This window comes from Euwallacea fornicatus, chromosome 8, assembly GCF_040115645.1.
Source record: "Euwallacea fornicatus isolate EFF26 chromosome 8, ASM4011564v1, whole genome shotgun sequence".
NCBI classification, from domain to species: Eukaryota; Metazoa; Arthropoda; class Insecta; order Coleoptera; family Curculionidae; genus Euwallacea; species Euwallacea fornicatus.
In genome coordinates this window covers 2,535,424-2,798,751 of record NC_089548.1, presented here as the reverse complement: position 1 = coordinate 2,798,751, position 263,328 = coordinate 2,535,424, and the positions used below count along the sequence as shown (strand labels likewise).

The window sequence follows — 263,328 nt, the reverse complement described above, 5'->3', positions numbered from 1 at the left end:
CAAGATTGTGACAATCGCCAAGGAATTTGTCACCGTTCGGACGTTCATAAATGAACTTATGGCAAAATTCATCATCTGATTTAATAGTTTCACTTGATGACTTTAATAACTGGGGCGCCTCTCTTCCTGTCTCCTCAGCGGCTGCATCGAGACCGGCTCGTATGTATGTATATCGATGGCACCAGGCTTTGAATAAAACATAGATTCTGATTCCGAAGATCTCATATAATAAATAAGAGGGCCCTTGGATTTTTACTTTATCGCTATCTACGTTCAGCGCTCTGTCGCTGTCATTTCATTCGGAAAACGCACGCAGCATCCGACAAAGAGCCCGACAGAATCCACGGGGGCCCTTGCGTGGCGCTGGGAAGTATTCTCTTCAGTTCATTTTGCGATCTCGTCTTATCCGAGTACGTGCGGCAAACTTTTTCGTATCTCTGCGACCTGTTGACGTGCCCGAGAAAACGTGTCTGTGTGTATCGTGTAATTATGAGTTATGCCCTAAGAGTGGCGCGAACAAGAAAAGACGTGTGTGTCGTACGTCTACGTGTTGTGTTTTTCGTTGTCTGTGCAACCCCGCATTAGTCATAATTTATCAGATAAAGTTACCCATGGTAAATATTTTAGACACCTATGGCGCAGTTTATGGCCAGGGTCGGGCGATTCGGGCATGGGGGTCGTCATCATGGGCACTCTCGACGAAATCTACGCAATTCTTCCCATGGCAAATTGGGTCAGATTTCGCCCTCTCTGGCACTTGAATTTTTGTTGTTTGTGTGTTTTTTTTTTCCAAAGAGAGTCTGCCCCTTGCTCGTCCCTGTTGGTTCAGTTCGGCCAGGGTCGAGGCGGGCCAAAAACACCATTATGGTAATGGATAATCTAGTCGTTCAGGGATGCGGGACAGCATTTGCCTGTGGTGCCCACGCAACAAGTTTACCCATTGCGGAAAACGTTATCAATATTTCAGAGCGATTTGATCATTTAAGGACCATCAAGAACTGAAATTAAAACTCCGTCACGCCGCGCTGAATAATGTTGTTTGCAACTTGGCAAACTTTAACTCAGTTAATAAATTACTATAAACTTTTTTTTCGAAACAACCATCGTCGCTTCGGCTTCTTTGAATCCAATCCGGTTAAAACTTTCCATGTGAAACTTTCGTCCCCGCTAAGTAAATAGGAAAACAAAATTCTAAATTAAAACGTTAATTTGCAAATTCCTCTCGACATAAAACCCTTTTTAATATGTTATGGAGTTTTAATGAAATAAATTCGTTTTGCTTTGGTTGTGCCCTATTTCAGAGTGAAAACAGCATGATAATGAAATTTGTATCTAATTATTTTAATTAAGGTTGATGTAATTTCCACAGCTGTCTCATTAAAATTTATATCGTTTTCATTTTTTTACTTGAATATATGTAGGAAAACGGCAATTTCAATGAAATTGCAGTTGATTCTCATTAAGTTTAACAGTTGTTCCTGAAACTCTAATTGAATCAAAGCACTGTAACATGTAATAATTAAATTCTAAGGAAATTTATGTTTCAATGCATTACTTCCCTTAAGGGCAACTTGAGGAACATGGCCGACATATTTTTCGAACACTTGCTACTTGCGAGATTTCCAGATCCCCTACCTTCCTGCTACATTCTGTTAGGCGAGTAGGGTCTGGCCTCACGGCAATCATCTCAAAATTGGGATTTTTATGTGAATAGGACGTGGCAACTACTGCTCAGAAGCTTTTACTGCGAATATTCTTTCCCTTTCCGGGTGGTAGAGAAGATACAGGGGGTTTCGTTAACGATGAGACAACCGAAAGCCGGAAACGCTAGACGATTGAAGAAATTCTGCCTCATCCGAATGTTGATAGTTTCGGGTGTATACAGGGTGAGGAAAGTTAAAATGTGAATTGATTCTTTTGCCATTATTCTGGATGCGTGTAGGTTCGGCACTTGAAAATGTGCAGTTATATTTTTTAGGTGACAAGTAAGGCACGTTTTGCAATTTTCGCGTTTGCTAATAAAGGGCGCCCCTTACGGACAATTTTACAGAGTTTACAGTGACTAACGTTTTGCCCTTTGTGTCCAACAGGAAGTTTGATCCAAATTCTGAAAGAGCATCTATAATTATGCGTTCTCGTTCATTTCGATATCTCGATCCGCTTTTGAGAAAAATCTGAACGTTATGTTTAAATGCGATAATGCGAGACTTTAAAAGCGAAAAAACCCACGCGTACCTTTGCCTACTGAAACACATAAAGAAATTAACTTTGCAAATTTTCAAGTGTCTAATTTAGATATTTTCGGAACAATGGCAAACAATGAACCAAATTTTAAACTTTCAACACCTTAAATATATCCGAAACTACCACCTTTCCCATAAGGCTCGTTTTCTCCAATCGTCGCATTTGACATCGAGCATTTTCAGATTTCGTTTATCTAATTGTTAACGAATCACCCTGTAGATAACTCCTCAGTTTTTCATATTTTAGTTCATCCAATCAATTCAGCCATTACGGGATTACATACAGATAACTAAAGTCTAAAGCTGGATATTTTACTGCTTTCGGGCATTCGAAACTTCATGGCGATGTACGATAAACAAACTCGACCCTGCAGTGGACAATTCCCAATAGTTAAAATTTCATTTATTAATTGCATTCAACGTTGAGTAAATACAAAAATAAAATCAAACTCTCAGCAGCGAAACTTTCCTGGACGAACAAGAAACTTCTGGTCTGTTCGACATATTATAAAACTGTTACTTCTGCGATTAAGCAAAAAAATCAATTCGCCAACTGATGAGTCACATTTATATGCATATTTTACTCTCATCCTGTACAACTTTGCGTAATGTTCTAAACGCCCCTCGCTACTGTCTGCAGCACTCTAGGCATCACTTAAGCCCATAATATTTATAAAGTTGCCCAACTTTCCAGACTGAAGTTTTTCAGTTTGACTTGAGTTTTCCTCTAGAGTGTAGTTTTGAGAGTGTGGAGAGTATGTTGCATTCAGGAAGCACGTCGTGTAGGGGGCTTGCACACATCTCTCAATATCACCCCAATTAAAAGATTTCTTCACAAAATATGTAAAAGTGATATCGTCCGTATACAAGGGAAGGTGACCAAATTTATAATTTTACACATTTTAGTTTGCGATGTCCATGGGCCTTAAATTCAATATTATTTATCAAGAAAAAATTAACAACTCTAGAAATTACTTAAAAAGTGCGTATAATTTCAAATCGCATACTAACCAATACCTTTTGGCAAAAATACACAGGAGTACGGGAGAAAATTACTAAGTTCACTCGTCATTTTCTCCTGTGAGTATTTTTATCTTCATCGGACTTGATTGACTTTACTGGTCTGAAAGAACTTAATAGACGTATCTACAAAATACAACTCGAGATGAAAGGGGAGAAAAAATAAGATGGCTGAAAATGAAACAATTAAGATATGAAAAAGAGTGAGAGAGATGTTCCGATACAACTATGATGAAGAGTATAAAATGTTTAATGTGAAAGTTAAAAATAGAGACGGGCCCAGGAATATTCCAAAATAGAGCGAGCTAAAGAAACATTATACGGATCATTTCCTGTATCAACTAAGAAGGAAAACGATTTAATCAAGCTTTGTAGCACTGAGGTAATTCCATGGTCAAATACCATGGTTGACAGTTAAACTTACCAAGTGACAATTCGTCGATTGGCGAGTGTCCAGAACCCTCACAAGATGAGTACAGTGATGAAGATTAAGAATTTGCAACTAGTTAATAGTGTATATTTTAAATATAACATTTTGTAATTTTGAATACGTACTCCAGAAAATATACCAAATCATTCATAAAAATCATTATAAACTAACTTGATATACATTAATTTATTTTATAATCGCAAGCAAATTATTAAAATATTGATAATTCAAAATTACTGGAGGACTTGGTCACCTTCTCTTCCATACCGACGATATGCTGGAGAGAAGGCGCAGGGTATACAGTGAACAGTCCTGTACGGTGTTGTCAGATCAGATTTTTTTATTCTTACTTCTGGGGTAGAGAAAGGCTAATAAGGGGTGAATGTGAATTTTTGTCGACTTTAACTATTTGATGGAATTTCGATATTTCGTTGGCGAATTCTTAGCGCGCTTTCATAATGAAATCTGTTGTCAGACTCATTTCGGGTAATAATTTTCATCCAGTTTTCAAACCTGTTGCACCCAACCATCTTCCCCTTTGACACCCCGCTTTGCCTCCGTCCTCTTCGGATTAATTGCAGTAAAACTGTTAAAATATATTTCCCAAAAAGCAGTCAAACGCTCCAGTCTCTCATCCTGTACAGGGCAGAAGAGTCAAATGGAATAAGTTCAATATCTGCATATTTCGTTATATGTAAAAAAATGTCGAAACACGGCAATTTTGAATTCTAAAATTACATCCCGTGAAAGATTTGTCCCTAAATTCGCCCTCCTTTGTGTGGCAATTGCAATCCACAAATTTTTAAATCCGTAGTACGGATTCGTGATACCTCATTTGAAGGACATTTTCATTCTGTACTCAAAATTGCCATGGTTTTAAACTCTATTTCAAAGAACAATAGAACAAAAGTTCATGTAATTGATGGAATTCGCTATAACAACTGAAAGCTTGTTAACTAATACCGCATCGTTATTGATAATGCTATAATAAAATGATGAAACAAATCAATTTCAATGTACCTCCACTTCACTTTTTCAAGTGGGTCGACGGGGAAGCGAGTTTTGCTAGAATGGCCAGCACGATCACCTGATCTTACTCCATTAGAGTTTTTCTTATGGGGATATGTGAAGAGTACGGTGTACAAAACTAAACCACGCCATCTAGCTGACTTAAAAAGAAGATTAACGTTTGCGATTAGATCGGTTACGTCTCAGATGGTGACTAATGATAGGAGACATTTTTATTTACAGTTACGATACTGCCAAGAGGTTCGAAACCTGAATATTGAACATCTTATAGGAGATTGAGACTGTATTATCAGTTTTTCGATTACGAAATAATATCAGTCATTAAGCTTTAAGTTTATTGAAGAGAATGACGTCAACTGAGTGAATTAATTTTTCTCCATTATTCTTTGCATTAAAGCTTAAAACTGTAGTAATTTTGAATGGAGAATGAAAAGACCATTCAATTGACGTATCACAAATCCATATTTCCAATTTAAAAATTTGAAGGGTGCAATTGTCACGCGAAAGGGGTTAAATTTCGGGATAATATTTTTACGTTGCGAAATGTAATTTTTAAATCTAAAATTGACGTGTTTCGGTATTTTTTTCACGTTTGTCCAAACACGCAGGTATTGAATTTGCCCCATTTGGCTGTGCCACCCTGTATACATGAAAAAAAAACATTTCACGCGTTTTTCATTGCAGTTGGGATGCAGGACGTGCCTACAAATGCGGAAATTAATACCCTGTATGGCATAATTTAAAACATTCTACATTATATGGAGGTACACCAGCGCGAATAGGCCTTTAGGCCATGTAGATAGTTAAACAATGCTCTAGTTGTTTATTTGAATGTAAGCCCGTAGAGAGCACTCGTTGTGTTTTTTAATACTCGCACGTTACCAACCCCTTATATTAGCTGTAATGGAAAAGCCAAATCCACTATTTATTGATGTCGATTTTATACCATGCCCTCTCCGTTGTTATTTGGGTTTACATCGCACTGAGAACTAAATTTACGACGTGACAATCACCATATTGAATTCATTCGACAAATTTCACGTAAATTAATTATCGGTGCTCAACGACCGAGGGAGTTTTAATTTTTCTTTAAATTACAAGTGAAATAATTCTTTGTTCGTGTTGATATGCCGGATCAAGATGAGGGGTCGAAAGCTCTGCCGGACGGATTAAAATATCAGTAAAATGCAGTTTCTAGTTGTGCTGAAAATACTTGAAAAGATAACTGTTTGTTCCTGTCAGGCAGTAATTTTACATCCATCTGTAATCACACGCAGGGACCTAATAATCTTCTATTAAAGCAACGAATCTCATATGGAGCGTGAATGATGAGCTCATAATTTACGCTCCGCGAATCTTGCTCTTGCAATACACTTTATTAGTTATAAACACCTTGAGGGCCCGCGAGTGTATCTCTTCTGAGTAGTCCTATGCGCATTTGATCGAAATCGATCAGAATATTGTGATTTAATTTAGTAAATCCTCGATTTATAAAAAATAAAATGTCGTTTTCGTGACACTGAACGTTATTATTACGTCGATTATGCAGTGCGCCCATTCAGAAATTTATCATCCTAATAAGTTTAGAACGAAAAGAGACACTGAAATGCAGTTTGCGGGGATCTCGAATGGGTTAAGGGGCAACATTTTTGGGAGCAGCTGTATTGAAATTACACACATTCCTGCACCCCCGGCCACTCCAAATTCAGAATCGTAAATGGCATCTACCTCGATACGCATCTCATATTAAAGGGTATTTAAAGTGCATTCTTGTGATGTCAATAATTGTAAAATTGATAATGTTGTTATTGAGAAATTTTAGAAAAGAGAAGAACTGTTTATCGCAATTGACAAACTTACCAGAACCCAGTTAGATTTGAATATTACTGTTTAGTGACAGGCAAATATTTTAGTGCTATTGTGAAAAAGTCAGTTTATTAAAAATGGTCTATTCCATAGGAGAGAGTTGAAATTGCATCAACTTATGCTGCGAATAATGAATCTCCTAAGGAAACTGTGGCGGTATTCAATTAGGAACATCTTGAAAAATCTGATTTGCATGTCTGTGCCATGTAGCTATTGGAAAAATTTAGAATTACTGGATCTGTATTAGACCTAAAACGAAGTAGTGACAGGGTGTTAAGTGAAGCTGTCCGGATCGAAGTGCTAGGACAATTTGCAGCCGAGCTAAATACATAATTGGAAAAAGTGTCCCACAAAACGTGAGTTTCATCAGGTTCGGTGAACAAAATAACAAAAAATCATGGTGGTGGGGCTTGGCAAGAGAGGAGCAATAGAACGGCCGGCAGGGAGTCCTGACCTATCGCCGCTCGATTTTTTCTTTTGGAAGTGCTTTAAATGTATAGTTTACAAAACGGTTCCTCGGGATTTTCGTTGATTTAAAAAATCAACAACTGCAGAAAGTCGAAAGATTACAAGAGAAACTTTAAGAAGAGTCTGAGAATCGGTCGCGAGAAGATTGTATCTTTGTTTAAAAAATATTGGACGAGTGGACGAACATTTAACACATTAATTGTTGAACTTGAAACTTTTTTTTACAACGTTTCCCGGTTTTGTCGAAAAGACGTCGACTTCGATATCGGCGAATCGAATTTAATTATTTAAACATTTATCGAAAACAACTTTACCAATTTTAGAATTACTTCCGTCAAAATCATCCCTTTTAAGTACCGTTCAATATGAGGTGCGTATCGAGGTAGGACCCGCCATTTAAGATTCCGAAGTTGAGGTAGTTGAAGTTCAAAGGGCCCTCATAACAATATTAACACGAATCGCATTTTAGTATCTCTTTCCGTTCCGAACTGATTGGGATGGTAAATTTTTAAATTAACGCGCTGTATAAATAAAAACGCAAATTATGCAATCTCCATTGTTAGTAAATTAATTAAATAGACTAACTGAAACAAAATGAACGTGAATGCCAAACAACAATGTTTAAATATCAATAAAATAAATAAAAACTGACGGGCAACCGTGCAGCTGAGACTGATTTTAAATGGTTCCCCTAATTAGAACCAGTTTTTCCGTCGATTGCTGCAATCACAAATATACTGCTTTCCCAAACCCATCAGGGATAATGTGATTCTGTTGACTGAAGTGGTTGGTAAATTGAATTTCTTCTTCGACAAATGTTAAGATGATATTGGAAAACCAGCCCTTATATAGCTAAATAAACAGTGAGCAAAACTGGACCAGCGGGGTGTCTATCGCCTCAACATTACATCGAACATCCCTTTCGTTAAAAAACATAAATTGCGGCAGGTTGGGCAACGCTCAATAAAGCAAGTGGCGTATTGGGTAACCTTATACGCCTCAAATTACTGAACCACTAATATGGACCGCTCTGGTTGGTCGTTAAACAAGTGAGGCCACAGCGGTCCCAGGGATCGTCGGTGGTTTTCTTATATTCTGAAAAATTTACTGCAGAATTTTTACCAAAACCGGAACCAATACACTTCTACTAATTATGCGTGTAATTTAAACCGGAAAAAATCTTCCGCTCCCGAAAAACTCGACTTTTTTCCTCTACCTTCGTATCTGTAATAATCGATTTCGATCAGTCAAATGCCCGCAAAACATTCAAAATTTTACTCGTCCAGAGTAATACGCTTTACCGCTCAATGCTGCGGAGGAATGCAACCGCTCTAAAAGAGCGCTACTGTTCCTGTGGACGCGCCCAACATTAGGCATTAGAGTTGTTTGCAATGGTCAAATGCAGTAATCTGCAGTGAAAACTCTGTCTAATGTAATCTAAATGCACGTTTGGTAATTTCCACCGATAAACGCGTATTTGACCTCTAACAATTACCAAATATGGCGTGTTCCGTTCAACGTGTTCAATCAGGATAAACCGCAAGCCCAAATGGCGTGCAAATTGAATCAACCTTCACATAGACTCAGTAATGGATCAAATGCATTATAGCTGGATACACTCAGGTAAAATTTAGGTAAACAATAGTGCGGATGTGTGGCCGGAATTCTCATTATTTACCCTTAATATTTGTAATTACCTATTTGCTTTTTTTTTTTGTTTTATTCTTCAAGCGAGTTCAAAAGACTGAAATCGGGCTTCAATCCTAATTGGATTTCCTCGGTTAGGCTCTGATGTTTCATACTTAAAAAAAAGGAGGAAATTATGGATCGGTTCCGACGTGAATTATTGCGAGTCGGTGGCGAAATGTATAGAAGGCAAAAGCTCGACCGCCTGCAGACCCCAGAAATCTCAACTTAAATTTAAAGCCGTAGCCGAGTTAAGACCGATTGGCAATCAGGATTGACGAACTTCTGGATCAAAAACCCCTCATCAGGCTTCTACATTGTGGTAAATTTGACTGGAATAAATTTAGTGCCTACGTGGCGTTTGATTTTTGCCGAAATCGCTTAAACAGGTCAGTTTTTCTTTCAACCGATACAGTTTTTCATAGCGCTTTGATGGTACAAATGTCAGCCCCTCACTTAGGGTGACGGTTACGCAGAAAGGTTTAAATGACAAGAGGGCTGAAGGGATACATCATTTTAGAGATCCTCTTAATCTAACGTTGTCTGATATATAACGTTTTTTCATGGGACAAAATGGTACTAAAATCATTTTTTCCCTACTTTCGTTTATTATTATTATTTTTTTTAATAAAATGCGTGGAGTACCACAATAACGTGAGTATTCAATCAATACAAAATTTAGTTCGCTTTGTTTAATCAACAAAAGAAGTACTACGTGTAAGGTGGGAAACTTGTGAATAATGTACTATTTAACTGAATTTCACGAACTCGAAGTTTTAGTAGTGATTGAACGCGGCAACGGAGTCGGAACGCAAAATGAAGTTGCTCCATTATTTCGACAAAAGTATCCTGATTTGACACGCATTAATCAAGGGACCAGAGGCAGAATAGAAACAGAGATGGGGATCTCGGGCATGTGAGAAATACTCCTAGGAATAGGCCTCAATAAACCGAGGACGATACTAAAGTTAACACGCCCTCGGCGTTTGAAGAATAACCAATAACACTGGTTGGGCATGTAGTTCGTGAAAATCTAATCAGTAATACATTCTTTTTGAAAATATTGAAGAAGCCAAATATTCGATCGTATAAAATACAAATATGCTGCGTGACATAGAACAGGGAACACCCAGTAAAAATGGTTTTATTTGAATACTTTTTAGTGTTCATCTTTCTTGCAGTGAAACAAATACTTCCTTAAAAAATTGAATAATTTTAATTGTCTAAAACCAAAACAAAAAAATAATAATTTGTCGGTCCTCCACAGTGTCTTATATATTCCTGCACACGTGTAGGCACGGATCTAATGAAGTGATTGATGTCCTCTTGGGGATCTCATTCCAATCTAACTGGTCAGCGTGACGTAGCTCCGCTAGGGTTTGTGGAGGATGGGGTAAATTATGCAACCTTCTATCCATAATATCTCATACATCGGTGAGAGGTCTAGAGATAGAGGTCGCCAAGATAGCAAATTGATTGAATTTTGTTGAAAGAACTCCATAATCACTCTAACCACATTTGGTCGTGCATTGTCTTGCTGAAAAATTGGTTTAACAAGAATTTTCAGATGAGACACGAGATGGAGTTCCAGGACCCCTTGGATGTATCGTTGGACTGTCATACTGCCGCTAATGGAAACTAACGGTGACCTCCTACCATATTCAGTAGAACCCCAAACCATTACCCCACCAGTCGGATGGACATGTCTCTGTATTGTGAACTGAGGATGTCCTCTTTCACCCCGTCTTCTTCTTTCTCTTTCCCGACCATTGTTCGTACCCAAACAAATTCTGGATTTGTCACTAAACACGATATTATCTCTATTCCAGATTTCAATGTATCCATTCTCTGCGATTCTGCAGTCGATTTTGACAATGATTTCAGATGATGGGTAACCAGGGTTCGTAAAGACGCACTCATGAGTTATTCATTTAAAAGTGGTTATTTATTTTTTATTCATGCTCACGAGCTATCACAATATTCTTTTGATTTAGGCTCACGCTCACGAGTGAGTCCTGTTGAAATAACTCATGTCAATTCTATAATTTATATATTCATGACTCTTATTGTAAATAAGACATTAACGTAAAAAATTGGAAATAGCAAAAATTTAAATGTTTAATATGTAGGTTGGTGTTTATGGTGTAAATTAATTAAAAACAATACGTAAATAAATGAAATAGCGATCAGTGAATTACGCGTGATCAGCAGATGAGTAACTCATGAGTGAGTCTTTCCGAACTCTGGAGGTAACACAAGATGAGGACGGTAGTGAATCAGTTCAAAACCTCTTATCCGGCGATAAATAGTTCGAATCCCAGCGGGTCTTCCACATTCAACAAACCTCTGAACCTCCAGTGTCCGCGAAGGGACGAACTTTTCTTTTAGGTCCATAATTCGAAGACGGCGATCTTAGCGTTCTGTAGTTCTTCGGGGTCGTCCAGTATCTCTCCTTCTGCCCGTTTGTTGTTCTTGGAACCACGCTTGACAACATTTCACTATACCGTTGATACTACGTTTCAATCTAGTGATGATTTCCCTAAATAACCGAATAGCCTCTTGTAGACCCACCATTAGACCTCTCTCAAACTCCCTCAATTGATGAAAATTCCGCTGCATCCTGCGTCTATGCATATTCCATCAAACTAAAAGCACTTTCTAGACACATTATATACCAATAAATGATATTTTGCAGTCATATTGATGATATTTTATTGGAATTTCTATAGTAAAAAAAAAATTAAAATTTCTGATAGCTCGTAAATACATAATAGCTGAAAATTTAATCGTTTTTCGTGTTTCCATATACAAACATGCATATCAGAAATTATATAAATAAAACTATTTTTATGGTTTGTTCTCTTTTTTATGTCACGCAGTATATATATATATATATCATCATCATCATCATCATCATCATCATCATCATCATCATCATCATCATCATCAGTTGTTTCAACATGGTAGAGATCAACGAATTCAATTTTATGACAGGATTGCGAGTGCTATTCATCAATCAGAAATATCTAGGGAATGGATTCTGTTTACTAATGAGTCAACTTTGATTCTAAATGGCCGTGCTAAAAGACAAAATTCCGGATGTTGGTGTGCAGTCAATCCTTATCGGATGAGAGCAGCTTACATCCAGCACCCTTTAAAAACAAACATAATTTAGAATTTCTTGACGAGCTAGCCTTGACGTTACCTTATTTGTTTCTTAATGGAGTAAATCCAGATATGCCGGATGAACGGATTCAGTTATAGCAAGATAGAACACCACCACATTTCGCTGGGAGTGTCCGCTTATACCCAGATGAAGCCTTTTCAAATCTATAGGCAAAAGGAAGAGGTTCAACGGAATGGCCATCGATGACTCCCGATTTTACTCCTCTCGATTTTTGTTTATGGCGAGATGTGAAATCTAAGGTTTACAATACGAAACTATGTGACTTCGACGAACTCAAAGAACGCATAAAAAATCAAATTAGGCAAATCACTCCGGATTCTTTAGAAACCGTAAGATGTGAGTTTCATCATCGTTTAGGGCTGGGCCAAGAAGTTAACGATGAAAATTTCGAGCAGTTGCTAAGTGAAAAGAAATGACGATTTCTTTGTTTGTAATTCTGTTTATTTTCTGGTATCAGTTAATCCTATGGAGAAAAGTAATGTGTTAGATAAAGTCAGGCTAAAAAGATCTTTAAAGTGATGTATCGCTTGAACCTCCTTTTCATTAAAATTTTTTTGGGTAGCGACCGTTCTAGCTAAGAAGATGGAAACGGTACGAAAACGTGTATCGGGTGAAGCGAAAATTGACGCGTTGGAGCAAAAATTTTGGCAAAAATCAAAGGGCCACGTAGTGTAAGTTACCACACTGTATACAACACTTGCTGGGGAGGAATTAATTAACTTCTTTAAGTAACGATTTAGGCCAGGACGCAAAACATTAACCACACACCGCAGCGAGTTCCTCACGAGCTTCGAAACAGAAACAAAAAGGGGTGATTTTTTTTTGTATCTCATTTCCTAAAGTTCGCCGTGTAATTTTATTCTCCCCTTCGCAATATAACTGCACCTTAATGTTTATCGCTCCCAAAAAGCGTAAACCGTTGAAAATGAGGTTGGGGAGCTATCTGAGAAGACCGTAAAGCCTGGATGATAAGTGGTTTGAAGAGGTCGAACAATTAGATAATGTGCCTGGCCTGGAAAAACCATCGAGCTTATTTATCGAAGCATCACGATGAGAATTGAATGTGTAAGGAGGGGGACAAGGTTAAACCTTCTTTAAAATTGATAGGCGAGTTATAGCTTTTCTTTCATTCACGATGTTCTCCCTTCTCGGTGAAATACATCTGTCTGCCTCACTGAAAAGGCCATCTGTAGTAATCCGGAAAGTTTCGCATAATGTAACCATCAAAAGCGCCCCAGTTTAGTCTTTACCTGCCATGAAACGTCTTTTGTCCCTGTCCAGATTAAAAACAGGCATACCTTATACCCTTTTTTTATTATCAAAAATCCCAAACAAGTTCAATCTGAATTCTAGAAAACATTCGTATAAAACCAATCTATCTATACGTGGGATCCGCTTGTCAGATCGCTTAATTGTACATAGCTTGCAAATATTCTGTAAGTTAGGTTTAGGGAATGGGGCACGAGAGCGATTTGCCCTCAGGTTACGCCCATGGTTCGCGTTACCCGGTACCCTGGGTTTTTTACCACGATGTTTTGTTGGCATGGGAAGTGAAACGCTGCTTCCCTTTGGCGAAGTCCTCGCCCAGGGCTGGGTGCTAGTTGCGGACGTAACGGTTCCATGCGGAGAGCAGCCCCGATACCTGCAAGTATGGTCTAGTTGTGGTACGTCCGTGGCTTACGACCATGGATGTCGATATTTAAGGCTTGGGAGAACGGGGATGGTCTCTTTTTTGGTCGGTCCTGCCTGGTGGTGACTCGGGACTCAAGGGTCGTGCCTGTGCTTTGAAAATTTGGATAATATATCCGTATCGTTAAGTTCACGCGACTATTACTTCAAAGTCCCTAAAGATCCCTAGACAACGAAAGCAAAACCTACATATATATTATATATACTGCGTGACAGAAAATAAATAACCCCATAAAAATGGTTTTATTTAATTAATTTTTGGTATTCATGTTTGTATTTGAGAACACAAAAAACGATTAAATTTTTAAACATATTTATCAATATATTTATGAGTTATTAGGGATTTTTTTTAACTAGAAAAAAATGTAATAAAATATCAACAATGTGACTGCAAAATATCATTTATTGGTGTATAATGTGTCTAGAAAGTGCTTTTAGTTTGATGGAATATGCATAGACGCAGGATGCAGCGAAATTTTCATTAATTGAGATAGTTTGACAAAGGTCGAATAGTGACCCTATGAGGGGCTGCTCGGTCATTTGGAGAAATCGCCATTAAATTGAACCGTAGCATAAACACAATAGTGCGATATTGTCAGGCGTGGTTCCAAGAAGAGCAAACAGGCAGAAGGAGAGATACTGGACGACCTCGAAGAACTACAGAACGCTAAGATCGCCGTTTTCGAATTATGGCCCTAAAAGAAAAGTTCGTCCCTTCGCGGACACTGGAGGTTCAGAGGTTTGTTGAATGTGGAAGACCCGCTGGGATTCGAACCATTTATCGCCGGATAAGAGGTTTTGAACTGATTCACTACCGTCCTCATCTTGTGTTACCTCCAGAGTTCGGAAAGACTCACTTATGAGTTACTCATCTGCTGATCACGCGTAATTCACTGATCGCTATTTCATTTATTTACGTATTGTTTTTAATTAATTTACACCATAAACACCAACCTACATATTAAACATTTAAATTTTTGCTATTTCCAATTTTTTACGTTAATGTCTTATTTACAATAAAAGTCATGAATCTATAAATGAATTGACACATGAGTTATTTCAACAGGACTCACTCGTGAGCGTGAGCCTAAATCAAAAGAATATTGTGATAGCTCGTGAGCATGAATAAAAAATAAATAACCACTTTTAAATGAATAACTCATGAGTGCGTCTTTACGAACCCTGGTTACTCATCATCTGAAATCATTGTCAAAATCGACTGCAGAATCGCGGAGAATGGATACATTGAAATCTGGAATAGAGATAATATCGTGTTTAGTGACGAATCCAGAATTTGTTTGGGTACGAACAATGGTCGGGAAAGAGAAAGAAGAAGACGGGGTGAAAGAGGAGATCCTCAGTTCACAATACAGAGACATGTCCATCCGGCTGGTGTGGTAATAGTTTGGGGTTCTATTGGATATGGTAGGAGGTCACCGTTACTTTCCATTAGCGGCAGTATGACAGACCAACGATACATCCAAGGGGTCCTGGAACTCCATCTCGTGTCTCATCTGAAAATTCTTGTTAAACCAATTTTTCAGCAAGACAATGCACGACCAAATGTGGTTAGAGTGACTATGGAGTTCTTTCAACAAAATTCAATCAATTTGCTGTCTTGGCGACCTCGATCTCTAAACCTCTCACCGATGTATGGGATATTATAGGTAGAAGTTTGCATAATTTACCCCATCCCCCCCAAACCCTAGCAGCGCTATGTCATGCTGTCCATTTAGACTGGAATGAGATCCCCCAAGCGGACATCAATCACCTCATTAGATCCATTTCTAGATGTGTACAGGAATGTATAAGACTTCGCGGAGAACCGAAAAATCATTCATTTTCTTTGGGGTTTTAACAGTTAAATTTGTCAAATTTTGTAATGAAATATTTGTTTTAGTGTATGGAACATGCAAACCAAAATTAATTTAAATAAAACCATTTATACGGTGTGTTCCCTTTTCCATGTCACGCAGTATATATTAACGTCAAAATAGATTTTATTCATTTTCATATTTTAATAATCCGACGAAATGCGTCAGTTTGACCTCAGTGGAATCCTGGATTGCGCGAATGGCGCGAAGAAAATTGATAAATCACTCAGAAATTTTAACTTATTCAATTTACGTTTGGCATCGGTAAAACTACTGCAACCATTTTCATTGATGGTTCAATATGTTAAACGAGTTAGGAAATTAAGAAATCTATCTTACAACTAGTTGCTAAATGGAGCGCGCCAGGGAAAAGTGCCCTTTTACTTGACAAAATTAGAGAAATCTCGTTGAAGGGTCATTTAGCGGAAGAGCAGTTGCACAACTCTTAAGATTTTCAACAGTGTCAGTTGCGAAGCGATTTCAATTGTCGCTCTTCAGTTTATTCTTTACGGTTTCTCAAGATGCACCTTATAACTGCAGATCTGCTTCATCATTACGTACCTACATATATTGAAAGTTGCCTCGTTTTGTTGTTACAGGTCTTCAAAGTTCTTGAATCAATATCGTTTCTTCGAAATTATTTCTAAATTCTCTTATAGATTTTCACTCATTTTGGAATGAAAAGTTGCTATATAAATTGGCGTGTTTTGACACAGGCGGGACCTTTTCGTGCCTTGTAAAAAGTTCCCCTTGATTCTTGGACGTTTGCTACTCTTAATTTTAATTCTTAAACGTCATTGCATAGAGCTTCGTAAACTTTATTTAGTGCATATGCCCAAGAGAAAAAATCTAACATCGTCAAATCATTGCTATTCGCTGACCAAAGTGCCCCCCACTTTTCAATCCATTCTACATTTTGAACATCAAAAACATTTTTGACTTTCTTAACACATTGTGAGGGTGCCCCGTCTTGTTGCCAAGTTTTACTATTCACTGCGCCTTGAGGCAAATCTTTGATGCGATTTGCAATTTCGTGTTGCAAAAGTTGTAAATAAAGATTCTCCGTTAGTTTTTGATCTATAAATAATGGAGCTAAAATACCGAATGATTCAAGAAGATGGTTCGCCGTTATAACTTTTTTGTTTTTAAATTTAGAAAGTTGAAATTTGCAGGGAAGCTATATAAGAATAGAGGCGATTGATTGACATTAATGGTGTTCATCTAGTACTTCCAATTTAACAGGAAATGACCTCAACTTTTGATTTTTAAATGTATTGTCCTGTAAATGTTCACTTTTTTGGAATCTAGAGGTCATTTTTGGTCTCAAAAAATATATAATTTTGAAAAAAAATTTGAAAATTTTTTTTTTTCATGTCAAGGTACGCCACTGAGGCATATGTAATATACACAATTTTAAGCCGGAATTATGAGGAAAAATTGTAATGTGTCATTTTATTGAGTATGTTTCTTTTATAAGCAATTTAAATATTAAAAACAATGTTTCCCATTTATATTCCGTTTTTCAAATAGCAACATGGTGGCTCATTGCGATTTTCTAACCGATTATTACTTCCTAAATTTTTTAGCAGTAACCACAGTGTACGTTCATTTAGGAATGAACCATTAACCCATTAAAAACGTCCAAATTTAGAAAAAAATAGGTAGGGCGTGGAGAAATGATAGAACAAAAGAATAAAATATTTTTACTTGTAGAAATGTTTTATTAAATTGTACTAAAGGACAAGTTCACGCCACTCCTTCTAATAATCTGGAAGAATTTGAAGAAGTTTGTAGGACGATAAGTATAATAAATTACCCCAAATTAATTGGACAGCGTTATGAGGAAATCAGTTCAAAATGCTTTTCCTTGCCGCGAACAACAAAGTGGTCATTTTGAACATCTCAATTAATTACCTGCTGATAACCACAAGAATACCGAAGCTTTTTCAAAGCTCGACGCCCAGACGTATAACTAATCCCATATTCTCGAGCTATCTCACAAATTGATGTACTTGGATTAACTTCTACTATAAATAAATCATCGATTTTTTGTCTTTACCGATAATAAAGTTTTCTTCTTCATTAGCATTTTCCGTTTTCATTTTATTCGCTAATTTTTTAAGAGTGACGGCCTGGATGGTTTCTAAGTGGAACCTTTTCGCATAAAGTTGCACAGCATCGGAAGGCCGTTGACGACATTCCCCAAATGCTAATAGCATATTAATTTTTTTACAATTTTTTCTTTTTAATGAGATATTTTTAAACTAAAAATAACATCTAGATTCGAAAAAATAAAAATTTACAGGACATTACATTTAAAAATCGAGAGTTGAGGTAATTTCCGGTTAAACCGGAAGTGCTAGATAAACGTCATTAATGTTAATGAACTAGCTGTATGTTTATATAGCTTCCTCCAAATTTGAACTTTTTAAGTTTAAAAATAAAAAAGTTATAAAGGCAAGCCATCTCCTTGAATCACCCGTTATATCGTTTGTTATGCCGCACCAAGCATTGACGGACTCGTATCCTTGCTGCCTCATTTCATTAACAATTCTCGCATCTATCTTAAATAAAAAGTTATCATCTACTTTTTTTTTTTATATTATATCATCAAAAGTTCCTCCGAGCATCCTTGGGGTAACTTCTTACGTAACTACATGTAGCTATATGAAAAAGTAATTTTCCGAATCCAAATGCCTTCTTCTTAACATCCTTCAAATCCCTCTTGTGGGAATAAAATGGCAAATATTTTCGGATGGTTGAGAAAAGTGTTTGTTTTCTCGTTTCGAATACAAATGGCTGCATTTTCCACTGGGCTCAATAGAGGCCGAAGTTTAGCTTTTATTTTCTTCTAACTTTCGAAAGGTTTTCTATTTTCCATAGAACACACAGCAATTTAGCCAAGCTTTCAGGTCAGTAATAAACCTGTCAGCGGTATAGATAGATAAAAGCAGAAGATAGTAAAGCATGGCTGGCTCATAATTTCATCAATTAGGTACTGAAGCAAAATTTCGTTTCAGTGAAGTTAAGGTTTTCAGTTTGAAATTATGAACGCATTGATAGCTTCCATGATGGCGAGAAAATTAAAATAATTTACACAATTTTTCATACATTGTATACTAAAATATTTGCATACGTTAACAATATTCTCTGGTTCGTTGCTCATGATGTAGCTTTCCAATTTAATAACAACTTCACAATGCTAAACACAGTACTAATATGGAATTAACAGCAATCATCGTTGAATCAATTAATCTAAATATTTGTTCCATAAATGGAATTCGAGTTCGACAAGAGGATCGTTCGAATCTGTTTTTGAGCTAAATTTTGCCGGAAAATGGAAATTAAAATGATCAAATTATCCAATAAGAGAACATTCGAACATTTATTTCGTTTGCCGAAACAAAAAAAAGTTTAATTTGAGAGAAATAATTTCGTTAGGCTTCATTTTTTCCATTGGTGATTAGCCTTCAGAATATTTCTCAGTGTTTACTTTAGGTTAGTTGTAGTTATTTCACGTTGTTACGATGGACGAACACGAGGTTGTTACGCAGGAAGGCTCAACTACCTCAGAGAATGCCTTTGTAGAGACGTGAGTTTCACTGAAGATATACGCAAGACCACAGGGCGAAGGGACAAAGTAGTTGGGGCGCTATTTGGGATCATGACTATAGTGGGTGGATCTTGTCGTGGCAGCAGAGGAGTCTTAGCGCCTATATCTTCTTCTGCTATCCTGCATGCGGCGCCAAAAATACTAGAACATAAGAAGTATAAGACACTATAACTACACTGTACTAGCACGAGCGAATCGCACACGGGCAATAATAGCGTTTTTGCACGACACCATTACCATACCATTTTTGGCGTGCGATAAATGGTCGCAATATCGCGAACATCAAAACTACTGTGTTTTTAAGTCGGCTATTTTCACACAGGGATGATACCATAAAATATATGGTGTCTTTAGCTCTTTCTAAAGTTCCGAAAACCGCCCCTTCGTGACTTCAAAACGTTTCAAATTTTGTACCGTTCGACGTCACCATAGACAAATTTTACACAATGTCCCGTGACGTCCAGCCCTAATTTAACATTTTCCATGAATATCGACGATTGTATTATTATTGCGTTTTCGGAATCGGACATTAATTCTAATGCATTTTTCGCCAATATTATTTTTTCCATTAATAAGTATGTAGGTTATTTCTGGAAAGATTGCAAACTGCGCCCTGATCGAAATGGAGCAGCAGTTTTGGAATTTGCTATGAATATCTTGTTTTCATAAAAAAAAAATAATTTCCCATAGTTTTACGCATTTTTGGATTCCAAATATGATGTCGTCGAGAAAACTGGGGCATTCCATTTGAAATAAGCAAGTGGTTGATGTTGGAAGTCATGTAACTTCGAAGACCTATTTCGGGGATTATGGAAGGGTTTTATTTATTTTTACGGCTTTATTTGCCGTGTTCACCTCAGATTCGTTTTCGTTAAATAACTTATTTGTGCATTTTCGAAGTGAGATTCTGGATATGGATTACATAACAACTCAATATTTTCCTTGCTCGCAATACATTGTCTGCTTATAACGTAGAAAAAACAAAGCTGTTTTCCAGGACCTGAAAATTAGCATTTTTATCATGAAATTTTGTTTACAATTTTTTTCCAATCGACGTCTCGAACACTCCTGATTCCTTCCAGACGCTCCACCTAAAAATTCCATAATGGGGATCGCGGTTTGTCAATATATCTATGAGCGAAGCGTTATCTGAAGCTTCCACCCAAGTTTGGATAGTACTTATTCCTATGGCAATCTGCGCACTTGGGCCCGAATTTAATAAAAGAATAATATTTGAAAAAACCTTTAGGTATATAAATTAGATAACCCAATTCCTCTTGCTTAACCACAGCGACTCAAAGTGAAAACGACACCCCTGTATTGAAATCACTAAATACTCCTTAGTAAATTTTCGTTTACTTCTCAATAAACTAGGGCACATTTTTTTTAAATATTATGCTACCTCTGTTCTACAGGGTGTTTCCTAAATATTGGGCAAAAATTTAGGGAGTTATTCTCTGAGTAATTTTCAGACTTTTTTGCTCTTTGGCGATTTTAGGAAAATCTCTTTGTTCCTTAGATACAAGGCCATAAATTTTTATTGGCAAAATTTTTTCTTTTTTATTAAAATAGTTAAAATAAGCCTGGGAAAATGGTGTGAATCGTGAGAAGAACACTAGCAAACACGAAAAACGTCATCTAATATGAATACGTTTCCAAATTTGTCACTTTTAATGTTTTTTCATCGTGCATGCCTATACGAATTCTGGAACTGGTACATTAAAAGGAAGTGGAGGTGCAGAAAAACTCGCGACAGTGAGAACGGCAGAATTGGAAGAAACTGCACTAAACATAATAGAGGAAAATCCAGGTACACTACTAGAAAAATTGAAAAAGCTTTGGATGGTAGTAATAAGACTGCGTGGAAAGTTTTGAGGGAAAATTTGTTGTATCCGTACCGCATACAACATATTCAGGCTCTTTTTCCTACAGATTTTCCTCAGAAGAATTGCATTCTGTCAATGGCTTTTGCACACATTGGTACAAATGCCGCAACAACTGCCGTTGATTCTTTTTACCGATGAAGCAAATTTCCCGAGAGATTCAATGAGAAATTTTAACAATAATCATGCCTGCGTCGAAGAAAATCCATACGAAACACCAGAAGTTAATTTTCAACACCGATTTTCGTTAAAAGTTTGGACTGGAATTGTCGGTGGATCGACTAATTGGACTGATATTTCTGCCAGAAAGACTTACATGCGCAGTTCATCGTAACTGTTTGAAACATTCGTTTTCTGAATTCCTTGAAAATGTTATATTGGAAAACAGAAATGGAATGTGTTTTGTGCACGATGGTGCACCAGCACACTTTAGTGGGATTGCTCGCGAGTTTTTAATGAGAAAATTTGCAGATTGCTGGATCGCTCGTGGTGGACCTCATTTATGGCCAGTTAGATTCCCAGACTTGAACCATCCGTTGTATTTCCTATGGGGTCATTTAAAAGTATGAGTTTGCACTAATCCAGTGGGACACCTGGAAGATTTGAGAAATTGCATAATTAAAGGGTATAATTTAATAAAAAAAAGTCCTGATATTTTTGAAAGAGTTCGGCCGTCAATGAGGAGAATCGTGCATCCAAGCTGGCGGCAGCCATCCTGAAGGATTATCGTAGCTTTTAATAAGTTTCATCAAAATCATTTATCACGTTGCATGTCAGGAATTAAGCGTTTTTTCTAAGATTGTCAAAGGACAAAAAGTTCTTAACAGTACTCAAGGAATAGCTCCCTAAATTTTGGCCTGACGTTTAAGATGCGCACTGTGTGATATCCAGAATTAAAAACAAAAAAAAATACGAAGGAAGGAAGAAAATTAAATTCTATTTGCTTTCAAAACGAATCTCAAAATTAAAATGATACATTTCTTTTTTAATCGTTTTTGTAATTAATTCATATTTAGTTGGTAGCACCCTGACTAAGATAATTTCGCGAAGACGATTTGAAATCGATTCTACCAACTCTTTAATGAAATGACGGGCAATTTTCTCCCATTCTTCGAGAAGAGCGCGTTTTAATTGGTTTCCATTGGAAATCTCATGTTTCCTAATTTTCGCTTCAAATTTAGCCCAAAGATTCTTTATAATATTAACGTCAGGGGACTGCGGTGGGGTTGCTATTAGACGAGGACAGTTACACAAAAGCTACTCCTTCACAATTTGGGTGTTATACTTCTAATCGTTGTCCTAGTAGAACATAAAATCGTTAGAAATGTTCAGTTTTTCTGCTCCGGATTGTAATTTTGCCGTAATATCCCAAATAAACATGCCTGTCCATAACGCCATCGATGAAATGCAGCTTTCCTGTCCCGGCACTGGACATACAGCCCCAAATCATCACACTCCCTCCTCCGTGTTTAACAGTGGCTCTTAAATTTAATGTCTTTAGCGTTTCACCGGGTTTCCTCTGGACAAAACCGTTTCCATCCGATCCTAAGAGGTTGAATTTTTTTCCATTTGTAATTAAAACTCTTTTCCAAAACTTGCTTCCTTTATCCAAATCTCTTTAGAAAATTGTACTCCGATGTTTTGACTCTTCAGGCTAATGAATGGATTTTTTCTGGTTACTTGACCCTGAACTTGATGTTTTTTCAAAACTATTCTTGTGGTTTCTGGATTTACTGACTTGTGTAAATTCTTTTCAACTTCTACAGCCAGCTTGGGGGCACTTATTTGGGGATTCGTCTTTACATATCACGCAATCCACCGTTCATCAGCATTAGTAAAAATTTTCCCTGGGCTTTTTCTCATCTTTTTCTTAATTTTCCCTAATTTTTAAATTTTTCCTACGATGTATCGTATTGTTGCAAGACTTCTTTTTAGAATATCGGCGACTCTCCTGATTGACTTGCCCTCTTCATTATGACTAATTACTAACTCACGTTCTCTCAGAGTGGTATGTCTCCTCATGCTGATTTTGAACTAAGTTCTAACAATTACCAATGAAAGTCCACAAGAACCGTTTATTCTTTGCATTTTTGAACATTTTTTTGCATTCACAAATATTCCATTAACATAAAATTGACCTGTATCATTTTAATTTTGAGATTCTCTTTTAATGCAAATAGAACTAAATTTTTTCCTTCCTTTATAAGATTTTTTTTTCTTGTGTATATTAGAGAACAGATGCAGCATAATATTTTAAAAAATTTATACCTTAGTTTATTGTTAAGTAAGTGAAAATTCATGTATAAATAGTGATTTCATTACAGGTGTGTCATTTTCACTTTGAGCCATTGCATGTAAAAACGAGTAAATCTATCGGCCATGTCTGAATCCTTAAATAATATTATTTAACTGCCGCCGCTGATTTCCTAAGATTTGAAAGGCCTAAATAACGTATGAATGCAGGATGATAGTGGCGAAGACTTTGTAATGCCAATTTCCAATAAAGAAAAATCGAATTTTCCGTTTCTCTCCGACAAACCCATAACTTTAGGTTGAATGACTTTAAGTGGACTTTCCTAGAATTTATGATCCAAAATCGAACATACATAAAGAGCTTTTGCAAACCTAAATTGAGACTTACTCGAGATGCCTAATGCATTTTTATTCGAGGTTATGTAGCTAAAAATCTGAATTTTTACAGAGTTTTCTCAGGGTAAAAAAGACTTAACCGCGAGGGAAATTTCAATAATATATGGCCTCAAATACACCTTGAGTATTAGAGAGAGTCTCGGCGTGGAAGTCTGCTTTATAGTCTCCCAAGGGAAAGATTTCGCTCTTCCTACAGCCGGTCCTGTATATCTTGGATCTCGATGACTGTATATTAGTCATCTGTGATCCGTTAGCATACCAAGTACTTTTTATCGGTGAAAATAAATGGAGAGTAAATCTTTTTTTTATTCAAAAATGACATACTGAAAGCTGCAAAAAATGTTATTGTTATTTAAGTTCTGGTATTTCGTAGTATGCGGCATTCTCTATTGGAAAACAACAAATAGAGAAAGTATTTGAGTTTCCCGTCACCAGTTTTCGCACTGTTCAAAATGTCGTCGGAGGTCCGCGTTATCGTCCCAAAAAACAATGTAATAAACAAACGAAATTAAAATTTTATTTTGGATGCCCTGTATTTCGAGAGCTTCCCGGCGCGGATCCATGTTAATATGAACTTATTATCTCTATAATTCTTCCAAGATTCACTCCCTAAAGTTTGTGTGCAAACTTAATTAGCACCCTGTATGAGCGAGTAGTTTTAGGATTAGTCTCAGTTTCACTTAATAACAACTCGGTAAAGACAATGGAAATTTTCATTTAATATATACTGTGGAAAGAAATGAATGCACCATTAAAAGCTGTCTGGATAGTTGGTGGCTTAGTTTTCTAAGCGAAAACAAAACAAATAAAAAAAATAAATTAAAATAAAAAAAAAATTATTGAATCAAATTAAAAAAAGGATTAATTGTAAAAAAAAGAAATCGCCTTTTATCGGATATATTTCGAAGTATATAGGGTGTTTCATAATAGTATGTTAAAAATTCGGAGGGTGAAGCTGTGGGAGAATTTAAGGAAAAAAATCATTCAAACATGGGTCCATTTTTGCTTTCTACATGAAATACACGGTGATACATTTTTTTTAGTCCTCCTAATAAATCTGTTCCAGCCTTAGATATTTTAATGAAAATTTGGGAACGTAAACCACGTGGAGGCATATTTTTTTGAGAGGAAAACAATATTTCGAATATCACCATATGCGTCTCCATTAATGCAACCCTGAATATTTTAAGTTACAAATATGGAACGCCACTGGTTAAAAAAAATAAAATAATTTTCTGAGTACTTCATATTTCTTTAAACAAAAAGGTTTCTTGGATAATTAAACCTACAAGATAAAAAATGTCCTCGACCTGCAAAAAAACATTTCTCAAGCCTTTTTCGCATATAATCGCGCACTCTTTGAAAAATTCCTGATTCATTTTATTTATAACGAATGAATTATGGCATTTGTCACTTCCCATATTGTTGCGTTTTATTTTTTTCCCATGAAAACGATAAGCGTTATGGTAAATATTCAAAAGGTTTTTTTTCGCATAAATATTCTGAAAATTATTTTCATTTTTTTTAAACTAGTGGCGTAGCATATTTTCCTTTTAAAATGTTCAGTGCTACGCCGTTGGCGACGATATTGGTGAAATTAAAAATATTTTTCCCCTTAAAAGATGTATCCCTACACCTATTTTGCGTTTCCCATTTTTCTGAAAAAATTTAAATGCCAATGTGGATTTGTTAGGAAAATGCTAAGAAAATAACAATTTTCTATCACCCTGTATTTCAAAGAAAAAGCGAGCACGGGCCCATTTTATATATAATAATTTTTATTAATCTCCCGCAGGTTCATAATCTGAATTTTTGATACACTATTATGAAATACCTTGTATATTATGTAAAAACTGTTTTCAGACATTATAGTATTGTATCTCTTACGTTAAATTCCGTTACGGACTTACTCAACTTCTACCCCTGAATGTTCTCTATAAGTTTTCAGCAAAAATAGAAAATTATGTCTAAGGACATTCATGACAAAAATGCACAGGGACACTACTTGGTTTTCACCATGTATATTAGTTATTAAATTTCAATTAGTGTGTGGTTCTACACATCGATCAAATTGACCATCATTCCTGTTGAATTTTGGGCTGAATGAACATTGCGCTTTCGTTTTAATCACAATTCGGTTAGAAAATCAAATCCTTTGATAACATATGCACAAATGCCTCAACAACAAAGTCAATGTTCAATCATATTTTGATTGCTAAAAAAATCAAAGCTATATTTTTGTCCCTGTGATGAAGCTTCGCGAGTCTCGTAATTACAATGCTCACTGAAATATCATTCGAGAAAAGCATTGTTTTCAGCATTGCCTTTATGCACTCTCAATTGACAGCTTTATTATTCGCATGAAATTCTCACGAAATTACTCCCAGTTTCGCAGCAAATAGAGCAGGTTACTCAAAATAACAGCCCTCTTTATTGAGGGTTCGAAAATACAGCCATTTGTGTACGGAACGTGAAAACAAACAGTTTCCTAATCCATATGAAAATATTTACCATTTCATTCCCAGGAGAGGGATTTGAACGCTGTTAGAAGAAAGCTCAGCCGGACCTGGATAAAATTACCTTTCAGGTTCTTATGTCGATTCATATACCAGGGAAAATAACATCTGTATTGATTTTCTGAAGAAGTTTTAACGGAATAGGGCGGTCTAGATTTTTCTGAGAGCAGTGACGGATCTCGACTTAAATAGTGGGCCCTCTTGCCAGTGCGCTCAATAGGCAGTGCCTCATTGGCGTACCACAATGTTTTTGAATTCGGCAATTGTTCAAGATTATTTGTTGAGTCTGTCTGTCGTGATCGTTACTGGCGAATGCAACATTTTTAGATTTTTCTCCGTCGACGTTGGTTCTTATTTAAAAATCGTGTATGGGCGAATGACGAGGGTTTATCGAAAATTCGAACGGTTAGTTTCAGTTGGAAAACGGTCGAACATCTTCAGTCGCCCTCCCACGCACGTCTTCAAAAAAAACTTAAGCTTTTTTCTATCTCTTGCAGTTACCGAGATTTCCTATACCAACACCGAAACGTGTCCACGATGCCCGTGAAATATTACACTATTAGAATTCAGCTTGGAATAGAAAAGATAGAGTCGGCAGCTGCCGCGGTTTTTGGTACACCCTGTGCGTTCCAGCGGCAGTATCGAAACTTTAAAATAAACCGAACGTTTTTTACAAAATCACCACGATGCCATTAATCATTTTAGTCAGAAATGACACATCATGCGACGAAATCATAAGGAAATATACGAAATTTCGTGGGATGCGTACGTAACTAGAATCGAGAAACGTGGAAGACACACATTCTAAATAGACATGATACGTAGCGGAAAAATACGTTTTCCGAGATAATTTAATTCGAAAGGAAATCTAATTTGCGTTGTAGTAAGGGACTACAATTTTATAGCGAATTGAATTGCGATATTCTTTGGAACAAATCCGGAAAATTACCATTTTTATCTTAGATGTCTCGGACCAAGAACTCCGAATAAATAATGGGCGAAGTTTGCTAATATTTTGGCGACGGTTCAAGACTAAGGCGAGGAGACAAAATGGAAAAGAGAGGATTGAATTTCTCGTTTTCTACGTATAGGCTGATTGAAGTAACTTTTATTAAATCTTAGCGGGACCAGTCGGATGTTTGTACGTGCATTTCGCTCACGTTTCCAGGAAGAGAGCTGTAAAGAGAAAGAATTATTACTGTTTGTGACTGGTGACTCTCTCCATGGTTGGTGGTTAAATCACAAATTATTTACCACCCGCAATTGCAGAGAGAGGTCCAAGAGAGACATCGGGAATGGCGATCATCGACGCGATGAAATTTGTAGTTTGATGGGGCTTCGGGAAGGGCATCACGATAAAGCTTCTCAGTGAGTCGCTTTTGGAGACGATTTTAACGCCTTTCCCTTTCCCCATTTTGAAATTCCTCCTCTTTGAGCCTCCGGCGATTCCGCTATTGATTACATTCAAGGGGTAGCTTCTTTCCAGGGGCCTTATCAGCGGACCCCTGGAGATGACAAAAGTTCCACGTGCGGGTGCCTACCTCTATCAGGAACATTGTCCTTTATCTGATATTTGTACGGCTCATACGTCATTTTAGTCATCGCCACGTCCAAGCAGTACAATTTCTCCTAGATTAACCAGTCTGGCAGACTTCTTTTCGATTGTCCAAAACCCGCATCCACTTAAGAACCTCACCCTCGGCCGATCTTTAAGTTGTGGTCCTTTATCTGATCAATCTACAGTGTCACCCGTAAAGACCGCACCATATACGAATTTTTGTGACTCATGTGTTTGGGTGAATTTTTATTTTGCCTTTGGGCTGTCCTTCACAAATGATGAGCAATGACGTACAAACCGAAAAACAAATGTCTGTCTACAACTGTCAAATTGAATTTTTCTTTCAAAAATATTCAAAATCTGCCATTATTTCTCGAAATTTAGGAAAACCTCAAAGGAAAAAGTTTTTTTATTTTGTGTCTGTATACCCATTTTCAACATTTTTGGACGTCTTCTATTTAAACATTTTTTTGTATTTTCGTATTTTCAAGGCATTCAAGTCGGTCAATAATTTCGTGAAGATAATTATAGTATATCGAAATAAATTTTTCGAATGAGTGTTCATTGGTTAAAGTTACAATAAATAGATTTTTTTGAAGGAAACAAAATTTATTCAAGATGCTACATATTTCTTGACGAAAAGTAATTTAGTTTTGAAAGAAAAATGTGCAGATTACCTTATTGCGGTAGCTTTATAATGTTGTTTGGCACACTGTCAGATATACAGGATGTTAGTTAAATCCGTGGCCAAATTTCAAGAGGTGATGCTTCGGGCGATTCTAAGACGAGCAATTTATAGAAACGTAGGTCCAGTAATAGTTCGTTTTCAATATATAGGGAGTAAAAGTTTTTTTGAAAATTCGTTTTTTATAAAAGTTTCTCACTTTTCTTTATGGTTATTAGTGTTATTGACGCGTTACTGTGTTTTTTAAAACTTTTATAATTTTCTCGCTGCAACCAACTAAAAATACAACTTTTTCGGGTCATGAACTTTTTTCGAATCAAATTGTATTTTTAGTTGCTTAATGTGAAAAAAATATAAAAATGCTAAAAAAGTCAATGGGTCATAATAATAATATTAATAAACATAAACAACACTGCCAAATTTCAACAGTACGAGCAAAAGAATTATTAAAATTTATTTTTACGAAAACAAGATTTTAAAAAACCGTTGCTATCCTGTATCTCATAAACGAAACATTACCGCTCCTATTTTATACATGCTTTTCGTTTTAGAATCACCCCTTGAAGTTTGGCCACGCATTTAAATAACGCCCTGTGTAAACAAATAAATATTCTTACGGATGATTTGAATACTTGGAAAATGCAGATATATAAAAAAAGTTAGATGAAAGTTGTCCGATGACGTTGAAAATTGGCGCATGGCTAGAAAATGTGAAACTAAGAAATTTTTTCTTTAGTGCTTTTTCAAAATTTGAAGAAATAATTGTAAATTTTAAATGTTTTTGAAAAAATCGCAATTCGACAATTAAAGATAGTCATTTGTTTATTATTTTTATGTAAGTTAATCAAAAATTCCCATAAGGTGCGGACTTTTTGTGTGACACTGTATATGGCCGAAGCAGTGTGATCGAACATCTCTTCGCCGATATAAAAATATCGTCGAGACAGCGTCGAACGCCCATCAGCGTCATCGGCGATAAACAGTGTGTCCAAAATTCAGTATAGATATCTCGTGAAATGGCGACAGATGCAGAAATCTGTTTGGACGACTGTAGATTTGACTTAAAGTAGTAAAGGTTGTCTCTCCAACGTGCTCTTTAATCGGAAAGGGAGTCACCTTTGGTCGGATCCGGGAGTATCTCTGCAACCCGGAAAGGGACGGGTCGATGCGTTTGCCAAGCGAGTCTGGCCCGCTTCTGGGGGTTAGTAACTATTACTGCGCCTTTTGTTAGAACTAGTACTACTATCACTTGAATTACTATGTAAATAGAGTGAAAAAATGCTTTTTTCGACTAGAGCATGCTTCTAAAAATTGCGGACTCTAACCACAATCCAATATGCTCCAAACTAAGTTCGACAAGTTTCCAACATAGGACATCCATTAAATCTGAAGACTGCCGAATTGAATTAGCTGTCGCAGTTCTCATTCCCATTTTTTTATACCCTCTAGAGGGTTTTCTTGTCGTGTGCGGGCGCAGAAAATACCTCGGAATAAGTACAAACTCAGTTTACACCTAAACTCCTTTCTCTCTTTATAAATTTTCCACCGAACATTAGATCCATCGCCGAGAAGAAAAGTTTGTCGACGATTTACCTGAGGTTCTCAACGGTTTTATATTGCACAGTTTCAGTTACGGGACCCATATTTGCGATGTCTTGACATTGGGTATACGAAATAGAAGCCGGCAGTATACTAGTTCACCTAACTACTATAATCCGGGAAAATAGCCTGAAAAAGCGTAAAAACTTTCCTCATTAATCAGGCTTAAAGGGTACTTTACCCTTACCCAGGAAGTGTAAGACTTCTTAATATCTCGCATAAATCTAATTCAGAGGATGCTTTTCGGCAACTTCACGGAACCATTGAGAAAATAAATTTCGTACTTCGGCGTATTATAAATAATAGAAAGGATTTAGGCAAAGAGTGGTTTAAACGAAAGATTCGCTTATCAGTTTAACTTTGTGCGATGGGAACATTCAATGTGGGAAGGAAATTCAAAGTTTTTACCATATAATTGCGAGCTTGAATGAATGGTTCAAATGCATCAGTTCCTGGTGAAAATTCTCCGAAAGTCACTAAAGCCTTTAAGAAAACTTTTAACGATCCCAATTAACTCCGATATGACAATAATGAAATATTTTGGCAAGAAACTCTAATGAGTATAAACAAAGCTCTGATGCACGTTAAAAACCCCTGGAAACCCGAGACATCTTTGTGAAATATAAAATCCTCGTTGAGTTTTAGGCACACTGGAAAATCCCGAAGGAGGCCTAATATTTCCACAGACTCTCATTATTATATAGAAACCCTTAAAGGCTCCTCCGGAGTTTGGGGCATTTTCTAGAGAACCCCCAAAAATCCCTGGGGATTAACAAAATTTCTTCGAGTTGAAACATTTACTAATACAGGGCGTTCCTTGATGAGGTGATAGTATTCCTGGGTGTGACTCTCCGGACAATTTTATGAAGAAAAACTAGCGCTTTTACTGCCCTAGCTCGATTTAAATGGCCGATTTGAAGGCGTGGATCTATAAAGGAGGCCAATGTATTAAATTTCCGTTAACACTGAACAATAGTTGTTTGCTTTACAAGGGAAAGACCAGCAAATTTACCGCCGCAGCGATATTAGCCGAGTTGAAGACGAGGCCATGAAGTAAGCCAAGGCAGTAAATTTTGTAGAGAATTTACTGTCTGTACAGAGTGTAACATATCATTATCGATATATTTCAGGGCTAGTACTCTGCAAAATAGTAAACAAATGTTTATAGACCTATGGCGAGAAACGCACCATTTCGGATATACAGGGTGGCAAAAATTTCACACCTTTTTCACGTTTTGCGTTTTTTTCGAATTTCGTACATGGATTTTCTTTAAGACTCGCTACAACGAAACGTCAAAATCGTTGGTAGTCGTATTCCGGGTTTCTTGGCTCACGCACTGTTCCATACTTCGTATTTTTTGGATCACCCTGTATGAATTCTGATGTCAAATTTAAATTCCTTCTTCGATTGTTTGGCTTTTGGGTCTCCAGCAGTATTCCTATATTTCATCGCTCTTGTAGAATTTTTAAAAATATCTATCGATGCAAATTAAGGATGCAAAGGGAGCAAGGAAAAGATAATCATCCGACTTAGTTCTCAATTATCTCAAGAAGTTCGTAAGGTCGTTTTTAATCAGAGGGAATACGATCGCTCAATGGAACATCCAAGAAGCTTGGAAACAGAATATTCTGCCTTATCTCAGAGCGCTCCGCAATCCAGTTTTCCAACAAAAGAACACACGTGACTCGCGTACTATGGATTTCTTCCAATAAAGTGAGATCGATTTGTTACTTCGGCTACCCTGATTTGCAGATCTACTACTAATCGAACATCTGCGGGACGTTGTGGGTATAACCCCCCCAAACCCTAACGGCGCTCTGTAGTGCCATGGCGATAGCCTGGGGTGCAATCCCTCAAGAGAACAAATCGTTTCATTGGCTCGATGTCTAGAGGTGTCCAGGAGAGCTTAAAACATAATGTAAAATTTTTTTTCTGGTTTTAACCACTGAATTTGTTTAATTTTTAGCAACATACTTATGTTGCCGTTTTTACGGGTGCTTTCTTAACTACGCCATGCAGCATACTTTAGTTGATGCATAATATAATTTATGTATAATTTTTCCTTTCGTTAGTCCTCTTTTACCCGGTTGACAAAATATGTTTTTCAAGGCCAGTTTTTATTTCCGGGCAGTAAAACTGTTCATTTAGAGTGTGCTGCGCATCATTAAAAGCTCACCTATTTATCAATAGACGAGGGGGAGACCCGTGTAAGAAAATTTCTGTGTATCGCCCATTGGGTGAAATGTCCCAAGGGAGATGATAGATAGGAGCGAAATCAAGATTACAAGACTATTGAGATTCATTCAGTATGTGGGAAGCATAATCAGCTATTCTATTTGACTTTGACTGAAGGCTTCATGTTGGCAATTTGGTTCCACAATAATTTAAGACGATGGCTGGTCCAAAGCCTGTGTTTTAATAAACGAAAATTGAGGTCTACAACTTCGGCTCAAATATCCCCAATTAATTTTGGCTCTACATGAGGAAGTTCGGGAGTTTAATTATTTAAGTTCCTGGGACCCGTTGGACCGGTCCTACTTGGGGGACTTGTTTGCATTCTGGTTCATATTTCGGGGCCAAGTAATAGACACGAATAATTATTAGAGGTTCGACGGAGGGCCGTTATACAGACCTGACATCGTTTTACCTCGTTATAAGGTCATAAAGGTGTTGATGTGCGATGCACGGAGGGTCCGCTTTGAATCCATTGTGCCCCTAAGCGAAACGGAAAGCGGTCAATTCTCTCAGTTGCGTTTGTTTAAAATTTTGTGAAAACGTATTGGTTTATGGGATAATTAACGGTTTGGTTGATGCCACTGTTGATGCCGAGGTTCCGTGGACATTCATCATTTAACACTGTTGGATCGCATTAAGGGACGAATGACTTGCAGAAAAAATTAAGTCGACATAGTCTCAAGGAAAACTTTCAGTTATAATTTGAGAAACGTTTTGGCATTTCCATGGTTTTGGTACCAGTCCAAAAATTTTATTGCGATTTCCATACAAGAAGCATTGTACCGTGTACACAGAAATGCTCCAAAGCAATAGAAGAATTACTTCCTTGGCCTCGCTATAAGCGCCAAATTTCCGCCTCAGTAATTGCATCATTAATCACCAATAATAAATCAACTCCTCGCTTCTATGTTACGACTAGAGGATTTATTTACTGTTCTTTTACTTTGTCCGGGTTTTATTGTGCTTCTTAAGGATATCGACTACCAGATAAGCTCCTGTAATCGTGTAGCACAAACATTGTTGGATGAAAATTTCAATTCAATAATAATTAATTAGTCGGACAGAAGGCAAGCCAGAAGTTAACGTACACGAGAAGTTCTAATTTTAGTGTTGCAAGCAGGGCTCAAATTAATTATTCCTCAGGCGATTTGCGGCGGAAATCGTTATATTTCCTTAGTTGTAAAACACTGAGTTTAATTACACAAATTTTTAATTATGAGACTGAGGAAGAGAATTCGTGGAATATTTCATTCATTTCACTTCTTTGCTTTTATTACTTCGGTTTTCTGCAAGTTTACTATCTTGCGAAATTATATTCGCGTTCTCGATTGGCGGAGATCGGTCTGAAGACGAATAAATAGGTCCGTTTTCCTGTTATCTCCTTCCGGTGTATGAGTAAAAATTTAATACTTCGTTCTTTTGCAATTTTAGGGTTGCGGAATCGATTCGGCACTTTAGGGTGGTTGCCTCTAAACTACGGCTTTCATTTAAGCGGAAGCTCTTTTCGGAGATAGCCGGGCGTTATGAATGGCCATTTTGTCTCCCATTCCGGGGAATTGCTTGTTTTAAGATTACGTTTTTTTCGAGTAAAGATAATGTTTATCGAATCGTCATTTTAAAATTAGCAACGGCCCGGCGATCAGGCGATATTCCAACGCGCGCGGCTTTTATGATGGACCCGGACTCGTCGCGACACTCCTCCACCAACAGACCAAAAAGATCGGGTAAGCGGTCAAAATCTCCGCTTGTCCATCATGACGACGCCATCGAAATCCTGTGGCGAATCTCTTTGTTACTCAATTTATTTATAAACGCGTTGCCCGAAGCCCGAGAGCCTGCTCCTCTTCCAGGATAATCCGACATCGACATAAACAAAAACGGCCCCAACTTCACGGAGACTTTAGATTAATCTATCCAGATGGAACAACACTTCATGGTTTCGCTTGAGTGACATTTCAGATTTAGTAGACGTGGAGGTTCTTCGGCTTGAAAAAAAAAACAGATAAAACTTACACATAAATAATACTGTAGAATGTATTAGTGTTTTGTGAGGGAGATGATAGGCATGTGCCTGTAAGGAAGTTGTCTGGAAAGTTCACAGTTTGGTTGTAGGAAGGTCGTAAAAGGGGGACGAGAGAAGCAGAAAAGAATGGGTTTTTCATGAAAAGGGTCACCTGCCTCGTTGGTTTCAATATTTGGTGTGAGTTACCTTATAAATCCAAATTTCAGAGCTTCCAATGAAACCCTCCAATAATGGACCTATATACACAGTTGTTAATGAAAAGTCCAGGAAATAAGTAATATTTGGAATACTCTCTGCTGAATGTTCCTTTCCAAAAACCGACGATTTTAATTTTAAAAACGTCTATTTTCTTTCTATGTCACAGTCAACAAACGCCTAAGCTACATGTGCAATTAAACACAACGCCATTTTTTTGGTCCCGCTGTATAGCTGTGCCCTCGGCCCGCGCCATCCGACTTATTTTAAATAACTGGAAAATCTATCCACAGCTTATTTCTTGTAGAATCGGTCAGAGGGGGGCAAAACCACAGTTTTCTTAAACGGTCAAATTTTTAGGCTTCATACAGGGTAAGAAAAAAAGCGCTTCAAAAATAAGTCAATAAATTTCGACATTTATTTCATGACTATTTATGCTCTACTTCATCTGCATGGTACGCGCTCTCGTGCAAACGCCTAAAATTCTAAACTTATGTATTTAGCGTGAAATATTCCTACAAAAACGACAACAACAATCCAATTTTGTCATGATTTGTTTCTCGTTACACTCTCAAACATTTAAGTGTGGAAAAGCGATATGAAAGGCGCATGCCCGCCATGACGGTGCGTACGTACGGCATGGCCTTGTTCGGCATGGTGTGGTTGCTGCGCGTGCGCGCCGAAATGAAACGTTGCTCTAAGTGTCAGCGGAGTAGGGCGCGCACCAATCAGCGTCCGGTATCTCGGAATACGGCGTTTTTCACCATTGACGGTTCGATTACGTCTAATCAGGCATCAGCTACGCGGACTCCCGTGGCAGAGCCGACAACGTTTTGTGAAGTACATGGATATTTGCCTGTGGATGACGGTAAGTTCTGAGGACTTGTTAATAGAGTTGATTTCAGGGGACTTCATCGAATCTCGTTCGATGACTTCAGAATTACAGTTCACCAATTTAGCATTAAAAAATTGCCTTCGTGCCAACGCGAAGGTGACCACAGGGACGAAATTGGGAGTGGCAAAAACAATCTTAAGTGTGATCGAGAATAAGTAAAAATCTGTCGTTAAACTCGTAATGCTGATAATGCTAATAGCGTCTCGCCATTACCAGTTAAGGGATTAGAAGTAAAATTTCCTCAGAAGTATAGTGATTCAGAAGACATAAAATGCCATTACAACGCGCCATGGTGTGTCACGTTTTGTTCAAATTCTATTATTATTGCCCCCCGGCGCATTTATGTTGAAAATAAATAAAATGTATTTTTACAACTCTTATCTCACTGAAAACCACTTCCATAGAACGAAATGGAAACTTACACACAATGGATAATGGTCTATTATAGCTTAACAAACAATACACGTCGTTTTCTAAGGGGTGTCCAAACTTACTTTTTGTCTGAAAGGACAACGAGGGAAATGCCTTCACACACTAATCAAATTGGAATGTTGGATTTTGGTATGGGTATGGGTAGTGAGTGATGTGCAAAACTATGGAAACGTCAAAGTTTCAATTCCATTATTTATCGCTTGCAAAACTTACAGCGAATTCCATTTGGAAAGGACGCATCTGACAAGCAGGAGAATCGAAAATCTGCAAGTTGAGAATATCCCGGAAATTTCACTTTTAGGCCACATTGTGACTCACGTTAGATACAGCGTAACGCGCCCAGTTCCATAAAAATGTCTGGACATTTCTCGGTCGATTATCCATCTGTCACATTTCCTCCAAAACTCCCAGGAATCGATTTAAATTCAAGTAAAAAAAGTCGTAAATTTTGTCGTTTGTTCAATCCAAAGAAATATCGAGACATCGAGGGTACACAGCAGCGGAAAAACATGATGAAATTTAAGACCTTGCGAGTTCTCTGTAGTCAGCTCGGGTGTTTGTGCCGCATTTTGACGAGACATTTCGCATAATGAATGCACAGAGTACCGAATCGAAGCGGAACGTTGTACTGTGAGAATTTGGCGTTTCTTGTACAGAAACCGGTAAAGTTAATTTGGAAAAAGTAAAATATTGAAAAAAAAACTATTAATTAACGTCTGAAAGTGCGATATGTTTGATGCCGGATATGAAGAAGAAATGATCTGATCAACACTCGGAGTGAGCGATGAGTTATGTAGCCACACGCATCGTCGTGGGGCCACCTGCATCATCGTGTGGTAATCTGCATCATCATGTGGTAATCTGCATCGTCACGTGTTCCTCTGCATTTCGTCTTGATTTAATTTTATCCGATGTAAGGACACCTGGCACCTTGAATAGCGAATAGATAAGGGACAACATCAAACCGCCCTCATCCACCAGTGGAACGCATCATTCTTCTCCATAATTTTCTGCAAGCAGTTATGTTGCAATTTTAATCGTTGTGTATGAGTGAAACAAAATGGTTTTTTAAAAGCAGTTTGGTTAAATAAAGAAACTTATATTTCACTATAATTTATATAATCGTCCCGCTATCTGCACACTTCCTCGTTATTGTGAGCAACTATAAACAAGAGAGAACACGATAAGGTGTTGATTTGTATGTGCACATTGAAACCTCTTCTAGTGACCACCCTCACATTCAGTTCTAAATAAAGATGGGGTTTTCCCAGAAATTCGTTGAAGTTTCCACTTTTGCTCAACTTGTGGGAGATCCATAGATGGTAGTATTGTTGATCTTCATACTCGCACATTTAACAACTACTTAAAAACACCTTGGTTAATTATAAATAAAGAATTACTTTGGAAGATGGTTTTTATTTGCAAAGCACTGGATATTGTAGTTGATCCCCCTTTTAAAAGTATATGAGAGCGATCTTTAATCTTATGTCCAGCGATGGATGTGATCGGGTGAAAGGGCCAGAATGTTGTAATGGTGCGTGATTCCGGTCGGCGGGACCAGAAACCTCTATCGTCCTTCTCGTAGGGCCAAAATGTGTGTGTGTTTCTGGTAGGGCCAAACTAAGGTGGATTCCGGCTCGAAAAATCGGAGATGTTGTATTTTCGCAAACGCTAGATACGAGGGTAATCCCAGAAATAACGTTTCCTGTTTTTTTAGATAAAGAAAAAAGTTTTACAATTACAACAAATTAATACATCACATTAAACCTGCATAATGTTTCTATTATCCACACAGTCGCCATTTCGGCCAATGAATTTTTGTGGGCTCTCTTGCAGTTTTCTCTTGCCTACGTCATACCAGTTCGCCTCTTTGTTGTTGAGGAAGCTAAAGGATGCTGAAAGTATTAACCAACTAGGTATGGAAGATCTCATCAGTTTAGACATACAGGGTGTTTGTTTCAAAAGGAAACGCTTCAAACATCTTTTGACTAGGTGGAAAAGTTAAAATAATGAAAAAGTCTATAGATATCAAGGGGGAAGTTTAATGTGACAATAGAGAGAATTGATCAGTCACTCCCTCACCCTTCGCTACCTTCACTTTGATATTTCAAACAGTATCCCCCATTGAGTGGCATATCATTGCATGCGGAATTCAGCTTGTTGTGTAACTATACCTAGAAATCTGAAACCGATTAATGGAATCGAGAGTTGGAAGGCACCATACGTACTAGTTCAAATAGCTTATTGCGATCAAATAATTCATTTCGTAAAGTGCTCAAAATGTGAGCCGTTATTAGCGGGGCAATAATAATAAAGTTTGTTTCGAGAATGGCTTAGTGAACGATTTGCGGAAAAATGAGTGGGTAGAAGAAGTGCATTAGAATGGCCAGCACGATCTTCAGATCCCGGTCCACTAGACTTTTTCCTATGGGGTTACTTAAAAAGTTAAGTCTTTAGAGCTTCACTTGAAAGTATTCAAGAAATGAAAGATATAATTTTCCTAGAATGTAGAAGTATTACTGAACAAACTTTGGCGAATGTCCGCGAATAATTTGAATACGAATTTTATGACTGCCTCGCTAATACCGGCTCGCATGTTGAGCACTTAGAAAAATGTATTACTTCATCTCAATGAGCTATTTGCAGTAGTACAAATTTTTCCTTCTAATTCCAGACTTCATTAAGCGATTTTGGTTTCCATAGCATAGTTACATACCAAATCAAACTCCCTTTGCAATGGTTTTCCACTCGATGGGGGGTATATTTGAAATATCAAAATGTGAGTAGCAGAGGGGGGCGGGATGACTGATACAATTCTCTTTAATGTCAAATTGAACTTTCCCCTAGATATCTAAATAGACTTTTTTTAATATTTCAAATTTCCTTCCCAAGGAAAACACATTTCGGGTGGTTCGTTTTGAATTTATTTGTTTATCTTATTTGAAAGGGAATTAAAATAATTTATTTTAAAAAAGTACACGATATCTCATTTAAAAAAGTAGCGTTTGAGGCATTTCAAATGTGAAAAGTTTGGATAATTTTTCACATTCTGAATGAAATTTCTCGAAAATTAAAAATTTACCCTCGCAAAAGGGTCCTTTGATTTTAACTGGACATGTTTTAAAACGATCCAATGAATAGTATGTATGTGCATTTATTGAGAATTTTAGAAAGCTTATTTTTTCTTCGTTCTTTATTTTAAATTGAAATAACTAGGAAACTGCTAAAAACCTCACATATTTTGTAATAACCAAATATACTTATACTTAGCAAAATTAGCATTCGTAACAAACTATAGGGTATTCCGTTTAAAAAATGTATTTTTGTCATGCGACGGTTTTCTGGAGAACCCTGTAACTTGGAAAATATTAAATAATAAAATTAGTGAAAAGCTGAATAGTTTTTATATTAAAGTTTTTTTTCTAGTCCTTATGGTTTTTAAAATAAGTTGGAGGACCGTTTTACGTGGACCGCTTTGTGCGTAGGCCTTTACGCACATGTGCGTCAAAGCGTTTTCTTCCGCGACTCCGGGCCTTGTTTCACGCTCTTAGGGAAACAATATTAAAACTGTCCCGCATTTCGATTTAAAAAAATGTCCAGTTTAAACAGCTACAGCACTGGATGATAGATGAAGCTAACTGTCCATATTGGAGCTGCTTAATAAAGCTCCCTCCGAGTTTCCTAAAATCCATCATTAAAATGGGATTTAAATGGAGACTTGCTTTATAATGGTCGCTTTTCATATTTTTGGCCGCTAAATTGTCGGAACGGCAATTTGTCAGAGATGCGAAATTGGGTCGACATCTCCATTTATAAGTGGCCCCAATCAATAAAATTGGCTCGCAATCCTAAATTAATTGCGCCAACGTCACCGATTTGGCTGGAATGGCTTTTAAATCACATAATAACTATTAGGCACATTTACGGTTTTCGGAAATTTTACAATTACCGGGGGAATTTCAATCTCCCGGGTTTCGAGATGCGCACGGGAGACGTAATTTTGGGTATCGTCCGCGCATTAAAGCGCCATTTTAGGCCAAGCATGTAATGCGAGGAACAACAATGAAGTAAAAGTCTTAGTTTAAGGTATTAACCTTCGTCAAATAAGCTGTCGAGGCCTGAACACTTCCTAATCCTAAATTGACTTTACGTGAGTCCCCGAGTCTCCGGATTATATTCGCTTCCCCTGGTAATTGATGGAGGAGGTTCCAGGGACAGCGATGGGTATCATTGACCTTCGTAAAAACATGTGCCAAAACATCCATCCCTAAATCTAGCAACTTATCACGATTGATTTCCTGAAAATAACGAAAGCGGTCAGGTTGGGTCCATATGAGTTTGGTAAAGTGCTTACAACTGATGATATGAAAACTACTTCCATAAATGAAAATTTAACAAAAAACCTCTTTGCGATATTAAACAAGCAGACTTAGCAGATGACAAGGTCTTTTCCGGGGGCAAACTCACAAAATTACTGGGTTTCTATACAGGGCTAGGCAAAAGTCAGGAATAAATTTAATATCTTTTCAACGAGTGACTTAGAAAAAAAGCTGAAACCTGCGAATTGATTTTAAGCTGTATGCATTTTCCGGCAGTAAAATGATATATTTTCCTTCAACCCTTTGGCTGCAACACTACCCACTTTGGTTTTTTTTAATTTTATTATTTTTATTTTTTTAAATTTTTTTTTATGGAAACATATGTCATGTGTAAGATCGTTGAGAAGCTCGGGAAAAATGGAATCTCACTACGCCCTTTTTTACTCATGTAGTTATTAGAAAATAAAACAAAACTGTTTTGAAACCCTAATAATCACGAACACCTTTTTATTCCCATTTACACGTTTTTTAATGTGGCAGATGCTGAAAATGTCCTCCACTCTCTGTTTGGCATGCTCCCAGGCGATGGTAAACCCCAATAAAAATTAATATCGATATGCTGGTTTTATTTCTGAATGGGTTTTTATTTTAAATCGATAAAATAAATAAACACGGTGGCATTCAGCACATCGAGATGTGCTTCAAAAGGAGAAAAAATCTGCATTTTTTGTGGCAAGTTTATTGCCTATATAAACAATACGTTTTTTACTCAATTTTAAAACTGTAGCATTCTTGTGTAAAATTAACTTAAAAGGTCCAGTTTATTAATTTCTGTACACTCCAGATGTTCTCATTGAACTCCGGAGGCCATTCGGAATTCCATCGACGCATTTTACCATCGCCTGGGAGCACGCCACGTAGAGAGAGGGTGGAGGACATTTTCGGCATGTGCTACGTTAAATAACCTGTGGATAGGACTAAGCAGGTATTCGTAACTTCTGTGTTCGTGAAAGGGTTTTTTTTATTTACTCATAACCACATAACTAAAAGGAAAAAAACGACATGATGAAATTAAATTTTTCGCGAGCTTTTAAACGAACCCACACAAGACACACATATGTTTCCATAAAAAAAAGGTTGGGCGATGTTGCAGCTAAGGGGTTGAAGGAAAATATTTCATTTAATGCCAAAAAATACGTACAACTCAAAACCGATTCTCGTATTTCATCGTTTATTTTTTAAATTGCTCCTTGAAAAGATTAATTTTATTCCGGACTTTCGCCCAACCCTATATATTTGATTCTCATGTTCGTACAACTGAATCTGAAATGGTTACTGCTTAACATGCCCGGACCTGTTTATTGAACCTCGAACTTAAGGGTGCTTCGCTCCCTTTATAATATTCTCTTTGAAGTGCCCAAATGCACAGAGCTATTTTTGTGTCCTAAGAAATGCGGACAAGAAAGGCCTGCACTATAGCATATCAGTTAAACACGTTTTAGAAAACGACACAAAGCATTAGCCAAAGGGATTCATTGTCCTTTAAGCCTTAAATTTAATAATAATTGTGGCAAATTAGTTCTCCGTTCTATTATAAATGCTATATGGTATTGTTATTGTTGTGACGCAAATAAGGCAACTAGTTCCATATAAATCTTATTCAGTGACTTTTGTACATGACGGTAGAGGGCATGAAGCCCCTAAGCAAGGATTATCCATCCCTTGGGGCTAACCCCCAAGGGGGTCGTCTAGTCGAAAGGAGGCGGGAGTAGTTCATTTTCAATTTCAAGTGTCCCCTAGAGCTGGTTACCACTTCCTAATGACTTTCAACTTGCTCCCCGCGCCTGACTACAACAACCATCGTTACCACTGGTCTCACTTAAATGATTATTAATGCTTAAATAAGCATTAATAACATCGAATAATAAAAACATTGCTCGATTGCTTCGCTAGGTAACTCGGTTCTATCCTTCTCTGACTCTATACCCCATGATGGCGGCATGGTGGTCACCTCTTGTTAAGGCAGCTTGACGAGCATTCTCGGATGACCAAGGCATTCATAGGTTAACGTTGTTCGTGACTTACGCTAGAGATCTTTAAAAAGAAAAACTTTAAACGGTATTTGCATTATGTGAATTCTCTTCCTAAATTCAATTATATCTTATATAATTTTTCTTAAATTTTGTTTAGTTCCTATTTTTGCTTTGTCGGCATTTACAAATAATTTCACTTCTTCCAATAAAAACGTAGATACTGTAACTCGCTTCCCCTAAATGACCATTAATGTCTCATGATATATGCATCAAAGCTGGCCTCCAACTCCTTTGTAATCCTGTTTGTAATCACAATTAACTATAGTTAGTATCCAATTGTTGGGAGTTCCTCAAGAACGATTAACATTACCAATTAAATAACGAACTTCCATTAACAAATTTGAAATTTACGTCATAAGGTACAGGATGATCCACGTACGATAATCCACTAACTTACCTCCAAATTGGTAAGATTTGAAAAAAAAATGTATAAATGTTATTCAGTTTTTCATGAATTTTTATTATTTAATATTTTCGAAGATACAGGGTGGTTTAGAAAACCGTGACGTGACAAAAATATTTTTTTAAAATTGGAATAGCCCATATTTTGTTAGGAATATTAATTCTGCTTTTAACAATAAGTATTTGTTCTTATTGCAAAATATGAACTTTTGGTAGTTTTTTAGTTAATTCAATTTAAAGTAAAAATTGAAGAAAAAATAAGCTTTTTAAATTTCGCAATAAATTGACATAGTTATAAGTGAATTGTTAGAAAACTTGTCTACACAGAGATTGGTTCTTCTAGAGTATATTTTTTATTTTCGAGAAATTTTGTACAGAGTGTAAAAAGTGTCCAAACTTTACACATTTCAACTGTTTCAAATTTTATTTTTTAAGGGTCATCCTGTATTTTTTTAAAGCTAATTTTTCTTTTAATTCCTTTTCAAATAATATATATACTTATATTTTTATGTATCTACATAGGAGAAATCGTACATACTAAAGTGATTAAAATTATCAATTACGATTTTTTCTATTTAAGTTACTAATTACATATTCATTATTAAATCACTTTATAATTACGAAATGCTATTCTTTAACTATATTCTATATTAATATATTACTAATAGGTAGTGTATTAATATTGTGAATTATTAATATTTGACAATGATAATGACCTGAATAATCAGATTTCAATTAAGTGAGCTATACAGGATTAGCCATGCAATTCGTTCATTAAAAAATGTTTGCCCTCCCACTTTAGAGGCTCAATAAAACTTGGTTTCAGACTAAAATTTACCATTTTGAATCTAAGTAAAGTATTTTCAAAATGGCGACATATCCGGTTTCACCGAATCAACTTCGTTATTTTAAATGAAACACCTAGTTTTTTTTTAAATTATTTTCGGATTTTCTGTTAAATTTTAACGCCGGATTATTTAAAGTATCTTATGTCTAAAATTTACCAATTTCGAGTTATAGCGGAAAATTTGAAAATTTTGACAGCTGCAATATTTCACTGAAATCGACACTTTGCGCTAACCGTTGCAAATTTTGGAATAGACGTTGTGGGGCTTAAAACGGACTGAATAAGCTAAGCCGAATAGGCATTTTGACTTATTTCAATATGACAAAAATTCTTCCACAATATCTCCGAATCCGATTTTGGGCAGGGGATGGGTTGGGGAAGACATTCTGTCGAATTTAAATACGTCAAAACGTAGCTTATCAGGTCCTTTTTGAGCCCTAGAACATCGATTCTCAAATTCGCAGCGGTTAGCGCACAGTACCAATTTCCGTGGGATTTTACATTTGTCAAAAATTTCAAATTTTCTACTATAACTCGGAATTGGTAAATTTTAGACATAAGGTATTTTACCTAAACTGATCTTAAAATTTAATCACAAATTTGAAAATTACACAAAAATTAGAGGTTTCCTTTTAAAACGGCAAAGCTGGTAGCTACTTCGGGTATAACCGGAAGTACCGTTTTTTTGAAAATATTGGGTTGGCAATTAAATTCGTTCGGTTTTTTAGTTTGGAATAAAACACATTTTTTTATATACAAAACAAATTTTAATCAATTATATATTGACCATCTTTATTGATAACCTCTTGCCATCTCTCTACCAACTTCACTATGCCACGTTCATAGAATGACTGTGGCTTATCGGCAAAAAAACGATCAAGGTGGTTTTTAACTGCATCTTCATCTTTGTTCGTTTTTCCTTTCATTGAATTCTGCAGCGACCGAAATAAATGAAAATCGGAAGGGGCAAGGTCCGGTGAATAAGGAGGATGAGCCAGAACGTCCCAGCCAAACTCGAGTAATTTGTTTCGCGTTGTCAAAGATGTGTGAGGCCTAGCGTTGTCATGATGGAAGACAACACCCTTGCGATTTGCCAATTCTGGTCGGTTTGTGCGAATAGCTTCTTTCAATTTCGTTAATTTGGAACAGTATAGTGTTGAATCTATTGTTTTTCCAGATGGTAGTAACTCGTAATAAATAATGCCCTTAAAGTCCCACCATACGGAGAGCATTACTTTCTTCTGTGACGAAAATGCACGTTACTTCTTTCCATGTTCACCGCTACACAATATGTACGATACTTATGATAGCCAAACCAAAGTCCGTAGAAAATATAAGAGAAACATGATCTTGCATGTGTTTATTTGATTTGCTTGATAGCATTCAGAAAAAAAAGCAAATCAGCATGAAACTTATACATAAAAGAAAACCGAACGAATTTAATTGCCAACCCAATATTTTAATTGAATTCAAAATAGTTGGTTGTAGCCTGAAATCATATTTCATCATGCTGCGATAGTGGGAAGTGACAAATTTTCTAATAAACGGGTTGCGTGACTAACCCTGTACACCACTCTATGCCCACATTATTTTTAAGAGCTAAACGTTTGTAATCACTTGCCAGACCACAAGAAAGACAAACTGGTTGTTTTTAATCCGAGGAAAATGAGTAGCTAATTAGCATTTCATTAAGATAGAAATCCCTTTCAGTGTCTCGTTTCTTTCGGAATTACGAATAATTAAGTAGGATTTGATGGCAGATATGCTGACGCTTTTTCAGCGAAGAGATTTCTCACTTAGGGAATAAATCAGCAGATTATATAGAATAGAATGTAAGTTTACGAACTTCGAGAGCCGCTGAAAAGGCTGACTGTACACAGAAGTTAAATGAGTTTGATTATTAATTCAGTAAAGTTTCGAAGAATAAATGTTATTCTTTAACATTGGCCCAATTTAGAGAAAATAATGGTCGGAGTTGAGGAAAGTGAGAAATTGCAGAAAACTTGAGGCGTTCAACATACAAGTGCCTGTCAGCAGTTTTTTTCAATTTTATCAGAGCATTATTCTGGATTTCCATATGAATTTCACTTCATGATATTCCCTAACTCGCCTTCAGGGCCCCCCGAATTGAGCTTGAGGCGAAATTTCCCGAATGTTTTCGTTAAATTATTTTCGCGTATTATTTTAAATAAACACGAATATTACGTTTAAATCAGCACCCTTCAGCACCACCACTTCGATCGATATTAAACGCGATGGCACTTATATTCTAGCACTGGGTTCGGTAATTGCTTCTCGAGTGCTCTGGACACCAGCCCATCTCACTTCAGCATGTCAAAAATAATGGCGAAAGGGAAGAGAAAAGTTTATTCTGACCTCTCGGCGCTTAATACCGAACGAACTCTGCTCAAGTAGATATCTAGAAAAAATGAGATCAAAAAAATAGAAATTCCATAACACGTCGGTCTCCCGGATTGCTGAAAATAGGCTACTCTCAGTCATATGTATTATTCCAGGTTCCCCTTTAAAAAAACTTTTATCATTCATTCTAAATTTAACAATACGATACGTAAGCCACCAAAAGAATTCTCTTTATGATAAATCATTTCTGAATTCAAAGCCGACTCGAGACGACGTCAAGTTATACGTAATATTAGGGCCCTGGGCACCTTTAGAATTGTTCCATTTTCCACGATTGAACCGGGGTGATCCCTCAAACAGAAATAATTTGAAAAAAAAAGTTTGCAAAAAGGTATTGTATTTGAAAAGAGGGAGAGTTTTTATTTCTCTGATGTTGGTTTACGATGATGGATTTAAATAGTTATAAAATGTAATTAATTAATTTTTACGTATTAGCTTAAATTATTTTTTCATCGCTTTCGCTTTCCCCCTGGGGCTTCTCGAGCCCTCTGAAGACTCGCCGCTATTTGAGGATTTCCCGCTCTTAGCAGCGGCTTAAAATCGGGGGGCAGCTTCTTGAAAAATTTACAATTAACGGCCTGAGGAAATATAAATATTTTATTCTTCTCTTGCTTTCTTAATTCCTTTTCAAGTCCCTCTGTGCTTTTCTCTGCTTCTCAAGTTATAACTTCTCTGCTTTAATCGACTTATTTCTTTTATCCCACATCGCGAATTTGCTTTTCTTGTCTGATTTCACCCTTCACTTTTCAGCCGAGAATTTCTGTCTTATTTTTGTGCCCCTTCCTATCAGTGCCTATTTGCTCTGATCGCATGGATATTTTGCCCGATTTAGTTTTATCCTTTTTTACTCTTAGGTTACACCGTGCATAATGACTGCAGAGCTACCTGCAAGGATCTTAATGTTAGTATCTTTACCTAAAGAACCTTTTATTCGACGGGGATTTTTCTAAAGCTAAAGCAATGTCAAATATGTTTAGGTATAACGGAATAATTTCAGCCCTCGGAAAGGGCAAAAGTCTCTCTCAGGAAGGTCCTTGTGGCGCAGATTTATTGCTACCATTACAGCTACATTGTAACTATTATTATTATTCAATGTTTTTGCGAGCGTTTAGAACCAAGATTAATGTTATTCACAGTTATTGTTAGGAATTCCACACCTGCTAGTGTATGAGGGCCGATTCCCAAATAGAATGAAAAAACGTGGGATTCTTGACAATGGCGAATACACAGCCATTGGAATAATAAAGACACTTATCTTGTCCTCCACAACCGGAATAGTTGTTCCGTAATTGGATCTTTCCCAAATAAAATAAGAGAAAAGACGCAAATTATTGCACCGCAGTGTTGGACAACTAATTTCCTTTACAACCACGTGATAGAGCCTATTCTATATGTGCTACGCCACTGTCCTTGAGCCCCAGTAATTTTGTCCTGTATGTGTGCGCTGAGCCGCTTGAGGTAAAAATGACAAACTCATCGTGTTGAGAGACGAGACACTAAACAGCATTCATTACTAAAATACTATGTTGGCTTAGTTTCAGGAACATGATACATCGTTTCAAAGGAGATTTAATTGGCTTTCAGAGCATTTCCCAATATACAGAATATTCTATATAAAAAGGCACTTTAGTCAGGTTTAGAGTGTAACCGTAAAATAATTAATTTTGAGCAAACCTGCTCCGGGTAAATCCTCATTTTCTACATGGGACAAATTTGTGGACCTTTACGAATTTGCGAATTTAAATCGCGTTGTAACAGAGGTTTCCTCGGGGCCTTTTTTGTGAGTGAAATTCTCGCCAGCTTAAAGGCAAAATCAGGCTCAAAGTAATCGTAAATCATTTATCTCAGTCCCATGAGAATGCAGGAGTTTATGAATTGCACCACCTTATTGTGCTTTCGTTGCAGTACGAGTTTTTGAGTGCAGTTTAAAGGATTTGAGCGCCGATTCTGGTTGTTAGTTATAGACGTCCAGCCAACTTTCGGATTAGCCATAAACTGCTGCTCAGAGTCCACGTACAAGGTGTTCCTAACTATCATACACATACGGGAGGGGGCAATTTTTTAGATATTTCATAGCTAAAAGTTCATATAAATATAAATCCACAAACGCTTCATTGATACCTATGTAGATTGTTTAAGTTTCGGACATTTTTCAGTTTTTCTTTATATCTCTTGCAGTTTTCGAATATATTCAGCTAAAATTTGGAACAGAGATTCTGCTGTGGGACTTACATCATTGGGCATGTCAAATGGTTTTGATAATCTACAGAGTGATGTATTTTCAGGGGTTATGCCTCATTTTCTCATAAATTAATCCTTAGAAGGAAATCTCCAGGGCGGAGCGTCTGGGCTCTTTGAATGTGGCAAGGCTATAGCAAAGCATCTCGCAAGATACGCCAAAGAACTTGATGGCTATTATTTAATTTCTCACCGAGTTTTCTGGCGCTGATGTCCGGATGTTCTTCTATTTCATATAAAACAGCTTCTCCGATCTATGATGTTCTAACAGTACGTGGTCTATCTACATCTTTGGCATTTTGATTAAAAGTTCCGGCTTCTATTAGACGTCTATGAATATCCGCGAATATTCGTTGATTAGGAATAATCCTATTGGGATAGCGCTCATTTTACAGAAGTCTAACCTCTCTTCCATATTCATATGCAAGGCCATAGATAAAATGCATATCAGCCACTTGAGAATTCGTAAAATTTACAATTATGAGACTATAAGAAAAATTTAAAACACTTTTATAACCAAAACCTCTTTTCACACAAGTATACAGACGAAAGTTGGCCGAATAAAGCCAGAGTCTTCACAGTCATTTTGAAGATTTTAATTTCACCTAGCGAAATACAAAGAATCGTCATTTATTTTTTTTCTCCATAACCGACGCAGATACAAAGGAACTACAGAAAACCAGAAAGTTTCTAAGAAAATTAGAAAGTCATTTTGCATCTTAGAACCTACCAGCGGTGCATGGCGAAAAAGGTCGAGCGGCGAAGAGGGGGCATAACCCCGAAAAAATATCACCCTGCCTAGATTGTCAAAACCATTTGAAATGTCCAGTGATGTAAGTCCAATTTTTAGTTAAATATTTCGAAAACTGCGGGAGCTATAAAGGAAAAACTGAAACATTTCCGAAATTTGAACACCTTGTAGATATGTAATGAAGCGTACGTCAATTTATATACATTTAAAGACATGAAATAAGCTAAAGGATTACTCCCTTTCGTATGTACATGATATTTAAAAACGCCCTGTACACATACATATATGTTTTTTGACCGGGCCTCTTCACCTTTTACCGAATCTTGGGCTTTCCCCTCGGTTAGTAGGTTTTTTAATGTGGATTTTCATTGTTTCTTTCCACCTTCCCTCGATGGCAGGCAGGCTCAAGTTTTCGCTTATCAGCTTGCTGGGACATAAAGATCGAGGTTTCCTTCTCTGGATATTGTGCCTGGAATTGGAAAGCCAAATAATGTAAAATTCATACGTTTTATGCTGGGCGATAGATAGATTGGTTTCTGGCTTTAGGTTGGGTTCAATGCATATAAATTTGCAATCGCTTTTCACGAGGCGATATGTCTGGTGTACATTGGGAATAAGCGAAAGTGCATAATTGAAATGGATAAAAAGGTGGCGATGGTCGCAAACAAATTTTAAATCACAGTTGATTCATAGATTCATAAAAGATCTGCGCAAAATTCTATTACAGATTTCTGAGGTGAAAACATAACGATTTAACTCAATTTACCTTAGTCTAAAAGTGGACAGTTTTTAAAATACAGGAAGTCGAAGTAAAGATTTAAAAAAGGGAAAAAATTAATTACTTCGCGCATCAGGGGGTTAGGAGCGGTAAGAAATCAGCACCCGTTCCCCTGTTCGAGGGGTTGTCAGTGCTGGGTGAATTCTCTGTAAAGGGGCGTAACTTTTTTGCCACACGGTATAAAATTTATTTATGACTAAATTTGTGTTTTCCTGCACGTTTTATAAAAAAAAGGTATATTTGTGCAAGTCCTTACGGACGTTCCTTCCACACGTAGTTGAAGTTTAGCTGCAGGTCTTGAAAAATGGCTCTAAAGTGCATATTTATTCGTACAGTTGAATTAAAAAAAATCCCAACATTCGATTAATCCTAAATTGTTATCATTTTCCTTATCTTAATGTTTTTATTTCACTCTACCAATTTTTGATTATTTACTGTGCTGTGCTGCGCGAAAAATACAGCGTTTGTAAAAAGTATTGCAACAGGTTGACAACTTTCACAAATTCGATATTTTAAAAACATGCCTAAACACATAATTCTGCTTAAAAAAGGCATCTAATGCACTATTTTCGATGTTCTAATTTTTCACCCCTGTCTAGTTCCCCCGATTAAATTTTCATTTTCAAATAGAAAGGTGCCCATTGTAGTAGATTAAATGACAATTTAATAAGGTATATGTGGATACTTTTCAAGACATGCAGCGAACTTTAAATATAAAATATCTCAAGAAGGAATGCCCATAGGGACTTGTACCAATACCTGTTTTTTATAAAACATGTCGGAAAATACAAATTTAGTCATGAATAAGTTTCACACTGGGCGATAAAAAAAAGTTATGCCCCTTCAAAGAGAGTTCACCTCCCGCTGACTGCGCCGTCTGCAATGGGCATTGAGAGCGTCAACAGATTCCGATTTCTCGCCCTTAAAAACCCTCGATGCAACATTTGATTTAGACAAAAGCATTATAAACGAAGTCAGAATTTACCTCATTTTTTTAGTCTTCACTTTGACCTCCTCTATTTTAAAAATCGTCCACTTTTAAACTGGGGTAAGTTGGGTTAAATCGTCATGTTTTCCCCCGAGAAATCTGTGACAGAATTTTTTTACAGACCTTTTAGAGATACCCTCTAAGTAAATCTGAGATTATCGTCATTGGAGGGCTATTTACATGACTTCGACATATTGTTTGACGAGGGGATTTCAGTGGATACGAGTTAAACCATATTTTATTAAACGTCCTCTGAATTTTTTTACTTTTCCTCTGAGTTGAAGTATGGGTGACTATAAACGGTTTGAAAGTTCTTATGGTAGATTTTGGGTTGTTTTTTTCGTAACCGGCAAGTATCTTTTTACAGCCCTAATTTGTAACGCATCATTTTCAACTTGTCTACGTCGCAGGGCTCAGGTGAGGGAGCTGCACATTTCGATAAAAAGAGAAATAAATTTCAAGCATATCTCGCAGGGTGACGGGTCTAACAATACGTCTGCAAACCTACATGTGAAATCTTAAGGCCCATTTTAGCCGAATTTAAGAGGTGCAAATGGCACGCCTCTTCCTTTGAAGGCAATAGAAATATCCGTGAAATATTTTCTCTTTCATAATAAATCACATCTACTTTTCTTATTTCAGATATCCAAGAATTTTACGAACTAACGTTGCTGGACGAAAACAAATCTGTACAAGAAAAGACTGCAGAAACCCTCCGGATAGCCAATAAATGGGAGTCAAACGAAGGATTGATTATCCCGAAGTATTCCACCAATGACGTAAGTACCTTGTGAATATTCATATTACAAGCAGTATATTCATTTATTATTGGTGCGTTTAGCGGCAACTGAAATAACATTCTGCAAGTTGCTATTTGAGCATAGATGAATACATAGGCTTTTATGTAGCGGCCAATCGTGCCCCGAATGCAAATGAGCAGAGCTCAAATTGGACCCTAATTTGAAATTATCCTTTTCTAGTTTGCATACGTACATAGAAATCTAATGCGAATCACGAAGGTTAGTCGAATCTGCATAATTAAGGGAAGTAGCAACGTTCAAGTCTAGGTTATGACGATAAATGTTAGAACTTTGCTTTTCGGGAAGAAAACGGCACTTCTGCTTCCTAGAGAGGAAAACCCTTTCACTCCCTAGGGAGCGAAACATAATAGTTTCTTGTATTGCAAAGGAGAAGGTTGCCATTTATTGCTCTCGCCGACTGTTCGAGGCTCAACACGAAGAGGAGGGCGTTAAATAGCTGGGGGAGGAAAAAACACTTTGCCCCTTCGTAATATGAATGATGTCTTTATTATGCATGAATCACAGTCGGCATTGTATGCCTCCGTAGTAGATAAAGCGGTTCTGATGATGCATGTACGGTTACTAGAAAACTACTAACGACAGTCTCATTCTGGTATATACAGGGTGTTATTTGAGTACGTGACGAAACTTGAAGGGGTGATTTTTTTATCGATTTTAAGACGAGAAGTCTATGTAAACCTAGGTCTGGTAATGCTTTAGGAGCATTTTCAAGATACAGGGTGCGAAATTAAAAAAAAATCGTTTTGCAATGTGATTCGTACACCTCCCTTTAACACAGTAACGTGACAATTTCTCGATGCAACTTATAGTGACAACTTGATCGTTCGCGCGGAGCCGCACTCACGGCCACCGAAATCATCGGATTTAAGCCCGTTGGATTTTTTCCTTTGGGAGCATGCACGGTCATTCGTTTATAGAATTCCGGTCAACGCTGAAGAAGAATTCATCCAACGGATACGATATTCAAGTAATCAGATAAGATATACGCCGGGAATATTTCAACGTGTTCGGCAATCGATGTTGAAGTTGGAAGGGGATATTTTCAGCAAGTATTCGAAGTTTCGTGTTACGTGTTTTTTTAATTGAAAAAAAATGTGTACCATTTGTTTAAGTGCAATAAAACCTTGTTCTTGTTTGATTTTTTTTTTAATTCGGACGTTACCCATGTGCACGCCATTAGCAAAAGGAGATGAAGAATTTCTAGCATAAAAGATTCGGTTGTACTACATTTAAAATTATCACCACGTTTCAACGGGATATTAGTTTGCGCTTTGCTCTTTTGCATTTTTTAAAAATATATAACGATAAAAAAAAAGTTTGACATTCTGCATCCAGAACACGAAGCATCACCGAACCTGATATATGTTTCTATACACGTTTCGTCTTAGAATCACTCAAGGAATCGCCCCTTGAACTTTGGCCACGTACTTAAACAATACCCCGTATAAATATTGGACTAAAAAATGTTTAAGGCGCTTACGCTTTATAAAACATTCATAACATATGATGTAAGAGTCTTATTATACGCTTATAATATCCCAAATCCGTTTTTCCTTCGTAGGAAGTTGTTTTGAATTGAAAGAAATTTGCCTTTCGAATTTTAGGACTGTAGAGAATAAAAAAACGTTTCTTTCTTCACTTTGGATTATATAAAGATGCACCGTTTACTTTAAATGGTGGTGATTATGGAATCGTTGCAGTGTTCTCACCGTAGCGGTGGTTTTTCAAAAACTCCAAGCTCTTCCTTAAAATCTTAAACTACATTCAGGTATCGGCACCCATAGGCGTACTTCAGGAAAAACCCTCCTTTTACAACGAGGGTGCCCTTAATTTCGTCGTTGAACACGTGGTGCTAAGGCCATCAAAGACACTGGAGCAAAATCTTTGTCCCTTTCGAGGAACCATCATTATTAAGACAAAGATTTCCCACATTAGGTCGTTTTGAAGTGGTGCCACGTGCTTAACATTCATAGGCGTTGCCTCTGGGTGCGCGGTAACTATGATAAACTAAATAATGCTAATTACGAACAACAACTTTGAACTCAATCCTGAACAGAAGTAAAATTGCTGCTTTCTTTCCGCAAACGATGGAGGAAAGTTCTGTTTCTCAGAGGTCTTCATTTGGTGGTTATGTTTTTACAAAAACTTTCAGCTTACGTAAACATGAATAAATTTCAGTCTAACAGAGCATCATCATAGCAGCTTTTCTTGAAAGCGTCGCATTTGGTTGGAAATTTTGTATATTCGAAACAAGTAAGCAAGGAAAACTACTCAAGGAAATATTTAATCACATTTAAGGCAATAAAAACGAAAAAGTTTAGACTCTTAGCTTAAGAGATTCCTTGCAGTCCCTAGGCCAATGAAGTTTGTAATCGGTAAAGTTTGTATAAGTGAAGTTTAATAATGCTTGAAGGGGCATAATATGTTGGGAGAAGTTATTGGACGGACGATTAGTGAGGGATTTGTCTGCTTGAAATTTGATGTTTAGAGTGTCTAATGATAGATAATTGAGTCTAATTAACGAAACTTTTAATTAGTTTAGAAAAGTTAGAAAAGCGGTAAGAAAATATAGAAAAGTGCCAGAAGCATGGTGAAAAAGTTGTCGCAAGTTGTAACAAGGTTACAGGGTCTCAGAATTCTAAAGATTAGATTTTTTTTATGTTTAGCAGTTTTCGAGTTTTACTAGGAACGTTATTGATTATGGAAATATAAACAATTTTAGCAAAGAAAAATCGCAAAAAAAATTAGCAATATAACCTTAACTTTATACGAGAATCTTGAAGGTTCCAAACCCCCAACAAGGTCAGTGGCGTGCTTGGTTTTCATGATTTCCCCCTCCGCCCCTTTGAGCTTCTCTTTGCGCATTCCTATCAGAAACTTACCTTACATTTTTGTCATTTAAATTATGAATCACCCTGCATACACATCCATGTCCTTTACAGTTTTTAATAGCTGACACACGTCCGATCTACACATCCGATTGTTGCTTAGTAGTATTAAAAAAACCCATCGAACGTAAACATATTACTCACAGAGGACTCACTTAGCAGCAAATCGACTGCGTCTGCTCCTGTCTCGCGCCCCGCCGGAGGCATAAGCAGTATGTTTCCTCACTTTAGCGTTTCATCGGATGATAAGAGTGATCAGAAATAAGCCACAGAATCGTGAATGCACATTCGACATTCACTATTTGCACACGAATGAACTTTCTATGGTAATCTTGTGGAGCATAGAAGAACCAAGATTTTACTGATATATTGTAAATATATACTGTTTGTTGTTAATGTAAGTTCGCCAGTATTCGGGCGCTTTTTCAAAATCTCAGAAATTTTTCGTCACTAACTATGTTAAATAATTATTACTTAAAATTCGTCAAACGTCCCGAAATTTTTGAGTTGGAAATCAGCAAATTAATCTGACTTCCATTAAATTGGAGATGAAAATTGGGCACTCACGTAAATTTCGTGGGTAGCAAGTTACTTGACTTTAGCTAACGTAAGCGGAGCAATTGCTTACCTAAGTAATTCCTGTGTTATTATAACGGGATGCTTGGAATAATATCATATTTTTGGTGATGGGAGCGAGGGAAAAATGTTCAGACTGATCTAATTTGATTGTGAAATTAGTATCTGCGAAACATTATTACGTTAGAAACGAGACAGAACAGAGCGAATAAATGACTCATATCTACGAAAGGAATAGTCGTTCGACTGAGGGTTTCAGAGAATTTTATATGGGGTGTTAAAAAAGAGTGTAAAATATTTAAAGAATTAATAGTATTGGCCAAAATAAACAAAACAGTCTTAATAAACAAAGGTCCGCAAGGTGACAGTTCCTGAGATATGAAAGGTGATTCTTTCTCGAAACATTTATTTGCAATTATTTATTACTTATTTATTGTGTACAAACGAATAACAGAAACTTCTAGCAGAAACAAAACATGTAATTAAATTAGATGTTCAAAGTATCCACCTTCCATTTCCGAGCAACCACGATATCTTTAAAGGATATTCGAGCTCTCTCTAAAACCCCTTCATTGGCAAGGTTTATTGAATTTTTTGCTAATTCATAGCTGCATCTTCCCGAAGCTAGTTACAGGAGTTCCATGGACTATTCTTCAACCATCCTTAAAAAAGAGAATCTAGGGTATTTGAACCGGGCGATCATGTGGGCCACAATACACGTCCGCACCTTCCTGTGCATCCACGTTGAAATGTTTGGTGTAAACGCTCATTAGCAGTAATGGAAAAATGAGCTAGAGCACCAGCATGCCGGAGCCATATTTGTTGCCTTTGGTCTAAAGGAACGTTGTCCAAAATTTCCCATATTGTGCTCTGCAGTTAGTTTAGGTAGGCAGTGCCTGCTAATCGGTCTGATAAAACAAAACGACCCAGGGACCTGTCGCCTGCAATATCCATTTAAATGTTTAATGAAAAACGTGTCTAATGTTCAGATTCCATTAGAACATGGGGATTTTCGTCCACCGGCAAAAAACCAAACGTGCTTGATGGTCAAGTGGATTGTCTTCGCTCTGTCTGCTTATTATGCTCTATCCGTGTTAGAAGTTCATCTTCTGCCCTGCGAATATTGACCTTCATTTTTCGGATAAATAGGATTGTTTGCTCAATGAACCGGCATCATCCAATCTTTGGTGAATTGTTCCAAACGTACGAACGTGAAGGATAAGCTTTATACATGAAATGCACCAACAGCTATAGTAAACAAAAATATATGCACTGGCAACAGTGAAATACTTAATGGTTATGCTGTGTAAAAAAAATGAAAGTTTTTGCACAATGAAAAGGGAGGAAAAAAAGATAAATTTTGCTTATTTGGGCATAATAAATAAACAATAAATAATTGCAAATAAATGTTTAAAAAAAGCCTTTTATGTCTCTGAAACCGTTACTTTGCGAATCCATGTTTACTAAAACTTTTTGCTTGTTTTAGTGCATACTATTATGTTTTTAAATAGTTTACACTCGTTTTTAGTATATTGTATGTCGAGTTTTCCAAATAAAGTGGGATCCATGGGAACTATGGTTACTATAAGAGACACAGGGTGATTCAAAATAGAAAAAGCCGCACATTTTTGTGCCCACTCGAAATATGTTCTAAATTTGAAATATTATTATTATAAATTTACCAATTTTGAAAATCGCAATTTCCAGTTTTTTACTCACATTTTGACGGTCGCTGACATATCTTTATTTGAGGACATACTCCAAACGGGCGCGAAAATGCATCTTTTTTCTAATTTGACTCACCGCGTATCTCTAACCGTTTCCATAATCCACATGAAACTTACTTCATTTGGGACACCCTGTATAGCAACTTTTTAAGTTTTATGAAAATTTAGAACTTTTTATTTCATTCGTTATTCCACATCAGGTAGTAAAGTGAGACACTTTATCAATCGAACTGGACATTTCGATGACTGTCAGCCATTTCACCTTGGCACCACGATTCAGTCACACCCCGCATTACTAATAGCTTCAGTCAGAGTCCTCACATAACAGCCGACTCTGTCCGCCGACAGTTTTATTGATGTTTAATTGCTATAAAGGCATACGTGAGTGCGCACATTCGCACACTTTAAATCGGTCGATAAATTCAAACACGTGAAAATGCACCGATCCCCACTTTATTTTCGCATGTTATACAGTGTGGAACCGCCAAATGGAATAAATTCACTATTTGCATGTCATACCATAACGAAATAGTATTCGTTATTAGGTTTTTAGTTAGTTGTATAGAATTTTGTCAATCACGTGAATTACTTTTTTTAATTATTATTTTTTCTAATAAACCTTAAAATCATAGAAATTTCAAATAGAGAATGAAAATACCTTACAAATAAGGTGTCACAAGTTCATACTTCAAATTTGAAAATTTGGGGGTTGCAACTGTTATCCAAAGGTGGTTGAATCTGGGTAGAAATTTCTTACGTTGCAGAACGTAATTTTAGAATTCTTTTTTGTCGCGTTTCGGTATTTTTTCACACATGGCGAAATATACAGATATTGAATTTGTTTCATTTGACTAATCCACATTGTATATTCTCTATGTTATACAAGGTGTTTCCGCATATGTCTGCTAACTGCTTACTGTAGGATCCTGTGTCCAAAGTAAGACGTAAAGTTCATGCGCAAATAGGACCGGTTTCGCTTCATACCGGAAATACGAGGTGATAAATATAATTATAATTTTTTTAGTTTTTCCTGTTAAGTCCGTTTCGGCATTAAATATTGTTATGAAAATTGCGGAGCGTAAAATTGTTGTCGAAACATATCTTTTAAAAGCAAAACAATGTTTCAAAACCCACCAATGGCCCTCCCATTGGTGTGAGTCCGAACGTTTCAAACGAAAAATGTGTGACGCCACTGGTTAAAAAAATAAAAATAATATTCTCAACGCTTAATATTTCTATGAAAAAAAGGTTTGTTGAATATTTGTAATAACGTCAACTGTTTTCGACAAAAAGAATTAACACGCAACAATCAGCAACTGCAACAATAAAACTATACCGGGGGTTCTCCAAAGCGCACGGGATAATATGCGACAAAGGGGCGAGCCATGCATTCTTGCAGGTGGAGGACAGTTTTAACAGCTTATTTAAGTGTTCTTTTATAAATAACGTAACGCACCTAGTTCCTTGTCGTTGCAATCTTGCAATTTTAATATTAGTCAGTTCCCCATGAATTGTCTCAATCATCTTCCTCCGTCATATTACAGTAGACGTGTTTTTGGATATTTTCAGTGCCGGCATACTTTTCGTCATATTGCCATTTATACTTTTAAAACACCCACCCTGTATAGGAAAACAGTGCAGAAATAGTTTAGTAGTTTACCGTCGGAACACCCTGTACAATACGTTGACATTCGGTCCAACCGTTTTCGGACTAATTGCATTGATAAATCCTAATTTTAGCATTTAATCCGTGCAATCATTGAGCCACAGTTGCCACAATTACGTGTGATTAATGCTCTAATTACGAATTTTAAATTTAAGTAATTCGAAATTCCTGCTCAATTAAGAAATGTTTTGATCTCTGTTGATTTCCGTGCCATTAACTATTTTCGAACTATTTGAAAAACTGACTTGGAGAGGAACCAGCCCATTTTTTTTTTAGCAGTATCGGCATACAGGGCATGTCGATTTATCTACAGCAGTTATTTGCAATTCGTGTAAAAAACGTTTAAATGGAAACCTTGTACTATGTTTCCATGAAAATTTGTTTCAATCCATCAGGGTTTGAGATAATTGCTCTAAACTAGAGTCTGCGATACGCTGTTCTATGTTTATAATAATTTGCAAGAGTAAGCTGTTTATTGATATTAAATAAATCCCGAAATGACTATATTGAGATAAATTGGTATTAAAACGTTTCCACTAATGGAAGATCTAAAAATCTTTCTGTTGATGATTGATGAGAAACGCTAAGTTGCCATTACCATATTATTGCAAAACCACTACTCCGGGGTACGAGAACACGTCGAATGCCCGAAATCTGAGCAAAATTGATTTATTTCACTCAACCATAGTAGTGTCATCGATCTCGTGTCTAATATAAATTTTCCATGATATCCTAGCTCAGGGCATCCAGACGCCGCTCATGCCTCCCTATTTGGCAATTAATTTAATACCACCCAGTAGCAGTTGACACTTACAGATTGTTAAAATCCAATTTGAATAATCGGTTTAGTAAACAATTCAGCCTGTATTGTTGTGGCTGTTAATGGCGCCTGTATTAAACCATATTGTCGGTCGGTTTATTTGTGTGAACAATTTACCCCCCGCTTATCTATAAATCACACATCATCCATTCGGGATCCCATTATATTTGACCAGAAGCTAATTTACGTTCAGCGAAGCACAGACCTGTGGCATTTTGTTCATTAATAGATCATCATTCGTCAGTGGGACCGATCTGGATTCGCGCAGAAAATAAAAATATACAGAGTGGCTGATTGACGAATGAAGCCATGAAACGAAATCTACATGCGGACTGAGCCCTAGATTTAGGAGTAGAGATGAATTTGCTGAAGCGACGGAGGCTGCGTGTTGCATATCTTTTCAGGGTGTGAGGGACATCGTATAGGTCAAACCACTAACATTTTCCATAACACGGTTTTTGTCTTCACCATGGATTTCCAGTTCAAATAGGAACATGGGAATTGTGTAAATGGAAGGAGGACCGCATAAGTTTTAATATATCTCTGAGAAAGACCAACAATGAAGTGGGCGGAGTCAGTGCGGTCGAAGTCTTCACTTCGATTCTTCGATTAATGTCGATTTCGCTGCCTCCGTGGCGGTGAAAATTTAAAAAAATATCAGAGCCACAATGTAAATAAATAGAAAAAAACGAAACTCTACTCGTGAAAGTCAAAATTTTTCACATGCGTTACCTGTACTGGGCAATTTATTTATCTTCGAATACCGTTTTAAATGATAAACGAATCGTTTCGTTTCCTTTATCGCACGACCGTGAGTCTGTGGCGAGTGTCGCCGGCCCAGTCGTGGAGCCACCAAACGAACATAAACAAATTTCGGCGAATTCAGGTCTTCATATTCATCCTACCTTACTTGCCCTATAACGGGGAAATACAGAATACTTTATAAATAAGAAAAAATCCGGAACTAATTTAATGCTTCATTAGAACTCATATAGAGTCAGTCAAAGTTAAACTCATACACATGAATTAATTCCATTTATTTTTTTTTATATTAAAGAATTAAAACAAAATAACTCGCCGTTTAATCTTCATATTGAATGGAGCTGATAGATTAACAAAAATTCTAAAAATACAACAGTTTTTAAATATAAAAAAAAATCAGTTCTAGGTTACAACATGAAACTCGTATGTACATCCAAAGATATTTAGTAGTAAATAGATATTTTTATTTTTTATATTTTTTATTATTAATTTAATTTTAATTTATTCTTAAGAGTTTGGTGTTAATTTTTGTGTTTTCTATATACTATTATACCCGTTTGCCTAAGTTTAATTGTTGTTTGCAATGGGTCGACAAAGGGGCCAAACCACCGTCTTCGAAAGAACTATCATCAATCACCATTATGAAAGCGGAAAAACATGCCGTCAAATAGGTAAAGTGGTCAACAGGAGTCACTCAACGGTACATAGTATTATAGATCGTTATATTAATGAAAAAATGATTAAAAATAAAGTGCGAAATACCCCTAGAAAAATTCTTAACTACTTTGATGAAAGATGGATTTTAAGGAAGATTGCAGAAAATTCAAAAATTTCTGCTCCCAAATTAGCAAAAATTGTAGAAACACATCTAAATAAGGTCGTTAATCCACAAACCATTCGAAACTTATTACGTGAGCATAACCTAAATGGTAGAGTGGTCCGAAAAAAACCATAGAGCAGTAAGACTAATAAAGTAAAGCGCTTAAGATTTGCGGAAGAACACCAAGAAAAGGATTTTAATTTCCGGAAAGATGTAATTTTTGCAGGTGAGAGCTAATTCAACAGTTTCGTCTCAAATGGACAACAACTAGTTTGGAAAAAACCCAATGAGGCATTAAAAGAAAATAATTTACGGCCGACAGTGAAACGCGGTTCCGTTATGGTCTGGGGGTGTACGTCGGCAAACGGTTATGGGAATCTTTATTTCATTGAGACTACCATAGACCAAAATATGTATTTGAATATTGTAAAGCTAAATTTAAAGCAAAGTCTGCAGAAATTGGAATATTTAAGAAATTTAAATATTACCAGGGCAATAACCAAAAGCACAAGGCACTTTAAGTTAGACAATGGCTACTTTATACTTGTTCTAAAGTAACGGAAACGTCTCCCCAGAGTCCAGATCTAAACGTAATTGAAAATTTATGGAACCAGTTAAAAACTGTAACACGAAAACATGAAATTTCTGATAGAAAACAACTAAAACATGTTTAAAGAAAAGAATGTACAAAGATACCAACAGAATATTATGAGAAACTGGTAAAATCTATATTCTACTGTCTGAGAGACATAATTAAAAACAAAGGACTTTTAGCTAAGTATTAAATTAAAATTGAATATAGTTTAGTTACAATTTGAATTATGTACAAGTTTCATTTTAAGATGGAAAATTGATTTTCATTTTGTATTAGACGAGTCAATGGAACATTTGAATCATTTTTTAAAAGTTTTTATTACATTTAATATACAATTTTATTTTGACCATACATTCGTTGTCGGTTTCTGCTCACTTTGTTACTTATACCAAACAAAGTTAGTGTACAAATTTCACTTTGGCTGACTGCAAGTGAAAATTTTAAAACGGTGAGAGGTCTGGTCACTGAATCTGCACTGACTCCGCCTACTTCACCCGCTGGCCTTTTCGCACACTTCGTTGTCTGCGTCGGAGGCACATTAAAACTTATGCGGTCCTTCTTTCACTTCCACAATTCCCAAGTTTTGAATTGAACTAGCAATACCTGTACATCCATCGATTCAAGTTGTGAGATATTTCTCGAACGATTTGTGATCGCTTCGGGTTCGAATGTGCTGGAAAGGTCGTACCAAGGCAGCTCCGTAAGAAATCACATAAGCCGTCCATCAGCAGCGTGGTATTGACAACTTGCATATCTTTTTGTTAGATTTAGGGAAATCCAAACCTGACAATGTAGCCTTCGTGGTTGTGTGCAGGCTACCTTTTCAGTATATGTAACAATCGGTAGCTGCGGCAAGAGGCTTTTATGTGCTATTACACCCTTAACCTAACGCATTTTCCCATTACCATATAGGATTTATAATTTAGATAAACCCATAAATCATCGAGCCACATAATAAATAAATGGAAAATGCATTTATCCATTGCTGTTTTAATGTTGCAACTGTTTTTGAGGTATAATATATAATAATACCGCTCCGCCGACTCCAAATTGAATGTCACTATCACATGATCTCCATATAAGCGTGATAAAATGGGCGATGCTCAAGGTTTGAAATTGTGTTATAAATCATGCAACAGCAGCTGCACTCTTTAATACATTTTATAACCTCTAGAAAGGACCATCTTTCCTAAATTAAATGTCTATTTGTGTGGAATCCAAAGGAGGTTTTTTCGAGGGACGTTGAATATAAATTTGGAAAGTTTTAGTTGTGGGGAGAGCTTTATCTACTTCTTAAAATTCCCTCGGAAGTTGGTAAACCCTTATTATTTAACCTTAGTTATGAGCCTAACTTGGAAACTTGCCCCAGTACAAATCGGACAGAGATAATGTTTTCCCAGTTGGAAACAAAAGAAATTACCGGATTAGGAGTTCAACAAATTAGATGCTTTACGTGGAAACTTCCAAGAATTTATTTATTTTCGGATTACTTCTGGGTTGTGACATCCTGGGGATTAAGTCGGTGCATCGGAGAGGGAATTTTCTCAGGGGTAATTGGCGGAACTAATTTCCTTTTTGCAGAAACGTTTTTTTCTCCTCGAAGCCTCCCTCGAGAGTGCCGTAAAAGCGCAGAATTATAATCTGTCCTGTCTTAAAGTGAAGATGCAATTTGGAATTTTCACGTTGTTAGACGTGTGCTGCAAGTTTAATTTTCTTACAAGAGATCAGGATTAATTTGAGGACACTATGACTTAAATGCAGTTAAGTGAACAAAGTTTGCTAAGCTTTCGCCTGTAAGTTAATTCTTGTTCATATTTTATCAACGTGCATCTTCAGTAAAGATTTAGTTTTCTCAAAAAGCTTAATTAAAAAGCGCTGCGATGACATTACAGGCCTGGGAAAATCAGCTAAAAATGAGTACCATATTGAGGGGAGCGTCGTTATAGAGGAAAAAAATATAATTAGCAAGATTTTCCGTAACGAAGTGACAGCTACGTCAAAACTAACGGGTGCAATCGCTTCTTCGGGAAAAGGCAGCTGAAAATGAGTATGATATCGGGGGGCTAGAGTCAAACAAAATTTTTAATTTCCTTGAATTAAATGACAGCTGCGTCAAAACTGACAGTTGTAGTCGCTTTAACGGAAAAAAATTAGCTGGAAATGAGTACGATATCGAGGGGCCCATCGTTAAAAATATGGAAGTAACAATTTTTCGAAATTGTTGTGTCGTAAAGTAACAAATTGCAGAACAAGTAAGAAATATTTATGTACTAAACGAGAAAAAGTACAACGACGCGTTTTTGCAGTTAATTTTTGCAACAGCTGTAACAGCTCCTGCTCCAATCGAAGTAATCTTTAAGCAGAAGCAAATTTACCAAAAATAAATGATTTAAATCGCAATAACCATTGAGCATCTCAGATTTAATACGTAAAAACTAAACATCTTCACATTTCTACAAAAGCAACAATATATACAATAATAATGGCAGCCAGATCCCGTTCGAGCACTAAACAAAGGCGTAGTTGTAAGGGGCAGCCAACCTTGCAAATGGAGCTACTGGGGACGGAAGTCCTGGATAAGCCAAAGGAGCTGGGGCAGCCACCAAAGGAGCTGCCCTGGCGAGTGCTGGTTGGGCCACCAAGGGAGCAGCTACGGCTCTGGCCGCCAACACTGGAGCAGGTGCAGCGACGACCGGGGCCGCCCTGGCGACTACAGGAGCGGCTACAGCCAAAGGAGCTTTCCTTACTACAGCGTTGAATCCATTGATCGGGTCGGCGGTATAGTCGACGATTCTTCTAGTACCATCAGGATCAGCAACGCTGTACTGCCCCTGGACGATGTCTCCGTTCCTGCTTTCGATTTGGCTCTTGCTGTCTCCAGTGAGGGCGTCTTGGACGTCGTAGGCGAAGGAGTATTGAGGGTTGGGGTCGTAGGTGGCGTCAGAGACTTTGGCAAGGACCTGGGGGGCTGCTACCACTGGTAAGTCGGCGTGCACTCCACCCCTGGTGATGGCCACGAAGGCGACCAACATGAATACCTTGAAATAAAAAAAGAAAAAAATTAAGAACTCCGTCATACGCACTGATTTGATTATTATCCGGTAATCACCCAAAAGCGAGACAACGTTTCAATTTATTTCAAATAATTGATTTAGATTGATGGAGCTTCATTTGCAGGCATTGTAAAGGGCAAATCAACTCTTTTGTTATAATGCATTATCGAATATTGAGTTCAGCATTGCGTAAAGCACTTTAATTAAGGGCTTTTAAAGGGTCAGGGAGTACAGTTACAGAAACATACACCACCAATATAAATGCACTTTAGCACAATCCACTATGCAGGTTTTAGCTTGCACTAACACATTTACGTACCTTAACTGCCATTGTTTAATTGTTTATTATTTTTCAAACGCTGATAGACTGATAACGAAAAGTGTTGGGGTCAGGTTTTTATAGGTCCTATTACCATGCATAACTTTCCAAAGATCTGCGTGAACAGAATAATAATGGTCCAAGTACGAAATTCTTTTCAAGGTGAATTTGGACAGCGACCGATGGTAATTTTACGGATGATTGCTGATGAATATAGATCAGCGTGCCAGATATTGTGTAAATAGCGGCGAATACGAAATCTACTGAAAATTGCTTTGCTTTTATGCAAAAAATATGCAAAACCACCCTCAAGTATCTAGAAATTCATGAATTTTACGTAAAAATTTCATTGTGTCTTTTGAATCAGCACTTTGTTAAAGGATTTGATGACCGGTGGCGGACATATACGGTGTTCGATGGAGCGATGGGAAGATTTCAATGGGAAATAGATGGGATTATTTTGAATCTGTTTAAGCGTATTTATCCTTTTACAAAGTCTCGTGGCTTGTGAAATATTGACCTTCATATATTTTTACGGGAAATAATTTTTATGGTTTTTTCAGCAATAAGGATTTTCCGCTGTCGGGCATATTTTGAAAAGTGTTTTTAATATATATGCTGATACATATTAATTGATAATATTGATAAAACAAAGCAAAAATGTATAAAAGTTATTATTGCAAGCAATTATGTAGACAAATTATTATGCTAGAATACTTTGATTCCAATTTATTCATCCATGTTAAACAAAATTTTCTCTAATGCGGCGCTAGCTCAACAAATTCAAATAGCTTTAAAAACTCCTCTATTGTATACACTTTCAAATGATATATAATATTATAACAAAAGTGTAGCTCCCGAAACTAAAAGCCAAAGGAAATATTATTCACAACACGAAAATAAGCGGCATTAAATTTTAATATTTTAAGTATTAATCACTGTAGCGCTAGTTCTAACTTAAAAAACGCTACTATCAATTAATTTCATTTTCAAAATTAGATCTTTGATTTCTAATGTATTTCCTTGTCTCACTTGCTCACCTCCCTTGGCGGATATTTCAAAAACGATGAGACTTTGTTTAAGCATAATTATCATTACACAGAGGGGGGGAGAGGGGGTAAATATATCGGGTAGTGATGTTAGAGATAAAATGGCAAAGACAGCTCCTATAAGCATACCTCAAAAATCGCTTTTTAAAGGCTCTAGAACCCCTTAAAGGTGGAACTCTGAAGATGGCCTTTTCGCAATATTTTCGAAACAGTGTGCGCTGAAATTATGAGATTTGGTATAGTTTCTCAAGTTTACACGGAAAAACTTTTTTGTGTTAATAACTGGGAAGACATAATTGTGAAAGACTGTTTGTTAAAGTGAAACATGTCAAAATGTAGCTTGTTAGGTCCTCATTGAGCCCCAGAACACCGATTCAAAAATTTGCAGCGGTTAGCGTACACTACCGATTTCCATCGAATCTTGTAGCAGTCGAAATTTTCAAGTTTTCTGGTATAACTCAGCTTAGTCTTACGGATACGAAATCGACGAGTTTCTTTCGAAGAAAAAGTTAAAAATTCGCCTTTAGTCTTTAAAACTGTTTTCTCGCATATATCAAGAAGAATGAGTCATATAAGTGTATCTCGAATAAGCCGACGATATTTTATAATGAGAACAGTTACGTTTTGAAGTCTACGTAAAGTGAGTACTCATGTTTTTCATTTTTTTACATTCATTACATAAAAAAGTGACACTGACATGATAGGTCGGATACCGACTTGTTTCTTCCAACAAGAAAGCGAGTTCTGCAGCTTTTTTTCGATGTGCTGCTATTGGGCTCGACATTTGAAATAGGTAATATCTCAGCCTGAGGCATGAAATTTTGTAGCATCAAGTTTAATGATCTCACCCAGGTGGGTACGTGGGAATACGGCTTATCCATTATAAGGCAATCCCTGAAGACGACCCTCTTTCCAAATTTTACGTTCGTTTTTTCCAGTTTTCTTTTTAGATTTTTTTCATTCCATCTATTTTCAAGAATTCCATTTGGCAACGCTTGGATATCTTGACTTGGATTTATTGATATGTTTATTTCCAATTAACGTTTGCTCCCATACAACTCCTTTAGACTCTGCAATAATTTTTTTTGTCTCTTTTAGTTTTCCGAACTTCACTGAGAGCTTATTTGAGTACTGTGAGAAAGCAGTTGGTCGATTACTATCACTTTCTAATTTATAATCGACGGGTATCATTGTCTACCATCGTGACGACAAGATTATGTGACCATCGCTGTTCGGCATGCTAATTGAGACCTAATAATTTCTTTCAATGGCTTTTTTTGTTGGGTTTTTTAGATTCCATACTGCAGTCGACCTACATCCTTATCTCAATATTGACCTCCTTGGTCAGTGCTGAGCAACGCCAAACCGGTTAACTGGTGCCAGCCGGCCAGTTGCACGGGGTGTTGCTAAGGCATTGTTAATATAAATGGCGTTTTCGTCGTGACCAACTTGAGTCAACTTTACTGATTGCTTTTATTCGATAGTGATGTCTATTACATCAGAATCTCTAAAAGAAAAAAACGCGCGAGAACGAGTCGTGGCTCTCTTAAGGCGCTGTGCTTAGCACCCTTCAGTGGCGCCCTTCAGTTTTTTTTTCTGATGCTTCTTTGGCCGTTCTGGACATAAGAATTCATGTAAAAACACTGCAAATCTGTCCATCTTGTATAGAGTAAGGAACCATCTGCATTTCATAGCCTTTTTGCTGTAAATAATTTGGAAAGTAATAAATAGTAATTTCGCCAAACAAATACAGAAACAACCCTGAAGTATTGTACATTTTCAAAAAAATAATTACAAGTAAAATTTTATTATGAAAAAATACAGGGTGTTTCAGAAAAAAAAATCAAACGTTAGTCAACAACTAAAAAACTATAATATATAGAAAAAAGCTGAGTTCATCCTCGAATTTTACGGGAAAATTCACCTATGAGTCAATTTTCTGCGTTTTGATGAGCCAGAAAGTAAAAGAATACGAGGGGGGTCCCATAATGGCATTTTCCCAAAATCCTCCTGTAAGTTACGTCAGCAGCACCATTGGTTTCATAAAAAAGTAGCGTCACTATTGCGTAAACCATCAAAAACCTTGGAAATCAGCCTGCAGTTAAAGTTGACAGCATGTTAATAATTTGACTCTTAGCGCTGGCGTTAGGTCACTAGGCCGCAGTGATATTTAGCATCAGGGTTGTTTTCAGACAAACCACAATTATGCGAATGCCTAATAGTATGAAATCGTCGTGGCGAAGGCTTGCAGTCAAATTTGACAGCATTTTAATAATTTGGCCCTTAAGAATGCGCATCAGATAGAGCCAAAACTTGATTCCGCAGGAGCTTATTGCATTTCTTTGCATTTCACCTGGGATGTAAAATTGAATTTCGGCATAAGTCCAGTCAATTCTCATGACATTTTCTTGGCTCAGGTACCTGTAACATCATACAGAGAGAGAGAAAGGAAGAGTTATAACTCACGTCTCATAACCCTGCAGGCTGCTGGCCGTGTGAAATATGTAATTTGCATTTGCATTTAAAATTCTCCCGGTATTCTCCCTCATAGAGGTTTCTCTGGATATTTTACATAATTTATAGAATAATAGAGAGGAACCTGCCGACTCTAAGACAAAGGATGATCACAGAGAATTATGGAGCTTTGCCTGGATGTCTAGAGGCTCGAGTCAGATTTCTGGAGATCTCACAGGCATTAACGTTGCTTGACGAATCCTCAAAGGTGGTAATTTCGTTACTTACAGCCGCGATCTAATTAGCATTTAGCAAGCTGAAACTTTTCACCATTATCCAAATTTTGTTAGGGAATTCAGTTGAAATCGAATTTGTTGTGACGGAAGAACTCGCCATGATACCTAATTAAATTTAAACATTTTCTCGGCAGCTACTCGTTAGTTTCCTTGATAAATATATAAGAAACTGAGGGAAATGCTGTAGGGAAATTGCAAGATGCCTCCGGAGTGTGCTAATCTCTCGCGTGCAAGAACGTAATTCGTTCTTGCTATGTTTGCGTACCCCATCAATTCCTAACTAGAAAAGTTGTGTTGCTTTACTCTGGAAGGTTGCTTAGGCAATGAAAAGTCGCTTATGAACTCAAGGCTTAATGAAAATAGCTCGGAAATTGGGATGCAAGTGAAAGGCCCCGGAATTACATCTGTAACTTGAAATATTGGTCTGGGAGTAAACCACATCATAGTTGTTAAATAGCCAAACTTGCATGCGTATGAACCGTATTAGCTCCAACACGAAACTTCAAAGTTGATCCACATTGATTTAACTCGGTTTGGTGTTGGGAACTGCATCCGGATGTCGGGATTAATTGACCTGCATTAGTTTCAGAGATTCATGAATATTTCAGTTCCAGTATGTGAATTTTCTGCGGTTTCGTGCCCGTTTTCACTTGCAAACCTCAAGTTTTGCATGTTATCACCTGCGGCATCAGGAAACCCGATGCGGTAATTCTTGGGCATTTTATAAAAGTGGAATTGCGCTTTCGCTCTTTTAAAATTGATGCAGATTTCCGGTAATTATATTCTTTCCCGTCACGTTAAAAATTCGGTGTATAAAAGGGAATGCCGTTTTATTAACACCCATTATTCTGATGGTTCATGTTATGTACCCTCATCAACTCTTTCGGGTGGCGGTTTTCGCTCGACGTCTGTTCTAAATTTTTATAATTTAAATTCGAGCCTTCACCGTCATGAGTGTGTCGAAATGTAATTTGTAATTCAACGAATTTCATTTGCATTTAGATCCACTTATTGCTTAAATTTTTTTCGACATTCGGCGAATAGGACGGACATAGACACTTCAACTTAGAGGATCAGGTGGAAGGAATGGTCGACACGAGTGAGTTAAAATACGGATTGACCAAGGAACTTATGCTATGCAGCACGCAGGGTGATCTGGGAAACCACTTGCAAGGTCGACTCGACTGCGTCAAAAAATCCGTATGTCAATTCCTAGGGGTTCTGGAAATATCCAAAAAAAAGGAAGACTTCCATGACCGTCTTATCATTGTCCGTCCTCGATTATTGACGAGATATCTTTAAAATATTGGCACTTTAGTATTTTCCCGTGTGCAGGGTGGCCCATGTTGGTGATGGAATCCAGGAAACGGATGATTTTGAGACATACGTTTTACATTGTACATGCGATTCAAAATAGAGACCTTTTAATCGCCAGAATTATTCAAGCAGCCCAATCACTTAAACGGGAAATGAGACTCAGTGTGACAACGCCGACGAGGAACAGAGCGCGTAGATGTATTCAGAGTTATGGTTCTAATTTTGAACATAATAAACAAATTATTAACAGTTTATTTACCATTATTTGTGATTTTTTTATTTTTTCCATATCAACTAAGAAATCTCCGAATGCTTCTTCTCTTCACATAGAAAAATTAAATATTATTTTGCGGAATTAAGTATTATTTAAACAGAATACGCAGAATGTATTAAAAATGATAAAAACTCAAAAATATCTAGAATATCTCAAAATGTGTCGTAAAATTATAAATGGCTAGCTTAAGCCCTGGCGAAGGCGCTTGGTGGACACTTAAAACTTTTAAGATTAATTGCTCTAATTTTTAAAATATTTCTTCAAAAACTTTCCGTAAGAACTGAAAGACCATTGCCTAAGGAAGTTTTTAACAAATTTTAAAAAATGTACACTTAAGTATTCAAGTAAAATCCTCATTTGAAGTTGAGTCTTTGCCATACTACAAACTAGGAAAATAATGTGTATGAAGTTCTAAGTAAGTAGTAAAGCCGTTTTAGCTTAAATAATTTCAGCAATCTATTCATACATGTAGGGTTACGTAACTAACCCTGCGCTTTAGTTTCGTGTCTAGTCATTTTGTAAATATGCGTTAAGTGTAAGTTCGATAAGGGTTAGGCAGTAGGAATTACTTTTAAGTTAGAAATACCCCTTGAGGCACGGCACTGGTAGGCATTGGCTAGAGCAGGAGAATTTCCCATGCCATGTCTTGTCGATGTTGGAAATTCCCGCAATAAACCTGGTCGGCATTGGAACTGCATATAGTGAGCTTTGTCGGTGCTGGAATTGCCCGCAATAGACCTTGTCGGTCTCACAGCTGCAGTTCCAATTCCCGGTTAAGACGCCACGGTTTGATGCGGAAATGGTGCAGATGGCACCCTGATCAAGGTTCGCCCATGGTTTATCACCATGGGTGTTGGTACTTAAGGATGGACAAGGCATGGAGGGCCCTCTCTTTTTCTTGCCCTTGTTTTTGGGATACGGTCGGTCATTGTAAGGCAGTCGTCGTGTCCGCGATCATTACATTCATTAGTCTGTATATTCCGTATTAATAAACGTAAACTTGTATACCTTTTCTCTGACCTGCGATTTCATTACAAAGATATAACCAACATCATATATCTTAAGTAGCACCAAAAACACCCGATGCTACATACAAAACAAAAAAGTTTAGGGCATTTTTGTGATGAAAGAGCTTGTTGTTCTGCTGCACTTTAATAATTGTAGGAAAACACGGTCAAATTGAAAAATATTAAAAACTTAGTTATTAGGAAAACTGTATGAAATACCTTAGTACTTGGTAGAATCGTATGGAGGATTATTCACACAGACCGTTCATTAAAAATTTACTAGGATCTAAAAGTGATACGAATTTTAAAATTTGGAATTAAGTTAACTTCGACGTGTACTAATTTTTAAAAATATTTACAACTTCCTGCCACTTTCGGATTAACTGATAATAGCTGGCAACTTGTTTATTTTAAACGAGCTCCCAACATATAGTTTTATTTTTAGATTCTGCGTAATATGTTAGACACATTTTCTGTATAATCTATACCTAGCCCTAACCGTTTTTGAGAGATTTAATATTGAATTGAAGACATACCCCCGTAATGATTAATTTTGAAATTACATATTACCGTAGTTATTAAAAGCGTAATCTTCATATTTTACCGAACGTCAATACAGAGTTTTAAGTGTACACTTTTGCCATTTACATGGCTTAGTGTTGCACAGGGTGTCTAAAGTTCAGCTACTAACATTCACATTTTTGAAGTCACCGAAGTCTACTTTTTCAAATAGGACACCCTATAGCTTTAAGTAGTATCAAGTAGAAAATGTAATTCTTTATCGAACTGTGTCAGGGTTACCTATACTTAATCCAAACCATTTTCGAAATAATTCAATTTTAATTGAAACTAGTAATACATCTATATTCTGGCAAGTTATTAAAAAATTTAGCAGAATGAAGACGTACTACTATATTATTAGTAGGTTCACGTAATAAAACATAATTATTTCGAAAATGGTTCGGAATGGGTATGGGTGACTCTGATACGCTTTGAAAGAGAATTATAATCTCTACTTGATACTGCTTAAAGGTATAGAGCGTTTCATTTAAAAAAATTGACTTTTGCAACTTCAAAAATATTAATGTTAGGAACTCAATTTTGGACACCCTGTACAATACTTAAACATATAAATAGCAAGAGTGTAACCTTAACACTACGCATTGACATTCTGTGAAATATTCTGATTATGTTTTTTTTTTTTAATTGATCGTTACGGAAGCTTTTCTTAATTCAAGGTCAAATATCTCAAAAACGGTAAGCGCTAAGGATGGGTCATTACACGGAAAATGTGTCTGAAATATTACATAGAATCTAAAAATAAAATAATATACTAGAGGCCTCAATTGAAATAAGCAATTTGACATTTATGTACGGTTAAACCGGAAGTGACAGGAAATTGAAAATATATATATTTTTAAATAGTACACGTTGAAGTTCACTTAACTTCAAATTTTCAAATTTCTATCAGTTTTACATCTTAGTGAATTTTAATGAATGGATTGGGTGAACAACACTGTATAGATACGTTCGGTTAAATCAATTCAGAATGTCCTCCTCTAACGCTCTATGCAGTGTTCTGCATTACCTATCAAACACCGTGTATAGCATTTTCGTCTGAGAACAATCCACAGAATGAACACCTTGAACATCGGAACGCTCTTGGCACCACCCTGTATATTGTCCATTTCTAGCATAGATGACCTTGAATATAACGATTTGAAACATTCTTCGAGATTTACTTAGCTTAAGACTTTAAACTAAACAAAAGGATAAAGTTCTTAAATTAAGAGAAGCTAAATTTCTCGAGAACGGGGCGAAACTGAGGCAAGACTGCTTGTTAAAAGTAACAAGATAAGGTTATAGTGGCAATTTATTTTGTGAGACTCAGTATTCCCCGATTTGTCTTAATTATCCCGTTCAAAAGCGGAAACATTTAACCGTCCTCCACGCTGCCATGGACTAGGTAAACAATGTAACGCGAAATGACTGGGACAATTATCATTTCTTGCCCGAGGTTTATGTGGCCTATAAAACACCATTAATAAAATTCCGTGTTACTAAATAACCAGCTGAATAATCCTCTTCGGCTACTTTTTTCTTGTTTGTTCACAAACCAACTAAATCAATAGTTCACTTCAAGTTTATCCTAACAGATGACGGTCATTTATCTATATGCTAGTAGGTACGCTTACACAACATCGCATAGATTTATCCATATGTCGCTAAAGCTACAATGCACCTCAGGATTTCCTCTTGGGAATTTGACATAAGTTTTAAGGAACAAGCTCAAAGAGCCCCTGAATTAGCCAAGATGTGTTGCAGTCGATAATTCAAATAATGTAGCTATCTATGTACTACGCAAACTAATGAAATTTTACGGGAGGAGTGAAGCGAGATCCGGCAATATGACGCGAGTTACTCAAAATTACATTTTCTAATGAGTTTCGAACTCGATTTTTTTCCTCATTTTGCCGCACAGTGAAAAAATTACAATGGCCTACTGGATGTACTCTGTATACGTAAAACTGTTTCTGTGAGGCAGGACTGACCAAACCACGGCCCAACGGTCCAATCCGGCCTTTGACCCCCGCCCAAGGACAAAAAAATTTCACCATTATTCACCATATTAAATATTGGTGCAATATAAAATCAAAAATGTGCGCTAAAAGGCTTTATGTGGAAGCATGCTTAAGTTATTGCACGTGGTGTCGATGGTAGTTTCTAATCCGAACTAACCTGACGTTGTAAAAAATAAAACATGTAATAAAAATAAATATGAACTAATTTGATTGTGTAATGGTGCGCTGACGTGTCCATTAGTTACGCAACATACAGTAGTTTCTAGTTTTTTTCGATTTACTAAAAAACTATTAATTATTGGCATAATAAATATGTCTAATGGTTCAAAAATAACTGTACGGTGCTATTCTGAAAAAAGTCTTTGTGGAAATTGAAAATTCCAAATTTCTTTTTTTTTACTTTCTCTAAAACAAACAAAAAATATTGATTATCAAAATTTGTTGATTTTCCAGAAATTTAAAATTACGTCCAATTTGTGCCAAATAGTCTTGCAGGTAATTCAATCTTAGTGAAGCTCTGCAAGTGTCGAAAAAATCGTCAAAATAAATCAAAAACAGTTGAGAATCGGCAACTATATTTTTTTGTGAAACTTCTGTTTATTTTCGACGAAAAACCTATTTTCACTGAAAAAACTGCCATGTTTGATTAAAAAAAAAATTAAACAAAGGTCAATTTCCAATTTAACCGGAAGTCATGTCAGCTTGAAAATATTTTTACAATGTCAGGTTTTTCCACAAAACAAAAATACAAGCTTCAAAAAATACATAAACTTGTAATTTCCCATGTACACATTGCGTCAGCGCTCAAAGGCGGACCTTGTATTCACATGCGGACCCATTTCTCAAAAGTTTGGGGACCTCTGTTGCAAACGTTAAGTTGCCGCAGCGAAACAACAATTTTGTAATGGCCTAATGTCAGTCACGAAATGAAGGTTTCACGGTGTAACTAGTTACGAAATGAAACACGTTCAATCATCGGTTTCGACAAGGAAAACTGGCACTTGACTTGTCACAATTAGAAAATAGTACATTGTCTAACGATTAACGCAGTTTTCTGGGAGAACAGTTTACCATGCGAAGCGGCTAAACTGACTTTGATGACGATTTTGAATAATCAAAAGTAATTTTTGACGAGTAGAACTCTACTATTTCTACGACCGTGCATGATACTGAAGTAGTTATCGGAATTAAATTTTACCAGATTAACTAGAGTTAATATTGGTGCAGCTTCGCTGTCTCCATGTAGAGTCGGCTTGGGATAAAACAAAATGATCGTAATGACAGGAAAAGGAGGGAGGAGGCATGGAGACCAAGGGGGCGCCGGGATTATTCGGGAATCAGGAATGATAATAGCTAAAAGAAACTCTTTTATTTTGATGGTTTTGAACACAGGGATATCGTTTTGCATTCGTTATAAAAGCTGAGATTATTGAAAATGTCGGTCTGATAGGCCAGTGTTGGAAAAGTCCGCATTGTGGAGATTAAAAGGAAACAGAAGGGCATTTATTGAAATTCTATTTTTACGTGTAGTATTGGCAACACATTAAGGGTTTTGTTAGTGAGGATTTGTAGCGAAGAAGAGCTTGCACATCCCGATTTAGAGCAAATTATTTTTGAGCTAATTAGACAGGTATTGCAGTTCAGCTCACATGCAACCAATCTGGCTGGTGCGATAAAGGACGTTGTGGTACTAGAGCAGATTCCTGGGGTTCCTCAAAATACTTTCTTAAGAATGCGAGGAGTTTCGTGTCTGTTGGTGATAAATTTTTCATTTTACTGTTACGGGAACTGGCGGATAGTATCATAGTTTAATGTTTCATCCCGATTCTACCGGTCGTAAAATGTTGTTTATTCGAACGTCAATTGAGATGTTTTTGAAAGGCAAGTGTACCCGATAAAGAAAAAGGGGCTTTAGCATTCCAATTCACGAGAGCATCGGCCATAAACTAGGCTATATTTAGAGATATACAATTTTTAAACATTTTAACGGAGAGTTTAAGGGTGAATTCAAGAGGGTGCAAAAACGGAAGCTGTTGTTTCTTATGATAGCTAAAAACCGGCTGATATTTTAATCGTTTATGCGCGCCTAGCCGAACTCTGATTAGCATGCTAACCAAGCATTTTCCACGCGAGGAGCATTGTAACTAACGAACTTCCTGAAGTCAAGGGGCTGGTTTTGGGCGAACACTATTCTTACGGATATCCACAACGATATGACATATCAGTGGAAACTGATACTTACAGCGTGATAGTTGTTTTTGGGTCAGTGTTCTTGAGATTTATTATTATTCACGCCAAATTTGCCCAAGGCATCTTACGCATTCCAGAAGATGTAAAGACAATATTTTCATCATTTATAAAAATTTGATTACGCTGTATCTCGGTAACGCCTCATTTCAGGACATATGTTTACATAACATTATTTTTTGAAAATAAGCTGTATAATTAACCCCGGTCTTAGTCTCGTCGTCGAACACCCTGTATATGCCTGATTTTTTTGTATTAATGATACAATGCAGTAGTTAACGTGCTTATGATGATACAGCGATGCAAAATCAACATTGTAAACTATTTTTATAACAATGCGGTACACACAGTTTCCCATTTTTAACTTGCCGCGGTCATCGATTTAATTATATTCAAATAGAAACGATTCGAAACTGAAATGATCAGCTTTATATCACAACTATACATTTTTATTAAAAATTATTTTGTAAATATAGATGTGAATGTGGGTTTACTGTATTAAATTTTCGGGATTTGTTCAGCAGTGACGAGGGATCACATTTGTCAAAATGTTTATCGTTCTTAGCCTTAAAGGCTGCAATATACAGGGAGCGCCATTATTAACTTTATCTCCTTAGAGGGCGACATAAAAAAACCACCAGTAGACACCCAGTATATCAACAATTCCGCCCGCATACAAACCACATTAAATCCATTATTTAGAGTGCATTCGGAGCACACTATTTAAGTATGTATATCGACAGTTTGGCAATAATATCAATATTCAAATAAAGCCTTGTAAAAGGAAATCAATGCGTGTGTGACCACGCCCAATGATGATGTATACATTCAAACCATCGCTGCAGTCTGAGCAAAATGCAAAACAAAGTTTAAAAGGTCTGATCAGTGCTCTGAAAAATAGCGGGCGAAGTACAATTTTTGGTAGGACCAATGCTGATCCACGGAAAGGATAAATTTACCTGAGTAACACCTAGCGGTTAATCGGAATATTGGCCCAATGTGAATAGTAAATTTAAATTTTACTATGTCGGTGTAATAATGAATTGTTGAACAAATAACGAAAATTCCATTTCCCGTCACTGACGGAAAAGTTAATTAACCGGTAATGTTCTCGAATTACATGTAATTATTTTCGACGGTTAGAAAACATATTTTCTATGACCACATATGATGCAAACGGTTATTGAATTATTTAATAATTCAATTATCATCAACATCTCCAGCGGTACACGCTTAAGCTGGATTTAGACAGCGTCCGATTTTATTACAGGGAGGTAATTATACGAAAAAGCAACACAACAGAAGAATCTAAAAATTAAGTATTTAGGTAGAAAGGTATTACCTGCCACCCCCATGAATAAAATGGAAAGTGCCCTGGGAGATAGGATTTTCGGGAAAGTACCCTGAAAGCAGAGTTTCTTGCGCAAATCCACGTGGTATGTGTAGGCTGGCCTAGTTTTGATGTAATTGGGGGGTTTCTGTCCCGTGCCAAGTTCATGACGGAAAAACGTGGTGGGGACTCTTGTCCGACTTTTCAGCCAACTCCAATGGGGTAAAAAGAATTTTTGACATCTCAACTCCTTCGGGAGATGCAGGATTTTTTCTTTTTATGCCGTACTCTTTAAAGCCCCCATAACTTGTTTGTTTGTGAATATTTTGAATTTCAGCAAAAACATCTTTTGCGTATTTTTTTTGTGCAATCCACCTGCGCACTTGATTTTTTTTCTAGCTTTCTGAAAATTTTTTTCTTTTTATTTTAAAAGGAAATGCAACACTAGATGTTTTTTAATCTGACGAATATGTTCTTGTTTGGATGTCTTCTTTCAGGCAGTTTTCAACGAAGCCACATTATTATATTGCATTTTCAAAAATATAATTAAAGTAATAAACGCACAATCGACCTATTAAAATATTCCTCTGCAGTTTGGTCTGCATTAAAATTACATTGATAATATGTGCCAATCATATCCAAGCATTCAAAATTTTAATACTTTGTATTATTAACAAGAGCCATCACAAAAAAGTTATTAATTTGAATAATTCATTATTATTTTATGGAAAGCTTTGAAAATTTGAATTTAAATATAGCTTTTAATCTAAATACATCTGTGTGTTTGATATTTATTTACATGAAAGAATTACGGAAGTGTCAAATAACTAGCTACGAATGCCCGTAGAAAACAAAGGCTCGTACCTGACTTAGCTAGGGGGTGTTTTTCAAAAAGTCGTCTATGAGTTTTGTATTTGCCGAGGTAAATATGTGGGACTACAAATTTTCAATAAAATTAAAAAATGTCTAGTTATCGAAAGCATAGCCAGCTATGGTTTCCATTGAAAAAAAAATGCAATTTTGATCTGTAACTCGAAAACAAATTAAGTTGGAAAAAATTCGATCACGCCACTGGATTGCACGTTAAAAAATAAGCAAAAGATGTTTTTGCCAAAATTTAAGATATTAACAAACAAAAAAGTTATTGGGCTCCAAAGCAAACGACGCAAAACGAAAAATGCCCCGTTTCTTCCAAACGACTCGACATATCAATATGCTTTTATTGAAATTGGCTCTTAAGTCGAGCTAAGAGTCCTGACTACGGTTTTTCTCCATCTATTCGGAAAACACCTGAACCTCCCCTCCCCCAATTAGATCGAAAATGGGATATTCTGTGATAAGTGCATGGTAAAGGCGAGAATTGTTCGTGTTAATGGAGAAATTTATGCCAATTTGGCTGTACAAATATACTGTCGCTTGCCCCCTTTCCAAATGTTAATCTTTTGTTATTGATTAGGAACATTTATTTAATATTTAATAAAATATTTTGGCGGTTTAGATATGACGAATTATTTGTCGTTTATTCAATTTGTCCTCAAATACCTCATAATTTCAATATAAAACCCATGTTTACCTAACTGAAACTCGTCATTCGCTTTTCGTAGTCCAAGCATATCTTATCTTATTCTTCGTAGCTCTCTTAAAGTTGGTCGGATGCTATTGAGAGATTTATAGACCAACTTTTTTCATATCATAGCTATTAAAAACTTTCCTATTCTTCATTGCAACGGGGATTGAAATAGGTTTCTTATCGCTATCATGTTTCCCGAAAGAAATGATGGGTAAAATACAGGTTCCCTTAATATCTTGCTCTCCTTATTACAGCCAGATATCCATTTTCTAGGAGATAGAAGTAGGGCTTCCTAGGGGATGAAACTACGTTGACGTAATATTTTTCAGAGGACATACTCACTTCTATCACTCTTAAGCCCTAATTTCACTACTAGGCTGTAAAATTCTAGGACTAGTTTCAATTTGGAGCACAAATATCATTACACATTAGAGTATTATATCCTAGTGTAGCGAAATGAAACATTTCATATTTCTCCAGCAAAATAGCCGAAAGCATAGTACAATTTTTCATAATATTTCCAGCTTCAATGGCGGTTATTTTCACAGGAACAATGCACTGTATGCATAGCGATTTTTTTCGTTTGAGAGCTACTCAAACCCGTGCAAACTAAATTAAAACTTTTATGTTGTCTATCAAGAGTTTCCGGCCGAGTTCCGGAAGCAATTTTAATTCTCTAGTAGCCGGTTAACAAAGAAAAAACGATTTCGTTGTAACTGTCGACAGGGATAATAAAAGATAACGAGAGTTTGTATAGCATATTACCTCCAAACGACTGGTTGGTAAGTGATTGACACTTGCATGAAAAATTAAAAAATTTTCATATAGGAATTTTTCACAAATTTTTGCGCCCCATGAAACAAAAGATAATTCAAATTGAACTTTGAGGACTTCGCGAAGTATGATTTTTAAATATGAATTCTTGTGAACGTTATGTTGAAAGAAGGCATGGCTACCAGATTCACCCTTTTTTTTTAAGCACCCTGTACTATCTACGAGTTATAAACTATGACTAAATCTTCAATAGTGAACATGAAAAATGAAGAAAGATAATAAAATTTAGTCACCTTTTTGATTGATTTCAATCTGGACATTTGGAGAACATGGAAGGGAATTTGTAGTGTTCACGCTCGGATATTCACGGCCACGAAAACGACTCATAATCGGATTTGGCTATGCATACTCGGGAGAGCCATGATCAATAGGATCAATCAGTGATTAATTAAGATTAAACGGACATATGGGAACTAGCCTTGATTTATGAATTCGAACACTGAAAAACTAGAAATTTCGTTTGATTTTCTTTTTGATAACACTACATATGCATATTTAAATCAACTATTTTTATAAAATTTAGTACTTCACGCGGAAGGTGCCTAAAAAATATCCCAGCTCTCACTGATACTGTTTTTGATTTTTGAAAAATATCAACTATATTGTTTGAAATTTTCCTCCAAAACTTACAAAATTTTGCCTTTGTTCTAGCTAAAACACTGTCCTGAGAAACCACAAAGCAGTTCTCCGAAAGCAGTTTTATGTGCTAGCACTTTAATGCAATTTGTGTCTCGGTTTATCAAGTGGCAACCGTTTATAGCATTCGTTTTATATTTTTATTTTAACTGACATTGCTCTGGGGTTTTAAGCCTCAGAGTTGGTTATATCCGTAAAACCTCTCAAGTCAGTTTATTTAAGGGTGGATTAGCTCCAAGATATTACTCAGATTTAGTGTTTTATTATTAAAAGCCAATACAAGGCATTCCCCGTAATAATTAACAGCATAAGGATCTTGGAAATGGTGGTAGATAGATTCGATAAACATCAGTTTTCGATAGGCAAAGAACAATCAATTATCAACAGGCAGCTTCTAATACCGCCCGGCCGCATCCAGTGCTAATTTGCAGAAATTTTGCAGGGAAATGCTGCATAATAAGAAAAGAAGAAAACAAAATACGTTTCTGTTTAGCTCAACTAGTTTTTTCTTTCTACCGTTTTTTATTGAAAATTTTTAATATTTATTCTTTCAAATAATTTGGACTGGGCCTAATTACCGTCATCCGATTACGGTCCGAAAAAACCTAAACGGGCCCGAACTTAAAACAGACATCAACTGCATTACAGTTATTTATAGTCACAGTTATTACAAACAACTTTCTATTTGATTACAGACGGGCAGTGGCATAATTCCAGCCTTTGGAGGTCACGCACCTAGCGTAGAAAATGTTTCTTATGACAAGTCGGTAAGTAAACGTAATATAGTGCAGTTCTTTTGATTCAGTTTTGTGCAAGGCCCTTATATGCACACACATATACAGGAATTATTATTGACTTTGAAGGGAGTGATCGGGAAAATTAAGTTGTGAGAAGCTACTCTATAATCCAGCCGAAACGATATATGTATACAGTTGAATTCGGTTATAACGAAGAACACCAGAAATTTTGTTGGCTGTAGCCCGACTTTCGTTATATCCGATCCTGGTTAACATGTCCATACATATACTATATTCGCCTCGGCTCACACTGCATCCACTTGAAGGGTGGGCGATTAGGGGCGTGACCTAACCTAGACATACGCACATTAATTTTATGCAAGGCCAAATGGGCATCGACGGATTTATAAATTACCCAAATCTTAACATCAAATGCTAATAAAATCCAGCTAATGCAGTCCAAAATCGTGTAAAATCGACTACGTTGAAATACACGGGGATTCCCTGGTCTCAAGGTCATCCCGACAAAAACATACCTAAACTAACTCAATAAATTCTTTAGGATGGTCTTTTTAATAGACATTAATTCGTTATAACGGATTTGAACCTGCAAATTCTTCCTCGAAAAGCAATCTTTAAAGCACCTAATTAAATAGACACTTTGTACATTCCTGCCATTTAGATCGTTAAGAGACCGTTTCTTATAATCGATTTTAACCGTATATAGCACTGAACAGAACCTTCTTGCATTAGCTGAAAACGTTATTTTAAGGCGAAAGGACGGTCCTGCAAGACTGAAAGTAGTTCATATTGCAAAAGGATTCTTACCTGTTTTTTTACGGTTCCCCAATCAATTTTGTCGGAAGTTCGACTTGTACTAGATACTTGATAGAAAATTTATGTTTTCTATGCTTCCAGAATAGCATTTTCCACATCTACCTAGCAACACTGATCCAAAAATGCAACAAGCTCAGTTACTACTATTTCTTGGATTTTGTAGTCTGTTCCACTGCATACAATGGGGCGATTGTCTACTTTAAAGTTATTTAGTTTGTTACTTAAGGTAACCTGCATTGTTTATTATGATATTTAGGAATGTTGGTTCCAACATAGAACATAGTAAAGGAAAGAAATTAGTTAAATTTCATACATTTAAGTTAGAAATAAAGTAATATTAACAATCTTCTAAGTAATTTCAAATGAAAAGAAATATTTTGAGGTTATAATGGGAGGAACGAAAAAGACATCTCGGAGAAGGATCGCAATATTATCTCGTTGTCTCTCTCTCTGTGTGTTACATATACTCTGTCCTTATCTAGTATATGAAGAATCTCTGTCTTACTTATGATGACACATTAACCCATTTTCTTTAGAGCTATCGCTTTATTAAATCGATTATCCCCTTTAACGGGAGTTAAACACTTCTAATTGGAATGTGTGGAATGTTGACGTTATATAATATTTGGAGGCGTCATGCGTTTTCCGTTCATCTGTATTCACCTTGAACTGACCTTCGCTGTAGTTTGTGGAAGGAAAGCGGGAATTTCAATATTAAAAAACCCTTTCAGCCTAATTTGGTTCTTAGTCTAATTTTGTTTAGTTGTTTAACTTGTTTAAAGTTAAAATAAAAATAAATCTAAACAAAAATATATACATATACAGACAATCACGAAAGTATTCGAACTCTATTAAATTTTTGAAGTAAAATCCTTTGTTATCTATATACATCATACAAAAATAAAATACGCTATATATTACGAAAGTGCATTAATATTTATTAAATTTGATAAAAATAAAATTAAAAATAATTAAATACAACCAATATAAATTATAATGTTTCTACGCAAATCATAAAATGTAACCCACAAATATATTCGAACATATTAAAAGTAAATAGATTTTCAGAGTTTTAATATTTGGTTGAGTCCCCCTTTTCCTCGATTACCGCTTGAAAAGGTCGTGGTATGGAATGTGCTAAATTTTATGTCACTTGGGCACCAATAGAATTCCAGGACTCCAAGATATATTGAGCTAAACTGTCTTTAGAGGTGATCGGGTAGGTTCTTAGTCTCTTTTCGACTTTATCCCACAAATGTTCGATGAGAGTTACATCTGGTCGTTGTGGTGGATTTGATAATAAGTGAGGGTTATTATAAATCAACCAAGTTATCACTGCATGGGCTGTGTGTTTTGAGATCATTGTCCTGTTGGAATCAATAACCAAATTTGTTTGCATTTTCTTTTAAATTATTTTTTAATACTTGCAAATATTTCACATTTTTCATAATTCCGTTTATGATGACAAGATTTCCAACCCCACTTGCCGCCATGCACCCCCACACCATCATTGATCCACCCCCATTTTTAACAGTTGCACGTAAGTTTCCAGGACCCAGTTCTGTATTTTTGTCCTCCACACTTTTTGGTGTCCATCACTGCCAAAAACATTGTAGCTGTTTTCATCAGAGAAAAGTACTTTATCCCAAAATGTTTTATCCTTAGTTATGTATTGTTTTGCAAAGTTGACGCGCTTTTTTTCAGTTTTTCTGGATGATATAAAGCTTCTTTCTAAGAACTTGTATGTTGTTACTTCGTAACAAACGTCTACATAATTCAGGACGTACTTCTTTTCCAAATTGGGTTCAAACATATCCCGCTAATATTGATGCAGGAATAAAAGGATTTTTTACATTGTCATGTAAAACCATAGACTCATCATGTTTTGTCAATTTCTTTGATCTTCCTGATCGACGTTTACTGATGATATTTTCCTGTGTTCTATTTTTTTTTAATGTACGAGCTAGTTGATTGATTTCTACTTAACAAATGAGCAATATCTGCATGTGTTTTACTTCTGTGATGCCATTTAATATTCATTTTCGTTCGACGACTGTTGTTTCACTACTTTTTTTTGCCATTTTTATAAACAATAATCTATGGTGGTAAATGATATTTACCTATTGACTTTACAACATTAGCTGACAAATATTGGTACCTTTCGCTCAAAATATTATTTACAATTCGTATTTTTTTTTCCTTTTTGAAGTGCTCGAATACTTTGGTGTGTCAATAAAAAGAATACTGCAACTACCTTTTAAACAGGATGGTATTTGTAATTTTTGAGTAGTAACGATTTATCTATATACATATATTCTCTTCTTGATTATATAGTTTAATTTACTATATGACAAGTAAATAGTAATATTATATTCTTATTCGTTTCGTTCGAATACTTTCGTGACTGACTGTATAAAAACTTTTGAAAATATCCTCCCACCAAAATTCAGGACTGTACTTTTTACATCATAGACCAACGAACTCTCGACTGTTTTAGGAATATTGTGAATGATAATTTTAAGTAAATTGATGAAACGTTACGAATTGCTTTTGATAGTTGATAAGCGAGTCAGATGATTATTTTTTCCTTACTTCCTTCTCATTCTTAATTTTCATTGGTGGTTATTTTTGCAAATTTTACAAAAAGAGCGAAACATACGAAAATACATACAGAGCAGGCCGCTTGTGTTACAGCCAGAAAGGAGCGCCACCAAAGGAATAAAAGAGCAGACCGCTTGGTTATGTTCATGTTTTTTCAAGGAAAAATGTATGTGTGATTCTTCCGCATATCCTTATGCTAATTGAATATGTAGTTTAACGGAAAATGAATAGGATGTTTCAAACTCGATGTTGCTGTATCTATTTTGTGGAAACGGAAAGTAATATGAAAAATTTAAACTATGGGTGACCTCACTGAAGGAGGTCGGATGACCTCCATCCCGAATTGAGGAAGTTCATTTATATTATAAAATGTTGATGGAACGAATTATGACGTCATCAATGATATTTTCCAGAAATAACATTTATCCAGAAATGCTAAACTAACCTGGATTTATTCCTATATCTAGTTTCCTACAACTTGTATTGTACAGTAATAGCTAAATAACACGTTCGGACAAAAAGTTTATAAAAGCCTTTCAAGGAATTTGGAACACTTAAGGAAAAGAAACAGAAATACTTGTGATAAGTTGACACAAGAAATATTAAAAAAAGCTACTGGGAGGGAAGTTAAGCGAAGTCTTGAAATGTGCCTTGCGAAAGAGGGAAGTTACATTGAAAATACAGTGAAAGTTGCGTATAACGACGTCGGTCACAACGACAATTCCCATGTAGGGACGGAAATTCGAACGTTTGATTGGATTTGCATTTACCCTATTGTAAAAATTTCGCTTTTAAACTTTGCAAAATAGACATTTTTGGTGGTTTGCTAACCGGGTATAACGACGCTATGGAATATAGTATAGTAATTGTAGTATAAAATCGACACTGCCAGCATTCTTCAAAGTTATTCAAAGAGTGACCGACATTTTTGAAAAGCAGTGCTTTTAGCAGCTATATCGACAAGTTCCAGAATTTTTTTCTAAATACATATTTTTCATACCTACGTATGGTTGTGTGTTTTTTATGATTTTTGTGTAAAGGTGCTAAAACACCACTTTTTTTTTAAGTTTTGATCTCTTTTTGCAGAATTTCTAATTGAATATTGGCAGTATTAAATTTATATTACAATTACTATAAATAGACAAAAAAAATCAGTTTCCTTGAACCATTTACCATTAGTAAAGAACTAAAACCGCGACGACTAGGTTTATTGATTTAAGTTAAGGAATCTTAGTTTTTAAGCGTCTCTATTTTAATTTACATTTTGCGTCTGTAAACGGCTGAAAGAAATAAATGCTTTATAGAAGAACGTAGAGAGAATAGGAATCATCGGGAAAAGTCATGAATTATGATCCAGAACTATACATATAAATTAGATATTGTGTTCATTGTATGTATTCAGCTTGTTTGCGTTATCGTAATTTTGTGGTGTTTTAAAAAATGACATCAAGAAAATGAAAAGTTTTCCAGGCTCGAAGCAGGTGAAAGCAACAATACCATTGCAAATGAGCAGCACTTACATATCTCATTTCAGTGTTGTAACAATTTGGAAGAACCGAGAAAATATCAAGAATGTGTTTAATGAAAATTTGCCACCAAAGAAAAAACTTAAGTTATCCAATCATATCAATATTGATCAGCTATTATTTAAAAGGATAAAAATCAAAAGAGTTAAAAATCGGCAATATTGATTGCTGCTGAATACTACAGGCAAAAACGGAACAGTTTGCCTAAATAATGAGTAAAGGCACGGAACATAAATTCTCAGAAATTTGGATTGAGAGCTTTCGGTATTTGTGTATGGAAAAATTAGTGGTAAAGCTGCCAGTTGCAGTAAAAGAAAACTGGTTCAAAACTGTATGGTCAGAAATTCGTATTAATTACCAGAATGATGAGGTTTTTTTTTTTAACGCAGATGAAACAGATCTTTGCTACAAAACGAGTGAAAAACACTGAAATTTAAAGGAAAAAAGTGCAGAGGTGGAAAAATGTCCAAAGAAAGGGTTACTCTTTTTGTTGCTATCAATATGACAGAATCAGATACACTTAAGTTGATTGTTATTGGAAAATTAAAAAAAAAACGCCGTTTCAAGAATATTAAGTCGTGATTTGTGTCCTACATGTCTAATAACCAATCCCGGATGGTGTCTGCCTAGTTTATACAAATTTTTCAAGAGTGAGATACTGAATTAAAAAAATACTTCTGGTAGACAATTGTTCAGTGCATGCAAAAATTTATCTGAGGCAGCAAGAAGGATAAATAACGATTTTAAAACTGAAGATGATGTGCCTCTTGCTATGACAAAAAAAACACCTTCCTATGTTAGATGAACTATAAACTGATTTTGTAAATATTGATCTACACTTAGAAACGAACGGTGGTTTATCTGACGAGCAAATTGCAAACGAAGTGTTCACCATTCAAGAAATCCCAGATTTAGGTGATGAAGGTGATGAAGGCTCTGAGGGTTGTGCGAATTTTAAACACAACGTTTTCGCTTAATATAAATTTTAAACGATAATACGCGAGAGAAAATGTCTTTAGCAAAAGTTATGCCGAAAATAGATTCGATATATACTTGTCAAAATTTGAGTATTTCTCTGGAAAAAATATCATTGATCGCATCATAACTCGTTCACTTGAACATCTAGTAATGAACCTCTCTTCAGATCGAAATGGAGATCATCTAACCTCATTGAAGACACATAGTTTAAATTTTTCATGTTACTGTCCGCTTCCGTAAGATATTCTGTAAAGCGTTGATTATGGCAGGTTAACTGCTGGTAGCACAGTTTTTCATTTGGGAAGAACCTTTAAATTAAAATAGTTCGTGGGAAAAAGAGTTGTTCTCGTATCAATTTTACTACAAAATTCATTAGTTTCATGAAGTCATTTCAATAAAAGGGAACAGTTTAACCATCTCAAATTTAGTGAATTTCTCTGAGAAATAACTTTTTAAGTCATTTATTTTTTTTAATTCACATTTACAGCTATAATTAAACTTCAATATGTAAACTCCCCGCAGGATTCCCAACAGAATTCGAATTTCCATCAAACGGCGCACCTGCATGTATTCAGTATCAAAGCAAATTTAGAAACTCTTGAAAAGTAATTTGGTTCTATTTCAATCTGCGCGTATTTAAATATTGAATTTGCCTTTCTAATCTCAACTCTTATTTATCCTGGAAAGTTGTTAATTCGCAAGGGAAGAGACAAATGTTATTCCAGAGTCTCTGCCAATCTGAGGACAATCCTAAACGAAAGAAAATGGGTTGTTTGTGCTGCAAATTTACACTCCAACTTCAAGGTTTGTTCTATGTTTTATAAAGTGTCCATTGAAGGCCATTTTAGAGCAATATCTACTTCTAGAAACCACTTAAGTTGACTGATCCCCTAGGGGCCGATAGTATTAGAAGAGACCTCTATCTGCTGACTGTGCCATTCCATTTCCATTTCTTCGGTTAAATGGCAAAATTTATCGAGCTTCAGGCAAAACGAATTGCCCCTCTTGTTTTGTTTAACTTGTACAACGTAATCCCAGTTTATCCAGGTTAGTGTATTACCGCTTACGTAATCGGAAAAATTGCAGTTGCGTTGTAGAAATAATGGGAAGGCTGATGACTTAGCCTTCAGCTATTTGATTAAATCAGATAACTACCCTCGGCAGATAAATTGTGATGATACTGGGGAACAATGATTCAAATCAGATTTAAATGTAAGTTCTTTCTTTGAGAGACGGGCCTCAATTTACTTTAATAATAAATGAGTGCCCTTTGGGCCGTGTTAACCTTCCCTCACCTTTAAGATCGAGGGCTGAAGCAATATTTCTCTGTTAAGGCGAGAAAGAGATTTATCAGCCAACAGCATGTTCGGGATTGCGCTATCTAGAAGATAGCACAGATTTTCGAATAATGTAGCAATTTATTATTTTGTTAAGGACCATATCTGACAAGTGCTTCTAGCCGCCAGTCGGTTATAATTGCCTGGAGAGGAGCTTGATGAAGATCTGAGTGAATACGGCTCTGGAAAGAGAGCTGCGGTAATTACCCCAAGCATTGCCTCCGGCGAGTTTCTATTGCAATATGTCATGTCATATAACATTTGTCATATATATATTATATAGCAATTAAACGACTTCAATAGAAAATCTATAAAATAGTGCAGTGAAGGTAGTTGCGTAATAATTTCAGAGGTGGCGCATAACTCGTATTGATTTCCTGGAAATACTGGAATTAGAGTTCTCTCCATTTTATGGCAACTGCATGCAATTTCGATTTCCCCTAACATAAAACGAATATTAATGATAATCTCTATGAATGGTAGTTAGGTGGCGCACGATGTGATACTTGTTAAATTTGTATTTTTTGCTTATTATCGATTTTAATACGGGTTCAGTTAACGTTTAGACGAAAAATAAGTGAAAAAACGCGCCTGGTTGGCATCTCTGATAATGTGTAACGCGTCTTTATGGTTGGATGTGTCGCAAATAATAATTCGGAGAGCTGTTTTTAAGAGAAAGTGTTATTTCAAGGTTCTAATCAGGAATCAAAGATTTTTGAAACCAAAAAACAAAGTCACGAAAATTGTTCGATTCTATTTAGAGTTGCCGGCACGTTACCCAAAAGGTTTATGCCTCCAGTTGCTTCACTTCGAACACGTTTTTTACGTAATTTTCTCATTTTTTGCTTTAATTTTAATTTAATTCATAATTTACCCATAATATTTTCCATTTAAACTATTATGTAAAAAAGGTAATTGAAAAAGAATTTTCATGCATTTTGGATTATCTCGCCATTTCAAACTATATAGGAGAAATTATTTGTTAAGAAAATACAGGATTTTTTTCAAGTTTTCTTTTAGAGCTCGCAAATTTTTTGAGATATTTAGCTCAAATTTTGAGCACAAGTTAATTGCATGATTAGAAGGTTAATAAGGTTAATATGATGTGGTTAAAGGACAGTTACTGTGACGTTATCAGAAAAAAAACTGTTCTGAAATTTCTCAAAAATCAAGTCGCGGCCTATAAGAAAAAAAAAGTTGATCATGTTGACTATCGAAAAGTATTTTCAATTAGTTTGCTAAATAAAATGAGGAGTAAAATAAACAGTTTTTTTACAAAATCTCCGTTTTTCCAATACCTTCGGCTTTTATTGGAATTTCTTTAATTTTTTTAAATGTTTTTTTTTTAACTTCATACTATGTAGCTTTTACTTTAGTTTTAATCATTATTTAGATCCCCATGGTGGAGTTCCAAAAACGGAGATCATATATATACCACACAGTAGGCCTCCGTATATACCAGTTCACATAACACGGCGGAAAAATTGTGATTGTGTCCGTATAACACGGTACAGGGATGAGACAGATGTTGTGACTTCGTTACGAGTTAGCTGCAACAAATAATATAACCTTTGACTGGCCACAGTAAATGTCAATGTACTTCTCAAATTTCGGAAAATTTCCATTTATAACTAAAACCTATTCCCAAGTTTAAATTTTGACAAAACCAAAAAAATTCTGATAGCTCTATAACTTGTAAGCAATTCTTGATTATTTAAAATCGCTCGGCATCGCCTTGACACGTTCAGAATGAGGTCATCGATGTGAAGTGGGGGTGTCTCATTTCATCTATTGTGAATCCCTAAAAAACGAGTTCTCCTATAATCTCTTGGCCTATCCATAGAAAGAACTTTTCTTTGAAGCATATCCCAAATGCGCTCTATAGCGATTAAATCCAGGAACTGTGCTAGCCATATAAACATATCGATGTTGTCGTTCTCTAAACATTCTATCATAACCCGTGGTGTGTGTAGTGTGATATTATAATTCATGTAAACAATGTTGGGACCAATAACTGTTTCATAAGGAACAACGACAGGTTCCAGTATTTGATTCACATATCATCTGCCAGTCAAAAAATTTTTCAAAAGAATAAGATCGGTTCTTCCCCCTATAGTGAATCCTCCCTAGACGATAATTGTTCCCTCTTAAAAAGAGTGCATTTCTCGAACATTGCGGAGATGGTTTGCATTATTAGGTTCTGTCCATGTACGAACCCTTCTGGAACTAGGTTAAGTTCCAAACCGGGATTCATATTAGAGAATAGCATATCTTCCCAATTTTCACCTAACCATGCGAAATGTTCTTATACCCAGATAATCGTGTTTCTCGATTATCCCATAATAATGGTTGAACCCTAAAAGCTCGACGGCTGTGAAGGGTATTTTCATGTAATCTGTGACGCACAGTATTTAGTCAAGGTATTAACAATATGTACTTGTTCAAGCGTAATTCACAGTTCAATACAAGAATTCATACAAACAGTGGCATTACAATAGGGTGTCTTCGCGATTTCATTTGCAAACAATGGTCTTGTATAGGGGTCGCAATGCGTGCTCTACTCCTATGACTTTCCGTCACATCGCCGTCTTCTCGATCTCCTGCATAAAATCATGATATCATGCTTTGAGTAGTACTCATCTTCTTGTTAACCTGAGTTTGCCTCATGACTCCGTCCAGAGGGCCCACTGCTCTGATCATTTCTTCTCTTGTCAAATGTCTTCGCTGAATGGGTAATAAACGTTACACTGACTTAAATTTATAAAATTAAAAATTATTAATTAGCTTGCTGCAGAAAAATAAAAAAAAACTATTGACAGTAAATTTTTTTTATTTTTGACTGTGAGAAGAAACATTAAGGAAAAAATGTTCAAGTTATCTATTAACAGTCTAAAATTTTATTAAAATGGTTGTATTTTTTTAAAGATAATGGAATAATAACTCTTAAATACGTTTAAAGAAGATGAAGCAAAAAATGAAAATATCTTTAGCCTTGCGGTCGTGCGTATATCGCCCAAGAGTGAGTGTTTGGGATTCGCCGAGTCCCTCACGAGTGAATAGCTATTTCGGGCTAAGAACCATCATTAAACTTACACGTTGGCTTTTCCAAAAAACTTTTCTTATTTAATTGCGGCTTAAGTTGTTAGCCTGGTCCGACTTGAACAAACCGGGATATTCCAATGCCAAGAAAGTAATCGTAGTTTTCAAGTTTTCGATTGGAGCTCTCCGTATAGTGCGATTCTCTTCTCATGCATATTTTCATATTTTTGTCTTTAAAGTTTTAAAATTGTTTAGACCATCTCGTTTCTTCCCAGCTCTCTGGAAGGGGATTTCCTGTGATATTCTACTACATTTCCATTTTAATGTGATATAAGTTTAACATCATGGAGAGCTTTACCAGCAATTGACGTCATACTCACAATCCTCAATGCCACTTCGATATTCGCACTATTTTTTCCAATAAGCACTTTTCTCAGCAGTTACCCATTGCACAGGCTTACTAATTTCTGTGAAAATACCGAGTTTTATAACAAACATAGCCGCATCCACTCTCAGTTTATACATTCATAATTATCCCAAGTACTGGTAATTCACGGAAGGATTGCTGACGCATACCGACTTGCCAGATTTTACTACTCCTGGATTAACTTTTCGAATGACCTGGTATTTATCCAGTTTGCCATAAAATCCGTTTACGTACAGTTCACCTGAATTATCTGACAGAAGGTCGAAGCCACAGCCACGGCTCAGTCCTGAAACGGCATCGTTTACGTGACTATTAAAAGACGCGAAGCTCGGGCGAATTGTTTGAGTGAGGAAAACGTGGATAGTTGCAAAAAATATAAACCGAGGAATATTTTTCTTTTTTATTTTTGGTGCGTGGTTAACGTCGATTTCTTTTTTGCCTCCGGTGAAATTAATTTCTAGTAGAATTTTCTGAAGCTTTATGTCATTCCTTGCGACCACTTACAATAGAGACAATACCGAGAAGTTTTTTAATCTTTATTCCATATGAATTTGTTTCAATTTATCAGAAGTTTGAAAAATATTCCATGCAAGATAGGGAGAGGAGGACAACGAGAGGACAAGGGACAGAAAGAGAGAGAGAGAGAGAGAGAGAGAGAGAGAGAGAGAGAGAAAGAGGAGGAGGGTGAGGGAGGGAGAGGGAGTGGGAGAGAGAAAGAGGGGAGAGAGAGGAAAAGGCAGAGGGAGGGAGAGGAGGAAATAAAATTTTTCCAATTTATCAGAAAGTTAAAAAATATGCTCATTTCTATGTAGCTCGAAATCGGTCCCCTGCCGGTCAAACTTGACATATAATAATTGTTTCCAGGAATCAAATCTTGATAACCATCACTAGACGCATCAATCTCTGTTAATCCTAATAATAGGTCAAACACATGTTATATTATTTTTTATATGTTTTTACAGTCGGCTGTTGGCAGCTGTATTTGATCACAACGCCCATAAACTTGTGAAACAAATTAACTTGAACGTTTGTTAACAGCTTACATTCAACGTCTATGCAATGGCGGACGTGTGCCCAGGAGTCCACTTACTCTTTAAGTCGACCACCGCAGTCGGCACCCCCAAATCATAATTTAAAAAATCAACCTTTTTCCATTATTTCTGCTCTCAGATATTTGGCCACAAAGATGCGCTACTTCGCCCGCAGTTAATCAACCCTGTATCTTTCACCGAGATCCCCATGATGCGACTCTAATTTGAAACCTCCTAAAACGAAAGCCCGTCGTTACTGGTAAAAAACCGAAAATCAGGTTTTGGGTTATTAAATCGTAATTTACCAGTGAACTATGTATCCATGGAAAAAATGATTCAAGGCCACAATCAAATTTATTAATATATCGACATATTTACATCAAAACATAAAAAAAAAAAAACTTGTACCCTGTACCTTTTCACAAATTTGGTTCGAATTTGTGACTCATCGTGCAAAAATGAACGCAGGATGAGTTGGTCTCATTAGAGTTATGTAATTATAGATACGTTCACGTTTTGATAAATATGTTTTTTACGGCGTCCGTTTCCATGGCAACTGTCCACATACGCTAGAGCGTTCAAAAATAGTTCGTTATATACATACGTCGCTATATACACACAACTAAGGGTTTGTTGGAGTGGTGAAATTACACAGTACTATTAATTAAAACCAGCTAAGAATAACGTTTTAAAATAATTCAGAGAAGAAACGGATTCACTAACCCAAAATGGCATTAAATATCACTTTCCTTTGGCGCTTTGTGTTCCGATGTGTGGATTTTTCCAACGGTAGTTTGTCATAAAATTTCAAGAGATCAATACCTACCATACTGTCAACCTGCATCAATGCACAAAACAATCATTTCACAGTTCACCTATTTAATGTTCTACTTAATTTGGGATCAATTTTCAGGAACTTTCACAACATTACCCAGATATGTTCTATGAAATGTTCATCCACATACACAAAACGTACTTAAAATAAGGAGATTTTTACAAACAAACTCGAGAAAGTTCATAAACTGTGCTATTTAACTCGGGACAATTCACTTAATTCTGTTTTTTTGTCGGTTCGTTTTATACGTTGCAAGTTTACCGCCAATTTGTAGGGGAATCGAGAGGAAAACAACTGTATTTCCAACGAACTACTTTAATCGAAAGTTTCTTCTAGAAATAACTAATAAACTACTTAATGAGAAAACTTCCTATAAACATGGACGGAATAAGTAAGTTTTTAACATACTCGGTTTTTTAATCATCTTTTAAAAAACGTTTAGGCTACATCACGCTTAGCGTGTTTAGAAACTTGCTCCTTCCCATTTTCTTCTATGTTCCCGATTGTTTTCACCGGCAAGGCAAGTTTTTTACGAAATACTCTAGACGATATTCCCGACACTCCTATATGGGTCGAAGAAAACCCACATGAGGCTCATGAAGATCATTTCCCATGCTGGTGATCACTAGACATTCAGGTTGCAGTTGTAATGAATTGACATTTTTTGAATCGAAACCAGTCTACCTCTTTAGAGCATATGCCATTAGCAACAGGAAATGGTATGTGGGTTATGAATGCTGAAGCACCAACGAATTTTATATTGCACGTGCTTTAAAATATGACAAAAACGTATCAAAATAGCTGTACTTTCTTGTCAGAAGAATAGAAGATAACCAACCTGGTGCTTTGTCGACCGGAAAATGTGAGATTTGCCGCTGGCGCCTACCCACAAAAAACCTGGAATTGTTTTTTATTCTCCTTGTCCTGCACGAATACTGGAACTATCCCTGGGGGGACAAAATCCGTAAGCCCTGGTGGTCTGACTCGGTTTTGTTTTTTTTTATCTTTGATCTACTGAAAGGCCCAATATTGTGCACCTTTTTAGTTAACTATTTCTGTGTTGCCGCAACGCCAGAAACTCGCTGGACTGGTCGAGAAGGTTTTTATATATGGCCTGCTAGATCCCCTGATTTAAATTCATTAGATTTTTTTCCCATGGGAACATCCAAAGTCATTAGTTCATGCCACCCCGATAGAAATTAAAGCAGTCTCGAGGAATCCTGATGTTTTCGGAAAAGTCTGGCAATCACACAGCAGAATGTTGGATTCGCGCATCCTAGCTGGTGGTAGCTAATTTGAACAAGTTCTGTGAATTTTTAATTGGAACTTTAATAGTGAAATCTCAATTCAATTTTCGCATATTTAATCGCTCTATTCAAAGTAATTAAGAAAGTTGCAAAAATCTACCTAGAATTACTATTTTTAGAGATTAAATGAGCCTAAGCGTTTTTTAAAGATTAATAAAAAAAAAGTTGTTTTTTTTTACCTTGGCAACCTTGTATTCTGGAAATTGGCATATTCCGGACATACATTTAAAGGAACCGTTTTTCTTATTTTTATGCAAAGAATGTCCCCTTGAAGTTGCGCTGTGCGTTCAGGAAGCATCCTTATGATAAGGGAAACATTTTTTTCTCGTACATTTTAGTCTTAGACTCTTGATTATGATGGAACATAGCTCTCTTGAATAATGATGTTCTCATCAACTCTAGAAAATTACTTGCCAATGACATAAACGTTCGCCGTTCGAAGTAAAGTTAATTAAATTTCACGGTTAAAAGTGACGTTGATAAAAAAAACAACAAAAGTTAATCTATAAATAGTCTAAGCAAACATTTTTCAACTGATGTGTTTATAAGACATCGACAGATGAAAGGCAGGATTATTGAGATGGTTTTATATTTATCCTGATTTATCAGCGCAAATGTTTTACTTGAGATTGAGATCAATTACTGTCAAACGTTCAAATTCATAATAGAGCTTGAGGAATTTCATAAACAGTTTACAGCAACTTAAAATAATCACTCAACTTTATGATCATTCAGTGCGGTTTATGACTTAATAATCGAGTGTATGGCTAAAAAAATCCATAAAATTGAGAATTTATCAAATTGTTAAGTGATAATGATTGACTGGGTCTCGATAGTCAGACACTCAAGACGTCGTTTCTCAAATTACATGACGAGTGTTCCCAGAAAAGTTAGGAAAAGGCGCCAGAAAAATTCCAGAACGACTTCAAATCGCTCCCAGGCTCCCTCTCCTAGCGAAGATCTAATTAATCATAGAGCCAAATGCTCTTGTTGTTGGCAAAGGGAGACAGTGAAAGCGGTATATTAAAAAAAAAATTCTATGTTTCCTCTACAGGATGAATTATGAAATTTTTTTTCAGCAATCTCGCTATCCTTCCAAGGAGATACCTGCCCCACCTTCACCACCCGTGCAGCCCAAGGGTATTTCTACCGTAATAGCCACAGAGAACCACTCGAGGCGAGGTTCTCTTGAAACTGCGGGTTCAGGTGGCAGGAAGAACTTTTCGGACAAGGGTTCCATCAATGAAAATCCAAGGGATGCTGCAAATTTTATGGTAAGTTCCTGTTTTATATGAATACTTCATAATGCGAAAAGTACATGCGCCATTTCCCTGACATCTTATATATGCATTTTCATTTCTCATGTCCCCATACCTTTAGGTGCATAAACAAAAAGCTCTCCCTGTATGAAACCAAGCTCCTTAATAGCTTCAGCACATACGTGTGAATTTTCCCCGAATCAGCTTAATGTAAAGAACTTTTTTACACCCTTGGGCATAAGAACTTGCATGCCTCAGTCTGTTTCATTGTCTAACCTTGGCGCCTCTTAGAAGGTGACCTAGATAACTAAAATACGCCGAATAAAGTCACGTGCTTCCTGGTATTTAGATTGTCAAGGACTGAATCTAATGACGATGTGACTGATGATGTTAAAGATCGATTTCAGCTATGTTGTTTTGCACTTACATATTTTAGTTTTAAGTGATGGCAGTCACATTAAGGGTAATTACCGTAAGATCTTCAGTAATAACACTGGAATAATTAAAGTTAATGAAAACCTAGGAACTTGCGTATCCTTATGTGAACATTCGTTAACGGTTTTTAGTACCGAAGTATTGACGGTCTTAGGCCGGAATATCTAATTTCATATCACAAAGTGCATAGATATGCTGGGGTTCCCCGAACAAACCTGGCACTGCTAGGGTTCTCCGGCCCTAACCGATCAAAGTTCTCGGGATCGACATGCATGATCAAGATCTCTTTTTTGGATCTGGCTAGCCTTTGTCTATTATTTTCATTATAAGATTACATTTATCTTTATAAGAGATTCCGACATAAAACTCCGAGGAACAAAAACAGAGACTAAAAGACAAACTAAACTGAAAGAAAAGTCGATATTTCTACTTTCATATTTGAAAAATTGCTAAAAATTCTGCGATACCAAATACAACAGAGTCTCTTTGTGGATTGGAAAACTAAAAGAATGGTCGGAAAAATCCAATTTTGCAGGCAAAGTTTTGTAATCCGGGGGGATAAAAGAGCAAAAGAATCGAATGAACAATCGTTGTCTGTTGCGGTATATTTTGCAAATTCCTCATTGTCTTTCATGGAATTTGAATGCGAAAAAAATGCAAATTGTTGCAATTTTTATAATTTCCAAATTTTAATTTACTTTTTCTAAGTGTATGTTTTGAAAGTTCAAAGAGGAAACTTATACTTTGCTATACTTTGTATTTCGAATATAGTAAGAAACATGTCATAAACGAAACGAACATTTGCGACCGAGCCGCAGGTCAGGTCCGTAACTTTGAAGAACAAAGTAACATGTCGCACTTTTGAGTTTTATTAAAAACTTATTGAAATCTCAATTCTACCAATCTCTAGAAAGGACATCTATTTTGTTTGTATTTCAAAATACTGAAATATCACACGTGGTTGCCATAGAAATATTATAGAGACGAATAAGTTGTGCGTAATGATATTACGTAACAGTATGAAGGTTCATCCCATAGTACTTGTCTGTAATTCTCGAGTTTCCAAAGTAAGTAAATTTCTCGGTGTATGTAAATTACCGCCAAAGAAATCGAGAAAAGTATTTTTGGTATGATTTGATTATAAAGCATTCTCATGGTATTGTTGTAAACGAACTGATTTTGAAATTAAAAAAAAATGCAGGCACCACTAGAAATCATAAGAGGACTATGGCAGATATTCTCTTTTTAGTCACTCTAGCGGGTTGATACAATATGCGAACCAAGACGACTTTAACCCTTAAAACAGAAAATTGAAAAACTCTTCGCCCAAATCACTCTGTAAACAACGATGGAGCAGGCGACCATCTATAGCGGGTATTTAATTAATTAAATGTCTGTGGTCCGCATTGCACGCATATTAATCAAAGAATTCACAACCAGAGTTGGGTCGCCCTCTGTTGGCAGGAGTTGCAGGACGCTGAACGGCCAGTCCGGTCCGCGCATCGGGAACGGTTGCGGCAAAAGTTCGGTTTTCTAAGACGGGACACAAAAAGTGACGTCGACGATAGTGTTTTGTTGTGTTGGACAGGTTTGGGTCGTTGTTATGGAAATATGAGGCGACATTTCCAACATGATCGACGCTTTATGAGCTGATTTTGGGGTTTAAATGCCACCAGGATTGCTGTTAATTCGTCGGTAAACAACGTGAAATTTCCGACGTAAAGCTGGGTTAGGGTGCATTGAATAATAGACGATGATGGTATCATTGTTGTGCAGATTTGCCAAACGCAAAGTCGTTGTTTGAGTTGTTAAAGCCTTAAGGGCCTCCTGTAGCTTGCAAAATGAGTCATTTAGAAACTTGTTGTGATTTAATAACTTGTCGAAATTTCGTATAACATTAAGAATAATTTACTCTTGTCGCATTGACAAGAATTCAGCCTACAAATGTTGAATTTACCAAGAAGACCAATACGCAGTTGCTCATCATATATTAATCGCGGCAAGATCCTGATGGAATTGAGAAAATTAAATTTCGTTTTTTATTTAATTATTCCAAAAAAATTGTAGCATTTAAAATACTTTTTCATCTATTTGCAAAGAAATGTACATTCCAGTTTACCAAATACTTACTTCAATTTTATTTTTTCAAATACGGTCCTGCATGTTTTCCATATTGCATGAGTTGTGAGCTTGTGACTTACCAAAACGTATAATGTCATACTTGCCATTAAGTTTTTACGTCGAGTTTTGTCATCAGCCTTATCATCAAGCTTTTTGCCAGAGTAAGAATAGAATCGTTGATAAAGCACTACGGCTGTTACAACACACATGTTAACCCTGAGCACAGAGGACTTATACCATAAACAAGATTAGTCGCTGTTTGGCAGGTGATCATAAATAAAATTATTGGAACTAATTGCACAGGTGCATCAAAATTGCCGATAATTTTCTAGTTCATGTATCGACATGATTTTTTTTCTTGGGCCTTGCAAATATGTATCGTCGCCCACTTCTGAAGCAGGAAAAAAATAGTCGCAACGGGATACTTTGTCTGCGATTCTCGTAAAAATGAAAATAAATTTATTCTTACAGGTAGTGTCAGATTTTGCTCATATCTCAGACCGAGAATGTGTGTTACTCCGCAGCCAGGGCCAATAAGAGGCCGCAAAATATTCCCGTACAGCTGTTCCCGTATTTTACACGTTTTGAAATAAATCTTAAGTAGCAGATGAAAAAGTATGCGCACCGCAAGAATAATATTCTCGAACACTAACGTTACTTTCCCTACTACATACATAGTATGCTATTTCGAGTGACTTTGTCAATATTTGAACGTGCATAATTTGCTTTTTTCAAATGAGACTAGAGAATATTTTGGATTTAAAGTGCTCTCTCTTAGGTAGGCCATTACTTCGTCTCTGGACTTACTTTGATCCTGCACCACTCTTTGTATGGTGTCCAAAATGATACAATTTCTAACTGAAACTTCAAGCTTTCCCCTGATATATTAGGTTTGTGGCGCTCAACATATAGAGCCTGTCGAAAAGGGTTCTCAAAAAGTGCTCATTTGAAAAGAATGCTTTATTCAGGCTATGGACTGGCATATTTGGTTCTGACGCATTTCGTCTTGTCTCCAAGCCATTAAGGAATAAAATAGTAAAACGTGATATTTTGTTGAGGTGGAGATCAATAAGAACTTTAACAGATGCATTAAATTAAGGAGCAGCGACATCTAGCTACCGCTAATTTAAACTTTTCTATAACTCAGAATTCGATTACATTTCCCAAGATTAGGGTTTTGGGGTCATTTCCTAGATGTCCGGATGAAACACGGAGCCTGGAGAAATAATGTAAAGCATTGAGACCTATAAGGATATTGTTCATGTAGAAATTCAGATTACGCAGGTTGGAGATATTCGAAAATTATTACTTCCGAGCGCTGACGGCGTTTATAGTGGAAAACCGATATTGATATCAGTATAAATTTTTCACTTAAGAGATTTCTCTTAAAATAGGACTTGAGAGATAATCTTATCTTTAGATTTCTATTAAAAAAGAAATGTTGTATATTGCGTCGGTCATTTGATTGTTTTGGCATTTCTGCCAAAGGTGGCCCTGGAATGCCATGACAACTGCAAACAAACAATTGTGAATTATTTGCGCACCGTATCGAAGGTCGCCGGGTCCGGCTAAAAATGATGACCGGGACGAGATTTACGTGTTGAAGATAAAAAGTAGTGTGGCTCGCTAAATCAGTGGCGCATATAACAAAATGAAAAATTTGATGACCATGTAGTAAAACGCGCTCAATTCTTTGTGTACAGAAAGCAATATTAGAATCCTTCCATTGAACAAAGGTAATGGTAGGATGGTGTTACCAATAAGGAAAAAATTGAAACCCCTTTGAAGGGGTAAAAATTGCACTAATTTAAATAAAAACCCCACAGAAACTTTCGAGATCTAAATTTATAAAACCCTTAAAAACACAACTGTGTGTTCTAAGATGTGCAAAAATAACTTACACTTAAAACCACTTGTTAGCAGCATAGTTACCCATACAGTCACTGTTAAAACTTTTGCTAAATAGCCGGAATCCTTTAGCAGGAGAAACTTATTCTAAAATTAAAAATTTGAGTGATTCTTTAGAAAAATTTAAGTTTTGTGCATCGTCTCGGTATGACGAATTATTTTAACACTTTTGTCGGAGGTGGCTGTAGAAAGCCATTATGATTGCGCAATCGTTATGGCGCAACAACATGTAACAATTGGGCGTATACAGGGTCATTCACAGTGAGTGTCCCATTAAAAGTTTACGGGGTTCTAGTATCCATAGCTAGAGATATCAAATTTTGGATGCTGATGTAATAGAGTGCGATCTCTTCAATTAAAATATTGGTATTATTGCAACGTTTCCAGATCTATGCGTAATCGACAACAACATTGTTATTTTAAATGGCACACCTTGAATTTTATTACTTTGTCGAATTACCAGTAAGATTTACACCTTACTTTATATATGATATGCCATAGTTATGATGATACATTTTAAAGACGTTATGACGTATCAAATATTTCTTGGTAAAGTTAAAAATAATCATCTCCGAATTCAACATGGAAACTACAGGGGTTCGAATGCGGATCAGTGACGTAGGTAACAAATTAAATTTTATGGTTCAACTGTTTTTGTAAGAAATAATATATAATAAAAATTAATATTAAAATCCTTCCAGTAGGTGAAGATAACGCTACAATTATAATGCACCGTCACCTATTCAAGCACCCAAATTAAAATGTTGATCCATTTTCACGGTTCTTTGAGTTCGCTTTGCTGTGATACTAGGGATACATGATTGACGGAAAGCATGAAAAATGTTTAAGTTTTATGGTTTTTGTGAGAAGTACTGTTTCATGAGAGCAGAAGGTGGTTACGTTCGTCCTCTACTGACATTTTGTTTTCTTGAGGTGAATCTTCCTTGACACTCAGACTGGTATTCTGGCGCGTAGATAGGGTGAAATTCACCCTGGAGATTCTCCCCTCCGTATAAAGCTACTGTTGTGACAAGCTGCGTCAAGAGCGAGTGTTATTCAAGGTGCCTGCTCACTAAACACCTTGGTTTTCCCTGTACCCACCATAAATTATTTTTTCAGGGGGGGGGGGGGTTAATCGAGCTTTTCGCCTATCTGTCCCTCTCTCTTCCTGCGTCCTTTCCTACCTTTTCCACCCTAGTACGTTAAAACATTTCAATTATCTCTGGATCTTCATACTTTTCCTGCGTGTAGACTCCTTACTATTATTTTTTCAATGATGTCTACAATGTGCTCTCCGTTTCGTATCTTCCATTTACAAATGTTGTACATGTAATTAAGGCGTGCTGCACAATTTCACGCTCCATGCATTCAAAACAGCAGAGGTCTGATTGGGTGTCCTAAGTCTTAAAGTATGCTCGGACAACTTCTTGGCCTGTAAAGGCTTGCGTTATATTTTAGTTAACTAGGCACCCTTTCAGTCGCAGCCACCATTTTCCATTAGGAATGAAAGTCTTTGTCAGTCCTGCGTCTTTGTTATCCTTCAACTGATTTGAACTAACCGGAACTAATCATGCGTTCCTAATCTCCCAATAATGCAGGTCCTTTAACTACATGGAGTGGACCGTGTTTAGCTCATTTTGTACTCCCCCTCCCATCAATAAAAGAACAAAAACTCGTGACGGAAATAAAGAGCTTTTTACCGGTCTTTCCAAGAACACTAGGAATAAAAAATTATTAAAAATAAATACTATTGAGATGATAATATATATTTAAGTATGGAAACGGTCGATTCTTACGAAGATTGAGCGAGGTAGAGTAGAATGTTAAATGGAAAAGATTTACGGCATCTGTTGGCTATGACGCCTAAAATTGATCTCCTAGCATTGCGAGTTTCTAACTAATAGTGATGGTTTCCAAGATCCATGCACCAACCTAAAGAAATTTATCCTTTATATAGCAATAAACTGCTTGGCGTTAAAGCAACTTCAGGGACATATATGTAGTTACTTGAAAGACAACACTTTCAACTTATCGACTTCTTGAGTTCAAGCATTATTGTATCGATTCTCGCTATCGAGAATATGGATTTTCAAAACTCGTTTTCAATGATAACATCGCGCGTGCAATAACGTTATTATAATATGCCGCCAACATCTTTTTCGCCGTCAAATATGTGTTCGTTCTGTCCGATAAGAAAACCGCCCTCAAAGAGAGCCGTTCGCTTCGATTCGTATGTGGACACATTTTCCATATCAGACGTTTCAGCTCATAAGGTAAGTTTAATATTACCTTATAAATTAGTTCTTTATGAAAAAACTTATGAAAAATAGTCCGAGGACTTTATACAAAAACAAACCTGAATGCATTGAGAATATAAAACTTTTGCACCGTTAGAGTGGAAACTGTATTAGGAAACTTTTTGAAACGTAACCCCTGCAAAATAATTGCAGGGTGGAATTAAACGCAGTTACAATGTGCGCTGTCTGGCAGACAGCTAAAGCCTAGCTACAGCATCCAACAGTCTCCGTTTCAGTTTCAGTGCTATCGGGAACTTCGTGCTGTTCGCTATGTTCACGGGCATGCGAAGCCCGGCGTGCTCTTGAATCAACACGTATTTTATTTATAAATATTTCTTCCATTAATTTTTCTATTTCTACATTTAATTCATTTATTTGTGAACAGAAGTAGTTCCGAAGAAAACAGTTCTCAGTGCTGGAGTTTAATTTTTAATTTTGCTGTCAATACCTGCGGAACAGTCTATATTTGCATTGACATTGTTTTAATGTTATGCAGTTTTTTTTATTTGTTGCTTTTCCTAAGGTATTTAGAGGGTATAAAGTTTAAAACAGAGCATCAGTATCACCCATAAATTCAATCGTGTGGGTTATTACAACAATTGCTTATCACATTTTAAACTATTAAATTTTGTTGTTTATAGTTTTAATTCCTTTTTAATACATATAAATGCTGAACAATTCCGGCATGACTGGAAATCGTTGTTTCAAAGCAAAATATTATTTAATACGCATAATTGAATTTCTCGATAGTGAAAGAAAATGTTTTGAAATGCGCAGGGTGCTTCAAAAAAGTGTAGCAAACCCAAATAAAGTGATTTTTTTAAATGAAATATACTTGATTTAGATAGTAAACATAAAACGTGCTGCATAAGGCTTACGCAGATTCACTGACAGAACGCTACCGGAAAACAATTTGGAAGTTAACAACTTAGAAAAAGGCAGAAAAATATTTTCAAACTAGACTGGGGATCGCCGCTGTTCGGGCGAGACCGGGGAATCCCCACTGATTTTGCATTTCGGTATGCGGCATACATTGGACTGCTGTCAATGTTGAGTGGTCTTGAGCATAGTCACACAAGTGTTGTATCTAAATTGGAGCCCTAAATTTTAACTTGCAAAAATAACCACTAAAAAGGTTCGGATCAAATATTCTTTGATTTTGCAATATTTCTGGATAAATTCAAATTAATTGTTTACTATCTCATTCAAGTAGTCTCATCTGTCTTCTTTATTTCATTTCTCTGTCTTAGAAATCAATATCCCATCATCTTTTTTCGCCCACTAACTTTAAGAGACAGCATTGCTACGTGTGCTGAATGGCTATACATGTTTATCGCCTTCCTTCCAAAACAGTTGATTAATAATGACATGCATATGCCTCATTATTTACCTTGCGAGTTAATCAACCAGAATATCGTCATCATCCTCATTGTTTCATTTGTGATTGTCATTGAAATGAGCGTCAAAACGGCACAGTTGATATGATCTTTTTGTCTTTAAGATTTCATTTACGCTTCATTTAGAAAAGCTTCTTGTGATGTTATAGAATGTAGCTAAATGTAGTATTGGATAAAATCTCATATATAATGCTGGTGTGGAACATTTATAGCTCACACGTCTTACATCCCTCAGCGATGCGTCTTTGGAATTTAAACTGGACGTTAAAGATGGTGATAAAGATGTGCTTCCCCACCTCGGTGCATATTATTCCATATTGTGTCCCTTTTTAGTAAGCAGGCACCCAATAAAAGAAATATTTTTTTGTAATCTGAACAGGTATTTCCTTTGATAATTTCACTTAGACTGTCTTTGTAATGAACTGACAATGATAATAAAATAATATCATCCCTGTAAAATGTAGAAGTTTGCGTGTCGTGGGTTTTGTACCAGGTACTTGGGCTGGAATTATGGGACTAAAATTTAACGAAGCAAAAGCTTAATATAGTGCGTCGCGGCTTACCGCACTATGCCCTCACAAATCCAACTATCAACAAAATTTAATTAAAAATGTCTCATATATAATCATTATTTCTTCAGTGCAGTATGAAATATGCGATAAAGCCTGAATATTAGTCGGAGACAGGTTTAGATGTAATAAAACAAAGATGTTTATCAGCCCTCCATACTTCAGTAAGAAATCAGCAAGGTACAGAAGATTCAAGTTGTTCGGAAGAGCCAAAGTTTATTTTGCAGATAAATTTTTGGTAAGCACTGTTACATTTGGTCCCAAGTGATTGTTGAAAAATTTAAATTCACAATGTTATCGAAGCAAAAATATTGCTTTGCCACTCGTGTAGCCGTATACAAAGTATTTTTAATTTAACCCTCACCCATGTTTCTTCTTTCCGCTACTATTATCAACTTTATTTTTTTTATGGGCACCACATTGAATTTTTCGACAGAAAAATAGTCGGATGGCACATCCGAAAAAGTCATTGTGTAGCTGAGGAAAAGTGGCAATGAAAATGTGCTCGTGACTGAACTTCCTTGTCAAATACTGCAAAAAAAATGAAATATCCAATTTTTTATTTTTTTTTTGAAAATCTTTGGAAGTACGCCAAACATTCAAATTTTCAAAACGGCATTTAGTCAAGCATGAAATTTGCGCAGTCTTTCTCCATTTAGACTTCTTTGTATCTGCATCGATTTCCGAGATCCCAGTGGTGATGGTAGAATTTTAAATCTTCTGTATACATACATATGTACACAATATGTCAACGAAGGTAAAATTATATATAGAACTGAAAAAATATCTCGTTAATTATCTCGTTTCGTATTATATGTCAATTTTAGTTTTAAACAAAGCACAATACCTCAAATAAACCTCTTTCTAAAGATTCCTTCAGAAAATTCCTCTTCAGTTCTTGGAAAACTTTCAAAGCAGTTTGTTTTGTATCGCTATAAAGGAAGAACATTCAGGAGTTCAGTCCATAAAACGTGGACAAAATCTAGTGCTAACCCTCATTAACCCGCAAATGGAAACCAGCGTGTTTCCTGAATCCATGACATCAGTTCATTTATCTTTTCAAAGTGACAGTTGCCGTTTTTAACATGAAATTAAACTCAATTTCGCAGATTACATTAAGTGTATGTGTATATTTACCATATACGATTTTAGTTTAAAATTAGTAATTTCATTAAGAAGAGGTGCGAATGAGCATTGAATAAAAATATTCCTAATTTTTGTTTGCTTTAATTGAGATTTCTATGTTGTGCCCTTCACACATGGACCGCTGTTCTATAGCCCAAACGGCAAATTTGCCCAATTGACACATGTCACTGAACCGTAATTTTAAATCGCTTAAAAGCTCCGAGGACTAGTTGGTAAATGTCCAGTTAGGGGGCCTGCAGTTAACAACTAACTGACATGAAGTTTTTTCTAAAGTGGACTAAGAGCTTAACTCACAGTTGCAGTAAGGACAGCTGTATGAAACACCTCCGCAATTAATAGAGAAAGTTTGATCAACGGTTATCTCTTACATGCAGTTTTAGCATCAAATAAAACAAACGGACCCTAAATAATTGAAATTGTTTTCTCATTCTCAACGAATTACATTTTTAATTAGCCTAATTTGCATTGTTAAAACCGTTCGTCCAAGAATTGATGAAATTTATTTAAGAATTAAAATTTACTCTCCATATTATAAACTCTAATTTAGATATTAAACATTTTCTCAGTTACATGCCCTATTTCGTGAGAAACTCATGGGTATAATGTAATTTCAAGGTACATGAACAAACGTGCATTTCTGGAACACCAACACATTCTTATCGCCACCCTGTCACAAGAACATCCTGAATAAAGTTGAAGCACAATGGTGCGAAAGAGTAAAGAAACTCATTGCTCATTGTAGCACTAGTTTTGTATGAACTAAATATAGAATGCTAGTTTTTACTTTGCTATGAATGAAGGATGCATGTGGGCCAGGGTATTTTACGCATTTCTCTAATAATTGATAATTCAGAAAATCAATAGAAAGTGGCCATTAAAACACCTTAAGTCGGCGTTGAAATATCAGAGGCATGTCTTAGATTAATTCATCTGTTAATCTATTCTCCGCCAGGTGTTTGATGGTAAGTAGCAGACGGCTTAATCAATGCCTTACGTTTACGGTTCACCGCCTGCTGCGATTTTTTTATTCAGTGATCACTCATTATTATACAGGGTGGCCGTTTATAAACGAAACACATGCAGTTCTGAACAGCTAAGAGAATTTATGAAAAAGTACTCGGATACGTAAAACTTATTTTTGAGGGGGAAATATTTTAGGCTAATTCGAAGTTCTTTATCTGCAACCACTTAAGCGGGACAATGTTCATTCCCAAAATCTTAAATAGAAGAGGAAGTCGAGTGTCACCACCGCATTTTGAAGGTAATTTAACGTACTTTATAACCTCCGAGTTTTAAGTTTCTGTTATCAACACAACCAAGATAGCGGTTTTCCAAAAAAGTGCAAATTTGGATATTAGTCACAGGTAAAATAACTGATCATAAATTGAAACGCAGGGGTTATAAAGTATATTAAATTAACTTTAACATGCGGTGTCACTCGACCTCTTCTTCCATTTAACATTTTGTGGAAGAACACCCTTCCGCTGAAGGGGTTGAATAAAGGGGAGGTCCGAATTAGCCTAAAACGTCCCCTCTGAAAAATAAATTTTACGTGCCTGATTGTTTTTTTCATAAATTCTCTTTGCCGTTCAAAACTGTGCGTGTGTCGTTTTCAAACGGCCACCCTGTATAAACTCTTTGCATTATAATTAATAAATTATCCTTTTTTTCAGGGAAATGACAGTTGGCAAGGAAATGACACCGATCAGGTACGTGAATAACATTATTTTAATAAAAATATTTAGTCAAATGGAGAGGTTCGAAGTCAACGCTCGATGTGAAAATCTCTAAAACCACTAAAGCTACATGATAATTGAAATGGATGAGACAACATAGTGCAATCTTATAGAATGGGTATATAATTTATCTCAAAGGTGTCGAAAAAAAGAAAAATATTTCCTAATTATTTCAACCTATCGATCATAAAAAGATTTAAAGTCTTAGTAGTAGTGTAAGTATAAGTGGATTTTAGTTTAAGTAGTAAGTTTTTAATACATTCAACTGTTACCGAACCAATCGTCAGTCATATGTTTAAATACCGTGCATTAAAAAAAAATTCGGTAAAATAGCCTTTGGAATTATTTGACCCTGAACCCATATATCTTTGATATGTTTTATGAATTTTGAACATTAACAAATAAACCTAACTTCACTTTTAATTTTAATCTTTACTAATGATCAAGTAAAAAATTAAACATAAATAAATCTAATTAATATTTATTTACTTCCTCATTTACAACAAAAGCTGAAAAGACAGGGTTGACTTGCAAAGGCCCATTCTGTGTTTATGAACTGTCCGTTACGAAACTAAGACTCAACTATAAAGGCCTTTTGTCTGAATGTAAATATCATTTTTAGGACTTATAAAACTTTCAGTAACCGACACGCAAATCCGTGGAACCTTGAAAAAGACTAATTTTCATAAAAGCCAACAAATAATAAAGGTAAACGGAGTCGTATTTAAGTGAAGTTAAATTTATTTGTTTATGTTCGAAATTACGTAGAACACATCAAGAAGTACGGGCTCGGTGTTAAATAATTCGAAAGCTTATTTGATCGAAATTTTCTTTAAACACCCGGTAGTAATATGAGAAATAGCAAATGGTTAAATTAACATCCTACGTTTACAATTAACTCCTTTCTGCGCAAATTTTTCCATACTCAGCTGAAATTAACGAGCCGTTAAACATTGACGTGCACACAGAGTTAGGCGTTTTATATGGGTAATTTAACTAGGCACAATACGTCCCAGCAAAAAACTTTATATGAAACCTGATACACCCTATGCATATGTGACACGCCTTAGACTCATGCTTACCTTATAACATGAAACTAAAAGCCCTATAATATTTTAGTGTTATATAACCATCTCCAGAAACTCTCTTTTACTTTGTTATGTGAAAGATCACAAGCATTTCCCGCTTGCTTGCCAGGCTTCTGATAGTTATGAGGGTCAAATTTTAAATGTCTACCTGCGACCTGTGCACGCCCATGTCGAGCTAGAGTTTAGAATGTAGCTACAAATTTACATAGTACAGGGTTGTAATTAAACTTTTTTTAAACCAATTTGAACCAGTTTTCCATGAATTGATGATCGGAAAGGCTTACTCATTTAAATTGGGGGAGCTTTTAGCCTCGCACTTTATTCACATCATTAAATATTTTATAAAGACACTTATTGGCAAAAATACTAAATAATGAATTGAGCTTTCCCATTAATTCTTGTCAGGTTTGAAAGCATAAAAATGCGTCGTAAAAGTGTGGAAACATGAAGGCGGAAGTAGACAACGCTTTAAACACGCCTAGAGCTGACAACGATTCTAACATCTTCACAAAGCGTAATGGACTAATTCATCATTTACCAGAGAAATTATGAAATGATGTTATTCAAAATGTGGACAGATTTACGTTAAAACTTCGAATAAGAGTGCTATTAAACATGAAATCTTAGTTATTAATACTCCGTTTAGGATATAACATCTAAATACGCCCCTGTAGTAAAATTCCACTATCTGGTGACGTCGCCACCTCTAATTACGGCGTTGCCAAATATAACTAATAGTCTATAGTATTGGTTTATTTTCTCGATTATTTTAGTTCGGGATATTATTTAAAGTTTTTCTATTTCTGAATGAATGGAAATAAACAAAAGTCAGAAAACTTTTATTTACAAGTTAATATAGTTATTTATTCGTCAGGTATTCGAAACGTTAGCATTATTTTTTTGCGTTTCTATAAAACCTGATGCAAAGTAATTGAGGATTAGACTTTGAGAATTGAACCTTATAAAAGACTTATTCAGCGTTTGATGATAATTTAAAGGAAGCGATGTTCATTATTTCCACGTAGAGCTCTATTAACTTAATTATAATTAACATTAATTGGTAACGGGATTATTCACAAATACAGGTTTACAAGGAAGCAACTTATAAACATTGCAAAGAAACGTGACAACATGGCAAATCATAAGCGTTGCAGTTTCATGAAGTTACAGGTGTCCCAAAACTCATTTTTGACATTTTTGTGTGATTTTTTGTAATTAATCGCAAGTTTATTACTAGAAAGTGTCTCTTTCTTTATTTACGTGCTCAAATATTAATTTTGCTTTAATCTGCGGCCGCCAATTTGCCTCCGGTTCAAGAAAAACCAATCCAGAAACAACAAAATCTCGCCATAGTGAACAATGTGAACATTATTTTGAGTTTTTACTATGATTAGGTCCATTTGTCTTCTAGTTTACAAACCAGTGAATAGTTTAGACTCTTCAAAGTGATGCTGTGATAGTTACTTAAAAAAGTCTATAATAAATGACCGGAAAATGGATATTTACTGTGGTAATAGTTTAGGGGCAACATAACCTCAATTCCCTAATGCTTTGATGCTTGGGATTAAATTCCCTTGGTTGAGTCACCGATCTCCACCTTTTTGAGATTAATTCTCATAGGTAATTTCATGATAATTACCCATAAATTTCAATGATGAGGACCATTGTTTGATGTGATCTTGGATAATACATATTACTGAAATAGGTACCACTCATTGAGACAGTTACTACCTATCGAGATAGGCACTGCACCACATCACTCGCTTTTTGTAGCTACACACTACCAACTTTCTTAAGAAACGCTTGTGACACTTATATTTCTGCAAATTTACAAATTGCCCAGCATGCTCAATTGGTTTAACTTTTCATATTTTTGAGCTAGATCTATGTACCCGGTGCTACACTATGGTGATTTACAATCACTAAATAAAATATTATAGTTTTTGATGCTATAATGTTGGTTCTAATCAACTTTACCAGACTCAAACAAACGATGCTTTACCGAGTCTTTTCCACAATTATTTGCCTTCAGCTAAATATTTTGTTCTTATTGTTAATAATGTAATAGCAAAAGCATTTAAATATATACCTAATTGCATCCAATTGCGTTGAGGTAACAAATATAGAGATGTTTAATTCGCCAAATTGTCAAGAAATCTTGTGTGATTTGACCTGGAACATTGTAAGAGTATTGATACAATGCTTTTCCCGTACATCAATAATTTGTACGGTAACAAGTTACTTACTAGAGTTGTGATATAAACAGCTATTACATGAGGGTACCCAATCGTGTGCTGGAATATGTATATATAAAATCGTCCCCGTAAGAATAATTTGTTAGATTAAAAGGTGGACATCGCACTAATTATTCTTATGGGAAAGATTGTCTTCCCTTGCCAGAAAAAGTTAAAAATTGTTATAAAACTTTATTTATATTATTGATCTTTGGCTTCTGGGATTTCTTCTCTTCTTGTCTATTGTGCTTCTAAGGATATCTGCTTAGTTAGATACACACACTCGAGTACTGTCAGTCATTTGCCAAGAACCAGAGAATCAAAACCTTTGAGTTGCATACTTCACTACTCATCCACGGAGCTAATTTAATTGCCCAGTTGATAAAAATAGGTACCTTGGTAAACTATCAATCTTTAACTTGAGGAAAAAATTAATTTGTCATTCGCATGCCGAGTAAAACCAGTTGCAGATTTCTTTATAACTAGTTTACAAAAAAGAAATTTTAGTACCTACTGAATAATATGTTTTTCTCAAGATCACATAATCATTTTTGTTACTTTTTTGACATGATATTGGTTGAGACTTTGCCAAATATTGGTAATTTAAGCATTTTGCAACTTATTAAATACTGAGCTAAATGTCGACATTCTTGCGGACATGGTCCAGTAAGGATATCTAATGTGTCGATCTCACACAAATTTAAACTTGTTTATGAAATAATGTTTCAGTAATATTTGCAAGAGTTTTTGCTATTATGTGTCATTATCTATTCTTTTAACATTCACAATTTTTAATTTAATTAGTTTCCTGGAAAAAAACATTTATTTTTCAAAAAAATCTTTAAAAAAAAATAAAACACCTTAGTTATGTCAAAACATTAGCAAAACTGTCTTCATTATGATTTCAAATTTTGCATATAACAAAATTTATAATATTTGTCATAGAAAAAGTTTAATTAATCCGTGGCCATGACCTCAAGACGAAAAAAGAGCAAGCACGAAAAGGATGGGTTTATAAGAAAAGTTTCATCTTTATTTAATCTAGACACAGTAAGTATAACTTTTTTTGTAAGTACTTATTGAGTATTTGACCCAAGATTTGACCAATCCAGTAATCTGGATCTTGATCTAGATATTACTTAAATAAATCAAATTCACATGAACATAGGTGTACATTCGCTTCCTGTCTGAAATACATGATGACGAAAAATTATTAATTTGTAAGTTTTTTCCTAATAAGTTCCTTTCTGCACCCACATAAATATTTTTATGAAAATTGAGGAGTGTAAAATAAGTGTAGAGACGCATTTTTTAACGGGATAATAATGTTTTTAATTTCACCAGTGATGTCTCCATTGATGTGTCCCTAAAATTTTAAACAAAAAGTATGAAACGCCATTGCTTTTTAATAAAAATAATTTCCCGAGTGCTCCATATTTCTGCGAAAAAATGGTCTCGTGAATATTGTTCATAACGTTAAGCTGTTTCATGGGAAAAAAATAAAACGAAACAATCTGCAACTCAGGAATCGCATAATTCATCGATTTAACACAATCAAAAATTCATCAGGAGTTTTTCAAAGCGTATGCGATAATATGCGATAAACGGACAAGGAACGATTTCTTCGAGATGAGGAGTATTTACAATAATTTATTCAATCGTTCTTTTATAAGTAATTAACGTTATAAGTTAACGAAATACACCTAATTTAGTTTTGTAGTTTTAATGTTAGTTAGCAAATAATATTTTTCTCATAAAAGCTGTTAACGTTAAGAAGAAGTTCCAAGAGATTTTTTTAGAGTAATGTGAAGCACTGAGAAAATTATTTTATTATTTTTTTATCAGTAGCGTGTGATATTTTTCGTTTAAAATGTTCAGAGTCAGATTAATGGACAAACCTTTGATGAAATTAAAAACATTGCTTTTGCCTTAAAAGATGCGTTTTTACATCTATTTTACGTTCTCCAACTGTCATGAAAGTATTCAATAACGGAACGAACTTAATAGGAAAAAACTTACCCGTTTTCATATCAGCTTTATTTCTTGAAACCATTCTCAGATTGACCCTCTGAATTTTTGACATAACTTTACGAAAGACTATACACCTGCAATTCATTTATTTTTTCCAATTCACTAATTCGTACTTGTCCTAGAATAAATGTATCTATTTTTTTCTTTTCATTGTTCCACTTAGCAAAAAGTTGTAATAACTTATAAAATTTAATTAATTTATCTTCACCCGTTTTGAAAACTTTAATCAAAAACCATCCTCAGGAATTGACCTTTAAAATGAAGAGTCGTTCAAAACATGTTAAAACGAATGTAACGTGTCATCATCGAGATATTTTAAGGAGCGATAGTACTGTACGAAATAAAAAAATGCGACGCACCCTTTTGGATATACAAGGTGACAAAGCTAATTAACATCCTGATCCTAAACCCAATGAAAAACGTTACTTAGTTAAGAAGAACAATTCAAGTTTGATTACAATTGGAGTGACGCTTCATTACTTTGGCGCTGTTATTTACTGTGTGTATTATTTCATTTTAAACGTGAATTGGCTAAGCGAAGGTTATACTAACGCGGTACTATTGGTGCTAAGAGATACAAGGTCGGTTAAATGGGACATAAGTTGCCCTTTTGCGCACTACTTAGTTTTCTAACATCTGAAGAGAAATTCAAAACGATTTTATAAACGTATTTGAAATAACGAACAATATGTTGGTTCTTATTTTGAAAATTTGATGATACATTTCTGAGATGAGACCTCTAAAAAAAGCATCGCTGTAATGCATCATTAGACAGGGAATAAAAGGGCTTCTAAAAACAAAAAAAGGTTCAGTTCCATATTTGGGGGAAAAAGTGAATATGAATAAGTTATAAAACCAGTAATAATTTGACAACACTGATCATATTTTAATTGGTCACCGAAAATAACAATTTTTGTAATCTTTAACCCATGTTGGATCTCTTATGTTTGCTTTGTTGCCAACACAGCAACTGTGTGTGCTGTCTGTTAAAGGAAACACTTTGTAAATACAGTAGAGACTCGATAATCCGGATCAATTAAAGTTAGGACTAATCCGGATTAATAGAAAATCCGGATTATCCCGTCTTGCATTTTTATACATATGTATGTATATATACATTATAAAAACATTTAAATATGTATATGTATAATACACTTTATTCTCAAAATATCGAAACAAATATAATGCAAAAAGATTAAAACATATTAGATCAACCTACTTACTACATATTTACCCATTAGTATGTATCTACATACTAAATAATCGGAGATTTTACTTTGTTTTTTAAGCACAATTGAAGAATTCTTAATTATAGCTTTGTGTTGTAAATTTTTTAGTGTAAGAAAATCTGTGACAGTAAGATTGTTTTCTTCAACCCATTGCAATCCCAATGTAAAATATTTTATTGCATCCACATGCTTGATTTTTTTTACTGAATATCGACTTTTTCATCACTGGTCTCATCGTCTATAACCTCATGCTCAAGATCGCCATCTTCTACAACATTTTCTGCATTCTCAACCCACTGATTCATTTCAATGTTTGAATGAATCTTGCCATTAATTTGTGTCAGCATGTTTGACATGCCTTGGTAGCTGTGGCTTATTTGCTGACATTTCTTTTGTAATGAGCTTAAGGGAATCAGATCATCTGGGTCGTAATCAGGTAAATTGTCTAATAAAAGTTTGTGCCAATACTTTTCTAAAGAGTTCGTGGCCACTTTTTGCCATGAATTATGGAGCAAACAAACTGCATCAATTAGATTAACACTTTTAAGGCACTTAACAATATCATCCTCGTCTTCAAGTACTGAAAGAATATGTGCTAAAAGGCCTTTTCGGTAATTTATCTTCGTTAATCTGATAGCATTTTGATCCGTGGGTTGAATTAAAGCTGTGCAATTTGGTGGCAGAAACATAGTGAAAATCTTTCCATCTTCACTAATCAATTCCTCTTCAGAACAGTGACTTGGTGCATTGTCAATCAATAATAAGGCTTTTTCAGGAACTCGTTGATTTTTTAAAAATTACTTCACTTGTTTGCAAAATGAATTGTGAAGCCAGTCCTTAAAAATTGTATAAGTCATCCATGCATTACTGCTAGAGACATATTCCACAGGTTTTGTTCTTGAATGGCCTTGGATTTTTTGCTTTTCCAATAACAAGAAGTCGAAGTTTTCGGGTACCAACACCGTTTGTGCAAGCTAGAAACGTGATTCGTTCTTTGCTGGATTTCCTTCCGGGCGCCGTTGCTTCATTGCTGTGAACTAAGGTTTTATCGGGCAGCAACTTCCAAAAGAGACCCGACTCGTCAGCATTATATATTTGCTGAGGAAGAAGATCGCGAACTTCTATTACTTGCCTAAGTTTAGCAATAAAGGGAGTTACATCAGATTCATCATTCGATAATTCCTCTCCGCAGATTTTAAGATGTCTAAACCCATGTCTTTTTAAAATTAAGTAGCCAGCCTCTGCTTACAACAAATGTATCTTTTCCATAAATATTTTGGAAGAGCTGTCGAGCTTTGGCCCCTAGTATTTCATACGAAAGAGAAATATGTTTGCTTCGTTGTTTAATGAACCAGGTATACAATTCTTCTTCCATTTCCAGATATTCTGCTTGCCGCAAGGTTTTACGAGAACCTGGCTCAGAATGACAAATTCCAATAAATCTAAAATGTTGATGAGTAATTCTTCATCAAAAGACATTCCAAAATAAACTAATCTTACCTCCTTATTTTATCCTCGTTTTTTTTTAATATCGGAAATAGTAGGCGTTTAGCAGACGTTCCGACGAGGTACTGTAGCGCAAGTGATTTACTACTAACACCATTTTTTAATTTGTCTAATATTTCACCTTTTTGTTTTATAGACAAAGTAATATGTTTACGTTTCTCCATTCTACATTACGTTGAAACACACCCAGCCACCAAATATGTAATATAACTTAATATATCGAGAATAAAAAAAACACTTTAATACTAGTGGTAATACTATTGGTATATTACACAGGTAAGTTACTGGTTCAGATATAAAGCTCTGACTGACTTCTTACTTCTGCCCCTGGCATTAAAGAAACCAAAAAGTTCTTAGACAGCATCAGCAGCAATAATAGTAAGTAATAGTGCCGGAGCAGGTGGCCTCATAACTTATGTATAGATGAATTGGCGCTTTGAAATAATGCTTTAAGTTAGAACTGATGACCACGTATGTAACGATAGCAAATTTGGATTACTAAATCATGATCCGAATTACAAGATACATAATTTGAACTTAGTATCAATCCGGACTAACAAAAAATCCGGATTATCGAGTCTCTACTGTATGTTAATTAATAAAGAGTGCCCGAGAAAGCATCAATGCAAAAATTCTCCTTTTCAGGGAACCTGTGTAATAAAACAAAGTTTATTTTCTTTTTATTAATAAACTCTTTAACTCCAAGTGGATTTTCAGATGAATCTCCAAATTTTAATGATAGCCGTACAAAATGCATTTGCATACAAGAGAGGAAAAACTAATATCTCCTGCTCTTAATCTTTCGTGTAATTTATCTTTCCTCTTGTGCCGAATGGCAAATCCTAGTGAAAATCCCCTGGATATTATGCGTCGCGACGCGGTGTGGCGTGCATCACTGATGTAAACATATTGGTTTTGCATCCGCGACGCTAATGGGATATGTTCACTTCAGATATGTTCATACAACTACACCGACAGAGATAAATAAGGATTCCAGTTTAAACATAATACCAAAATTAATCGGCGTGGAATCCTTTATTTAGATAAATATTAGGATTATCTCGGGATAGGGCTACATGGGGCATTCGTCAAGCACAGGGTCGATTCAAGGTATAAATTCAACAGTAGGCACTTTACTGTGTACAAGTTTGAATTGTGGTCGCTTATAGTGTAATCCCTCTTCGCTGCATATTTAGGTATGGGAGAGGGTTTTAATTTTATATGGCACCCCCTACAGGCTGATCAGCGTTGAATCAGGGAAGATGTCTTAAGTATTACACAGGTCCTGAGTAAATTAATAATTAAATTAAATTAAAATTAAAATTTAATTTAATTTAAAAAGTTAAAACTGGATTATCACATTTACGTTAATTTACCGAATTGAAAATAAACTGCAATAAGATCATACAAATGCGTTCCCTGAAAAAAGGTATAATATTTATGTCCACAAGATCAAGTCTAATAAACATTATAATGTCCCAAAGGTAGAAACGACAGCTTCGCATAGGAGCCGCTTTTACGATGGGATTCGCCAATTTAATGACCTGTCTGCCAGCTGATATAAACCTTACGGGATTAACCGCGTTTTCTCATTTGATGTTGAAAAATGAAACATTTACGATTTGTTGGGAAAAAAAGTTTTTTGTCCAACTTTAATCGTTACCGGAACGAGTTAGATAAGTCATAACATTGCCAGCACATTTTATCTCTTAAGAATAAATTGTGGGTAATTACGGTCTTTTTTACCAAATTTTAATACTCAAATAAAATATTTTATTAAAACTACACAAAATTTAGTCTTATAATGTGTTTTGAATTTTATAATAAATTATTTAAAAAATTGAAAAGTATCTAAAAGATTATGGATATGGTTTTAAAGATTGACAAAAAGACCTTGGAAAAAATTTTTTTGCTTGAAAATTATTAGCTTAGTCGTTTTGTATTTTTGAAGAGATATTCAATATTTTTTTTTTATTTCAGGCCCATTCTCCACTATTGGGACAAGGAGATCTTAAACAAGTAAGCAGTATTTTTACTTTTTGGTTCTTTGTGCGTTAGTCTCTAAAAGTGATATGCGAGGTGCTGCTATTTTTCATTTTCCTTAATTTTTAAAGCTTGAATAGGATACTGTTCTGCGTTGAGTTATATGATTTCGAATGTTTAGATATGCAAGGAATTGCCTTATCTTACAATTATCTAAATACTATCTATTTGTGTGTATACAGTGCATCCCAACTCTATTTAGGCCCTAAATATTACAGGCCTTGTATTATATACTGCTGAAAAAAAAATTATATTGGAAGTGCGGCGATTGTAAAACCGACCTGTAGATGAGCTCGTCTGAAAAGGTATTATTTTGTGTAACGAACAGATTTCTGCAAAATGATGAGAGTTACACAAAATAGTGATTTCCCAACGTGTATAATTTTTTTTTCTAATTTTCGCTTTGACGCGCATTTAAGGGACTATCAAGTACAAAAATATGTCACATTATATCTCACAATCAATTTCGAATAATAAACTTCGCAACCATCGATGCAACTTTTCTTAACTGCTAGTGAAAATTAATCCATTTTATACATGGTTAAGAAGATCAAACCAGTTTGAAACTTCAAAGGGTCTTCAAAAGCGTCCCTTTGCCCAAAATTCTGATTCGATGATGATACTTAGCGACTAAATAGATTTGCGACGTCCTGTATGTAGGTTATCACGAAAATTTTGAATATTGAGTAATATTTTGTCTTATTTACTCTGTGATAATGATATGATGATACAATCTGAGTTTGAAAAATGAAGGAATAGCAGGGCAATAGTTGTGACAAGATATAATAATGAGTGAGGTAGGCAAGTTAGCAGAAATTTTTCCGAATTTTCGTTACGGAGGTGCTTATTCTATGGATATATCACGTGAAAAGTCAGGTTTCACAAATGAGTTCAACATTTCGGAGTCTGGTTGCGTGCCATGTAACTTGCTTTGATTGTCATCAGCGATGTTACATACCACTCGCCCCAGAGGACACCTCAATGCTCTCATCCTCAATATACACATACAGTTCTCACAAGAGATGCAGTTCTAAGTCTAGGTCAGCAGCGATCAAGAATTTGCCCCTTTCCCAAAATCAATACTTTGAACTTTGTCCCTTTCTCTCGTCCAATTTAATTTAACCTCCAGTGAGGATGCCAATATATTCTTCTGGTCAAATTACATTGATTTAACAAATCTTAAATCTTTACCTTTCTTTGCGAGGTGCAATTTAATAAGCGAAAAGAGCAATTTTAAACACACGAACACGACATGATGCATACAAGAAGCAGGCGAGGGCGGAAATTAGGGGAGTGTGCTAAGACCCTTTCTTGAAAGTTGTGCTCACTAATTTTCCTATTTCTATATAAAAAAAAATTAAAATTAAAAAATTTACCCAGCCACAAAGGTTCAATATAGGCCATATGTGAATCCAGATCGAATCCGATAATTATATGAGGCGACAAGAGTTGAGGCCAACCATCTCAGAATGGTCCTCACACCGTTATTAATAGGATGCAGATTTTTTGCACAGTACGAGATGTTTGGATGATTTGTACTCTAATTTGGTAAATGAATGTTTCACAATATAAGCCGAAACTCAAAATATTCGATTTGCTTTGATCATGATAGTGTTGAAAAATTATTAGTGCTCAGTATTTTATTACTTGGCAGTGGTTCGATAATAAATCAGCTTTGTTACTATAGTAGCTCAGCCAAATTATATTTTATAACATGGTTAAGTGAAGGTCGGGTTTTCAAGGAAATATTTCGTTCCAACTTTGTCATTTTAAGACTTTTCCGTGATGCGAATAGCATGAATAGCGCTGGTATTCAAAAGCCATTAATTATGAATAGATGACCCGCATTAAAATCTTTTTTTTTTTTTTTGGTTGGTAAACATTTTCCCACGACGTTCCACGAAAGTAAATATAACCTACCAGGACATTGTGTTTTTCTAATAAGATATACATGTTAGAAGAACTCAACGAATTACTACACAGTTTAACGAACTGCTCTGACGAGAACATACAAGGTGTTCCTTAGTGACTTGCGGATATTTTAGAGTGAGATTCTACATGAAAAAACAAGGATAGTTTATCATATAAACTGTGTTCCAAAGATGGTCCGTTACGAAGGTGCACTGCTGCAAAGTTTTAGAAAAAAAAATTATGGGAAAAATGAACATTTCCGAAATCGCTTGAAATAATTTACTGAAATTCGGTATGTCAAGACAATTTATAATGAAGCAGTAATTGCAACAAAAATATGCGGTTTAATACAAACTGTTTCAAACCTATTTTAATACGACAAATAAAACAATATAAAATTTAACACATTATGAGTTGACATCGTAGTGAAATATGAATTACAACTTAATTCAATATTTTTAAAGAAGAAGATGCGGCATTACCTTTGTGAAAATAAAAATAGTTAAAAAAGAAAATTTGTTGTTATCGTTGTTACTGAAATCTGTTTTTCCAGCTTTGTCTTTTGCTGGGTCATTTTCAACGCTTTTTTTAAAAATCGTGATTTTTTGTTTCTTGTTAGTTGTAATTCATATTTCATTACGATGTCAACTCATAATGTATTAAATTTTCTATTGTTCTATTTTTCGTATTAAAGTAGTTTTGAATAAGTTCGCATTAAATGCACATTTTTATTGCAATTAATGCACCTTTATAAACTGTCTTTATATACCAAATTTCAATGAAATATCTGTCTGGCGAAACACTTGGTTAATCATGAATAATGGTTTATGAATTGTGTTTACCAGTTACTAAATGGCTATTTATTTATTTTATATTAATATTTAATGTTCAAAGTAAAAAACAGAAAAAAAACTACTCAATACCTCGTGACTACTGGAATAGATACTTCAAGAGTGAAAAAGGCATTTCTTCGCTTATCAGATAGGGGATTTACTGCTCACCTGCTATTTTGATAATCCACGTTCAAATTAATTGTGGTTATTTACATCTAAAATAGACCTGAAAGGACATTTGAAGTTATTGCCACATGTGCTCTAGTCCAGAACATATCGAAATATTTCTAGAAAATTTGTGGAAAAATTCTTTAACAAACCACTTGTTTAAAGAATTTAAAATGGAAAAAAAATTGAAATTAATATTGAAAAACGAAGTGCAATAATCACTTTATACAGCGAACGATTTTCATATCGCCAAGTTGCTAAAAAATTGAAAGTTTCCCTCAAATGTATACAATCAACTGTTGACCGATTCAATCATACGGTGAGTTTTCGCGATCGTCCTCGTAGTGAACGGCCAGAAATGGCCGCCCCACAAGAACATACTCATATTATTGTCATCAGCAAAAGAAATAGGCGATTAACGGTACCAGAAATCCGAACAACTTTGAACAGTACCCAGTTAAATCCCATGTCGTCAACAACAGCAAAAAGGACACTGAGATAAGTGGGATTAAAAGGCTGCATTGCTGTGAAGAAACCATTGTTAAGATTGGCAAACAAACAAAAACGTCTTCAATGGGTTCAGAAGCATCGAAATTGGACTGTTAAACAATAAAGAAATGTGCTGTGAACGGACGAATCGAAATTCGAAATTTTTAGGACTCGTCGGCGAATTTTCTTACGAATTCCCTCTGAGAAAATGGCTTTGCAGTGTTTGGTGTCAACTGTAAAGCATGGCTGTGTTTCCATCGTGGTATGGGCATGTATCTCTGGCCACGGCATCGGCGATTTCGTCAAAATTGATGGAAACATGAAGGAGGAATATAAGAAAATCCTTCTCGAAGACGTGATCAAAACGGGGTACTGAATTATTGGGCGTGGGTTCGCCTTTCGGCACGACAATGATCCCAACTACACTTCTCGCCTCTGTCTCACCTATTTCGAAGACGAAGAAAATGCCGGAACGTTGGTGAAGATGATTTGGCCTCCACAGTCACCTGATCTCAACTCAATCGCGTTATTATGGGCAGTATTAGATCGGAAAATTTGAATTTCGTGTCCTTTATCGGCAATTGAACTGTGGCAGAAATTGGAAAGTGCACGGACATCGATACAATAGGAAACTTTAAATAAACTGGTGGAAAGGATGCCGCGACTCGTGGAAGTAGTTGTTAAAGTGAATGGTGTTTTTTTTTTGACGAAAATAAAGTTTAATGTTTTTGAGATTTTTCTTTTTTTGCAATTTTAACCAACATTATTGGTTGTAATCTAACCTCTCGGCTATTTTTATATGGTATGGGCGTTTTAATGGAAAACATTCGCGGAATCGTAGGATATTCAAAAAAAAATCCCTTTATTTTAATTGCATCAAAATTTTTGGCTAGTAGTGTATCTCAAGCGGTTTCTGAAATATTCATTAAGTTCCATTTTTTTCCCTGAAACTGCAGCCCTTTATTTCCGTAACGCAGCATTTTGGAACATAGTTTACGCAACAAACTATCATTATCTTTTCGTGTAGAATCCCACCTTAAAATATCCGCCCATCATTAAGGAACAACCTATATACATATGTCCTTCCCAATAAGTTAGCTAGATCCCACGTGTCTCTGAAACAGCTAAAAGATATTAATTTCGATAATGATATCCAACAACATATCATCCAACATCATGAGCAAGGTCTAGTCGGACGTATGAAAATGATCGTGCTCCATTCTGCGACGATGAAGCAGTGTTAGAATTCCGCGATGATGACCCGGGTCAATTTTTTGTATATACCACATGGTCGTGTGTCAAAATAATACGCATAACTCGCAAGGAAGCGGCCTCGGCCCGCTCGCGTGATTGTCGCCCTTGTCTAGGGCTCGTGCGCTCAATTTCACGTTCGTGCGTTAAGAATTACCTTTCTCACTTGTTATAACATTAAACCTTGCAAAGGTGATTTTTCCTAAATTAGAAAAACGTATCGTCTAGAACTGAAACGCCACTAGTTTGCGTCATATAATCGTAATTTTGTAACAAGCCAATGTTTTTTATATGCTATTTCATTTATTAACTCTTGGCAAGGAGTCAAAACAGAAATCGCTTTGGTTTATCGGATTTGCCATGCCTTGAGTATTCAGTTGGCGTAGGACCTCGAGACGCGGCTTACTTTTTTCGACGGCATTAATAGAGTATTTCGACATTGCGTATGCCATTAAAAGTATTGTGTTAACGTGTAAGGGATTTAAGTGCATTTTTCCGACACTGGATGACGTCCGATTAGCTTTCGTTCAAGAACTGTGGCTGATAATCTTAAACTTGGTTTCTTTCACTTAGAGTCACGGAGATCAGTTTAAAAATAGCGATTACCACTGTTTTTCCATGATATTAGCTGGCTGGAATGAGAAATTTCCTCCAAGCGCAAGCTTCTTTTTAATATATATTTTTTTTTCGCAGGTTGTGTGAGCATTTGGTTAAAGTTGGGATGCGCTAAGTTTGGGTAAAGTGAATGGTATAAATTATGTTAACCGAAGCTATGCATGGTAACCATTTTTCCTGTGGATATCGTTTATTTAAAGGCTAACGCGCTAAATTTAGGCGAAATTCGGTAATTTGTAGATCAATTAAGTGCTATTTTGAAATTTGGAAAATTCGTTCTAAACGGTTCTGGAAAAATGTACTTTAACCAAAAACTTTCATATTTTTTCCTAGATTTTTTTCACAATACATTCAATTGATAAGATAATTGACACTTTATCAAAGCATGTTTTGCCACTCTACTTCGACTATCTTATTTTTTTTTTAATACGGGCCTGGATTTTGAATCTCCATTTTATTCTGAATTTGCTAATATACCAGAGAAAAATAATCTTGCCAGTTTTAGCATAGATTTTGGTCGGGTTATTAATTTCTGCTAACAAGTATGGCGAGAATTTGTAAATAGTCGTTTTCGCGTATCCACTTCACGTGACAACATGTTTTAGGTGCGAGAGTGTAGTTCCACATTCCTGTATAAAAGGAAGTCAGTTTTAAGCACACATCGCTTCTGTTTATTTGAAAATTTTGTTATAACTGAATAATTAAAATTAATTAGTTTGACAGAGAGCAAACGCAATTTAGGGCAGCTGTCAACACTGTGACTCTATGCTGTTTGCAACCTACGTAATATCACTGTCTTACATGCATATTGCAAGTCTTAGAAATAGCTACAGAGTACAGGAAAAACAGCTCTCCTTGGATGTTGACTGAAGGTGTTTCTGCTTCTTGCATTTTATAAATGCCAAACTGCGTTTGCGCGCTTTTGATTTGAAAAGTGTCAAATTCCACTATTTCAATAATAGTCAGTAGCAAACTGTCAATTTTATGAAAATGATCAGGGATTTTTTGAAAATTTTTTTTTTCGCAATGCACTCAACAGTCTACAAAAGAAAACTATTCCACGGCTCGATTGTTTTGTTTTAAATTAAAATGGTCATTTATCTTTTGGTTCTTCGTAGTCCATTATTGACCGTGTTAATGACCGATTTTCGTGAAAACTAATTGTCATTAACAAGAGGTGATAATGCTACATTCTCGGATATTCTTAAATGCTCGTACTAATGTCCAATAGTTTGCGTGGATATCTCTTCTGTAATTCAGGAAATTATTTACTTTGATGTGAATCGGTTTGCTGCGTTCCATAGGATGTTTCGGCTCTGCAATAAGAGCTTAAGAAAAGCCAGATAAATGGCCATTTGAAAAATTACTATTAACCAATGCAGTTAATGAATTTTTTTCATAGTTACATTCCCTACAGTCATTCGTGTGTTAGCATCTTCTGTTTTTAAGACATTATTTTGTTAGTTCTACCATAACATCTAATGCAAGAAATCTCGTTTATGACATTGAAGCAGAGCTTCTTTGACGTGAACATCTTAAGTTTGAGGAGCACTGAACCCAGCACACTAGTGTTCCAGAAAGTTGGCCTTTGAATTATCCTGAATTACTCTGATTTGCCCTGAAATTCTGTGAACGGAAGTGAACTTCAGATGCATGCAAAGATCACGCGATATTTCCTCTACGCGTTCATGCGGTAAAACCAGAAGCAGGTCACTCACACCTGAGGTGCGTGAACTAGGTGAAAAGAAATTAAGTAGACTTGTTACCCAATTTCTTAATTGTTGTCAATAAGAAGAAAAAAATGTAACTCAAAAATTGATTAAATCTATTAAACAGTTATACGTCATCGAATTAAAAATAAAAGGAGGTGAAGGACCTGGTTTTAAAAATCCAGGACCGTATTCAAAATAGTGGTTGGTGAAAAATGAAATTTCTGAGTTTTTAGCTTGACAGGACCATCTCGTAGAAGCAAAAACTTGCGTTGATAATTGTTAGGTCATTATTCTTATTTATCTCATTAAATAAATCCTCGTAAGAATGTAGAAGCGCAAAAATTGTATATTTCTTATATTTTCGGAATTTGCGAAAAAGGAATTATGGAAATTTTAAAGAAAAAGGAAAAACGGTAACATTGCACTTGCGCATTTTTACAATTTTCCTAGATTGTTGCGAATTCTTTCAAGCGAAGACTTTCTCTGATGGGAATTAAATTCACTATATCAAATACAATTGCTATCGTTGATTGGAAAAAATTATACCAGCCTTGTTTACTCTTTGGAATCACCTTTTCTTAATCTGCCGTAGCCATATCCCAATCAATTACATTAGTGCTTCATTATACAACATTTCAGTTACGTCGTGCGTTGGTTATTTTCGTGATTATAAACTATCGAATTAAGCTTGAATACCATTAAAATATTGGTTTTCACACCGGACGGTTCGTGCTCTGTGATAATGTGAAGTTTTATTTTCGCTTGTGAATGGTCCGTCGTTAGCAACAATTATCATCGGAATTGTTACGGTAAACTGGAAATCGGGTGTTATTGAAGATTGGTCAGTGAATAGTGCAATTTATAGTGGGCTCAATGGGTTACGGAGTACGTCCAAGTCAAAATGGATCCATTTCCAATATAAAAATGGTACGTCTGAGTCAATTAGCCGAATTAAAAATTGAGATAACAATGCAATTTTGCTTAATGACAGCTAGGAGTACAGCAAACAGGACGTCCAGGCGAGCATTTCGGATGTGTGCGTATGCAGGAGTAAACAATGCCTTGTTTGTTGTTGATTAAAATGCGGTATTGTCATAACTTCATTTGCGTGATTGAGCTAGTTAGTTTCTTTCAAACTGTCTGGACTGCGTCACCACTGGAAACTTTTCTTTGCCATCAAACGCTCATAATTTCAGTGGGTTAGTTCTGGTGAAAGAAACTGCGGCTTGTTTCCATGTATGGTCAAAGGAAGGCGAAGGTATCCAGGATATGTAGGTTTATTAAAATCAACATGAATTCGAATAGTTTATTCACTTAAGTATTCCGAAATATATCTTAATGAAAAGAACTGTACAGCATGTCATAGCGTAAGCAGCCATAGGCAATTGCGTGTCCGAAATTGTTTTGAAATTCTCGAGCTTACGTATCATTAAGATGAGAAGTATATTTTCTACTAGCGTGTTTAATGTTTTTTTTCGCACGCATTTACATGTGGAAACCAGTATTTTCCCGTATTGGGTGTGTAAAAGATTTCGACTCGCAAGTAGGGAAGATTTTTTCTATGCAGTATTCGTTGCGCTGCATAAAACCAACTTTATGTCCAATCCTGGCACAATCGAACACGCCCGGTAACGGTAAATATATGTAAAACTATAAAAATAAATGTTCGAAAGATTTTCCTGTAAAATATCGGAGCCTAACTCTTGGAACTCTAGACCCTTTCAAGAAGGTCCAGATTCGCCGTGGGCACTCCTCCGATGCTCCTGGACTTCCTAGCCTCGATCGTGGGAATCCGGCACTACGCACATTAATAGAACCATTTATTATTCATAGTATTTAATAGTTCATAATAAATACATGTTTTTTTTTAAGTAGTTGAAAATATCATTGAAAAGTTGCAGGCAAAATCAATATTTACACTGACCAATCTTTAAAATGAATTCTACAAACAAATCAGCGATTGATATTAATTTTACTATTTTCGTCTGCCTTGAAAATAGCTAAATAGGTACACCTGCGCTACTCCGCATGGTGATTCATTGAATCGATAAACTGATTATTTCATATCGTTCGGTTATAAAATCAGTTGAAGTAGCTGGCTGCTTTTATTCACCATGAACTGTAAACAATTATAATCCTTTGACAATCGTAATATCCTGTCCAGTGGCTATTAATCAGCAATGCATGCCATAAGACTCCACCCGATATTGTTTTTCTTATGGATATCATCTTTCATTATACAGAGTGTAACAAACTGTGATTTGTTAGCGATAATAGGAAGTCCACGATCTCCATAATGAATAAAAAAAATAATCTTTTAGCGCATTTGGTAATATACAGAAGCACCGAGAAGGCGGCAATTCTGCCCCTACTTGTGCGTGAAACCTTATTCCCAGATGTAATAAAAGAACAGTAGATTATTGCATAACAATGTTGGATAACACTTATTTTACCACACCGTCATAGAACTCAAGTTGTAATCTGCGGCACTGACCTAGCGAGCCACTGTGCCTATCTTGTTCAAATCGGAAATGCACCTCGACCTTCACTTTTTGCAAGGCCGAAGGATCTTCGATCCGATAGTAAACGAACATTCACGAATGCTTAAACGATTGCATTTTTCCATCAGTGTGGTATTCCACCACGTCCACCTTCAGTAAAAACGCTGAAATATTCCGTTGTGTAGACGATACTCAAAACTGGATTAATATTTCAAATAGATTTAGGTATAAAAAATGAAAATGCTATTAAAAGAAATTGAATTGTCTTTCACTGTATGTGCTTATATACAGGGTGTTCAATTAGAAAAAAAAAACGCACTTTAAGCAGGTTTATAAAAGCGTTCATTTTGACCTGTACAAGGCACATTTGTGGAATTTTCCGAAGCAATCTCTAAAATTTCTGCTTCACCATCGGTCGGATTGGTACGGCTGTGGTTCCCCAGTCGTACGTGAAATTTTGCTTCACTTTCCAATTAAAAACTAACATTCAGAAAATGAAATTGTACCACATATTTATCCTGAAATTTTGTAGGTGAATGGTAATGATGAGTGGGAATATGAAGAAATTATCCTAGAAAGAGGCGGAGCAGGTCTCGGCTTCAGCATCGCCGGTGGTACTGACAACCCTCACGTGGGCGACGACACCGCCATCTACGTTACCAAATTAATCGGAGGTGGTGCCGCGGCTGCAGATGGTCGACTCTTCGTGGGAGATTCAATTCTGGCTGTCAATGATCAAGCTGTAGTGGATGTGCCTCATGCCATGGCAGTGGAAGCTTTGAAGAGAGCTGGGAACACAGTGAAACTCGTAAGTCTTCGATTTTCAAACTCAATATTGCATTATGGGTATTGTAAATAATGGCCTTTGTTCTCCAGAGTATACGGCGTCGTCGCCAGCCTCGTCATATGAAGGTGATGGAAATAGCATTAATTAAAGGCAACAAAGGACTCGGGTTCAGCATTGCGGGAGGAATAGGAAATCAGCATATACCGGGTGATAATGGCATTTATGTTACGAAAGTTATGGAAGGTGGCGCAGCTCAAATTGACAGCAGGTTAGCGGTCGGGGACAAACTGGTGGCAGTTAGAGACGATGTAGTAAGTTTCCCCTAACCCGTTCTTCATTTTTTCGTTAAAATTTTCTCTTGAAACTGAAATATATATCAATTTCCAAGTAAATCAATCTTGTAGCGTTTTAGCCGGAAAGTAAGTTCGGAAGCGTGTAGCAGAGGATGCGATTTATGATCCAATTAAGTTTAAAAAAGGTTGTATCGCTTTATATCTGAAATTATTTTGATAGATTGCTTAGTCGTAAGTTCTCATGTCTTCTAGTTTAAGTAGCAAAACTTGTCTTGAGATTTAGTTGCAAAGTTTCAACTGAGGTCCAGTAATTGCATTTGCTTCGGGTTATAGAGGGTAATTCAGACTTTAATAGGGAAAATGTAACAAGCGATGAAACTCAGGACATAAAAAAATAAAAGACAAAATTCACATTTGAATTTGTATAATAGAAAGCATTTAAAGCAGCAAAGAAGTAGGAATTATAAGTTTCAAATTGAAACTATGTCTCGCAAAAAATTAATCTTCCTTTCAAATAAGGTTTAGTTCCGGTTTTTATCAGCATTCAGACCTCAATGCATTGGCGTGATAGTGTAACGCTAAGTGTTTCGATGATTCGTATAATAAGTTCATAATATTATCTATTTCCCAAATAATGTTAGACAAAACTTTTGAGAAATTGTGATACAACCTTTGCAATTGACGATTTAAATGAGAAGTCAGAGACAGATTGGATTGGAATACCATGATAGTCTATGATATTGCGTTGATTTTTTTTCCGTGGCTAAGATTAAAATATGACAGGATTTGGAACTAGCTTTTAATTGGATTCGTGAAGTAAATCATTGATTATCATTTAAATGTTTTTTTACAGAAAGGAGAGGTGAACCTTGAAAACGTGACTCACGAGGATGCCGTGGCGACCCTCAAAACGACCCAGGATTCAGTGGTTCTTGTAGTCGCCAAGCCGGATTCGGGCTTTAATCCGCCCGCCTCAGATACATCTTACTCTCCACAACTTTGTAAGGACTTGGACTTATTGTAATTTTATATATTAGTACAAATTTCTTGATTTTCAGCCACCAAAGGATCTCGATTTTATACTGAATCTATCCACTCCGCTCACTCGTCGAATCTTGCCTTACACCAACCAATCGGCACTCCGAGAGCTGTTAGTACCGAAGACATCACTAGGTGAGTTTAATCCATTTAATGTCAAGATATTCGTGCAGTAACTATTGTGAATTTTTATTTGTATTTGCTATTTATTTAAAGCTGCCCCAATTGCATTAAAGAAGATTATACACAGGGTGTTTGATTAAGTTGTTAATTACTCGTAATATTTTATGAAAAACAAATGCCCTTTCTACTTCTGCTCTTGCACCTTGGGGCACTGGCGGTGTTCATCTGAAACGGGTCAAGTCCCTTGGGATATATTTAGAACCCAAGTTAATAACGAAATCTTACGTCATTTGGCAGGCAACCTAAGCAAGAACCTATATTCGATTAGGACGTTTAAGCGCTTGATTCGTCGAGGGTGCTTCTTTTTGCGTGCTTTAGTTGAATTAATGGGTCTCTGCGTGTGGGTATCAACATGCAACCATTAATATTCATACGATGCAATCAATTGTCATTTCAGTGCCGCCGATGAATTGACCTATTAATTGTTGATTATTGATTATCGAAAAAACCTCGCATACGGTGAACTATAAACATGGGGCGTTCATTAAAGCTATTTATGTTTTGTTTACAATAAGTTCGGAAATTTCAGCCTGAGCGCTTCGTACATAGTATTACTTATATATATGTGTGTGTGAAAAGGTGATTCCTCTTCGTATTTTATGAAAAAAATGTTTGTGTAAGCATGTGCCGGCTTCATTTTCTAGAAACAGGACGTCAAATATTTAATGAAAAATCAATTTGCTTTAATAATTGATGAAAACTGTTATCAGCGATTTTAATGAAACCTGCTGTACTTATTAGCCGTTATAAAGGGCTCCTTATTAGTATAATTTGATTTCTAATATGTAGTCATTTCTATGCCGTTGCCGCTGGCTACTTAATCGATACTTATCAGAAAATTTACTATACGCCACTAGGTTTCTGGAATTGATATTTTTATTAGATTAAACAGCACGAAACACAACATTACTAAACACTTGGAGCACAGCTGTTGCTCTACCTAGATGTGTAAGTTTGATATATAAGTAATTTGGAGTTTTTGTCGCATTTAAATCAAGATATAAACCCCAGAAATTTCATGCTTTTGGTGATTGGGATTGACCTAGCATAGGAAGAAATATAAGGAGTAGTTTTGTATGTTTCGATAAAAAATTAGCGACTCAGTTACTTCTATATTTCGTTTTGAGCTACTACAGTGACACCAGTTTTGCATCCGTTGCAAGATATTTGAACAGGTAATAGACAGAACCCCTTCAGTGGTACCCGTCAATACATCGGACCTGTCATTCGGTTATTAATAAATTAATTCTTGAGTTAGCCCATGGGATAATCCATTCGCATATATCAAAATAATAGCGAACCCAAAATAGATCAATTTTATTGAATAACATTTATTCCAAGGTCAAGGTCTACTAATAATCTGTAATTATTACGCGATGTGAAAATTTTTTCCCCCAACAAACAGTGATTATAGTGCATTCAATTTCAATAAAACTCATTTCGTAGAATTTCAGTTTTATCCAGAAGTTCGGCTTATTCTTGCATAAAAATTAATTTAATACCTCCATGAAAAACATCAAGCAATATTAAGGTTTGTAACTTGAATGAAATTTACTGCAAGGAAAACTCGTGCCCCGTCAATTATTGTATTGAAGTATTAAATGAAAGACGAATTCCGGAAAAATAATTTCCTTGAATTCATAAGACGTTTGGCAGCACTACATTTTTTTTCCAATTTAGAGAGAATTCGATGGAAGTATTGACTCCTTGTTACGACGCCCACTTTCAGCAGAGGTCAGTTGCGCAACTGTGAGTGACCTGAAATTCAGAAAAAATCATGTCATTTTCCATTGAGATATATTGGAAGCGTGTCATTCGGCAGAAATTCTATCAACAGTTGCACAGCTCTACCAAATGGGGCCATACATTGTCTCTAAAGCCATTAAAACTAAAGCATAAGTCGTTAGAAAACGATTATAAATAATCCTGCTGCAAAAACTTTCCCTTCAACTTTAATACATAAACAATCGCTCCGAAATGTCCGCAGATTGATTGAATTCAATAAACTATTAATTAACTTTCAATCTTCAAATATAAGCAATTTTGATTGCCTATTAAATAGCCTAATACAGTCAGCCTTAAGGTGAGCCGGCAGTGATATTTTCGTGAAGAAAGTAGTCCATTATGTTTTGTAAAGAACGACACTCAGGCAAATGCGCATTCGGTTCTGAATATGGAGCGGTTATTTCAATAAAAATATCTTATGGATTTATATTTAATTGGATTTCATATAGGTTTATTACCTAGGTTTGACTCTATTCGACCCGTTATGTGTGGTCATTAAGAGCCTGTCACAAATTTATTTATTTCACTTGTTTAATGAAGAAAGTTGCGTGGGTAATTGTAAAACTTACTGGTTAAAAATGAAGTGATTTAGTATAACTTTGGAGGCATAAAATACTTTGCTGTCTTATCTTTACCATTTAAAGACATCTTGTTGCCTTCACATAATTGACATTCATATTTATTACCTATGGGAGTGTTCTTAACTTATCCTAAGTAGCCGAAAAAAATGATTTTACAGTTAGGAGAACTTTTGGCTTTGTTAGGTTTGTTTCCAACTCATCACCGGAGGGTCAGAATTATTCAAGGCAAAAGAGTGTAAATCAGAATTGCCTATATACTCTTCATGACTGCGTAATTACAAACCCCTCGTAGGAAAATGGTTGTTCCCTAAGGCAAATCCGCAAACAGTCCGTAATTCAGAACACCCAATACATCAAGTCGACCATGCTGGGGCTGGGCAATAAACGAGATTCGTCCTTATTAGGTCGATTTGCAGGGTCGACCGGCGAAGAACGCCTTTTCGCCGTAGCACGAACTTGGACCACTTCAGAAGGCCGAGCCAACAATGATGGTGGGACTCGTTTATGTTGAGTATAAGCTTGAAGTGTGAAATGTTAAAGATAGACTTGGGGAAAATATTTTTATGGTCCTTTAATATTGGGAGAAATTAATTTTGAATATAAACTAAGAACTGAAACATTTTTTTAAACGAACCACATTCAAATAGACGCATCTTTGACCTATCGTATGTTCTAGGGTTTTTGGAGTTCCATACTTTATGCAAGGAAACTATTACAGGGTCAACAAAAAATCCTTTTTGTCCTGGTGGCATTTTTTCGATGCGCCACAATTAGGAAAACATTATCCAGCCCTCGTTTTGTATAGCACTGCGCTCACGTTTAGGCGATTTTCGATATCATAAACGCTTCTACAGAAATACATTTTATCGAAAATATCCAGATTTTTCAACATTTCTATTCCCTATCATAACGAGTGCATGCAATAAAAAAGTAAGAGGTGAAGAGGGAGCAAGAATGATATCCAAAGTAAAGTAGACACTACAAATTGGTGAAGCCATTCCGAAAGTGTTAAATCGAATTTAATAATTTTGACTGACACTTGATCATATTTCTCGAAATCTAGAGGTGTTGCAACGATAAACGTTCTGAATATGTTGTCCCCTATTTTTCAGGGAGCATCGTAGTAATGAAAAAAAATGTATTGGTGACACTCTATGTACTTTATTTCTATCATTTTTCTTTTTTCTAATAATATTTTATTTATTATATTTTACATTTGTTACATGTTTTTATTAAAATATATTAATTTATATATTTTATATATTGGTTTTATTATTACGTGAAATTGCCAAGAAGGTTTTGGAAATAAATGAAAAAAGCTTCAGTAGTAAATATTAATGGCGTCTCCGCGTTTCCTCCCACATCGTTCGCGAAAAACATTAAATTTCGAATGAAAATGTGGAAAAAATTCGAGAAAGTTTGTACTGAGTTAAAGATTCATTTTAGAGAAATGTAATGAGGGTCACACAAAGAGGTGCACTGCTAAAAACAGGTAAAAATCGAATTTTTATAATTCGATTTGGTTTGACAACAGCTGAAGTCTCCTGTCATTCACGTTTGATTCCCCGAAATCGCACGTTGATCGAGTAACAAACCTCGAAGAGACTCCAGTGGAATTTAACTAAAAGTTTCTATTGCCTACCGAAAAAAAGTAAATAGCGATCAAATCCGACACCATCTTCAGAAGCTAAGAGAAATAAATTATAAAACAAAAATAAACAACAAAATGAAATATATGAGAGGTGAAGAACGCTTTCGAAACAAAACAATGACGCTTCAGTTGTTGGTATTAATGGCGTCTCTGCGTGCTTCCCGTTTCGCTCATTCGCCCGAAAAATATCTAATTACCAGTGAAAATGTGGAAAAAATATAGAAAAGTTTGTGCGAAGTAAAAGGTTAATTAAATACAAAAGTGATGAGTGTTTGTATAGGATTGTGTCCGGTTCAAAAGAGGTAAAAATCGCTTTTTTAAAAATCGATTCTGTTTGAAAATAACGAGAATATCGTATCGTTTACGCCCGTGTCTTTGGATCACCCAATCACCGAGCACCATACATGAATGGATTGCAAATTGAATTTAACTAAAAGTTTCGACTGTTCAAATGAAAAATATGAGAAAGATACACGAAAGCTGACAGTGCAATGCATGTTGTGTCGAAAATAAATAGTAACTGAAGCTCTTTTGCTGGCAGAATATCCGGATAAAGCTCAAGCTGAACGTAAGTACTACTTCAATTTACTAGTACTCGTAGAATCAATTAAACTGTATGAGAGATGAATAAGAAAAGTATATACACTTTCGTTTCAGTCCGTTTAGTTATTTCTTATTCAAAAACCTTGCCGGTAAATATTACCTTTTCCTTCTTTTTCCACTCGCCAGACTTTCACTATTGAAAGATTGTGGGGTTGCTATTTTTATCAACTATTCAGAATTTACCATTATTTCAGGCATATCACAGCACTACTTTCAAAGAATTCGTGTTAAAGAGCGAATTTATCAAGTACATTTGCTTGCATCTCTAATTAACAACGAGGTTGCCCACGTTATCGTCGTGCATACCAGGCCTGTTTCGCCTATCGCAATACCACACTTGTGTGTAATGAATGATCAGCCGCGCTTCCACTAAAAGCTGGAGTCATTTACGATTACACCGCACGGTAATATCTATATCTACAGTATGTTCTTCAATGCCGCGCTGACCGATATATTCCCTCGGCATTTCTTTAGTAAAGCACAGGGACCCTTAATGTCCCGTGTTACTCCCCTCGTGTCGCACGTTGAGTCATAACGTCTCGTTCCCGAAGGGTGTGTAGTATGTGTGTATCAGCCAGTAGTGTCGGTGGGGTTAGATATTTTTATCCCCTTTTAGCGTTAGATTTGGTGGTTTTTGAGAGAGGTTTTCGAGTGATTTGATCATTAAATTCGTAAGAGAATAAATAATTAAATTTTCGTACATGTGTTGGTAGTGGATAGTTTATATTTATTTAGAAATGTATTATTTTGACATCAATAATAAGGTGAATCTTTGGTATTTACCTAAATAAGCAAGAAAGTCGTTCCATGACATCATGTGGCTACTAACTTTAGTAATATTAAAAGAAGAACGTTCACTAAATAATGCATTTCTCGGTGGGAGCTTAACGATAATGCTTCGAATAATCAATATCTATGTAAATTTATCAGTTAATAGAGATTACATTGGATAGAAAAAGAAAACAATTTAACGTTTCTGTAGGGCTTCACCTTCTGTTAGGTCACCTAATTTATTCCACAACTTTACGGTAGTCTAAGGGTGTGGACTACAAAGAAATACTAAACAATGGTGAATGTTGTTTGTATAATACACATATTTATTGGGCACCTTCGCCTACTTTCAGTTAGATTATTACGAGGAAAACTTTGAATAGATATCCCAGTGGCTTAGTCGTGTGCCGAAAGATGTTGTCTCGATCGTAGAAACAATTTCAACACATTGATTTATTACTTTTGTTGGAAACAATTTATTTGTCTAGTCAATACTGTTGCTGCTGAGGTCATTAAGAGACTACTTTGACGTCCGATCGATTTTTTTTTTGTAAATAATCAAAATATTTTGGTTATTTACCTGAACGTAGTGTGATAAAAATTTTAAGTAGGTTAATGGGATTCAAAGTTTTAAATTACAGAAATATTTGGCATTAACACATATAAGGCATTCATGGAGGGACATTTGCATTGAATGATTTCAGGCATGTCACTTGAAGGTTGTTGAAATTGCGTTTCGTAGGGAATTCTTTCTCTTTGAGACAATAATATCGGCAGATTTAAGTTCTGTTTGTGTATTTTATTAAATTTTTAATATATTTTTTTTATAATATTAAAGAAAAAATCGAAAACTAATTAAAATAAAATGAATAGTTGTTCTAATTGAAAATGATTCGAAACCTCCGAAAATCTGTTATACGAACGGTAAATTACCAAATATACACTGAAATTTCTTTTATAAAGTTTTTCGCATTTTATTAATCGTTTTAAGGATTTATTCATTTTGCCATTTTCGTTCGTAAAATAATTGAAAATTAGAAAAATATGGTAATTCCGTTTTCAAGGTTTCAAACACCTTATTGTTTTACCTACACCGTTTATTAATTGTGTTACTCAGAAATTAATACTATATATTAGTAGGTAGTAAAAACTCCATATAAATAGGTAGGCGTACGCGCAGTAGCCTTTCATATAAATCAACACCAATTTTGTTCCACATTTGCGATATTTTAGTATGAACGTTGTTTGTTACTAGATAGTATTGAAGATGATGTTGTTGCAACAAAGAGTAGCGCGTACCTTAAAATATATGCCAGTCTAGTTTGAACAAAAATCTCAAAAATATATATTATTTTTCATCCTCTTCTTTATGCCCCTTCAATCAAAATGTCTTATTTTTACAAAAGTTTTCTGCACAAGAATTAATAAGAGGTTGTTGCATGTTTATCCACGTTAGAGGACGTTTGGAAAAACCCTCGATTTTCGTTTCGAAAATTTTCATTTCCTATAGGTTGTGCTCGCACAGGTAAGCAAATAAGCTCATTTGCCATGGCTTCGTATCGGTGTGAAAAACTGTGCCTCAGCTGAGTTTTATATCCAATACAACAGTGTTAAATTACAAATGAGAAGGGCAATGTGTTCATAAAATTTAATAGAAATCATTTTAATTATTTGCGAAATTCAGGGTGATTCAGGAAGAGTGACCTAAAATTGATTGTAATACTTATAGCATGCTTTATGTTTTATTTAATAATCTGAGTAAAATTCAAAAATGATCTAAAACATGCTTTGTTATTGCCAGCTGTCCGGTAAAATCTTTGTCATTTGCCAAATTTCAGATTATATCACACACATAAGGCTAATACTCATTCGCTATGATCCAAAATTAATAACTATAATATTCTATTTTGATATCGTGTATCTACTTAAAAAATATTTCTTTCGCTGGCATTGTCACCATTGCCTAGATTACTATATTTTTTATATTATCATGTTCATGTAGCATTATGATTTCAAGCATCCATTATTTTACTAGATTGTGGGACGTACATGAAATTAAAAGTTCTGGTGTACAAGACAATGCAAAATTCAGATTATTTGTTTCAGTATCTATAATGTATCCTTCCAAGACCGGAAACATTTAATAGTATTTCGCATCTTAACAATAAATCAACGCTAGAGATACACATCTTTTTTCCGTCAGAAATAAATATTCTTAGAACTTTCCATTAGTATCAAGATAACCGTTAGACCTCTACCTACATGTTATTAATATTATATTTCACACGACATTGGTATCAATGAGATCTAATGGCATGAAATTGTTTTTAAATATCTTCATCTCTTGCCTTTCTTCATTACATTGCGGCTTGAGGTTGTTAGACAATCCAGACCTGGGAAAATCTTTGAATTTTTTTTTATTTTTCTATATTCTGCTTTTTAAATCACTCGCTTTTTTTTTTCGTAAAGTCCCCAAAGTTTTGGTTAAATTTGAATGTTTTCAAGGTTTTTATGTGCCAATTGGAATGGTTGATTTAAAAAACAACCTATCAAACTCTTGAATAATAGAGCTATGTCCCAAGAGTTGATTAAACTTAAATAGCCGTTCGATTGGTAACAATTGCATTGCGGTCGTTCGAAATTTATTTTTGCCAATGCTTACTTGCTTGTTCATTGCCCAATTCACACAATTGTACAATTCAATTGATCATTTAAATATAATTGAGGTAATTAAATAACGTTCTTACTAATAGGATTATGTAATGTATTTGTCATTTAATTTAGCCCTAATTTGTTTCTTTATCATCGAAGATCACTATAAAGCGATAAATCGCACCTTCTGCCTGCTTAGCTGAGATTTCATGCATAGTGAACCTGTTTGACCTGGAAGGTTCTTCGTATCTAATTTAACTTATAATAGAAAGTCTGTCAATCGAATAAGTCTAACGAAATGCACTTTCCTCTATGTTCACACACCCGCAACACGTGGATTCCTTCTAGACAATTTTAATCCAAATACGTAAAAGTGCCACTTAGTCTGGTGTACTTCGAAAAGGAATAGCAAGGAAAGTATTGTGTTAGTATTGTCCCAATTTTGCCTTATTTGCTCAATTTATTGTTGTGTATGCATGCACTTTCATCAACGTTAGTAAGTAACATTTCATTCCCCTTCTTTTATTTTTAGTTGTCTCTTGTTTACCGAAGTCATTAATTGCCTTAACCTTTTAGTGGCCCATATAAAGTCAATTTACACCCGTAAACGAACAAATGAATAATGAGTAAAATTTAAGATTTGTAGAGAACGCATCTACGAATCGTCTGAGCTCTTTGAAAACGTAATGACGGAGCAATTTATTCAACTTGCCTGCAAAGAGAAGTTATGACAAACGCATTGTTGGTAGATACTATAATAAGGTCTTTATAATGCTGCTTCCTAATTATTATAATCTGCATTTATTTCTTGATGAACGAGACCTTCGAATAATGAACGTGTGTATGGCCAACGATGAGGACGCCAAGTTTGTCTGAATAAACGTCTATGTCCCATGTCAAAGTGCAAATATTTAAACCATAAATTCTATTTACGTAGCTCCAAAGAAAAATCGAAATGAACTTCGTGTTCAAAGCGGGGTCTTTTTTGCTTCCTGATGACTTTAACCTTCTAACACTTTTGAATTGTGGGTTGATTCGAGACGACATAGAAATTGGAAAATATATGTTACTGATTTTTTATTAAAAACTTTTGATTGCAGCCACACGACTGGAGGTATGAAGTTCTTGATCAATTGCCTTTTCGCACAGCTGCGTCCTATTTGAGTGGATACCTCTTACATAATTAGTTCTTTGAGCGTTTTCCTTTCGCCAGCAGAGTTCCTCTTTTTCGGTTCAACAAAAAGCAATTTTGTTAAGCGCTGGTCAGGCAATGGGTCTTATCTTGAAAGATCGCACAACGTTCATATCTTCGTTGTTGGCCAAAATGAATGCTGTCATGGAAATCTTAACGATTTGAGGCATCGCTTCGCTGCCTGTGAGAGAAAATCGTGCATTTTCGACGGAATTTCTCGCTTAACAATCGAAATTGTCATCAGTCCCTTCTGTTGGATTGATGAGGATTATTAATTGACGTGGATCTCCTGCAGCTAACTTCTTCTGCTTTTACAAAAAGTGGCAAAAACTGACAAAGCAAAAATTAATTTTGTGCTCGTCTGTGTTGGCAGTCTCTACGACTGTTCTCCAAACTTTACAGCCACGTCGGAAAAGTATAACCTTCGCTCCTTATAAAACAATTAACTATTTTTGTGAATTTCCTTGACACCGGCGCTTGTCTGGCCTTTTCGTGCTTTACAATCATCTTCTAAATTATTTTCCGCTCGTCACCGAACTTGCCATTGGGAGATTGTAGTTACGCAAGTTCCAAAGACACATCAAAAAGCAATTAAATGGCGTAAATTGCTTTAAATATTTTCGCAGTTTAAAATACAAGCTTAATCTATATCTTTTGTAATGCCATTCTTGTTAGCTAATATCAAATCCTTCGTCACAGCGAGGGACCGATCGGCTATACTTAAAATATCCTTCTCAAAGCATTTAAATAAAGCCCAGATATTTCTGGCTTCTACTCCCATTTTGACTCATTTAACATTGCCTAATAATAGTGAGACGAAGAGGCCAAGAATAAGCCCATTGTGATCAGTTGGATTGATTGCGTTAATGATTTCTGTTTCTCAATTCAGATCTTGTGTTTACGTAATAATAATTGTAGCTTTTGTCTGCAAACAAAATTAGTTTCAAGATGACCGGAAATATTAAATTGGAAAAGCCCTAGACATCCTGCATCAAAGTAATAATCACGTCATTTATTTATAGGCAGTTTACATTGTAATAATGCTACCTGTGTTGAAACAGTATCGCGTTTTCTCTCTCAATGACGAATTTAATGAATCATATCTGTAATCACTTGACTCCACCAGTCTCCACAGACCACCACAATATTACGAAGGAAATTCGTGGCAGCATTTGCTAATAAGCGACCTCGCGTTCTTAGTTTATACAAAACATGTGCCGCGATGGTGATAAACTTATAATAGTCCCAAGTGCGATGACCGTTAAAAGCAAAACTAGTGTGTATTCGGCTGGTGATATTATCAACTTCTTCTGTGAGTAAAAAGTTTCCCTAAAAGTTATCGAAAAGGACATGACGAAGAAGAATAGCAGGGAAAAGTCGCCTATACGGGCCGGATTTGCAACTATTAGTAGGAAGTTTAAAAACAGGGAAAAACTAAAAAGGTAATTTTGTGCTTTAAGATTGAACTCAATGACTACAGAAACTACTACTTGATGAATTTGGAGATGTTCAAAATGACAATTGACAAGGTCCAATAATGAACTATTAAAGATAGTAATAGTAGTTAAAAGTCTCAGAATATTACATGAGTCGTCGTAAAGAGTCTGTAAAAAATAAACAAATGACGACAAATACAGAGTATCAGAAGCTGTATCGACTTGGTCATTTTTAAGGAATTTCCTGTACATTTCCATATCGTAATTGAATTCAAAGTTCCTCTTCAGATGTTCAATAGACTTCAAACCGATACCTCATACTGAACTATTTGGCCAACTCGGCGGTGAAGTCCGAAATTTTCAAAACAAACTTCCATATTTAATTTGATAACTGTCAAATTTTGACACGCTTGTGACAAGTGTCAAATTAAATGCTTAGATCCTTCTTGAACCGATGTGATAAAAAAGTCGAAACTGTATCACTCAAAATCAAACCGTTAATTTATTATTTCAAAAATTAAATGTTTTTTACATACTATTTGTCAAGCAAATACAGGTAAATAAAACTTGGTCCGTGAAACTGAAGAGAACAATTATCACACGTAAAAAAAGTAACGTACCATATCCTTTTCAATCTGATAATTTATAACAACATAATAATTTAACGATCTAGCGAAGTGCGTAGAAAGAATGCCCATTACTGTTAACTTTGGTACCCCTAGGCTGATGGTACTGCCATAGTCCAAAGGCAAAATACGCCCCGTTAAGTTCATACGCCTCATTTTACAACTAGAAAGTTTTTTTAATTAATAACTACCGCTTTTTTGGTACTTACCGCCAGGGAAAAAATGGCACTTACGTGTTGGTACTCAGTAATGTGGTTCCATGTTTAGATGAGGCATGAGAATTTTTATTGTTTTCAAGGTTAGTAGGTCGCATGGGAATACATTACAACGCGTTAATGGGACGATGGTTTTGTTTCCAACATTTATTTACCGTATCTTAGAGGAAGCCGTGCAATGTCTACCAAACTTCTGGAGTTTGGAAAGTTCTTCTCTGGAATATGTTGTGGCAAAAAATAATTGAAATTTTAGTGTTAAGTCACGAATGAGTAACTTTAAGAACAACAACAAGCTTTAAATGTTTTTGTAGCATTCCAGGGACGTACTGTGAAAGTCACAGTTCTGACAGGAAATTTTTCGTTTTTTTGTTTATAAGTGGGAATTTTTAAAATATTTTTGTCGAGAAATTGACGCTCCAAAACTTCAATTTGTATAAGTCGTAGGTGAATTCCTAATTTTTCTTTATGCTGTATAAAAACTTATCTGGAATAGCAGGACATATTCGACAAAATCATCCTTGTAGTTATTTATAAGTAGATGGTTCGTTCTTTTCTGGCTATTAAAACCAGGAAGCCTGTGATGAATTAACATTACAAATTAAAAAAATATATATCGTAAAATAGTAGAAAACATCTTAAACTTCCACTTTGGTACTTCTTTGGGTCATAACAATTTCATGAATCAATAATAATCAGTTGACGTATCCAGAGGCGGATCGGGAAGTATTCATTCGTATAAACAGAATTAGTTACTGCTCTGTATTAGAATAGCGATCAGATGTTCAGTTTAGGGGTTGTGAGCCCTACCCAAGAGGGGTAATAATCATTACCGCATTTGTTAAAATACGCATAAATTCTTAATGTAGACCATAAAATGTCCTTATAATATAAAAGTTGTCCGTTTCTTTTATGCTTCAACAACTAACTAGCGTTCCTTGATATAATTAGTGTAAAAAAGGAATTGAGTAAACCAAAAAAAAGGAAAATGAATAAACTGTCAGAGGTAAACCGTCTCACCTTCAAGCGTCTCAGAGATTTTGCTGTTGGCTATTACGATAACACATTTCGTTGCTAAAGTACCAAATAATTAATAAGAGTACTATGACCTTACTGCTTACGATACTTTTCAATATCTTTCACACATCAAAACCACATAAACAAGAACCACCCAACGACATGCTGCCAATGCTTCCATTTGTCTTTCACTCTTAAAACGACGAGGTGCATATCATTCCTTTCCCCTTTGATATTCTAGACCCTCTGCAGGTCACGTTGTTTAATCAGTCAACGTACATATGATTCTGAAGAGTATTTAACTGTAATTAGTGTCAATGAAATTCACAAAGTTTGGTATTTTAAAATCATAAATTCCGTACGGTCTGTAAACATTTTTTCGGCCAATGTGACGTATGTCTGATTTAATTTAATCCTTAAAAATGGTTCATTTTAATTACAGGGAAGTTAGAACGGTAACTCTCCACAAAACCAACACGGGCCTAGGCTTCAACATCGTAGGAGGGGAGGATGGAGAAGGTATCTTCGTCTCATTCATTCTGGCCGGAGGTCCTGCAGACCTCAGTGGAGAGCTGAAGCGAGGAGACCAGATCATCAGCGTGAATGGCGTCAATTTGAGAAACGCCACCCATGAGGAGGCAGCTCAAGCTCTTAAGGTAAAGGACGATCTTAAAAGAGACCTCAAGTAGGTGTTGAAATATCACAGGCACATTTTGGATAGACTCATCTGTTATCTGTTGCCAGTTACATATCTGGTGCTAAGTAGCAAATAACTTAATTGACGCCTCACATTCATTGTCGAGCTCGTAGTGGAAATCTTTTTAAAAGATCGCCCATTACATTTTTTGGCAGCATCAGAATTGTATTTCTACCACTCGCTCAGGAAATAGGAAACTATCTATTTACAATCCAAGGGAGGAAAATACTGGTTTTCTTCCTGCTGATTGGTATGACCGCGAATTTTTTGAAATTTATTGAGTTTTTTTATAAAACAGTTTTATAACAATATGGGCCGCCAAAAAATGGGTTCACATCTCTAGAGGAAAATGTTAAAAAAAAAAAATTCTAAAGGAGTTACACGCGGGAGTGGACGCACTACTTTCCCCGCGTTCTGCGTAAACAACCGTTTAATCCAATTTACCAAACAAATATGATGAACAAACTAGCGAGAGTGGTGGTGCGGTAGTAGGTCCTCGCGATCTCCCGCGATTACATCACCATGAAGTTTCACACTTTGATCTCTGATAAACCATTTTGCTTGCCCAACTAAAGCTTAAATAATTGTCAAAATAGTTTCGGTATACATCGGCGTTTTAGGGTACTAGTCAAACGGTGACGATGGTGGTACAATATAGACCTGAAGAGTACAACCGGTTCGAGGCGAAGATAAACGACCTCAAGCAGCAGATGGCGAACCCCGTGAGCGGGGGAACCCTGCTCAGGACATCGCAGAAGAGGTCACTCTATGTTAGGTGAGTGTTTGAGGATAACTCACATAATTTATTCAGGGGAAATGATATTTTTGAAATAATTATATTCGTTCGAGCATGCAAATGGCGCGTGTTTGTTTAAAAAAAACTTCCGAGGTACCACAAGATGGTAGTACCTGTGCGGTAATTTTTTCGTTAGTTCGCAATTTCGTTTTGACAGATAAAGTAACACTGCGTAGCTTTTTGTTATACTTTTTAGAACGTCATGATTTCAAATCTTAATTCCCTGATCGATTCAATAGTCAATAGGGAATTAAAATTTAAAATTAAAGGAAAGGCCACAAACTCTTAACAGAACATTTTAAGCTTAAACTTCCGGCAAATTTTTTCTCCCGGTATTTGTTGCTCTTACAATTTGCCAATGCACTCCCATATTTAGCTTTTAATTAATGTCAACAAGTGTGTTAGAAAAACCCCTTGATTCGCTAATTCCAGCGAATTAGTGGACGTGAGTAATGCCGATAAGTACGAATTTCTAATTTTTTTGACTACCATCTAATTAGCAGACTAATTAAACTAATACCATAATTAAAACGTTCATGCGCGATAGATTACACCAGATTAACATATATCGACATAATTTGGTGCTAAACGTTCGTCTGGCAAACAAACAAAAATAACAAAACTTTGTATTTCTTCCAGCAATTTAATCGAAGCAGAGGCACATATTTGCTACGGCTTAAGGCAGATTTGAGATGTTACTTTGTGTCTTCTTGGAATGGAAGCGTGTAACTTACGCCTTCCGGCTCAAGTTTCTTGTCAGTGCGATAGTAATCACTTAATTTCCATATGTAGGAATAGTAGATTAAAAAGCGATACCTATGTGATTATTATAGGTCTCCGTTAGGATTTACATGGAAACCTAATACCATAAGAGATTTAAATAAGATCGTGAGCTGCAGTACAACTTTATGACATCAGAAGTTGCGAACCTGTGATTTCGCACAATTTAACAGCACTGGTCATGTATATGACCATGATGTTTTTGGCACACACATAAAATGTAAATTCATAATTGGCAACCCATTCTTGTAAAGGTCTATTTATAATCTCAATTTGTTTTTTATTGCCTGTAAACCAACAATGAGATTGTGTAAGATTTGGTATAGGCAAAAATGCCCCCGTTAAACTTTTGCAATAAGTTCACACTTTCGGCGGGAGATCTATTCTAAAATCAACATATCAATAGTTGTTATATAGACAAGACAACTTCAAACTGGGAACAATTCCAAAAATACAAAAAAAGGTACTTAGCTGTCTGTCGCAGCTATGGCAAGTCATGTGGTTGCGAGCAAAAATTCACGTATCCGTTCGGACAGCTACCAGCTCCCATGATTTAAATAAACAAATGGAGGAGCCAGGAACTCGAAAGGAGTTCGATTGACGAATCTTTTCTTATCTTTGCATACGAAATTCAATTCAGCTATCCCTATAGTTACTTGAGATTATTGAGCATGCCGATGCTATTTACTTTACAAATTGACTGCCAATCCCATGCTCGCATATTTTGAAGTAAACTTATGTTAATGCATAATATGAGAAATATATTTCCATAATATGAAACGATTTGTAAATTTGTGATTTTCAGGGCTCTGTTCGATTATGATCCGATGAAAGATGATGGTTTGCCATCTCGAGGACTCGCCTTTCAGTATGGCGATATCCTCCACGTCACGAATGCGAGCGATGACGAATGGTGGCAGGCGAGACGGGTATTGGCATCGGGTGACGAGCAGGGTATGGGCATAGTGCCCAGCAAGAGGCGGTGGGAGCGCAAGCAACGTGCTCGAGATAGATCTGTCAAGTTCCAGGGGCAAGGAACTCATCCGGAGAAGGTAACTACGTATTACCTTTTTATAGTAAAAAACTGGAAGAAAGTGTGGCTCAATTCGGGGGGCCCGGCTGACCGATCAATTTCGAAAAGGGAACCTCAGCTCTTCAGGTCCGATCGAAGAACCCCGCTCCTGTAGGTGTTCCAAATCACTACCTGCAAAAGCTTGACCACTAACAAATCCTGTATTTAGATTGCGCCACCCTGTGAATTTCACTAAAGCTCGAGACACTTTTAACCCTATACAGGATGTCAAAAGTAAAGTTTAAGTTAGCGAGTTTTTATTTATTTTCTTGCCAGAATGTTTAGAGACAAATTTTTAAGCGAAACTATTACAGTAGAATTGACGGCACTCTTTGACTTTTTGTTTTTTCTTTTCAGATATCTACCTTGGAGAGAAAAAAGAAGAGCTACTCGTTTAGCCGGAAATTCCCATTCATGAAAAGCAAAGATGACAAATCGGAAGATGGATCTGACCAAGAACGTAAGTTATGCATATAATTTCCACCCATAGTAGTGGCAGCGATACAGACGATGCCGGTCACGCAGTCGTATTGTTGTGAAAAACTAATTTGGGACACAATATATTGACTGTGATAGATGCAAATCGATTTTGACGAGCGATATATATTTGGCACCAAAATTTGTTATGTTTCATTTTCGATATTATCCTCAAAATTTCATAAATGGAACAGGGAAACTGATGTGAATTTGAGAATTCAAGCGGCTTCCAATGGCCAACCAAAATCGCTTCAAAAATGAAGTTTTGATGATATTTTTATTAAATAACTTTTGTTAATATTTGTGACACAGGGTACCATTCAACGTTACAGTTTTCAATTGAATAAATCGAAGCGTGACGTGTATCGGTTGGTCACCTGCGCGAATTATATTTTTGTTAGAAAATAACACTTATTTTTTTCTGGTTCTGATTTGTTTAAGTTCGAATGTTTATATTGTAAATGCATGTATTGGCCCCCTTGAAAATTGATTATTGTGAAATGAACATTCTTTAATTTTTTGTGGGCATAGGGAAAAATTTAGTTCTCAATGGTTCTAAAATGATATATATTGAAATCACGGGTTTTGGAAGGTTGGAAAAAAACTATCCACGCGTACATGTTATTCCAACTTATTGCAAATCCCGGTGCGCCTTATGAAGCAGATATTGTCCCCTGCTCACTATATATTTTCTGATACTTTCCTAAAATAGTTTTTGAGTATTACCAATATGTTTCTTTGTTCAGAGCACATTTTGCATGCCTCCCCTTTTACAGTATTTTTTATTCCCTAGTTATCTTTTACTTCTTGCAAAGTAAAAAAAGTTTGTTTTTATTTTTTCAACTCACTTTACTTCTTCTTTACGTAGTATTTTTATTTTGACTTTTATTTTTGTTTTACCTTTAGAAGCACCTTTATCTGAGCTCCATTCTAATGGTAATGAAAAATCTGCCTCCAGTAAGTATTTTGTAGACACTTTTTACTAATTTTACCCAAACATTAGTTAGAGTGGCTTATTGAGATTGCTAAAATTATTTTTAAGACTCTTTTTGACTGGATTAAAATTGTTCTTTGTTTTTTCATTGACAAATGTTTCTTTTTGCAGCATTTATGTTGTGCTACACACAAGAGGACTCGAATAACGAAGGTAAAGTATTAATTTCCGTAACCTAGTCAAGTAAATCTTATAGTATCTTATAAAGCCAAAGCAACCGATTGACGTGTTTTCATTTACTATATATATTTCTTTTCTTTTTTGGCTTCTTTCTGTGTTTCCTAGTACAGGTGAAATATTATATCGGGTTGAGCTCCCTTACATGGAAGAGATAACTCTCATATATCTGGAGAATAGTGACAATATTGACGACTTTAGTAAGTTTTAGTGTTGTGATGCATGACAGGCAAATTTGACGCGATTTACCCCTTCGAAATTTTGCACTAGTTCTCCTCTGCGTTTTTTTATTTCAAAATCATCCTCGCCTAGCTTAACATTCATGACACTAACATTTTATTAACACATCTTTCTAAGTGTCAAAATTACGAACGATAGAAAGACCATTAAGAATATTAAATGTCTTACAAGTTATCGTTGTTGTGTGTCGTTAGTGCTCTTTCTATTTATTTTTTTATGGTTAATTTGTTATTAAAATGTCAATAATATTGTTAACCCGAAATATATCAATTCAGTAGAACCGAATTGAAAATGGGGTTTGATGTCTAAGAGTGAATTGCGACGTATAACGTCGTGGGGCGAATTTAATACGCAGTATTATTAAAGGAGTGATGGAGGCTTGTTGAGGTGTATGATTTACCGGGTACCTGAATAATTTTAAAAGTACACCCCTTGATATGGTACAGGATGCCGCAGCTAGTTATGCAATTAATAAAGATGGTTAAAAGATTAAGTGAAGTTATTTTTGAACAGCGGGCATTATTGCAATGTTATTGCGCGTTGTCTTGAGCGACGGGCCGTAAAAACATAAGAATGCTCGCTAGTCGTAAACTCATTGTTTTCGCCATGGAAATTGAGGTATAAAAATGCAATTTCCATCCATTCATGTACAAAAATAATTAAATATTGTTCACGAAGCCCTTCCACAACTCCTTAACACTCAAAATACTGCATATTTACTAAACCCACCGATGCTTTGTGTCATTGCTTTTGCGAGGGTTGGATTTGTACCCTTTATATTTATGCCCAAAGTATACAATAGTTCTTAAAAAGACAGCAATTGTATTTTGCTTTGGGGATACGTATATTTTGGGTTTGACAGTATACAGAGTGATCAATTTTACAATATTCTTAGAAGGCAGCCTCTTAATTTGGTCACTCAGTATACAATTGGTTAAATTGGAGGAGACTTTTTGTTTATCGGCTATAGGAAAGCATAGTTAGTTTTCATTCCGACCGATTGATTTGAAATTATTTTCTGTATAGACGTCGTTTCATAATTCTCATAAACACAACACATTCAATACATGTTTTATTGATTACAGTCGTAGAATGTTACTTAGAAAAATTGCATTCTTAGAGGGCTCCCGTGCCGTTCTAGATTATGAAATTTTGGTGCATTTATTAGGTTAGATCGTAGATGTACTCGACTTGAACCAATATCAGTCCTCGTACTGGCCAAATTTGTACAGTTTTACGAATATTAAAAACTCAACTGAAGGACTGGTTTTGGTTGTAATTACTTTCAACTCACGTTAATTTTTATTTGCAAATTTGCATTGTTTTATTTCCGCGTTGTCACATAATTGCGCGTTCTCAGTCTGTATTATTCCGACATTGGTACTGAAACCTTAGTGCTTCTTTTATAGAGGATTTTTACAATTTCATGTATGAGTTACTTGGTCCTAGATGAATCTCTGAAATTTGCAATATCGTAGAAGTTTATACATTGCAAAATTACTCAACGACAGTAATGAAAAGCCGACTCAATCACTAAATAACGGAATTTGCAGGCAATGAAGAAAACGTCCTGTCCTATGAACCGGTCCAGCAAATGCAAATTAAGTACACGAGACCGGTTATAATTCTAGGGCCTCTGAAAGACAGAATTAACGACGACCTGATTTCGGAGTTTCCCGAGAAATTCGGGAGTTGTGTTCCTCGTAAGTATTTCTTATTGAAAGCGTTAGGGATGGCTTACAACTTCATTATAATTTGGTTACATTCTATGATTATTACTTGTAGTGACATAGAATTAAATTTAAATGAGTTTAAAGGACTTTAATCCCTATATTCTCAGTAGACCAAAGTAAATTTAAAGTTTAAGCATGGCTTAAATTGACTATTCTATATGGAAAATTATCAATATGAGCCATGCTAAGACTTCGATTTTGTCCAATCAAGAACATAGGGGTAATTATTGTTAAACGATTTGATGGAACTCAATGTTTGATTTTGATATTAGAACAAAAAATGGATGTAGCATCACTATTTCGAAAAAATAAGATGAGAAAAAAACTCATCCTGTCTGCTCATCTACCCGATGAGTCAACAAAAAATTACAAATTGAATTTGCCATCATCCCCTCAGGTTTTTCGTGCGATATGAATAGAATTGATATGATGGATAACTTATCATTGTGATTACTGTATTTTTCCCGGATGTTTTTCAGACACAACAAGGCCGAAAAGGGAATATGAAGTTGATGGACGTGATTACCACTTCGTTGCGTCCAGAGAACAAATGGAAAAAGATATTCAAAACCATTTGTTTATAGAGGCCGGACAGTACAATGATAACCTTTATGGCACCTCTGTGTCCTCCGTGCGAGAAGTAGCTGAAAAGGTTGACATTTTTCTTCGATATTGAAAGTTTTCTTATATGTAATTTCCAGGGAAAACATTGTATTCTGGACGTGAGCGGTAACGCCATAAAAAGGCTTCAAGTGGCTCAGCTGTATCCTATAGCTATATTTATTAAACCCAAATCTGTGGAATCTATAATGTAAGTATTGATGAAGGAGTATGAATAAAAATTGCATTGCGTCATTGCTAAGGTGGATTACTTGGTCTCAGTTTTTCATTACTATGAAACACATACCAATTCTTTTTATGCGTCTAACACTCGCCTGCAAAGTACAATTTGAATACTACTTACAAAATATATTCTACATAATAATTTTTGTGCTGGCAGGGAAATGAATAAGAGAATGACCGAGGACCAGGCAAAGAAAACGTATGAAAGGGCACTGAAAACCGAACAGGAATTCGGCGAATATTTCACTGGTATAACTGTCTGAAACTTTTTTTTTTCGTATTTTTACCTTGACATTATTGCAGCTGTAGTTCAGGGTGACACTCCCGAAGATATCTACGCTCAATCTAAGGAAATAATTAACGAGCAATCTGGACCCACGATTTGGATTCCGGCGAAAGAGAAACTGTGACCGCAGGCCCCGATCTGGATATTCCCTTCTCGGGCTCGTCATTAATCGGACATGTTTCTAAACCAATTGCAACAATTTGACAATTATTAAATCCAAACTAACATCACGTAATTAATTAGAAATTAGGTTATAAACACACACATTTAAGATGAAGCGTAATTAATTCAGATTTATCGTTAAAGAAAGACTCGTTATTTCTTTATAGCTTTTAGGTAATGTAAACTGTTGAAACCTTACAGAGAGAAAGAGAGGGAGAAACAGAGGGAGAGCAAGAGAGAGAGAGAGAGAAAGAGACAGAGAGCAAGGGAGAGATGTTATGTATTAGTTATTTAACATTAGTTTACAACCGAAGTATTTTTCCTTTTAACCATATGAGTAATATGGTAAACGTCTATAATATATTTAGTTAAGGGACACGTTTATTTTACAGTTGAAAAGTAGATAAAATTCTCATAATTATTATTGAAAAATACTTTTAAACTATCTAGATTCAATAGATTGTAATGTAAATTCGTAAATATTAAAGATACTGGCGAGGTATCCGTTTCATTTGCTGCAATAGGGTAATTTTTCCAAGAAACTTATATTTAATTGCTGTTACTTCCGGTTAATTTAGAACTCATAAATCATGGGAGTAAATGAAACATGTATCCTCCAATCACCTTTTAATAAGACCCAATTTCACAACGGTATAAAATCCTCTCCATTGTACCATTATCAACAATGATTTCCAAAACATTCTAGTTCCAGTGTACCACTAATATCACCAAAAATACTGCACCATATTAGGTAATTAAGCACCAAATGCGGTGAAATAATCACCATAAATCGAAAATCGATTAGTTTAAATTTGATAAACATAGTTGGTTCCCAACCAGGCAGTTACGTCTGTCCATTCGGGCATTTGCTGAATTAAGTCTAAATACTGCGGTGTTTTCTTCATTTTGGCTGGATGAACGTATCTTCCAACCACAGTAATGTTAACTGTGGGTCCGGTCCAATTAGTTTGCGTACGAACGTTAAATGTGAAATCGTGCTTTAGCTCTCCAGTTCCCAATTGACAGTAAATGAAGAACATTGGGCGGCCGTAGAAGGTGATATGAGATGAGTTAAGTTCACTTACAAAGCTGATATTCTGGATACTGACCTCTTCTTGTGGAATTATGTAGATCGTGAGCCTATCAGGGCCTAAAGTCATAGTAAATCCTCATTACTTTAATGATAATGAAACTGGTAAAAATAAAGCTCGATGTTTGAAGTTCTGGGGCACTTTAAAGCACGAAATAGTATATGCAAAAGTGAGGTCTATAGTAGACAGAACGCCTTTTACTTTAACTCTTATCATTTGCAGCGTTGCAGTTACATCGGGAAGAAATATGAAGTTTGCTAAAGAAATCGTCGAACTCCTACCTGTTATTTTAATGTTATATTTCACTTCAGTACTCGAAATATTTTCCGTGTCGTAAGTCATATTAAGGGGCTCCGGCAGAATGGGCTCTTCTGCGGGGATCCAAGTGCTGTATGGCCTGTGAAGTATTAATTATCAAGTAAATTACGATAAACCTTGATCTAAATGTGACATTTACGCAATCTCAATCATTCGATGGTGTAACAGCGGCATTCCACATCCTGCATACTTTTCACAGTCTTCGGATAAGGGCACTGCTCTGGCCAAATCTTTCACGTAGCCTTTCAGTATGCTGGGAGAATTTCTGTCTAAACTCAGGAAGAAAAAACCCGCGTCTGATTTGGATAGGTCACCAGATTCATTGAAAAATTTTCTAGAAGTATGCTGAAATCAGAATATCGCTTGTTAACTAGAACAAAATTAAGAAAAATATTGCAAATAACATACCAAAATCCACTGTCTTTGCGGCGTGGGATTGCTCTCTTTCGCCGAATAGGGAAATCCCAAAGGAGTGAATAACAGTATCACGGAAATGATAAATAACAGACCTAGAAATACGAAAAAGTATCTGGCGTTTCTTAGAACATTTATCAGAGCAGTCTAAAAACAAAATAACTTTTCTGTAAAAAGAAGTATCAACATTGCTTTAAAACTTACAACAGGCGATAGGATTAAAATTGAAAATACAGCGGCCATGCTTCCAATGATCATATCAGGGTTTTTGTCCGAACCAATACGGCCAGTCATGGGTATAAAGAGCGAAAACGTTGTTAAGGCCTGGTACATCAAATTCATCGACGGTAATAGCAGAAATAGGATGTAAACAATTTGCCAATATTTAACTTGAAAAAAAAAACATTACTTTGGTTGTCGATTAAGCTGATATGATTTTACCTGAGCGGTGAAGGCGCGTTGCGTGAATTACCACGAAAGCAAATGAAGAGAACAAAATCGGTATCATTAAAGCATATGCGGTTCTAACATTAAAGGCGATGCCAAACGTTAGTATTACAGTTAATATCAGTCTTACTAAATGCGCTTGTATTTGGCATCTTATACTTAAAGATATATTCTAGAAAAACCGTAATATTAACACGTATTATTACATGAGTAATAATAAGGTACCTCGTGATTGGTCAAGAACAGTAAAATTCCAGATAAGCCTAAAACGGGCACAACATAAAGTCCAAAAATAAGCCAAGGCTGCCCAAACCAGGTCATAGTTTTTCCCAATAAGTCCAATAATATCGCCAATACGACAACGAATAACACAGACAAAATCCAACTTCCCAATATAGCCCCAGTTGCCACGGGCAAAAATTTGAGCGTAGGCCTGGAGAATGCTAAAAATAACATATAAAGTGCAAATTATAGGGTGTCTCAGGAAATTACCCAGATTAAAACTAAAGAGGCAATAGATGAAAACCACCAGCGATAACATCACAGTCGAAACATTAATTATTTGTCCAATAAAGTTCGTGTAATAAACGAAAAACCAGCCAAAAACGTCGAAATACACAACTTTGCCCTCTGCATTTAATGGCTGAGATACCTCCGGGGCATTTGAGAGGGATTTCAGCAAATATAAAACATTATCTCCGACATGCTGATATGACCCAAAAGGGATGTAGGAAAAACGGTCATGTTTGGTATGGTACCAATAACCATTTTTGATGAAAGCCATATCCAAACCTAAAATAACTATGGTTACGACCTGAAATAGTTATGCTCCTTCGACTGAGTAATAACACAATTCTTTATCATATAACTACAGAATCATTCATTAACAACTCCCATGAATAATTGATTTTGCAAATTGGATAAATACGTCGTTTTTACTCTGAAATAACAAAAAAGTACACCTGAGTTTCCATTCCAGATTGAAAGCCAAACCACCCATTAATGGGGTCAATAATGGATGCTTTATATATGTAATATAAAAGTATTAATACTTAGTCGACGGAAAAACAAGATTATGTATTAATTCTTTACCAACTAATTTTCCATAATCTCTGAAAATCCTAAAGTCCGTATCTGACGGCAAAAGGTCAGTCTGAAACAACTCCTCGCCGGTTGCTTGGCCAAAAGGATGCGGAACCCCACCATAAAACTTTATCAACCAGGGTGCATCTGGCCCGGTTTGAAATAAAATGATTTTGCCACCTGAACCGCATGCGTCGAGATTTATGATTACTTTACACCTGGAGAAATGTCCGCAGGTATAATGCTTGAATGTATAATTCAAGTTACTAGTAAAAGTGCATACTTCTTTTTGTTCTAATCAATTACAATAATTTAGCAACTGCTACCGTTTCTTTTAAATATGTCGTACGTCTAATACATTTTTATGAGCAAAGAAGTAAGATACAAGATGTTCAATTAGTTTCAACAAACCTTGTTTTTAACATGTGTCCGGTCAACAACCAAAAAATATAAAATTTTCATGTGCTGATGCTTAACAAATAATAAAAAAATGGCTTATAATTGAAGTTCCTAAGACAGTATGGATATTCCTTACTCTTTGGCCCACTTATGCTGAGTGATGAAACCGTGAGATGCTTGCAAAGGAGTCTCTTCAGCTCCATTGAAGAGAAAGACTATATTATGCAATGGTTTTTCAGTATCTTTGGACAAGATGCGGAGAATTTCCAACATGGCTGCTACATTTATACCATCATCGCTGGCGCCTTAAACATGCTACTAAGTATTTACCGCCAACCCACCAGTAACAGTCACCTGGACTTGTTGGAACAGAGTCAAAATGTGAATTAATCAAAACACTATAAGTGCCATTCCTTCCGCTCAACTTCACTGCAATGTTCTGTACTTTGTTATAAGTGTTAATTACTGCCTTGTTTCGTGAAGTTAAATAGTAGGCGCCACTTGTAAGTTGAAGGTCTTGTTCAAGAAATTGATTAGGGTGCTTGTCTTGTATAATAGCTCTTATTCTATTCTGGAGATAATCTACTGTGACCACTTCATTTTCATAGCTTCCAACCACGCGCGGTCCGATGTTGGTAAGGTTTTTTAAATCCCAAATAGCTCGTTCTGTGATAAAGGCGTGAGGATTCTTCAACTAATAATGAGGTCTACTTTTAATACTTATTTACCTAACAAGTATGGATAGTGATACTTTAACGCGTATTGATTGCAGATAAGCGAAGAGTTTCTACAACTTCAATTCTACTTTATACCTTAAGCAATTTTTTTTTTCAAGAGAAAAAATCATGTTTTTCTTTATTAACTTTTCTAGTATTTTTTGAATTATAGGAAACAAATCAATATATAGCTTAGGAAAGAAAAGTTACAGGAGAGATATGCGTTCACCATGTTTTCAAGAAACAGTGTTTTCGCCTTCTTAATGATTAAGAGATGAAATACTTAGAATCTATTACAGAAACATAATGGACTAAGTAAAAAAAAGGGGACAGTAATAGATATAATATTGCAATGAATGGCTAACTTAGGTAAATATGAGGGTCTTTTTATTATTATATCAATATTCCAATCTTTTTCTTACCAAGTCAGGTAATTCAGCGAAAGCTCAACTTACCTCATCTTTAACAGTTAGAGGTGTGGGCAATATACCATCTACCAGATATACTACCCAAAAAAGGAAAGCTAATAAAACCACTAGAGCAATGGCAACATAATATGGTATACTGTGAATACTAATCTTCGATTCTCTATTACCAAATATGTAGTTGCTCTTAGGCCTAGGCATTGTCTTGCTATATATTTCTTGTGCAGGATCGATACGGAAATGAGTTACAGAAGACACATTAGTGACTACAGTTTATTTCAGGCAGACGTAGGAGGTCCCCTGCAAAAGAAAAATGATATGAAATAAAGATTTGTTCGTATTTATTAAGTTTTTTTTTGTAAATTCGTAGTTTTAAAACCGTTTCCTAATGCTTAATACTCACCCAAAGTCTTGTTCTACGGACCTTGATACTGAAGAAGGTTTATTAAGGTTCGACCAGATTTATCCAATTTCTTAATTCTTTATTCCTAATTCTCTATTGCTAAATCTCCAACGAGTTCATAATATTACAATAACCTTGAAAATTTGCAAATTTAACGAATTGAAGATAGAAAATGCTGTGATGGACCTTCTGTCAATTTACAATCAGCTGATTGTCCGGAGGACAAACAAACCTACGTCATACTAATTATTCCTGTACTAATTGCAGTCGAAATAATTATTCAACACAAGTTTAACGCTTAATTTAAACATTACAAAATAGCTAAAACATATCTCTCTCTATTGATGTACTCACAACCGAAAATCACATTATGTGTTGTCTTTGAATCTATGATACTAAAGAGCCTTTCGAAGCATTAATCTAGTAGATTTTTTGATAATTTGATTAGTATTGATATCGACTATTGTTAGCTTCATGGGTAAACAATAATAAGATAGGCTTAGAGTATATGAATAATCTTAGATCCATAAATAAATTAGGGAACAGAACAAATATATTAAGATCGTATCGTTACATAAATGTGATTTTAATTTGTATTGATTTAACAAATTATCAGAAACTGTTTATGAAAATGTGTGATTTCAAAAATCAATTTTCTCAGCAAAATACACACTTACGATAAGTAACAAAATATACATGTATTTAAATCGTAAATATGCAAAGCCACCATAATCATGATAAAATCGTGGATTATGGTGGTTATGGCAGATCAATGGTTGTATGTTGATTTGGGAATTAGATTTTCCTTTAAATAAAAGTGCGATAAACGGTAAAAATATTAATTAAAATCCATAATATCGTTACTGGTGTTGCAAATAATAGTATGGTACAAAATAGGAAGTTAAGTGTCTTTCCGAATTACTATAATTAGGTGTAGAACCTATCCTCTAGCTTGTTATCACGGAATAATTCTTCCACCAAAATATCAAGAATACTTTTTCGCCTTGAAAGTTCGAAATTTACTGTAAAAATAAACAGAATGGTTGATTCGAAGAGAGAATTGATAATTTTGTTTTTATGCGGAAATCATAGTGCCTTACCAATAAACTGTGAAAAAAAAAATGATACTGTATTATCTCAAAAAATGTTGAACATATAACATTTCATAGGGATCGTCCAAATTAACTCACAGAACATAAATAGATAAAAGGAATACTAAAAAGAGACATAATCTTTTTAAATTCCTCTATTTTTAGGTATCCGGTATATTTTTCTATAATTATTAAATATGTACAGCAATATACAATATTTTGGTACGCAATAATTCTTTCGGTTCATCACGGTATCGTCCTTCCCCATAACGTCAAGAACTCTTTCAAATTTGAAAATTTCCAATAAAATTGGTTCTACGTTTTGAACGAAAGACTACCATGTATTGTTTACTTTTAAAATATACTTGGAACTTCTCACCACAACTAACTCTAACGTTAGAAAAAATGTCCATTTTTGATTAACTGTTGGGCACACCCTGTATACGTATGGATATAGGCTGTTACGAAATTAGCGCGCTAATCATTTATGAGCTATTTCAAGTCGAAATATATGAATATAGACCGGAAAACCTTTCGTTACCAAGGGCGTTAGATTTTAAAATATTGTTCCATTGTCCCTTATGACGCCTAAAGTTAATGAGATATTCAGTTTAAATGTATATACTTCTAACACGTTAAGATGCACCCAGATAAACTCGTAAAATGTATCTGAAATCTGTAGGGTCGTATTTTTTCTGGTTAGCTACTGCCTATGCACTTCTCGCAATCTTTGATGGTTTTAGAAAAATATTCAGCGTCCAGCCGGATCTTCCTATCTCCAACCGCTTGTCAGTTATTTAACTCGTTAAATAACTTTAAAACTAATGGAGATTCGAAGACAAGGCAAGAGACCCATTATTTTTTTAACTGAAGAAGGAATGCAAATTTAAAAGATTTACATTCAATGGCGTACCAAAAGAAAATATGAGGGGCTAAAAGCGGATTTGACCTCAAACAGTATTACCCCGTAAGTTTTAAAACACGAAAACATGTCACCCTGCATAGTCTAAAAAAAAATTTCCTTTGGTGCTATTGTTTTGTATGAACCTGAACCTGAGCAATTCTCTAGGCGCAGGTCATTTTTTCTCCGGATATATCCGCCCTTAACCCTGAGTTAACCCAACTCAGAGGAGCTATAGTTAACACACAACATACAACGTGCGCCAAATATAATATTTCAAGCGCTGCTGGCGGGAAGCGAGAAAGGCCGACTTTGTGCTCGCTAGACGAAAATAATCACAGCGCTTCTACACTCAACTCGAGTGTCCGACCAGCCACCGATATTTCCATTATAAATTTGAAACTTGTGCGTAGTTTTTTGAAATTTGATGACCCGCGATTACGTCTGTCTCCTTAAATTTCGGTCCAAAGGTGCGGGGGTTCATGGAGAAATGGAAAGGCAAGGAGCAGGTGTCCGTCACCAGGGTGCCGTTCAAGAAATCTGATGATATCAAGGTAGGTCTGTTTTACAGTAATCATCATTGTTATTACACGCATTTTATTTCTTTTGTTATTTCGTCTCCGTTGAGTTTTTTATTTTTGAGTTTAGTTTTTGTTGCTGAACTTTTTTTAAAATGAAATTTAGGCGGGATGTGTGTGACAAAACGAAACAAAAAACTAAAAATTTAATTAATTATAAGGGTTTGTTTATTTATTGCGAAGTGTAGGAAACCTGACGTCGAAATAGCAAAAAGCATAAGCGAGCTGGGTATCCTAACTTGGATGTGTAATATAATCAGGTAAGTTGATCCGGGGGATCGAGTAGCAGATGGCGTGCAAGCGATATCTATCAGCAGACCTCGTAAATACGGGATATTTTATACCCTTCATCTCGCTATTTTCAGTGTTTAACTATTCCTGTTAAAATATAAGTGTTTTATTGTGAAATTAGAGGAGAGGTGTATTGTTCTGGTCACGAAAAAAAAATTATATAATTAGACACTACACGTTGAAAGAAAAGAAAACTTCGATGCCGCACATAGAGTAAAACTTTTATTCACCAATTTAGAAGGGTTCGATGAAATGCTCCGTATGCAGGGCAAGTAGTATTCGTATAGGGATTTCAAAAAAAGTTTTGTACCTCTAGGCCTCTAACAAACTAAGACTGAGAGGTATTGCATTACGGTTTTTGAGTTACGAACAGTTAACTGATAGAATTACTAATAGAGTTTATTGTAGCAGTATCATTCAAGATATAGGAAATTTGATGTGTAGAGTCATTTTTTAAATCATTTAAAATCAAATTTTTTATGAGACTTTTCACCTTCGACCAATCATCCCACTGATTCTTTAAATATAGTCCTGAGGTTTTTACAAAGAGTTTTCAAGGTTTATTTCATTCTGAACTCCACCGTATACGGCAAAGGGTTTAATTACGCTTTGCGTTTATTATTACCAATATTGGAGAAATCAATAAGTATAGGCCTACATTCCTCGTATTGAGCCTCGTAAATAACACCCTTGTATTTGGCTCTTTCTAACATATTGTCAAATCAAATTAAAGTGTCCTCGTATTTTCTCTTATATTATTGCCACTGAATTTTTTTTGTCCATTTCTTACTTGGTTGGGTGTTAGATTTTGATTTTTTATTCATAGATTTGAAACAGTATTTCAGTAATTTAAGTTTAAGTTTATTAATTTTAGTTTAAATGCATTAAAAATGAGCAGGCCCGTATTAATTGTTTTTTTTATAAGATGTCAAAAATCCAATTCAATAACAATTTGAGATACATGGTGCAGGAAAAATTAGATTTTTAAATAATTTTTGAAAATGGAAACTGCATTAAAAAAATAAAATTGTTGTTGGTAAAACCTATAATTTTGTGTGACGAGGGGAATTTCGTAGGACGAGTAAAGTATGGTATAGTTTTGTATTAGTTTTTCTGAAAATTAAAAGATGCGTAAAAATTTTTACGTTGGAATCAGTCCAAAGAAAGCGTCACTCGATGAACATATAAAATCGACGTGTCCCCTTACACGGGCGTAAATTTAGGTTTCTGTATAAAAATTGGAGATTTCTACGACAAATCGTGTTATTCAGTTAATTTTATAGGTAAATCTAATTAGCTGATAAGCCATCTACGCCGTACCACACCTGAAATCAACCCATCATTTTTTATCAGGGCTGAGCTTCAATATTTTTACGAAGTCTAACACTCCGAACTCTTCAACATTAATAAGCTATTTCGGAAAAAACTCGTTTCTCGAGCCGTTTTCGCGATATTTTAAAGTTAATTTTTTCGGGGCACTCTTAAGAATTTCCGAGTACCATCCCAAGTACATACCTAAATTCAATAAGTGCGAGAATGACGAAGTAGGTCATATAAACCATAAAACGCCACACCATCGCCAGTTTTGACACTTTTACCGACATTTTCAATATCGATAATTAGTCGATCGACAATTAGTTATAAATAATAAATTGTTGTAATGTACCTAATGAATGTGTTAATGAAGATGTCTAAAACGGCACCCTTATCTTGGGATACAGTGCCTAGGCGTACTAAAAAAGGCAAGAGGATCGTGAAAAATCTGTCGATGTCTTCGTTCGTTTTACGTAAAAGCTGCAACATTTCTCAGAAATCACAATACTGATCTTTAGTAATAGGTGAGATATGTAGATGGTTGGCAGAAAGGTCGAAGACGGAACGGTCTATTCAAGCTCTCCAAGTAATGGGTAATCAGCAGATATCCTTTTCAGCACTAACACACGAGCAAGAAATGAAATTTGAGAATCCTCTGCAAATATACAAGGTGTCTCGTGGGGCATTGGCAAGTTATGATTTTTTCGCTCAATGAAGTTAACATTGCGACACCAATATGGTCGTTTTTCGTTCAAATTTGGCAGGCTTTTCAGAAGTAAAAGTGATTGAAATTTCTATGAAAAAGATCGAAATACAAAACATTTTTAATAAATAATATGTTGTCCCACTCTATTCCTCATTGTTGTTTCTCGCACTCTGTTACTCTTCCTGTCACTGGTGTGTCAAAAAAAGTGGTGTTGATATATTCCTTATTTCAAAACAGTTTTTTGGCGTCACAATAGTACGGTACGTCCATTGTTTGGATTACGAAATAGAAAAACAGTAATTATTGACGATGATAATCACATTACAAATTAATAACGTCCGAATGAATAACGGTCATACTAACATATTAAGTAGTTTTACATTCTTTTTGTTATTATCATGTGCGGTAGTTAATGATCTATTGTCTATGTAATATTGAAATTTAATTTGTTTTATCGTTTGAACATGTTTCAAGTACGATAGTCATGGAAAAAGTCGAGCAGAAAAACTAGTTACAAGCAAAAATAAAATGTTCCATTATTACACTCATCAATATTGATTCTAATGAGTCGTGATATCTTGTCCACGAATTTAACGTATCTCGTCGGCCTTGTAACATAAATGTTTCTTCTGCCCATCTCCCTTTCACACATGTTGAGAGAATAAACTAAACATAGTGTAAAGTTAAATTTTCACGGGATTTTTTTCTGAAATATTGCAAAAGAAAACTGTCCTTTAGACTGGACATAGGAAGTTCAAAATTTATATTTAATTGTAGGCGCCATATCAATAGTGCCAGTTGGGGCAAGTTAAATTCAACTTGGGTCCCGCTAAACACCCACTCAATCGATATTTTCTGTGTGGTCATTTTGTCTTTTGACCATTTAGTGTCGTCTAAAATGATAAGTAACGGAGGGGAGGAGTTAAGAAAAAAATGCACCGTTCTCCTTTTTTCCTTTAAAATCCAGAACTCAGGGGCTATGGCACTCTTCTCCCATCTCTCTCTCTCTCGACGATCCAGAATCCTTGTTGCTTCTATTCTAGCGAATATTTGCGTTCTCTATTTACTATGTCCATTTCATTATTGGATGGTTACTACACAAGCCACAAACCTCACTCTATCAAATTAAATACCTTGAAAATAGTTCTTTCAAGGTTGCAGTATTTAAAATTAATCTCTTCAAAGCGTCTGAGGACTACTGAAGATGTCGATTTTAGGACTGATATTTACCAAATTATTACCAAAATTGTGGTTACTCAAGTCGCAGAAATAAAAGTGGAGTTAATTTGCTCTCTACAAAGTTATGATTTGATAGGCTTTTCTGTGTCTATCCGGTGAATATCTGAATTGGATACTCTTTGTTACGTTAGAACTTTATTTCTAACGGCGTCAGAAATTGATTCCTAAAATATGATCTTCATGTAGATTAAACAGTACCAGCATCAGGCGTTGTGTAGCACGCAGTGCTTAATTACTACTAAAAACATTTTGTAAACCAACACCCGATAAAGGATAAAGACTCTGTTTTCAACGCTGTTTCGTCCTTCCTCTCTTACGCCCTCTAACATTAACGAAGTATCTGATTTCCCAGTTCCACCTATACCTCGTATCATGTTCAATTTATCCATACATTCATGTTATTATATTACAATACATAACAATTTTATCAGAACCCTCATAATTTCGACACCTGATAAGGCGATAAGGGGGAGAAGTCAATATTGAAAATGTGGTTGATCGGATAACTTCGGGGTGAATTCCACCATACCAAAATGTCTAAAAATCCTCTATTGGTGGCACTAAAAGCATGGAGTATGTCTGATGTATCTGATACTTATTGATAATGTAACTAATTTCAGACTTTTGCCGAATCGACCATGAACGAGTTGCTGGGGTGGTATGGCTATGACTCCAACTCAAATGAAACGAAATCCGTGAAAAGGAATAGGACATTTTCAGAAATGACTGAGAAAAGTAATGATTCCGATGGAGAGCCGGTTAAATTTACTGGTAAGAATTCTTAGTAAAAGTAACTAAAACAAAGTTAGCGAAAACTGAGGCGCTATTGCTTTCAATGCCTCGTGGCTTGAATTCAGCGCACTAGCTCTTATCCTCAAAACTAACACTTCTAAATGTCGAATAGAACCTCAAAAAAAAAAAATAAGCAACCACCAAATCCTAAAAATGAAAATTGATAATTGTTTTACGTCAGAAATCCTCCTTAAAGGTTAAAAAACATGCATGTCCCCACTAAATGTCCAATGAACAGGCGGCGCCAGTCCCAACATTCCTTCGTTATTTTCCTCTGCCCACGCTGCGAGTACTATTGGCGCCCCTAAAATGGCTACATACGAGGATAGTCCCAGAAGTACCCGACCTGACATATAGATGGTGTTTATTTTGTTAAAAATTTGCCTATATTACAAAGACCTAACCTAAAGAAAGCTATATCTGAAGATTGAGGGTACTACGTTGATTTAAGTTTGTTTTGGAGTCGTTTTTAGTGAACGGTTTTAGAGATTTTGTGAACATAGGAAAAATTGGTTATTGACACGTGATTCAATATTTTGATTGCAATAGGTTTTAGTTTATCTAACATCAAAATGGAGTTAGATTCTACTCTGGGGGAATCTGGTCCTTCGTTGATAACTGCAAAATATTGGTTGGCAGAGTTTAAACGCGGCCATACCGGCTGTCAAGACGAACTCCGCATTGGTCGATATAATGAGGTGATGGCGTTAGTTTTTGGGATGCACGTGAAATCATTTTTATTGATTATTTATTTAAAAGGAACACAATAAACAGAAAAAACATAGAAATTTATTGCAACGTTTTAGCAAAAAAATTAGGAAAAAGCGACCACATTTGTTTCGAACTTTTTGCCCATTCATCCTATTCATCAGATTTAGTCCCCTCAGGTTATTTTCCATTTACAAACTTGAAAAAATGGCTCGGTGGAAAGGATTTGCCAATAACAAAGAGGAGTCCGAGGTTGATACCTACTTTGAAACATTAGAAGCTTAACTACGAGCTTTGCGTGACGTACGTTCTACGTACATTCGCAGTTGTTTTTTCTCTAAAGCAGACTTTACGATTTAATAAAAAGCCTCGTAAATAAACTGCTGACCACATCAACTGCATAAAGTTAATTTAAATTGTATATTCAAAGGCGCAAAATTTGTTACTGAATCTTTAGTTGGAATGAAATTTTTAAAATGTCACGCATATTTTTCCGAAATTTACTCAACAACACATCTAAACTAGGTTTTTTAGAAAACTGTGTTAATTTTTGTGACACATTTATAAAAACAATTTAATAAGCTTCTTGTAAAAGAAATATGAAGGAAAAGGAGGAGGGAACTCTATTGATAAGCGAAAATTTCAGAAAATTTTTGGCAGATACAACCTCAGCATACGGTGACATGTTAGCAAAGGAATCGTCGAGTTTGAAATGGGCTGGTTATGGGACAGGTCGAATATATACATATGGCATTTCATAATAGTACGTAAAAAATTTGGGAGATGAATCTGTGGATGATTTTAAGGAAAAAGTTCTTATGAACGTTGGGCCGTTTTCGCTTCTTCTCTGAAATATAAGGTGGTAGAAAAATAAAGAAAAATGTAAGGAAATTGAAGAAAATGCCGAACTGTAAAGTAAAAACTGAAACTAGCGTTTTAGTTTTTTATATGAAAACGGTTAACATCATGAAAAATATTAAAGAGACCATTTTTTCACAAAAATATTGAGTATTCACAAAGTTAATATCATTAAAAAATCGATGGCGCATCATATTTGTTGTTTAAAATGTTTGGGGTCACCTCAATGGGGACGCAACTAGTAAAATGAAAAATATTGTTTTCCTCTTAAAAGATGTGTCTCTTTGCCTAATTTATTCTCCCCAGTTATCATAAAAGTAATTAATGCCGGACCGGACTAATTAAAAAATAACTAAAAACAAATATTTTCGCTCTGTATTTCAGACAGGAAGTGAAAACGGCCTCATGTTCATATGATTTTTTCTCTGCCAATAATCCACAGATTCATCCCTTAATTTTCGACATACTATTATGAAAAATCCTGTATAATTGGCCGAATATATGTAGGTATGTGTAAGTACGCCGGTCTACCTTCTTCATATCGTTGCTTGCGTATAAGAATCAATTGATCAGGCCTTAGATGATTATATTGAGTAATTAAAAACTTTTTTTCAGTTTAATAAATAACCTACTGCATTTAGATCCAGACTTTCTCTAATTGAAATTTAATATCACAAAACAAAATTTGCAAATAATATTTTAAAATAACATTTTAATTATTTGAAAAACGGCAATCGATATTATAAAACGAACAAATCCTACTGGGTTTCACTCTCCTCCAATTAATAAAATCTGGGATTTATTTCCAGTGCATATATGTTATAAATAAATCCAACATATCATAGATACACAATTTATTATACAGCGTGTTCATTTCTTGTTAATTTTGCGGAGCTAGAAGAAACAGTGACAGAATAAAGCAGGAGAGGTTGTTGTTATTCTTAATTTTTGCTTATTGGCGTAAAGAAAATGCGAGCTATTTTCGTGTTTTTAATTTTTTTGTAAATTGACCGTTTTCACAAAATTTGAACTGCCATTTGTAAATTTTAAAACGCTTTCTTATAACAATACCTTATAGGTTTCCTTATAGAACTTAATCCAGGGACGTACTCAGAATTTTCGTTGATTTCTTAGTTTTCAAGTTATTGGATAAAATTATATTTTTTAACGTGGGACATGCATATTTTAAATTCATTAAATACCATTCATTCTTTCTGTATGTGTACATGTTATTCTTTCGTTTATGGCCCATCTCCTACCATGGACTTTTCTAGGAAGACCACTCCAACTCAATACGGGCATTTAGGGCACGAAAGGTAATTTTGTGGGCCGTTTTTGGATTAGACAGGTGAAATTCATGTGGGGGTAAATTGCATTGTCAAGAGCTCATCACGTTGTCTTGAATCCATATGTAGGAACTCAACTCATGCTGTATATAAACTGAAATATCAACAACTTTCCCTCAAACAATATAGAACACAGTTATGAGGCCCGAATCGGACATCAGGTTGCAGCTATGAAACAAAACTTTACAAAATTGGAGCGTTTCCTTCATTACATGGGCCCCTTCCTTTATAATAAACTGCCTGAAACTTTGAAAGGAATGTGTATGAGCAGGTGTTAGAAAGGACCCCAAAAATTGCTAAGGGAAAAAAATGAACAAAAAATTTTTTATTTATTTACATAAATATTATGCAGAGTGCAATATATCAACATCAAGACATTTGAAGGGGCGATAGTATAATAATAAAAAATAGCTAATAGACGCATAGCCAAAAATGCACCATTTTCGATATACAAGGTGGCAAAGGTTCACATTTTTTCGACATATTTGCGGTTTCTCATGTAGGCCTTGAGTTAAGTTTTAGGAAATTTCGTACATCTGTTTTTTTTTTTATGATCCTCTACAACAAAATGTCAAAATTGTAGATACCTAACTACAGGGTGTTATGTATTACTTCAAAGTTTTTTTTTTTAGTAACATCCTGTGTGAACTTAGGTACAAAATTAAAATTCTTTTTTCAATTATTTAGCATTTTAGTCTCTTGCAGTATTTTCGTATCTATCACCGTTTTCGAAGAATTTGAAAAAGTATTTATCAATGCAAATTGAGAAAATCCAATCTATATATGCTGTTTAAGCCATTTTAATAATTTTATTTTGTTTTTTGACGTTTCGCGTTTTGAAAAATATAACTCAAGGCATACATGAGAACGCCGCAAAATATGAGAAAATATTTTAAACTTTGCCACGCTATATATCGAAGATGGATCATTTTTGACCATGGGTCTATTAGCACTTTTTACTATTTTGCGAAGTACTGTTAGCCGCTGAAATATCTCTATGATGATCTTACACTCTGTATATGAAAATATTGCTAAGTTTCTGACGTGTACAGGCCTAACGATAAATCCAAAGTACAAATAACGTTGTTGATCTGTCGACCTTAAGTTTGGAGGTAAATACGATTCTGAGAGCGCTAATTATCTATAGGTCCGACGTCCATGACTTTCTTGACAATGGTGAATACTAAAATAACAACATTTTAAATCAACTTAAGAGGGGGTTCTCTAAAGAAAAGTCTAATATTTCTTATATTTAGAAGGTTGCGGTTGGTGTGGAAAAACCGTGGACGAAAATACCAGTGTCATCTCAGCAACAGCCATTTTTTGCTCAGAACTTTGCTTCTCCCAATCCAGAAGAGCGAGTTTTAAAAGAAACAAAACCTGCGACTGGTGTCGTCACTCGCGCAATGCCGTTTCTTATGTGGACTTTCAGGTACCCGTCAAAGGCCCTGTTAAATTTTATCAACTACTAATATATCTATGTATCTTCCAGGACAATGCAGCACAGCTGCAGTTTTGTTCGGACAAATGCCTCAATCAATACAAAATGCACATTTTCTGCAGGGAAACAAAAGCTCACTTGGAACTGCATCCTCACCTTCATGGAGAGGATAGTGCAGCTGGTGCTCTGATAACTCCAGATTTGTGGTTGAAGAATTGTCCTTCTCCCAATTCATCCAAATCTCAGTCTCCGAAAGAGAACGTATTTACCCCCGATGAGCCTTTGCCTTTAATTTCCATTGCGTCAAGTAGTAAATTACTCGCCGTGGAAATTAAGAAAAATCGAAAAAATTGTAGAAGGATGAAAAGGGGCTGCCCCTCCACTGTGACGTCTCTAAGTGCTAATTTCAATGACATTCCTCAGGACTTAAGTTTAAAGCAGCCAGGTGAAAAAGATCTACCAGAACAGTTTCATCTCAGATCAACTTCTAAAAGTGAAACCCCACCGCCTTCTGGAGACAAATCTTTCGAATTACCTCAAAAGCCAGCAAATGAAAGGCTCTCTCCTACAAGTATTAGAATGATATTGGGAAATGTAATGCCTCCTCCCACTACTTTTGTGCCGTACCCCATAATTCTGCCCCTACCCATACCTATACCAATACCGATTCCCATACCAAAGATGTTCAAGAGCAATGACGGAAAAGACATGGTTGAGTTGAAGCATTGCGGTTCCCAGACTTGTGATGTCTCAGATTTGGCAAATAATGCCAATGGTTTGTTATTGGCAGAGGATGGCGTTGATGGTGGGGTTAGACCGGAAATTGAAGTAACTTTGAATAAGAGATTGTTGAGGAAAAGGAAGCCGGTGACGGTCAAGCCGAAGGGGGCGGCCAAGCAGAAAAAGACAGTTTCTAACTTGTAAATGATTTTGTGTAGTATTAAGTAGTTTAATGAATATGTATTTATTTATATATTTTTTAATTTGTTAGCTAGAATTTAATATAGACACTTTTTTTAATTTTATTTATTTTAAAACTAGACACTTTTTGTCCTACTTCGCCCTGAAAGGAAAACATAAATCCTTCGCTTTCCATGTAGCCTGGACGTTCATTCCAAAGGTCAAGTTCTTATTTTACTTGTCAGTACTGGTCCGATGCTCCACATGATGTTTTATTTGTGCCGTTCTCCTGTCGCCATCTTCGAAATTGCAAGAACTTTAAAGGCGACTAACCAGGAAAAAAGCTGCATCGAGGAACTAATATGTCGTAAACAGCGTTGCCAAATTATTATTAAATTTCGAAATATTAAGAAAAATTAGTTAAAATAACTCGTGGTGTAAAGTTTTCCATAGGTACCTTTGCTTCTGTAATACAAAATTAAATTTAAATGGTTGTATTTTGGAACCTTTCTGTAACTTTTTTATTTAAAAGAACTTTACAATTTGGAAAACTGATTCCTATAGATTTTTTTACGCAGTATTCAGTGGTAACTAATACATCTTATACATCTAACCATTTTAGAGATATAGATCAAACAAGTCTTTTTTCAATGAAACATCCTGTATTTGCTGAATCTGTCGTATTTTGGTTTTAAAGCGGTTTTCAGCAATATATGACACTCTTGGAAAGCATTCAGAAATACATGTAAAATACAGAAAAACTATTAGTTATCAATTATGCAGCTGTTTAAATAGCTTACGTGCAAGCGGAAACTATAGTAAAAAGTTTTATTTCGTCGCAGTGGTTCAAAAACTCCACCATTTGCTTCCAAATATAGTCTACAATTCTTTTTCATTCTTTTAAAACAATTTATTATTAAAATAGCTTTTGCCTGTAGATGGTTATTTTATCATGGCGCGCTGAAAAACTATATCAGTTTCACTGTTAAATTTACAAATTTGCTGGCACTTCTCAATGCTCCCCAATATTGTCAAATACTGCTGAAAAGCGCTTCAAAGGGGGACACAACAGATTAAAAAAAACATTACTCCATTAAAAAAAAATAACTTCGGTCTATATCTCGAAAATGGTTAAAAGAATAAGAAATCTTATATTACCACTGATATCACGTAAAAAAAATCTGTGAGAATCCGTTTTTAAACTTACAAAGTTTTTTTACATAAAAAAAGTTGGAGAAGGAATCCTAAAATGCGATAATTCCAATTTCACCCTCTAGTGCAAACATAAAGACAAAAAGTAGCACAACATTCCGTCAACCATTTTTAAGTATTCTTACTTCTAAGCGAGATTATTTAATAATCCTTTCAATAATGGAACACCCAGTACAGATAAGGTGAACACACCTAGTTGGTATGCTCAGTGATCAGGATGATTTCGTTCTAACGCAGTTTTCCCCATTTTATTGTGGGCGCGGTGCCGGTCTCGGTTCGATAAAAAAAGAATAAATACAGGGAGTAATTGAGGATGGGATCATACCTACCTACGAAGAAGTCCAAACTCAACTACAAATTTAGACAAACTTAAGGGCTGAGGCTCTTATATTACCTTTATACTTATTTATTTTTACACATTTATAGTTGGTATCAGGATAGATAATATTAGTTACTGAAACACCACTTGAGATGCTGTTGTGTCACATCTTTCTTTAATACATATCTGATTATCTATAAATTTCGTATTGTACATCTTGTCGCTGTTTATCTGTATCTCTTTTTAAAGTAGTTTAATGGCTATCCTCACTGGATTTCCTACAAGACAGTACTTCAGCGAGAATCATGCCATTATCCCAAGGTTCGGCTCAGACTTAGCGAAAGGGTTTACACTAAATACGGAAAAGTTGACGTGCCCTTCACAGTTATATTATGAGAAAACTGTTAACAGCGTATTAAGCTTTTATCAGTCAACAAATTTATTACAAAAATATTTAGGCCGTCAATTTCACTATTTATGCCTATTACTACTGTTGTAAGCCCTGTCATTAAGTCCCGTTTCGGTCGTAATCAAAAGGATAAAGGTACAAGTGTATGAAATTAACTAACCTACAGGGTGCTTGCTATAGATGGACGTGGGGAGGGGAAGGGTCAGCAGAGACGTTCCAATTTCTCTGGATTGGAACGTTTCTGCCGGAATTGTGCGTTTAACGTGCTTTGGTGCAGTGCGTAGGGAATTAAAACAGCTATAAAATTTAAACGTCAGTGCACTTCCTATAATGTAGATGTAGATATCCTTTACTCGAAAAATAATAATTATCAGTTAGATTTGAAAAATAGTACTGTGATGCTTCTTTTATTTCTTAAGCTTAGTATCAACAATAGGAAGCCTTGTCATTGTAAATAAGCGAATATTGCAGTGGATACTGTTTTACCAAAAGTCGATAAAAATTTTGCAAGTGATTGTGCCTCTCTCGAACAATGAAGGAAAGACTTGAGGTAACACATAATCAATATCAAAGCCTTAGCGATTTTCCTTAAAAATGGCCTTTTTGAGCTTGAAAAAATTATCAAAACTTGTACAACTCGACAATATACAATATGTACTTTATTGCGATCGTTTCAATGATATAATATTCTTATTACTTTCGTTCGGCTTTCGAGCATAAAAGCAACTGCGAACGATGGAAAATAACTCTCTCAACAAAGCCTCAATTTTTTTCTCCCAAAGCTGAAAATTGTGCTTCTGAGTCGTTTTAAGCTGAGATCAGTCAGTCCTGAGGGACGCCTGTCCTCTCGGGGCTCACCCATCGGCATAACTGCAAGTACATATGTGTAATATTCATGTGCCTGTCATTAAAAAATATAATATCGTTACATCTCTGAAGCTTAATTTACAACCTACAAGTCACAATATAGTTTAGTTTACAATATGTGGACAGATGGGTTAAAAGTCTTTCGAAGTTTTATGGATCTACTTCGGTGGAACTCATGCAAGCAGAATCCAACAAAAGTCGTGAAGTGTGCAGTGCTAGTAAAATGAGTCTCAGGAAGCCATTATGCTGAAAGAAAGTCCCTACCTTAATCTACAGCTAGAAATCAATAAATTTTTTAATAGACATATATAGTATCACATGATTAACATCAATTATACACAATGCATTCCGTAAACGTAATAAAATCGCTATTTTTGTCAAAACTTTAAAAGCCAATATATTGAAAACTTATGACAATTACTATTATTATAGTGCATCAGACAGTGCTTTATAGTGCAGTTAAATACTCATTTCTAAAACTATATCTGAGGAACATGTCTTTAATGATTACACTACCAACTTCCTTTCAAATTTTAGGTCGACATTCCTTTGAGTCTTGCCCGACGATGGATTTGCACTCACTGCAAAGCTCCACTGCTCTCACCCTTCACACTTATACAGCCGTAGGCCTAAAATTGGGGTTCTACAAAATATTTCTGCCACTTGAGGTAGAATTGCTATACAATGCAAGTAGTACGGGGTGTTGTCACGAGGAACTCTTTTGTCTTTGGGCCGTGCAACATTTATCTGCAAAATTAAGCTGAAAAGCTCACGATATAAAAAACGCGTCCAACCAAGAAACTATCTCGAGGCGGTTCCAGAACCCTTCTGGACAAGTTCAAGCCGGGAATGCAAGTTGTCCAGAAACATCCTCAAACCGTATTGTACCGATTTCCTAACCGGTTGAATAAAAAATATATATTTATTAGACGCGGTTATTCATCCTGATTTCAAACCTCTAAGGATCTTTCATGTAGGGCAGCTCAAAAAAACTGAACTAACCTGAATTAACCGAAAATCAAAACTCGCTTTCTTCGTCGAGACGTTTCATAAAAACTGTTTGCGCCAGAACGCGCATTCTAAATGTCTAACGTAAGCTCCGTATGTTTCCCCAAAAGAGGGTTCTCAATCTTCACTGGGACACCCTGTACACTGTCGAGTCCAAGGTCTACGTTGAGGTAAATATTTCGCCTTCACAAACCTTTCGGAAATATTTTAGAGATAGAAGAAAATAAATGTTGTATCAATTCAGATTTCACGTCTCATCGACCTTTAAGCACTCCGAACGACCCCATGAATGTTTTCATTTCGATAGAGAACGCGCGGGAACGGAGAAGATAATATCGAAATTGCTCCTTTCCATGCTGTAAATCCCTTTTAACGTTATAACTATATATTCCTTCGTGGTGAAATGACCTGAAATCCCAGGAATGCGCAGAGAACGATCTGAGAGAAGGAAGATACGATTTAAAATCGGGATTTCAATTAAAAATGTATGAAACAACGAGGAACGAAATTTGAAAACCGTTTCAGCAGCAGACAGTTAAACGATATCATCGATTTAAATATGAAAGAATAAAAGGCCCAAATTGGAGCTCCGAGGGCCTCTAGAGAGCACCAACCCCAGAGCCCTCGCCATTAACAAACGCCTTCTGTCGACGACCTCGTTTAAAAAACGGAGTTTTCTCAAAAGGAAAATCTCTTTCAATTAATACTCTATGTTAAACTGAATTCACAAAACATAGTTTCTTATCACAACCCTAGTTGGAAGCAATATTTTGTTTCTAGGATGTGTCAAAAGGCTTCGAGCAATATAAACTAATTTCCCTGATAACTATTAAACATCATAGATATACAGGGCTTTCCCTAAGCGCACAACATAAATTTAGGGGCATATCCCTTCCTATCGAGCTTTATAACAAAATCACATTCGGCAATTTCGAGGGCCCAGGAGGCCGGTTTGCCAGAGTTTGACACAGAAATAGTAACGCCCAGTAGACAGCTACGATTTTCATAATTATTCAATGATTTAGTTTAATTATTAATAAGATTTATTGATTTTATAATTTATTTAATTATTTAATAAATAAATGCAGAACTGTCGTGATTATTAAGGAGGACTCTGATACGAAATAGGAAAGGGACGGAGAGTATTCTCTGTGGTTTCCACCATTATACTAGCGGCGATGGGACTTAGAGGAAGTGAAGATATTACCCAGCAGACTCTTTGGAATGTTTATAGGACCTCGTAGAAACATTAGTTTGGGTTCTTCTTTCGCAGAGCTTTCAGACTGATAGAGAGGTGAAGAAAGGGAAGAGAATGTCGTCAGACCTAATCCTCTAGAAGAAAAATAGCTGAGAATCTGGTGAAGAATTTGATGAGCTGAATATACTAGAAACTAACACATGAAGTGAAACAAAATTTTGTGATTCACGACAGTCATCATGGATTCAAAAAGAGGAGCTCCAACATTGGGATGTTGAAGGAAAGTACAAACGAAACATAGACAATTATTGCGACAGTTAGGAACTTCTGGGTGACGGTCCTTGTAGACGTTCAGGTAAAATTTAACTCTAAAAAATATTGAAATATGATCCTGAGGGCTGTGGAGGTGTGAAGAGTTAGGATGACCAGGTTTTCTTTACCTCGCAGGCTCATAGCGCTCTCAACCGGGGATGAGGTGATTCCTCTACGAAGCAAAACCTCTCAGGGCTTTATCCTTGACCTAACACTCTGAAATACTTTCTATGATATTGTGGTTAGGACTGAACCGGAAAGTTATATCACGATTTCGCCTATGCGGATGTGTTTGCGATCTTTTTCAAAGCTAAGACTAGTGTGAAATTAGAGGTGGAAGCAACTCACGTTGTTGGCAGAATTATGGTAATATGAAGCTGCCAGTCGCATGTAACAAAAACGAAATGGGCATGCTATTAGGAAGACTTAGAGTAGCTAGAATACAACGCAGAATAATACAGAATGACTTTATGGCAATGTTGGAGCCCGTTAAATACTTAGGAGTATTCATCAGTAAGGGTGCTACTACGACTTACCATATTAAGCAAAGGTCAATTAAAATTCGTTAACTCATTTACACGGACCTTGCTAAGAACCAGTAGCAATAGAATGTAAAAGAAATGTATGTAAATTCTGATCTTCCTCAGCGGTAGTGTGGTATGAGAGAAGAATGAGGGGAAAGGTCTGATCAACACATTCGTATCGAAGAAAAACGTTACGGAACACATGCGATGCCTCCATGACTTCTGGAGTATCTAAAGAGATCTCTCTCATAAAACCAATGCAAGAATATCACTTCAAAAAGTGGAATTTACTAATGCTTCATATTAAGGAAAAAATTTTAAAGAAATTTGTAGAAAAATTAAAGAAAGAAACAAGTTCGAATTGATTCAAAATAAGAGATATTTTATATTTTTCATTTAAAATTCAATTAAATTTGTAAAGAGCAAATGGAACCTAAGAGAACAAAATTAAGAAGATTTCGTCTATAATTCAATCAAATCTATAACGAAATTAAAGATGTGTTAATCCAAGAAAATTGAATTATTTCTCGCAGAAAAAAAATCTTCCATTAGATGCATACGCTATAAGCAATATATGCTATTCCAACTTATTAAAAATCCGCAAAGTCACAGGATTTGAGTTGGATATATGGACAAGGTAAAAAGTCTAACAAATGTCAAATTTTCGGTGGCATATGCTAAATTCTTGTGACATTGTTGACATAGTGAGGTTAGAAATTCAGCACGTACTCACTAAAATTTGACATTTCTTCGATTCCTAATCTCACGTCTGTACCAGTTTCGGCTACTGTCAGTGTCCATTTTACATATGTCATTTTTAGGTTAAGCTGTACGTAAACGGAAAAAATCACGTGACCATTATGATCCTTAGTATTTGAAATCAGGAACAGAACCGCAGGTCTTATCAGGGTCTCAGTCCCATCAGCGGGCTCACGGCCTGGACTAAAACTGTGATAAAACCATCAAAGCCCCGACATTGATAATCGGAGATTTCGCTCTCCAAACATCAATGAAGGAGTAAGAATGTTGTAAAAGCCGTCCAGGTAATCCATCCAACCTGTTAAACCGCTAAGTAAAGGTTAGTGACTCCGAAATTGATTTTTAAAGCGGCAGTGTGCTTCGCAGGAGTGTAACATCCGCGAATAAACAAAAACAGATTTTTAAGGAAATTTCTAGTTTCTCGGGGAAGCAAATTTCGTCATGTAAACAAGGGAATGTGGTTGTTTCAATTTACTTCCTAGCTTCAGTGCCAACTTTAAGGAACATAAATCAGACTTATTCGCTGACTAGAATAAGTAACCAGATGAAGAAAAATTAGCCCTATATCTCTATTTTGGGATATTTGCCTAGACTTTATAAGCGCATCATATTGATATAACCTTAAGGGGTCTGTTCGGTGCAGCACCTGCAGTAAGCTGCACAAACTGCAATAGTGCAGTTATTGCAGGCGCACCGAGCGCACCCGTAATTTAGAATACTTTTAGGTAATAATATAGTAAGTCGCTGTTTTGGCTTCGCAAAACAGCGGTCCAGCCTCGAGATTTTTACCTAAAATCGATTAGTCGTCAATAACTTCAACTTTGGTAAAACTCAGTGCTCTAATAATGAAGGTTCACTTACACCGAAAGCATAATGTATTGTTAATTTTTGGGTAAATGGAAACACACAAGATCCTAGAATAATATTACCGACACCGACTAACATTTAGGTGCATTAGCATGAAGTTGAAGTTATCAAGTCGCTTCAAGTAGAAAAATATATTCTATTCAGTTCGATTCGTTTAGAGAAAGTCGAGGCAAATTATAGCATTCTACTGTGATCTACTAACAACAATCGTAACAATAATAAATATGTAACAAATGTCTAGGTAACAGATACAGCGTTAACAATGCTCGCTAAAAAATCCAAACTAAGGACGATGCAAGGAAAATATTCCACACTACAGAGCACTTCTGTAAAGGAACCCCTGAGAAAAACAGCATATTATGTAAAATTAACGTTTAACGCTTCTTGTAAGGCCTTCAGTTTAATCTTTTTGGGGTCATGTTTGTTTTTCGGTTGAAATATGAAGTAAGTATACTAAATCTCGAAAATCAACTACATGACTAGCGACAGCACTACGGAGAGACTATAATAAACTACCCCTTCTTAATAATAATAAAGGAGACGAAATAAACTTAGATGCGCTCCAAGTCTCAGCAGGATAAAACTTTCAGCCAAACTGAGAACTGCACTTTCCCAAGCAGCAAAATACCTACATACTTTCCTAGTTAACCGTTTATGTACAATCTCGCTGTATGCATCAGGGGACAACAAAAAGGAGCCATTGAACCTCCACAATATCACATAAAATTGGCTTAATGTTACTTTATCCTAATGAAACTAGCGCATCACAACGGTCATAAGAATGTACATGTTAAAGGATGCTTAATCGGTGGTTCTCCGTAGCTGAAGCTAGCGAAGTCTTTTTGCTCTCTGAAAGTATACTAGACGACGAAGTTAGGCTGAAGGGGGGCCATTTTGGGGTGGTCCGGACCTGACTGGCGGGCTCCCCAGAACAGTCCGCGAGGAAGTCATTTAGCGCCCCCGCGCCCATCGCAGGAGTGCATCGGCCAGTACGTCTAGATGTGCCTTTGTCTAAAAAATAGTTCAATAATTAGATCGACTCAATCAACTTGAACTTAGGTGGGTGACATATAATGATGCACATATCGGCACTAGTCTAAGTTTACAAAATGAGAGGCGAAGCCACGAGGTGTCTAGGGCTGAACACCTCAATGGCCTCGTGCGAATTCGCATGAGGATATTCCCAGAAGTACCCGATCTAACGCTTAACTTAAACTTAACTTAAAAAAAAAAAGAAAGTATTACTGAACAATTTTTTCAAGTTTGGAAATGGAAAATAGACTGAGGGGGCTAAATTTGGCGAATAGGGTGGACGAGGACACAGTTCCAAACCATGTGGATTGATTGTGGCCATCACGATGACGGAAGTGTGGACTGGTGCGTTGTCTTGATGAAACATGTTTTTTTTCGCCAAACGCGGTCGCTTATTCCCGAGTTCTTCGCTCAAACGCTGCAATAAATTTGTATATAGTTCTCCATTGATTGTTTTTTCTTTTAGAGAAAAAATTATCCCAAAAAACTGACTTCGTCACCTGTCCTGCAGATAGAACAATTTCCGCCTTCTTTGAAGGCGATTCTCCCCTGAGTCCATTGTTTTCACCGCTCTTTCGTTTCAGGTGCGAAATGATGGATCCATGTTTCATCCATTGTTATGAATCGACGCAAAAACTTGGCATTATTGTTACGAAACTTTACCAAATACTCCCTTAAAACATTTTCACGGCGCCGTTTTTGTCCAACTGTGAGTAATATCGGTACTCATCTTGCGCACAGCTTTCTCATATCTAATTCTTCGATCAAAATGTGAGGTACAGTACTTTTTGAAATTCCTATCTTCTAGTACAGTTTTGTGGATTTCATCACAATATCTAGAGTGGTTCGATCTGGAGTGTCGGTAGGCCGACCACTGCGGAGTTCGTCTTAATAACTCGTACGAGCGCGTTCGAACTTTGTTCCTTATTATTTCACAGTGGTTAACGATGGACTAGATTCCTTCAGAGTAGAATCCAACTCCACTTTGATCTTTGATGGACTAAGACTTTTCCAATGAAAGCATCAAATCACATATGAATGACCAATTTTTTCCATGTTGGCAAAACCTCTAAAGTGGTCGCTAAAAACGGCTTCGAAACAAACACAAAAGTAACACCTTCAAACTGTAAAGGTAAGCTTTTTAAATGTAGGTCTTTCTCTTTTATTTTTATTTATTTCATTTATTTCTTTATATCAGGTCGGGTAATTCTGGGACTATCCTCATATATCATTTTTCCTAACGCGAGTTGTACGCAATAATTTACCACACGTGTGCAGTTAAAGCAGGCAAGGGAAAGTTTTTCAAGCTTCAGCTTGACCTGCGAAATTCACTTAGTTCACTACAAATTAGTCCAATTTATGAGATTTAATGGGCAAGCTGACATCCCACGAATGCAAGAAAAAACTGTTATCCCACATGAGCGAATTAATTCCAGTGTGGCCTCTTTCGTAATGGCGTTACCGCAGAGGGCAATCATTCAGACTCTATTTCACTGAGATCTATAGGTAATCAAGACCGAACTTCACCTAAGCAAGTTCGTTTGATCTTGGGATTATGTACCTATGCATTTGCCCAATTAGTCCTTTTTGTCTTTTTGAGACCCACTTTTCTTGAGCTCTTTTCTTTCGCACTTACCTTTACTCTTTTTGAATTCATGCTTAAAATTGGTTAATATGCGGTCTTGCATCGCTGGCGCGATCTCATTATGATGAGCATATAATGAGTCAGGGAATGAACTTATTCGCTGACCTATTTAGAAGCAGAGAAGTACGGAAAAGGGAAGAAGGATAAAGGCCCTGGAACCAGAATAGGGGAAGTCGTATTAAGTGAAAATGGTTCCCAAATCAAGTTCTGAACTATTAATCGTTAACACAAAAGAGCGAAAATGGCGGGAAAAGAGAGGAAGGCAGAGGATGTTGCCACTAGGGGAGATCTGCCGAGGACTTGCTGGCACGAGCACAGAGGAAAGGGCGGTAAAATAGTAGGTAAAAAAAGGTTAAATCAAAAATTATTCGTGTTAAAAATTGTTTATAACAATTTAACTTAAATTGACTTAAACATGAAAAATTTTGTCACAGACGAGATTCAAATCGCAACATGAATTTCAGAGCGATGAGGGACGCGACGTTTCTAATTTTTCATAGTCATCAAGGGATCAAATTTTAGACATGAGAAGTTACAGGTTTATTAGCGATTTAGAAGAGTGAGGGCCGAAAATCTTACATGAGGAATAACAAAAGTGCCGATTTACAAATAAATATTCATAAAATTTCGTCTTTTTGCAAAAATTCACATTCACATTGAAATATGAATGTGAACATAATGCGTGGTATTTATGTGACATATTTCACATGGTGCTTTTGCTTCTTTAATTCATTGTATAGGACCGGTATATTGATATGTAACTCTCACCTAAGATAACTAATAAAACCGACCTATTGTCCCGTAAAATGAAACTAATATAAGGCGAATTATTATACATAGTACCTGAAGTCGTTACACGATTTTCTCATTAGAAACCTGAGAAGCTCTCATTTTGCCTTGATGTAAAATGAAGGTCTCGTTCCAACAAAAAGTAGTAAAAAAGTCGTTGATGCAAGACAAAACCTCGTTTGTGTATAAACTAGCAAAAAGTGTGAAAGAAACGAAATCGGCACCTACATTTGATTATACAAAAGCTTGAAAGTTTTCTCGTTGATGGCTCGAAGCTGACCAAAATGGAGATGTTTATCCTGTGTTTTCGAACAACGAGCAACCACTTACACATTCTGGTTTTCTATCGATCGGTTTTCTTCATTCATTAATTTCCTCGGAGCATTAGGAAATAAAAGGAGCTTGTTCGAAAATACTACGCCATTTACATTTATTGCTTTTCACCCATAATTGATGGTGTACATACATTCGGAACAAGATACAATAATTTGATAAAGTAAATTGATATTTTAGATGGAATATTTAAAGCCCTCATTGCTAACGCCATCACCTGACACGCTTTTACAGTTTATCTCAGAAAAAAAAGCAATATTAATGGATAGTCTAATCTCCCGTTTGCGTAAACCGTGCCTTAATCCCTCCCTCAGTCCGAGCTTCACACACATTTTGCATAGGCGGACCCTGCTACCTCGTCAACCCTTTTTGGGTTTCTATGTGTTTGAAATAATAAAGTTGAAGATCAAAGTTAGTAATTCGTAGAACTACTTTATATGAACATGAACAAGTTGGTACGTGTCTCTTATTGACCTGTTTGGAATATTTTTACATAATTTGGAACTATAATAAGGCAGCGTAAAAGCGAATTTTACAGGTGAATTTCAGCCCTCAAAGCGTTTTTCTTACCGGAAAAATGTTCATTTTGAGGAGTTTACTCTTGAAAATTACCTAAAACTTACTGTGTGAAGAGAGCACATCCTAGATGGAACTTTACCGTTAAAAATTGAGAAAGTTTCAATTTAATGCAAAGACGTGTTACTGTTATGAAGGCCTCGACGACACGCATAACGAAAACCTGCGTTAAATGTTACTTATACGGGGCGTTTCGAAATAAACAACATTTCCTGCGTGTAAAATTACGGCAAAAATCACCACTAAAATATTGCGTGTTGTTAAAGTCTAACATTTTAGGCACCGTTTTGGGGGGTTTTAATTACAATCTATCGCATTAAAAAAATATTAATTTAAATCGGCCTCTGAAAAAGTCTTTCAGAAAAACCCGATTCCGGACTTCACTCTTTAGGGGCTGATACTTTTTACTTCCCTAAGAGGGGCCCCTCTGTAGGTCAAAAATTATAAGAAGTTGTTATGTTATTTCGATGTCTATACAAATTTTCTCATTTCCCGGCACGTGTGGTATAGCGTTATGATGATGTTTTATGAACTAAGAATAAAGAGGATAAAGTTTGTTGTTTAATCTTGTTTACGAGGTTTTATATAATTACGAAACCTGACCGGATTCGAAAATAGCGGAAAATCATATTTTGTTTCACCTAACGGTTTAGACTGTTATATCTAGAAGAAGGTCTTCAATTCATTCGAGATAAAAAATTGATTGTAGTTGTGAATTCGCGTAATGAGAGCTCTAGGGAATGCGTTGGGTACTTGGAGGGACCTCGGGAAACCCCAAAGGAGAACGTTGTTGCGAATAGGGACTATATCTAGTTTTCAATGATTTTGGGAAACTTGTAACATAAAATGATATATCAAAAAGTTTCGATATGCTTCAATAATTCATGTAATTCCTGCAGTTAAAAAAGTCCAACGGACTTGAACAGATGGGAATACAGGGTCCTGCAATAGTGCGTCAGACATCCTTAGCTTCTGTACCAATAAAGTTAACAATTTCTTGTCCTGCGGTCTTACACAGCACACAAAGGCTTATTTCCAGAAATTATTTTCTAATGTACACGAAAACCCCAAAAAGTATGACGATATACGACTCCGTTATTTTGAAGGGAACCCATCAATCTTTTTGTTATTTTTGTATTTCTTGTTAAATTTTAAGGCAAGTTTATTTGAGGCGTTCTATCTTTAAAATTTGTTAGTTCCGAGCTATTCGAAAAAAATTTGCAGCTGCAATGTTCAACGGAAATCGCTATTGCGCCCGAACCGTTGTTAGTTTCAGAATTATTCTTCTGAAGCTCAAAGAGGCCCTAATAACCTACGTTTCCATGCGTTTTAATTTAAAAAAAGCACCCCACAATCGTTGAAATATGCTTCCGATATTGCATGACTTCAAGCGTCAATACCTTAATTATTCTAAATGGAATGCCCCAATTTCCTCGACGGCATCGCATTCAAAATTCAAAAATCTACAACTTTTTTTAACATTACCCTGTCTCTCAACCGAACCATTTTAGAGTTCCATAAAATTGCCCCTTTTTCGCTTCTAAATGTTTTGATAATCATGAAAAATGTCAAGATGGTAACAGTGTGTATGTAAAATTAATTAATTTTTTTTCCTTTTTTAATTTAAAAAGTTGATAGAATCAGGTAGAGAAAATTTTTTCCATCCGTGTAAAAACGAATGTTTCCGTAATTTTTGTTATTTCTAAATGTTACACTGTGTTGTCATTTTGACATTTTTGATCACTATCAAAACTTGAAGAAACCAAAAAGCGGCAATATTCGGGAACTCAGAAATGGCTGACTTTAGGAATGGGGCAATTTTAACGAAAGTTGTAGATTTGTGAATTCGGAACACGATGCCTTCGAGCAAATTGCGGCATTCCATTTGAAATAAGCAAGTTATTGAGGTTTGAAATCACGCAACTTCGGAGGCCTATTTTGTTGGTTGTAGAGAATTTTTTATTCAAACAAGTCGAAACGAAGCTTATTAGGTCCTCCCCGAGTCTCAGAAGGCGTGCTAAGAATTCGCAATGGTTAGCGCACAACACCGATTTCGGTGGAACCTTGCAGATACCAAAATGTTCAAATTTTCCCGAATAACTTGGAAATGGTAAATTTTACAGATAAGACACCTAGCATAAACTCGCCTTAAAATTTAACAAGGAATCCAGAGATAAAGAAAAAACCGGGGCGTTCCGTTAAGAATGACGAAATAATATATCGTCACATTTTTCGGGGCTACCCTGTACATTAGAAAGTAATTTCTGGGAACGAGCCTTTATGTGCTATGTAATCTTGAAGACGAAACAAATTGTTAACTTTGTTCGTACCGAAGCTAAAGAAGTCTGATGCACTATTGCAGAACCCTGTATACATGCCATGAACTGAAAGAAGTTCTGATGCGCAGAATGGGCGTCACGACACCTCGCGAAAACTCTTAACCTTATTGATCGCAATTTCTCATTTCTATCGTCAATAACAATAGCTCATTCCTACAGGTAGTTTTATTATTTTTAGTTTAACGATCGTGATGTAAGCCTAACAGCGTAGAACATACAAGGAAGGAAAGTACTTAATTGAATCGCGGTAAAGAGTAATACTACGTTGTTTTTGTCCCCGCCACACGAATAACCCCATTTTGGGCGGAACTTCGAGCATTCAATTGGCGACTAAATATTATAAATTATTGAAGAGGAGCCAGGATATTCGAAACTTTGCATAAAGAATATTTCAGTTATCCACCTAAGGCTGTTATGTCCCAATTCCAATTTTATAATGCGAACAATAAGCGAACACAAAGTATGCCTATATAATCCCCATTATTAAACTAACCCTCTTTCTTAAGACTTAAAAAGAATATATCTCCAATAAAATGAATGGAGACACCCACATTTGCAGACTTAGCGTCTCCTCTTGTTCGGATTTTCAGGGTCAAGCTTGAAAACGCGTGGGCCCCCCAAACTAGCCCACTTTTATAATGGAGTAGTGGTAATACCGAGCTATAATTTACTATGCAGTACTGTTTTTATCCTACGGTTTTTGGGGAAGTTTGTCCCGCAGGCCATGTAATAAGGAGTAGAGGTAAATTCGGGAAGATTTAAATGTGCCGTATTTCACTACGTAGCAATTTAAAAGGAAATTTTCAAGAAAGTCCCGCATTTTTTAGCGACGATGTTTATTCTTGGCAGGTGTGGATTCTATCTTGATCCTCAACCCTCCATTGAGTGTTTGGAGATTAAAAAATGCAACAAGAACAATTTTGACATCGAGGGACCTTCAAAATTGTACAAATTTATAAGAATGTGATTTGATGTTTCAAAAACTAAAAGACACAGAACAACTCCCCCTTAGCACAGTCCGATAGTGCTCATCCAGGTGATTATTATCGTCTGAATTGTTAATCGAACTTTTTGCATTTAATGAATTAACACGGCTATTACTCCATACCTCGGAAGGTAAAAAACGCAGTGCATCTTGCCTAGTTCAGGCAGATAAAATTCATGGAGGCCATTAATTTGATAGGAATTTTTGCTGTCGGTGCTCTTCGGGCTCTCAAAAAATTTTAAATTGGGCACTTCCAGGTAAATTTCCAATATTTTAAGGTGATTTTTGCTGTTCTGCTTGGCCATACCGATGCTATATTCTTAATCGTAATCCCAAAAATGCAATTTGAAGAATCTTCATTTCGAGCCGCTTTCACTATTAAAAAAAACTCTGGACTAAACCGAATCTATATTTCGAGAATTGAAACACGCAGAGCAACCCGCCCACTGCAGGCTGACAGAGATCATCAAAGTCATTAGCTTCACTTCAATTTCCAATACAGTTACCCTTCGAGTTCCCAAAAGATCGTCGATGAAAATTACGAGGGTAGTCCCAAAAGTGCCTGTCCTGACATATAGTGGGCTATTTTTTGTAACAAATTTGCCTAAAGACCTCACCTTAAGAAAGTCCGAAGTTTGAAGATGTTACGTTGATTTGCGTTCGTTTTGGAGCCATTTGTTTGGTTTTCGAGCCTTTTCTTCGCCCCGCTGTTCGCAAGATTTGGCTCCCTCGGATTATTTTTTATTTACAAACTTGGAAAAACTGCTAAGTCAAAAGAAATTTACCAATAATGAAGAGATGGTGTCCAAGGTTGATGCCTATTTTGAAACATTCGAAGCTACTTACCATAAACAGGGTATAAAACATCGCTGGGAAGTGTATGAACCTCAATGGAGATTATGTTGAGAAATAATGTAATATTTTCCAAAAATTGTTTTTCTCCAAGCGTTAGGTCGGGTGCTTCTGGGACTATCCGCGTAGCTTCAAAAATGTGGAGAGAATAGTGCGGGAAAATCAGTTTCCATAAGTTAACCACGATCGCACCGTGTACACAAATCATTTGTTATATTTGCACAATATTTAAATTGGGTACATATGTTGAACATGAATTACGAAGCGCCTCGGTCAGCGAACATATTTTATCATAGAAAGTTCACTTGCTTAAACGCCCGAATACATTCGAGGTAACTGTAATGCTCCTACCTGTTGCCTCGCACAGCCGCTGGAAGTAGCAAAAGCAGCATCTGTAGCGTGCCATCGGAGTAATCCTGAATACGTTGTCTCAATGAATTCTATCGGCGCTTTAACTTGGCTCATCAAAGTACTGCGGCTGAGTGAACTTTCTACGATTATATATGTTCGGTGCCTCGATTTTCTCAAAGAACGCTCACTTTGAAAGAATGAAGCTCGAAAACGGCATGAAAAGCGAAAAAGAGGTCTTGGCTTACCGTTTTATAAAACATACAAGCTTGTCGATCTTCGTCTTCGGCAGAGGGGCAGTCTATATAGCCGTCGCAAAGGACGTGATCGTCTATGCAGTGGTACCGACCCTGTCGATCTGGTGTGGGACAAGCGAACCTTTCCATATTGTCTTCTGCTGGGGGGCATTCTGAAGCAAAAATCTATTTAGTACCGCCACGATATGTGGAATGGAAATATTTTCAATTTTAGTTTAACAAGAAGTCTGTATTAACTGTAATAATTTGTGTCCAACTGAAAGATAAAATATTACAGGAAAGCCCCAAACGGGAAACAAGTGTAAAGAAAACTATCGGAAGATTTATTGGATGTTTGTGCTGAACTAAATGTAAGTGTGTATCAGGATTTTGAACTAATTTAATATATACGAGTGGCCCTATGCGTTAGCGAACTGTTTTCAAACTGATATTCGAACGACCAATAAATCATTCAAGAACAATGACCTTTAGTTTTACTGCTTTTAAAACGGACAATACGAACCGTCAACTCTATGTATTTATGCATTTGGGGTGGGTTTTATTTTTACAACAGCACTAAAAATCGGAGAGGTGGAAACCGCTTTTAGGATTTATCACACACCACAAGGCCCTACATTATGAAGAGGAAAAAATGGCACCGAATTCAAACTGTGATTGTATGCGTATTTAAAAGAGCCTTGGAGCTCAGCGAGTCGAGCATCGGGGGGTACGTGGGAGTACGGCTCACCCATATTAATGGCTGGGCAAACTATTGTTCTAAGTCTATTTGGCTTTTCTCTCTCTCTCTCTCTCTCTCTTTCTCTCTTGCCTCCTCCATTTTGGTTTGGCTAATTCCCATATTAATCCTCCATTATTTCGCCAACAATGAATTAAAGCCACCTATACAGGGCGTCCCAGAAACATCGATAAGATTTGTAGTGAAAAGAACGATTGTATAAATTATAATTCAAACATTCTTAGTTGAGGGAGTTCAGGGTATTCCGGTTTTATTGGTGCACTTCTGGAAATTTTTATTGCACTCTGCGAAGCAAACTTTCCAGTTTTTAGTAGAGAGTTTGATTCTTGGAAAATTACATGCCCAACTTATCTATTACTAACATTGAGCGATACTGATCAAGCTAGTTCGTAAATACCCCCCCGCCCCTGTTTTTATATTAACCGAGAGCTTTTTTGAAAAATAATTATATAATCTACTGCTCTGTTCCGGATATACAAAACCTTTCATTTAGATGGTATTCTGGTATTCTTTATTTTGGAAAAAAATGTAAATTACAAAATTTGTGAGCAGTAGCGCAGAGTTTACAAGAGCTCAATGTAAAAACAATTGAGCAACATGTTTTTGACATATGACACAAATGAGTTTCTTTTAATGGGACACCGTCTATACGAAAAATATACAGTGTAGTCGATTGTAACTTTCGAATTTAAAATTTTGCTCTAAAATGAGAAATAAAAACACAAGTGGGATGTCTATTTTGATAAGATACTCTGTACCTATCATTCATCTCTTCTATAAGAATTTATTTTTGTGGACCAGAAAGCACCACGTTCCTCTCCTATGCTGAAACAGCAGGAAACAACGTAATCGGCATTCTTAATAAATGATCTTTTTTAAGCGGGAATAGGGCCGATATATCAACCTCTGCTAACTTTGCCGATGAGAAATTTTCTTTAGACATTTTTAAGTTTCAATCTCTATGACCTCTATCTCCGTTTTCACGGTAAATATTTATCTTCATGATAAAATTATCAGGACTTTGATATCTTCGATATGCTATCAAATTTCACTGCGAGCTATTTTATACAGAAACGTCGACATTGCATGGAGGTCGTAATTTTTGCGGAAACTAGTTTGATACTGAAGATAACGATACATTGATGTGTAGTCCTTGTAAGTATTTGCAAGAATAAACTTGGCTTTAGTTCACATTAAAAATCATTTTAGTGCTAAAATTTTTCATGCAATTTTTGACGATAAAACGTATAACACCTTTTGAGAAGTAAAAATCAGATTTATAAGCTGCAGTTAGCAGAAATACCGGTTCTGCAACAGTTTTCCAACACTTTCGCAACTGTTTGAAATTCGGAGCAAACATGACGTGGGTTTCCATTTAAATCCATTCGAAGGACAATTATTGGAATTATTTATGGAAATCTTAACTTGCTAAGCTCGTTTTAGCCGAACATTAACAATTTCGAATCCGGCTTCGGTAGATGTTCGGAAGTAGAAAACACAACCAATTAACCTGGGAGTTAAGTAACGTTTATGCAGACATAAAATTTGCATTGTTCGTGAGCCATCGGACCCTCAGTTTCGATCGAGAACCTGTTTGGAAGAACTTTTCCGAAAGAACAGAATCATGATTGTTTGGACTAGTGGCCCCATCGGCCTAAGTGGTGGTTCATAAAAGCACGATGCAATCCGAGAACTTCTATATTCACGCAATTAAGTTTCTAAATTGGTCACCCACAGGAACTTTCTAAAAGAAACTTCGTTATTGTTTTATTTACAGTCTAACCACGAAATTAGCCGTGTCGCTGGAATCGATAGATCCTAAAAACAGAACGAGCACTAAATATAGCGAAAATATCGATATAAGCCTGTTGATTTCGAGCAGCTCGATTAAATCGCATTTATTAAAGTAGTGTTTCTTTTAACCTTCATAAACCTGGAAAAGCCTAAATGGGGCGAGCTACAGACAGTTTCGTGATTTCTATTTATGGCGGGGTTGGTATATTTTAGGATAATTCGTTTGGCCCTTAACTTCTGGTGTAAATTATTTCGAAGCTTCGCGTGTGATATTAGGGAGACCGTTCGCCGTTTTATATTGCCATTAGCCCAAATGAGCCAATAGCACTGAATTTATTAGTCTCAAATTAAATAGTTGAATTTCGAAGAGGGGGGGGGAAGGATATAGGTCTCATGAAGAGGAAGGAGAAGGAAGGATAGATGCATCATGAAGAGGGGGAGGGGGAAGGATAGAGGTTTCACGAGGGGGGATATAGGTCTCATGAAGGGGGGTAGAGGTCTCATGAAGGGGGGGGGGGAGGTCTCATGAACTGTGGACTGGTACCTCACGCGGAAGTTTGATGGTCGGTTTTGATAAGAGGTAACAAACTCAAAACGAAAATTTGGTTAGAACTCGAAATTTTGAGGCTTTTTGAACTCTTCGCTGAAGCGAAGTTCGCCCCGAACATTCGCGAATATTGTCAAACTTTCCATAAGGGAAAAATTGGGACAGAATCAGGAACCTCAAGGTATTCACCCACTGCAACTTTCGGGCCCAAAGAGGTAGGCTGAACGGTGGTGCGACAACACTAAATTCTATTAGCAGAATAGCGAAACAACACGGAAGCGACGCAGCGAAGCAATCTGCGACACTGTCAAAGAAAATGACAGAAACGAGCGAGTTACTGAAAATTAATAGAAAATTAGATCATTTTTAGCCCAGAGATAAAACAACAAACCGAATGAAAACCTTTCTGCCGCCGACCATTTTTATCTCCCAGGGTCAGTTCGGGTGTTGTCACATGCCAGCAAGGGGGGTTTAGTATGTAAGTACTGGGGCGAGTCGCACACCGTCGGGAGGCTAGAGCGCCAGGTCCTTTAAAGATTTTCCTCGTGAGATAAAATGAACCAAGAAACTGGTACCAGTAGGGGGACAGTTAAATACCCACATCGAAAAAGTATAAGAATATTTTTTAAAAACATAAAACAGATAAGAAGTAACTTCAACTGTAGTTTGTACTATACTAGATTAGTGCAAGTTCTCACTCGGGATACATGTACTGCGTGAAATAGAAAAGAGAACACCCCGTAAAAATGGTTTTATCTCAATCATTTTTGGTATATATGTTTCTTACACTGAAACAAATACTTCATTAACACATTGAACAGATTTAATTGTTAAAAACTAAAAAACAAATTTTTTCGGTCCTCTGCAGTGCCATATACAATCCTGTACACATCGAGGTATGAATCTAATAAGGCGATTGATGTCCTCTTAGGGGATTTCATTCCAGGCTAACTGGACAGTATAACATAAAGCCGCTATCGTTTGTGGGGGATGGGGTAAATTATGCAACCTTCTAGCTACAATATCCCATATATGTTCAATAGGTGAGAGTTCTGGAGGTCGCGGTGGCCAAGGTAGCAAATTTTATTGAACGAAGTCTACAGACACTTTAGCCACATGTGGTTTTGCATTATCTTGCTCGAAAACTGGATTAACAAGAGTTTCCAAATAAGGTACGAGATGAGGTTTCAGGACTTCTTGGATGTATCGTTGGAGTGTCATATTGCCTCTAATGAAAAGTAAAGGTGACCTGCTAAAATATGCAATACAACTTCAAATCATTACCCTAACCGTCTAATGGACATGTTTCTGTATTGTAAACTGAGAATATTATCTTTTACTCTGTCTTCTTCTTACTTTTGCGCGACCTTCATGAATACTCAAACGGGATTTGAATTCGTTCCTAAACACGATATTGTCCCATTCAAAATTCCACTGCACACTTGCTCTGCCCCACAGCAGTCGATTTTGACGATGATTTAAGGTGAGGGGTAACACAAGATGGGGACGATTGAAAATTAGTGCAAAACTTCTTATCCGTTGATAAATGGTTCGAATCCTAATGAGCCTTCCTCACTCAGCAAACCACTGATCCGTTAGCGTCCTCGACGAGACGAACCTCTTTTTAGGGCCTTAATCCGAAGGCGGTAATCGTGGCGTTCTGTAGAACATCGGAATCGTCCAGTACCCCTCGCTCTGCCTGTTTGCTCTTCTTGGAACCATGTCTGACAACATCTCACTATAGTGTTTATGCTACAGTCCAATCTATTGGCGATTTCCCTGAATGACCGACCAGCTTCTTGTAGACCCACTACTCGACCTCTGTCAAATTCGCTCAATTGATGAAAATTTCGCTGCATTCTGCGTTTATGCTTATTTGATCAATCTAAAAGGATTTTTTAAGCATACTCTACATAAATAAATGATATTTTGCAGTAACATTGTTGATATTTTATTGCAAATTTTATGGTAAAAAAAAACAACTAAAATTCCCGTTAACTCGCATATTCATTAATACATATGGTCGAAAATATAATATTTTTTCGTGTTCCCATGTACAAACATGCATACTAAAAATTATTTAAATGAAACCATTTTTACGGTATGTTCTCTTTTCCATGTCACGCAGTATCTTTCAGTTCATTTGACAAATTCCAAAACTAAATAAAGGATTTTCCGGTGGCTATGAAAAGGTCAGAATTGTGTACTCTGCTAAATTATCACATCGTCTAAATTTCATTCCTTCGATACTAGCTGGCGTTTAGCAGGTACTTTAAGAATACTCTGTATTGCCATAGAACAACAACCGTCAACTCTGGATGAGACGAATCGAGCCGTAGGCCCCCTTCAAGCTGGTTTGAGGCAAATTGAAGTTGCCGAGTGCGTGGATGTTTCCCAAAGTGTCAAATGAGTCGATTATGGCGGCGCTTTAGGAAAACTGGAAGTCCGGCCGAACAACACTCAGGACGTGAACGCATTACAACTGCAGCTCAAGATCGATTTTGAGTTTCAATAGCTAGAAGGGACCCTACAATTACGGCATTTGAATTGGTTGTAGGTTTACAACGGGCGCACCACGTGTCTATGAGTCGAAAATACTGTTACAAATCATCTACATGAAGTCAATCTTTATGAACGAAAATCACTGAGATGTCCACCTCTTTCCACAGGCATTCGCGCTGTAAGATTAGAGTGGTATCAAGAATATTGAAATTATGATGGAATCGATTGAGCTACAGTTTTATTCACTGACGAATCCAGATTTGAGTTTCACCCAGATTCCCATTAAATAACAATGTGGAGACGATCTGGAAACGCTGGACATTCACCACAACTTGTCTAGAAAGTCTATTCATACGGAGGTGGTGCAATAATAGACTAATGATTGACTGCAGAACCGACCTCGTTTTTGCAAATCGACTTCTAATAGCTTAACAGTGCATCGGTACCATTCTTGACCCTACATTTCCCAGCGCCGTGGACCAAAACTTTCGTCTAATGTGTGATAATGCTTGACCACATGTCGCTGGTGTTGTGACAGATTGGCTCACCAACGAAGGAATCGTCGCGTCGCCATGGCCAGCACACTCGCTAGATCTGAATCCAATTGAGCACGTCTGGGACATGCTTCAGAGAAGAGTTTCGCTATATTCACGGTGTCTTTCGATTCCGGGAGCTATTATCAGACGAATGGAGAGGGATATCACAAACATAATTCGAAAATGAACAATTTTGAGTACCCTTAGTTTTGTCGTATATTAAACACTTTCTACTTTTTCTGTTTTAAGATAAATGCATAACTTTGCTTTCTAATTGATTTCAGGAGAACTTCAATGTATTCATAAAAATCTTTTTAGACTTTTTCGATATGCGCAAATAAATCATGCGAATGCATTGGAGAACGGAGGATTAAACTAACCTGAAAGTCTTTAATAGAAGATCATGCCATTCTACTGAGTCAATTGCGCATGACAAGTCAGTAAAAAAAAGCAATTTCCATAACAAGTCTGTGGTGATGCTAATGGCAAAAAAAAACAATGAAAGACATTCTACCTTCTGTTCTTCACTGCTAAGTAATTCGCACAGGAGCTGCATTCGAAATTGACATTTAACATTTCCAGGTCTACAATATACCGAGTAATTGCTTTATCGAGACACTGCAGCCCTAATTGGGTTAGTTTGCCCTTAAGTGGCCAGCCCACCCTCTTTGACCATAATACAACTGCATTAATATTAACAAAATATAGTTTGACCAATCAGAATCAGGCGACTACGCTGATTATTGCTCCTGCGTAGGTTGCTAATTTACAAACTAAATTAGAATTATGTGCACAAGGATTGTGCAATTAGACACATTAATGGTATGCAGGCATATGCAAAGAGGAATTTTGAATTTGCCATTACGGGTAATCATGCGTGTGTTGTTAATTTTCAAATGGATGACCACAAACATATTTTGCATGTATTATCTCATCAAAAGTGGTCTCGTCCTTTGTGAATTTTATTGATCGAATTGTTTTGCAGTTGCAATTTTGGAAATTCCGTAATTAAAATGATTTTATTAACTTTGCTGTCGACCGACTGTTAACGCGTTTGTTTAATGCACGCAAAATCGATCAGAGAGTCGGGCATTGTGCCAGCTTGAGTCCAGATGCTTCGGCGTGTGTCCAGCGAATGCTGATGCCGAAGGTAGCGGCGGTGGCCGGTCACTAGGTCGCCCACCATCCTCATGTTGCTTCTTTCGAGTCCAAGAAGAGGTTTCGCCTGCAGGGTTTCTGGCCCGACCATGTAAACATGGACTTAACCGGTAATGCGGAAAGGAATTGGAAGGGGCTGTTGGAGGTGGAGTGCCTATAATATTCGAACACTTTCCCTTATGGTGTGCGGTGTGAGCGAGCCTTTGGAGGCGGTCTGCCTGGTTCGCAGGTGTGCTAGGCAACATCCCAGCAGAGCTTTGATGCTAGACAAGTTACAAGGGAACTAGCCCGTAGTTATCTTATCATTTTAATTTATTTTACAGCTTCTAGATTTCATGCAGAGTCCGTTGGAGAGTAACTGAATATCGCCTAGTGAATGAGTGCCTTTTCTCCGGGAGGAGAGCACCATTTTCGACAACGATTCGATGACGTAGATGGAAGTCAACTTTTCCTCACCTTCTACGGAGAGGTTGAACTGCCAGGAAGAAAGTCACCCCATTGGCTATCCTTAGAATGATCATAGAGGTTTACTCCTCACGTTCCAGTCATCCACTATACCTTACAGGTTGTTGGAAAATGAGTCGACTTTACGAGTAGGTTGTGATCTTACACCTCCCCAGCATGAACGTCCCTATGAATCCAGAAGAAGCCCTTTCCACATGTAGGCAGTTAGGTCACTAGGGCTCATAGCCATGCGTAGTGAATATGGACAGATTGATTTGGAGCGACTGTTTGAAGCACGTCCTCCTGTTTAGAGGTTCTAGACAAGGGATTGCAAATTAATTTGGCGGACACTGCATGAATAAAAATCTGAAAGCGCATATAAAACGTGAGGTGCGACAATTTAAAGCAAAATTTGATTTTCCAAACAAAATTTTTCGTATCTTAGTGCCGAAGTATTTTTGGAATGTGCCAAAACACCCTGTATAAAACGGTTTCTTAAGTACTTGACATTGCGGTTTACTTATGCAATAGACAAGCAATAAAGCCCTCAGAAGTTTTTCCAAAAGCTGGCAAAAAGTTTAAATTGCAAAAGTTCAAAGTTTTCGTCGCAAGGCTGTCAGAGACCGAGATCAAAGCCATAAAGAAATAAAACCCAACATCCTATTAAAATCCCGAATTGGAAGGCAAACTAGTTTTCACCACGTCAAGTTCGGTAGATTAAGCCCATTCTAAGTGTACTTAACGTTTTTAAGTGGTGTTTTTTTGAAAGGTCAAAGTTCCCATTTCACGTGTCTGAACTATCTCGCCCTTCACCACGACGAGGAAATCTTAGATGATATTTTTTTACGAAAAGCGAAGAAAGCGCTCTCTGGTAAAGATGCAATTTAAATATTCAGTACCGTTTAACACGAGCAAATTATGACTCTTTTAAAACTTTCGTAATGTAAAAGAGACAATATAAAGCCTGTAAAATACCAAATTATGCACTTGACTTTTTTTTATTTGCAACGCAATCTTTAGAGGAATTTTGAGAGCGCGAGGTGAATTTATGAAAACTGTTGGCCATGTTGCTCTGGAGGCGATTACGTCATCATAGATTTGTTCATGGATTGTGGCAATTACAAATTAAATGCAGCACTTAAACTGAAAAAGTGGTTATAAATATGGTGAGATCACGTAATAACTGCAGAATAGAATTCAAAACGGTTTAAAAATGCTTTCCCCTCCGTCTCCCCCCTATTTCCGTAGGTTGAGATAGGAGTGCCCGAGTACACCTGCCCGCGCATGCTTAGTTCTTTTCCTTTCCATAAATCGTTCATATCACCAACAAGTACGTTGAGCCTAGAGGAAAATGTTCTATAAGCGCCATCTATCGCGTTCCTTTTGCCGCATCTCCAACCAATCGCTGGGTATCAGCACCAGGACTCGGCCCACACGGTCGATCTGCAGCTAAGAATAATGACGATGAATATAAATATCCGTGGGAAGAATAGTAGATGTTTGTTCCGTTACTTGAAAGGGATCTGAAAATTACTTGTAAATGCACCCGCGACAAACAACGTCATTAATCGACAAATAGGTACATTCCCAAGTAGATAGAGGTAATATCTGAATTGGAATTCGTCCCAAAAATATTCCATTCCCTCATCCTTTGAAATATGGAAGAAGCTTGACACGAGTTTGCCTTTCAGGGCTCTATAATAAAGCAATAATAGAAGTGGATACTTACGCGTACAAACATAAAACTCTTCTTCTTTTATGCGTCGCGTCCTGTTTGTTATGCCGTGCATTCTCGTCAATTTTCCTTTCAGACAAAACGCGGACACACTGTAGAAGGTTATGGTGGTTAAGTCCCACGTTCCACACACTCCATTTTCAAGCTAAATAACCTGCGGCAACTTAAGAAGTACAAGATGAATATCGATTGTCATGCGCAGCTTTTTAGTAAATCTGGGCCGAGTTCGGCAAACTCAACTGTTGGGCATGTGTGGAGATTGTTGTTAGATGACGCGTTTCCCTTCAGCTAGAGTTAAATGGGATTGGACGTTATTTTTTTTACGAATTGAAAACAATTGCTCAACTGTAAGCTCTCTCGCATGCGGCTAATGTGGCCGTAGTGTAAATATCAGAGAAACGGAGGTAGCAACATCAGTTCGTTTTTTGTCATTGGTTGTGCTTAGGTCAAAGTTCTTCAAACCTTATACCATTCGACGGTGTTACTTCGTAGCTTGCGCGGTGGTCTGGCACCAAAGGGTTTCCGCTAATGATCGTAGAGCCTCTAAAGCATCCAAACCTCATGAGGACTTTATGTAAATTACAGTCATCGACTTAAATAAAAATATGAAGCGTTGACTTCTTTAAGGAGGCAATATCTTGCGGTTGAATTGTTTTTACAGTCCATACCGGCATTTTACGGCGTCGTAAAAGTATTTTGCCATTGTACCATAACGTTATTCAGACCGCCAGACTAATTTCTAATGGAGCAAATATTATTTCGAAAGGAAAAGCTCCTTTTTTATGACTTTCCCGAAAAATCCCCGATTTATTTAATTCCCGTAACTGTAATATCGGAATGCCCAGTTATGTCGCCGGATTAATCAGGGAAATAGAGCTCCATTTCGAAGCCACAAGCTCAATTGCATTAAATGTTATCTGGCATTGAGCAATTTCGTGCAATGCCACATAACTACTTGAAAATATACAGTGATTTTTATTTTTTATTAACAGTCCCCGTTTAGCATCAGACGTTCTTGTGTGTGAGGACAACAATGCGTTTCACGCATGGGGTGTCTATTTTAAAACCATAAAAAGACGTCACAAAAGAGACATCAAGGAAATTAAAAATATTTTATATTAAATTAATCGATTCTGTCAATAAAGAGGGATCGAAAGCGTCACGGGGTTTTATTAAATGGTTAAAACATTGCGGAATACGTAGGGGCGTTCGGATCACTGGACAATAGTTTTTGGCTGGTTCTTAACATGGGTTTCGTTGTTTGATGATATTAGTCATAGTTTAGCATGACGCTTTCTTTTCTCTAAAACCGTGTAGCAAGTGGGATTTACCGCACTGGATCGCAGTGCCTTACCGCACGCCGCGCATAAATACGGTATATAAGTATTGCATATAATGCGTATGATTCTCGCGTCTTTCTACGTCACATCGAACCGGTGAGATGGGGAAATATCATTCGCGTGCATCATAATCATTTTCCACGAGCCTCTATAAGAATGAAGCTAACTGACGGAGATGGGCGCAAAAGCAATTGAATTGGTGAGATTAAGAACAGTGCAAGTTTAAAATCATGATTTTTGGGAAGATAAAAAAAAATGTTTACTTTATTCTTTATGCTTTTTGTGGTTTGAAGTTAATTCACAAAGATTTTAGAGTGTATTTTTACGTCTTTTGAACTAAAAATTTAATTTGATATGTCATGCACTTTTTGAATTTTTCCTTGAAAACAAACGTGGACTTGTACCGTTCCTAAACTCAGTCACAAAAATCGAAACGAAATTATATAAGAATGCATATTTTATTGCACGAAAATAAAAAATAATCAATTTTGATTATCTACATCGTCTTTATCGTCCGTATTAGCAGTTGGCCAAGACGTTAAATGGTCATAAAAGTCTAGATCTTCTCTTTCGATGTATTTCCTCACTTGCTTTAAATCTTGATGTTTTTTCTTGTTAAATTAAACTATTTACAAATAGGATTTAATGTTAGGGATCACTAAATTTCCATTAAGTTTCAGCACTTTAAATGTGTAAGAGGGAACTCCGTCGTTATATATTCTGAATATGTGACATAGCCTGGAAATGATGTGTCGTAAACAAACTGCATCTCCTTAGGAATTGTAAATTTTTCCTTCAGTTTCTTCACGATTGTAGTGCTTTTTACAAAGTGGAAGCTACCCATTCCTGAAATATAACGTCTTTATATACTGCGTGACATAGAAAAGAGAACACCCCGTGAAAATGATTTTATTTAAATAATTTTTAGTATGCATGTTTGTATATGGGAACACGAAAAAATATTATACTTTCAGCCATATTTAATTAATGAATATGCGAGTTAACGGGAATTTTAGTTGTTTTTTTTTCCATAAAAATTGCAATGAAATATCAACAATATGACTGCAAAATATCATTTATTAGTGTATAGTAAATATGCTTAGAAAGCGTTTTTAGATTAACCAACTATGTTTAGACGTAGAATGCAGCAAAAATTTCATCACTTGAACGAGTTTGCGAGAGGCCGAATAGTGACTCTACGAGAGGCTGCTCTGTTACTTAGGTAAATCACCATTAGATTGACCCGTAGTGTAAACACTATAGTGAGATTTTGTCAGGCATGTGTCCATGAAGAGCAAACATGCAGGAGAGGTACTAGCCGATCTCGGAGAACTGCAAAATACCAAGATCACCGCCTTCGAATAATGGCCTTAAGAGAGAGATTCGTCTCGTCGAGGGAGCTGACGGATCAGTGGTTTGTTGAGTGTGGAAGGCCCATTGGAATTCGAATCATTTATCGACGGATAAGAAGTTTTGGACTGATTTCCTACCGTCTCCATCTTGTATTACCTCTCAAATTATCGTCAAAATCGATTGCAGTGGTGAAGAGAACGGATACAATAGAATCTGGAATGGGATAATATTGTGAGTAGTGACGAGTCCGGATCCTGTTTGAGTATTCATGAAGGTCGCGCAAGAGTAAGAAGAAGACGGGGTAAAAGAAGATACTCAGTTTACAATACAGAGGCATGACCATCAGACTGTTCAGGTAAAGGTTTGAAGTGCTGTTGCATATGGTAGCAGGTCACCTTTACTTTTCGTTAGAGGCAGTATGACAGTTCAACGATAAATCCAAGAAGTCCTGGAACCTCATCTCGTGCCTTATCTTGAAACTCTTGTTAATCCAATTTTCCAACAGGACAATGCACGACCACATGTGGCTAAAATGTCTATAGACTTCATTTAATAAAATTCAATCACTTTGCTAACTTGGCCACCTCGATATCCAGACCTCTCATCTATTGAACAAATATGGGATGTTGTAGGTAGAAGGTTGCATAATTTACCCCATCCCCCACAAACCCTAACGACGCTATGTCATGCTGTCCAGTTAGCCTGGAATGAGATCCCTCAAGAGGACATCAATCGCCTTATTAGATCCGCACCTCGATGTATACAGGAATGTATATGGCACTACGGAGGACCGAAAAAAAATATATTTTTTTGGTTTTTAGCAATTCAATTTGTTCATTTTTTTAATAAAGTACTCGTTTTAGTGTAAGAAACATACATACGAAAATTATTTAAATAAAAATATATTTTTACGGGGTGTTCCCTTTTTTATGTCACGCAGTATATTTAATGATACTTAAATGATTTTTTCTGGAATTTCTCATCACTGTCTCATATTCTTCAGGAACGTATATACGACCACATTTTCGAATGAATCTTTTTGCATGTCCAAAATCTCTGTCGCAAGGCAAAAACGAATGTCCACCCAATGGAAAATGAAGGTAAATCATCTTGAAACCTTTGCCACTGTGAGCACTTTGCCAACAAAAATCTCACCATTGTGTTGTTCTTGTTTTGCCTTGGACATCCATCAGAAGAAATGTGCAATTCTTGAACTTCTTCAGGTATATGGTTCTTAATGTAATCATTCACGAAAGTACATACTGCATTGGAGCCCTGCAGGGCTGGACCTTCATGATACATATAAAAATGGCCAGTACCTGTTTCTAGGTTGTGGCTTTCGAAAGAATAAACCCAAAGCTGTCTCAATGAGAATAACTTCTGCATTGGTAATACGGGAGGCGGCAAATTTTGCATGTAGTCAAAACCGATTCCGAGAATTTTAAGATGCTTTTCAGACAACTTCTCAACTTCCTGCAATTTACTATAAAAATTTTTGGCCCGGCGTTTGTGAGTAACAAGTTCTGAAGCAGAAACTCTTTTAGCAGCATCTTTTAAACTTCCATCCCTTAATCCTGTTCTAAGTCCTTCATATTGACTACGCACATCGACTTGTGGTCTTCCAAACCTCAGTCGATCATTTTCATTGAAGAATTCTATTAGGGGTACAAATAAGTTTCCGCCGTTTAACAAAGCATGGTCCCACCAGAAGGTTATGCTGAAATTGCTAGATGTAAATGTTACTATCGCAAGTTTGATCAACTAGTAACAACATAACCTAGAAGTATTAGTGGTTTCGTATCAGCATCACATTTTTTTTTCTTGCAAAAATGTCAAGTTTTGTGTCGAATAAGCGTCATTTGCGGGAACTTTTGATTTACTTCTTTAATTTGAAGAAATCTGCAGCTGAGGCGCATCGATTGCTTGTAGAAGCATATGGTGAGGCTGCTTTGAGTGAGAGAAGTTGTCGTGAGTGGTTTCACAAGTTTAAAAACGGTGAGTTTAACGTGGAAGACAAAGGACGCAGTGGAAGGCCGAAAACGTACGAAGATACGGAATTGGAAGTGTTATTGGAGGAAGATTCGTCTCAAACACAAAAAGAACTTGCACTTACATTAGAAGTGACGCAACAAGCAATTTCACATCGTTTAAAAATGTTGGGAATGATTCAAAAACAAGGGAATTGGGTTCCTTATGAACTGAAACCCAGAGACGTCGAACGCCGATTTTGCATGAGTGAAATGCTGCTTGCCAGGCATAAAACAAAGGGTTTTTTGCATCGTGTAGTCACTGGGGATGAAAAATGGATCCATTATGATAACCCAAAGAAGAAGAAATCATGGGGTCCACCTGGCCATGTTTCAACATCAGTAGCCAAATCAAATATTCATGGAAAAAAACTCATGTTGTGTATTTGGTGGGATCAACTTGGTGTTGTATATTATGAGTTGCTCAAATCGAACGAAACTATTACTGGAACTCTCTACCGAACACAATTAATGAGATTGAGCCGAGCACTCAAGGAAAAACGCGCTCATTACTACTCTAGACATGACAAGATTATTCTCCTACATGATAATGCTCGTCCGCATGTTGCGGCACCGGTTAAAACCTATTTGGAAACACTTAATTGGGAAGTCCTACCCCACCCGCCATATTCACCAGACCTTGCCCCATCCGACTACCACTTGTTTCGATCAATGGCACACGGTCTGTCTGAGCAGCGCTTTACATCATATGAAGATACCAAAAATTGGGTCGATTCATGGATAGCTTCAAAAGATGAAGAGTTTTTTCGCCGTGGTATCCGAATGCTGCCAGAAAGATGGGAAAAAGTAGTGGCCGTTGATGGGCAATACTTTGAATAAAACGTAATATCCCGTTCTTTCACAATTAATTCCAATTTTTTTATAGAAAACGGCGGAAACTTATTTGTACCCCTAATAGAAAGATTCATACTTCACTTTGTTTTTTAATTTAGAATATTTCTTACTAAGACGATTAAATATTAATTTCACATTTAGCTTCGAGTCCAGATATCGAATGTCTTTTGTAGAATAATGGGTAATTTTATAAGGAAATTATTCAATGTACATTTTAATTTTAAGTTTTATTTCTTCATTAACTGAGATAGGTCTATTAGTGTGCTTTCCTCGCGTATTTCTAGGAGATTCCCTTTTGCTCAGTAATAAATTTGAATAAAACCATTATTGTGTACCTTCTTTAGTTGATGTGGTAAAACATTGCTCTATCAATGGGTTACCTACATTTTGCGCGTCTTCAAAGCCACTAAAAAATGTTCTACTAAAAGAACATAATATACAAGGTGTCTATGAACATAGTGCATTCATTGTGACCACGTATTCTAGATCCCTAGGTATGACGAAAACTTCATTTAAACGTATATTGATATGCGCTTCGTTTTCGATATACAGGGTGTAGAGGTTTAGATTATTTTTCATTGACATTTTCGAAAATTTTCGAAACAAATTAATGATGTTTTGTATTATTATCATAAATTTTTGTGTTTTCTCTGAGTCTCTTTAATGAAATTGCCGCATTTTGTCAGAGGACGCTAATACGGAGGGGTAGCGCTCAAAAAGTACCTAAACATTATTGTAGTTAACTTAATTCATGATTTCATGGAAAAGTACTCTTGTCGACAGTGGAAACCTCCAAGAGTTTTCGAGCAAACTGAAACAAATCGGTGAACATTACGTGTTATTAATAAACATCAAATTTAAATACCTCTTTTATTCATTTTCTTTAACAATAATTGTAACTAAACATTGTTCCGGTGATAAAGAAAAACCATTATACTTTATAGATGTTGCCATATACGGAAACATCAAAAATATATTTTTTTTCTTCTCAACTGGGTTTTAAATCTGATATTTCTTTAATAAAACATAATATCTACCGATTTGTTAAATTTCAATGTTCTCGAAAATTGTTGCGGATTTCGACTTTCATCCTTCTTTAAGTAAAAATCCTCAAATTTAAAATTTTTGCTGTGAAATCGTCAATAAAATGAAATACAAAAGAGTTCAGGTACCTTTTGAGTGCTATCCCCCGTATTATCTGTCCCTGGAAAAATGTGGAAATTGCTTTATAGAGGCTCAGAAAGAGCACAAAAATTTCTGATAAAGCATAAAATTTCATTACTTCAGTACGAATCGCTTCGAATGATGCACATACAGTATGGATGTATTCGGGAAAAAATTAATTTTAAACTGAGAAATGCTCGGAAACGTGACCCCACTGACAAAGCTGCAAATCTTACTCCAATTGGAGTGAAATTATTCTCATATCAAACAAAATACCACTTTTAGCTTCTTCTTGGGATAAAGCTGTTTTGACTCAAGGCCCCCTGACAACCCATGATTCAAACTTAATTCGCTTACTTGGCAAAGCAATTTCCACCCTTTGTGCAAAGAAGACAATGATTAATTGAGCAATGTTGTAAATTATTAATTTTGAGGTCTGAGGCGTTGCTTCGTGTTCAGATAAGATTTGCTAATGTACATGTCTTCCGTGGTCTCCGTGATTGCTAATTTAACAATCAACCTGTTTCAGATAGCTGCGATATTTTTCAAAAGGAGAGTACGGATCCATTTCTTGTAACTGGAAACTGATAACATCCCCAATGTTCTTAATTCTGGAATTGCGTAGCCCCCTAAACTAGTAGGGCATTAATACGAGCAATATATTCTTGAAACGTAGAAACGGGCGAAACACTGTGAATTGAAAACGAGTTCTTGTTGCACTTTGGAATTTTAAGCAGAGAAATTTCCTTTTCTGAACTGAGTTTATTCAGTTTATCTGGTTTGTTATTATAAGGAAGTTCTAGAACAAGGAAATGTTTAGAAAGTGGATCGAAATTTTCCGTTAAATTTTTTCCACATGAAAGCACAAACGAGCGTGGAAAGCTACACTTTCCAGCACTAGTGCGATAATGTCATTTCCGCACGGTCATTTTTTTTTCTGGTCTATACGTGGAAATTGATACGATGCTTTCTTAATGTCCTCTCAGTGCGGTTGTCTGCGCATCAATCATAGGAAAATTTACGCGTATTCGCGGGAAATGTCTATGTGGGAATCAGTTGGAAAATGGGTGATTTTACCTAACCAATAGGTTTCTAGAGGAATTTCTGGCTTTAACGGTCAGGAATTGTTAGTAATTACATAATGGTACTAACCAATAATTGAGTAATTAAAAATTTGTTTTTATATTCTCGGTTAAAAATTCTGTTATCGTAGATGTAGGAAGAGAGATTGTTATTAAATCTGTGAACAAGGTGTCAAGAATCAAAATACTTTGACCATTAATATCAATCAGCATGTTTTCTCATCAATTCTCTGAGCATCGCTCTCTGCCGGAAGACGAAAAATGATTATGTAAATCTTGGAATTAACAGAGCAATAGATCCAAACGGATTCCTCGCTTTTGGTCTTAGTGAATTTAAACGAAATACTGAGTGTTTAAGGAAAGGATATCTTGCATGGATATCTCGTAAAAAGTAACAGATGGGAGCTCGATCAAGTTGGAAAAACGTTGGGCAATTTGATACTCATAAAAACTATGCTTGGAAATTTATATGGCATTTTTTGCCGTTTTCGCATATATCTCGGAGGAAATTTGGATTTATAGTTTTCGTATTCTTGTGGGCGATTTCATAAAATCCCATAGTTTTCCGTCGAAGTTTTAAGCTTTGAACGAGCCCCTGCGTCTCGTTTAAGGGACATGCTTTGGAGCATGAGGGAATTCTATCTGTCTACACCCTGACTTGGCCAAATTTAAAATTTATAGAGGAAACTAGACAACTTATAGCGAGCCCGTCAGGTTGGAGGTTTATTTGAACGTATATATTACACCACATTAACACGAACATGACCGAAGCAAATACCAATAAGCCGTAGGCATACATTTCAAATTAAAAAAAAGATCTCCTCCTCCTCCTCTAAAAGACCATACGAAGGCTGTTAAAAATTCTCCTCACGATCCTTCCTCTCGCTCATCGGAACCCTTTATGCCATCGACAACTTATTTGAGGGCTTGATACATTAATGAACTCATCCAGGCCCGTTCCCCTAGTTATAGGGATATTACAGAGGGCTCATTAAAGGGCACGTAAAAACATCCCCTTTCAACACAATTAGACCGATGCTTATTAAAGCTAAACAATATTGGGCAAATACGTGTGGGCTGTTTACCTCAATTTACATAAGTTAAACCTTGTCGGCCTTTTGGTCACATTGTTGAAATATTGAAATGAAGCAGAGCTTCAGGGCGTCCCGGCTTATTAAGTATTCAGATTTATCTAATAAAAGCACCAGTTGTGTGTACAATTGGTGTTTTGATACATATTCATATGCATATTGAAGGAATTTCAGTAGCAAAGAGTCAACCAACCTGAATTGATCCAAAAGAGAGAATATTTGGTTTCGACCCTTCCTCCCACTAAAATAATATGGTAAAACCTTAACTAAAAATTAAGTTAAGAAGGCACTTTTGACTGTTTTACGTTTCGGGCAGGTGAGTTTCAACTATCCCCTGCTCTTGATGCCCCCAAAACGCCTCTTTCGCCTGCAGCCCTCTTCTACGATCCATTGGGGAAGTAATTAATATAGAGGTTTTCAATAGAAATAAACCCACTTCAGTATTTATATAATTTATTTTGTTTATCAGGATATAAAAATAGTCACGCATACAGGGTGGTTCCTAAGAGTGTTCGAATATTTAAAAAGCTGATTCTTCTGATTATTCTAAAGCAAAAAGGTTATGTAAACATAGGTCCTAAAATTAGTCGTTTCCGAGACACAGGGTGACAAATATTAAGGAAAAAATATGTTTCTTCGCATTTTAAAAAAGATATTTTTTAGAAACTCGGTATATATTTCCAGTCTATTTAAAGAAAAAATCTGTAATAGATGTGCGTCGGAATTAACACGTTAATTCTTATAGGCAAATGGGGGATACGCCACTGATATTTTTTAAATTGAATACATTATAACAGTTGTTGAAAATGACAACCATTTGACATAATACACGCGTCTATCCTCTTTTTCGTGGATTTTCGAACACGTTCAAAAATGCCAGAGTATTGTGAATTACCTCACATCACTCCATTATACGATGTTTTAGATGATCTATAATATTGATTGGTCTAAAGTAAATCAATGTTTTTAAATCTCCCTATAAAAAAAATCTAGAGGGTTCAATTCCGAGGATCTGGGTGGCTACGAATGGTTTTGGTCTACTGTTCTCTGGTCGATCCAGTGATCTGCATATTCACAATTTAGTTGTTTGCCAGTGGTGACACTGAAATGCGTTAGAATATACTATTATTTGAAGCATAGATCTTCAATGGAGCATATTTTTTCCTCAAAAACGACTTATTGAATTAAAAAAAAAGAGGTAAAAAATTATTGGTACGTTTTGAATCGGTTATTTAAAAAAATATATCAATTTGGAAAATATCAGTGGAGTATCCCCCATTCCTCTCTAAGAATTAATGTAGTAACCCCTACGCACGTCTATGGTTACAGTATTTTTCTTTTAGCAGAAGGGAAATATAGTGTTTTGACTAACTTGTCGGTATACCGAATTTCAATAAAATATTTTGCGCCATTTTGAAAATACGAAGAAAAATATTTTATTTTTCTTCGTATTTTCTTCGTATTTCGTATTCGTTTACACCTTGTATCCTGGAAATGACTCATTTTAGGACATCCCTTTATATAACATTTTTGTCTTAAAACAATCCAGAGAATCAGCTCCTTAATATCGGAACACCCTTAAGAACCACTCTGTTTAATAGTTGCAGGTTTATTTCATTTTTCGAGGACACATTTTTTTTTTTTTAAGTTTTTCCTTTAGAAGCCACTAACGGTCAAAGCTCTTGAAAAAACACTTGTTTTTCCTATGCCTGAACAATAGTTCAAGGATTTTCAATCAAACCCGGTGTGCATTTATTAATTAGTGGAGGGATTCTTTTTATGTAGCATTCATATGTATTCGCAATGCAGAAATGGTAGGATCCTAGCCATTTTCGTACAAAAATGACCAGAACTTTTCACTAAGTAGCTGCATCGTACTGATCTTTTTCTGACGATACATTACCCCCTTTTCCAACTTTCCTATCTCTTGGAAATTTCTCATAAACAAATTATGTTCTTTTCTCATACAGAACACCATTTTACTATCCCTTCGGTGATTATCGGTTCTTGTCGATGTGAACGCTAATATCATTTATGGACAATGTTATAAAAATTTATGAAATTTGTTTGAAGTTTCTTTTGGAATCAATAATGGCGTTTTGAAATGAAGATGTGACTCATATTGTTAAATTTATGAATTGTTCTGAAGGTAATCGGACATGTCGCGTTGCGGTTTATGAGGCACGCTTTCCGAATCGTCGGTCGAATCTTAATGTATTAACCCAAATAATACCTTGATACCATTTGTGACATCAATTTTCCGAACACCCTGTATACATTGAATTATTTAGGCTTTTTTGCCGAAGATGGTTCTGGAACTTTACGACTACGGCAAAAAACAATTGTGAATCACTTATGCGTCGTATCGAAGGTTGCTGGATACAGCTAAAAATAATGACCCAGCTGAGATTTTTATATTGAAGTGAGAAGCACAGCGGCTCGCCAAGTCAGTGGCGCCGACAACAAATTTAATTTAATAATAATGTTGTAAGGCAAATGTATTATCCAATATTGTTAAGCACCCCTCTGTTTTTTATTTTATTTGGAATTATCGCTTCATATGCAACTACGGGTGAAATTGTACACCATGTTTAGTTGGTTAAACTAACTGAGAGTAACATCAACATCAAGCCACTTTTGTATAAGATAAATGTAGCTGAACTGCCCTCGTTTTTCTAGCCTCGAGTTCCCAATACTCACTTGTATTTACTGTTTCAGGGACAACTTGTATACAAAAGTAGTAGCAGCTTCGATGCATTAAATGAGACATTCTCTATTTTGTTTCATTTTTAGTTTCGCTACTTCCATTTGATCATTTGTGCTTCATAATTCCCATATTTAAATATCTCTAGCAACTATAAAAGTACTAATTAACGCTCACATTTTTTTTCGCACAAAATAAAGCCATGGGAGAACCTCTGTTCCAACGAAATTTAAATGAATAAAAAGTAGAAAGTGCGTTTTATATATATATATATCTCCCTGTACATTAGCAAATGTCCTGAAAGGCAATTAAATTTGCCTTATAAAAATGTATTATGCTCTTATACCTAAACCATGCGTTCTGAATAATAAATGCTTTTTTCTGCATTATCCCTCAGCGTTGGATAATTTTCGCATTTTTACTGAATGTGGCCATGATGGTTGAAAACAATTGAATATTGGTCTGAGCGTTTACGTCACGTCGGAAAATCCATCGACGAGGAGTACAGTGGCTCGATTCCAGGCCAGTGGCGCAGATACCAATTAAGTTTTATGGCGATGCTATTAATCAAATGTGTTATCCATTGTTGCGTCACAATCTGCTTCTTTTCCTGTATTCTGTTCGGGAATAGGACCTTTCACACAAATGAGAGTGGAATTGCACTCTATTTCCAATTAACACTAACTGAAATAGCATTAACAATAAAGCAACTCTTGTGCAAGGCAAATTTTGTTAAAAATAGTGAGTTTTAATTACTTTTTTCTTGAGGACTGGTTGCAACGGCATAGTTTTTACACTAAAATTTGTGCTCACCACACACTGGTATGTTGGTCACTAATAATTAAAGCCTGTAATAGTGGAATTAAGTTGACCTACTTATTATTATTACGCCTGATAAACAATAATAATTTTTTTAAGTGATTTCTGCGGAGTAAAGTGGATCATTAAGCGATTAAATCTATCTTATTAATATTTCAACAGAAGAAAAATCTTCAAAGTGTTTCTATATTTACAACTTAAGCCATAGCTCATTCGCAGTTATTCTAAGATCGACTGCGTGAATAGTTTCGTGTAATTTGTCAAATTGACAAGTAAAGCTGCTGAATAAAAGATTTCAATATTTTTCAAGTCATTGTCGACTCGAATTATTTCAATATTGTGGCCTGTGGCCATCCGTTTTCCCGATATTCTGCCAATGGACTTTTCAGTTTCGGCAAACATTAAAGTTTTCACAAAAAAAAAACATGGAAAATGTTGGAGACTTTGCATTTAAGAGGAAATGCGGAATATTTTTAATGCTAAGATTTTAAGAAAGCACCTGAGCAATTTAAAATCCGAAATAAAGATTTCAGGTTCGAATAAAAAAAATTAATTTAAACGATAATTTAGGTATTATTAAACGCTGTACAACATGCGATAAGTCAGTATTTCAAAGTTAAAAATTTATAAACTTTCGAAATTAAAAATTTTTCCTTAACGCGAGTAGCTTAAGAAACATCCAGAAAACAGCCATAGGGCACGAGAAAACAAAAATTATGTGCGAGTTTTGAGACTCTAATGTCCATGAACCTTGTGTCTGGTCTTGACCATGTACCTTTGCGACCTTCCATGTTTTTCCGAACAGAATTTTCGATTAAACAAAATAAATGTACTCTTTACCGACCATAATTAACAAACTGATGGAACTAAATAAACCAATTTTCAAAAATTAAATTTTTTCATACCCAAGGGCAGTAATGTTTCTTTAGGACATACATGTACAAGCTCAGAGCAGTTTTCTTTTGCACATATACGGCAACATTTTCACTGCCCAGAAAACAGCGCATGTGTCAATGTCAAAAATATTTGCGAGCAAACACGCAGTTAAGCATGCGTGTTGCACTTGTGCATGTGAAGATTTATAACGTAAATAAACTCCGCTTTGCGTTATTCATTCCACTGTAGTGAGCGTGCGTTAAAAAGTATAACATCTCGCACGTGTTGTATAGCGCTGCCTGTTTTGAGATTTAGCAGTGGTGGAACTTTGTGTAGTTTTGAGGTTTGGAGGCTCGTAGAGGGCAGAAGTTCGGTCATAGATCGTTTGAGGTGAAGGACGATTGAAAAAAAAAATGTTTGAGATTTCCAATGCTCACAGAGGGCGTTCGGATAAGGAGGACCGGAACAATGGCAGGTCAAACCCGAAATTTGTTTTGTGATAGAAATGTCCTTTCCTAAAAATGACTTTGTCGTTCAACTCTCTCCTCCTGTTATTTTGGATCTATTTTTAACCTTTCAATTTAATATTCAATCCCAAGTATTTTTGTCCTTATTTTTTATCATTCGAAACACTGTGCGGCATTTTAAAAGTGGCGAAACGTGTCCCGGGAGTAAACGTTAGATGTGGGTTTCTGAAGTCTCTTGGGTGAGGACAGTTGGGTATAACTAAATGAAAAGAAATCCCAAACTTTCGATTTTTCAAGTGCAGGATCCACGAAAGAGAAGGCGTAAGGAGGTTCCTTCATATGTGACGCAGGGAGATCCGTCAATGGCATTGATAAGAGCATTGTCCGAGCTACTTTCGCTGTATTTTCTAATTGCCTAAAGGTGTCCGTCTGAGGTGTGTTGATAGGAATTGTCACGAGGAGCCCGAAAAACTTCACTTTTGTTAAGGTCTTGGAGCTCGAAGAAGGAAAACCCATTGGAGGACTTCTTGTAGGTCTTTTACTGGTTAAAAAAATCAAGTTTGAACTCCGTACGTGTTTTCCCTGAAAAATGCAAATATGTCCGGAATCTCAATAAAAAAATTATCGAACTGTTATTGTGAATTTATTCACGTCCATTTCTAAATATTCAACTTGCATAGCTGATATCTCTTACAAATATTTTCCAGGCTTTATCGGCAATTTCGGTGCCTTTTTCCATGATATTTCAAGTAAATGCAAATATCACGTCGGAGAGTGGTAAATGTGAGTGAAAGAATGTTAATGAGAGAAAAGAGATCTTTTTTCCATCACGAGGGCTCCCGCGCGTAGTATTTTTTTACAAGTTTAAATGGAAAAAAAGATATTTTCGGTGGTAGATGAAGTTGCGCTGAAATCTTCACTCTCTTGGGACACTCCCGTGCGTAGTATTTTCTAATAAATTTAAACAGAAAAAAGAGGCGACAGCGAACTTCCACGACTTGTTAGGCAGATAACTCCTCTATTCAGCACAAAGGTTGTGATAAACGAAATCGTGAATGCACATGTTGCTTGACTGAGCCTGCAATTTTATTAATGGTAATAAACGCTCGTCTTGACAAGGAGGGATTGTTTCTATCCGGCAGCAACAGGTAAATGCGTCATTCTTTCTTAGTTGGACAATAAATAACTTACCTTTAATAGACTAATTTAGAGGGAACTTAAAATCGATACAAACCCGAACTTTGTCACGCTTCGAGAAATAACATCTATTTATAAATAGCTAATCGTTGTTTAAAAAAATAATTAATTCCTGTCATTATATAGTTAAAAGCACGAGAGAAAGGACTCGTTGTTTCCTTCACAGTTCGTTGTATTCGTCTGTGTATTTTTTTTCTCATAATTAGTGCCGGTTAATATGTCTGACGTCAAAGTTTCGTGACTGGTCCAAGTTAATTCAAAAGAGGGCCCGTTGATTAAAAGCAATATTTAATCAAGGAAAATTACTTCGACCCATTCAGGACAGCTACATATATAAATATTTGCCATAAGTTTAATGGTCAGGGACCTCCGGTCTCAAGGTCGTCCATCAAAGCCCCCACAATAAGTTAATGAAAGTACTTCCATTGCTGCACGGGTCAAGTTTCTCGGTTATATTTCACGTAATGGCGTGAAAGTTATAACACTATTTCGGCTAACTCTCGCGATTAGAATAATCAAAACAAGGATCACGTCACGGCTTTACTTTGTTATTTTTAGAAACTCTTATCGCTCCCAAAACGGTTTAACCGCGAGGAACTTATTTAAATTTTTCCTATTTCTCCCTGATTAATGACCGAAACTACTAAGACGAATATAAGTAAAAAAAAAAAAAAAAATGAATGAGGCTTAAATACTAGAAGGGTTTACTCGACCGAACTTCCAGGACATGACGAATAACGTTATTGCGCCCACGTTTCCGCATTCTAGTACCAGTTTTGATTTATAGATTTCTAGAACTTTCACGATGGCTTAAACTAGAAAATGACTCTTATATCAATCTAGTTCTATGATAACATCTAAAAATACGAACACCCACACTAACGACTGGACCATTATATGTCCATCAGCATACTTGTTAAGTTAGTTTTAAATGGAAATGAGCACAACGTTAGCCAAAGTAGTGATATCTTCCGATTTAAAGCAGCCATCGGTTTTATTTTAGACCAGTTGTTATTTGAGCTTTCCAACAAATTTATCGTTATTTTTCCATTCGGGCGCATATTTACCTTCAGTGTGTCTAAAAAAAGTGATTGAAGATATTTGAATAAAAGCCATTTTATATTAAACGATTCATGATATTGATGATTGGTATACGAGGTATTTCTTTGATTAAAATTCGATTTCGTTCATGTCAATTGATAATGCAATTCATTGCGTATAAATAAAAATATGTACCCTGATGGACAAAATTAAAGAAACTTTGGAAAAACTAAGAATTAACTACAAGTGAGATAAAACATAATTAAGCAAATTAATCGTGCGTAGCACAACCGTTACTCTTAATAACTTCTCCATGTTTTCTGGACATCGACTTAAAAAAGAGTATTTATTTTGGATAAACCCATATTTCTCCACATATTTCGAATGGACTGCTTTAAATCTTCCTCAGTTGTGACATTTTACTTCTTAATGTGCCCTTTTTATTAATTCTACAGATTTTCAATTAGATTCAAATCTGTGCTTTTTGCTGGCCAATCCAATCAAATGGTAGATTGCTGCCACGAAATGGTTGCGTTACATTTTTCAAAATATCTAAATGCGTAACCTGTTTATTTTATCTTCAGTTAAATAAATTGGAGCCATTTCGTAGCACGAAAGGCATCGCCGTAGAAGAATAGAACTTCCACCATCCTTTATTGTGAGTAAAGTATAGTTGAGGTCACACCGTCTACCAGCTAGACGTATTGCTATCGCATCAGATCCAAAAAAAGTTATTTTGGTCTCGTCATTAAATAATTTTTTTCCAAAATGCTAGATTGCAACGTAAATATTTTTGGGCAAAAGCAAGCTGGGTTTGCTAATTTTTCGGAACAATCAATGGTATTTTTGCTGGTCGCCCTGCTTACAAGCCCTACTTTATTACCTACCAAATACGGTTCTGCTCAGCAATCATTTTTGTACGCCTGTGTAGGTTTTGGGTCGTGTTTATTGGCATGTCACCACAATTTCTGTTAGTAACGCCATTTCCTAGTGTCCAGTACCTCTTTAATACTTTGGATAGCAATGGATTTGTGCGAAGAAAATTTTTAGCACTGTCTTTCTGTCTCCTTTCGTTCTAAAACGATTAAAAAAATTTTCAATTGCATCTCTTCAGTTAAATACCTTCCCACAGACATCTCGCAATGCGAAGTATTCAATTCGTACAAGTATTCCACACTAAACTTAGGTCTCAACTAGTAAAAATTAAGACAAACTATAGTTCGTTTAGCTTTGTCCTAGTACGAATCACAAATCAGCGAAAAAACTATAAATGAAACACAGGGTCGAATTTAATTTATTTCTGAAATATTTACAAGTTTGCTTAGTTTTGTCTAATAGTGCATATCATCAGATCGTAGAATAAATTGCTTCATTGCACAAATTAAGCAAGCTAATTGGTTTAGTTACTTGCAGCAATAACTAAACTTGCCTCTTGCCTCAAATTTGGCGGAAGAGCTTGGCAAGTAGCTAAACCAAATCGCCAAAATTTAGCAGAACTCTCTTCGTATGAACATACATTCCGGCGGACTGAAGAGTAAATTGCTCTAGTAGAAAAGCTACATCACCAACACTATTTAGTTACTTACGCCAGTAACTAAATTCGTCTCCCGTGTTTAATCGTTTCAACCAATTTTTTTTATAACGTGTTTAAAACATATCTGAAATAAGTAGCCATAAACATTGTATAAGGGCTTTTAACATAAACCGTTTGAAACATGCATCAGTAATAATGTAAGCAACACATAGACCACACGCATCATGGCGCGGTTGTCATGGTTATATGCTAATTTATCAGCGTGTCCCAGCTGAACACCACTAACTTACTGGTATAGCAGTGTAAAAAATAAATAAAATTATAATAATAAGTAAAAAAGTGGTACACGAATCATAGAGCATCCATCAACGCATTTCGGCAACCATAATACACGAGAAACTACTGAAATGTTAACAGTGTCAATGTCATTTACGTCATATATGTTACTTATTCTGTCATTATTGAAGTTTACAGTCCAATTCAAAAATCTCCGGACACGAAACTCGCCAAAGGAAAACTCAATATGTTTTGTCCGTCATCGTTAAATATGATTGTTTGGTTAATGTGGCCAACCATTAGGTTATATTTAATTACTTGAAATTAACGTTTTTCCAATTGAGACTGGAAAGTCGACTTAAAAAATTCGAAGAACCATTTTCCAACCCCTGCTACTCCTTTTTTCCATTTCTGTCATGCCAACATATTTATCTTATTAATATGTGAAACCAAGTATAAAATCTGAAAAACGGATAAAGTATCAGTTGAAGTAGGTTGTAAAAAATATTGTATACGTAACTCGATCTAAATGCGTTCAACACGGCTCTCCAAGCTTTTCCCAAATCTACTTAGTTTGCCCTACAAACATTACTTTCGGGTGTTGCTACATAAATAACTATATATAAGTTCTACGTTTCGACATTTTCTACGATAATTTTTATTTTTTGCTAAATTTCGTGTTCTAATTTAATATTCTGGTAAACGAAACCATATTTTGCCTGTCAAAAGTACTATCTGTTGCTATCAGTTATGTCACATATGTCACTCATTCTGTCATTATTGAAGTTGACAGTCCAATTGAAAAATATTCGGAAAATTCAACATGACTTGTCCGTTTTGGCCAAATATTTCTGCGGTAGATTATGATTCGGACAAGTGTAATTTTACCTACGTAAAAGTAAATTTTATCAGACACTATTTTTCTATACATAAATTAATATTTTTTTCTTGCAAATTTTTTATATTCCATATATAGCTTTTTTTTCTAATTTGGTCGAGATCTTACCTTAAAGCAATATTTGATTAAAGTGGGTGGGTATTAAAATAAAATGACGAAAAATACGTTACGTTTGATTTAGTCAAAAAAATGCCGTCATTTCAGTTTAAAACACTGTACTAAACACATTTCATTACCCAATTTCACCTTGAAGAAACAAGATAACGACATCATTTAATGTTAATTTCACGTTTATGAGCACAGAGTTTCAAAATATGTTTTTTTAACCTTTGATATTTTCGCCAAAAACCGTTATTGTTTAATGGCCTAAGGGTCTATACATTTTCTCCCCTGACGACCTTTAAACATAATTCCGATGTCCGATAATTATTCAAAATCGATGTTAATTGTATTAGCTTCAAGGGAAAATTATTGCTTTTTCCTAATTGAACACCTTTTATTTAGTAGTGATATTTAAAATCTTGGGTTTTTATTTACTTTTTTGAAAAGGCCAAAAAGATCGTTTCCTGATTGTTTTTGTCCATGTAATTGTTAATATAAATACATACGCATGTATATAGAGAATGTTTCATAATAGTATGACAAATTAAGAATGTGAATTTATGGACAATTTTAGAAAAAAAATTAACATGGGTCCATTTTCGTTGCTTAACTGAAATTGAAGGAGATGAAAAATAGTTTTTTTATTTTTTTTCTAATAAGTTAATTCCGGCATTAAATATTTTTATGAAATTTGGGAAGCGTAAAATAAGTGTAGAGATACCCCTTTTAGGAGAAAAACGATATTTTTCATTTTATTAGCGTCGTCACAAAGGAAGTGACTGCTCATTTTACATGAAAATTGTGATACGCCACTGATTTTTTCACAAAAAAAAATAATATGAATGCTCCATATTCCCAAGAAAAAAGTTTTATGAATATTTTCCATAATGGTAACCGTGTTCATGGAAAAAATATTTAAAGAAACATTGTTTTCTAATTAATGTTAAAAGGTCAAGACTAAATTAAATAGATTATGTTAGTTATAAATGAGCAATTAAATAGTATGTTGAAAATGCCTTCCATCTGCAAGTATACTCGGCCCTTCTTCGTATATTATTGCGCATTATTTGAAAAATTCCTGGTTTACATTTTATTGTGCTAAACGAGTGAATTATACGCTCTCTCAGTAGCAGATTGAGTTTTATTTTTTTTTCATAAAAACGGTTAACGTTATGAAAAATATTCAAGAAGTGTTTTTTCACAGGATTATTGAACATTCAAAAAATTATTTGCATTGAGTAAATCCATTGGCGTACCACATTTTTCTTTTAAAATTTTCAGTGTCACGTCAACGAGCGTCACTGGTAAAATAAAAAAAAAATGGTTTTGCTTTTAAAGATGTCTGCGCGTTTTTTATACCATCCAATTTTCCTTAAAATATTTAATGCCGGAACGGAGGAAAAAACTACAAAAAAACGAAATTGTGTAGAACTCTGTATTTCGGTCAGGAAGCGAAAACGGACCCATATTCATATGGCCTTTTTTTGTTAGAATCATCCACAGATTCACCCTCTGAATTTTTGACATTCTGCTATGAAACAATTTCTATACATATGCACACACAGATTGTGAGAATAGCCTAGAGCAGAACATCAACGATTCCAAGCGAATACTGTGTAATAAACCTTCCTATTGTGATATAATATTATTACCCACAGCTAATTTCAGTATAACGTTTCCATGGAAATCACGTGTATTGTTTCGGGATTTCGGAATACAGCCGTCATCTCTGGAAATTGGCACAATTAAATTGTTATTGACTACTTTCATATCAATTTGATAATAATTAAACTTTTGGGCCTGAATAAAAATGGGTTTGAAACACCTCAATTACCTGTTGGAAAATGTTTATGGCGGCAGGCATTACGTCAGTTCAGATAGTAAATATAGATACTGTGTGGCTCTAAATTGCCTCCTCACCCTCCTTGTTAATTTTTTAACAAACTATTATATTTTTTCAAGATTCAAAAGCAGCATGCAATAGGGCAAACAATACTATATTTTAAAATTTGTTTATTTTTCTAAATGTTGCTTACATCACCGGTAGGCCAAAATGTCCGATTTTTCAAAACGAAAACGTGGGTCAAATGACACTTGAAATTAACGGGTTTTCAACGCTACATTCAACGGTGTAATGCGATTCAAAATGTATCGTTTGGTTTTTGAGAAAAATATTTATAAATTTCGTAAAAAATACAACGCAATCTCAGTTAAGGAGTACACGAACAGTAAAAAAACTTGTTCGTTGATAGGAAATTGGTTTGTATTGAATTCAAAATCGTATTACACTATTACATGTAATTTTGTAACACATTTAATTTAAGGTGTCACTGGACCTCCACTTGCCAACTCACAGTAAAACATTTTTTTTCCTATTTAACGCTGCTTTTGAATTTTTTTAAGACAATAATTTGTTAAAAAGTTAATGAGGAGAGGTACAATTTTGTGTCCCACGGTACCTATTTGCTACCTATTTTAGTTCATTAATATTATAAATTAACCAGATTTATTTTACTAGGACCATAATCAGCCAGTTATCAGTCGGCCAAACGGCATCCCAAAGGGACCTTTATAATCATATCGAATGTGAAAAAATCGATAAATTCCTTATATTGGATTACGCTGGTAGACACTCGTGTAAGTAGTGTAATTTTGTCAAAGGTCAACGTTTGAAATCTGATTTTGGTGTTTATTAGCCCGAGAAAGATATTTTATGACATATTCATAAAGATAGTCGTTGAAAATTGGCGGACCTGTTAGTTCAGAGTGTCTTTAACTACGTACGTACATTACGTAATGTATGTACGTTTATGTACGTTTACGGTAATGTTATTTACGTTTACGTAAGCGTACGTAAATTTTCACAAAGCAGCATAGAAAGGGGAGAAAGTTGAAGCCTGGAATTGGAACGTTTTTTCGGATAATTATTTCTTCATTTATAGCCTTTGCATATAGCGGATGTAGTGTGGGTAATTTCTGGGTAAAAAGGCGTGTTTATAATTAGGAAAATTGCCGTACCATTAAATAATAACCGAGTGATTATATGAGTATAGTTAACTTCGAAGTTCAACAGTTATTTTTAAACCACCAACGTCAAATTTATGTATGTGCCTGTATTATTAGAGTTTCTGTATTATTTTACGCCTATATGGGCGCTCAACCCATAAAGATTTTTAATTAAGATCTCGCAGTATTATATAAGGTAACCTCTCAAAATGCACAATACATGTTCGTAAGCTTTGAGAGTCCTCTCTTTTGAACTACTTGGAAGGCTTACAGCTAAAACCTTGAATTTAAGAACTGGAGCTATTTTAAATCCATCCTTCGTGGAGAATCCTTCGAATTTGCCATGGTTTCTTACGTTTAATTGCCAATTACAATTAATACGCCAAAATGAACTAGACAGGGACTTTTTAGAAGGCAACAAAACTTGATTCCAAGCCAAGGCATTAAATGTAATTAAATTACTGTAGTAAAAACGGATTTCATTGCTCTCCAGGAATTACGTTTTCGTGAAAAATCGCTAGGAACAGTTCGAATTATTGTTTGAAAAAGGAAGGTCCGTTTCAGGACCTCAACACTGGGGGTCGCCGCAACCAGAAAAGGTGTGAGATCTACTGATTTAGCCCAAAGGTGTGCGTTTCAAGCATGTGCAGTTTTGAAATTTTAAAAATTCCGGTAACTTAATGAGATAACTTAAAATGACACCTTTATCACAACTTTCCGTGTACCACAACATGGTGACGTCGTATATGAAATCCGACGTTTCGATTTTCGGCAGCCATCATTAATTTTATTTTTTCCTGGGGCCCCATCTTAACCTTAATATTTTGGACATTTTTGAATTGCGTCGACCTTAAAATGTTTCTTCGTCTTATTTTGGAGTTTCAAATAACGATGATATTCTCAGTTTACTAATATTGGTGGGAAATTATGAATACGAGGGCAGTTCCAGAAGTACCCAACCTGACATATAGATGGTGATTTTTTTGTCAAAAAACTGCTTATATTACAAGCACCTAGCCTGAACAAGCTGATGTACAGAGTTTGAAGGTGTTACATTCATTTAAGTTCGTTTTGAAGTCGTTTTTAATAAATGCTTTTAAAGATTTTATGAACATGGAAAATATTGGTCATCGATACGCAATTTTATACTTTCATTTAAAAAGCCTTAGTTCCCCAAAATTAAATGGGAGTGAGATTCTATTGTGAGGGAATCTGGTCCTTCGTTAATAACTGTAAAATATTGAGTGGCAGAGTTTAAAAGCGCTCAAACGGGCTGCCAATGCGAACTCCGCTGTGATCGGCCCAAAGACACTCCAGATCTGACCACTTCAAAAATTGTCGCGAAAATCCACTAAACTGTACTGAAAGATAAGTGTTACAAAAAATACTGTACGTTGCATTTTGTGCGAACAATCGGATACAAGATGACTGTGCCTAAAATGGGTGCCGCGATTACTCACATTTGAACGAAAACAGCACCATGAGGATGTTTCAAGGGAGTGTTTGGCAAAGTTTCGCAACAATAAAGCCGAGTTTTTGCGTCGAATCATATCCATGGATGAAACATGGATCCATCATTTCACACCTGAGACGAAAGAGCAGTCAAAATAATGAGCTCAGGGAAGAATCGCCTTCGAAGAAGGCGAAAATCGTTCCATTTGCACGAAAGGCGATGGAGTCACCTTTTTGAGATGCACGTGAGATAATTTTTATTGACTATTTCCCCAAAGAAAAAACAATAAACGGAGGATATTATAAGAATTTATTGCAGTGTTTGAGCGAAGAAACTAGCAAAAGACGGCCGCATTTCACAAAAAAGAAAGGTTCGTTTCATCAAGACGACCCACCGGTCAACACTTCCGTCATCGCGATGGCCAATATCAATCATTTTAATTTCGAGCTTTTTCTCACCCACCCTACTCGCCAGATTTACCACCTTCAGATTATCTTCTATTTCCAAACTTGAAAAAATAGCTAGGTGGAAAGAGATTTGCCAATAATCAACAGGGTGCAAAAACCATAGAACATGGCGGAGAAAACATATGAATCTCTAAGGAGGGTATGTTGAGATATAATGTAATATTTTCCGAAATTTTTGTTTCTTTAAGTGTTAGGTCAGATACCTTTGAGAGTACCTAAATGAGGTTTTTCGTATTTCAAAATAAATAGTAATCAAATGGGGACGGATTTGGTGTATGTACCGGCCATCGTAACGTATGTAAGTCCTGCAAGACTGCACCTGAATTTGTGGCAAAAGAGAGCTAAGTTCAAAAAAGTGAAAATACAAGATGGCACCGGTAAGAAAAAACAAAGTTGATCATAGTTGCCAAAAATCAAAATGTGGAATTTCAAATATCATATCGCGAAGTTATAGAAAAGTTTTGGATTACCTTGAAAAATAAGATATCTAAAGAGTAAAAATCACTTTCTTTAAAATTTCAATTTTTTTCGAATGCCACCTAGAATCTTTAGAATTGTTAAATTTGGAAAACTGCAAATTAGTGAACTTCCCATCTGGCAACTTTGACCCAATGTGACTACCCTCATATCTTTTATAGCTGCTGAGATCCTCATGATCGAGCCCCAGATGTGGATATCCTGTATAAATTCGGTAGTATTCTGAGCTAAAAAGGGTAATCTAACCGATCTCTCAACAAATTACCGAATTTCCTATGCTTAAACTTGAACCATCAACCAGCTCTTACAATTCTCCATTAAATTACTAAAATGCAGTTTCCAATTAATCCACGAATTCTTCGATAAATCAAACTTAACTTTCCCCAAATAATGTTGTTTACGATAGGTGAATGCCTCACAGAGAAATAGAGAATCTGGAGCGAGTCGTTTATTATCCGGTACTTTCCAGTTAGAATCCAGCTTCATCCAGCTGTTCTCGTCCCATCTTTATCTCGCACTCGTTCCTATGCAGGAAAACGCTCGCTCTAATGTTACAGCTCTGTATCCTTATTGATTAAATAATCTTACTTTCCGTACAAGGCTCAAAATAAACCCATTCAAACCCCAGATCTGTATGTCTGCGTTGAGATTAAGAGAGTCCGCAAACACCTCCGACTTTCTCTATTATAATACCTTTCATGCCTGAAGTGCCTGTTATGACATCATCCATTCTCCCTGCCTAGTCTGCTCCATCTATCGCCTATAGAGCTGGAGCGGTGCTCTAAATAACGAGAGATACAATGTAAGTATTGAGGTTTATTATGAGCGTATTTGTCGAGTGTGGGAACTCTTTTCGTTTGATTTTTAGTTATCGATGCCACAATTAGGAACAGAGAGTGGGCGGATAAAATCGGGCTTAGGCTTAATTAGGGATTGAGTAATTAAGTTGGGGTGGTACGAAGGATAAATAGTAAATGTGTTTATTTTTGGGAAGATGTTGATGAGATTTTTGCGAGTTTGGGCAACTGTGTGTCGCCAGTCGGTCGGGAGTTCCCGCCCCCACTTATCGATTGGTGTTGCCCCGGGATGCACCTGCAGGCAACGTCGACGTCGACGTCGTCGTCGGCTCCCCGTCGTATCCTGCCGCCGAAATTCGGGGGTTATTTTTAGAACAGCGGTCGCTAGCACTAGTTGAGGTAAGAAATGATTAATCGCCCTCCAAGGATGTTGTCGCCTCAAGACGACACAGTTTCCTTTTATCATGAAAGTCGCTCGATTCTCAAGGCAAATACAACTTGTTTCTTTTTGCTTCTCCCTTTTTAATTAGCAACAAGGAAGCTACTCCATCGCACAATGGTATTGTAACATTTCCAAAGATTCAAGTATCGGTACTGCGAAATCTCAATAGGACCGTAATGGGGCCGACCTTGTGCCCTAGGGGGTGGAACGTTTCTTAGAAATAGCGTCACCACAACCTGTTCGAAGAATGTCAACATCGACGACTGCTATTGTTTCGCATCATTTTGACGTGAAGAGGAGAACGTCATCCGAGGAACGACGTCATAAGACCCTGTCAAACCAGCATCGACATCTATCAATATAATCAACTCAGCTCATTTTGACATCTTTCCACGACGAATGTTTTGCTCTCCACGGTATAAAATCGGCCCCCTGTTTGTATAATGGGACGAATTACCTTCGAGTTGAATGATTGCAATCCTATCCCAACAAACTGTGAGATTTGCCAACTCCGTTATAATTTTTTCGTTGCACTGTACTATTAATTGCTTCTACCATACCTCAGAATAGACACGATAAACGGTTTTTAACGGACGCCGGCCGCTAATTAATTAAAAAAACAAATGAAACATACATTGTTTCGTTATAGTCTATTTTTATCAGTCAGTTGTAGGGATAATTCCTAATAGTTTTCATATCTACTCGTATATTTATAGCATGTAATGCTGTTGTTTTCTGTGTAACCGTTTTCACGAATTTAGGTAACTGCGTTGTAAAAAGTGTCGCAATTACTGCGTGAGGTAATCTGCCCCTCTGGGAGCAAATAGGCATTTTATTGGTTGCTTCATGTTATGACAGTTTGAGTGCCGGAGATGCCTCATTTGCACTATGATCGTTCGGCTTTTTCCATTATATTTTCCATCTGCTGTCTGGATTCATTTTCTGCCTCTCAATCCTTCGAGGTATGGATCTCAATCACGCCTTCAAAACATTCACCAACATCCAAGATTAAGCGCCCGAACAAAACTCACAAAACAACATCATGAACCGGCTATATTCTCCAGAAACAAAAAAACCGTTCTACTGAATTTCGCTTAATTCAACCTACCGTTATGAAATCGGCATAAATTTGTTTCAAAAATGCCTTCTTCGAGTGAAGAAAAATGAAAAGTGCTTGGAATTTTACAGGCGGCAACAAATTATATTCCTCATTTTTTTCCAGATGATTCTTCCATTTCACGAGGGGTGATAGGAGAAGACAGTAACGCATCTATTAGTGAGGCTGGGAAGTCTCGGAAAACATAAATAACCCCGGTCCACTCCGTTTCAAATAATGGAAGCAATATGTTGGCCGGCACGAACACCAGATCTGTCCCCATTTGATTATTATTTAAGGCTATGATAAATTAAGCAGCAAAGAAACAACTTTACAATTTTCAGGACTAAAACAACGAGAAGCTGAGAAAAAAGTTATCAAAAATTCCAAATTTTCCAAACGTTTATGAAAGTCATTGAAAATTGTCAAATTTGAAATCGGAACTTTCTCGAATGGCGCAACTTTTCCCCACTTCAACCGGCTTCCCACCTTTTATGATTACTAAGATTCTCATATTTGCTCTAGAAATGGACAATAACTGTTTGTAGTGCAAGCAGGAATTTTTTTTCACAAAATACTATTTTTGAATCGTGTGCCACGGAAAGCTACCTGTTACGTGTCCCATAAAAGCAGAATTCATTTAATGTGTTGCCATGATCGATAGCGAAAGCGGCAAGGATGGGCACCCATGAGGATTCCATGCTTCTAGGAAATGTTTGAATGGTTGTTTGGAGAATTCATTACTGCTGCTACACGACATGTTTAAATAAACTACAACTTAATAAAGCCAATTCCCCATTGATTACTCGAAGATTGACGTATTAACGTTTACGTAGAAGAAACGAGGGCCATTGTTTGTCGCTGAGGGCTGATTGTGACCGTGAACGTTTTCATTACGATTCTTCCAGTTGGTAATCAAAGACCAGAAGTAATTTATTACCCTGTTCCATTGACAGTCTTATTAATTCAAGAGGTTTTAAAAATAACTGTCTATTGAAGCAAGCCTCATTTTTCCACTCAATAATTCAACCACAGTTATTAAGCAAATTGATGGGTTACATGATATGTTATGCTTTTCTAATAAAACAACCACATCGGCGATTAATGAAAGTCATGTGACGTAAAAGGGGCTATTGTGGAAAACTACCTTCAGAGGAATTTTTCGCTCGAACCTTGCCCAGCAGTATTGGTGGATCTAATGCGCAAAATAAGTAAAAAAAATGTTCGCAGTTCCCAATCTCACCGCTAGGTTGCGCTATTTTTTCCTATTGCTGCCGTGAAAAAACACATCAATAACATAACCTGAAAACGGCAGAGTCTGTGAGAACAAATCACGTAATGGACACGAACAGAACACACAGCAGTTCGCGCGCTTGACACATTCTTAACTCCTATAAAGCAAATCTAAGTTTTTTCCGGAAATCTCCCTTAAGAGCATATTGCCTAGTAAAGCAGGTACTCAAATTGATTTTCCTTAATCATTACTTAATTTAAAAAAATAATAAAAATTTGGTATCTTGTAGACATTTATAGTGAGCTGAAGCGCACATGTGCAAAAATAATATATCTTGTTGTCCCAATAGTGGCTTGCCTACCTGAACTAAACAAGTTTAGTAAAATATTAAATAAATTGTTTCTAAACTAGTCGTCCGGTTTGAAACAAGAGTTCTTTTTAGTTTATTTAGCACGAAACGTCCTGAAGTTGCCATAGTGGTGTTTTTTCCTTACTTTTTCAACCCTCTCTCCAATTTTTCAGTGACGTACCGATAAGCAAGCCACTGGCGGCCCAATTTAAAGGTCTCGAGGGGACTTTCCGAAACAATTATGATAAGATTTTATTCACAACTTGACTGAGACACTTAGTATAAATAATTTAACATCTCTAACTCCTTTATGGTACGCCACTGAGCGCCCATTTCCTCAAATTTACATTTCTTGGGGAATTAAAAAAAAAGTATTGAAATGTTTTCATATCTTCAACAACTGTTTTTGAAGCTATTTGCAAAAACACATAAAAAACATTTAAGAGCATTTTGTGCTAATGTGGCGTGTACGTAATTGCAATTTCTTTCCGGGTGCTTCAAAGAGAATTAATCAATTCTTATTGCTCCCATGTTGACCAACAGTTCCCTCGATTTACCACCTTTGACTGACTTGTTTACCACGTTTTACTTGCATCAGTCTAAGCAACACAGTTTACTAAATTGACGCTTTTCATCGGCTAAATTTAAGCCGGCAACGTTTACAATGAAAAGGCAGAAAGCATGAAAAATTACGAAACTTTTCAGATATCTGGACTGACGATGATGCCGTGAATCTCGCAGATCTCCATGACAACTTTTACTATTTGCATTTATATGCGAAAGCAGATTTTTGCGTTTTCATTCAAGTCAAATATTTATAATACGCAAATCCAAATGGAAATGCTGATGTTAGCTTAGCCCGATGTTGCCATTAGAGCAAATTATAGTTCCATGAATAGGGAATGCCTGGATTGATCGAGGTAGTGTTAGTCGGAAGTGAAACTGATCCTGCATAACCAAAACGCCAATTTCGAATCTGGAGTTCGGATTGTTTGAATGTGCTGACTTTGATCGAATCATATACGGGGTCGGTTTTTTTCAAGTGTAAAAGTCAATGTCTCGACAATTATCGCGACAATGGAAAAATCCGAAAACACCTCTAGATTAATACGAGGGGGGAAATGATGGAGGATGTGATGAATTCACTGCCCTCTACCAAATGCACCTCAACCTCCAAACGTTTTTTTTTTTTTTTTATACAAAGGACGTGATTGCGACATGCCATCGGAAAGCATTTTCAATAAGCTTTTCAATGGTATTAAATTATCTGAAGTTCCGCCCCTAAACGACTCCGATAATGAATAAAATGTAAAATCCATGAGTAAGACACTCAAGCGAATATTCATATTAATATATATTATACATTAATTCGAAATTTGATTCTAATTACATTAAGGCTTAAGATTTGGTGCTCAATATTCATGATTTTTTACAACAAGCGTTCGAAACGTTCTCCGTTATTTTCGAATATGGTGTATTCAGTTGCGAAATGGATTAATATGGCTTTTATTTATGGTGCTGAGAAACTTCTTTTACGAACCATTAATCCTTCCCACATAAGGCAATTAATACGGAAATTTGTTGAAAATGGTTCTGTGGCCAATCAAAGAAGGAATCAACTTAGGAAGTAAATGAGCTTGCTCAAATCGAAATTCCCGGACAATTTGCCCAAAACCCATCATTGCCTGTCCGTCAAGCATCTACTTTGATTGAACTGTCAACAGCGTCGGTTCTAAAAGTTTTATAATTACAAAAATTTTGTCTATGCAAAACTCAACTTCATCAGGAATTTAATCAAAATGGTCTAGACCGACAAACTGAATATTGCAAAATGATGCAAGCTTTGATTATCAACCAACACCGACTACTGGTAAACATTTGCTTCAGTGAGGAGTGCGCCTTTTCCCGAATAGCACTTTAAATAGCGACACATTGTAGAATCTCGAATGATTCAACCTCTCATGTTAAGAGAGAACGAAGCACTCAATACTCACAAAAACTGAATGTTTGGGCTGGGATCCTTAGAGATCCTATCACAAGACCTCTGTTTACTGGCGATGATTTGAACAGGGAAATATACCGTGATCTTTTAGAAAATGTTATTGAATCATCGATAATTCATGAGCTAGACAATCAGCAAGATGAATGCAACGAACTTCAATTGGATGAAAGTTTTCTAAGATTTCAACAAGACACATTTTATTTTACCCGTCAGGCAATAGTTGGACAACAATTACCCAAGCAAGATGGATTGGAAGGAGAGGAACGATAGAAATCCCCCCTAGATCTCCCTATCTGACGCCCTTTGATTTTTTTTGTGGGATACATGAAATTTATAGTGTTCAAAACCCAATCAAAGACAATAAAAGAGTTAAAACTGCTTATTATGACTGAGTATTTTACAATTCCTAAGAAACTTTTGTTGATGTGAGTCAATAATGTGAATATCGTGCGCTTAAATGGAAAATAATGAACATTTCCAACCCCTATTATAAAAAATTATTAATTTGAACGGTAAATCTTACGCTTTGATTCAATTCCAATAAAACTTTGAATTAATTGTCAGTTCTATTACTTATTGTTGATTGAAAACCATTTCATTCCACGCCTTACTCATGAATTTTGCATTTTAGGCATTGTCGGATACATTTGGGGGTGAATTCCAGAAACTTTGGTATCATTGAAGAGTTTACTGAAAATGCCTCTCGACGATATATCGCAACCATAACCGCACTATTAAAAAAAAGGACTTTGGGTGGCTGGGGTGCATTTGATAGAAGGTAGTGAGTTTATCATACCCTCAATAATTCCCAAGTATTATGGTAGACATGTTTTTGGATTTTTCCACTGTAGGCATAATTTTCAAAATATCAGCTTTGTTCTTTGAAAAAACCATCCTGTATATACATAGGTTATACAGGTTGCGGTATCTGGAGCTTAACCCCGAGGGTTTAGAAGGCTGTTAGCGGTTTCAAACTTTCAAAAATTGTAATGGCTTTCAGAAGCTTTCGCAACAACCTGCAGCCTCCGAAAAGTAAGTTACCAGATGCTAAAACTTAAGCTCCAGAAAGGGAGACCCTGTATAGCTATAGAAAGCATATAGTGCATTCATGTTATGTGGCATGGATGCCCGTATATGCAGCTCGTTGGAAAAGTTTATCTCTAGAAAAGATGCATCCAAAACAACTTCTTCAATTCTCCATGAAACTCCGCTATCACCTGAAAATTTCCTTTAAACACTGCCTCATGTATTGGAACCGATCGATTTAAATAACCTCGCGATACCGCACATAACTCAGAACCAGAGGTTGCCAAGAGGTTCTGTGGAAATGCAAAAACGATTGTGGAGGCGAGCTGGATAAGCTGGAAGTTTGTATAATGGATCTAAAATCCATCAAAGCTCTTATCACTCGATTCCCGAAAATTGTCACATTTACTTTGTCCTTTACAGGATCCTGTTAGTATTTTCGGTATACGGAATATTATGAAAAAATATTTAGTGTTCTGTAGATTGACGTAATGATGAGCTTGAAACTCGTTCACGAGTAATCTCTCGTTGTCCGGCCTCGACCGGTCGGTTTTCCAAGCAGTAGCCCTTTGGGAGTGCCCTTCGGACCTGCTCTTGAGGCAACTGACCAAAATTCACAATCTACCTGCATTGAGGAGAGATGTATGTTTCAGGACTGTTTTCGAAACTGAATAGTTGTAATTAAGCCGTTTCTAGTAATCGACATACTTTCTTAACGAATGCAAAGTTCTGGTTTACCCTCAATTAAGCACATATTTGAATTGGAACTTTATAGGTGTTGTTCCCACAATTTGTCGCTGAATGCAAATATGCATTATATGCGTACAATAATTGCTGTATTTGGGCGTGGGCCACATGAAACGTTTATTTGTAGGCACACCAGAGCTTTGGTTGCGAAAATTAACATCACGTTTCATGGAGGATTTAAATGGAAATCAAATTAGCATTGTTACTTTATTTCAGTGTTAATTTAATTTAAAGTTTTATCTAATATTCATTAAATGTAATTCGGTACAGAGCTAACAGTTGGTAGTTCGTTATTTCACGGAAAAACCAACAGAAATTTTTATGGAATTGTTTATGATCAGCAATTGGCATATTTTGCGAGTGGCCACAATTTCATGCTATAAATGCGAGCTAATAAACTGAAATACAAATCGAACGAACAAATATTGATTTCAAATCGTTTAGAATTTAATTTTAAAATTATTAAGGTCCTGTAAACTTATATGAATACTAAAAGAAATCGCGCCAGGATCTGGACATCTCTCGTTTAACTCTAGTTTAAGATCATTTAAGATCACGCAACAACTCGAAGAGGTCCAGCCCCATAGACCCACCACATGGTCTTTCAACTTAAGTCTATCCTCCAGAGTAGGCCTCAGGGACCAGATGGGTCACATATGTAACCGCAAGACCATTAAAGACCCTGTGAGACACACAGCAGTTTAAGTATTCTCACCCACCACATGGCTCTCAAACTTCCGCATGTGGTCGTGAGTAGGCCCCAGAGGTCTGTTTTCCACAGAAGTTTAACAGGATTAGCCGCAAGGTACACATCATCATCGTCCCATCTGAACCTCAGAACATCCAAATTTGCTTTGAGGGGGACATCGAATGGTAGTGGTCTGGAGTCACTCCATGGTTTAATAGAACCAAAGTTGCTCTTCACCACAGGCTTTAGATGGCCAGCATCGGTCATAAGACACATGTCTAAATCCGAGAGCAGAGGTTGTGGGGTCATCTGCAAACTTGGTGAAGATATGCTTAGACTCCAGGGTAGTGCCTTGAAACATTCTAGCGCTGCTCAAGTTTTGTCTAGGAGGTTTTATTTGCAGTCGTGAAAATATGAATAAAATTAAGTAGTTTTGTTCATTTGGACGAAATTCACAAAGAACATTAATCTCGAGATTCTGTAGTGGTATTTCTTGGTTAGCACAATCAAAGGTTTTGGTAACAGCACAAAATACAGCGTTGTTGATTACGGAACTGTAGTTTTGAAATCATGGGGAAGGTGCCTGTCCCAGTACCCCATAAGAGTTCCACAGATGTTTCCTAGTAACGCATTGTCCATTATCGATTGATGCCTTAATAGCGGTCCGAACGGCACGCATCTCTGGTCAAGCTTGGACCAAATCATCTTCGAAATTAGCCAAAACATAAAGTCCATTATCGTTCTGCATTTAACTCGTCTTCGATAGTCTTCTTGCGAGGCTAAAACGATTGCTCAAAGAAACTGCAGTAACGTTTTCCTTTATGCTGGACAGAGCACAATTTTTCCTGTTAGAAGGTTGTTTTGTTTACGGAGATGAACATCAATGCTGTAAATAGAGCTGGAGAGCAAACTGCATAAGGAATTTATGCTTTGTTCGTCTAAAGCTGAATCCACGAAACCCAAAACGCATTTCCTTTGCAAAGTATTCTTTTCAATGGCAGACACGTCGCATTAACTTTAAAAGTTTATCCATTATTTTTTATTAAGGCTGTCTCGGCGACAACTTCTTACTTTATGCAGTATGTAGATACCCAAGAGGACATTATATTGTAAAATATGTCTGTTTTCTTAAGCTTTGTGTTAGATATATTTACATTTACCTTACAGAAGTGGGGATAGAGGAACTTGTTTAGATACTCACAAACTTCTGCATTCGAGATTCATGACAGCCCTTAGGGATTCATCACATAAGTTTTTGTCTTTATTTTTATAGAGGGCCTTCATCAGTTTTATTGCGGAAAAATTCAATTTCAGATTTCAAATAAAGGAAGTAAAGTTTAGAAGCGACTAAAGTTTAAAATACCCACGCATAAAATTCATTTTATTGGACGTTGAATAAGGGACAGAAAATTCGATTACGTCCATCTCGCATAGGATTGAATATCGAATACTCTGGCAATGGTCTTGGACATCCGACGAAAGGGCAGTTGAGAAGTTAACGGAAAACAGACATCCTTAAATTTTCACATTCCTTCGTTTCTAAATAAACTCGCGAATTAACCTTTCCAGAAGAGGACTATTTGGGAAATTTTGATGCAGATTCAATTCATATACTAGAAGAAATTGGCCTATATTATCACGCAGTGAGGGACCCTGCAAAAAACATAAATATCACCCGTTTCATTCGATTTCCAGCAATGGAGCCGTTACCTTGGCCGGCACGTTCACCAGATCTCTCCCCACTCGATTATTGTTTGCGGGCAACTATGACACACCTCATTTATAAATCTGTCCCCATAGATATTAATGAACTCTTGTAGTGGAAAGCGAACGTAACGTAACGCAAAAAAGACGCATGTTGTGCAACTTTTTATCAACGACTTACTTATTGCGTTGATTTATAAAGCTCCTCTGTGTGTTTGAACTCGTTTAAATTTCTTATGCAGCGTCCTGCAATCGTGGGCAGCGTTCGATTGCTCGAGAACTCTTGAGGTTGAGGAGTTACAGTATGTAAGAACCAATCTTAGGAAAAACTTTTACATATACTGAGCGATTCAAAAAAATTGTCTATAATAATAATAATAATAATAACAATAATAATAATAATAACAATAATAATAATAATAACAATAATAATAATAATAATTGTTTCTGATTTTGAGCTAACAGCTGTCAAAGGTTGTTTCTATAAGTTATTGGATGGTGTTCAAAAGTGCTAATAATTTGTTAGTTATGCGGGGGTTTGAAGAAAAAATTGAGCTTCTATTAATTTTAACTCAAACAAGTCGAAACTATCATACTATCGGAAGGTTGTCTAATCACAGCTTTTTTGTTATTTTTCATTTAACTATTATTATTATAAATTAGATTGAATATCATATTATTTTTTTATTTCCCATTATCGAAAAAGTTTTTTATTGATTATTCACTATGAAACTAAATTTTTATTACATTTTTTACATTTATTTGTTTGAATTTATAGTTATTTTTATCAAAAACTAATCCATCGGGGGGAACGTTTTGAAAACAATGCACATCAAAAATGTTCAAAATGCGAAAGTTCAAGATGGCGCCCATAGGAAAGAACCAAGATGATGGTGGTTGGTGAAATGCAAAACGTCAGATTTCAAGTATGACGTCGCCACGTTGCAACCTCAAATAAAAATATGTTAATTGGATTTGTTTTCAAATTAATTTAATTTGAGCTCAAATCTAAACGTTTCTGAGTTTACGAATTAAGCTTACCAGAATTATTTCGGAATTTTCATGAAGATTCTTGTAATGTCAGTTCCCTCTGCGGAAACGCGAAAAGATCCAAATTTAGACTACACCCCGTAGGAAATGAATTTCCAGTAAAATTTCATTCTTTCTGTTTTGGCATTGCAAACCATAACAGAATTAACTTACCCCAGCGATGTGTTTGAAGGAAAACAGTATTCATTGCGATGAGAAAATGGGATTAGCCGATGAACACTTAAATCGCCTACGCGAAAAGGGGGAACTGTCAGTATAACGAAACAAAATGAAATTGTTTCCTTTTTATATGGTTCCGGTTTTCCTAGAAGAGCTCATCAGCCTGAAAAGGTCAATTAACTCACTGTGTATTCTTTGAAAAACGGTTCAAAGGAGGTTTAATGTTTATTGCTATTGTGAAATTAATATTAATTTACAAAAAGTGAAAGTTGCAGATCACATTAAGGGGAACGTGGATCAAAAGACTTACAGACATGAGACGCAAAATTCCTCTTTCGAATTTGGGCTTTCAATCCGGAACTTGTAGCTATCAGTTTTAATGTTGCCCGGAAGTACCGTGTGATACGTCACACTGCTTTGAAGCCGTGTGACCGCACACAAACGTGCAATTGTTTTCAACCAATATGGCGTCCCACGGCTGTCTTCGGGAAAAATGCAAAAAAACTCGGTATCGATACGTCATGCAAGTGATTCACAATTGTTTGTTGGCAGGAGGAATGGCATTCCAAGGCCACCTTTGGCGAAAATGCCAAAATGATTCCACGTTAAGAGAGAATACGCCGAGAAGAATTTATTAGTGAAATATTACGGTTTAAGTGTCGGAACATGATAGACTGTGTTCAAAAAAATTTAATAAGAAGTAAAGAATCTCAAATCACTTACTAAAAGAAACGTTCACAATGTAGTAAGTTATTTCTTTGATGAATATGCTTATCTCTTCATCTACTAATTTCGGGCCAGGTCTGTTGGACTGTTAGGGCCGAGAAAGGACCGGGCTCATTTTACTCGCCATAAAACCCACCTGCCGATACAACAAAAAAAAATTACCACCGCCTCCAAAAATTGGAGGCAAAAAAGCAGCGAAACAATAATTCCAGATAACATATCTATGGACTTTGTCAAGGACTCTCCCCGAAAAATGAGAAAAACCTACAACCTTTATATATGATAATTTTTATATTCTCATAAATAAAATAAATGCTGAAGTGGGCCTATTTGTATTGAAAAACCCTGTGTTAAGAACTTCTTCAATGAAAGACAGGCGAGCGTTCTAAAGGGAAGAGGCGTTATTGGGGACATCAAGGGCAGTAGTTTGAAGCTCACCCTCCCAAGATAGAGTACAACCAACATCGCCTTTCAAAGTTATCTTTCGGTTGAAGTGTTATCAAATTATTTCAGTGAGAGTGAGACGCCACTGGGGCTCCTTCGCAAGAGAAACATTCGAGCTTTCTCGGGATCATCAAAATTAATCCACCTCATCATGGTGAAAATACACTGGTAGATTACTGGAAAATTTTAATAAATTTCCAACAGGGAAAAATGTTACACGTGTCCGTGTACCCGTCCCGTGTATTACCGGTCACCTGCTGCCGTTATTTACGTTATATAAGTCACTCATTCTGTCATTATTGAAGTTGACGGGCGAATTCCAAAATTTCCGGACAAATTCAATATGACCTCTGCGTCTTACATCAGAGTGAATAGTTCCCATCCTTGAGTTCGCGGAATAATTTCTGATGAAAACACGGTATTTTTTAATATGCAGTTTTAACCCATGTTTTGACACGTTATGACTCTAACCTAAACTATGATTAAAACAGAAAATAATCAACACCAAAAATTCTATGAAGATTTTAAACGAAACTAAGCAATTTGAGCATCATTCTAAAGAGTCCATCCCGGAAATTTAAACTCGTTTTATAAACTTTGAATAATCGTTTCTTAATTTACGTCTCGGAACAGGAGATGGAACTTCAGTTTAAAGCAGTTAGTCCAGAAGTTAATGCATCGCTTCAAGTTCAAAGTGATAAGGGACAGGAGTTCTTCTTTCATAATCCAATTACGGTTTAATATTTTTTTATTTCCCAAATCTAACCGCTGGAAGTTGGGTAATGGACGAAAAACAATCCCTCGTATTTCCAATCTATTAAAAATTCATTGACCATCAAAGACACATCCCCGCAATAATATGAAGCGAGATTGTCCCGAAAAAGTGCCCGTGAATGACGCGCGACAGCAAAAGCATGTTGGGAACTACACGTAGTTCTGACAATGTTCATTGTTGACTTACTTAAAAATCAATATCCAATAAATGAAATATGAGTCGAAACATATTTAGCCCTCTAAAAATAGGACGTTCCATTTCCATAGGTTTAGAGGGTTTACTTTCTCATTTCTATCGACCACATTAATAAATGTTGAGTTGGTAAACATTGAATGCCCACGCTGTTTAATGGTTACTCAAAGGAACTCATGTGTGATAACAAAATGAATAAATAATGCTGACGTTTGCACGCCCTAAAATCTAGGTAATTTCAGACCACAGCCACTCCATATTGGTTTAAGTTAACAGACCCTTGCGACACCGACCCTTGAGCCCTTTGATCATCTTCGTAAACCCTTTGATCTTGACAGGTGATACATACACGGGGAATCTTGATTACACATTGGATGCCAATATTCGGAATTACCTTCATTTCGTTTTCATTACTTGCTCCAGTCCAGCTGAAAGCTTCTGGTGATATTGAGAGCTCGTCGAGAAAAATATTCCTATGTAAGTAGACCTGACCCATTTTCAACAAATTCACACAAAAGCACTATTCCTCGCTAATGGAATATATCCTCGACTAAAGATAAAGAGACACATTAAGTTAAGGATTAAGAAAACTTTCGGAAATTAAACTACATTAGTGGCGCTTCCATTTAAGCCGGAAAAGGCAAAATATCCCTATTAAACCGTTCTTAAAGTTTCCACATTTGAGCATTTCTTTGATTAACCGCCCTTTCTGTTTGCCGCTTTAATCCCTAAAATACGTTGAGATAAATTCGTTGCCCTACTTGTATCTGAGCTGTAATAAGAGTGGGCGGGAAATATATACATGAGAGCATGCCAATATTGCTTTTAATAAAATGTTTTGTCATTCGAAGTCCGTTGAACTGTTTGTTACTTAAAACTCTAAAGATACAGAGCTGTTCGAAGAGGGAATGTGAGAACAATTTCAGAGGTTGCAAAAGTCGAAAGAAAAGTGGAAACTGTGGAAGAAGCGAGGAAAACTACGCAGTAAAATAAATGCCAAAAAGCAAAATTTAAACTCATGTAGTTAAGAGGTTGTGCAGTTGAATGAGACTAGAGAACACCTTCCCTACCGGCTGTAATTTCAAAGCGTCAGGTGTAATTAACTGTCACATGAAAAATGTCACTTATGATTGATAAAAAGTCAAACGCAATTCAGGAAACGCCAAATGTAAGTCAAAATAATCAAAGGTAATCAAAAATCTGTCAGAAGTAATTCAGCTGAACCAGCTGTCATTCGAAATTTCTAATTAATGTAATGCGGTGTGATTCAGAGAGCGTTAAGTGTAATTCTAAATACTGAGAAATAATTAAAAAACCGTCAGGTGTAATGCAGGTGAGACAAATGTAATTCGAAAAACGTCACTTTTAAATCAGAAAGTATTAAATGTAATTCATATAGCAAATAAAGTATAAACACAGGTGAGAGATAATGAACCTTCGTAATATTGCGGAATATATTACGCAGCAGTGTTCACCTGATACGCGTTGCTGTGTCAGTACTTCCGCGACAACCGCATGCATATTGTACCGGGTGTCTAGGTGACATAGGAGATTAACATGGAGAATCGATTTTAATTTTTTTGGACTTACACAGAATATCCAATCAAAAGACTTTTACATAGAAATCAGAATAGTCAAAACCGGTGATCATTCCGTTGTTTTCAATCTCCCAATTAGAGCCATTTTGGCTCAGAACATCACGAATTTAAAAAAGTTTAATGCCCCACGTCACCATTCCGATAACCCAAAATGGCCGACTTGTTTTACGTTGAAACATGGTTTAAGTAGTACCCGAAATTTAAGGTCTTTCAAAATTAAATTTATTGGAGTGTTGCAATTCCAGATCTAGTGGTTACTTATTGAGAAAAACCAATATAAATTTGCTGAAAAATGCAATACACACTCAGTTAAGTAGTACGTAAACAATGAGAAAACTTGTTTGTTCATAAGAAGTTTGTTTTCGATTTTGTGCTCACAAACAGTCTTCGGTTAAAAAAAAAAATGAAAAATAAATAAAAATAACGTACAACTCTTTGTGAGCACAAAATCGAAAACAAACTTCTTATTAACAAACAAGTTTTCTCATAGTTTACGTACCACTTAACTGAGTGTGTATTGCAGTTTTTACCAAATTTATACATATTTTTCTCAAAAAGTAATCGATAGATTTTTAATCACAAAAGATCATTAAATGCAGTATTGAGAGACCTTTCATTTGAAATGTCACTTGACCCGTGTTTTAATAAAAAAAAACGGATATTTTGAGCTATCGATGACGTAAACAACATTTAAAAAAATAAACTAATGTCGAAAGATAGTCGTTTTTTGTCCCATTTAACGATGATTTGATTTTTTTTTAATAATAATTAGTTTCCCCGCTCTTTGATAACTTTTGAATAATTTAAGGGCGCACAGTATATTTACATGAAGAGAGTAGTGGCGAGTCATCAATGGACCGAAACTTCCTTCAAGTGCGAACTTATTTTAAGATTTGGGCAGCATCCCAAGTCCGTTTTAATTCACGTAAATCCCAGTTTCTCGATAATTTCCTCGATTTTAAACGTGACTTTCCCGACTGTGGATACTTTAGTATTCTGCACACCGCATTGGAAACGGAAGACACTGACAACTTGGAAGCATTACAAATAGAAACGTCGTCTAAAACCTATAACGTGCCCAATAAAAGTATGAGTTTTGTGGTTGGCTCCGGTATTGGATGACGTATCGTCAAGAATGTTCAGAGGGGAGGAAAACCTCCACCCTTAACCCCCCTCCCCTTCTCCACCTCCTTTGCAACTGGACCGTAATAAGTGAAAGACTGACGTGAATGAATGGTCGTGCCACAGTTGCGATGAGCAAAAATTAGTTTTAAAGCCTCCCTGATTTGCTTGTTTATCATTTAAAAAAATGGAAAAAAAATTGATTATACGAATGCCGCGTATGGACGAAGCGTTTTTGGGTTTTGGGTCTCTTAATTATTCTCTCGGTCTCTTTTGACCGCATTCTCCCTAATATACATAATACGAGCATTTCCCTTTTATTCTGTTATACTTAGCTTAATGCTCTTGGAACGTAATTTTATGGCGGACACAATATCCACGACTCATCCGGATGTATAACCCGCCAAATACATGTACGGTTTCATGGAAGGGGCAGCACTAGAGCAACTTTAATTGGGTTTTTAAGGCCTTGGGGATTGTCATGTGAGTTACTAATTATGAAAAGGCCCATGTTCTATGTGTTGGACTATAAATAACGAAGAACGTGCGGTTTCAGGCAGACGATTCAAGTAACCTCTAGCTTCAATATTATGCAAGTTTTAAGATTCTCGTAGCCAAACGAGGTGGCAATGGGAGGAAAACGACAAATATTTAACTCCCCGGCCACTTAGAGCTTTCAACGATTCACTATCGAGAAAACAATAGTTCATAAATCTCATAGAATGGACTTACCCTCATTGACTTCCATTAAGGATAAAATGAACTTTATCTGTGAGTCCGAGGGTCATTGCTCAGGGCTCAGTTACCATGGGAAAAATGTTCTCTTATTAAAACAATAAGTTCGCTTTTCTCTACTCTCCTTCGATTCCCTCCTCTTCATCCATTAATAATTGATCCAATAACGTTCTGGTGATAAATAGAGGCAGATTTGATTTAAACAGCCGAGAAACCATCAATTTCGAGGACACTCTTTTCCACATTAGAGCTGACGTCGTCTTCTCGAGCTCGGACTCCCCTAAATGTTTCGGACAAGGGCGCACACAAATCGCTTTAAAAGCTATTTAGGCCTCGTTATACAGAACGAGTTTTTATATTGTTATGGAAGGGATCTCGGAAACTATCGAAGCTATGAAGTTGCTTTTTAAAAACTGGAATTTCTTCATTTTTTTTTTCCTGTGTGTTCGATTCCCAACAACATAGAGTTTGTGTAATACGATAATCAATTAATATAAACGATTGCATGGGCTCAATGTTTAACTTCAACCGTAAAACTAAAAAAATTGCTTTTTTTGCATTAAAAAAAATTATTTACTGCGCATTTCAGTAAAAATATTTTAAGGTTTTACCCCATATCTCAAGACAAAATCGATCTGATTGGTGTACGGTGTTAAAGTCGAATTTCTCTTCAACTTTCTTCTATTACCTTCTTTCCTTTTCCTGCTCCTCCTCCTTCTCGTCTCTCTTTTCTTCCAATCTTACCTAATTTTCCTAAAACTAATGATAACATAGCAAAGTTGCTTAAAAGGACTATCCCATCTAATTTGAGCTTTCGAGCAAACGCAAATAAATCAGAATCAGATTATGAGGAACCTTGATATCTCTTCTTAATGTATGCCTTAGAAGTAACGAGTATAAAAGCCTTAATGCCTAAATGTTTTAATTTTACAATTTTTATTTAACAATGGTTTTTTTATGTCATTCTTTTTGCCACTCGCATATTCGCTGTTATTGGGACTCGTCTAGACAAGATTGATGCACACACTCAACCTTGCATTGAGAAAAATCCTCTAAAGTCCTTGATAAATTCATCAATTTCAGTTACCTGAATTATAAAATCCATTCAAGAAAATAAATTTATATTATACCTACAAAACGTTTAAATATTTTTCCTAATTAGCTGCAATTTATTGTGTTGCGAAAACAGCAGTAACAAAGACGTTCGTACCAATAATAAATAATTTGATTAATCACAGCTGTAGTGATTAAAACGGTTAGCAATAGGTTAATATTGGTTAAAATTCTGCGAGTTGCAACTTCTGCGATGGTAGTTAAACTAACCTAATTTGTCCATAAACTGATGCGTTGAATTAAATTTAATGAGTTTTTTAAATTAATTTTCATCCATATCGAAGATATTTAATAATTTTGCCAATCGATCAAAATCGACTAATTGTTCAGCAATTTCATTAAAACTGAATGAAAAGTACGACGTTTTCGCGTTGTTTAGAGGTTATATAATTTAAAATGCATGCAGAAATAGCGGGCATGTGTAGGAAAATTTAGGTTTTAATCAGGACAATTTAAAAGGAATAAATAATAAAAAAATTAAGAAAAAAGGCTAAATTTTGATGACCTTAAATTCTTGATTGAATTGAAAAAAAAAATATTGTAAACATTACAGTTTTTTGTAATAGATTTTCAAGTACCAATCAAGATGATAGATGGAAAAAAACGCAATAAACCGTTAGTTCAGCAAAAACATTATTTTGTCAGTACAAATAATATTTCAAATCGAAAAAAACTAAGTGGGTCGTGTCTGGAGTGCGGGTTGGCTAAGAATATTCTGAGTGGGTGTCACAATCCTTTTATTATATGCGGGAGCCTCATCTCATTGGGACTAGCAGTTATATATTATGTGTTAGCCCACTTTAAGAGAAAAGACTAATTAGTCGAGGTTGAAATATTACAGCCCTCGTGGTAAACCGAAAGTGATGTTGATGATACGCAGTTCAGTAGACACGAAGTTCTCCATGAACCAGTAATTCTCATTTCTTCTATTAAAGATGTCATTGTATGTCACTTGGCTCTCATCTGATAAAATAATTTAAGGTATAAAATTTGTATAAAGTAATCAAAAACCATAGCATTGCTTAAGTCACTAAAGGATACTTCAGTGAATTTGTAATGAAAAAATAAAGCCGACGAAAAAAACTCATAAGGATCGTACTTAGAAAAAAGTTATGATGGTTTTTGACAAACGAAATATCATGGAATCACACTAAGACTATTAGGTTGAATTTCATAAAAACATTCAATGGAAATGTTATTTTAAATAACTCAAAAATATCAAATAATTTTCTAGATCTATTCGCATCGCGAGCTCCTCATCTTGGACTGTATGTACAAACTATTTTCAGACACCCTGTGTAACAGTTATCCTGCCATCACACACAACAAACTGTTAAAAAAATAAATATAAAATTAGCTGCTTACCTATCTGAGGTACATCATACTGACGTTGTCCTCTGGTGGAGCGCAACATGAGCTGCGAGTTGGCTAAAGACATCTGTGGAATGTGCTGTTGCAATTCGGGGAATTCGTCCGTCGAGGATGGTTGTTGTTGTTTCTGGTCCATGCGTTTCCTCCAATTCCGAATGTTATCTCTAAGGGGCTGCGGCGTGGCTACCACGCACACCACGCACAGTGCAGCTGCGGCGGCTAGCACGGTCTTCATGCCGCATACACACACACCCGCACCCTAAGCGAAGAAGAGACTCAAGTGATCATCCTGCCGACCCATGAGCGCGCGATAGTCACTTGTTGCTTGTTCTTGTTTGACTCCTTTCAGCCCCCGACGACTGGAGTGTTCTTTCTGTACTGTGGGATCCGGAGGATGGGTCCGTTAGCGGCGGGGTGACTATAACGACTAGCGCGGACTCGGACGAACGTCGTCGTTGAAATCTCAACCCTGCCGCCCACGCTACCCGGCCCCACCACGCCGCCGCGCCGCCACCTCCGCCACCCATTCACACAGCCGCCGATTCATCATGCAAATTTATGTCGCGCTCCCGAATTTATGAAAAATCTTCGAGAGTCTGTTGTTCGAATGATTCATCTTGAGCACTTTATTATATTCGATGGAAATAATGGAGATGTCGCGGAACTGTCTCGCGAATTTGCTCCCCCAACAAAACGAACTGCTCGCTGCGTTTCAAAATCAACAATTCATTGAGATACAGACGTGAACAAGGCTGACTGTTTATTGTTTTATCTCAATTTTGTGACTGTCGGAGTACTTTATCGTATTCGAGAAGTCTTATCCCAGATCAGATCGATAATTTGGGACGGAAAGGACATCGCGGGGAGTCGGGTAAACTGCGCAGAAAATAGTCAAAATGGCACATTTTTCAGACATTATTGAAAGCACATATTTCGGGAACGCTTAGGGGGGATTTTCGTCAAAACAATATGAATTCTGAAGGCCCCTTTTTTCAGACACTATGGGAATATGAAAACAGAAAACAGTTTTCTAACTTGACCCATTTTACCATCTTAGGTATTACCAAACGGGCAATATTTCTAACATAAATATTTCGAACATAAATATTTCAAACGTAAATATTTCAAACGTAAATATTTAGAAATTCGAGGAAGTCAGTAATACGGTAGGTGATTTATTTAAGGTTAGTACTACTTTACTATAGGAGTGTCCCGGTTCTATAGGGAGAAGAAGTTCGAAGGAAGAACCCTCCAGGGGGCTGACCGTGTCCAATCGAGCGATCCCGGAAGATGCTGATAACGCTGCATCTTTATTTAAAAACGTTTTAAGTTCTTTTATTGTGTGAGGGGGCCAATCATAATCTTTGCCTTCAGATATTCTCGGAAGAAAAAAATCACATACTACCGAATCGGGAGTGTAAAGTAGCCATGTTATGTAGTTATTCGTGCAAGGTCAACTGACAATTTTTTTATAAACTCTTTTACAACATAAATATGTTGATTCATTAAAAATTTATCCGTCACTCATTAGACACAAATATGTATTCAAATATTTTAATAAATCTGTCTCTAGTGCTGGATTTGCTCTATTATGTTTGCACGTTGTAGCAACGCAGCTAGAAAACTCCTCGTAAGGCTTTTTATTAGGAGCGTCGAAGCACCAACATGAGTTCATAATTTCCCATTCATTAAAAAAATATATCAAACTTTTTTGCATACTATTTGCAATAAAACCCGTCACGGTCTGGCCTGTAGGAGTTTCTGTATTATCCGGCGTCCCAGGAGCCAGACAGTAGGAGGATTGTATATATTTTATCTAGAGTTTGCAAAGCATGTGTACTCTTCTGGGACGTAATCCGTTGTAAAACAATATTGGTCACTTAAAATTTAATGAATTTAAAAAGCAATCTGCATCAAATATCCTTATTAGTGCATACCTGAGCCCACCCAAAGAGAGGAGTGTTATCGACTTAAGTTTATGGGAATTATAGAGATCATATAAGTGCATTTAATTTGCTAACAGATCTATTAGTGAATGAAAGAATTTAAGACAGAAGCAAGAATTCCAGGAAATCTACTGGAAAATATGGTATTTTTCCAGGGAAAATCCCTAAAAGTCAAGGAAAGGGATAGAGTCAATTACTATATTGTGGCACCAGTAAATAATCTAGGAATGAGAGCTTAAAGATCTATTTGCTAATATTTAGAAAGCATTGCTCAGAGGTCATAAGTTTTTTACAGTGCGTTTTAAGACTTTGTTAAGTCCTGAATCTACTCACATCGACGATGCACCGCCTTTTTTTTCCGCTTTTTTCCTTCTCAAAGGACAAATACGAATTTTTATTTTCATTTTTATTTAATTCACCATTTTCCACTCAATAAGTGCCAACCTTATTTGTTGAGCTCTTATCTCACTTAACAGAAAAACATGATAAATTGAGGTAATCGTACCTATATTCTTAATTAGTCCGCCCTGAAATTAGTTTTAAGGCACGCAACAGGAACTGTTTATAGATTTAAGATAATTTGGGGTCGGCTGCGCGCTAAAAATAACAAGAAAATTGCTTTAAAATTACCCCTATTTTAATTCCATAAAATATGCACAAATATTCGTGGCGGTGAACTACTTCAGCCTATAACGTAGAACCCAAAGTGTGCGTGTGCTTGTGTTTTGATATACAGAATGTTGCAAAAATGAGGAATGCTACTTCAAACACACGTTATACCCATCACTTTAAAATTCATAAAAGCGAAGTGACAAGAATCCTAAAATCTTCGAACTATAAAGCTCAACTGACTTCAACACATGTCGGCCACCCCGAATTCCGCTTTGAAACGTGCTGTATCATTTTAGAGCCTACACCTAAGTACACGTTTCGGTTATTTTTCTATCGAAACTTAAACCCCTTAACCTTACCCCAATAAAAATTTTCGTTTTAATACGCAGTTTTCAAATTTCTCCTTGAACAAAGGGATCATGGACGGGGCGCCCCAGGTTCTGGCACCCCCTGTAATAGCGTATTTCAGCACATTTATTTTCTTCAGACAATTTTTTTAAATTATTAATTGTGAGAAATTCGCCAAGTTGGGAACTACGAGAAGTTAGACTGCTCAGTTAGAACTTCAAATCACTGCCCTCGGTTTACCCAACGAGGTTGTAGTGTTAGAAAGAGAATGTTGAGATTAATTTTTCGGTTTATTTTATTGTCCTGATATTTAATGAGCCCAAATATAACTACTAATGTTTTTTTAATTCTTAAAGCGAAGATGAATACGCTGACATTGCATTGACCCTGACGAGAACGGACATTTAAACAGATCATTGTTCTTTTCTCAGTAGTAGGAGGTTTGTGCAAAGAATTAGCGGTATCAAAGGCGATAAATCAACATTTATACGACTACTGTCTTACGACCGAGATATATAAAAATGTAGGTCAGAATTTTGCAGACGCTGACATTTCTAGAATTGTTCTTGAGCGAAATTGGGTCAGTTACGCTAAGAATGCGGTACGTTTCGCTGTTAGAAACTCCATTTTTAATCGGGAAAATTCACATTAGTTCAAGTCAGAATAAGTTTATAATTTAGTTTTTGTGGCTGAGCGAACTTCTCACCTCTCTCTCAGTCGTTTTCCATGTCCAACGAGCGCAGTATCCCCAGAGTATTAAAATATGTATGATGTGTTGTCTATATGCTTCCCTAGTCTTCTAAGTCATGGTTGTGCGATACCATGGCAGTGTACATTATGAAGAAAGAGCCCTTGTTCCAGAGAAAAAGGGCAAGTACGAGGACCGCTAACTTGCACTTCTAGTTTTTTTCCAATAGATGTTTTTCTAATATGAAACAGGTTTTTGGACGTTTAAAGTTCACATAATAGACCACTGTAGCGAACGTTATCAAATATCTTGTTAATGTCCATAAATTATAATCTATATTCATAAAAAACATTTTTTAATTTTACTTTTAATGGAGTGTTTTCTGTTCTTGAAGTCCATATTAAATATCTTGAAATCAGAAGGACTTTTTTATGAGGAAAAAAATACGCATTTTATTGTACAATTCGATTTGTTTTTTTACTGAAGTATTTATTAATTTTTGTGGGTTTTTGTATATGTTTTCACAACGGATGAATTGTTTTTCCATTAAACAGGATAGGCAGGTTTTTTGTATGTTTCAATCGAGGGGGAAAATCATATTGAATGTATGAGCATAAAATTGCTTTTTCCTCGATAAAAACTTTTTTAACGTTACTATTTGACAATCAATCATTGAGTATAGAGAACTCAACATCCATACATCTCTTATTTAGAGCCTTGAAAAATAATCGGTACATGAGCGCCACGCTCCTCTGCATTTAAATGGGCACGGGCTCATTTGAGTGTGAGCGTGAACGTGGCTTGACCGCTCATATGAAATTAGTTTAAGAGTCCTACTACTGGAGAGTACATTTTCATAGCTTTTTTTCCTGCCACTCGAGAAAATAGAACTTATTTTATTAAAAAACAAATTTTAAACAGGTGTAAAAGGAGAAAATATTTTACAATACATGAGGCAGTAGGTGCGAATTTGACAAACGCCTTTGGCCATGAATTTGTATATTGTCTTGCTCATCCTTGTAATCAGTCGTGAGAATTTCGTTGGTATTTTGGCTTTTAAAGGTACATTTAGTAGACACTTTTTTTCTTTTATTTGCATCATAACTTACAGATGTATGATATACATTATGCTGTTACGGCTGGCGCGCGGCCGCTATAGATAAAAGAGAAAACCAAAAAAAAGTTTACCATGCTCGGCCGAGTGATTTACTGTTTTTTTTATATGTCTCGAATATTCTGGTATGTTTGTTTATGTTAATGTTTGCATGTTAATGTAAGGAAAGTGTAGAATCATCGAGTGTCGAGGATATTTAGCAATACTATGCAACTCAAAATGAACCCCTCCCTCCCACCTCTTAACTTGCTAACAAATTATTATTTTTCAAAAATTTAAAAGCAATATGGAATAAGAGAAAAAAATTCTTTTCACTTTTTTTGAAAATATTGCTTACGTCAACGACAGCCCAAAATGGACGATTTTTTATAATGAAACAAAAGTGAAGTGATACCTCGAACTAAAATAACTTCAAAACTACATTCAATTGTGTATTGCCATCTGAATTCTATTAATACATTTTTGAGAAAAACAGATTAAAGACAAACTCAATTAAATAGTACGTAAACAATGAAAAAACTTGTTTGTTGATAGGAAATTAGTTTCTTTCCGACTTTGTGCTCGCAGTCTTTTACAAAATAAATAAGTAAAAATAACTAGATAATACACGGCAATTAACTAGCAACAATAGATGGATTTTTTGTTCTATTTAATGCTGCTTTTGAATTTGAAAAAAAAAAAAAATTATGTTAACGGAGGGGGCAATTTAGAGCCGCACGGTATAAGGATGCTGCCATTTGGAGTGATTCGGTCTAAAACTAGTAAAGTTACAATAATAAAGTAATTGTAATAAACAATAGTAAAGAGTTTATTTTTCGAGTTTACACTGAAAGTGAGCATACTGAAACCATTCGAATTTCAAATCTAGAAGAAGAACAAAAGCTACTCATGAAAGAACAGAGGAGGCAGCAGAAGGTTCCCAATTTCGTTAAATTTTCGCTACATTTACCATACTCTTACAAGAATCAATTAAATTTTGAAAAACACGCTCTTACCCGCTCTGCAGTTAATTGCTTTGTCAATATCGCCTCCGGTCCAGTCGTGAGGAGTTCCAAGAACCTTCTCGTAGAATGGGCATCAATTAAGAAAATTTAAAAAATATTCTTATATTAAAGCCTTTATTTCCAGAAAAAGAGGCTGTCGATCATTTGGTCTTTCTACCCTTAGAACAAAAACACATACCTAAAATGTAAAGATAAGAAAACAAAACAAATTAATTTAGAAATGTTCCAATGAAGTGGTCGAAGGGCCAAGAAAGCAGGAGTGTCCTGTTTTTTTTTAACGCAAAAAAAGGTCAGAATGGTCCAGTTGTGACTGTTGTTTTGCGACATTGCCGGAATTTGTTGCAGTCTTTCAGTTATTCTTCTCATCTGTCTGCGGTCGTATAATAATTGGTTGGATGAAGCCTGTAGAACTACTCTCAAAAGGAGCGTAAAACAGGAAGCATTTTATGTAACGAGGGAAGTAAGCGGGCGACCATCCTTGCGGAAGAGCTCGTTCAAGCTGCGCATCGGATAATTGATGAAAATCCCATGACGTCTCTTAAGCTCAATCAATCTTAACAAATTCGGATTTCATCTGGAACATGTTGCGAAAGTTTTTTCACTGACGAAACCCGATTTCATATTTCCCGTTATGGAAATTCTCAGGATATGGAATTTGGGCAGCGAAAAATCCTCATGCAATTATATAGAAGCCCCTACATCCAGATAAAGTTGAAGTTCGGGCAGCAATAAGCAAACGAACTTTTTTAATTCGGCTTGGAGCGAAAAGTTCTATGGAATATTCATTTATGAACACGTCTAAAATAAATTAGGTTTTCATGTATTTTGTATTTTTATATTAAAATGTGTTTCCGTATTAAAATTTTATATCTCCGGAAGAAAGACCGATTTTCACCTATTTGCTCCAATCTTGTTGCTTTCAATTTAGATTAAAATTATTAAAAAAGTTATAAATCGTTCGTTCCCTTATGTGTGCTAGTATCGGTCCATGCACGTTATATGCTTAAAAAAACCAAGAGTACTAACGCGGAACGCTATTAAAGTAAAATGCTTACCCTCTTGTTGGAACCACTTTATTGTGACGAACGGAAAAGTGGCTATTTTCGGCAGATAGTGCAAATACATTAGCAAAAACGCAAATAATGGTTACCTATTAACGTTACGTAACAACTCTAAAAAAATCCATTTTCGTTCCACCTATCCGAAATTGAATTGGTTTAAAGCAGCGAATGCAAGAAAGGTTTTTAACACATTCGCGTAATTGCCACCCTCGCCTGCGGCTCGTGTACAAAATTTTACAGTCGCGCGTGCGTTAAGTATTGCCTTCTTCTTCTTCTGTTATGTAAATAACCATGGCCGTGCGTGTAGATACGAACTTTAATAAGCCTTGGAATTAATCCGACGCGAAATTTCACGGAGCCGACTTCTGGTTGGTTCTTGAACTTGGTTTTGCATAAATCGTGAAATTTGATTGGTCATGGTAAGGCGGCGCAAGAGGACTAGTTTTGATGAGCTGGTAAAACGCACTTCATGGAAAATCAACATAAGCATTATTGTGTCTTCACAACGTGATCAACACTATTGAATTTCAAGATAAATATTACTCAGTTGTTTTATCAAAATAGTCAAGAAACGTAATAATTAACGACGTTTTATTTGTTTCGAAACGGCACCGAACTGGTCCAGTGCCTCAAACGTAGGGAAAGGTCACTTAAATGCAATTAAAACAATAATTTGTTTTTCCAGTTCTCTATCTCTACGAGACAGACAATGAACGCTAATGCTATTACTCAAAGGACGAGAATAATACAACTGCACAATTTTCAATGTTTTAAAGTTTTGCCGGCTTAGGTAATAAACCAGTGAAAAACATCGATGTCCTAGAGGACAATTTGAACGTTCGGCATTTACTGTATGGATCAATAAGTCCAAGTAAAATCTCAGGTAATATAATTCAAACCGATCAATTTCGCATAGCTCTCTGAAACTTAAGGAACTACACTGACTTTCAAAAAAACCGCAACACCAAGAAGAACGCATTGTATGTATTTGAAATTTTGGTATGATTTTAGACTTGTAAAAAGAAAAAAATGATAAAAATTCCAAGTTCGTATTTTAATGCGATACGAAGTTTTTCTTTACTTTTTTATCTGTGACGATCGTTCTTTTTGCAAATTTTTTTTACAGGCGGATAGCGATAAAGGCATTATTGTTAGTACCATATTAAATGCGTGGTAGTGCAAAATGCCTCTTGTACGCCAAAATGCAGTTTATCGGCAGTTAACTCCCTTTGAAAAGGGAACAATTGTTGGTATGCATGAGGCAGGTTTACCTTTCCGCGAAATTGCACGTAGATTGGATGGAAACGCATCAACAGTGCTAAGAGCTTGGAGAGATTGGTCCAACGAAGGGTCAGTAAATCGTCATCGTGGTAGTGGCCGTCCAAGAATGACGAACCGACGCGAAGACCGGCGACTTCGTCGTTCAGCGACAGGCGCCCTATTTGAAACAATTCCGTCTCTTGGTGCCAACTGGGTAGCCACCCTAAATCGAAGGGTCTCCCTTAGTACGATTTATCGCAGAATTCGAAGTTTTGGACTAAATTCATACTGTCCTATGCGTCGGCTTCCATTATCACGAAACCACAGGGTGGCCCGACTGGAATGGTGTCGTCTGAGAGTGCAATGGGTGGATGAGTGGAGAAGAATCGTGTTCAGTGATGAGAGCCGATTTTGTTTATGGCGATCTGGTGGACGGTTACGTGTTAGAAGGCGCAGAGGAGAGCAATTAAATTTGGACTTTTTGGAAAGGTGTCATTCTAGTTTAACACCAGGTGTCATGGTTTGGGGTGCCATCCAGTATGGTAGTCGGTGTCCTCTTGTTTTCATTTAAATGCTCAGAGGTACATTAATAGTGTCTTAGAACCGGTTCTTGTACCATACATGCACGACCATCCTGGAAGCACATTTCAACAGGATAATGCGCGACCACATGTAGTCAACGATACTTTGAGGTATTTGAAAGCTGAAAATTTGGATACTTTGCCTTGGCCAGCTCGGTCTCCAGATTTGTCCCCAATAGAGCATGTATAGGATATAATGGGTCGGAGACTTCAACGTTTAGCTCGCCCTCAAGAGACCATAGATGAACTCCGTTAGCAGGTGCAGATTGCCTGGGATACAATACCACAGGAAAATATTGACAATTTAATTTTAAGCATGCCACGTCGCTTACAGGAATGTATTAATTTAAGAGGAGATACCACCCATTATTAAATTATTATTAAATTTTTTCACTTATTCACAATAATTTTCTTTTGATATTTTGATCGTTTTTATCTATTACTCGACCCAACGTAATGCCAGAATTTCAAACGTGTACGATGTGTTCTTCTTGGTGTTGAGGTTTTTTTGAAAGTCAGTGTATTTCTTTAGAAATTAAACATGGGAATTATCGCCTATTCTACTAACAACTTCCTTTTTCGCACCGTAACCGTAGCTACACATCAACAAAGTTACGCATTTAAATACATCCTCTTGCAGTTGTGCAAAATAATGATCAGACGTTTTCCTATTTAAATTCGAGAACTGTCGTCTTTGATATGTTGATCTATTTTCTCTCATGTCGAGGCAATATCATGTCTGATAAAAAAAAAGTTATTTTTCCTATTTATAGAACACACGTATATATGTACCTGCACGCCTCGATGAACTTATTATTGCAGACGTATTCCCTTACAAACATGCTTTATGTGCTAAGCCAAGAGTCCACGAAGCAATTGATTTGAACACTATAAGCTGACGTATTTAATAGTTAATATCCAAATCAGTCTTAGATATTTGCGTGGTGTACAGGGTGTTTCCGATAAGTGCGAAAGATGTTAAGGGGTGATTCTTTAGGTATTTTCGCTAAAAAAGTTCTTACGAACTTAGCTGCGAAAACGCTTCGTTTTCAACATACATAGTGTTCAATTTTCGTCTTTTTTTAATATTTTCTTAAATATTTCAAAAACGTTTTCAAAGTATCGACACTAAATTTGCGGCACGCAAGGTAAACGTGCATTTTCTGGAGTAGGAAAAACATTTCCACTTGCACAAGTGGCGTCAGTGCGCCCATCTAACGACAAATATTTAATTAAAAAAGGTACACTAGTGCCTTTTCTCATATTCATATAGTCCACCAATTCTTAACGAAACAATATTCTCAGTATTTTGCCACTCAAACAGCCGTTTTCACGATAAAAAAAATAATTTCTGATCCTTTACCAACCACAAAGCAGGCATAAACATTTATTAGAAATTTGAATGTGTTAACATTTTCAAGCATTAATTGCTAAGGTGTGTTTGTTAAAAAGCATTAACGAAGATTTAAACAGATGTTGAAAATTACTGTCCTCAATAATGACACATTTCACGGCCAGAAATAATTCGATTTCTTAGTTGTTGGTTCAACTGGTTGGTTCAGTTGGTTGGTACAAGAATCAGAAATTACTTTTTGTCTTAACAACGTCTTTTTGGAATTATTAGAACATTAAATAAATATATTGATATATGAAGTAATCAGTAATGTATCATTTTTTTTCATTAAAAATATATCATTCGATGGACGCGCAGGCGCCACTGGTATAAGCGGAAATATTCTTCGTACTCCAGAAAATGCACATGTATTTTGTCATAGCGTGTCACGAATCTCGTGTCGATTTTTTAAAGCGTTTTTGAAATATTTAAGAAAATATAAAAAAATAAGATATCGAACACTCCGTATCTTGGAAACGAAGCGTGTTGGGGCCTATGTTTATATAAACATCTTTTACAAAGCTACCTCCGCAATCGCCCCTTAAAACCTTTCGCGTTATTCGAAAACATCCTGTATATCCTCAGAGAGGAGGTCAGTGTGAAATCCTCAGCAAATGCAAAAAATCGATGCCAGAAACAAATCCTAAATATCAATCCAGAGAAATCTCTGTGGGAGAAATATGCTGAAATTTACGAACTTTTCCTTAGAACCATTATGGCAGCCCACGCAAGCCGATAAAAATGCATCAGTGGTGGGTTTGTTATCTGATGACCTTATTTGGTATCTTACAAAAGAGTGTAGGAGAGAGCTTCCTAAAGCTGAAGTCCCGATACGTTATTTAATAGTACATGAGTTTTCGTCTATCGAAAAACCCTTGTACGGCAATCGTCTTTATCTGTACCTGAATTGAAATTTACCGACCGCATATTTCCTCTGTAAGCCCTTTCACCTTTATCGTACCCATATCGTGATATAATTTTACATCAAGGAAAGATGATCCAGAGCATGTTAACTAGCAAGTCCAAGGCCGTAATCCACCCCAGGGCATCCGCAATAACATCTTACGTCATCATGGTTTATTTATTATAACTCCTACGTTTAATGCACGCTAAAACAGAAGATGCGGTAATGATGCTTCGTAAGTAAACAAACACGATAACTGAAATTAGATTATCAGTCTAGAGGGAGGATTATAAGTTGATTACAACCTATTGAGTAATAGAGAGAATAACGTATTATGTCATGTTGTTTTTTAATTATAATTCATAAGTTTCGTGAACGTGAGTGAGAATTAATGTTTATATAATGTAGGCGTGTCGTTCAATATATGATATTGGCACCGAGGCAACGCATGCGTCTGAGGTGGTTGTGATAATTGCTCCATTACGCAAGACTTGGAAAAGACGCTCTAAGGCTATCTAAGGTAAATTTCAAAAAGTGTATATTGCATATATATTTTATAGGGGTGAAAATAGAGGTACATTGCCAACAAGATGGAACTCCTTCCTACTAGGCTTGAGCAGTTTTTGAATGGCTCCATGTCTGATTTCCGAAAAAATGGTTTGGCAGGAAAAGTGCATAAGAATGTCCAGCAAGGTCTCCAAATTTCAGTTTACCAGACTTTTTCCTATTGGTTTATTTTAAAAGTGAAGTGTTTTCCTTTACAAGGGTAGTATAGTTACATAGCAAAATTGAACTTCGCTTGTAATAATGTGGCATCCAGGGGTTACATTTGAAATATCAAAATAAGAGGAGCTGGGGTAAAGGAGTGACTAATACAATTTTCTCTAATATCAATTTAAACTTTCCGCTAAAAAGCCTTTTTTTCCTTTATTATTTTGAATTTTCCTGCCAATCAAGAGATATTTCGGGTGGTTCGTTTTGAATAGGTTTCGAAATATCTCCTATGAACGAAGTGTCGTCAGAAGGGGTTGACTATTCGAGTTTTTAGCTTTTCGAAAAAAATCAATCTCCATAAAAATTTTTGCTTGTTCCAAAAACATCTTTCATTGGAAGAAAAAATAGTTTTCTTTCCTGGGGAACTCAAAATATTTCAAAACATTCATTTCAAACACAAATGGAGTTAGTTTTTTCTTAACTAAAAACCATATTTTGAAGGATTTTACAGAGTGAATCAACAAAATTACAAGGTAACTTGCTGAATTCTATTTAAAATTTACTTTAAAAAAATATGCTTTGTGATATGCTTATGAAATGTGCTTTGATGACAACTTTTACTATTTACATTTTACAGAGCTCAAAAAGTTTAGAATCAAACAATTAGGTATGTTTAGGACATGCTGAATAGACAATAATGCATTATTAATAAATAATATCACTTCTTGTTGGCAATTTATAGCCTGTTTAAAAAAATATAAGTTCTAGCCTTCGAAACAAAGTGGCGACTATTATATATTTCTGGAAAGCTCTTAGTAGGTAGAATGTAATTACCAATTAACATATAGGGCGTCCCATTTAAGAAATCTCAACTTTGGTAATTTTCTCAACAATAGGGACACCTGGGGAAAAACTGAATACGTCATGAGATGCTGCATAAAAAAATGTTTGCGATTCCGTTTTTACCTAGTCGATAACTTATAAGATAACCGAATTGCAATAGGTGTCTGATAATGCACAAATTTAAATTTCGCCCTGTATTTCAGAAACCAAGAGGGAGAGATGATAAACCTGTTTGTGGCGTCGTTTGTTTCATAAAAAAAAATGACAGGTTTGCGAAAATCCCAGCGATCGAACTGCAATAATAACGGATATAGCCCGCAAAAGTGTCGAAAAATGGACACCCTGTACACCTGCTTGTGAGCCATCAGAAAATGAACCTTTTCAGCAATATTTAGCAAGATTCTTTTAGTTTTTTATGTGCACTTTTCACACTTTCCCTGGCTTGCACCTGATCTCTATCTCGGTTTGCAATTTACAAGGAGTCTTCCGTACTCCGCACAAACAGTAAAACAAACGCCATAATTACCGAAGCTTTCAGCCGGGATTTATGTCCAACATTGGCGCGTCATACTTAATAAACATTTCGAAATTTTCTCTCCATTTTAAGGAAACTGTTCGGCTACATAAACAAAATCAAGGGCGCAAACCTGTAGCCCTGACTCGGAAACTTGGCCGAGCAAAGCGCACGCATGCCCGAAACTCATGCGTTGGCTTTCTGGCTTCAATATTCGAAGGCTGAGCTTTTAATGAACCTTAAATAAATGCCGACTCCCATTAAATTGTTTTGTTTGAGCCTAAAAGGCCCGATAAATTGCAGAGTGGGGGAGAATAATTAGTTTTTCAGGTAAAAGTGCTTGAGGCTCGCGCAATGTTGGGCGCCTAAGAACTGGGTCAGCTTCATTCTACTTCTACCTGACGAATGTTACATGTTACGTTGAATCTACTTTGAGGAGTTTTGTCCTCTATGAGCCACAGGTAGGTCTAAAAACAGGGAGCGGCCGATCGATGCGGATACAGCGTTACTAAACACCCACACAATGCGGCTCGGATTCATTTTCTACCGAATTTATAACAGACGAAGTGACAGCGGTCCCAAAACAAACGTAATCTGAGATAGGACGACTCACAAATACGTCATCGTTTAGATATTGCCCTGTGTATCATAATTTATGATGTTATGGGGATTTTGATATATGTACTGTGATTTTAATCAATCAACCTGCCCCCGTTCAAGTGGCAGAAGACGGGGAAATGTTTTGCTAAATTGGGGTTTAAGGAAATTGCTGTGACGTCATGAAAAGTTCTGGATATTGATGGGTTCGGGTTTTTGGGCGAGATGCGGGCAAGGCCGTTGTTTGGGGTTACAGTAGCGATTTCTCACAGGAGGCGCCTCGATGTGTGATGTTTTAAGGGGGTAGACTAGAGTGAACGTCTAAAAATAAGCGCATTTTCGACATTTCCTTTTTTCCAAAAAGTGTTGCATATAATTGGGCAAACTTTTTTCCCCGGACAACTAAGATTTGGGACAGTGAAAGTATTTTTATTATTTTTTTTAATTTAAAAATATGCATTTATTCACCAATAAAACTGCTTTCTCATCCATAAAAAAATATATGGTCTGCGGGTGCAGGTATGTCCAGTCCTCCTAGATAACTGAATTAGAACACCGAAAGGTAGTCTTAATCTGTATTGTCCAAAATGTCTAAACTTCACTACAAACTAACAAAATGGCGACCACTTTTGCAAAAGCCAGTAGAAATATGTATTTTCTTGCGCCATATCAGGTGTCCCTCTAACATGGATCACTGTCCGTGCCTGGAAAACTATGACAAAGTTGAAATTCCAGTATCATATTAAAGAGGAGGTGGTCTATTGATTAAACATATTTTCATAAAACTACCGCTTCGTTTTCGAAATATTTAGAATTTTTCAAAAAAATTTATAGTTCCATCCATCAATATATTTTCTAATAATTCGCTAATGGCCAAACATTTTGCAATCAAATTTTGCGCTGTTGTAGAACATATTTCACTGCCCTTGGAGCAGTGAATTTAATCATGCTTTTTCTTCCAGAGTGCTCCAACACGTGGCCCAAAATTGTCAATGAAACATTATAAAAACCTATTATTTTTTAAACAGGACTCTTCTATATTTCCAACAAATACATATTTAACATAAAAAAAACAAGTATCACTATCAGTTTAATTGTCTATATCTAAACCTCATCGTTTTCATTTTATAAAAAAAAGAACTTTTCATCGTCCAATACTCTACTTTAAGTATGGCGGCACCTATAAATTATACAAACGCACATTATCACAATATGTGTATTATGTATGGCAAATGTAATAAAGTATTAACCAGAACACGTCATATATTTACTATTTGATATCCAGAAAAAACGAGCCATCACGAAATATTATCAAACACATCATGGATTATTTTCAAACTAGCGCGTCCAAAACACAGAACACAAACACAGCATAAGACACAACAAGAAACATGACAGTTACAAAATGGATGCAACAGTCATTTTTTTTGTAAAATTCTAAATATCTCGAAAACAGGAAAATTCAAGTATAGAACATTATATATGAAAAATGTTCATGATGCTACACAACATCGAAATTCGATATGATGTACAAGGTGTACCGTTTAAAATAAACAAGTTGACATTCATTTCCGATATAACCGGAAGTGATATTTGCATGGAAATATTTTGAATCAACAAATCACCCCTATTTTAGTATGATACCCATATTTTAACTTTTTTCTACTAATAGTTTCCAAGATACAGATGGGGCAACATATTCGTGGGACACCCTGTATATAAGGTACCATGATGCGTTAGCATCAAAAACTTAACACCATCAAGGACGATAGCCGTAAATATACTGAATATTGTATTAAATTTTGAATTCGTTCAGCTGTTTTTGTAAAAAAACTCGTTTTGAGAAATACATGTGCCAAGTTTTCATATGAGAAACTCATAAGAAATATTACACTTACGGCTAAGCAGCAATTTCAGGATTATACATAAGTCGCTCCTCTGTATCATAACTCATTTTCAGCTACTTTGATCTCTACTCTGGGGATGCGAAGTTTTTTCGAGACATTGAAGCTGCGCTGGTCTGCTCAGTAAACGCGCTCACTGTCATACCAACGAACCAAAATTTAAATTTTTGTGGACCAAGTACGTATCCCACGGTCTTGAAAATATTAAAAATGGGTTCGTGACCTTCGTTAAATATACACATATCCGGGAATACGAATGGTAATTTCGAAGATTTTCTTGCAACAAAATACGTGTTTGGGTCTCGAGACAGAAACCTCTCTCGAGAAGATCGTGTTAGCTCAAGTCTTCATATATTGACATTAACAGCTGTTGAGTTTCTTTATCGATGGCAGGTGAATAAGAATACGTAGTTCCCTTGCGTTTATGTTGTACATGCACACTGTATACATATATGTATATGATACAAGAACAATATCGCTATATATAGAGGGTGAGTCTTAAGTGGCAGATCAGCTATGCAGGACGGTGCAGGGCGACTCTCAGAGAGTACGGAATTTTGTTTTCATTCTATTTGAAAAATTAAAGCAGTTATTAGGATGGTAGAGTGAAAAGTTAAGTTCTTCATTTTGCAATTTTCTTTATACTATTAATCGTTACTATGTAGCACTAGGTATTGCTGGATATGTGGAAATATGAGTAATTGAAAATCTTCAACATAAGCTTCAAATTTTGAATTTGTAATATAAAATTTTTTCATGCAGGCCTTCTGAAATTGCACTTAACAACCATGTTTTTACGATTTAAGCATTAACGGCACCAATACCTTTCAAATATTTTAGAACGGTCGTGTTTTTGTATTAAAGCCCACGGACAACATTTTGAAAACCTCCTACAAATTTCAATAAAATATTGCTAAATCTACTATTTATATTTTCCTTAATCTCTGTCTATTTTTCAAAAACAATTTTTTAATCGTTTTTCCCATATCCATACATATGCTGAACAAACAATGGCCTGAGGCTAGTATTAAAACCCTTTATGCAGACTTTACCAAACGGTATTTTCCAACAGGATAATGCAAGCTCACATACATACTGCGAATATTACTCGATGATACCTGGAACAAGCACAATTGGAAATGCTGCCATGACCTGCACGGTCACCAGACCTATCACCTATTGAACATATTTGGGACATGATGAGACGCCGTCTTCGAAATTTACCAAGACGTCCAAAAAATTTGAGTGACCTAAGACCCCACCTTAAGAGAGCATGGAATGAAACTCCCCAGGAGGATATTGATCAATTGTTGCAAAGCATGACCCAAAGAATAAATGCTTACTTTACTATACGAGGCGATGTCACTCATTATTGACTTGTTAATTAATAAATGTTTTTTTTTTTAATGAAACTATATATATTTAAATGAAATTTAAATTAATAAAAATTTAAATATAATTTGATAAAATAATGTTATAAAACATTATTTTATCAAAATTGCAACACTTAATTATTATTATTATTGGGTAGTACATTTCACATAAAAATGAGTGTATTAAATAAAAAACTAAAGCTGCTTCCGGGATGCCTTTGCCGAATTGGTCTTGAAAAGTACAGCAGATTAAATCCGGGTCAGTGGCGTAGGTAACAAATTAAGTTTTATGACGATACTGTAAAAGCGCTCATATCTTTGTGTAAAAAAAATATTAAAACTATTCCAATGGGTGCAAGGGACGCTAGAGTCGTAATGGACTGTTACCTATGTACACACGTAAGTTAAGATGTTGATCTATATATATTCAAGGTGATCTGAACTCGGTTTGCCGTGATATCAGGGACACTCGATTGATGGAGAGCATGGAAAATACTTGATTTTTCGAATTTCTGATAGAGAGCTTTTAAAATTAGTTATTTGCCATATTTTGTACGTCCTTGGCTGTGTGCGACCTACTCGAAAGGTAAATGCCAATATACAATATCTTACATAATCTTATGTAATGAGTGCGCTAATGGCCCGATAAAACCCATATTTTGTACTAGAACAATCGTGGTGATAGTGAAATATACAATGATAAGATTTAAGTGTAACAATGTTGGCGATATTGGCGACTCTGCCTCCCCGACCTCACATATACTCTCAAGCACCTACATGAATAAATAATACTTAAATAAAATAAATAAAAAACGGTAATGTGAATTTAAAAAATTGGGGTTAGGATGTTTTTAGCTAGAACACGTTTTGTTTTAAGCTTTTAATTCAGTGTGTAATGAAAAGCAGTTCTCTTGTGTTCTTTTCTGTTTTCTTCTGGTCATTATCTCTCAAATGAACCTGTGTGATTTTGTTTGTTGTCCGCGAAGAGAATTTAACAAATTAAACCTCAAAAATAAATATAAATTTGGGACATCTAGTAATTTTTGAATTTTTGAAAGTTAGGTTGACAGCACTGCAAGAAAATAGTTAACATTTCTGGACGCTATTTCCTTAAATTTTCCATTGAAACTGTTTACGTCGATCGCGCCCAACATAACACAGCAAAATAACTATAACAGTACGGTAATACGGCTCATAAGCAAACTGCTTGCATAACGATAAAGTAGCCATAACCGTTCCGAATTATAATTTTTTGCGCCATACATGGGGTAGAGTGGTGCTTTTAGCTCGTAAACGCCTCCTGTAAAACAACTTTATCGGTCATTGAAGAAATTTTTAACATATTGGTAATGTCGGCTCATACCAGATGACCTTCAGCATAAGGGCAGGAATAAAAATGTACAAATTTTTTGTTTTTTAAAAGTTGTTGCTCGCGTTGCTCCCTTTCGGAATAATTGAAAGCAAGGCCAAAGCCAAAGTGTGCTATAATTGGATCAGTTACGCCCTCCTCTGGATCAAAATGTTTAAAGAGCAAATCTTCTCTGTCCGGAACCCACGTTATTAAGCTCGGTCTAGAGCGGGGCATTAATATTCCTTGGAAAATTGCCTCCGGTAATTTTGAACTATCTAACCGCTGCTCCTTAATGCAACAACAGAATTAAGATTTATGGAAATTACGTTTTCCCTATAACTATGCTGCCCTCGATGTAGTCATAATTTTCGCTCCGGATCCTAAGTACTATGCGGATTATTTGTCCTAAAATGGAAATTGTTAGCTTTGGTTTTACAGGCGTTCTTAATAGACGATGGCCCTAAAGATTGCTTATGCACTAATTGAAATCTGAAACCAAATGGTTTTTGACCCTCAAATAAAACTCTCTATATCAAATTAAGTCGTGCGAAATTAGATACCTACTTGGAAACATCAAAAGGGTAATTTTCCGCTTTTTGCTCAGAAATTAAATTCAACCAGCTCCTACATTACACATAAATTCCGGAAATTAGGAAGAGCGGCCTTTGGCGCTAAACACGCGGATGAACTTAAAACGAGCGGAAGTTTTTTTAGAGCCAAGACTTCTGAACTTTCAAGGAAACGCCTTAAATTAACCGAAAAATCTGCAAAGGCGAAAAAAAGACGAAAGAATTCAATGTTTTCAAGTTGAAAAACGACATTCACACTTTGAAGTTTTTTAATTATTGAGAGTTGTCGAGATCTGTGGCCCCTGAAGCGAATCAAAGAAGAGGGAATTAAATGATGCAGCTGACCAAATTAAGCTTCGATACGCAGGGTGTCCCTGAAAGGACAGTACAACGCTGGGCCAAAAATTCCTTAACCAAAAATAAGGTGTTCAAGGTAAACTTAATTACATCCAATGTTGATTCGTTTGCCGCTACAAAGCGTCAAAGTTCCAAAACGAATGTCGTTTTTTTGAAATAATTGCTAAAGGCTTTTATCGATTTTCGTTATTTTTGGAACCAGGAGTAACTACGTCAGTTGGCGTATTTTCACGTGATCGGGATCTGTTTTATGTGTGGAAATATTAAAGATAATGTGTGAGAAAGTTCGTATTTTCTATTTTTTGAGTTTTACTTTTGCCACTAATTTACTTCATTTTGAAACCGTTTTTTTCTCTTGTAAGACTGTCGCCATACATACAGTTTCTTCATAAAAAAAAAAAATTATTTACAATACTTTGCAACTCGTCATTGTTGTTTAACCGAAACGAAAACATGGAAAAAAAAATATTTCTAAATAATTACCAACTTATTTCAATTATTATAAAAAAAAGTCCAAAAATATTAGCCTTTTTTCTGAATAAGTATGTAAATAAGTCCGTAAGAATTAATCTGTTACTTCAGATATCGTATTGGGTTTTTCTTAACATTGTTTTCACAACAATGTGAAAAAAATCCCGTGTACCGCCCGCTTAGGGAATTATTTTCTTATTTTCTCTTTTTTTGATCTTATTTTACTGTTTTTTTTTTGTCTTTTTTTCTGGCAGATTTTTGACCAACCAATTATGAAGAATCGTTGAAAGATACTTTTAACCCAAACTGTCAGCCTGTGCGATGCAGATACATGTTAGTCGTAGGAGAAATAAATTTCCAAACATTACTAATTATGAAGAAAACAATACCGTATTATCGTAGTGTTCTGTAATTATTGTAATGGTATATGCTTCTTAGCGATATTGTAATCGATCAATAAGTATTAGGAATTCACTTAAAATTCTCTTTAAAGACTAAGTAAATTATGAATTATTCGAAATTGATGGAATGGCCGTCTTAATCGTTTTATTGCGCCGTGAGGCTGAATGGGTGCGCCCTTGTGGCCAAAAGTGAGAAAAGTAACGTCTATTGGTAACTGTAAATGGATTCTTCTACGTGCCCTTAAGGCCAAAGCGGTCTCCGACATAAAAGACGAACACCAGAACCGTAAAATCGACCCTATCAACGGTTATGTGGAGAATATCTTACAAATTACCAATTATGTAAGAAGCTGTTGTCAAATCTACCAGCAAAAGAATTTTCTAGGAAAAAAACAAAAATGTGACATTATTTGCAACTCTGCATATTCAGGGTGTTTCATAAACATACTGACAAATTTTCAATGGATATAGAGCTCACGAAAACAAATATTTAGGTCGAATAAAATTAGGTCCAAAATCATTATGTTTCAGAAATTCAGAGTGTTTAACTTTTTTTGAATATTTTTTTACAATATTTTAAAAACTGGGATGAAAACATGAAATTAGGGACACTTTGTGGCGAGATAAATGTGCAGGTTCTGAAGAAGGCGGAATATTTCCATCTACATCAGTGGCGTCAGTGAGGCCATTTACCGTTTCTCCGTGTGTAAATGGCTCAGAAATGCACATAATCATGCTTTGGCAGAAGGGAATTAGTTTGCGTTAAGGCATGTTTCACACAAATTTATTTTCATGTCCTCTACCTCTTCCAAAACAAAAAAAAATTAATTTCTTTTGAAGAATTTAAAAAAAACCGTATTTGGAAATCCAGACCGGTTTTTTTGGTAAGAACAGAAATGACAACTAATTTTTTATCTTAAAAACACCTACACGGCCAATCAAACAAGACCTTTTTTTACTAAAAATTGATGGAACGATAAAAAAAATTAATGGCGTACCATTTTTTCCATTAAGAGCATAGCATTGAATGAACACACGACCGCCTCTGGTGTGCCTGAAAATATTCTGCATAATCTAGAACATGCACATTTATCCCGCCATAGCGGGTTCCTACTTTCATGTCCTTATCCCAAACGGTTTTTGAAATATTTAAAAAATTTGAAAGAAATTGAACACTCGATATCTTGGAAACGAACCGACTTCGACACTAATTTTATTCGATCTAAATAGTGTTTTTATGAGCTCTCCGTCCTCTGAAAGTTTGTCGGTATGTTTATGAAATACCCCATTTTGGGTGTATGTGGACCTAGTTCGCCGCATCCAAAGCATGGAGAAAGTTAAAAACGAAACAATATGAAGCTGAGAATTCCGGGTTGACGTTAGTTTGGAAAAAGTTGTAATGACGCCTCCCTCGGGAAATTTTGGATGTTCTAAATAGACAATGCTCGTGTAAAATTAATCGCTAAACTTTCCTCCAACTTCCCTCCAACGGCTAAACTTGTTGCGCGGTGTTTTCTATTTTTGTGCCGTCTCCCTAAACTATACAGATATATTTTCCCTAGTTTTACCCCGAAGTTTGCCAGCTTCATTTCCGAGATTGCCACAACAATGCAAAAGTCTTCAGCCCACGTTGGAGAATTAACATAAACCGATGCTCGTCCTTAGAAGTCAAACCCTTCTAAGCTTCAGCCCCACATCGTCTTAGATATGTTAGCTGATATAATAACCTAGTTGACGTCACCAACTTATAAAACATCTTAAATAAGCTTATACCGCCCCATATTTCATCTATAAGGCCTTATAAATATTTAGATCGACGGATGCTCGATCTGGGTATTTCATAGAGCAGGGGCTTTATTATGTTATTCATGCTTTTCGAAGGTGTGACATGCATTAACAATTATTCCCCTCAAGGATAACAGCTAGCTGCTAAATAACAAACCGAATATACAAAACGCAATTCTAGAAAAGTTGTTGCTCCTTGGAGAAAGCGAAGGAAATTGGTTTTGGCACGCATAAAGTCGAGAGCTTCCCGCCTGAGCTTTGATAAAATCATAACCAATAATTACATCTGTTTTGAGGCGAAGATAGTCTTTATCATTCAGTATATTCCAATTAAGTTCACACGAAAGCGCAATGAAGGAATAACCATGGATTAAATTCATACGGTAACTTTAAGTGAAAGTTTGTTAGTCAATATACAGGGCAGGTCGTGAAGGAACCGACGTGGCGCAGGCGCATGTACGGGGCTTCAAAATATGGCGATTTGTTCATTTTTTTTTACATTTAACAGTTGAGGAGATATCGAGTGCCGGAATTGGCATATAAATTTCTAAAAAGCGGTATATTCGGGTAATGCGTCATCACCACGCGGCCAAATTTGGAACATGTTTTCAATCAGGACGGGATTGGGGAAGGTAAGGTTAAAAGAGTTGGGATTTTTTTCTGTAAAATAATTAACAAACGGACAATATCATTTAATAGCAAATTTAATTCTAACATTTTTATTCCTGTTCAAAATCCAATCAAATTGTCCAGAAATCTTATCATTTTTAATAAAATCGCAGTTTTCAGGAATTGAACAAAGCCACATTTAAAGGGATTTAAATTGATTACCGGCCAAAAATGATACAGTTTTTGAATACAACAGCAACATTTTAATTAAATGGACCTATTCATCAACATAATTGTCGCTACTGCAGACAATCCTCATAGGATGCGGATTCTGCATACACGACATCCGCAAAAACTCAATGTATGAATAGGTACAATCAACCATTTGTCCATTTTTCATAGAGGAGAATTTAAACAACGCATTATACTCGTACTTATTGCAAAACGAAATATACTGCGTGACATAGAAAAGGCAACATCCCGTAAAAATGGTTTTATTTAAATAATTTTTGGTATGTATGTTTGTATATAAGAACTCAAAAAACGATTAAATTTCCAGCCATATTTATGAATGTTTTTACGAGTTACAAGGAATTTTAAATGTTTTTTTTACTATAAAAATTACAATAAAATATCAACAACATGACTGCAAAATACCATTTATTAGCTTATAGCAAATATGCTTAGAAAGTGCTTTTAGATTGATCAAATATGTTTAGACGTAGAATTCAGCGAAAATTTCATCAATTGAGCGAGTTTGAGAAAGGTCGCATAGCGACTTTACGAGAAGCTGCTCTGTCATTTAGGAAAATCACCATTAGATTGACCCGTAGTATAAACACTATAGTGAGATGTTGTCAGGCCTGGTTCCAAGACGAGCAAATAGGCAGAAGGAGAGGTACTGGACGACTCCGGAGTACTACAGAATGCTAAGATCGCTGCCTTTAAATCATGGTTCTAAAAGAGACGTTCGTCTGTATCAATGGTTTGCTGAGTGTGATTCGAACCATTTATCGACAGATAAGAAGTTTTGGACTGATTTCCTACCGTCCCTATCTTGTGTTATCTCTCACCTTAAATCATCGTCAAAATCGACTGCAGTGGTGCAGAGCACAGATACATTGGAATCTGGAATGAGATAATATCGTGTATAGGAATAAATCCAGATCCTTTTTGGGTATGCATGAATTTCGCGCAAGAGAAAGAGGAAGACAGGGTGAAAGACAAGATTCTCAGTTTACAATACACAGACACGTCCATCAGACTGTTGGGGTAATGGTTTGGACTGCTATTTCATATGGTAGCAGGTCACCTTCACTTTTCATTAGAGGCAGTATGACAGCCCAACGGTACATCCAAGAAGTCCTGGAACCTCATCTCATGCCTTATTTGAAAACTCTTGTTAATCCAGTTTTCTAGCTAGACAACGAACGACCACATGTGGCCAGAGTGACTATCGACTTCTTTCAACAAAATTATATAAATTTGCCACCTTGACTACCTCGATCTCCAGACCTCTCACCGACTGAACAAGTATGGGATATTGTATGTAGAAGGTTCCATAATTTACCCCCTCCCCCATAAACCGTAGCGGCGGTATGTCATACTGTCCAGTTAGCCCGAAATGAGATCCCCAAGAGGACATCAATCATGTTATCAGATCCATGCCTAGACATGTACCGGAATGTATAAGACACCGCGAAGAACCGGCAAATTATTTACTTTGGGTTTTTAACAATTAAATTTGTTCAATTACTTAATGAAGTATTTGTTTTAGCGTAAAAAAGATACGTACCATAAATTATTTAAATAAAACCTTTTTTACGAGTTGTCCTCTTTTCTATATCAGTATAGTTCCATCAATCACGGAAATTTTTCCTGGAGAAAATCAGGTACCAGTAACCAATAATATTCGGTTCCAACAAGATGGTGCCTCACCACATTACACAAAGGCAGCGAGAGCGTATCTTGATGAGATTTTCCCTATAAAGTGGATGAGTAGAATGGCCGCAATAAAGTGGCTGTCACGATTTCCAGATCCCGCACCTCTCGATTTCGCAAAAGGCATAATCCCAGACGAAATTCATATGCCAGATTAGTGAATTTTTCGGTCGATATGTTCTAATGAAATTCCCATGAAAAGGCGCTGAAGGAATAATCACGGATTAAAATGCATAAGCCAATTTACAGTGAATTTTTATCATTCAATATATTCTAATTAAATTCACATGAAAGCGTGCAAAAGGAATAATCACAGATGAAATCCATATGGCCGATTACAGTGAATTTCCATCATTCGATACGTTCTAATTAAGCTCGCATGAAAGCGCGACGAAGGAATAATCACAGATGAAATCCATACGGCAATTTGGAGTAAATGTTTAATATTCAGTATAAAAATAAAATTCTGATAAAATTCGGATGAAAGCGCGCTGAAAGAATAATCATACATAAAATCCAACAACAAATTACTATGGACAGTGTTCACGGTTTTTTGAAGTTGTAAAATGAAAAACAGCTGCCGAAATGTGTTTTGCGATATTTTTAAACTACCGATCCGACTCTAGAGCAAAGACACATAGTCGAGACAGATTCGGGTCATATAAATATTAAGCGGCTGCTAGTAAATTTAGCTTTGAGGCTTCAGATGAAAACAAACTTATTTTCGTCCAAGTATACTTAGGTGGTTACATTGCACACCTAGTAGGTTCATCGCTCATTTCAATTGGTAAATTAAATGCAACATTTCATTGCACTTAGATACAATTTACCAACGGAAATCTTGCTAGCTTCCGGGAATAGTTATTTACCTAACGATTGCATAAAGTTATATTTACCACGCACCGCTTCCAGTTGAACGAGGAACATGAAAGGAGTTCGATCAGCAATCGAGTGCGATAAAGATGCTTTCACACCTGCTGAGTACAACATTTTTGCTAAGAGCCTTGCGTACGTAAACTTTGTTAGCTTTTGTAAGTTCAATTGATCATTAGCGTACGGTAAAAGTTTTGCCACACGCTAAGTCGTTTTGTTGCCGCACGCATGCTAGTGTCAATTCCCTGATTGCTCAGACATTTTTTCGACGTTGACGCGCGCCACGTGATATCTCTACAAGGGAAAAAATTATCGTTTGACGTCTGTACATATCAAGTCTGAGGTATGTATAATTTGTGTGGTCAACCACACTGCTTGATGTTATCAAATGCTTTATTACTCTCCATCAGTAAATTTGCTGATCTTTCGTCGGTGTCAGAATTGCAGTTTTTTGGAAATATTAAAAGAAATAATGTTGCAAAGAATGCCTGGAGAATA

The 263,328-nt window shown here is 36.0% G+C and overlaps 5 protein-coding genes, 1 long non-coding RNA gene and 1 pseudogene across 12 annotated transcripts; 3 read left to right on the top strand and 4 right to left on the bottom strand.

The window, feature by feature from the left end:
- Positions 1 to 35,052: 35,052 nt before the first annotated feature.
- dlg1 (discs large 1) lies at positions 35,053 to 150,976 on the top strand. 5 transcript variants are annotated; one of them, XM_066284798.1, is made up of 22 exons: positions 35,053 to 35,317; positions 51,256 to 51,392; positions 80,952 to 81,023; positions 95,991 to 96,185; positions 107,717 to 107,752; positions 117,848 to 117,886; positions 127,923 to 128,198; positions 128,267 to 128,488; positions 129,324 to 129,471; positions 129,529 to 129,643; positions 142,660 to 142,873; positions 143,535 to 143,689; positions 145,296 to 145,542; positions 145,920 to 146,022; positions 146,946 to 146,996; positions 147,145 to 147,186; positions 147,324 to 147,410; positions 149,004 to 149,153; positions 149,663 to 149,835; positions 149,885 to 149,994; positions 150,184 to 150,275; positions 150,330 to 150,976. In XM_066284798.1, exons 1-22 carry the CDS (start codon positions 35,059 to 35,061, stop codon positions 150,434 to 150,436), a joined length of 3,030 nt encoding a protein of 1,009 aa, XP_066140895.1. In that variant the 5' UTR covers positions 35,053 to 35,058; the 3' UTR covers positions 150,437 to 150,976. The 5 variants fall into 5 exon arrangements, with proteins under 5 accessions (XP_066140895.1, XP_066140896.1, XP_066140897.1 ...); XM_066284799.1 differs by lacking the exon at positions 146,946 to 146,996; XM_066284800.1 differs by lacking the exon at positions 147,324 to 147,410.
- Positions 63,689 to 64,714, bottom strand: LOC136340615 (larval cuticle protein A2B-like). Its single transcript, XM_066284836.1, has 2 exons — positions 64,661 to 64,714; positions 63,689 to 64,326 (listed from the first exon to the last, which is right to left on the bottom strand). The coding sequence occupies exons 1-2, from the start codon at positions 64,670 to 64,672 to the stop codon at positions 63,796 to 63,798; spliced, it is 543 nt and encodes a 180-aa protein (XP_066140933.1). The 5' UTR covers positions 64,673 to 64,714; the 3' UTR covers positions 63,689 to 63,795.
- Positions 150,977 to 151,088: 112 nt separating the features above from the next.
- Positions 151,089 to 156,170, bottom strand: LOC136340595 (endoplasmic reticulum metallopeptidase 1). Its single transcript, XM_066284806.1, has 14 exons — positions 155,957 to 156,170; positions 155,771 to 155,904; positions 155,398 to 155,667; positions 154,581 to 154,920; positions 154,363 to 154,531; positions 153,837 to 154,045; positions 153,237 to 153,536; positions 152,970 to 153,187; positions 152,739 to 152,916; positions 152,502 to 152,686; positions 152,292 to 152,444; positions 152,023 to 152,228; positions 151,847 to 151,962; positions 151,089 to 151,624 (listed from the first exon to the last, which is right to left on the bottom strand). The coding sequence occupies exons 3-14, from the start codon at positions 155,566 to 155,568 to the stop codon at positions 151,281 to 151,283; spliced, it is 2,589 nt and encodes an 862-aa protein (XP_066140903.1). The 5' UTR covers positions 155,569 to 155,667; positions 155,771 to 155,904; positions 155,957 to 156,170; the 3' UTR covers positions 151,089 to 151,280.
- A 1,829-nt stretch (positions 156,171 to 157,999) lies between these two features.
- On the top strand, positions 158,000 to 168,055 carry Sobp (Sine oculis-binding protein). Of its 2 annotated transcripts, none has more exons than XM_066284813.1 (4): positions 158,000 to 158,316; positions 162,511 to 162,661; positions 166,851 to 167,026; positions 167,087 to 168,055. In XM_066284813.1, the coding sequence occupies exons 1-4, from the start codon at positions 158,245 to 158,247 to the stop codon at positions 167,957 to 167,959; spliced, it is 1,272 nt and encodes a 423-aa protein (XP_066140910.1). In that variant the 5' UTR covers positions 158,000 to 158,244; the 3' UTR covers positions 167,960 to 168,055. The 2 variants fall into 2 exon arrangements, with proteins under 2 accessions (XP_066140910.1, XP_066140911.1); XM_066284814.1 differs by lacking the exon at positions 158,000 to 158,316 and adding an exon at positions 158,752 to 158,972.
- Positions 168,056 to 169,525: 1,470 nt separating this feature from the next.
- Positions 169,526 to 238,030, bottom strand: jeb (jelly belly). The gene is made up of 3 exons (XM_066284837.1): positions 237,612 to 238,030; positions 184,558 to 184,718; positions 169,526 to 176,421 (listed from the first exon to the last, which is right to left on the bottom strand). The coding sequence occupies exons 1-3, from the start codon at positions 237,850 to 237,852 to the stop codon at positions 176,362 to 176,364; spliced, it is 462 nt and encodes a 153-aa protein (XP_066140934.1). The 5' UTR covers positions 237,853 to 238,030; the 3' UTR covers positions 169,526 to 176,361.
- Positions 197,644 to 203,321, bottom strand: LOC136340755 (uncharacterized; annotated as a pseudogene).
- On the top strand, positions 207,584 to 208,431 carry LOC136340506 (uncharacterized). 2 transcript variants are annotated; one of them, XR_010732321.1, is made up of 2 exons: positions 207,584 to 208,035; positions 208,099 to 208,431. It is a non-coding gene; the product is annotated as an uncharacterized lncRNA (long non-coding RNA). The 2 variants fall into 2 exon arrangements; XR_010732320.1 differs by having other exon boundaries at positions 208,094 to 208,431.
- Positions 238,031 to 263,328: the final 25,298 nt, after the last annotated feature.

Coding starts and splice junctions, on each gene's coding strand:
- dlg1 (XM_066284798.1), top strand. CDS start 35,059: ATGCCCGCCATGACGGTGCGTACGTACGGCATGGCCTTGTTCGGCATG. Junction 146,023..146,945: donor AGATGGATCTGACCAAGAAC/GTAAGTTATGCA, acceptor TTTTACCTTTAG/AAGCACCTTTATCTGAGCTC. Junction 147,411..149,003: donor TGACAATATTGACGACTTTA/GTAAGTTTTAGT, acceptor CGGAATTTGCAG/GCAATGAAGAAAACGTCCTG.
- LOC136340595 (XM_066284806.1), bottom strand. CDS start 155,568: ATGCCTAGGCCTAAGAGCAACTACATATTTGGTAATAGAGAATCGAAG. Junction 153,188..153,236: donor CCTCTTTAGTTTTAATCTGG/GTAATTTCCTGA, acceptor TGTTATTTTTAG/CATTCTCCAGGCCTACGCTC. Junction 152,687..152,738: donor AACGCGCCTTCACCGCTCAG/GTAAAATCATAT, acceptor TTTTTTTTCAAG/TTAAATATTGGCAAATTGTT.
- Sobp (XM_066284813.1), top strand. CDS start 158,245: ATGGAGAAATGGAAAGGCAAGGAGCAGGTGTCCGTCACCAGGGTGCCG. Junction 158,317..162,510: donor AGAAATCTGATGATATCAAG/GTAGGTCTGTTT, acceptor AACTAATTTCAG/ACTTTTGCCGAATCGACCAT. Junction 167,027..167,086: donor TTTCTTATGTGGACTTTCAG/GTACCCGTCAAA, acceptor TGTATCTTCCAG/GACAATGCAGCACAGCTGCA.
- jeb (XM_066284837.1), bottom strand. CDS start 237,852: ATGAAGACCGTGCTAGCCGCCGCAGCTGCACTGTGCGTGGTGTGCGTG. Junction 184,719..237,611: donor GTATGATGTACCTCAGATAG/GTAAGCAGCTAA, acceptor TTTTTGCTTCAG/AATGCCCCCCAGCAGAAGAC. Junction 176,422..184,557: donor CTTGTATGTTTTATAAAACG/GTAAGCCAAGAC, acceptor ACTATTTTTTAG/ACAAAGGCACATCTAGACGT.